The 229,249-nt window shown below is 43.5% G+C and overlaps 2 protein-coding genes across 3 annotated transcripts; one reads left to right on the top strand and one right to left on the bottom strand.

Annotated features, from left to right (window-relative positions):
* Window positions 1–12,218: 12,218 nt before the first annotated feature.
* Window positions 12,219–179,060, bottom strand: GTF2F2 (general transcription factor IIF subunit 2). Of its 2 annotated transcripts, XM_050951319.1 has the most exons (9): window positions 178,889–179,060; window positions 175,406–175,479; window positions 174,855–174,873; window positions 173,391–173,535; window positions 151,611–151,649; window positions 103,182–103,263; window positions 48,726–48,825; window positions 31,811–31,954; window positions 12,219–13,072 (listed from the first exon to the last, which is right to left on the bottom strand). In XM_050951319.1, the coding sequence occupies exons 1-9, from the start codon at window positions 178,952–178,954 to the stop codon at window positions 12,953–12,955; spliced, it is 789 nt and encodes a 262-aa protein (XP_050807276.1). In that variant the 5' UTR covers window positions 178,955–179,060; the 3' UTR covers window positions 12,219–12,952. The 2 variants fall into 2 exon arrangements, with proteins under 2 accessions (XP_050807276.1, XP_050807286.1); XM_050951329.1 differs by lacking the exon at window positions 151,611–151,649.
* KCTD4 (potassium channel tetramerization domain containing 4) lies at window positions 132,827–134,230 on the top strand. Its single transcript, XM_050951411.1, has one exon. The coding sequence runs from the start codon at window positions 132,992–132,994 to the stop codon at window positions 133,763–133,765; it is 774 nt and encodes a 257-aa protein (XP_050807368.1). The 5' UTR covers window positions 132,827–132,991; the 3' UTR covers window positions 133,766–134,230.
* Window positions 179,061–229,249: the final 50,189 nt, after the last annotated feature.

Below are 229,249 nucleotides of genomic sequence, written 5' to 3'. Positions count from 1 at the left end.
TGCTGCATACTTTTGGAATTAAGCAAATTTTCAGTGATTCCTCCAGGTTATTAGGTGTCTTACACATAGAAATGTGTGAAACAGGGGAGAGAGACAGCTCAGTGGTTTGAGCATTGGCCTCCTAAACCCAGGGTTGCGAGTTCAATCCTTAAGGGGGCCATTTAAGGATCTGGGGCAAAAATCTGTCTGGGGATTGGTCCTGCTTTGAGCAGAGGATTGGACTAGATGACCTCCTGAGGTCCCTTCCAACCCTGATATTCTGTCTGCCTCACCACTGAGGAAAACTATGAGAGAGTCTCCCTCAGCCTGCAGCATTAATTAGATACTTTAAAATTCTCAGTATAATACAGCCATTGATTCCTTTGATTATGCTAACAAAACAGCAGAGCCCTTTCAATGTGAGAACTTGTTAGGCAGGTAAACACACCTTGGTCAAGCCCCCTCTTTGTTCAAATTAGGCCCTTAATTTTAGTAGGTCATTTCATTACCTGTTCCACCACAATTGTGCGGGGATCATTGTTTCATCATTTTTAAAAGCAAATGTAAAGCTACTGAGCTCTTCCATTGGGAGTTCCCATTTTCTCTATTCTGACTGATTTTCAAGATAGTCCTGACCATACACATTCCATTCATTTTATTGACTAGTTCAGACAAATGTTGCCCAGCAGCAATTTGGCACAGATTGAAATGTTTTAAAGAACCTTCCATTGTTTTAACTGCCACTTTAATTCAACCCTTTGTCCTTCCTTATTTTCTTTCTTTAAGGTCATTTAGGCCTCATCTCTGCTTCAGAATCAAAGCACTGTGAATGTGGTTGTCTGCAGCTGGCTTAGCTGAGCTGGTATTGAGCGAAGGCTAGCCACAAAAGCACTTGTGTTCAGCATTCTTTCCGATGACTGTGCTCAAAACTTGCTCATAACACAGGGTACATGTGGTTAGCTGAAACGATGCTGAATATGGTTTTTCCTTGTCTACACTTGCAGCTCAGTGGTGCTCAGTGTTAAGCTTATCACTGACAACTGCTCTGCAATGGTTTAATATTGTCACGTAAACTAGGCCTTAGTGCTCTGCATTTCTTCTTCTTTTACCTCTTCCCCAGAGAGGCACCAGGACCTCTTCTTATCCCAGGTTCTGGTATATGTTAGGACCTTCAGCTACTGTCACCCACTGCCAGTCTCCCCATTTCTACTCTAGAAATAGGACTCCATGGATTCATGGCTTGCTCATGGCAGGTCGGCCTCTATCCTCTGCACTCAGGGAGAGAAGTGGGCAAGGAAGAGTATCTCAGATTATGCCCAAGAAGCTTGAAAAATGTTGGTTGAAGAAGCAGCTGGGATGATGGAGGATAAACAAGCCAAGGTGAGGAGAAAGTTAGAGCTGAAAGGTAGAGAAGTCTGAAAACTCACAACAAATCTCGCAGAAATTTAAAGATCAAAAGGCAGAGCAGCTCTGGAGAAATGTTCCCACTGCTGTTTGTACCACAGGGGCAGGCTGCCCTTCAGAGGTGCGCCACGCTGACCACAGCTCTGAACTGTCTCTGGAAACTGCAGAGAAAGGACCCTCACAGGGGTGAAGCCTGCAGAAGTGCTCTCAACCATGAATAATAAATAATCAAAGAAAATGATTTGCTGGGAGTCAATATGATGACTAACCAAATACCATCTGAGTGATGGTGACATCTGAACGTGGGTAGGCAGAACTGACACATACAGGAGGTATGTTCAGTCAAAGCCAATTTAAAGCAGCTGGTGAAGACAATACAGAAGTGACTCAAAACAGTGTAGGCTTTGAGGAGCACTTGGATTTTAACAGTTAGTTAGCACTGTTCCCACTCCAAATGATGACGCTCACTTCTGTGTCAAAGAATCAGTAACACCTTTCCAATAGACACACATGACTTTCTGCCAGCACCCTTTTAATATTCACATGCTGCTCCCTTTGAGGTGCAGCAAAGAAAACTAACATCTCTCATTTGTAAGACAACTTCCCAGAATTGACAGTGTCTAGCATCATCTACTCCAACCCATTTTTCTGAGTTTATATTTTAGAACATACAGACTTACATATGCACATTCCAAGGTAGACCTGCTCATCTTCCACATAATTTTCTGGAGACAGCTACTGCTAGATTCTTGGACTGCCTTCACCACAAATCACATACGCTTGGACCGTGTCTACACTAGGGAGTTTTGCACTGGAATAAAAAATGGTTACCTACCTTTCATAACTGTTGTTCTTCGAGATGTGTTGTCCATTCCACATTAGGTGTGCGCATGCCGCGTGCGTGGACTTCGGGAACTTTTTCCTTAGCGGCTCCCGTTGGGTCGGCAGGGGGGCCCACCAAAGTGGTGCCTCCATGCCGGGGCATATATACTCCTGCTGACCCGACTCCCCTTCAGTTCCTTCTTGCCGGAGACTCCAACAGAGGGGAAGAAGGGTGGGAAGTGTAATGGATGCAAACACCACATCTTGAAGAACAACAGTTATGAAAGGTAGGTAACCGTTTTTTCTTCTTCTTCGAGTCCTTGTTCACATCCATTCCATATTAGGTGACTCACAAGCTTACCATAGGAGGAGGGTAGGAGTCATGGAGCAATTGACTGAAGAACAGCCCTGCCAACCATTGCATCATCTCTGGCTTGCTTGTTGACTGCGCAGTGGGCTGTGAAAGTATGCACCGATGACCAGGTGGCTGCTTTAAAGATCTCCTGGATTGGGATGTGCGCCAGGAAAGCTGTTGAGGACGTTTATGCCCTTGTTGAATGAGCTGTGATCACTGGGGCTGGAACCTTGGCAAGCTCATAGCAAGTGCGGATGCAGTCCGCAATCCACGATGAAATGTGTTGCGCTGAGACCGGAAGCCCTTTCATTCTATCAGCTATGGTGACAAACAACTGCATTGACTAGCAGCAAGGTTTAGCTCGCTCCAAATAGAATGCCAGGGCCCTTTGGACACCCAGAGTGTGCAGGCTACGGTGACTCGGGTCTGTATGTGGTTTAGGAAAGAACACTGGTAAACAAATGCCCTGGCCCATATGAAATTGTGAGACTATCTTGGGGAGGAATTTTGAGTGTGCCCTGAGTTGCACTTTGTCCCTATAAAAAATTGTATAAGAAGCCTCCGAGGTTAGGGCTCATAACTCGGACACCCTCCTTATGATGTAATGGCCATCAGGAATGCCACGTTCCAGGAGAGGAGCAGGAGACGGCAAGAGGCCAGGGGCTCGAATGGGGGCCCCATAAGCTTGGAAAGGGCCAGATTAAGGTTCCAGGGAGGGACCGGCGGGCGCGAGTAGGGGAACCCTCTCTCCAATTCCTTGAGGAACTGCACCACCATGGGGTTAGAGAACACAGAGCATTCGGATTCCCCCAGGTGGAACTCTGAAATGGCAGCTAGATGCACCCTGATTGGGGAAGGAGCGAGACCCTGATGTCTGAGGTGCAGGAGGTATTCTATGATGATTGGAATAGTGGCCTGGGGTGGCTGTATCTGCTTAGGCTCACACCAGCAGGAAAATCTTTTCCACTTAGCTAGGCAGGCCGCCCTAGTGGAAGGTTTCCTACTGCTAAGGAGAATTTGTCGTACCGGAAGAGAGCACTGGCTCCCCATAGCGTTGAGCCATATAGCTTTCAAGCTATGAGGTGCAGATGCAGATCCAGGCGGAGCAGGCACCCTCTGTCCTGCATGAGGAGGTCCGGTGCAGGGGCAGGGCAACCGAGTGGCCACTTACAGCTCTAGCAGGGTTGTAAACCAGTGCTGCCGAGGCCACGCTGGAGTGATCAAAATTATCATCACCTGATTCCTGTGAACTTTGAGGAGGACTCTGGATGAGCGGGAGTGGAAGGAAGGTGTACTTCAGATTTCCGCTCCAAGGGATCGCGAAGGCATCTGCGACCGAGCTCAGACTGTGGTTCTGGAACATGCAAAACCGCACACCTTGGCTGTTGTCCTTGGTGGCAAAGAGGTCCATTTGGGGAAACCCCCATATCTGGAAGACTGACTGCAAGATGTCCGATCTTATCAATCACTCGTGCATGCAGTATGACCTGCTGAGGCTGTCTGCTAGCTTGTTCCATTCTCCTGGGAGATATGATGCCACAAGATGGATGGAGCGGGCTATACAAAAGTCCCACAGAAGAAGGGCCTCTTGGCAGAGGGGAGAGGAGTGGGATCTGCTGTAGTGTCATCTGTCAGAACTGTCATGTTGTGACTTTCCAGAGTAGCGTGAAAGGTTTGGCAGGCTAGACGAACCGCCCTGAGAGCCTTCACATTGATGTGGAGCGACATCTCGGCCTTGAACCAAAAGCCCTGCCTCCTTAGGTCCCCTAAGTGAGCTCTCCAGCTGAGGTCTGCCGTGTCTGTCACCAGTGTCAGAGCAGGCAGTGATGCGTCGAAGGGGATACCCTCACATACTACCGGCCCATTGAGCCACCAGCGCAGGGAGTCCAACATCTGGGCAGGAACCGTCAATACAAGGTCTAGGGGATCACTGCCTGGGCGATACAATCGGGCAAGCCACGCTTGTGAAGTCCTGAGCCGTAGTCGAGCGTATTTGACTACGTGGGTGCACAGTGCCATGTGCCCTAGGAGCTGCAGGCAGCATCTGCCCATGGTAGCAGGGAACCTTAGCATCGAGTCTATGACCCACTGGATGGCCATGAACCTCGATTCTGGAAGGCTCGCTCGTGCATGCACCAAGTCCAGCACTGCCCCGATGAACTCCAGCCTTTGGGTTGGTATCAGGGAAGACCTGGGCAAATTGAATAGAAGGCCCAGCTTGTGGAATGCGTCTAGGGACACCGTCACATGGAAGCAGACCTCCCCTTCGAACCGACCTGTGAGAAGCCAATCGTCTAGGTATGGGTATATCCGTATTCTCCTCTTTCGCAGGAAGGCTGCCACTACTGACATGCACTTTGTGAAAATGTGGGGGGCTGCCGACAGGCTAATGGGAGGACTGGGAACTGGTAATGGTGCTGGTTTATGGCAAATCGTAGGAACCGCCAGTGAGTGGGGTGAATAGCGATGTGAAAGTAGGCATCTTTCATATTGAGGGCAGTGTACCAATCCCCCAGATCCAGGGATGGGATAATAGTGGCTAGAAGAACCGTACAGAAGCGGACCTTGACTAAGAACTTGTTGAACCCATGAAGGTCTAAAATGGGCTGAAGGCCCCCCTTTGCCTTTGGGATGAGAATGTAGCGGGAGTAAAACCTCTTTCCCCTTAGTTCCCGAGGGACTTCCTCCACCGCCCCTGCCTCTAGGAGCAACTGTACCTCCTGCATAAGGAGTTGTTAATGAGAAGGGTCCATGAAGAGGGACAGAGAATGAGGTGGAGAGGGAAGGAGGAGAACTACAGCGTGTAACCCACTTGTACCATGCATAAGACCCAACGGTCCGACATTATACAGGACCACGCCTGGTAGAAGTGGGAGAAGCGGCCCGAGAAACGTGGGGAAGGATCTGGGATCTGGGTTGGTACGCTGCTCTCGAGCAAACCATCAAAACCCCTGCTGGTTGCCAGGCTAGGGCATGCCCTGGCCCTGGCCCTGACTAGGCATGTTATTCCACCTGCGCCTGTTGTCTCTGCCCCTCCTGCGATAAGGCTCCTGCCTAGGGTGGGGCTGGTACTGCCGTTGTTGCAACGGATGGGGTTTGAATGGCCTCCTCTTGAGTCGCCGGAGTGTGCATGCCTAATGGCTTGAGGGTTGCCCGAGAGTCTTTAAGGCTATGTGGCCTGGCATCCGTCTGGTCGGAAGAGAGGCCAGACCCTTTGAAGGGGAGGTCCTGGATGGTGTTCTGGATCTCTGGCGGAAGGCTCAAAGCCTGAAGCCATGCCGAATGCCTCATTACCACACCTGAGACAATTGTTCTGGCTGCTGCGTCTGTCGAGTCCAGAGAGGCTTGTAAAGAGGTCTTGGCGACTGCTTTTACCTCTTCTATGAGGGCCGTGAACTCAGGCTGAGAGCCCTGGGGCAATGAGTCTTTAAATTTGGAAACTGCTGCCCAGGAATTAAAATTGTGCTGTTTAGGATCGCCTGCTCGTTCACAATCTGTAACTGGAGGCCCCCAGAGGAGTAGACCTTCCTGCCAAAGAGGTCCAAACATTTAGCCTCCTTGGCCTTGAGGGCAGGGGCTTGCTGGCCATGATGCTCCTGTTCTTTCACGGCTGAGATGACCAGTGAACAGGGGATTGGATGAGAAAAAAGGAAGTCGTATCCCTTGGAAAGGGTGAAGTGCTTCCTCTCCACCCCCCCTTGCTGTCGGTGCGCTGGAGGCTGGGGTTGGCCAGACCGTCTTGTAGTTAGACTGGATGGTCTTTATGAACTGGAGTGCAATTCTGGAGAGACCTTCAGGGCTTAGTATGTCCACCACAGGATCCTCCTGCTCCACAGTTTCCTCCGCCTGTAGGCCCAAATTTTGGGTGACCCTGTGGAGCAGCCCCTGATGTGCCCTCTGGTTGACCAGGGGAGGCTCTGACACCGCCGTGCCCACCACAGCCTCTCCTGTTTGTTCTTCCTGCCCTTCATCATAGGCCAGGGGCACGTCCGAGCCCTGCCTGGTTGGTTATCCCCGAGACGGCACCGGGGTTGGTGCCGCTTCCGCTCACTGGTGTTCCGGAGAAGTGTCTGGTGGCCTGGATATGGTAGCCTCCTTGGGCACAGAGGGATGTCTGCGTGGGGAGTGGGACCGGTGCACTGAATAGCCGGACCTCAAACCTCTGGGGATGGTCCCTTGCTGCTGCTGATAGGCCCAGGGTGTTCAAGAGGGCCATTATCCTGGCGGTCCCCATTGGGGCTGCCACATGATCTAGAGCTCCCTACTAGCCAATGCTCTGCAGGTGTAGCTGGAGCGGCCTGAGTCAACCTCAGATTCTGAGGAGGCCGATCTTGAAGGCCAAGGCGGTGCCCTGGCATGGTGCCGTTGGGGGGCTAGAAAGCGGCTTCTCCCTGACCGGGATCGGTACCAATGCTCTTGGGACCAGGATCGCTGTCTTCTGTCTGGGGCCAGGGATTGTGGCCTTATGTCCCCTTGGTGCCGGCTTAGTGGCGGTGCCAGGGAGCGGTGCTGTGCGCTGGCTCAGTTTCGGTGCCATAGAGTCCCGCTGAGTCAAAGGTGGCTGGGAGTCCACGGAGGCTGAGCTCGACTGGGAGCGGTGCCGAGGAAGTGACCTCGAGTGGTGCACCATTACCGGCTTGCCTCTGGATGACACCCTTGGTGATGGCGCCGAAGGCTGCTCCTTGCCAGGGTGGGGGCTTGCCGCCGACAGCTCGATGAGGTCTTTTGCAGCCTCAAAGGTGTCTGGCGTGGAGGGCTGTTCCAGTCCTCCTCCTGCACTCAACCCACTTTGTCCGGGGCTCCACGGGCCCTGCGGCGCTGGAGCCACCGGTGCTGGTGTATGTCCTGGGGCTGCACTGCTCTTTTGTGTTTGGTCCCTTGGGAGGTGCCTCCTTCTTATGTGGGGAGCGCTCTCTATTGCCTTTTGGCTGCCCCTTTGACCGTACCAGAGAGGTCGAGCGGTGCCGGGGCTTGTCCTGTTGTTTTGGTGCCGCATGCTTGTGGTGCCCCACTGGCGCCAGATCATGGACTGAGAGGTCCGCACCGAGGATGTCAGCACCGAAGCTGGCTGGTCCGAGGCCGCAGTTTGTAGCACAGCCTCCATGAGCAACTGCTTGAGGCGAAAGTTTCTCTCTTTCTTAGATCTTGGCTTAAAGGCCTTACATATCTTGCAGCGCTCAATCTGGTGCGCTTCTCTCAAACAACGGAGACATAAGTCATGGGGATCACTGATCAGCATAGGCTTGTGGCACGTGGCACAAGCCATAAACCCTTGGGCCTGTGGCATGCCCCGCAGCCCAGGGCTAGTGCTGGAAACAACTTCCAGGCACCTAAAACAAAGGAAGCTTAACCATCTACTATTAAGTAGTGCTAACTACAAACTACAGATAACTGTTACAACTGTGCTAAGGGATCACTCGCAAGTGAGAGAAGAGTTGTTCCAATGCCGCTGCGGATAGTAAGAAGGAACTGAAGGGGGGTCGGGTCGGCTGGGGTATATATGAACCGGTGTGGAGGGACTGCTCTGGCGGGCTCCCCTGCCATCCCGATGGGAGCCGCTAACGGAAAAAGTTTCCGACGTCCGTGCACACGGCGCGCGCACACTTAATGTGGAATGGATGTTGTCATAAACAGATAATTAAGAGTTAATAGAACAGGAGTACTTCATGTCTCTTTTGACTGTAAAGGGTTAACAAGTTCAGTGAGCCTGGCTGTCACCTGACCAGAGGACCAATCAGGGGACAGGATACTTTCAAATCTTGAGGGAAGGAAGTTTTTGTGTGTGCTGTCAGTGTTTGGTTGTTGTTCTCTCTGGGTTCTCAGAGGGACCAGACGTGCAACCAGGTTTCTCTCCAATCTCTCTGATACAGTCTCTTATATGTCCAGAATAGTAAGTACTAGGTAGATAAGGTGAGTTAGGCTTATGTTTGTTTTCTTTATTTGCAAATGTGTATTTGGCTGGGAGGAGTTCAAATTTGTATTTTGCTGAAAGGATTTTAATTTGTACTTGTATACTTAGGCTGGGAGGGTATTCCCAGTGTCTATAGCTGAAAGACCCTGTAACATATTCCATCTTAAATCTACAAAGATAATTTTCACTGTTTTTCTTTCTTTAATTAAAAGCTTTTCTTGTTTAAGAACCTGATTGTTTTTTTTATTCTGGTGAGACCCCAGGGGACGGGGTCTGGATTCACCAGGGAATTGGTGGGGAGAAAGGAGGGAAGGGGGAAAGGTTACTTTCCTGTGTTAGGATTACTTTCTCTCTCAGGGAGAGTCTGGGAGGGGGAGAGAGAAGGAGGGGAGAAGGTGAATTTTCCTCTCTGTTTTAAGATTCAAGGAGTTTGAATCACAGTAATCTTCCAGGGTAACCCAGGGAGGGGAAGCCTGGGAGAGACAATGGTGAGGGAAAGGGTTTACTTTCCTTGTGTTAAGATCCAGAGGGACTGGGTCTTGGGGGTCCCCGGACAAGGTTTTGGGGGACCAGAGTGTACCTGGCACTGGAATTCCTGGTGGTGGCAGCGCTACAAGTACTAAGCTGGTAATTGAGCTTAGAGGAATTCATGCTGGTACCCCATCTTTTGGATGCTAAGGTTCAGAGTGGGGAATTATACCATGACAGATGTGAACAAGCACTCAAAGAACTGCACCAATGTGGTTTGCTCTGGTTTGAAGCTGCTGCTCTGAGTTTACCCTCAGGATTTATACCAGTGCAGCTGAATTGGTGCAACATCCCTAATGCTGATGACTAGTTCTTTGCATCCAATTTGTCTGTCATCTTTAAGGTAAGCTCCTTGGGACTGAGACTGGGTTGTCTTATTTTAAAGTACCAAGCACACTGCTGACATGTGACAAATAATGTTGGGATTGGAATTAGGGCTATGGATTTCAACATTTATTTTCTGAAATATTCAGAGGCTGTTTTTAGCGACTAAATACAAAAGGTGCAGTTTCAGACATTTCCCAGTTGATGTTTATTTTACTTCAAGTGCACATGATCCTTAGTCTACTACACAGCCTAAAACACAAAAGTCATGGCATGAACTACAGGGTGGGTTCCCAATTTTTCAGTGCGTGAATCATATCTTAAAAACAATTTCGTGGACCATCTCCCTTCTCATTCACTATTGCACAGGCCACTGAACAGTGCCACCATATTCCCTCTATTCGGGAGTATGTAATATCTCTGTGGCAGCTACAGAACTTGCCAGCACAAAGTGACATTGGGAAACCGATAACCCTAAAAATACATCCATTTATTTAATAAAATTTAGCAAGCAGATACAAGGAGAACCAGCACTACGTGACCTGCCAGTTCTTCAGGGATGACCAAGCACGTGTTTTGCAAACCACAGTTCGGGAACCTCTGCACTAGAGAAGAATGCAGTCTTATTGTAGGCATGACCATCATGCAGGAAAAGGCAGTCAGTGGAGGAACAATCAGCATATCTGACGTTGCTGCAACTCTCTGGTTAAATGAATAAATAAGTAGTCAGGGAGACCAGGACATCAGACCAGACTGCCTAAAGCCAGGCTACTCCCTTCAGACTGCTTGGGCAAGTGGCACTCCTCCCCCTCTTCTGCTGGATCTCCCTGGAGGAAAAGCTAGTAAAAACAAGAAACCCAACATTATTTTTGCTCAGAAGAGTAGGCACATGAAGGGATTATTCATCCCATACCTAATTCAGACAAACTTGAGGTCCTTAGCACCATGTGTTACACATACGGAAAAACTCTGAAACCAGGGAGAGGGAGGGAAGGGGATGCATTAGCTGACTGAAGTCTTTTCTGTCTCTAGGTCAAGGCCTGAAGATCACCAGCAAGCTTCAGCCTGTGATCAACACAGTGGCCCAGCTCCTGGGTGGATCAACTGGCAAGGATATGGATATTAATTTATTTCTGGCAACATTAGTGTCTTCATGTTACCCATTCTGAATAGGTTTCTATAGTACACATTTATCTCATATATGGTTTTAATTTCTGTAAACAGTGCCTAGTTTCTATAGCAACAGGCACTCTGCATATCACTAAAATAACTTCATTTCTTTAATTCCACTGACCTTTTGCAGTACTGTGACTGATCAGTTCATCTCATTAGAACTACAATATTTTGCTAAACCACTGAGCAGCTGAAGACATATTATAAAACAGTAAATTAACATGCATCAAAATCAAAAATATGTTCTTGTTTGGCGAATCACATAGGACTGCCATCAAGAGCATTTTACGCCTATGGCTGGACTTAATTTCTATATCAATATTGGCAAATTACAAATAGAAGAACAAGATTGTAGGCTTTTTGCAATAGACACACGTATTTCTGTTCTTTTTGTACAGCACCTAGCAAATGGCATCTGTTTGATGACAGTCCGAGGCACTACAGTACCACAAACAAATAATAACTAGGAATGTGACTTTAAAAATCAGGATATTTCCAAAAACAACAGTAAGGGAGAACTGAGTTCAATCACATGAAGACAATCAATAGAAAGTACTTAAGTTGGAAAAATTAATCAAGCTTTTTCTTTCTCTCTTAGGCAATGGGTAAGTAAGCAGGGTAAACTGTATACAGTTCTTTTCTCTCCACTCACCTCAAATAAATATTTTTTTTACCTCATCTGGATATACCTCAGTGATATATTGCCCCTGAGCTACCATCCTTCCTTCAGCTCCTCCCTCCACTTCCTTTGCCTGCACCTTGACCTTCAAAACCTTTAGAGGCCTAGGACACTGCTACATCAGTGTTATCATTTGCATCCATGGGCTCATCCACACTCATCCGTGGCTAATGCAGCGCCGAAAGTCCAGAAAAAAGCACCGCAGAGCTGGAGATAAAGCATTCTTGGCTGAAGGAGCTCAGCTGTGAAAGAAAATTCCAGTGAAGATCAGAACAATACAGAATCTCATCACCCTCGGGCAATTCTTAAAGACTCTCCTCTCTGATAAAGCATTTCTTCCATAATCAACATGAGAATGACAATAAAAATTTCTGTTCCACCTTGTGTTTAGCTGTGACATTCTGAAACAGAGCTCTGTGTAAGCTTGAAAGCTTGACTCTCTCACCAACAGAAGTTCTTCCAATAAAAAATATTACCTCATCCACCTTGTCTCTCTAATAAAAACATTGATATTTACTCTTAACATTTTTTTATTTTTTTTTTAAAGTAGATCTTTCCAATTTCATTGGTATCTGTATACACGTGAGACACAGATTTTAGTGATGTAGGAAAATGTGACGAGGAAAAAAATATCCAAGGCATAGATTAAGTTAAATTGACCCTGTTTAAAAACAAAATGCCTTTAAACCCCCCCCCCCCACCCAATCTGAAACTACTGCTATAACTGAGTTAATTAATATGCATCCATAATTTTTCCTGACATTTTGGGATGCCAAAATATAACAATTCTTTAAAAAAAATAAAAGGAGACTACTTTTCACTTAGAACAGTACATGTCAGCTGAATGCTTTACAAAAGGGGGCATTTAGTCCCATTTTAAAAATGCGGAAAGCAAGGCACAGAATGGTTAAGTGACTTTCTCAATGTTGCAGAGAGATCCAGTGGCAAACTCAGGGATAGAAACTATGTCTAAAAATAACTTTTCATATCTGTATAATTCAATTGATCAGAGCTTTAATATTCACTCAATAATGTATGTAATGTTATTTGCTACAAATTAAATGCTCTCTTTATTGAGAGGCTTACACACAAAACATGATCACATTTTAAAAAACAAACAAACATACTAAAGATCTATTCGTTCCTCACTGTACTTATGGGGCCAGAGTAGTTTTTCCTCAGTGATACACTGTAGTGGTTCCCCTCTCCCCCATTAACTAGTTTAGCAGAGAGTTTTTTTTAAGCTGAGCTTTATTTGTTCTCAGGAAGACTTAGGATCACCATGAGTGTCATGGCTGAAGACTGATCCTGAAAAGCACAGAGTACCCTTAAACTCCATATCAGTATTAACTATGGATGATCAGCACCTCTCAGGATCAGGCCCCTAAGGAACACAGTAGAATAGGACATAAAAAACTCAGTACTGCTGGGATGCAAAACACAAAGTTACAGATCCCTCTAAAGTATATTTTACTTTAAAGTTATCAATATTTAACAAAACTACTTAAAATATAAAGCCAAAACTCAAAAGGTTTCTAATAAAGATAAATCTAATACAAGTTTATTCTGTAAATTTTTTTGTCAAAAACAAGACAAATGTATAGAAACGTCCAAGAAATTTGTTTTTAAAAATGAAGCCAGGCAAATTACAAAGTATTACTCTTTTTAATATCTCTTGGTACTGAATTGTGCTCAATCCAGTCTGTTTAACTGCAGTGTTCCCTCAGTGCAGTCCCATTATTCTATAACCTCTGTGTTTGCTTCATTAACAGTTGCATTAATCACTCTTCTCTTCTCCTTGATAATGTCTGTATTCTGGCTTCAGCTCCCATGTGTTTTTGTGGGTTCCCTTAACATTGTAGATGCCTATTTCTCTTAAAATTTCTTTCAAATATATCTGAAAAGGAACAAAACATTTAAATTACAAAGACAGGCAATTACTGTAGTTCTAACTGAAAACAATGCACATGATCTGCCAACCCACATTTACACTGTTAATAAAAATGATAATGAAACAATCTGACAATTACCAATAATTTCTTTATAAGGTTTAATAGTATAATGGAACTAACTTCTGACACTCTGTGTGATTAGTTGTGCAATAATTGCATTTTGAATGAATGGCTGACAGGTTTTAAATCCCTTGACTACAATACATATTAAAGCAGAATTAGATTTAATAGTCAAAAATGCATCCTTGGAACCGGAGAAGGAACAACTGAGTCACAACTAAGACAGTTCTTCAGTTGGCCTCATTGTTTAGTTAAGAAGTGCAGCACCTCTAGCGAGCTGAACTAAGGGTCAGAGGTTGGGGCAGTAGGTGCTTGGAGTGTCACAGAAGCAGTATCTTAACATCCCGGGAAGGAGGATTATATATCTGTAGAGCACATGTAAATAAAAAGCATTAACACCCAGAGGTCGGGAGGCAAGAAGGATCCCACAGTATACTGATTTGTTGGGAGATTAGAAAAATCAAAAGGCTGCAAGATGCCGAAGATACTATATGCTTTACAAATTCCAGTGTGAACAATTTTATTTATCTTTCTATTGGACAGTATTACAATGCTACAAAGGAGTCTGAGTGATGAGGTGCCTTCAACTTCAAAGGCCCAGAAATATGGCAGGAGGTCACATGTTCCAATGGTGAGATTCTGAGAGTAGGCGTTCCAGGAGGTGACTTGTAAGCTGTCCCAATCACCTCTACTGATACATTAGGGGCGTAAATAACTGAGGCCAGGTCTACACTACGCGTTTAAACCGATTTTAGCAGCGTTAAACCGATTTGACGCCGCACCCGTCCACACTACGAGGCCCTTTATATCGATATAAAGGGCTCTTTAAATCAGTTTCTGTACTCCTCCCCGACAAGAGGAGTAGCGCTGAAATCGGTATTACCATATCGGATTAGGGTTAGTGTGGCCGCAAATCGACGGTATTGGCCTCCGGGCGGTACCCCACAGTGCACCACTGTGACCGCTCTGGACAGCAATCTGAACTCGGATGCACTGGCCAGGTAGACAGGAAAAGCCCCGCAAACTTTTGAATTGCATTTCTGTTTGGCCAGCATGGAGCTCTGATCAGCACAGGTAGCAATGCAGTCTCCTGAGAATAGAAAAAGAGCTCCAGCATGGACCGCATGGGAGGTACTGGATCTGATCGCTATATGGGGAGAGGATTCAGGGCTAACAGAACTCTGTTCCAAAAGACGAAACGAAAAAATATTTGAAAAAATTTCCAAGGCTATGATGGAAAAAGGCCACACCAGGGACTAAGTGCAGTGCAGAGTGAAAGTTAAGGAGCTCAGACAAGCCTACCAGAAAACCAAAGAAGCAAACGGAAGGTTCGGGTCAGGGCAGAAAACATGCAGCTTCTATGCTGAGTTGCATGCAATTTTAGGGGGCTGCGCCACCACTACCCCACCCCTGCCCGTGGATTCCAAGGTGGGGGTTGTAATCTCAACCATGGCTGAGGATTCTGCGGAGGGGGAAGAGGAGGAGGAGGAGGAGGAGGACGAGGACGACCTTGCAGAGAGCACACAGCACTCCGTTAGCCCCAAGAGCCAGGAGCTTTTTGTGACCCAGACGGAATTACCCTCCCAAGCCACTAGCCCAGACAGTGAAGCCATGGAAGTGACCTCTGATGAGTGTACCTTTGTAAATATAAAACATGGTTTAAAAGCAAACGTTTTTTAATGATTGATTTGCCATGAGGGCTTGGGATGCATTCGCGGCCAGTAAAGTTACTGGAAAAGTTTGTTAACATGTCTGGGGATGGAGCGGAAATCCTCCAGGGACATCTCCATGAAGTGCTCCTGGAGGTACTCCAAAAGCCTTTGCAGAAGGTTTCTGGGCAAGGCAGCCTTGTTTCGTCCACCATGGTAGGACACTTTACCACGCCATGCATGTAGCAAGTAATCGGGTATCACTGCATGACAAAGCATAGCTGCATATGGTCCCGGTGATTGCTGGCATTCAAGAAACATCCGTTCTTTATCTCGCTCTGTTATCCTCAGGAGAGTGATATCGTTCACAGTAACCTAGTTGAAATTCAAGAATTTAAGTAAGGGGACAGAGATGGCCATTCCTACTGGGCTGTTTGCCTGTTGCTTAAAAGAAATCCTTCCTTGCATGTAGCCAAGCGGGGGGAGGGAAATAGCGCTGAGCTTTTTCGCGTTTGGCTATCAGGGATCATCCCTGCTACCAGCCACGAGGTGGGGGGGGAGGGGAAGGGGGTGATTAGCAGTGATCTTCCATGATACCAGCCATGTGGTGGGGGGAGGGGTAAAGCGATCATCCCACAGAATTGGACTGGGGGGGGTGGCTTTTCTGCTGCTGCATGTTAACAGAAAAGAAGCATCACTGAACGGGATTTGCTTGGTTTTTGGGAAAGGAGGGCACTGTGTATATGAAGGCTGCAGAAGCCGAAAGACAATGGCTTACCATGGCTGCATGCAAGCTGAATTCTGATGCCCGGGCCTGCGTCTGTGAGATCTGTAACACCAGAGCCGCAGGCACTCAATATTAAGATGCAAAATGCAACCTTGTAGTGAAATCACATGTGCTATGTAAGGTGAATAGTGTTGTTCACTGAGAGAGTATAACCATTGTTCCGTAAAATGTATCTTTTTAAATACTTCTCTCCCTTTTTTCCCTCTCTCATGCAGCTGCACATTTTTCAAGTCTCCCTACTCCATCCCGAAGGCTCTCTCAGATAAGGCGGAGGAAAAAGAAGACGCGAGATGAAATGTTCTCGGATATCATGGAAGTGACCTGCAATGAAAGAGCTCATCTGAATGAGTGGAAGGACGTGGTATCAAATTACAGGAAAGATGCCAGTGAACGTGAGGATAGGAGGGACGCTCGAGATAAGAGGTGGCGCCAGGAACATCGAGGTGTAGGCAGGAAGATATGTGGTGGTAGGATGCAATGCTGGGGCTGCTGCGTGATCAAACTGACATCCTCCGACGTCTGGTGGAGCTTCAGGAAGAGCAGCGCGGTCACAGAGTGCTGCTGCAGCCCCTGTGTAACCACCCTCACCACTCACCACGTTCCATATCTTCCTCAGCCAGACGTGTAAGAACGCGTGGGGGAAGGCTTCGTGCACCCGCCCACTCCACCCCCGTGGACAGCCCAACCAAAAGGTTGTCATTACATTGAAATGTTTTTAGCGGCCTTTTCCTTCCCTCCTATCCTCCTCCTCCCAAACCACACCAGGGATACCTTGTCATTTCTCTCCCTCTTTTCATAATGACTTTTTAATAAAGAATACATGATTTTTAAACGATAGTGACTTTATTTCCTTAAGCAAGCTGTAATAGAAGGGGGAGGGTGGGTTGCTTACAGGGAATGAGTCAATCAAGGAGGGGCATTCATCAAGGGGAAACAAACACAACAGTTACACCGGACCCTGGCCTGTGATGAAACTCGTATTCAAAGCTTCTCTGATGCACATCGCTTCCTGGTGTGCTCTTTTAATCACCCTGGTGTCTGGCTGCGCGTAATCAGCGGCCAGGTGATTTGCCTCAGCCTCCCATCCCACCATAAAGGTCTCCCCCTTACTCTCACACAGATTGTGGAGCACACAGCAAGCAGCAATAACAAAGGGGACATTGGTTTGGCTGAGGTCTGAGCGAGTCAGTAATGTGAGCCAGCGCACCTTTAAACGGCCAAATGCACATTCTACCACCATTCTGCACTTGCTCAGCCTGTAGTTGAACAGCTCCTGACTACTGTCCAGGCTGCATGTGTATGGCTTCATGAGCCATGGCATGAAGGGGTAGGCTGGGTCACCCAGGATAACTACAGGCATTTCAACATCCCCAATTGTTATTTTCTGGTCTGGGAATAATTCCCTTGCTGCAGCCATTTAAACAGACTAGTGTTCCTGAAGACGCGAGTGTCATGAACCCTTCTTGGCCATCCCACGTGGATGTTGGTGAAACGTCTGTTGTGATCCACCAGTGCTTGCAGCACCATTGAAAAGTACCCCTTGCAGTTTATGTACTGGGTGCCCTGGTGCTCCGGTGCCAAGATAAGGATATGGGTTCCATCTATCGCCTCGCCAGAGTTAGGGAATCCCATTGCTACAAAGCCATCCACTATGACCTGCACGTTTCCCAGAGTCACAACCTTTCGGAGCAGCAGCTTAATGATTGCTTTGGCTACTTGCATCACAGCAGCCCCCACAGTAGATTTTCCCACTCCAAATTGATTCCCGACTGACTGGTAGCTGTCTGGCGTTGCAAGCTTCCAGAGGGCTATTGCCACTCGCTTCTTCACTGTGAGGGCTGCTCTCATCTTGATATTATGGTGTTTTAGGGCAGGGGAAAGCAAGTTACAAAGTTCCATGAAAGTGCCCTTACGCATGCGAAAGTTTCGCAGCCACTGCGAATCGTCCCACACCTGCAAAACTATGCGGTCCCACCAGTCTGTGCTTGTTTCCCGGGCTCAAAATCGGTGTTCAATAGCTAGAACTTGCCCCATTACCAGCAGGCTCTCCAAAGTGCATGGGCCCGCGGTTTGAGAGAATTCTGTGTCCATGTCCTCATCACTCTCGTCGCCGCGCTGCCGTAGCCGCTTCCTCCTCCTCGCCCGGCTTTGCAGGTCCCGGTTCAGCATAGACTGCATGAGAACGTGCGAGGTGTTTACAACGTCCACGACTGCGGTATTGATCTGAGCAGGGTCCATGCTTGCCATGGTATGGCATCTGTACAGTTCACCCAGGAAAAAAGGCATGAAATGGTTGTCTGCTGCTTTCAGGGAGGGAGCGGTGAGGCTGTACCCAGAACCACCCACAACGATTTTTGCCCCATCAGGCACTGGGATCTCAACCCAGAATTCCAAGGGGTGGGGGAGACTGCGGGAACTATGGGATAGCTACCCACAGTGCAACACTCCAGAAATTGACGCTAGCCTCGGACCATGGACGCACACCACTGAATTAATGTGCCTAGTGTGGCCGCATGCACTCGACTTTATACAAGCTGTTTTACAAAACCGGTTTATGTAAAATCGGAACAATCCCATAGTGTAGACGTACCCTGAGAGGGTGAAGAGCTATTTCAGCTAAAGGACACTTGGCACAAGAACAAATGAGTATAAAACTGGCTGCGAACAGATTTAGGCTGGAAATTAGAAGGTTCCTAACCATCAGACAGGTAAGGCTCTGGAATAGCCTCCCAATACAAATTGTGAAGGAAAACACCTTAATTAGTTTTGAGAGAGTAGAACAAATTTATGAGTGCAACTGTATGACCGTGTTGCTTCTGATGGCAAGGGGCAGGGCTTAGCATCCCTGGACCTCATTTGTGGTTTATATCTTATGCTCCTAAAAGCTCATGTTTTAGCCAGCTACCTGTGGGGGTCAAGAAGGGACTCTTCCCCCCCACCCCACATATTCTGGAATTTTTTAATCTTCTTCCTCTGAAGCAGCAGGGATGGCTACAGCTGGAGATGGGCCACTGGATGGGGAGGGCCAGGGCTTTAAGGAGGCATCAAGCATCCTCTCTCAGATGCTTGGCTGGCTGGTTCTTGCTCACATGGTCGTGATCTAAGTGATCGCCATATGTGGGATTGGGAACGAATTTCCGCCCAGGTCAGACTGGCAGTGACCTCAGGGATTTTCCACCTTCCTTTGCAGTGTGTCAGTGCGGCTCATTTGCCAGGATTATCCGGGTATATCTCATTTCCCTGCCATGGCAGAGGCTCAGGAATAGGTGCACCTTGGTCCCTCCTATTCCCTGCCTGTGGCACATAATAGTCTAGTCTATTCTGGGCTGTTATACTTTAGTCTAATTTTGGTTGTTGGGTTTAGCGTTGATGGCCTGTGATATACAGGCAATCAGACTTGATGATCTGGTGGTCCCTTCATGGCCTTAAACTCCATGACTATGACTCAGTCTATTGGCAGTACAATAACTCCTCACTTAAAGTCATCTCAGATAACCATGTTTCATTATTACATTGCTGACTAATTATGGAACGTGCTTGTTTAAAGTTGTGCAATGCTCCCTTCTAAAGTCTTTCGGCAGCTGCCTGCTTTGTCCACTGCTTTCAGGAAGAGCAGCCCGTTGCAGCTAGCTTGTGGGGACTTGGAACCAGGGTGGACCGGCAGCCCCCCTATCAGCTCCCTGCTCCCCTAAGTTCCCTGAGCTGCAGCTGCCCAGCAGGCTATCAATTGCAGGCTATCAATTGCCGACAGTTCAGCTGTCCCTCCCTCCACTGCCACGTGCTGCTCCTGCCCTCTACCTTAGAGCTGCTCCCCAAAACTCCTGCTTGCTGTGCAGGGGGGGAATGAGGGAAGGTAACGTCAGGGTGTCCCCCTCCCCCTGCTCCTGCACCCCGCTTACCCCTTCTCCATATAGAGCAGGGAGGGGACAGACGGAGAGAGACAGAGAGCTTGGGGTAGCAGCTGCTGTCTCAACTTCCTGATCCACTTAAAAAGACAACGCACTTAAGAGAGGGTCAGCTTACTTGAAGGGGCAGCGTGCATCTCTCTCTCTCCCCCACACACGAGGTGTGTGTCTGTCTTTGTCTGCTATGCTGTCTCCCCTCCCTTGTGTTCATGCTGCCTTGGGTGAGAGGCTACATTAACAACGTGTTAACCCTTGAGGGCTCAGCTGGGTGCTAGTTCATCATTTAGTAGCAAGGCATTCCCTGGGAAATATCCCTTCTTCTTCCACCCTCTAACTTCACCACCTCAACCAAGCTTCACAATCATCATAGCTGTGAACAGTATTACACTGTTTGTTTAAAACGTATACTGTGTGTATATATATCTCTATATTATATAGTTTTTTTGTCTGGTGAAAAACATTTCCCTGGAACCTAACCCCCTCATTTACATTAATTCTTATGGGGAAATTGGATTTGCTTAACATCGTTTCGCTTAAAGTCGCATTTTTTCAGGAACATAACTACAACGTTAAACAAGGAGTTACTGTACTGCTCGTTTACTGGATCCTCAGCTGCTTCTGAATGTGCAGATGACATTAGTGACCAACAGTGGTTTTTTCCCATCTGCTCTTAGCCAGAGGTTGCAACCTTTTATTTCAGATTGCTACAGTGATCCTTGATTTTGTCACCTCAAGTTTGTACTTAGTGTCAGTACTCCATAGGATTTGTTAAATATCAACATTCAATACCTCAGAAAGCATCTTAGCCAATTGTTTTAAAATTCCTGGATGAAAGTTATGTGGTCCTGCAGATTTTAAAATGTTTAAACTTTAGTAATTATTTAACATCCTACCTAATTACTGTCAGAATAGTTGTGATAAAAAAAAGGTCATCCCTTTAAGATGTGAGTATATCATCTTGCTTTCTTCCAAATAAAGAACAAGTATGTATTGAAAAATGCTTTCCCTTCATCATTACTTACAATTTTACCAACCCCACCTTCTAACAGACTTATACAATTGTTAGGATTTCATTTGTTCCAGATATTTTCTTTACCATTTATATTATTGCAGTGCCCACAGTCCCCAGTCAGGATCATGGCCCTACTATTCTGGCACTGTACAAACAGAAGTAGATATTGGTCCCTGCCCCAAAGAGCTTACAAGCTGGGTAAAGCTAATCAGGTTTTTGAACGTGAAATAGCTAACAATGATTACATCTAAAGATTAACTACAAAGAAAAAAATTGGGGTTGTTGCTTCTTTTGATTCTTTATAATGTATGTTGGAAAGTTTTGCTGTTTTTGTTTGTTTGTTTGTTAAGGATTAGATATTCAGGTACTGCCTACCCTGGAATACTATAGCAACCACAGTTTGAGAATCACTACCTAAGATTTATAGTGTGAGCATTTTCAAACTCATTCTACAAAATGTATTGATCTGTGTTTGTTAGAACTTTTACAGCTTTTACATCTCTAGTGACACTAAATGATAACATCTGCCTAATCTTTCTCTTACAGACGAGCCCATGGAAAGCAGACATGTTGATACAACAGCCCACCCTCTCATCCTTGTGCAATTTTATCTCCACCCCAAGTTCTACTTGGAGCAGAGACTGAGATGAAAGTATGCAAGAAAGATTTGGCCAACTTTATTTTTTGGCTTTAAGAACCTGGATTCTGATCATTAGTATTCTCCCACATCAAAATTTTACTAAGCATAGTCTCTATCACCAGTTCTGTAAAAATGTTATTCTAATTAGATTTATGTAGGAAAATCATTCTTAAAATGCATTCTGAGGATATTTTAAAATAATTTCCCCTTCATTATGTAATGATTATAAATAAACCTGGATTAATAATCGACCACACATACAAAAGAACTACTTTTTCATTATCCTTTTTAGGTCTTCAATTAAAATTATCATTGGTACAAATGGCAAACAAAGAACACAAGGTTCATTTTGTACTGCATGGATGACTCTTCAGTGTCTGGGTTTTAAGTGCCATAGACATAGAGCACTAACCCCAGCAGGTGGCAGCAATAGATTAAAGGAAACTGAGATGCACATTACTGCGTCTAGTATCAGAGGGGTAGCTGTGTTAGTCTGGATCTGTAAAAGCAGCAAAGAATCCTGTGGCACCTTATAGACTAACAGACTGCGTCTGTGAGTACAGACGAGCTTCCCTCCAAACAATATACAGCTGCTTTCATATTATAAACTAGACAGACTTTTCAGCTTCCCGACTGAGTATTCATACATGATTCTAGGCCATGCAGATCAATTATGTGAGTTTTTTTGTTAAAATGATACTGGTAGCGTGCAGTTCATTTTCAAAAACGTGCATGCCATATGTACAATTTAACAGGAACTGCATGCAAGTACACTGACGCATGCACACATGGAATTAGACATGCATTCATTTTCAACTCTTGTGCACAGGCAACACTGCACTTCATAGCATGGCCTCCCTGTCTTAGTCCCAAGCACTGTCAAGCTATGCTAAGAAGTGCAAAATTGGATCCAGCCTGCGGGACTGCCCCTGGTAGCTAAGTGGCCCCCGGATGGGAATGGGAGGCCGAGGGCGCCACCTGCATTGTCCTTGCCTCCAGACACCGTCCCCCGCAGCTCCTATTGGCCAGGAATGGGGAACTGTGGCCCCCTTCCACACCCCGCACTGTCTCCCGCACCCCAACCCCCTGCCCCAGCCCTGCATACCATTTCCCCACCCAGATGTGGCCCTCGGCCCAAAAAGTTTGCTCAGCCCTGGATTAAGATATATTTATGAAATCAAGGCCAAATTCTACCCTTGAAGATGTGCACAGCTACCACTGAAGTCCATGGGAATTAAGCACAACAAAAGCTATATACCCACCCAACCACATTAAGAAAATATATGTAGGCAGTTATTGGACTGATTTGATTAAGTTACGGCTTAGAAGACAGGTCACACAACTGCAAAATGCTTCTGTGGAAGAGAAAGCATAGCATGAGGAATACAATACTTATAGGCATTTCTCAACAGAATTCAGAGAACTAGGCACTTTATTTTTTTTAGATCAAACAGAAAAGACAGGCTTTTCTGAGAACAAGATTTGATTAATTTTATTTGAACTTTGTGAGGAAATTTAAGGACATTTAGTCCCTGTCTACTCTGGGATTAAACTGTTACCTGAAGCATGGCTTTAAAACTCACTTTAAACATGGTTTAAAGACACTGTGAATAGGATTAAAATTAAAAATAAGTTTAAACAGAATTTAGAAACTGTTAGAGTTTTATTTAAAAAAAAAAAGATGTACTTTTAAAAATGTGTCAATAATTTTTTTAAGTTAGTTTATTTACCTTGTATATGGGTGGATTCTGGAGTGCTAGATAAAATCCCTGCACCCCCAAATCCTGTGAAAACAACAAAGCATTCTCCATATCCAGTGCCAAAAACTGGAGAGCAGGGACTGGGAGCTTTGGGCATGAGTAGAAGTGAGATTTCTTTGCCAATCCTAGCGTCTCTCTCTTTAGTATAACTCAAAGTTATATCAGAAAGTAACAAAGGAAGTCTCTCTTGTGGGAATAGTCAAAACAAGTTCACAAGAATAATGCAAAACAGGACTGACACTGAGGTCATTAGTTTGCTTTTGTTGCACTTCTCTGCTTGAGAAACTTCCCCTTGTTTTCAGCGAGCCCGGGGTCAGACTAGAGAGAAAAAAATAACCGGTAGGGGAACCTATCCCTTTTTCCACAATTGGGGAGGGGGGCAGGAAGGTTGGCAACAGAGGGTAAAAGGTAAACACTTCATAGGAGCGCTGATTCTAAGGTTTCTTTTTATTAGAATAAAAAGGTGTATTTTAAGTATCTTTTAGGTAGCAATGTTCTAACTAACACATTCTAAAAACCACCTTTTATCCCCATCAAGAGAAACTAAGGGAGAGTAGAGCTGCAAGATTATCTCCCTCGATCAAAAACTCACAGACCTCAACTACCCGTAATGTAAACCAACGCTACATTTAAAAGAAAAGCACTTGGATTTTCCTTCAATCTCTATCAAATTTGCACTCTAGCACAAATCCTTAACAGAGACCTCAAATGCTTTCCTATCATTTATATACTATCAGATCAACACATCTGACTGTCACACACTGCATGCTTTTGGGAAGTCATTTTGTCGTAACATTGCTGAGGTTATTGTTAGGATTTTGTATTAGAGTGTAAGGCTAGATGAGGCTGGGCTACATATTGATATTGGGTATCAGTTGGAGATGGGAGCTGAAGACTTCAGGTATGTCGGAGTGTGTTACAGGCACTATGAAGACGAAAAGGAATAAACAAGTCTTTCCCCTTGGCTTAGCTTATTTCAAGGCTTTTAAGGTTCTGGACGGATGGGACGTGTCCTGTCACAGGCTTAGCTATCACAAAATAGTTTTTATTAGCTAAATTCCTAGTTTTTCCTCAAGCTTTGGTGTACCTCAGTGAAAAAGCTCGCCAGAGTCAGGGATAAGAAGTGGTGCCCCCTCTACAACTCAGAGAGAAAATATGTTCAGGCTGTTCACATGTTGACCCTCTGGAAGAGGGAAAGAGACTGTGATATGCCTCAGGGTCGATATAACATTTTATGCCCATTAAAGTTACTGAAAGCAAGTACACCAAGAGCAACCCTGCACATTTAACAGTGACTACATGGACAGCAGCTCTTCCCTCACTGTCTTCTAGGTTGGGATTCACTGTTGTCATCAATGATAAACAGTAAATAGCAAGGACATTTAAAAGAGATGAGATTTGAATCCCTAGTGTCCTTTCCCATTTCAGAGTAATTTCTCCATGGCTATGGGGGTCTCTTTGGAGAAGGGGAGGGAGTGTGCGCAAACCTCTTTATTTTCAGCCTCAGTCAGTAGTTTTTGGCATTCACACTGCGGAAGATTTGTCATCAAATTAAAACGCGATGGGTTCAGCTTGGAACATATTTTATGTTATGGCTAAGAAGTTATAAAATATTCTGTAGACAAACACGATCAATGTATAACTGATATTTAGGAATCAGGACATGAGGAGCAACAATGTTGCCAGAGGACAGGTCTCGGAGTTTTTTAGATTTATTGCAAAAGGGGTACAAAGAAAAGGCAATTCCATAGGGGAAAAACTGCCAAAAGATGCTATTTTTAAATGCTTATTCTCAGTGCATCAATTCACTTTTCACCAAGCCACCACGGAAAAGTCAGACAGTGCTCAAAGCGTATATTCTGTCTTTTGGGTTTTGCCACTTCAAAGAGATTTTTACAAAATAAAGGGTTTAAAGCTTCTGTTAAAACCAAACTCCGTAACACAACCTTACCTAAGGTGCCATCATCACTCCATCATAATGGATCTACTCTACAAAAACTGCTGCTGTTACCTAGAAAATGTAAGTTCTAGGAACAACTCTTCCAACGGCAAAATAGTCTAGTTAAAATTACAAATAAAGCCCATCCCCCACTGGCTCAGGTCCTTCCTCTCAGTCTGAATCCAGAAGGTCATTACAAGCAACTGTTCCCCCATCTCTAAAGGCCTCTCCTGGAGAGTCAGACAAAACTCAAGACTCCACATTATTATTAATGGTTGGAGAGGGTGAAATGATATGGGCTGAAGCAGGGCCGGCTCCAGGCACCAGCTTATCAAGCAGGTGCTTGGGGCGGCCACTCCGGAGCAGGGCGGCACTTTCAGGTATTTGGCGGCAATTCGGTGGAGGGTCCCTCACTCCTGCTCGGAGTAAAGGACCTCCCGCTGAATTGCTGCAGATTGCAACCGAGGCTGCTTATTTGTTTTGTTTTGTTTTTGGCTGCTTGGGGCGGCAAACCCCCTGGAGCCGGCCCTGGGCTGAAGTGTCAAGATTATGCATGTTACAACTTGATCCCCGCTCCTCTCCTTTACACCTAACCTAACTCCATCTCCCAGCTTTCACAATGCCTAGTGGAAATTAGCATCCAGATGGCACAATGAAGTCATTAAAGAGAATTCATCTACTCACTCATATCCTGCACTGGCTTATTATAGCCTAAGCATCCTTTGGATTACTCAGTGCTATTGGGTGCTCAAATAGTCATGGCAACTAAGCCACTCACTTTCATCTGCGAGTGGTCTGAAGACTGCACTGGGCCGAAGATTGCTATTGCACTCTCTCCTGGCCAAGTGATCCACGCCTTTGGTGATCTTCAGGCTGATTAGTGGAACTCATCTCTTGGAATGAAACGATGTGCCCTGAAAAAGCTCCAACTGGAAGAAAATGCTCCCACTTTCTGTCTGCTTACCAACACCGATCATCATGAGTACATCATTCCATTCTCTACCATCAGCACTTGCTCCCCTTTGATTACACAGTCCAATTCAAGGTCTCTGTTCCGATATTCAAAACTCTCCCTGGCTTTGGTTCTGGCTGCCCAAGGGTATGTCCACACAGCGAAAAGATCCACAGCATTGAGTCTCAGAGCCTGGGTCAACTGACTCAAGCTCATGCGTCTCACACTGCAGAGCTTAAAATAGCAGTGTAGACATTTGGGCTTGGATGGAAACTTGCGCTCTGTAACCTGATGAAAGGGCAGGGGCTAGGAGCCCAGGCTCCAGTCTGAGCCTGAACCTCTACTCTGATATTTCTAGCCCTGCAGCATGGGCCTGAGTCAGTTGGCCTGGGCTCAGAGACTTGCTGCCATGGATTTTTTGTTTGTTTGTTTGTTTTTGCTGTGTAGCCTACCCTAAAAGATCACCTCCCCCTCCGTGACCAACACCTCCCAAAACAGCTACATTCCACTGGAACAATTACACTGTTAGATTAGACTGAATGTCTAAGTATTAACACACAAATGAGCATAATAAATATACCAGTCTGCATCTAGAATTCCCATATCACCACAAGTAAGTTTCGTGGGTTTTTTTGTTTTTTGCAGTCTGAAGAAAAATTGTAAGTGATTAGAGATTTAAGGCAATTTCCATAAATATTCTCCCTTTATGAAGAGAATGCCTTGAAAATGCTGAAGCTGAAATAAACAACAAAAGCAAGAGTCTCCTTGGGCAGATACAGAACCATTATAAAGGACATCAATTAATTAACTAGCCGTGTTTCACTGAATACATAGCACTAATTACAAAATTACTTGGCAACAAACAATAAGTAGATAACATTACTGAATCACACCGCTGAGTCTGAAAAAGTAGTCAACTACATCATAATTCAACCAAAGACAACCTTCATTCCACACCCCTAATTGATGTTAAAACTCTATTTTTAGAATCTGGTTGTTATTATTATTAGGGATTCACAGATTTTTGTGGAAGGGGATGCTAGATTATTTTCTGCCCAGGTATGTACATATGTAGATAAGGCAAAAGTGTTCAGATGATCTTAGATGCATGAATTGTGTATCATCAATTCATTTCTCAACTTCAGGCCCAGGATTTAGTTCCTGAGCCTTTGCTTGATGGCTCTGTCCACTTTTAAATCTACAGGGACAGAAGTGAGTGGTGTCTTTTTTAGAGAGACTTCTCTTTGAGCATAACTGCACCTGCAAATGCTCCTGATACCTGGATGGCCTCATCTACCATTTGTCTCAAATGTTCTTAAGGCCAACTGACTATCAGTTTCAAGTTGATTTTTTTCTGTCACACAGTAAGTTTTTCTCAGTGCCTCACATTACACCCATTCCCTGTCCCTCTTCTTTGCTTTTCACATCCTTCTTTATCCCTTTACACTTGCCCTTTGCTTCAGATCTTGATCCCTAATATAAAAGCAATTCTTTTTGAAGTGAAGAAAGTGATAATGAAATTAAACCTTCTCTAAACCCATTGAAACTAGTAGGAGTTGTAGCAGTCTCTTTCCCTGATACATGCATATAAGAGCCTCTGGTCAGAACATAATTAAAAGGGCAATTTCTCCAAGAAACTTGTTGCCCATCTCTTACAGATGATTATAAAAAACTCAAGCATATTCAATATTACGTGCAAGAGTTAATTAATGCAATATGAAAGAAAACAAGCATAGAAAAAAGTCAGAAAATTCCAAAATTTTGAAGTTTTTTTTTTAAACACAATGTTAACTTGGTTACACTGCACATCCTGTATATTTGAAAACTCTCCCAAAATAAAATACAGCACAGTTGTGCAACCTCACCAAGTTAAAGCCTCCAAATACAATATTATCTCAAACTTGTGGCACATTAAATTGAGAAAATTAAGAGCAATTGAAAAGTATGGGAGTGAGAATGCTACTATCAGTGAATGCTACCACTGTCAGCAAAATCTGAAGAGGGCAACAGAAAGAAACAGGAACTTTATTAAAAAGCCAAACTGGAAAACTCTTGTCTAGAGCAATACAGATTATTTGACAAACCAATCCCCATTGACAGAAAAATAAACAGTAATGAGAAGAATGTGATTTCAGTGCAACTTTTGAACTTCCCACTGCTCAGGCTAGAAGGAAGATTACAGAGGCTGCATTGGCAAGGAAGTCTGATGTCCTGGCACAGTATCTTCCAGTGGTTTGGCTGAAAAAACTCAAAATAAACTGAATCACCAGCTACTGCTCATTGCTTTCTGTTCTTCAGCAATATCCACTATTTTAATGTTACCTCATGACATTTATTACATGCACTAAGAGCTATGAAATCAGACATTACTGTACCAATATTGCTCAAATATTCTGCAATTAAAAAGGAGCTCACCTAGTAAACCATTCGCAAGCAAAGTCTTTCAATTTTTTGCTTTGGGAAAAATGCCTCCAAAATTTCAAAGACTGAAGTTACAGCATAAGAAGATCTTACTGCTACTGCATTTTTTAAGGTCTGAGAAGCCTCAATACATTTTTTTAAATGGAGAGTGAAATGTTAGTGTGGCATTACAGTGAAAACATACTTGAGAAGCTGCAGAGTGCATCAACATCTAAGCTCTGTAAAATGTTTTTCAAAACTTATGAGGAATGCAAAAACACTTGAGAACAAGTGGACTAAGCTTAAGTGTTAGAAATAATTATAAATAGTCCTCATTATTAGACATTTATAAATAATACAATTCAAATTAGACATAGTACTCCTATTCTTTAGTGAATATTTTACTGTTTACACACCAGATAAATTCTGTTCTTTGTTATTTATTCAGTTTAAGTCTGGAACAACTCCAACAACTTCTATGGAGTTACTCTATATTTAGATCAGGGTAAAGGAGAGTAGATTTGGCTATTATAATAGTGTAATTTGTACGTGTTTATATTATTTTGAAGTTAAAATATAAAATGTATTAGAATTCACAGGAGACCTGCTCTGTGTTTACAGGACTTCAGAATAAATATAATGTCGGATCCAACATACACCAATGTACTCCTCAAAAGTGTCAGAAGGATGCTATTTAAAATCACACATAAAATACTGGAATTTTTTGCTATTTGATTAACTAAGTTTCTGACTGTTTTGCTAAGTGAATTTTAAACATTAACACCCAGTGAGGTAAGCATCAATAGATTAATTCTAACATAGCTGAAAAAGAATTGGCAAAACCTTTCAGTCAATTCTGAAAATAACCACAGCATTTAGAAACCTAGAGGAAAAATTACATACCAAGAAAGTCTTAAAAGCTATTTTAGAAAATCAAGCAGCGAACACTTAGGCAGAGTTTAATTAACAGCCAACCTTTTTACAATAAGTAGGAAGAGAAAATATCTATTCAACCTGTTGGGGTGTGTGTGTGCGCGCGCGCGCAAAGCAGAGCTGCTATAGCAACAATGAAAACCCAGTGGGTTATAGGAACAGATACTATATTTTTGGAAAAAATGTTTCACACTAGAGATTAATGTCTACGGGCACCGAGAAAATTGGCACATTGGAATGAAAATAGGCCGAAGGGCAGGAAATAAATAGCTGATAGCTGCTAATGGAATTGTTTCCATTTAGAAAATGCTTACTAGAGAAGTACTTAAAGGAAACACAGTTAGAAACTTAGCATGATAATTTTGTGTGGGGGTTAGGTGACATATTGAAAGAACATTTCTAAGTTATCACTGCACTGGATATCATGTGAACAAAGAAGAAGGCAGCCAAGCACAGGCTGTACTATCACCATTAATATTTGGGTGTAGGGGAATCAGCAAACATCCATCAAAAAAGTAAAAAGGAAGAGGCAACTACATATCACGTTCTTCTGAACAGACACTGCAGAACATACTGAGAGGGAAAGGGTTTAACAGCTGTAAAATTTTGGTAGTCTTCAGATAAACTTGCAGGTTCAGCTCAAGGGACCAGGAAAATGTGGTACTGGGTTGGAACAGAATATAAATTTAGGTATATTGCATCATTATTAAGAGTTCCACGGTTAAAAGCAATAGAACCTCACTGAGATTAGAGTCATTAATTAATATAGATCCACCACACTATGAGCTGAATATAATTTCTTTCATGGGAATAAAACAAAAGTGAGAGATATTATTTAAATTGGTGTAGAGCCCAGATTGTGCTATGTGCTTTTCAAATATAGAAGATGACAAAGTCCCTGCTTCCAGTAAGAACAGCCTGAAAAGACGAGGACAAAAAGTGTGACTAAGGGGTACAACACATAAGCAAAGCAATCAGGATGATGATAGGTCACATATTACTGGTACATTTTAATCTTTTTTTTTTTTTTTTTTAAATTGAGAACACATGATTCCCTTCCCCATTCCCTCCACACAACTTAGCCCTCATCTTCCTCCCACACCAACTCTCAGCTTGTGTCCCTACACCCTCCCCCTCCCAACAGATGAAGAGTTTACTTGTACAATAAACAAATGAACAGAGAAATGGATGAATTAATCAGCTTGTTTCTTCTTTGTGTTGCAGAACAAGTGAGCCTTCACATATCTGAATAAGAGAATCATGGCTTTGTGGCCCTGCTGAAGGAGGTCATTCCGTCATGGCAAGGAGGGATAGCTCAGTGGTTTGAGCATTGGCCCAAACCCAGGGTTGTGAGTTCAATCCTTGAGGAGGCCATTTAGGGATCTGGGGCAAAAATCTGTCAGGGGATTGGTCCTGCTTTGAGCAGGGGGTTGGACTAGACGACCTCCTGAGGCCCCTTCCAAACCTGATATTAACATTTAACTAGTTAAAATTTTTAAATAACTATTTACTCACACATCTCCACATTTGATACGTATTAAGTGAGCAAAACTGACATGTGTATTCACACTATTATAATAAGGAATATATGGATCTAAAGGTTTTATGTTATGATTTGGGCCACTATTTCGGTTGTGTATATAACATGGAGTGCTGGAAGGAGCTCAGAAAATTAGCCAGAGCTGCTGCAGTTCCTACTACTGGTCTCCAGGGATTGCTGTTGTGTTCAGCAGGCTATTTACAGTTCTGGGGTGGGGTTGGGGGGTGCACAAGGGAGAGAACCATGGAGTTAAGACAGGCTGAACAGCAGCTCTGCACTTCACGATGCTTTGCTAAGGGTATCCATAAAGACAGAAATCCCAGGGAACTGGAGAAAGAGACAAAATCCCATGGATGCAACTCCTTTTCCACTTCCCCTGCCAGAAATAGCAGGGCATAAAAGGCAGTCTCTCCCCTGCAGAGGGCTGCTGGCACTTGCCAGAAGGCGCAGTTGGGATCTGCCAGGATGGGAAAGGGAAATAGAAAAGAAATCCAAGGGCTGGAGTCTGCTGGAGGGGATATAGAACACAGTGAGATGGTGGAATGTCACTTCATCAAGGGAAAGAAGGGACAGGGCTACTCTCCCAAGGCCCATTTTTGAGTATGTATTTGTGGGTTTCTTTTCATGTTTTATTTTCATCCTAAACAGTCCCACACACAAATGAGGTAGAAAAAAGCCAGAACTTCCCCATCTCCCCCACAAAGTGGAATTTTAAAAGTCTAAATGTTGGCAATAATGAGAATATTTAATATTAAATGTATTTGAGGCCTGAAATTAGGATATTTGACTTTTTTCTACCTATTTACATGGATACATATTCTGATTTCTAGCATTAAAACACAGAAGCCAAACACAGAAGAGATCTATTATTTTACCCATCTCTTTGTCAAGGGAAGATTTAGTCTCTACAATATTTTGTATCTTAAAATTTTGTGCCAACTTACCTCTCTTTACTATAAACACACAATATATATACATTTAAAAGGTATATATTTTTAAGACTATGTATTGTAAGTATAAAAGGTACATTCCTAATATATCAATATATTTTGTAGTGGTCATTACTGAAAAATATGTTACGAAGGCTATTATAAACACATACATACCACAGGCTGTTTGGTTATGTCCACCAAGTCCTTAATGTTGTAATACTGGTGTTTTTCAAAGGCAGAAAAAAGCATGTCCAACACTTGCTGCTTATCAGCCCGAGCTCGTTTTCCATCTTCTTTTTTCTTTTTTTCATACTCAATCTATGAATTAAAATACCTTTTTTAAAAAAGATGTACATGCAACCAGGGCCAGCTCCAGGGCTTTTGCCACTCCAAGCAGCAAAAAAGAAAAAAGAAGCTGCGATCACGATCTGCAGCTTTACTGCTGCTGCTTCAGTCTTCGGCGGCAGTTCAGCGGCTGGTCCTTCACTCCGAGAGAGTGAGGGACCTGCCACTGCTTTGCCGCCAAAGACCTGGACGTGCCGCCCCTCACCGTTGGCCGCCTCAAGCAGCCGCTTGCTGGGCTGGTGCCTGGAGCCGGCCCTGCACGCAACACATTCTCTGGGTATTTCTCTGAACAGAGTACTACTGTATTTAATAATAATAATAAAACATTCTGCAGCTACATCCTGCTTTTCCTCTCCAAAAAATCAACATGTGGAATGATCAATCAATCTTTAGTACCTCTATAACACGCATAAATAATAACCCCACTTCACAAATAAAGGAACAGACACAAAGAGATTAAGTGACTCGTCCAAAGCTAGAGAGAGTTCACATCCCAGTGTCAGAACAGCGATATGAATTCAAAAGTTCGCAGTGTACACCTCTTGACACAGTCAACTTATTTTCATTCTCTGATGCATTTCGGTGATTTATTACACTATAATTATTCTGAAAGCCTGTTTCTTAAATTTGAGAAATCTTCAAAATAGTAGCAAGTCTGCAACATTTGCAAACTGCACCAGTCAATAAAGTGGGTAATAAAATACCATCTTGATTGCCAAGACCTACAGCAGAACAGCTGGACTCCACAGAAACTACAGAATGAGGAAAAAAATCCTGGCAGTCTACTTTTTTGTTTTTGTTTTAAACAGTACCCTGAGACATTTGTATCCAAAGCACTCCACTGAAAATCCAACAGGCAATGAGCTAGGACCTCCTGCAAATACTGAAGAGATATTATGGCTTTCCAACATCTTATAATCCTCAGACTACATGGTGAATTTAATTTCATTCTGTCTAGTACTACCATAGCACTGTCCCACACAAGCAGATTTTTACGTTAGAAGAAAGCAAGCACGATAAAATTAGACACAGTCCAGCTACAAACTCATCTGCGAACAATTACAGGTATCTTCAATTAGGTAATGACAGAACCAAGTGTGGATCCTTTAACTATAAAGCTAACAGAATTAGGGACCCATTAGTTTGATGGAAACTTGTTACGTTGATAGAGAACGTAGAGTTACAGAAGTTTTGTTGTAAGCAGTTTACTCCTTTAACGAGTGGCTTGGGTATCATGAGTAGAATATTTGAAGTCAGTGCTTCCTCCTCCCTCCGAATTTTGCAAACAGCTTCCCCACTAGGGTGACCAGACAGCAAGTGTGAAAAATCAAGACAAAGGGTGAGGGGTAATAGGAGCCTGTATACGAAAAACATCCTTAAATCGGGACTGTCCCTATATAATCTGGACTGCATCTGGCCACCCTATTCCCCACCAACGCAATCAACCAGCTCTGGACTGCACACATTTCTGTGGTGATGCAGGAACCAGAATGGAACTGAGTAAGATTTGCAGGTTACATTTGTACCATAGAGAAACACTATTGTACCTGAGTCCAGGCAGACAGTACAACTGTATATTGAGGAAGGAAAACACAATTTTGGGGCCATTGTCGTGGTGCCTAACATGAAGGGTGGGAATATCTGAGCTGATTGGCCCTTTACTATCTGAGGAGAAGAGTGGAAGAGAAACAGTAAAAGTGCCTGTTGTTTTTGCTAGAAGTATCATAATGTGCTATACTTACTGTCTTACGACTGGAAAGTTCTCTGCATGTCACTGTGGAGGGAACTCTCTTAGAGTCTCAGTCTGCAAAGTCTTAACATCGTGTTTAATGTTCAGCCAGGGTAGGGTTGGACTTCTTAATTTCCTGGGGTTGGGGCAGGGGAAGGTGGGTATACTGAGCACCTAACTTCTTCCCATTGAACTCTGTCTCTCAAGCTCACTTCCCAAATTACTATTGTTGTGCTTTAGGTCGACTGAGCATTATGCACTTGATGCAGAAACACTTGGTGTTGGCAGATCAGACTTTTAAAATGTATTTAATTGTGTGCCCATAACAGTCCCTTCTGGTCTTAAAACTCTATGAATCTGCCACATCCTATCTGAGCCTGATAATCTTATTGTCATGTATACCTATATAATCTGTATCATAGGAGCACCAGAAGGTACCTGTCATGAATGGAGTCCCATCGTGTTAGGTGCTGTACACACACTTAGGAAGACAGATCCCACCCTGAGGAACAGTGAAATTGTTTGTTTGTTTTTTCTGTAGTGACCACTTATGAGTAGTATTCTCTGGAAAGGACTCTTTTGTCATATCAGTTGAGCCAGTATCAAAGGAGAAGATGGCTATCACATAAATAATCGTCTGCTGAAAGTAAGACAGACATGAAGCGAAGCCACACTATTTTAAAAGGTAAAGCCATTGATCTGATGACAATGTTCTATTAGTGATTTTATTTGTGTCATAACTCTCCTACTCAGATCTGAACCTTAGAGTTCAGAACATGAGAAGCTAGCATGAAACCTCCAAACTTAATTACCAGCTTGGATCTGATATCGCTGCCACCAGCCAGAAAATTCCAGTGTCTGGCTCACTCTGGTCTCTCCCAAACCTTCCCTGGGAGACCCCAAGACTCAGATGTCCTGAGTCTCACTACCAAGGGAAATAAACCACTTTCCTTCCCCCTCTTTACCTCCTCCCAGATTTCCCCGCCCTGGGTACTCTAGGATATTCCCTGCTTCAAGTCCTTGAAACACAAGTACCGAGAGATCAAATCTCTCCCTCCCCTCCCCCAGAGAGTATGCAAAGTCAGGCTTAGTAAATCTAACACAAAGAGATTTTTCCCCCTCCCTTCGTTTCTTAGCCTTAACTAGTGAAAAAACTCAAACAGGTCTTAAAAAGAAAGCTTTATATAAAGAGAAAGAAAAAGACATAAAAATGGTCTCTGTATCAAGGTGACAATATACAGGGTCAATTGCTTAAAAGAAAAAAATGAATAAACAGCCTTATCCAAAAAGAATACAATTTAAAACATTCCAGCAACTACACACATGTAAATACAAAAAAACAATATAAACCTATTGTCTTACTATCCTTGTACTTACAACTTGGAAACAGAAGAATAGAAAACTTGGAGATAGAGAGATCACTCCCAGAGCTGAGAGGGTCACCGAACCGAGACAAAGAACAAAGGACTCACACCCAAAACTTCCCTCCACCCAGATTTGAAAAAGTCTTGTTTCCTGATTGGTCCTCTGGTCAGGTGTTTGCAGGTCACTGTTTGTTAACCCTTTATAGGTGAAAGAGACATTAACCCTTAGCTATCTGTTTATGACAATTTGTATTTTGACAAATAACTGACATAAATTCATGTGTTTGGTCTGCTGGAGGTTGTTGCTGTCAAGTGGCAATTGCTCATTGTCCCATTACTTGATAGGTAAAAAGACCTATCCATGGATTTCCTTAACTCTAGCTATAAAATGAAAAGGAGAGCTTCTGGTTTTCTTTTTTTTTAATCTTTATATGTTATCAGCCAATTCTGTTCTCCGTTACACCAGTGCAGGTCTGGAATAATGAGACTGGCTTCCACGGAGTTATTCCAGATTGGCATGTTTGCAAGTAAGAGCAGACTTTGGCATTCTGCAACTAATCTCTTTTTGGTGTTTCTGAAGTGTCCATTATTATTGTGATATCTAAGTGCTGTAATAATACTTTGTGCATATAACACTTTCCATCTGAGGAACTCAAATAGCTTTATAAACATTAATGAATAACATCCCTATAATTATTAGTAATAATAAATATATGAAGTAAGGAAGAATCATCCTCATTTTACATGGGGGGAAACCAAGAGAGAGAGATTCACTGGCCTGCCCAAAGTCAGTGTCATGTCCCGTAGTGACAACATAATATGGAGGGAGATGGGAGCGGGGAGGAAGAAACAGAAGAGAGAGGAATCAAAAATATCTTTAAAATCAGTTTAACTTACTATAGAACTACAAACAATATAAAGCTCCTGTTGGAAATTACTGTCTCTCAGCTTGGTTTCTGCCAGTATCTTCCCTTTGGCTGTTTCATGCTCAAGCACATCGATTGTACTGAGGGACTCTTTAAAAACAGCCTTGAATAAAAACCTTCTCTATTGAAATTTAAAGTATCTTTTGCAGAAAGTATGGCCAGAAAGACTAGTTTAATATGCTTATACATTCAAAAATTCAGGAAGTGGGCTCAAGGATGAATGGGTATTGGTCCCTCTGGGCAACAAGAATCTTCTTCATTAATTCAAAACAAAACAGAACAAAAAACGTTGAATGACCAGCTTTGCTTAGGACAAGGTCAGTCTTTAGGTAGATGGTCTCTTACTTACATAAACATCAGTGATCAGTGAGACTGGAGCTGAAAAATATGTTAGCTATTGGTCACTTTGGCCTTTTACCTTATTTACTGCAATGTAAATAAAAATGCAGCTGACTCACCCTTCCCTGTCCATTGGGGAGGTGGGGGGTGGAGAGGGGGAAGCCATTAATCACCTCTCAATGCTGCTGTGAAAGTTTACGAGGCCAGTTACTAACATTGGCATTACTGTAGTGCCCAGAGGGATCTCCTAATCCTGTCAATAACTTGTAATTATTTCCAAGCATATAGCTGATAAGTAGACTGTTAGGCAAGAACAGAAAAATGAATGGGACTTCTTTTATAAGAGAGTGATAACTTTGTGTTGAGGGACTCAAGGACTGGCACTGTCCTCTACTGGGAGAGGGGGTTTTCCAGCAAAAGTAGCCACAGCAGAATCAACTTTGTGAAAGGCAGCTCACTTCTTGCTTTCTCAAACAGCACCTTGCTAATCTTGGAGGAATCAACTAGGAGGGTGAAATGAAAACTGGTAACATCAATTAACTTCTGACAGCAGGATGCAGTTGGATAGCAGCACTACATTATAACTCAACATGTATGAAAAGCACCTCTAGCTCTTTGGAGGGATGCAATTCAGTGATGTTCCATCATAAGATAGGAAAGTCCTTCAAGACCAAAATGCCTCGACTGATAAGGAACTGTCTCTTGAAGGGAGTCCTCAGGGAAGTCAGGTCCATGTGGCATTTGGCAAATGGGGACAAATGCAGAGTAGTTGTAGAGGCCCATGCCTTTAGCCTATAAATATATCTGAAGTGAGTTTTCATATGATACACCCATAATATATAAGATATCATAAGAAGACACATGGACCAGGATCAACAGAAATTTAACAGGTGGACCCAAAGAGGTTTTAAGTGTAAGCACTTTCTGAAGCTAGGAGGAGCAGAGGTGGGATTATCCAGTCATGCTATGGCTGCCACAAAGGCTTCTGATATTAGAAAAGCCAGGTCCAGTAGGAAGGAGAAAGGAAGAGGATAGCTCCAATTGTGGCTCTTTTAAGGTCCTGGGATCCTACATAATAGAAATAAGAGAAAGACTTGTTGAACGTCTCTGGGTAAGGATAAAAGGGGTAAAAAACATGGGTGATGTCATGATAGGGGTCTACCCAGACATGTGTTGAGAATATAACACAGCAGGGCACAGATTATCCAACAAATTCTTGGAATGTATTGGAGACAATTTTTTATTTCAGATGGTTGAGAAAGCTACTGGTGGAAGGATGGTCTAGATTTGATTTTGATAAATAGGGAGGAACTGGTTGAGAATTTGAAAGTGGAAGGCAACTTGGGTGTTTACCACTACAAAAAGTTTTTTTCTCTCCTGCTGGTAAAGCTCATACCTTAACTGATCACTCTTGCTAGTGTGTGTATGGTAACACCCATTGTTCCATGTTCTCTGTGTGTATATATATATATATCACTTCCTACTGTATTTTCCACTACATGCATCCGATGAAGTGGGCTGTAGCCCACGAAAGCTTATGCTCAAATAAATTTGTTAGTCTTTAAGGTGCCACAAGTGCTCCTGTTCTTTTTGCGGATACAGACTAACATGGCTGCTACTCTTCGACAAGTTAGATGTCTTCAAATCACCAGGGCCTGATGAAATGCAGCCTGAAATATGCAAGGAGCTGACTGAGGTTATATCTGAGCCATTAGCAATTATCTTTGAAAAGTCATGGAAGACTGGAGACATTCCAGAAAACTGGAAAAGGACAAATAAGGACCGGGGAATTTCAGACCACTCAGTTCAACTTCTGTACCCAGAAAGATAATGGAGCAAATAATTAAGCAATCAATTTGCAAATACCTAGAAGGTAATAAGGTGATAAACAACAGTCAGCATGGATTTGTCAAGAACAAAATGTGTCAAACCAACCTGACAGCTTTCTTTGACAGGGTAACAAGCCTTGTGGATAGGGGGAAGCGGTAGATGTGGTATATCTTGACTTTAGTAACGCTTTTGATACTGTCCTGCATGACCATCTCATAAACAAACTAGGAAAATACAACCTAGAATGGAGCTAACATACGGTGGGTGCATAACTGGTTGGAAAATCATTCCTATAGAGTAGTTATCAGAGGTTCACAGTAATGCTGGAAGGGCATAACGAGTGGGGTCCCGTAGTGATCAGTTCTGGGTCTGATTCTGTTCAATATCTTCATCAATGATTTAGATCAGGGATTGGAAACCTTTTGCAGGTGGCCCACCAGGGTAAGTACCCTGGTAGGCCAGGATGGTTTGTTTACCTGCTGCGTCCACAGGTTCTGCCGATCGCAACTCCCACTGGCCGCGGTTTGCCTTCTCAGGGCAAAAGGGGCTATAGGAAGCAGTGCGGGTTGAGGAATGTGCTGGCTGCCGCTTCCTGCCGCCCCCATTGGCCTGGAGTGGCGAACTGAGGCCAGTGGGAGCCACGATCGGCCTAACCTGTGGACGTGGCAGGTAAACAAACCTGCCTGGCCCACCAGGATGCTTACCCTGGTGGGTCGCGTGTCAAAGGTTGCAGATCCATGATTTAGATAATGGCATAGAGAGTACACTTGTAAATTTTGCGGACGATACCAAGCTGGGAAGGATTGCAAGTGCTTTGGAGGATAGGATTAAAATAAATGATCTGGATAAACTGGAGAAATGGTCTGAAGTAAATAGGATGAAATTCAATAAAGAAAAATGCAAAGTACTCCACTTCGGAAGGAACAATCAGTTGCACACATACAAAATGGGAAATGACTGCCTAGGAAGGAGTACTGCGGAAAAGGATCTGGGAGTCATAGTGGATTCACAAGCTAAGTATGAGTCAACAGTGTAATGCTGTGGCAAAAAAAGCAAAGATTATTCTGGGATGGATTAGTAGGAGTATTGTAAGCAAGATACGAGAACTAATTCTTCCGCTCTACTCCGCACTGATTAGGTCTCAACTAGAGTATTGTGTCCAGTTCCGGGCACCATATTTCAGGAAAGATGTGAGGAAAATGGAAAAAGTCCAGAGAAGAGCAACAAAAATGATTAAAGGTATAGAAAACATGATCTATGAGGTTTGTTTAGTCTGGAGAAGAGAAGACAGAAGGGACATGATAACAGTTTTCAAGTACATAAAAGGTTTTTACATGGAGGAGGGAGAAAAATTGTTCTTCTTAACCTCTGAGGATAGGACAAGAAGCAATGGCTTAAATTGCATCAAGGCAGGCTTAGGTTGGACGTTAGGAAAAGCTTCCTAACTGTCAGAGTGGCTAAGCACTGGAATAAATTGCCTAGGGAGGTTGTGGAATCTCCATCATTGGGGATTTTTAAGAGCAGGTTGGACAAACACCTGTCAGGGATGGTCTAGATAATATTCAGTCCTGCTCTGAGTGCAAGGGACTGGACTAGATAACTTCTAGCGGTCTCTTCCAGTTTTATGATTCTATGATAATCTGATCTCTCTTCCGTGGCAAAAGTCCATTATCCTTTGCCTGCTTTTGAGTTTGGTGACTTCAATAACTCAAAAACATAATTGTTGAGATTTTGGGCATGAAAGGTGGAGAGAGCCTGTCACTTCAGGTTGAATGATTTTTCCAGAAGAGTAACACTGACTTGATTTCCTAAAATCCTTTTAGGAATTTTCTGTTCCTATCAATCACTCAAGAACCAAACCAAACCAAACGACACCCTGAGGTGGAAAGTCAAACTAAAGTGAGAGAAAAAAACAGTTTAAGGTATTTTTTGAAGCAAAAATATGAGCTAAATCCTCCTGCCTTTCATTCAGCATCCTTGTACCTGAACAAGTGAGATTTAGAGAAAACTTGTTTAGAGACTGATTATCTTCACTTGGAGAAACAACCTGTTAAAATTTGACACTGTCAAGCAAAAATGCTTACTCTCTAAAATGGAGACTTTCTACACAGAGGAGGAAATCAAGTGATCTTGCACCACATTATTATGAGGAGATCCTCAAAACAATCCCCACTGCTGTTAGCCTTTTATGGGACTATTTTATCAAAGGTTCTCACATACTGCAATATCTAATTTTTGACCCCAAGAAAATGTTATGGAACAGTATGCATTTTGTTTTTTAACGGAGCTGAAAAACTGCTATTTTATTATCTGCTAAATGGCAATGGACAACATTTCTGTTTCTCTGCTACTTTGCAATTTTATAGGCTAATTAATTTCTTCCCATTGGGAGCTTTCATTTTGCATTCTCTTGATTATCTAAGCCACAGACAAGTGCTCTCTATAAAAATGAAGCTTGAGTACTCTAGAATTCATAAATCATTAATCCCATACACCAATTCACACACAAAAGTGATTATCACTCCTCACTTCTTAGCAAAGATTACTCTAGGAGTGAGGTCTTGTATTGTTAAAACTTCACTATTTTGTTGGAAACATTCAGTTATTTTCAATCAGTATCTCAGTCATGTTAATTAGCGATGCTCAAAATTAGCTTAAAACTTCAGCAACAGCTCCCACTGCACTGTAGGAGCACCAAAAGCAGTATGAATATTGATATTTTAAAAAAATATAGTATTGCTGTAGCATTCTCTCCACAGCTGTGAGGACTGACATGACAGTTCTTATAAAGTTACAATGCCTCACTTTAACTTTATTCATCTTTTGTAATAAGATACATCCTGCAAGAGAACCAAAACAGTTTGTGTGTGTAACATGATATATATAGACACTGTATAAGCTAAATTAATATTTTCTTAAATTAAAAAAGCCAAAATATTAAAATATATTTGGATATCATAAGGGTGTAGTTTTGGGATTGGATGGTAAGCACTGAAGTTGCTGTTTTATCCCCTGCAATTCTTTGTACAAGATCAATTTTTCTTTGTTTACCTTCACAGTGTGTCGCTAGTCTTACTGGAAGGTTGCCAAGATTCCCTATTTGAAGGTGTCATTAATAGACACGTATTATATTTCTTCAGCAGATGGTTAATACAAAGACAAAGAAAAAGACGTGATAGGTGAAAGTAAAGTTTTCTCTTAAAAAAACATTTGAAAGAAGCTTTAAAAAAGTTCTGTATTCTTTTCAAAACTCCTTTTTTTTAAATAAAGAACTATTCTGTAGTCAGTGAAACACCCCTACATTTATCATTTCAGCCTGCAAAGACACCACTCTAGCAAACAAATAAACGCAATTAATTTAACAATGAAATTCACAGTCCAACTCAAAACTGATTTCTTGGTCAGCCTGGTATTCTGAAGAACAACCAAATGTGCATTTGCTGAAGAGATTTCACACTGTGTGTTGAAGTAAGGTCTTGTCTACACCCTAAGCTTTTTCTGAAAATTGTTCTACTCTTTCAGCAACAGTAGCAGCATCAGTGTAAGACATGGTACTAGCAACTTCTGCTGTTTCAATCATATAGTCTAGCCATGCTGTGAGCAGGGTTACATAGCATGGTGGTAAAAATCTATGAGATCAGCCTATATTTAGTACTCTCACTGTTAGCACAGTGGAGTTTTACCAATACTATACCACAGGTGGGAGAGTTTCAGACATCCTCAATGTAAATGCAGCCAAAATGAATGAGGTTGAGTCAACCTGGAGGACATGCGTAAGCAGAGAAATGGAAGTGGTAGGCTTTGTGCTGAGAGACTGGGAAGGTTATAGGGTCAGACTGGGTAAGCAAAGCCCATGCCAACAACGGACGAAAAGAGGTCTCCACAGGAGACTGCAGCAGCAAATAGGAGCAGTCACAGGGAAAGTGAGGCTGGTGACAGGAAGGGCTTGCAGCTGATTTGAAAGAGGAGAGAGAAGCTACTAAAGGAAAGGAACTGACAGGTAAGGGAAGAGAGTGGTAAACAGTGATGGATGCTGGAAATGGGGAGTGATGGCAGTACAAGGGGAAGCAACGGTCTTAGAAAAATGGTGAAGGGCTTTGGGGGCTCAAATCTTTCAGCCTGACTGGAAGTTCTTCATTATCTGAGGGCCAGGGCATGTCTACGTATGTGGGACAGGTGTCTGGGACTGGTAGTAATATGGATGAATACCCTTTAAAGAAAAAAACACTGTTTACTGCTAATGTTCTCTACACACAATTTAATTCCCTACCACTATATTTTGTATTGTAAAGTGCTGTTTTCACACATTTATAAGCGCTTGAAATTAATGTGGTCTGTTAGTCTGCAGAACCACCTAAATGGAGCACAAATCCCTAAAATATTGTCTGAAGCGTACATAAATAGTGAGTACTTCAGAAAATTTCTCAACAAGGAAGTGGTGATATTTATTAAACCAACATCAAGATGTTTACAGCTAGATGGTGACTAGCCCTGTATGGGTGCATATTTAGAGGGGAATAGGGACAAGATATTTTCTCATCATTTTGCTCAGTGACACTAGCCTCTCTAAATAGGAGAGGGGATAAGAGCAAACTGGGCTCTTGTTGTGGGAAGAGCATGCAGCACCTTCTGAAAGGATGTATCTAGGACTGCCACGGCCCATGCTACAACATTAGAGACAATGCCTCTGAAATGCTCTTTCTATGTTTTTAATATAGTGCCCATCATCATAGTTTCTTATGGCTGAACAAAATTAAAAAGCCCTAAACCAAGGGCTTTTCATTCTGTTTCTATGAGGGAAACAAATGTCTTGAGACCCCATCACTGCAGGCAATAAGTTACATGCTATGATCTCACTCTTAGGGCTCAGGCCTTGCAAAATCATATTAAAGTCAGTCAGATTTCAGGCTTGACTTATTGACCAATATTGCTGCAAAAGCATCTGACAAACAATACAAGTCTTACTGCTAACAAGGCCACAGTGAGCTCCATACACAGCTGTCATGGTACAATTCCCTACTCTGAACCTTAGCGTCCAAAAGATGGGGTACCAGCATGAATTCCTCTAAGCTCAATACCAGCTTAGAACCTGTAGCGCTGCCACCAACCAGGAATTCCAGTGCCTGGTACACTCTGGTCCCCCCCCAAACCTTGCCCGGGGACCCCCAAGACCCAGACCCTCTGGATCTTAACACAAGGAAAGTAAACCCTTTCCCTCACTGTTGCCTCTCCCAGGCTTCCCCTCCCTGGGTTACCCTGGAAGATCACTGTGATTCAAACTCCTTGAATCACAAAACAGAGAGGACAATTCACCTTCCTCCCTCCTTCTCTTTCCCCCTCCCAGACTCTTCCTGAGAGAAAGTAATCCTGGCACAGAGAGAAATCAGCCTCTCTCTCCCTCTTCCCTCCTTTCTCCCCACCAATACCCTGGTGAATCCAGACCCAGTCCCCTGGGGTCTCACCAGAATAAAAAAAACAATCAGGTTCTTAAACAAGAAAAGCTTTTAATTAAAGAAAGAAAAAAAACAGTAAAAATTATCTTTGTAAATTTTAAAAAAATGGAATAGGTACAGGGTCTTTCAGCTACAGACACTGGGAACACCCTCCCAGCCTAAGTACACAAGTACAAATTAAGATCTTTTCAGCAAAACACCAATTTGAACTCCTTTCAGCCAAATACACATTTGAACTCCTTCCAACCAAATACACATTTGCAAATAAAGAAAACAACCATAAGCCTAACTCGCTTTATCTACCTAGTACTCACTAGTCTGAACTTATAAGAGCCTGTATTGGAGAGATTGGAGAGAAACCTGGTTGCACATCTGATCCCTCTGAGCCTCCAGACTGAACACCAACCAAAACTAACAGCACAGCACAAAAACTTCCCTCCCTCAAGATTTGAAAGTATCCTGTCCTCTGATTGGTCCTCTGGTCAGGTGACAGCCAGGCTCACTGTTCTTGTTAACCCTTTCCAGGCAAAGAGATATGAAGCACTTTTGTTCTATTAACTCTTACTTATCTGTTTATGACAACAGCAATATCTGCAGCATTCAAGTTAAGACTTCAAGAGACGTGGGAAATTGAAAATAAATACTATATAATACATTCTTCCATATATTAGGAGTTTATCACTTTTGTTGTGGTACAAATGGTTGAAGATTATTAGGTAAAGTTAATGATTTTGCACTGCTCAGTAAAGTAATAACTTTTAAAAAAATTAACTCAGAGGTGAAGTCTTATTTATTGACTGCATTATCATCCAACAGATATTATTCTGTTTATTTGCATTGTTAAAACAAACAAACTGAAAATGATGTAGACACACTTAGTGGAGCCTAGAGAGCTTTGTTAGCATATGATAAAAGACAGTAAAGCAACAGAAGTTTCATAGCCGTGAAAACACTGTTATAATACTACAGGCATGCATTTACAAATATATAAGGAGAAATTCCCTTCCCCAAAGAACTAAAACTCTAAGTTACAATTACCAGCTACAATAACATTACAATTACAATATTCTAGTGAGAAGGCTGGGTTTAATTTCATTTTGGGAGAGAAAGAATCTCTTCCCCTCCATTCTCATACTGATGGATGAGGAATGTCATTAAAAAAAACGAAGAAAAGAGATTGCAGATATCACTCCCCCTGCCCACCTCCAGTTCTTCTTCCTACCCTTTCCTTCTGTACCTCCCATCATGGGGCAGGGGAAGGCGAAGAGGTGGAGTCATACTCACATCCCACTTACTATGCACCTTCCCGTCAGTAGCTCCACCTCTTTCATTTGTCCCATTCCTTTCATTTTTGCCCTTCCTGGGAGTCTCCCTCTTCTGTGGTAGAGGTTTTCCCTTCTTCCCCCTTCCCAGATTACTTCATATTTTTCCTGTCCCTTGGTAACTGCTGCCCTTATTAGAGCAGTGTGGTATAACTGAGAATATTGGGATGAGCTTAAGAAAATAATTTCATCCTGAAAAAGTCAGGAAAAATTTAATTGTGAGATCTTAAAAGATTGTGGAACGCTCTTTTAAGAGAAATGGGAGAAGACTCACCATTTGGGACATCTAAACCTAGATTCCACGGACTGGAGAAGTCACTGTAGAAAACAGTCCTCCACTGGCATTTGGTGGGGAATGAAGGAGGGATGATATGATGCAAGTGATCTATTTTAATAGGCTTTTTCCATCAGAAGTTCTACAACTAGCCATACTGGATACCTACTGTATGTCTTCTGGATGTTTATATCAACATGACCAGCTGCAAACTGCTAACCATGTTACAATTTGGGTACTCCCATATTACAACCACGTTCTCATTAGGGGTACATCTACAAAGCAACTAGACATGGGCAAGCCAACTCGGGCTCATGGGGCTTGGACTATGGTGCTGTTTCATTGCTGGGCAGAGGTCTGGGCTTGGGCTGGAGCCTGGGCTCTAGGACCCTGTGAGGTGGGAGGGTTCCAGAGCTCAGGCTCCAGCCTATGGGCGGTGGGTAGGGGAGGCTGGGGAGGCTCTGCCCCCCCAAACAGCCAGGCGAGGCCACGCCCACACTGCAACACCAGGGCCCTGCTTCCCAGGGTTGCTGCAGTGCCACGTGCTCTCCCTCCTGGCACGCTGGGGAGGCTGCAGCGGTGCTGCTGTGCGCTATCCCTCCTGGCGCTCCGAGGCTGGGGGAGGCTGCGGGCACTAGACAACCTGGTGCGGGGACCGGCAGCCACGGTGGGAAGGATCTGGGTTCCAGGAGCACGGAAGGGGCAGGACCTTGGGTGGAAGGGGCGGGAGTCTGAGGGCTAGCCGCCCCCAGCCAGTGGCTCACACGGAGCCCACGCTCCAGCCCGGGCCCAGAAGTCTACATAGCAATGAAACAGTACCTGAGCCCAAGCCCCAGGAGCCCAAGTCAGCTGGCATGGGTCAGCCATGAGATTTTCTTTGCTGTGTAGACATATCCTAGGAGATCTAGTAACAGGCTGGGGGGACAACTGTGTTACAAGACTGTTCAAAGTTGTTGCATCAATAGCATCATGACTGTAGTCTATAACTAGACTAAAACTTTAGGGCTTGTCTACACACAAAAGTTATACTGCTTTAACTACAGTGGTACAGTCAAAGTAGTATAACCTCCTAATATGGTGTTTTGTTCTCTGATTAAAATAGGACCATATAGATCATTGCTGCAACCACTGTTATATATTTGCAACAAATCTTGTACAAAATGTAGCATGTAAGATGTCTATGGAAAGGTTATGATTTGCTGAATATAATTATGTTATTTGTATGCACGTATCATTTTTGTATTTGAAGTTATGAGTGCTGGCTCTATACCTGTATTTCAAATGTTTGCTTCTGGGGTAATGCCCACAAGGTAGTTAGCTAGCACATCTTGGAGGAACTATTCAAACTGAGTGGCCCATCAAAAGGACACTTAGCTCACAATGGACCATGGGAGACGACCATCTAAACTGAACAGACTTTCCTGTGAACATTCCATCTGAAGTATAGGTAATGGCTTCCTGCTATGACTAAGTGAAATTGGGCATGGACATGTGACTTGCCCATGTGACTCCAAACTCCCATCTTTTACCTGTAATTTTCCATTAGCTGTGTTGAGGGCTTTGTTTGAAACAACTGGTTTCCTTCCACATGGCAGAAGCTATAAAAGGCCCTGGAAATCCCTCCATTTTGCCTCTTTCCTGGTCCAGCCTCTTTCATGCTCAAACCTCTGGACTATGGACTTATATTATTGGGAGCATTCTAACCAAAGGACTGAGGTTCTTCCAATGATTTAGAAGCAGCCAGAGACTTAACAAGCCAGCAGTTTATTCCATCACTGATACAAGCCTGAACCAAGAACTTCGCAATTATTGTATGTATTTGATTCCTTTAACCAATTTTAACTTTCACCTTTCTTTCTTCTTATAAATAAACCTTTAGATTTTAGATACTAAAGGATTGGCATCAGTGTGATTTTTGGGTAAGATCTGAGTTGTTTATTGACCTGGGTGTGTGGCTGGTCCTTTGGGATCAGAAGAACCTTTTATTTGATGAGACTGGTTGTAAAGAACCACTAATCTTTTAATCCAGGGTTTTGGGGGGTCATACAAGGACTGAAATATTTAAGGAAACCGTTTACCTGATTTCTTGTTAGCCAGTGTGGTGAGACAGAAGTTTACTGTTGTTGCTTATTTCAGTATTGGAAGAGGAATAAATTATACCAGGATAAGGCACATGCATGCTGATATAACTGCATCTACACTAAAGAGTTTACCAGTATAACTACTTTGGTAAAAAGGTCACATTCCTAACTGGAATATTGGTACGAAATCTGTGTGTACATCAGTCCTTAGACTATAGCTACTATAAAAGCAGTGTGCTCTGAGAAAGGAATGATTATTTTGTGACCTGTTAGAATAAGCTGTCTACACTATGGGGACTACAGTGGCATAGCTACAGCACCATAGCTATGCTGCACTAATCCCATAGTGTAGACGCAGCCTATAGTGACAGAAGGGGGTTTTCTATCACCGTAGGTAGTTCACCTCCCTGAGTGGCAGTAGATAGGTCGATTGAAGTATTCTTCCATTGACCTAGCTGCATCTATTTCATGGGTTACGTTGGCATAGCTATGCCACAAAGGGAAGTGAGTTTTTCTTACTCAGAGAAATGCAGCTACATCAATCTAAATTTTAAGTGTAGACCAGGTCTTAAATTGGATTGTAGTCTAAAATAATGGCTGTGTACCATACGTGTTATCATTTGTTTTATGTAAATACAATTTTAACCAGAAGTACAAAAGAGCAAATGACTCATACAGTGACTAATTCTTAGTGTGATTTAATTTTAACAATGTTCCTTGCATTCAACATCTAAGTTGCTTATTATACATGCACACATACACATTGCACAAAAAGGATCTTTTAAGACGGAGGGCATTATAGCTTGTATTCATACCAGATGACACTGACCTGCAATGTGGATGTAATATTTTTAGAGTAATTGACACAGAAAATATGTACTATCAAGGAATAATGATGCAAAGCTTTACCAGTTGTTTCCCGTCATTCAGGAAACTCGCTGCAAAGGCTTGGAAGTTAAAGATACTTCCTTAGCCTTTCACATCTGCAGAATACATTATTCATGACCCAAAAGTGGAATGTACCATCTCATGGTACAGTGTCTCTGCCCTTAAGGCCACGAAATTGAATTTCAGACATGACTAAAGATGAGAGGTAATAAAAACAGCAGAAAGAGGTTGTGAAAGGAAAAACAGGAAGGACAGTTCCGCTATGCCTCTGCCATGCAACAAAGAGGAATTAGAATCAGCAGTTCTTAGCCACTGGATTGGCGCTGGACTCCAGAGAGAAGGAAGTTATCCAGGAAACAAAACATAGGCAGAATCTTTATACCATAGAAATAAGGGATTTTCAAAGGCGAAGATTTTTGATACGAAAAAAGGCCACAGAAAGCCTGGACCCACAGGGGAGTCATTACATAGAACAACTATATTCCTTAGAGACTTGCAGTGATTAAGATTAGCAGGGAAAAAGATTAAAGTAACTTACATTATACTGATGATTAGCCACAGGTTTATAATTGGTTGTCACAGCTTTGTCCAATTGCTGTGATAGTCTTACAGGTTTAGAAGATTCTTCTATCTGTAGCCTTCAATAAAGAAAGAGTATAACTATTAAGAACTTCACAATACACACACCACTACTGAATTTATTCTAAGAATCAACAAGTATGGACCAACTCTAATCAAAAGTGAATTGCAAAGAAAAGTAGTATTTGTACACTCTTCCCCGTTTCATATTTATAATTGGGGTTTTTTTTAATACAGCAAATATACTATAACACCAGATTAATCATAAATCTTTTTCTTTTTTAAATCAGGTCTTGTCTATCCTATTTTTGCTCAAGAACTCTATGGACTATTAGGAAATCTTGGAAGTAAGCCATCAGGAGATAATGAAAGCAATTGAGTGGGGATGGTCAGATTTATTAACCATAATTTAACTCAAAAGCATGATAAACTCTTGACAGAAAAAGTTTTGTTAAAGATTCAAATCCACACCTATAGTTCATTCAATGGAAGGCTGTGGAAAACATTCACCTCAGCTATGCAGTCCTCCAAATGTCCCTAGTATTTTAAAGATAAATATAAAAACATGCAGAAGAGACTTTTCAGACCTCCATCTTGCATGATAAAGAAGCAATGAAGAGCACAATTTTTTTTTGCACGTCACTTATAAAAGCATGAATGCAGGGATAAAGTTATCCAAGTTTGGAACAATGTATGATTAGTCAGCATGCTAAGATATATAACAAAAGTGACCACAAAGCTATCTCTTAGTCCAAAGTCACTGTACATCAATTTTTGAATATCTAGTCTAAGGTTCAGATTTACACAATTTTTGCTAATTCCATCACACTAAAAGGACAAAGGAATTGTTGTGCTGGGCCAGACCCAGCCCTCAATCTCGTTCAGTATTACTGGCATAAACAATTGCTTCAAAGGAAGGTGCAAGAAACTCTGCAGTAGAAAGTTATAGGATAACTTGCCCCAAGAGAAAATTTAAATTAATTTCTGTTGATGTCACCACTTAAATAAAATGAAAACTTCCAACCAGTGAAGTATTTTTCCCCTAAAGGCACACTTTACAGATACAAATATCAATTTTTAATCATACATGATCCAAGTATTGTATAATAGTAAGCGAACAATGAAGTCAGTCTGGGACTGAAGAAAAAAACATTGACACTAAGGCAACACAAAATACAACACCTGATAAACCACCAGATAATATTAAAAAAAATGTGATTAAAAACATCAGAGTTCTCTGATCTCTTTAGTTCTTGTTCCTATCCATGCACCTGTATCTTTTCAAACTATATTTTACATTTGAAGACCAATGTGTCAGATATACAAGATTAAATCCAACATAGACTTTTCCAGTTTACATTGACAATGGGAGAATCTCCTCTTTTTGTCTCTACTAGAAAAATAAATTATATTGACAGGAACAATGTGTTTATTTTAGAGAATTTCAGAAGGAAAATAAGTTAAGAATCTACTATATACAGCAGCTGGAGGTATAAATGATCATCCTTCAAATTTCGCATCTCTGAGCACTGGGTCGCAGTTATATTTTCTTCTACAGAGATATATATTCAACTTCCTTTGGGATTTTTGTAAAGATGTTATTTGTTTATTAGTTTCAGGGTGTCTTAAAAATACATCTGCCTTGTACTCTAAACCCAAGTAAAGTATGCCAACATTCCTAATTAAAGCCAACCCTGAACAAAATATAGTTTAAATATCTTCACTACATAAGCGTTAGCCAATTTTTCTTCTGTCTGGGAGCAGTTTTCCCCAGGGTTTAATTTAATTCTTGCCCATTGTCCTCAGCTCCAGTTCTTTCAAATGAAAGCAGCATTTTTCTATTTTAAAAGTTTCTTTTGTTTTCCGGTCTAATCAGTTACTGTTATACGTTATTGATTTGGTTACCAAAGCACTCTCAAGTGAAGAGACTGATTTCTGGAGAAGGGACGAGGAGGGTAAAACCAGGGCCAGCTCTAGCCATTTTGCTGCCCCAAGCACAGCGGCACGCCGTGGGGGGCGCTCTGCCGCTCGCCAGTCTCACGGCTCCGGTGGACCTCCTACAGGCATGCCTGCGGATGCTCCACTGGAGCCGTGGGACCAGCAGACTCTCCGCAGGGACGCCTGCGGATGCTCCACCGGAGCCGTGGGACCAGCAGACCCTCCGCAGGGACGCCTGCAGATGCTCCACCGGAGCCGTGGGACCAGCAGACCCTCCGCAGGGACGCCTGCGGGAGGTCCACCGGGGCCGCGGGACCAGCGGACCCTCTGCAGGCACACCTGCGAGAGGTCCACTGGAGCCGCCTGCCGCCCTCCGGGCAACTGGCAGAGCGCCCCCTCGGCATGCCGCCTCAAGCACGCGCTTGGTGCGCCGGGGCCTGGAGCCAGTCCTGGGTAAAACAGTGAAAGTAAACTTGTGTGTCTTCTCCCCAACCCCAATGGACATCATGAACCAAATTCTGCCCTGTTCCCAGTTTCATGTAACCCTTATGTGAGTGAGGTTAAACAGGGTGTAATTCAGGGAAGAATTTGGCCCATTGTGTTCCCCTCTTTTCTTTACACCTCAGTCTTTTCTTCTCAATTGGCTATTTAGGTCTTTGAGTCTTCCCCCTCCCTGATTTTTTCCCTTATTTCACTTGTCTCCTCCAAGGCCCCTCTTTTAGGCAATGCTCCTAGAAAAGGAGGACAAGAAACAGTTCCTGACAAAACCTCTCAGTGCTGTTCCTTGTCTTTGTCAAAAGTGGTTTCTAGAGATAAAGTAGGTAGTGTGCGCTAGATTTGCATTTCTCAGGAAATCACAGAATCATAGAACCGGAAGGGACCTCGAGAGGTCATCAAGTCCAGTCCCCTGCACTCATGGCAGGACTAAGTATTATTTAGACCATCCCTGACAGGTGTTGGTCCAACTTGCTCTTAAAAATCCCCAATGATGGAGATTCCACAACCTCCCTAGGCAATTTATTCCAGTGCTTAACCACTCTGACAGTTAGGAAGCTTTTCCTAACGTCCAACCTAAGCCTGCCTTGATGCAATTTAAGCCCATTGCTTCTTGTCCTATCCTCAGAGGTTAAGCAGAACAATTTTTCTCCCTCCTTGTAAAAAGCTTTTATGTACTTGAAAACTGTTATCATGTCCCCTCTCAGTCTTCTGTTCTTCAGACTAAACAAACCCAATTTTTTCATTCTTACCTTGTAAGTCATGCTTTCTAGACCTTTAATTATTTTTGTTGCTCTTCTCTGGACTTTCTCCAGTTTGTCCACATCTTTCCTGAAATATGGTGCCCAGAATCAGACACAATACTCCAGTTGAGGCCTAACCAGCGTGGAGTAGAGCGGAAGAATTACTTCTCGTGTTTTGCTTACAATACTCCTGCTAATCCATCCCAGAATTATGTTTGCTTTTTTTGCAACAGTGTTACATTGTTGACTCATATTTAGCTTGTGATCCACTATGACCCACAGATCCTTTTCCACAGTACTCCTTCCTAGGCAGTCATTTTCCATTTTGTATGTGTGCAACTGACTGTTCCTTCCTAAGTGGAGTACTTTGCATTTGTCCTTATTGAATTTCATCCTATTTACATCAGACCATTTCTCCAGTTTGTCCAGATCATTCTGAATTTTAATCCTATCCTCCAAAGCATTTTCAATACCCCCCTACCTTGGTATTATCCACAAACTTTATAAGTGTAATCTCTATGCCATTATCTAAATACTTGATGAAGATATTGAACAGAACCGGATCCAGAACCAATCCCTGCAGGATCCCACTCGTTATGCCCTTCCAGCATGACTGAACCGCTGATAACTATTCTCTGGGAATGATTTTCCAACCAGTTATGCACTCAACTTATAGTAGCTCCATCTAGGTTGTATTTCCCTAGTTTGTTTATGAGAAGGTCAAAAGCCTTAGTAAAGTCAAGATATATCACATCTATCACTTCCCCCTATCCACAAGGCTTGTTACTCTGTCAATGAAAAGTCTCAGATTGGTTTGACACGTTTTGTTCTTGACAAATCCTTGCTGACTGTTATTTATCACTTTAATATCTTCTAGGTATTTACAAATTGATTGCTTAATTATTCGCTCCATTATCTTTCCGGGTACAGAAGTTAAGGTGACTGGTCTGTAATTCCCCAGGTTGTCCTTATTTCCCTTTTTATAAATGGGCACTATATTTGCCCTTTTCCAGTCTTCTGGAATGTCTCCCGTCTTTCACGACTTTTCAAAGATATTTGCTAATGGCTCAGATATCTCCTCAGTCGGCAACTTGAGTATTCTAGGATGCATTTCATCAGGCCCTGGTGATTTGAAGACATCTAACTTGTCTAAGTAATTTTTGACTTGTTCTTTCCTTATTTAAGACTGTGATCATATCTCACGTTCACTGTGATCAAACCTCATTGACTATGTTAGACGTCCAATCGCCACCAATCTTCTTGGTGAAAACCGAAACAAAGAAGTCATTAAACACCTCTGCCATTTCCACATTTTCTGTTATTGTCTTCCCCCCCTCATTGAGTAACGGGCCTACTCTGTCCTATGTGACCATAGCTTAGGCTTGAATTCAGATGCTCTGCCATTAGGCCACTAGAACAACCTCCTCAAGGCCATTTCAGTGTCTCTACTTTTCTCTCTCATTATTTTAAAATTCCCTCTTGTTCCCATCATCCTTTCACACCACCACACAGCACCCTTGCAATAGCAGGGCACCGTGCCTGTGCTGCTGATCATAACACATCCCCAGTAGCACTGCCAAGATACAATGTGTACTATGTGCAAATGCTGAGATACGGTCTCCTCTTTAGGATTGCCCACATGAGCAATTTAATAACACTTAGTAAATATTCATCTAATTCTTTAAGTTTCTAAAGCACTGTACGGATGTTAAATAATGATCATAGAATCACAGAAGATTGGGGTTGGAAGAGATTTTAGAAGGTCATCTAGTCCAACCCCCTGCTCAAAGCAGGACCAAACCCAATTACATCATCCCAGCCAGGGCTGTGTCAATCCGGGCCTTAAAAACCTCTAAGGATGGAGATTCCACCGCCTCCCTAGGTAACCTAGTCCAGTGCTTCACCACCCTCCTAGTGAAATAGTTTTCTTAATATCCAACCTAAAGCTCCCCCACTGCAACTTGAGACCATTGCTACTTGTTCTGTCATCTGCCATGACTGAGAACAGCCTAGCTCCATTCTCTTTGGAACCCCACTTCAAGTAGTTGAAGGCTATGAAATCCCCCCCCACTCTTCTCTTCTGCAGACTAAATAAGACCAGTTCCCTCAGCCTCGCCTCATAAGTCATGTGCCCCAGCCTCCTAATCATTTTTGTTGCCTTCCATTGGACACTCTCCAATTTGTCCACATCCTTTATGTAGTTGAGGGTCCAAAACTGGACAATACTCCAGATATGGCCTCATCAGTGCCAAATAGAAGGGAATAATCACTTTCCTTGATCTGCTGGCAATGCTCCTACTAATGCAGCCCAATATGCCATTAACCTTCTTGGCAACTAGGGCACACCATTGACTCATATCCAGCTTCTTGTCCACTGTAATCCCAGGTTCTTTTCTTCAGAACTGCCACTTAGCCAGTCAGTCCCCAGCCTGTAGCAGTGCATGGGACTCTTCCGTCCTAAGTGCATGACTCTGCACTTGTCCTTGTTGAACCTCATCAGATTTCTTTTGGCCCAATCTTCTAATTTGTCTAGGTCACTCTGGACCCTATCTCTTCCCCTAGCTTAGTGTCATCTGTGAATTTGCCGAGAGTGGAATTAATCCCATTATCCAGATCATTAATGAAGATGTTAAACAAAACCAGCCCCAGGACAGACCCCTGGGACACTCCACTTGATAACGGCTGCCAATTAGACATTGAGCTGTTGATCACTACCAGATGATCTAGCCAGCTTTCTATCCACCTTATGGTCCATTCATTCAATTCTTGCTGGCAAGAATACTGTGGGAGACCGTATCAAAAGCTTTGCTAAAGTTAAGATATATCAGGTCCACTGCTTTCCCCATATCCACAGATCCAGTTATCTCAGTATAGAAGGCAATCAGGTTGGTCAGGCATGACTTGCCCTTGGTGAATTTATGCTGACTGTTCCTGATCACCTTTCTCTCCTTCAAGTTCTTTGAAATGGATTCCTTGAGGACCTGCTCCATGATTTTTCCAGGGATTGAGGAGAGGCTGTAGTTCCCCGGATTCTCCTTCTCCCCTTTTTTAAAGATGGGCACTATATTTGCCTTTTTCCAATTGTCCAAGTTTTCAGAGATAATGGCTAACGGCTCTTCACATCAGCAAACTACCTAAGCACCCTCAGATGCATTAGATCCAGACCCATGGACTTGCACATGTGCAGCTTGTGCATGCCTAACAACAATGCAGAGAAGTTTCCCCATATTAGAGATATGGAAACAGAGGCAAAGAAAAGACAGTTACTCACCTTTGTAACTGTTGTTCTTCGAGATATGTTGTTCATATCCATTCCAATTAGGTGTGCGCGCGCCGCGTGCATGTTCGTCGGAAGATTTTTACCCTAGCAACACTCGGTTGGTCTGCTGGGTCGCCCCCCTGGAGTGGAGCCGTTATGGCGCTGGATATATACTCCTGCCGACTCAACGGCCCTTCAGTTCCTTCTTGCTGGCTACTCCAACAGAGAGCAAGGAGGGCGGGTTTGGAATGGATATGAGCAACACATCTCGAAGAACAACAGTTACAAAGGTGAGTAACTATCTTTTCTTCTTTGAGTGCTTGCTCATATCGATTCCAATTAGGTGATTCCCAAGCCTTACCTAGGCGGTGGGGTCGGAGTGAGATGTTGCAGAATGCAAAACTGCTGAGCCAAATGCTGCATCATCTCTGGACTGTTGAACCAATGTTAACGTGAGGCAAGGTGTGAATTGATGACCAGGAAGCTGCCCGACATATTTCCTGGATGGGGACATGGGCCAGGAAGGCAGCAGATGAAGCTTGCACCCGAGTAGAATGGGCGGTGAGGTGGCTAGCTGGAACGTGAGCCAATTCATAGCATGTGCGGATGCAGGATGTCACTCAAGATGAAATTGGTTGGGAAGAGACCGGTAGGCCTTTCATCCGGTCTGTGACAGCTACAAAGAGCTGAGGTGACCTTTGGAAGCGTTTGGTTCTCTCGATATAAAAGGCGAGAGCCCTGCAGACATCCAGCGTGTGTAGCTGTTGTTCCCGACGCGATGGGTGTGGCTTCGGGAAGAAGACTGGGAGGAAGATGTCTTGATTGACATGAAAGATGGACACCACCTTACGGAGGAAAGAGGGGTGTGGTCGCAGCTGTACCTTGTCCTTATGGAATACCGTATACGGGGGGTCCGCTGTCAAAGCCCGCAGCTTAGATACCCGTCTCGCCGAAGTAATAGCGACGAGGAAGGCTGTCTTCCAGGAAAGGTACAGCAGCGAGCAGGTGGCCAGTGGCTCAAAAGGAGCACCCATAAGCTTGGCTAGCACCAGGTTTAGATCCCAGGTAGGGGTCGGGCGTCTGACTTGCGGGTACAAACGCTCCAATCCCTTGAGGAACCTTGACACTATAGGGTGAGAGAAGATTGATCGGTCATTTTCCCCTGGGTGGAAGGTGGAAATGGCTGCCAGATGCACCTTTACGGAAGAGACCGCTAGGCCCTGCTCTTTTAGGGACGGCCACCTGTCTGGGGACTAAGTTACGCTGAGCACATCAGCAGGAGAAACGCTTCCACTTGGCGAGATATGTCATCCTAGTGGAAGGCTTCCTACTGCCCAAGAGCACCTGTTGGACCGAGGCAGAGCAACGCAACTCAGACTGGCTCAACCACGCACCACCATGCTGTGCGATGAAGGGACTGCAGGTCCGGATGGTGAAGCCTGCCGAAGTCCTGTGTTATGAGGTCCGGCCAGAGTGACAGGAGGATCGGGTCTGCCACTGAGAGGTCGAACAATATGGTGTACCAGTGCTGCCTCAGCCATGCTGGAGCAACCAGGATCAGATGGGCGCTGTCCCTGCAGAGCTTGAGTAGGACTCTGTGGATAAGCGGAAACGGTGGGAAGGCATAAAGTAGGTGCCTCTTCCATGGGATCAGGAATGCGTCTGAGAGGGAGCCCGGGGAGCGTCCCTGGAAGGAGCAGAACACCTGGCATTTCCTGTTCTCTCGGGAGGCAACTAAGTCTATGTGGGGAAACCCCCACTTCCGGAAAACAGAATGGATGATGTCCGGAAAAATTGACCACTCGTGCAACAGGAAGGATCTGCTGAGGTGATCCACCAGAATGTTCTGGACTCCTGGGAGAAAAGACACTACCAATTCAATCGAGTGGGCTATGCAAAAGTTCCAGAGGTGGACGGCTTCTTGACAAAGGAGGGAGGAGCGTGCTCTGCTCTGTTTGTTTATGTAAAACATGGCCGTTGTGTCATCCATGAATACTGACATACAATGGCCCTGGAGATGGTCTCGAAACATCTCGCATGCTAGACGGACTGCTCTCAGCTCCCGCACATTGATGTGTAAGGCCAGTTCTTGGGGCGACCAGAGGCCTTGAGTGCGAAGGCCCCCGAGGTAGATACCCCAACTCAGAGATGACTCGTCCGTGGTCAGGGCCATCGAGGGTTGTGGTGGGTGGAATGGCATCTCTGCACAGACTAGAGTGGGGTCTAGCCATCAGGTTAGGGAGCCCAGAACCTTCCTGGGGATAGTTAGCACCGAGTTCAGGCTGTGTCTGCGTGGTTGGTACATTGAAGCAAGCCAGGTTTGGAAGGGACGGAGGCGTAGCCTGGTGTACTTGGTCACGAAGGTGCAGGAGGCCATGTGACCTACTAGGCTGAGGCAGGTGTGCAACGACATTGTCGGGAAGGTTTGAAGACTTTGGATTATTGAAGCCATTGCTTGAAAACGCGACTGCAGGAGGCAGGCTCTGGCCAGACTGGAGTCCAGAACTGCTCCGATGAAGTCTATTCTCTGCGTGGGTGTCAGAGTAGACTTTTCTGTGTTGATCATGAGGCCTAGGCTCCCGAAGAGGTCTGTGACGATGCACAGGTGCTGTGATACTTGCAACTGGGAAGTCCCTTGAATGAGCCAATTGTCGAGATACGGGTAGACGTGTACCCGACGACGCCGGAGGGAGGCGGCGACCACAGCCATGCATTTTGTGAAGACACGCGGAGTTGTAGAAAGGCCAAACGGAAGTACAGTGAACTGAAAGTGTTGATGGTTGACCACAAAATGGAGGTACCGTCTGTGTGGTGGATAAATTGCGATGTGGAAATACGTGTCCTTCATATCGAGGGCGGCATACCAGCCTCCCGGATCCAGGGATGGGATAATTGTCCCCAGGGATACCATGCGGAACTTCAGTTTTATCATGAATTTGTTGAGTTCTCGCAGGTCTAGGATCGGTCGCAGACCTCCCTTTGCCTTGGGGATTAAGAAGTAACGGGAATAGAACCCCTTGCCTCTCATGTCCTCTGGCACCTCCTCTATAGCTCATGGCTAGAAGCGATTGGACCTCTTGTAAGAGGAATTGCTTGTGAGAGAGGTCCCTGAAGAGGGATGGGTAGAGAGGGTGGGAAGGCGAGGTTGAAGCAAACTGGAGGTGGTATCCCCCTTCCATCGTGCACAGGACCCAATGATCTGAAGTTAGCTAGGACTAGGCAGGGAGGAATTGGGAGAGGCGGTTGAAAAAGGGAGGAGAAGGATCCGGTAGGGTAACTGGTGGGCAGCCCTTGGGCGTCCCATCAAAAGTTCTGCTTGGGCCCTGCTGGTGGTTTAGGGGGTGCCTGATTTTGAGCTCCTTGAAGGCCAGATTGTCTCTGGCGATTCCCCCTGCCACGCCTTCTGGTAACGTCCTGACGCGGCCTAGGCTGGGGCCGGAAGGTCCTGCGTTGGGTCACTGGCGTGTGCATACCCAGCAAGCGCATTATAACGCAACTGTCCTTCAGACTTTGCAACCTGGGGTTAGTTTTGTCTGAGAAAAGGCCCTGGCCTTCGAAGGGTAAATCCTGAATGGTTTGTTGCAATTCAGGGGAAAGGCCTGATACCTGGAGCCAGAAGATACGCCTCATCATCACTCCTGATGCCAGAGTTCTGGCTGCAGAGTCTGCTGCATCCAGAGAGGCTTGGAGGGAGGTTCTTGCTACCTTTTTACCCTCCTCAAGCAGGGCCATGAATTCTTGACGGGACTCCTGGGGAAGAAGCTCCATAAACTTCCCCAAGGACACCCAAGTGTTAAAGTTATACCTACTTAGGAGGGCTTGTTGGTTCACCACCCTAAGTTGAAGGCCCCCGGCCGAGTATATTTTGCGGCCTAGTAGGTCCATACACCTAGCCTCCTTTGACTTAGGAGCCGGGGCTTGCTGGCCGTGACGCTCCCTTTCGTTCACCGACTGGACAACTAGGGAGGAAGGAGGTGGGTGAATGTAGAGATATTCATACCCCTTTGAGGGGATCATATTTCCTCTCTACTCCCCTTGCTGTAGGTGGAATTGAAGCTGGGGATTGCCAAATGGTATCCGCATTAGCCTGTCTGGTGCGGATGAACACAAGAGCGACTCTAGTAGGTGCACCAACCAATAGGATGTCCACGACTGGGTCCTCTATTTCAGGGACCTCCTCCACCTGCAAGTTCATATTCTGAGCCACTCGCCTCAAAAGTTCTTGATGGGCCCAGAGATCAATTTGTGGAGGGCCTGAGGAGGATATCCCGGCCACTGCCTCATTAGGCGGGAGGAGAGGCTCGGGACCAAAGAGTCCTGTGGTGGCTCCTGTATTTGAGGGGTGTCATCTGCATCAGGTGGAACTTTTGTGACTGCAGATGGTATTGGAGCCTCATCCGTGCCCGTGGGCGGGGCGGGGAGGGGCTTATTGTCGCCTCTGGTACCCGATGTACTGACGGGGCCGACCGTTGAGCCACTGATGGTGCACCCTGGGCTTGGTGGTATGCCCACGGTGTCCAGAAGGACCAGTGATGAGGCCCTTGTTTGTGGCTCTGTCTCTCTGGGAATATGTGGCTGGGGACGTCAGAGTCACGCTCCTGATGGTAGGATGCGCTACCAGCCTGCGATGAGACCGATGTGTGTCTTGAAGGCCACGGCGGTGCCGATAGACCCTGGGAGGGCACCACTGTTCTTGACACTCAAGCCTGGGGCAGTACCAGGGAGCGGTACCGCGAGCTATAACGGTACTGCGAGACCGGGACCTTCTATCGTACCGGTGCCGGGAGGTCAACCGAGATCTCAAGTCCCTTCATCTGGAGCGACTGCGGGATACACGGTGCCGAGAATCGGATCAGTACCAGGAGTATTTGTCCGGCGAACGAGATGTCGAACGGTGCCACGAGTGCAACCGGTACCGCGATGGAGAGCAGTGCCGGGACTGCGAGCGGCACCGGGAGCAGAAACGGTGCGATCAGGAGTGTCTGCGAGACCATGATCTTGAACGACGTCTCTCTGGTGGACCAATGGAAGGTGGCCTTACTAGGGCCAGCTTGCCAATGGATTGTACGACCTGCACCGGTGGTGCCAGGGGTTGAGGCTGTGTTGACTCCGTCATTGCGATGAGCTCCCTTGCCGTGGAGAAGGTCTCCGGCATAGAAGGGAGGGCAAGCTCAACCACAGCATGAGCCGGGGAGCTGTCAGGCACCGGACTCAACGGCCCTTGTGGGACTGGAATCGATGGTGCTGCGCTTGGCGGAGCCGCAATCTGCAGTGCCATAGTCGACGGTGCCGGACGAACCGTCATGGAAGAGCGCGTCTTCCGTGGAGCTGAAGTTGGAGCATTATGTTGTTTCCCGGGTCTCGGGGACATGGAGCGGTGCCGAGCAGATGTCGGTGCCAGTAGGGGACAGTGCTGGGACTCCTTCTCAGTACCGGAGCAGTCTGGGGCCGGAGAGGCGCTCTTTATAGAAGCAGTCTGTTGGGCACTCGGTACCGACGCTGCAGGACTAAGTGCTGACTCCATGAGGAGCTGTTTCAATCGAAAGTCCCGCTCCTTCTTCGTCCTTGGTTTAAACAACTTGCAGATGAGGCACTTATCAGCAAGGTGGGATTCCCCTAGGCACTTGAGGCAGGAATCGTGGGGATCTCCTATTGGCATCAGCTTTTGGCACGCCGAGCACGGTTTGAATCCCGGTGCCTTGGGCATGGGCCCGCACCGGGGTGGAGGAAAGGGGCTAATCCCCGATCCCCCCTTAAACTATATACACTAAAGACGACAACTAATACTAACTATAACTACAAGAACTCGAACTATACACACAGTAAACAGCAAAGAACTACGAGTAGCTAGGGATGTAGAGATCAGCAAAGCCAAGCTCCACTGTTCCAACGACCGTCATAAGCGGTAAGAAGGAACTGAAGGGCCATTGGATCGGCAGGGGTATATATCCAGCGCTATAATGGCGCCACTCCAGGGGGCGACCCAGCCGATTCAGCGAGTGTTGCTAGGGTAAAAATCTTCCGACGAACGTGCACGCGGCGCGCACACATCTAACTGGAATGGACATGAGCAAGCACTTGAAGAAGTAGTTAAATAAACTTGCCCAAGACTGGATACTGAGCCTGTGGCAAAGTCAGGACTAGAACTCATGGGTTCCTTGCTTCTAACCCTGTGTTCAAGTCCACTAGATGACACTGCTATTGTGGTAACAGGCCAAAAGTAAATCAATGCCTTTCCATGCTGCACATTCCTTCCTACCAACAATTCTCCACTACAATACATTTATCAGGTAAATATATTTGTCCATAGCTATATTAAAATCAATCTGAATACCTCCACCTTCTTCTAGGGTTACCGGGAACTAAAGGCACTTCACATTTAGAGGATCAAGCCCTGCATGCTGATATGTGATTTCAATACTGAAATACTCACTATGGATTCTCAACACCTCCAGCTCCTGCACTGAGGAGAAAACAGCCATGGAATATTAAATCTTCTGCACAGATTGAATATAACCTTCATAAAAGAAGACTACTTTCAAAATAAAACTGAAAGTATGGGTTTGAACACCTCATAATACACTGGAAACAGCCTTATAGTTGTTATGCCAAAAATGTTGCTGCTTAATAAGTCAGAAATTTTGACCATAGTGAATGCAATCAAGAGATTCCCCAAGCACAGTACCTGATACGGATTGGAAACCATTTAAGGCCAAAGAAGAACATTTCCATGTTTCAGCATTTTATTTAAAATTACATTCAAATGCACAAACACTATCCATTTCAGTGCAGATTCTAAAAATTAACCTATTTTGCATACAAGCAAGACAGTAATTTCTTACGTTTACATTTCTTAAAAAGAGTTGCTATGCAGTCTAGTATTTTTATGTTAACACTAGAGCAGTGGTATTTTCCAGAATACCTACATTTGCTGTCTTCAAAGAGTGACAAGCCTTGTGGGATCTTTGTTTTGACTAAATATATGTCTGTACTTGTTACATTTTGAGTGCCACATTTCAATACTAAGCAAAAGAAAAGTAGTCATGAATGTAATGTGAAGCCCCCGCCCCCAACATAGAGTATTTGTAAGGAGCGTTTGAGAAAATTCTTGCCTTTATGGAGAATGAGAGAGAACTTGCAAGTCAAGTCAACCTGTTTGAGCAGATGTCGGCAAGCTTCACTTCCAAGATGTACCAGCTTTAATTGGCAGCAATTCTCCAGTTGAAATCACTGTATCTGGCACCCACTAAGATCTAAGAAATATCAATATGGTAGTTCAATGTTTCTTCCGCTCTCCACACTAAAGATTCCCTAAGTGTGACCAATGAATCACTGGTGGTACACAGAAAGCTACCTGATAACAAAGGGGCTAATTTTTCTTCCTGTTTCCGGCTGCTCAACTGCAGTACAGAAAGCTAAAAATATATCAATTTCTGAAAATCACTCTTTAATGTAAGCAATTTCTGCACTTGCCACAAACATGTTCTGCAACTGTAAGTGGGAACAGTGGTGAGCCATGAGAGAATCTTTTTACTATGTGTCCACACTATGAAAATGATGGACAACCTGCTCCTTCCACCTCTTGCCCCACTGGGCCATATTTCCCATTTTTTGTTTTCTTATGTTTTCACACTCTCCTGAAGAATTATGGCATCCAAACACCTCTCCAGATGTTTTGAACCACCAGGTGTCTATGTTGGGCAATATTCGCAATATTTTTCTCTGGTACTCTGATGCCAGCCACTCAGTCACTTTGCTCAGAAGCCCCAGAATGTGCAATTACAAACAGCTGAGAAGCATGACAGATACAAACACATTAATGTTGTTCCAGTAGTTGACAGAGTTTTGCAGTGTGGATGAACTAAAGCCAGGTTTGTCCCATAATAGTGTAATAACAGTTCTAAGTAATAATTTTACCCGTCATATTTATAAACTCCAGTGCACTACTCCTGGGAGACTTCTGCACCAAAAAATTAAAAATTGTGCACCAAATTAAAAAATTCTGCACACAATCTTTTAAAATGCTGCACATTTTATTTGTCCAAATAACGCAAATATAAATCACACTGGATTTAATTATTTTGGTAATTTATTTAAACTATAATACAATGGATGGAGAATGGGAGTGGGAAGCATTAAAGAAAATCCTCAAATCCCCTTCCCTAATACTAATGTAGCTAGATTTGACCCTTTATTTCTAGTTACTAGTCAACAAATATATGCATCCATAGGCTCAGTGTTTCATCACAGGCAACTGAAGAGCAAGTGAGGGCTGGGGAATCAAACTCACAATTTGTATTGACTATTGATCATCTCCAGAAAGGTCACTAGCAAACAGTTCATGAAATAGATTTTGATAAGAAATTTTTCAATCCAAAAATTTATACCAGTTCTAATCACTATAAGCATTTACAAGGCCATACTGTCCATTACACCACTCTGACCATGTAAAGGAGCCTTAAAACTTTTACACTCCTGGAGGAATTCACAAAGAGAATGGGAACAATTCACTAAGCAGGCAGACTGCTCTATTTTGCTCTGCCTGAAGGGACAGAGCCTGCCCCATGCCTACTTCCTCAGAAACACCCCAAGACCCTGTCCGTCCCTGCTAAGAATGCTGCAGTAGTGAGCGAGAGGGAGAGGGTGTCTCTAGCTCTTACAGGCACGACTGCCCAGCCCCATCTTCCCCAACAGCAATTTACGTTTCTACCAGCTGCTTCAGGCGCCTGAACTGACCTGCCTGCACTGCTGGGGAGGGGAAAGTGCCCGCTCTTGTGGCTTCCCTTTGCTTCCCCATCAGAAATCATTTTTCTGCGGGGAAGTAAAAAAATCTGTGGGAGTCATGAATTCTGTGCATGAACAGTGATGAAGAATTGCCCCAGGGGCAACAGTGCATACCATGCTTTCAACCACAAAATAAGGCAGATTTTGTCAGAAGTAAAATACAATCTTCCTATATTTATGAAATACAGTTGGAGGGCTTAACCATTCTTGAAGCTAGCATTTCTATATTTCATTACTTTTGCTCATTTTGAAAAAATTAATAAAAACATTTACACATTCAAGTGATTAGTCTTTTAAATGAGGTAACAGAAGTCTTGCATGTGGAACTATATTAATCTTTTAGATTTCAGTTTCAACATGCTAGAGGGATAATTATTTTAAAATACATCTTTGTGAAAATAAACTAAGAAACTAATACCAGCCTGAAAAAGACTATGAACAACGACACACAAAAGTACAGGTTTTATAGATATTTTTCTCAGAGAAGCTATTTTGAAAAATAACTGAAATACTGATGGTAGGAATAAAAACTCAACAAACAGTCAGAATCACTGGTGACAATGAAGTAAAGTAAAGGTGACTTTTCACCATAACACTCTTTTTAGCAGAAGGATTAACTAGGGCTCCAAGGCGCTATGGTATGGACATGTACCCCCTTGTTCTAGGAGCTACACAAAGATGATGTTTTTTGATTTAGCATTTCCATATTCCTTCTAGTTAAAATAACTGCACCGTAGCACATTTTAGTGCCTGGCCAAGAAAACAAAATGCAGACTTTTTCCAAAGTCACCACTGAATTAATTATGTAAAGCATTCACCAGAATGTGTACTGTGGTTTTCTGCCCCACCCTCCAAGATCAAATGTATCCCCTCCGCAACATGCCAGTGTGACATCAAATTCTCCACCATCATTACCAAGTCAATGTGCTGCATATGTCAACTGATTTGTCGTCATGACTATGATTGAAAAAGAAAAAGTTTCAGTAAGGTTAGAATTGTAGCATGTTACTTCTCAATATCATAAAAAAGTAGCAAATAATTGAGGGCAGTATTCACACCAAAAGAAATAACTGTTCATCACTTTATGGATTAATAGTATTTTCCACTGTTGGAAAAATAAACTAATGGTTCTAGACAGATGATTTGCCCTGATTAATTTTTGATCGCAAAAGAATTTCCAAGTTCCGAAGTAAGTTATTAATCAGAGTTATAGCTGAGGCTACAGCCTGGAATTAATAAGATTTCTGAGAATAATATTGCAAAGATGGGATTGAAAAGCTTTAATATACATCCGACTTTATATTTAGTTTTACTTATGCAGGGCACTAACACACACAGCTGTCTTATACAATGTTTAAATGACCCCCGCCAAAAGTAACAGAATGACAATTTGCTTTGCACTCCAATTATACTAGTGGCAGGTCTTCCTTTTGATTCTGTTCTCTGGTTGGATAATCACTTCTGAAGCAATACAGTAAATTATCTAAATGCACGTAAAGTATAACTTCATCTTCTTTTCCTTTTGAGTTTATTGTGGACTACAGATACCTTATGAAGGTTCATGTACCGTGTTTTCTTTAACGTACTCCTTTCTAACTAATTTTTGAAACAAGCCTATTAGTTTGACAGTACACCAAGGGCTTGATGATATAAGGGGATGAACACCTTCTGACAGAAGCTGAACACTCAACTCCCATAATTCAATGGGAACAGAGAGAGCTCAGCAACTTGCAGGACAGACCTTAATAAAATAACTGTATTAGAGAAAAATCTCCAATTACAAATTGTATGATAAATTACCATAATGGGTACACAATGTAAGCAATGCTTATTACCAATAATAATAATACTGTCAGACTGTCCCTGTTGTAGGTTTATCACTATGACTACTCTAAATTAAAAGACATTAAAAGTATCAACATGCAAATTAAATATATATTTTAAATGTACAGTCAAAACATATAAATCACATTTTTTTTGTTTTTGTTGTTTTTTTTTTACAGGCAACGTGATACAGAACCCTAACCTGTTTAATATCCACTTTCTCAATTAAAAAGAACAAGGAGTACCTGTGGCACCTTAGAGACTAACACATTTATTTGAGCATAAGCTTTCATGGGCTAAAGCCCACTTCATCAGATGCATGCAGTGGAAAATACAGTAGGGGGACACACACACACACACACACAAAATGGGGGTTGCCATACCAACTCTAATGAGACTAATTGATTAACGTGGGCTATCATCAGCAGGAGAAAAAAAAACTTTTGTAGTGATAATTAGGATGGCTCATTTCAAACAGTTGACAAGAAAGTGTGAGTAATGGTAGGGGTAAAATTAGCATGGGGAAATAGTTTTTAGTTTGTGTAGTGACTCAGCCACTCCCAGTCTTTATTCAAGTCTAATTTAATGGTGTCCATTTTGCAAATTAATTCCAGTTCTGTAGTTTCTCGTTGGAGTTTATAAGTTTTTTTTTGTTGAATAATTGTGACTTTTAGATCTGTAATTGAGTGACCTGGGAGGTTGAAGTACTCTCCGATTGGTTTTTGAATGTTATCATTCTTGACGTCTGATTCTTTTGCGTAGAGACTGTCTGGTATGACCAATGTACATGACAGAGGGGTACTGCTGGCACATGATGGCATATATCACATTGGTAGATGCGCAGGTGAATGAGCCTCTGATAGTGTGGCTGATGTGATTAGGTCCTATGATGGTGTTCCCTGAATAGACATGTGGACAGAGCTGGCAATGGGCTTTGTTGCAAAGATAGGTTCCTGAGTTAGTGTTTTTGTTGTGTGGTTGCTAGTGAATATTGGCTTCAGGTTGGGGGGCTGTCTGTAAGTGAGGACTGACCTGTGTCCCAAGATCTGTGAGAGTGAGGGATCATCCTTCAGGATAGGTTGTAGATCCTTGATGATGTGCTGGAGAGCTTTTAGTTGGGGGCTGAAGGTGACAGCTAGTGGCATTCTGTTACTTTCTTTGTTGGGCCTGTCCTACAGTAGGAGATTTCTGGGTACCCTTCTGGCTCTGTCACTCTGTTTCTTCACTACAGCAGGTGGGTATTGTAGTTGTAGGAACGCTTGTAGGTTGTAAGAGATCTAGTAGGTGTTTGTCTCTGAGGGGTTAGAGAAAATGCGGTTGTATCTTAGAGCTCTGCTGTAGACAATGGATCATGTGGCATGGTCTGGATGAAAGCTGGAGGCATGTAGGTAAGTATAGCAGTCAACAGATTTCCGGTATCGGGTGGTGTTTATGTGACCATAGCTTATTAGCACTGTAGTGTCCAGGAAGTGGATCTCTTGTGTGGACTGGTGCAGGCTGAGGTTGATGGTGGGATGGAAATTGTTGAAATCATGGTGGAATTCCTCAAGGGCTTCTTTTCCATGGGTCCAGATGATGATGTCATCAATGTAGTACAAGTAGAGTACGGGTGTTAGGGGACAAGAGCTAAGGAAGCGTTGTTCTAAATCAGCCATAAAAATGTTGGCATACTGTGGGGCCATATCAGATAACACTCAAAAACCAGTAGGAGCACACTTCAACTCCCTGGTCACTCAATTACAGAACTGAAAGTCTCAATTATTCAACGAAAAAACTTCAAAAATAGACTCCAACGAGAAACTGCAGAACTGGAATTAATTTGCAAAATGGACACCATTAAATTATGCTTTAATAAAGACTGGGAGTGGCTGAGTCATTACGCAAACTAAAAACTACACTTCTACCCCGATATAACGCTACACTATGTAACACGAAGTCAATGCGGTAAAGGAGTGCTCTGGGGGGGCGGGGCTGTGTGCTCCGGCAAATCTGATCTCATGAAAGCTTATGCTCAAATAAATGTGTTAATCTCTAAGGTGCCACAAATACTCCTCATTCTTTTTGATGATACAAACTAACATGGCTACCACTCTGAAACTTTCTCCATTAAGTTACTTTAAGGTCAAACTTTGATCCTTTGTGACAGCTGACCTGGAGACCCAACATTTGAAAGCCTAACAAAGTATGGAAGAAGGGCTGAAATGCTTCCAAAGAATAAAATCTTGGACATCTCTTATATAAACCTTTCATAATTTAAAATAACTCAACATGGTTCTCATCAAATACTAAATAATTCACAAATAAATTATCTCTAAGATACATATGCCTCTGTACAATTTCACAGCAACTGCAATAATTAGGATATACCATGTAATAACAAAGTTAATGATTCTCTCTTTTTCCCTTCTATACACTCCACTACTTCATCAAACCAGGGTTTTACTTATTTTGTACTGAGCAATTTAAATCACCTTCAATTCTGATTCCCACTGTGACTCCTCTTTGCTGTTAACTGCTTTTTCACTGACCAGTACTGTCTGAAGTGTTTCTTTCCCTTTGTTACCAGCACATGAGCACCATTACTTTAGTTTCTTAACATCACCTCACTGCGTCTCAGATACAGAATTGCTTGACCAAAATAGTTTCAATTTTCTCAATCTTTTCCAAACTTAAACGACTCTTACTGCTTTAGTATGGCTTTCTTAACAAGCATTACCAGGCCCCAGAAGTGAGTGATTGCAAGTGTGCTGGTTTAGGTTCCACTTCAGAAAAGCATTTAAGTCTGTGCTCAGAGTTGTATGTGGTCCCGAAGAAGGTGGTTTTCTGAAGTCAGGGCCTTAGCCTAGAACTGTTTCTCTGCCTTGTCATTCACTCATCTTTTCTCTTCTGCCTTCTACTCTCCTCATTGGTCCTATACTTTCTTTAACTGGTGGTCTTAAAGAAACACAATACTGATGCCATGGTTTTCTCTTTGGTGTTCATTTCTCTCTCCAGTTAGTCTCTCTCTCTCTCTCTTTCTCTCTGGTTATTTTATTTTTTGTATGTCTTGGCTAGAAACATACAGGTGATAGACAAGAGAGTGAGCCCATCAGATCCAAGTATATTAATTGGCATTGTGATGTACCAGATTGAATCAGGACTTGGGACTCTCCGACTTTAAATTTTACTTCATAAACTATCTTTCATGTAATGTTACAGTTGAGAAGTCACCACAATGGAAAGTCATCAAATCCTAAACGTTACTCATTAATTATTATTATTTGTATTATTGTAGTGCCTAGGAGCCTCAGTCGTGGATTAAAACCCCATTGTGCTAGCGGTTGTACAAACACTGAACAGAAAGACAAGCCCTCCCGCAAAAAGCTTACAGTCTATGATGAGACAACCGATGAATATAGACAGACTAACACAGGAGTGCAAGGAAACAATGAGACAACATTGGTTAGCACAACAGGCAATTGTCTTGGCACCCTCACAGCCTAACTGTGGTCAAGTTGTTTTGTAGGCATCGTGGCAAGAGGAGAGTTTTAAGGAGGGATTTGAAGGATAATGAGTTCATTTTGTGGATGTTTACAGGGAGCTATACCCAAACACAAGGGGTCGCATGAGAGAAAGCACAAAGGTGCCTGTTTGAAAATTTAACACAGTGGTTCTCAAACTTTTGTACTGGTGACCCCTTTCACATAGCAAGCCTCTGAGTGTGACCCCCCCTTTATAAAGTAAAAACACATTTATATATATTTAACACCATTATAAATGCTGGAGAAAAAGTGGGGTTTGGGGTGGAGGCTGACAGCTCCCAACCCCCAGTTTGAGAACCTCTGATTTACCAAGTGATGGAGGCTGGCATCATGAGCCAACTTGGAGGTAGAAGTTTTCCCCCAACACAATTGTATCATGGAATTCCTCCCCCCCCCCCCCGCCCCTTAACATAGTTGTTTCATGGAAGAAAGTACATAACAGGACAATTTTCCAAAAATCAAAGTTGTTGCAATAGCAGATCGAGATTTGATGAAACAGAAATAAATCACATCCTAATTCATCTGTCTTTGGTACAGAACTAGATACTCAAACACACGATCCTAAAACATAGGCCAATGGCTCTCTGAAAGATGAAATAAGCTTGGTAGAATATTAACAACACTCTTGGTCAAATTCAAGAAAATGGTGCCTCTAATCAGGAGAGTTTAGAGAACTGGTACACAAACATTTTCACCTTGATTGTAGGCCTCTGATTCTAATGCAACTTAGTCATTTTCACAGGATAGCTGTTCAATGACTACTGCATGTGAAATTAATTGGTTTGAGTCCAGTTCTGGTCCCACCCACCTCTCTCTCGGTTGCTGGGAGCTGCATAAAGAGCCCTGCTGTTTCTTACATATGCTCCCGCTTTATGAAAGGGGTGCATAACTTTCCTGACAACCTGCTCTTTGCTGCTGGTGGGAGAACAGTGCCATTGCTTCATCTACAATGGACATTTGTTAATTGTAGCCTCACTCCACAGGCGAATTCTTTAGTCTTTTTCACATATTGGAGTGACACCCTGATACCCATGTTAACACAAGGCTGAGTGAACAGAACCCCAATTGGCAAGAACAGAGGAATGGGAGCAGGCATTGGATGGAGCTGGCCAGAAGGAAATGGAGGAAGAAGAGCCATTGCTTGATTATTTGACTCTCCAAGACCAAACGGATGACTGAATTTTTCATGCTCTAAATAGGGAGTGGGATTTCAAACTAATTTTTAATGCTGAAACCCCAGCATTTCAAGAAGCATACTGTGAATACATGATGTTAATTACACCTACTAATGTAATGTGGGTGGTATCTTGTGTATATTCTGTAGGCTGGCATCTTGTGTATATTCAAGAGTGAGTGATGAATCACTGGAGTCTATGGCATTTTCATGTCTGTTATTGAGACAACAAGCATCCTACGGCATGACTGACTATTCCAATTCTATAGATTTTTGCTTTACATGCCACATGAAGTGAAATGAGTGACAGCTGAATACTATGCAACATTCTCTTTTCAATGCTTTGTTTTGTTCCCTATTTGATAAAATGTGGGTATTTCAGTAGAGCTGCTAAATCCCTAGTTTTATGTCTGAGTTTATTAGCATTCTAGAACTTATGCTTAAATTCAAGGTAAAGATTGAATGCCATCAGTATAAATACATGGCTTTCAGCATTCCAGAATAAAGTGACAAAATCCTGGGACGGTATTACCTTGCCCCAATCGTATCCACTGCATTCACTTTACCTATTAGTGCCCGCAATTCAGCAAGGAAGTTCAGCATATGCCTAACTTTAAACATGTAAATAGCCCTACTGAAGTTGATAAGAGTGCCCAAGAGCTTAAACTGGGGATAAAAACAAAACAAAATAAATCTAAACCAGGGACCTCTGGAGCTTAGTGCATGAGCCTCTACTGCATGAGCTAAAAGTCCACTGGCTGTTCACTAAGGCTGTGGAGCAGACTCATTTTAACTCAGTGCCACTGGATGGGACAAAACACCACACCTTGGAGTTATGTGGGTTATACTTAGCACTTGTGTTCTGATCCAGCAAAGCACTCAAGTACATCCTACCGATGTCAATGGGACTAGTCATTCATGTGCTTAAACACATGTAAGTGCTTTGCTGGATTGGGGCCCTTAGAGCCCAGCAACTTGCAGGCTCAAGCCCTAAATCACCTTTTATCTCAATAGGAACTTACTTGACTACTTGCTTTGAGATCATAAACCTACTAGGTCTCACATGATCCACAAAGACTTCCAGGAAAGACAGGGCAGACAAGACCTGACCTCCTAATGTAAGAACAAACCAAAATAAATCGTTTAAATAATTCATGCATCAAGCACATAACTTCTGTTTGAGCTATAGCATACAAAGATATATAGCTCTAATTTAAAGATCAGAAGTGATGGAAAATCCCCTACATACCGAGGTGCCTTTTTCAGGGAATCATAACAGCATAACAAAGTGCAAAAAAAAAACAAGTCCTTGTTTAAACTAGTATCAAGACAGCTTTACAATAAATGCAAGTATCTCCTTATTGTTAGGTCTTATTTGAACTCAGATTGTCGAAAAGGAAACTGAAATTTGTAGCTGTTAACATTAATAATTTCTACATTAAAATGAAAAAAAAACCTCCATTGTCCTCAGATAATAAAATCCTCCATCACTTTTAATATTTACCAAGAGTATTAACAGCAGAGACTGATCTGGCAAAACATCTAGGGAAGACAGTCTAAAATTTCTTGCCATTGGTGAAGATCCACCAGAAATGGAGGAACATTTTGCTGGTGGTAGGAATGGTGAGAAATTTTAGGAGGAAGAATCCAGTGTAGAAAAGCTCTTAGTTCTTTCACTGCCCTTTGCTGCATCTGTTGCAAAGCCTGGGGTTTAAGGAGGAAGGTTAATTTACAAGCTCAGTTATTTTGCTATGCAAAATCTTCTGACGGAGTAGTTAAAGACCAGCAGGAAAGGAAGAGTCAGACTAGTGTTTAAGATTCCCAAAATAAAAATTAGGGCAGCTACAGCATCTCTGCTTATTCTCCTTTGACCTCTCAACCTAAATCTGTTGCACTCTGACCAAGTGACTCTGAAAGTAATACTCCCAGTCTCTCACAAAGCACTGCTGGGAGAGACTCTGGCATTCCCTGCTCTATCTTGATCTCATTACCACTCGGTTGCAACTCCCAGCACTTTCCTTCCTCTTTACATACACACAGCCACTTCACTATCCACATTTAACACTCTCTGGGCCTTGAACAGCATTCATACCTAGAACTCCATTTCCAAAATACTACACATGCCACCCTGATACTTTACAAGTGACTAGAGTCTAGGTCAATTATTGTTGCTCTTGCAGCTAAATTTCACAATAAGCAATTTCTCTTGTTAGTCTGTAGCAATCTATGAATCACTTGGAACATTTCCTTGAAAATCCAGTTGGCTTGAGTGCTCAAGGTTTTCCTTTGCCTCTCTCCTCCCTATGGAGTCTGCCTGCACCAAAGCTAAAACATACTAAAAAGTAAACTGCTTGAGGGCTTCTACCTCCTCTCTGCAGAGCACACTATTCCTCCATCAAGCCAAACCAAGACAATACCTAGTTTTGTTTACATGTTCAGCCACTATTCATCTGAGGTTATGTCTAGACTACCCGCCGTATCGGCGGGTTAAAATTGATTGCTAGGGGTTCAATATATCACGTCTCATCTAGACGCGATATATTGATCCCCGAGTGCGCTTATATCGATTCCGGAACTCCACCAACCCCAACGGAGTTGCAGAATCGGCAGGGGGAGCCGCGGACATCGATCCCACGCGGTGAGGACAGGTGAGTAATCCAATCTTAGATATTCGACTTCAGCTACGTTATTCACGTAGCTGAAGCTGCGTATCTAAGATCGATTTCCCCCCGTAGTGTAGACCAGCCCCCAGTCTATCATATTTTTTTGCCATTTTCATAACATTCTACTGCTGGGTTTGGTTTCTACCTTAATTTCATTCTACGCTATCACATCCCATCTCACTGAGAGGAAGTTTTGTTCTCATTTTCTTAATAAAGGCTGCCTCACTTGCTAATGCTTAAGAGGACAGTCACAGCCACAGCATCACATCTTTAATGTTGGGTAAGAGCTCGAGTACAACATTCTGACAATACTCTCAGGTGCTGTATGCCATGACTCAACACTTAGCTTCAAGGCTCTGCTATACCTTTAACTGCCAGTTCTACTTACTGCTATTAGAAACTCTTTACAATATGTTCTTCAGTTAAACATACAGTGCCACCGATTACCTAAAAAGGTATTGTCAAAAAGACTATCTATAAATTAGCCTATAATTTAATTATAACTAATACTTAGTTAAGTTGTAAATTTATATAAAATTTAATTGTAAGACTTTAAAAATAAAATTTTAAGACTGAAGGGAATGTGCTGCTTTTTGTTTGTAATAAAACTGCCAGGATAAGTTTCTAGCTCAACATGCTAACTTTTGCATGGTCCCTCTGGGATTTGTTTATTAAAGAATATGATATGCATCTAAATTCTTCAATGTTACTGTTTTCCCCTTAGAGAATTTTAGACACAGAAAGTGCCTCATTAGTAGATAAGATGAGACTCACCGAATGTTTAACCCAGGCTTTGTGAAACAATATCTATCCCGTTATTAAATAAAAAGAAAAGATTTGATTATGAATTCATCTGACATGACAAATCCCAAAACTACTTAATGGCTTTACCAGTGGCTGAAGCATAACCGTTGTCTTGTTTCCCAAATAGGAAGCTGTATAATTGGGTTTGTCCATAAGGTCTGTGTGAAAGCAGTCTCCATGAAAACATAATCTACTTGAGTAAGCCCTATATAGTAATAAGCTTCTAAGATGCTGCAAGACCTTTATTTTTCAAAACCTTTCATGCATAATTTTTTTCAAATTACAGCACCACCATTCACACTGCTACAGATACAAGTTCTGTCAACCATTTATTTTATTTTTTTTTAAAACGCTGGTGTTCTTTTTCAGAGATTACACTAGTTTGCCAGAAAATATGTTCTGACCAAATCTGACATACAACACCACAAACAAGAACTATAATACACTGTGGAACTGGTTACTTGGACTGAAAATATATATTTAAAATCACAACAATTTTCAGTTCCATGTGCTCATATCACTACTACAGATATCCTCAAGGGTAAAACACTACTGAAATGTATATATTTTAGAAATTCTAAACGATGCAGGCCTTTTGAAAATTTGGTAGCACATTTTCTGGGATTGGAGAGCTTTTGTGCTATACATTTTTTAAAAAATATGTTTTTTTTTGTTTAAAGTAAGTACTAGATACTTCATATTGAATAGTACACATACTAGTTCAGTCAGCAGAAAACACAAAATTGTTGGAGCAGTAAATAATGCAGACAGGTCAGGTCAATAGAACAGTCTGGATCACTTGGTAAGCTGGGCTCATCTGAACAACAAGCATTTTAACAGAGCCAAATACAAGGACATACATTCAGAAGAAAAGGTAGGTAGGTCACATTTACAGGGTGAAAGAGGCTATATTCTGGAAAGCATATTCTGAAAAGAACTCAGGAATCTTACTGGATAACCAACTGAATTTGAGATTCCAGTGCAATGCTGTGGGTTACAAGGACTAACAATCCTTGAGTCAATAAGCAGAGGAATATTTAACAGGAGTAGTGAGGTGGTTATTACTGTACCTCTGTGCACAGCATTAATTAGATTGAAATACTGAAAGTGGTTCAGAAGAGCTACAATAATGATTTGCGGCATGGAAAATCTGTCTTACAGTGAGAGACTTAAGAACTTAATCTATTTAGTTTATCCAAAGAATGTCTAAGAGGAAGAGGAGATTTCTGATGCACAGGACTCTTTAATCTAGAAGACAAAGACATAATGAGCTCCAATAGCTAGAAACTGAAATTAGACAAATTCAAATTAGAAATAAGAGGCAAATTTTTAACAGTGACGGTAATTAACCATTGGAGCAATTTAACGAGAGATGTAGTAGATTTTCTGTTACTCAAAGTCTTTAAATGAAGATTGAATTTATTTTTAAAAGATATACTCTAGCTCAAACAGAAGTTGTTTGTTTTGATGCAGGAATTACTGGGTGAAATTCTATGACCTGTGTTTATGCAAGTCAGACTAGATCAGCAGTTCTCAAACTGAGGGTCCTGACCCCGTTTTAATGGGGTAACCAGGGCTGGCATTAGACTTGCTGGGGCCTGAGCCCAAAGCCCAATCTCCACCACCGGGGTCAAAGCCCAAAGGCTTCAGCCCTGGGTGGTGGGGTTCAGGTTACAGGCCCCCTGCCTGGCCCTGAAGCCTTTGGGCTTCGTCTGTCGCCTCCTTCCCCGCCCAGAGTGGTGCGGCTCAGGCAGGCTCAGGTTTGGGTCCCTCTTCCTGGGGTCATGTACTGATTTTTGTTGTCAGAAGGGGGTCGCGGAGCAATAAAGTTTGAGAACCCTGGGCTAGATCATCATAATGGCCCTTTCTTACTTTAAAATCTGTGAACACTGCCTTTAAAGATTTATTTTTTATATTATATCCACCTGCTGCTACACATCAAAAAGAAAAGTTTTTTTTCCCTTATGTATCATGCCCTTCTGTTTGGTCCCTTTCCTTTTCCCAATTCTATCAACCCAAAATAAGTTTGTTTGTTTGCTTGCTTTATTTATTGTTGGCTCTGTAATGTTTTTCTAGAAAAGCTGAAAAGTACTTTTGTCTCTGTCACAATATTCCACAGCTTTGGAAGAACTCCGCTGGTGTGGAACTGTTGAGCTGTGCTCATTCTGTTAGGGTTAATATTTTTCAAGTTCTATCCCCAAGTCTTAAGAAGGTGAGGACACCTATGAGTGAGAATGGGTAGGCAAAATCTCTTAAAAGACATCTGAACAAATACAAGGAAATAGTTAAGAGAATATAATTAAGAGAACTGAAAACCGATTTGCAAGTACTACCAAAAATATTGCCACAATAAGATGGACTACAGTAGCATTAATTTTCAGAAACCCTGTTAGCTAGCTGTACTTTTCTGGGGGAGAAACCTCCACCCCTCACTTTATCATCTCGGCAACACTGTCAGGGGATTCTCACATCCTGTAGTCAAGAATGAAATGGAACAAAAAATATCTATGGCTCCAGGCCTTTCTTGCAGGCAGAGTCTGTATCTCTGAATGCAAAGAGTGGTGATGGTAGTGCAACCTTTCTGCATCACGTGCTCAGGAACTCTGTCTTTTTGTGGCAATTCATTACCTCACCCTGCATAGCTGCCTCAGATACTTGGGAATATCACTGAACTTGAGAACAGACATTTCACACACAATACCCTCTCCTACATTTGGTTCAGGAAATACAGCACATTAAGAGCTTTTGTTGGCTTAGGCTCTTGCTTTTCTGGGAAAGTCTTGCATTTTCAAGGAAGGAGCTGCTCTCTTACTATAGAGCCTCAGGAGTAACTAAGCAGGGTCACAGGAGTGGTTTTCCAGAAAAAAAAAGGGAACAAAAAAAGCCACATTATAGACAAAACTTTCAGAATAAATGTTTTTAATCTAGTTTTTGAAGAAAATTTGGAAACAGTTTTGCTATTGTCGCATCTCTGACATAAATTCTGTCAGAGGATGCAGAACAATCTGGCTTGTAACTAGGAGTTTGATTGACAATCCCCAGGTCTCAAGTAGAAGAGGAATAGTGAAGAACTGGTGGACATGATAATGCAAGAAAACACCGGAACAGGAAAACAGATTTTTGTGGGTTAAAGCCACATGCTTTAACACAGGGTATCCTGCTATGGAATATATATATATATATATATATATATATATATAGCATAGTAGATTAAATAAAAGCCTTTCTGTAATGAGCTCTTTCCCGCTTCACGTTTCATGGCAGATGGCACTGGAGTGATGTCTGCTGCAATCAAGACTAGATCACAGTTTTAAAAACTGAACTCCATCAATGAGTTTGCAGATTGCACAGTCTGCTTCTATTAAGATATATTAGAGAATGTGCGTATTTTCTGTAAGTGCGTATTACTCTGTAATTAGGAGATTAAAATAAAAATATATATAGCTTGGCTAAAGAATGACTGAGGAACAAGCTGTTGAGGATTTCAGGGTGTAAACAGGAAGGAAGAAATGTTTAGGATGGTTCAGGGCTATATATCTAGAAGTAATGATACAAAGTTAAACTGAATATTGAGATACTACAGTGATTGAACAATACAAATCTAATAAAAATAGGCAAAATATGTCTGCAATATCTAGTAGATGGGGAAATAGTCTCCCAACTGAAGTGTTGAGTCCTCATGTCTTGAGTAATTTAAAATTAGAGTTAATCAAGAACTCAAGAATCCACAATAGTGGACTGGGGACCTGCTTGGTGGGGCAAAATCCCTCGAGCCGCCCCCGAGTGCAGTCTGGGGCCCGGCCCCAATGGGGGCAGCAAGAATCCACAATAGTGAACAATCCTGTATTGGCAAAGGGACATGGACAGTCCCACACTTGCCTACAACTCTTCCAAATCATACCCTTCACCTCACTAACCCAGCACACCTTGACATGCCCCTATGTCTCCTGCTCTCAAAAAAGAACTCCATAATTATTTCATGATCTTTGGTACATTTAGACAATATACCCTGAGTCTATATAGCATGCAACCTTGCCCCTTCAGGATTGCTGCCCAATCAATTAGCCCTCTAAAATTGACCCATTTCACCATCAGTTATTCCTGCTCCTTTTTCAGATTGTGATCCTTCAACTCTTAATTTATTCCCAGATACAAACTAGGTTAAATTGGAGTTAAGATTTAAGGTTAAGCCCCAAAGGGGGCTGCGGTAAGCAATGTGGGCTGGGCCACCTCTTCCCACAGCCCCCATTGGCCTGGAATGGCGAACCGCAGCCAGTGGGAGCTGCGATCAGCCGAACTTGTGGACACTGCAGGGAAACAAACCGTCATGGCCTGCCAGCAGCTTTCCCTGACGGACCGCATGCCAAAGGTTGCCAATCCCTGTACTAAGGGAAGTGTTGAATACTCCATCCTTTGATTTTGAGATCAAGTCTGGGTGCCTTTCTGGAAGAAATGCTTTTGTAAAACATTTGTTACTGGGTTAAAATTAATGGCTTATGATATTCAGGGAGTTGGACTAGATGATTCAAATTGTCCTTTCTGGTCTAAAACTCTATCAATCTTTGTATAGAAATAGACTATAATGCCCAGCCAGGCCATCCATAGAAGGTCTACCAGCTGAGTAGCAGCACTTTTACCAACAGCCCTCTTAAAACAATCTGATTTCACAACAAAAAACATACACTGGAAGTACTTTTACATTTCCTCTTATTTCCCTCAATCTTATTTTTTCCCTTCTTTCTTTTTTAAACTTAGCAAAAGCTTTGTACAAACCTGAAGCCAAAGCTAGGTTCAGTTTTTCTGAGCAGAGAATGTGATTTCTTACATCCAGAGGTGCTGGCCTCTCTTCACATAGTGGAATAAGGAGAGTGATAACTGTTTGGTCTTTGTGAGAGCTCAGTTCTGATGAGAGTTTCTGACCACAAGGAACTCATTTTCAGAGACATTTTCATACCCATTCAAATTTGAAACCAAAGCCAGGTTCCATTAATTTTTTTGAAAGGAGGCCACGGAGTCTGGGGCACTCATCTCAAGGTGATTTCTGAAGGGAAAAAGTATAACTGTGAAGCTTGTGTGAGTGACCATCTCACTGAGTAGAATCTTGCCCTACAGCAAAACCCACAATTGTTTTCAATGGTTAAGAACCTATATAGAATAGAATAGAATGCGACACTCTGGAATGGGTTTTTCTTCCCTTCCTTTTCTGTTTCAGGAGAGGAATAGCAGCAGTGTCTTACTTGTTTTTAAGGCAGAAACAGACCAGGGAGGAGGACGGGGGAAGTATTGCATTACACCAGAAGGTGCAAAATAAGTTTTGGGTTTTTTTTAAAAAAAATCACAGTGTGAGGTCACAAACAAGATAATGAACACAACTGAGTGAAAGCCAATCTATACAGACATTACGGGACTGATTCGATGCCTACTGCAGTAAACTGGAGACTTTCCACTTACTTCTTTGGATCAGGTCCTAAGTGGTCCCAATGGGAACTTCTTTGGCATATGTCATGTCAAAATACTCAGCAGTTAGTTTAGTATGCCTTTTGATTTTTATCATAGAAGTCTCCTGGACGAGTGCCACTTCTCTTTTTAATCCCAACACAAAATCATTAAGAACTGCCAACATCTTCATCTAAGCCATATTACCTAACCAGACTTTATCCTCTCACCTGCAAAGATATATAGGTTTTTCTTCATCTGAAAGAGAACACTCTCTCTCTCTCTCTCTCCACAGTCTAGCAACCTTTCACGCACACCTGTCAAGTCCTACTTGCACTTTTTCCTTCAGCAGAACTCCTGAGTCCCAAATGCCAACTTTTTTTTTTAAATAGTGCATGCAGTAATTGCGTGGACTTTTGTATATCCTTTTAATCTCCTCAGCATGGACAGTTTCACACTTTACTAATATGAGTTTCAAAAAACATTCAATACATAATCCAAATAACTCTAAATTACTTCATGCACAGCCAGACGTGCCATAATTTTCATTAATCAGGCTTATCAGTCAGATATTTATATAGTGCCATATTGAATGGGAAATATATGACTCCTCACTACTATACGGATGTTTAATTAGATTGGATTCATTTACAAGGGATTTAATTAATTTCAATCCTCCCACCACACTCACAGATGTTCAATGTGTGGGAGGTCATCAAGGTCATGTGACCTCACTTAACTCCTCTAGTACTTCAGTTTCCCTATTTGTAACATGAGAATAACTCTTACCTTCCTCAGAGGAGTGCTGTGAGGCTAAATTAATTCAAGATTGTAAATAGCTTTGAGATCTTAGGCTAGAAGGCACTGGAGAAATACACTGTATTATCAGCCCTGACTTATATTATGGCTCAAGCCTGAGGGGTAAAAATTGCCATTTACGTGCAGAAGATTTACATGCATAGGTCCAATTAGCACAACTACAAGATTCCTATCAGCCTGAAGGGAAATTTTATTTGTGACTTCAGCAGATATAACTTCTCCTTTTTGTTTTGAAAAAACAAGTATACTAATACTAAGTAGAGCAGTGGTTCTCAACCTTTTTGGGCTCAGGACCCTTTTGTAAATGATTATGGCTGTTGCAACCCAGTAAATAGTCGAAGAGTGGAAGCCCTTGGGTGGTTTTGTCATGTCCTGTCCAGCACTCACCCCACATTGGCAGCTCCTGTGCTGTGAGGCTGGATGGTGTTGGCTTTCTGCTGCAGGCATTGCAACCTCCAAATTTGTGTGAGAGGGTTGTGACCTGGCCTCACAGGGTTGCAGTGCCACTCAGACAAATTTGGCCTACCTACATCATCATGATGGCTGAGCCAAACCTGAGTGACGCTGGGACCCCAGAAGTTGCAGTGCCTGGAGTAGGGAGACAAGCAAAGCCAGCCCCGTGAGACAGGAGCCACAGGTGCTGCCATGTGACCAGCTGAAACATTCTGGCAATTCAATTTTGGGTCCCGACCCACGGCTTGAGAAACCCTGAAGTAGAGGACACAGGTTATTATTGCACCCATTGTACAGAATATTTCTTTTATTTTCGAACTTCTATACATTTATTCCAAATAATACTCCTGGGGGAATTGTGCGTCACTGCACATGCACAGAATTAATGTCCTCTGCAGATTTCTTTGCTTCCCCGCAGAAAAATGACTTGTCAGTGGAGCTGCAAGAGCAATCATGCACCACTCCCCGGCAGCACAGGCAGGTCAGTTCCGGCACCCGGAGTAGCCAATAGAGATGTAAATCACCACCAGGAGTGTGTGAAGGGGTGGGCAGTTGTGCATATGAGACAAATACTCTGTCCCTCTCGCTCACTATTGTGGCACGCTCGGCACGGAGGGGCAGGGTTTCAGGGTGTGTCTGAGGAAGTAGGAAGAAGGCTGTCCCTTCAGGCAGAGCAGAATGTAGCAGCCTGCCTACTTAATGAATTGTTCCCATTGTCCTTGTGAATTTCCCCAGAAGCATAAAACAGGTGTAAAAGTTTTATGGCACCTTTACATGGCCAGAGTGGTGTAAAGGACAGTATGGCTTTATAAATCTATTAATTAAAGCACCATAAAGAACTGGTCTAAATTTTTGGACTGAAAAAACTTTCTATCCAAATCTACTTCATGAACTGTTTGCTATTAATCTTTTTGGAGATGGTCAGTAGCCAATATAACACTGAGCATATGGATGCATGTATTTAACTAGAAATAAAGGGTCAAACCTAGCTACCTTACTATTAGACAAGGGGGCTTGGGGATTTCCTCCAAAGCTCCCCACACCCATTCTCCATCCATTATATTGTAGTTTAAATAAGTTACCTAAATAACTAAAACCAGTGTGATTATATTGCATTATTTTGACACATAAAATATGCTGAATTTGGCAGAATTTTAAAATATTGTGGGCAGAAATTTTAATTTTTTGGCACAGAACTCTCCCAGGAGTAAAATAACTATGAGCAGAGAGGGCAAAATCTTATTTGTAATTTCTTACATACAGTTTTGAAAACAAAAAAGGATAGTTACACTTCCCTATATCCACTTCATATCCACATTTTCAGCATCTGAAAGACATTTGAAAATGTAGACCACACAAGGTAGGTGAGGTAATATCTTTTATTGGATCCAACTTCTGTTGGTGAGAAAGACATGTTTTGGCAAGTTCTCTCCTCAACAGAAGTAGGTCCAATAAAAGATATTACACCTCACCCACCTTGTCTCTTTAATATCCTGGGACCAACACAGCTACAAATACCCTGCATCCAACATTTGAAAATATAGATATTTTAGAAGAGAAATTGTACCAATTAATTGGCTTTACCAATTGAGATGCAAGGAGTGCATCCTTCCTTAGATCAACCACCTGCTTCTAAAGCAATCTCTACAAATCTTATTTCCTTGTACTTATAAATTCTGTGTTTTACTGTATAAATAGAAGGGAAAAATACCCGAGAAGCTATTTTCCTCTACCTTTCAATCCCTTTATCATACTCTATATTTGGCTTTGCCAAGTTCTATACTTCAATAAATTGTACACTTAAGTAATTGCAGCATATGAATTTTCTCCACTAGTTACACTGTGTACATCCATAAATGTGAAGTACTGTATGTAATGGAAAATGGCTGCATTTCCTAAATTAAAAGAGCAAAATAATAAAACCAAATAGTGCTAAGACTCTAGTCCATATTTTGACAAAAGACAGACTCCTTGTTCCAATTATGGTAACTGCTCACCAATCACACCACCCTCACTGTGGGCACAGACTACAGAGTGACTGATTTTACGGGTGCTGTGTAGGTTTAGCTGCAGTACATAAAGTCAAATGAAAAAGAGAAAGCATTCCAGAAGTGCCATGTTTAATAATGACTCAGGTTCATCAAGAGAGAAGACACATCACTTTACTAAATAGACAAATACTCAATTCACTCTCAATATGCTCTGGCTTCTGGAAAAACAGAGTTCATAATGGGCATGCTCAAAAACAGAGATATTAGCATACTCACGTTGATGCTACCATTGCACCATCTGATTTACATAGTCACTTCTAGAAAAGCAACTTGATAAAATGGAGAACAAAAGCTATTTTAACTATCATATGTATTAAAAAGCCTTCCTAATAGTTACAGTACATTAATATGACACCCAAAAGGTAGGTACCATGAGAGAGAGAGAGAGAGAGAGAACGAACCTATCTTTTGGATGTCATATTAATGTATATATAAGCAAGCAGAGGTTCTTTCATGTGGAAGACCTTGCAATTGTAAGTGCCCAAGACTTGGAGATTTATTGGTAACGTGGGGAGTATGGCATGGGCAGGAGTAAAAAGAAAGGTAAACAGTAATGGGAAAATGAAATATAGTTTTAAGTTTGTAATGAAAGGGTATTCTCAATTAAGTAAATGGTTAAACGTGGAATGTCATTTTGTTAGTGCTGCCCTTGATACAGCTCTCCAAACTAGCACCTTCCTTGGGAAGCAGCTTGTTAAATCACAGAGCAATATCACTTGTACTGGAAAAATACTTGTGCTGATAAATCTTCAGATCTGCACCCTACCTCCTTTTCATCATTTTACCTTTGCATAAATTAATATGACTAGAAAAATGAAAGAATAATAAACACACAGGTTTAACAAACTACTGCATAGAAGAATGCAGTTTAGGCATAAATTTAAAATACTCCACTAAACTGCATCTTATTCCAACACATAGTAACATAGCTGAGCTGGAAGAACAGGAGTACTTGTGGCACCTTAGAGACTGACAAATTTATTTCAGCATGAGCTTTCGTGAGCTACAGCTCATTTCTTCGGATGCATAGAATGGAACACACAGACAGGAGATATTTATACATACAGAGAACATGAAAAGGTGGAAGTACACATACCAACAGGAAGAGTCTAATCAATTGACTCTTCCTGTTGGTATGTGTACTTCCACCTTTTCATGTTCTCTGTATGTATAAATATCTCCTGTCTGTGTGTTCCTTTCTATGCATCCGAAGAAATGAGCTGTAGCTCACGAAAGCTCATGCTGAAATAAATTTGTTAGTCTCTAAGGTGCCACAAGTTCTTTTTGCTTACACAGACTAACAGGGCTGCTACTCTGATAGCTGAGCTGTGCATTTTTCTCCTCATACCACTCTGAAAATTGTTTTTCAGTATAATGGAAAAGGATGCTTTATATTTCTTTTTATTTCTACTAGAATATGGGAAGACCTCAAAGATTTTAAGACTACATTTCACTCCTGATGCAGATATGCTAATCTGGAACAATTTAATGGACTATATTTGTATGATTCAATTTCACAGGATTCGAAGATAAATCCTCCAAGGATTTAATTAGCAATACTTTATCAAAGATTGCATTTGAATAGACAGATGCTGAAACTGCATCATACTGATAATAAACACAGACTCACTTATACTTAAGTCTTCTGAAATGTTTTTCTGAAGATGTTAGGTACAAGTAGGAGGATCATTAAATGCTGCCAAATTAAAGGTGTGATGGTTTTCCTAACTAGTTTATCATTGCTATTTAAAGGACAGTTTGTCTTATTTTATTGTAAAGAAACTCACCTTCTCCCCTGTCATGAGGTTGCAGGCTTTACCAACCTAAAGGTCTCATGTTCTCAATTTGCATATTGAAAAGTAGTATGTATAAATCCCTACTAATTTACTCTATCCATGGTAGCTCTTTTTGAAAGGCTGAAAATAGTCTGATTTGAACACAGTGGTGTTGATCTATCAATCGCTGTCATTGAAAAGGTCAGTTTTTTATGACTCAGATTTTTATAACTGTAAACACTTATACAGCATAAATTAAAAAGTTAAATTTGATACTTGCACGTTGCTTTACATCTTAGAAGTGCTTCAGCAACCTTCACCATCGCCCGCAAGGCGCATGAAATTAATTAAATCCCTTTTTCCAATTAAGAAACAGAGATTAAGTGGCTTCCCAAAGGCTACAATGACAATTTGTATCAGCACTGGGATTATAGCACAGGATGAAATGATTTCCATATGTATAGTTAGAAAATCATGAGGTTCTTTCTCACTGAACGGTGCTATAGAAATGTAGGCCTAATATATATATTATATATATTTTTTCCTTACTACTCAATCTCATGCATATGTACATGTATGCATCAACATACATAGGGTAACATTCCCATGCATTTATCTTGAATTTTTGATGGCGTTACCTTCACTCAAAGCCACTAAAATATCTTGCTAGGATTCCTTCTAACATTCCAAACCTTTCAGGAGCTTTCAAAAAGCTGCTTTTTAAAAAGCAAAAAAACAAAAAAACAACCCACCCCACAAAAACAAAAAGCAAATATTTTTGCCTCCCCTTTCATGCATCCTTCCCCAAGAGAGCAGTATACTGATGTAAGGTGCAGTATGGACAAGATTGAGTTCTATATTTGAGTTAGGTTTAACTTCTTAACTATTGGGGACAGAAACATGCTTTATACCACTGGATATCAAGAAATCTCTCCCTTCCCGCTTTCTAATAGGAAATGGGAATTACAAATAATTTGTTCAGTGTCAACAATAAATGTGCCAACTTGTTTCTAGCCCTGGCAGGACATTAAATTTTTTCCTCCATTCCTCAGTTTCGGATTTGCTGCATTCAGTCAAATTCCTAACACACTGTGAAACAGTTGTGTTTAATTCTATAGAAAGGGCTGAACTACATTTTTATTTAGAGCCTTTGGACTGGGATTACCAAATCAAGGCCATACACTACCATCTATTCACAAGTGGATTCTCATTTAAATCAATGGGAGTTTTGTTCAAAAGATGAGAATTCAATATGGCCCAGAAGCAAAGGGCAGGAATGCCGACTGGTGGATGGTTTCTCTTCCTGGATCACTGTTACCTTTCCTTTTCCTCTCAAGAGCTCAACGAGAGGTCAGGCCATGACAGTGAAACACAGTGCAGTAGGGCAGCAGTGCAGTCTGCTGCAGGTACTAATCTGCTACTACTATCAAAAACTGGTAACATCAGCTGGATATTTCTGCTAAAATGAACTCATGCCACAAGGAAAAGCCAGAATGTGGACACATCATTTGGCAGTAAGTTTCAGATGTCATTGAGATGAATGAGTCAGTTTATGCTTCTCAGAACTATTCCAGGCTGCCTCCAGGATCAGGAAAATACTACACCTGTTAATGTTCAAATAAATCTATTTGCAACCATACAGGCTAGATACTTTTTTTCAAGTGAAAGTATAAATTCTGTGGGATCCTACTGTATCAAAGGGGTTGAATTAATACATCAAACAGGCCAGGTGTTTGACACCTCTTTTCTAAAGCATTTGTATGAATTTCCCCTCTAATCTGTGGATAAACAAAATACATTATGACTAGGTGTAATACAAAGATGGGGTTTTTTTGTTCTTTTTTTAAACAGGCATTTGGGATAACCCTGTGTAAAAACTCTCTCACAACTTTGCCTCATACCAGTGAAACTTTTACACCACTCCATAACATGTATTGCACATACACTATAGTTAAGGCTGAAACAAGATGACATTTCTTTTGTTGAAAAGAGAAGCAGGAAGCAATAGTTCTTATGCTGAGAGGAGCAGATAACATGAACAAGATCAAGCCAGATGGGGACACTCAGACAACTTGACGATGCTCTGAACCCAGTCTCCTACTACTTCTGAGAGTGAAGGAGCATCTGCTCTGTGCCAAATGTTTGTAACAGAGCGATCCAAGGCAGCAGGGAGGGAGGCAGAGCTGGGGACCCTCTGACTGCAGTGGTTGGCTGCTGTTTTTACAACTATACTGACATCTTGTCTACGCTAGAAAAGGTTTTCCGATATAGCTAAGCTGGCAAACCCTCCCAGTGTAGCTGCAGCTTATTCCAGTGAAAGAATGCTTTTGCCAGTATAATTTACACTGGTTCAGTGAGCAAAATAAGTTATACGAGGAAAGCACTTTTATACCGGTGTAACAGCATCTACAATAGGCTTTCGACAATATAGAAATGTCACACACAAAAAAATCACCCCACAGACGATACCGGCAACAGTTTTTAGTGTAGACCTGGCCCGAGAGCAAAAGGTATATTTTCCAGTTCTTCAACTTCTTCTATGTGCCTGTGATACTGCTATCTGAAGTACACTAGTGATAAGAATTCTCCTAGACATAAATCTACATTACCCATCAGTACACGAAAAAATAGTTATTTACAGTAACTGCAGTTCTTAAAAATGTTTTACCTACATGGATCCCACTATAGGTGCAAATGCACCAAATGTGAGAGAGTTTGGATTCTTTTGGCCTCAGTGTTCGCTGGAGTTGTAATTTCATGTTGGAGCCCTTGTGCCCCCCACCACAGATTCACAGGTCTGGTTTATGCCCTAATATGTAACCAGTCCCTTGGGAATGATCCTTTAATGTGTCAAATCCCAAGGGTCCACACAGTTTCGTACCGTTATGCCTGCCACCTCCACAACTCCAAAATTGGGCCCTCGGGCACCAGTGATCCCTGTCTCTCCCCATGGCTCCCTGCAAATCTAGCCAAGACAGACTCCTTCAGAAGGCTTGTACTGTACCCCTTCAGGGCATAATAGTCTCAGTAAGCATTTGCAGTGACACCAAGCAGTCTTTTAAAACACAAGGTAACAATGTATTAAATCACCTGGCATACAGAATCTGAAAGTCCTTAGTTTAACATAGAGAAGCAAAGATTAAGATAGTTCAGACTGATTAAAGTCAGGGTCCCCTCGAGCCACGTTGCTGAAGGAAACATCTCTGCTTCCCCCCTCCATTTCTGTTTTGTTTCCTTTAGTCCTAGGCAGTCCCACAGCTAAGGGGGGGGAGGAGGCATAAGCAGGCACTGTTTACCCTGGAAATTGTGTCCCCTCCCCCCATAGAAATAAACTGTGTTGGAGTCCTCCCCAGCCCCAGTTTTTTAATCTGAGTTTCCTCAGATAAGTGATTGCAGTCCTACAGCCATTGCCCTTCCGGCGACCAGGGCAGAGCCGTTGAGGCCTGAGTTTACCGACTGACCCTGGTCGGCAGCAGGTCAGACGAGGGCAAGGATCGGTGCCTGCATGACAAGCAGTACTGGGGAGGTGGAGACCAGTGCTGTGATAGGGAGCGATCCCTTCCCAGAGAGGACTGACACCTGGGAAACCATCTAGGCGAAGATGACCTGCGCTGTGGCAATCATTAGTGGGAAGCTCACTGGTACCAGGGTTACAGGGACAGGTGCCTCGATGCTGGTGTCCAGTGCCTCGTAGGGAAAGAGCATGGCATCGGGGACCTGGGCCTTCTGACTGGAGACAGAGTGCGGTGCCGGCGTCCTGCTTTGGGCAACTAGGGCCTTAGGAGAAGCCGGGGGCCCTTGCCGCTCCCAGAATTCGGATCCCTGGCCGGGCTAGGGGGTCCGACCCCAGTGGTATCCCTGTGAAGCCCTGGGGCGGGCACCTGGCATGACATAGGTCCTTTGCCCCAAGCCCCATTCCCCTCTGATGCAGGGCAGAGCCCAGTGCCAGCAGTGCACTCCACACTGATGCCAAGGTGCTAGGCGTGGGGTCTGAGTGGAAGGGCTCCATCGCAGACTGAAGAGTAGCCTCCAGAAGGAGGGCCCTCTAGTGGATATCCTGCTCCTTCTATGTTTTAGTGTGAAAGTTTTTTCAAATTCTGTCCTTTCTATGGGACTCCCCCAATCACTTCAAACAGCTGTTGTGGGGGTCACTAATAGGCATTGGCCTGTTGCATGACAAGCATGGTTTGATGCCGGGGGAACAGGACATGCCCCACTCAGGGGAAAAGTCTCAGACAGGATTCTAACTACCAAACTAACCTAACACTTACTGGCTAACTAAGTACCGACAAACCATATAGGAAGACAATGTGCTGTAACGAACCGCTAACACTCTTACAATGCAAGACTAGGTGCTCCAATCTATCATCACAGGCAGTAAGAAGGAACCGAGAGAGCGTAGGGTTGGCAGCGCCTAATATACCAGTGCATGAGTGTGGCACTCAAGGGGGCACACAACTAACCCTACCGATACCGCTAAGGCAAAAATCTCCAATGACTGTGCACATGGGCACACACACACCTAGAACAGAATCAACATGAGCAAGCACTCGAAGAATCTCCATTCCCCAACAGTCTGTTACAGAACTCCAAATCCCATGAAACTGAAAAAAAGCAGTTGCCAAACGGAGGGGAGATATCAAACAATCCACTAGACATCTGTTGAGAGCTCCATATGAGACAATTTTCCACCTTGAAGATACAGCTGGGTGCACCGACGGCCTAGAGGATGCTGACAATTTCCTCCTTTAGTACTTTTGATGCTTTCTTGGAGGTTCAGAAGGTCTATACTGAGGATAATAGACTGCCTTAGATATGACTAGGGACTAGCTGGTTTCCTCCTTATAGCAGGAAAATAAACTCCAAAGATCTTAGAAATGCATGAGAGTCCTTCAAAGGACATAAGGCCTCATCAGTCTTGTGCGGAACAACTAACATCCTTTAAAAGGCAGATCTTCTACACTAACCTGTACCTCCTTAGACATGCCAGACATTTGTAGATAGGACGATTGTTTCATGAAGTTGCTACAGACCTGGCTATCATATCCAAGTACTGCTTGGAGCGTCAAGTACTGCTTGGAGTGAAGTACATGCAACTAGCTGTCTTTCAGCAAACAGTGATATTTAAATCCCTCTCTGCAGTCCTGCAGAATCTTGTCAGTGAATTTTGAGATATTTTCATAATTCAAAAAGTAATATTTTGACAACAGTGTTTGACAGCTGGCAATTTTCATCTGTATGCTTGCAGATTTTATGCCCAAAGAGATCTAATTGTTTGGGCTCCATGTCCCACAGGGTAGCCTTTGGAGAATCCTAGTGTCTTGATCTTTTCTGGACTGTAGATACACAGAGGATCCTGGAGTAGCATGCGAGTAAAACTGCTCCAATACAGGTGATGGGTCCTGGTACTGATACTTCTGCATGTTCGAGCTGTCAAGGCTTGCATGTAGCAGAACAGAATTGCAGATCCAGGAGACTTTCATTGATCATCTAGTATTGCCTACCTGGCATGATAGTGTGCACGATGTTCTGGAGCTCGTGCGGCCGAGGGACCTTTCTTAGGCCTTGCAGTATCCTCTTCAGCAGATAAATGGGAAGATGTATGCCTCCTCAGAGCTAGTTTCTCAGAAAAGAGAATTAGATTTCTTCCCTTTAACATCAGAATGCTCCTTTTCCCCCCGGTATGACAGGTGCTACCAGCAGAGAAGTATTATCGCCTGGAGACATACATATCAAAGAAGCAGGCTGATGAGGTGACAGGAGCACTTTTGGATGACAATTCCTCTGGATTTTCTGCTTCAGGGACCCTGTGGTCTGAGAAGGGACCCACAGATATTTCCATTAGAAACATTATTGAATGTGCCTCTCTAATTTTCTGTGTTCTTTTTGAGTACCACTTACAAATAGACAGCTGTCAACAAAGGGCACACACAAAAGGCATCTGGTGGGCCCATTGTTAAGAAGCCACTATTGCGTCACAGGAAGGACAATTCTTAAACCCAGTTGGGAACATGAGGACATTCAAGGAGCACGTATGTCACCCCAACAGACACGACTAGACAAAAGAATCCAAATTTGAGTGCACAGAGTGCAAGCACACCATGAGTGAAATGTATACGGTCAAGAACTTGAAGAAGAATGTGTTCATAGACTTTGGTTCCTATTAACCCTTCTCTCGCGGCTTGTGATGTCCCTATCAATAAATAAACCATACTCTGCTTTGAACAAACTGTTCAATGTAACTGCATTTTCACACTAACCACAGGCTCCTGGAGAGAAGTCTAAGCAGGCGCCAAAATCCAGCTGGTTATGCATTCTTACCTGGTCATTCCACACTAAAAGTGAGGTTAGTCACAGGACTCCAATTTAAGATGTAAAGGTACAGGCCTATCCTTTGGAAAGGGTGCTCATGGTGAGAGAAAGAGGGAAAAGGCGCATTCACTCTGACCATAACAGGGTCTGTTTGTGGTAATGAACAACAAGATAGATAAGTTACTCAGTCTAATTAGTAAAAAAGCCTACACTTTTTGCAGGGCAAAGAGAATGGCACTATATTGTCAAATATTTACACCCTGTGCTTTTTGCATTTGTGTCAATTTTCATAACTAGTATACTCCCTGGGAGACTAAACCATACTGAAATGAAAGAGCAAAAAAAATTTCGGTTTCCTTCTAACAAAGCTGTCAGTACACATCTGGCTACCTATAGCAAATGGATTAATAAACAGGGTTATTTTTGGAGGAAAGAAAAAAGAGAAGTATTTAACTGAATTCTTGACTAGGGAACTGGTGGGGTGCATGGAGGGGGGGTAGAATTTTGAAAGCTATAAATATTCTGGAGTGATTATATTTGAGAAAAGACAAATTTGCAGATTTTCTAGATCTTGATGTACAGGTACACAGCTCCATCAGTTAGTTGTTGTCATAACCTTAGTCCCAGATTTGGACCTTAGCGTCCAAAATATGGGGGTTAGCATGAAAACCTCCAAGCTTAGTTACCAGCTTGGACCTGGTACTTGCTGCCACCACCCAAAAAATTAGAGTGTTTTGGGGCACTCTGGTCCCCCTGAAAAACCTTCCCTGGGGACCCCAAGACCCAAATCCCTTGAGTCTCAAAACAGAGGGAAATAATCCTTTTTCCCTTCCCCCCCTCCAGGTGCTCCTGGAGAGATACACAGACACAAGCTCTGTGAATCCAAACAGAGTGACTCCCCCTCTCTGTTCCCAATCCTGGAAACAAAAAGTACTTTCCTATTCCCCCAGAGGGAATGCAAAATCAGGCTAGCAAATCCAACACACAGATCTCCCCTGATTTCTTCCTCCCACCAATTCCCTGGTGAGTACAGACTCAATTTCCCTGAAGTAAAGAAAAACTCCAACAGGTCTTAAAAGAAAGCTTTATATAAAAAGAAAGAAAAATACATACAAATGGTCTCTCTGTATTAAGATGATACAATACAGGGTCAATTGCTTAAAAGAATATTGAATAAACAGCCTTATTCAAAAAGAATACAAATTAAAGCACTCCAGCACTTATATTCATGCAAATACCAAAGAAAAGAAACCATATAACTTACTATCTGATCTCTTTGTCCTTACACTTAGAAACAGAAGACTAGAAAGTAGAAACTACTTCTCCAAAGCTCAGAGAAAGCAGGCAGACAGACAAAAGACTCAGACACTAACTTCCCTCCACCCAGAGTTGAAAAAATCCGGTTTCCTGATTGGTCCTCTGGTCAGGTGCTTCAGGTGAAAGAGACATTAACCCTTAGCTATCTGTTTATGACACGCCCCCCAAATTGCAGACAGTGGGGAAGCTCACTGGCGGCGATTTCCTTCTAGAACTTGAAAATAAACAGATTAATACAACACATGCACCTTTACATATACCCCTAAGTATATAACTAACAGACTTCTACATTTTAAGAACACTTTTTAACTACTGAATTCTGGGAAACTCTCACGGGAGAGTGCATCAGCTACTTTGTTAGAAGCTCCTGTGATGTGCTGAATCTCAAAATCAAAATCTTGGAGAGCTAAACTCCAACGAAGAAGTTTCTTGTTGTTCCCCTTGGCAGTATGAAGCCACTTTAGTGCAGCATGGTCAGTTTGTAGTTGGAACCGCCGTCCCCAAACATATGGGCGTAGCTTTTCCAGGGCGTACACAATGGCATAGCATTCCTTTTCACTGACTGACCAGTGACTTTCCCTCTCAGACAGTTTCTTGCTGAGAAACACGACAGGATGGAAGTTGTGATCTGTTGCTTCCTGCATGAGCACTGCTCCTATACCACGCTCAGATGCATCCGTGGTTACTAGGAATGGCTTGTCAAAGTCCGGGGCCCTGAGCACAGGGTCAGACATGAGCGTTGCCTTAAGTTGGGTAAAGGCCTTTTGACACTCATCAGTCCACTTAACTGCATTTGGCTGGGTCTTTTTGGTCAGGTCGGTCAGTGGGGCAGCGATTTGGCTGTAGTGTGGTACAAATCGCCTGTAGTATCCGGCCAAGCCTAAGAAGGATTGGACCTGCTTCTTGGACCGTGGGACAGGCCACTTTTGGATAGCATCCACCTTGGCCTGTAGGGGGTTTATGGTTCCTCGACCCACCTGGTGCCCCAGGTAAGTCACTCTGTTTTGGCCTATTTGACACTTTTTGGCCTTAACAGTTAGTCCGGCCTGCCTGATGCGCTCAAAGACCTTTTCCAGGTGTAGTAGGTGTTCGGGCCAGGAGTCTGAAAAAATGGCCACATCATCGAGGTAGGCAACTGCAAATTCTCCCAGTAAAGCTAGTAGACCATCTACCAGCCTCTGGAAGGTGGCGGGTGCATTTCGAAGGCCGAAAGGAAGGACATTGAATTCATACACCCCCGCATGGGTGACGAATGCTGACCTCTCCTTGGCAGGTTCATCTAGCGGTACTTGCCAGTACCCCTTGGTTAAGTCTATTGTAGAGATGAACTGGGCACGTCCCAACTTCTCCAATAGCTCATCGGTACGTGGCATTGGATAGTTGTCCGGACGAGTGACAGCATTTAGCTTACGGTAGTCCACGCAAAAGCGTATTTCCCCATCTGGTTTGGGTACCAGAACCACTGGAGATGCCCATGCACTGGTAGATGAGCGGATTATACCCATCTGTAGCATGTTCTGGATCTCCCGTTCTATAGCAGCTTGGGCATGAGGAGACACCCGGTAGGGTGGGGTTCTGATTGGGTGAGCATTACCTGTATCAATGGAGTGGTATGCCCGTTCAGTCCGTCCTGGGGTGGCTGAGAACAATGGGGCGAAGCTAGTGCACAGCTCCTTGATTTGTTGCCGCTGCAGACGTTCCAGGGTGGTTGAGAGGTTCACCTCTTCCACGCCACCGTCTTTTTTCCCGTCGTAGTAGACACCGTCAGGCCACTCAGCATCATCTCCCTGGACTGTAAACTGACAAACCTGTAAGTCTCTGGAATAGAAAGGCTTGAGAGAATTAACATGGTACACTTTAGGCTTTAGTGAGGAATTGGGAAATGCTATGAGGTAGTTTACAGCTCCCAGGCGCTCTTGGACCGTGAATGGCCCTTCCCATGATGCTTCCATCTTATGGGCCTGTTGCGCCTTCAAGACCATAACCTGGTCTCCTACCTTGAAGGACCGATCTCTGGCATGTCTGTCATACCAGGCCTTTTGCTCTTCTTGAGCATCCTTTAGGTTCTCTCTAGCAAGGGCTAAAGAGTGTCGGAGGGTGCTTTGTAGGTTGCTTACAAAGTCCAGAATGTTAGTTCCTGGAGAAGGCATAAACCCCTCCCATTGCTGCTTCACCAACTGTAATGGCCCCTTAACCTCGTGACCATACACAAGTTCAAATGGTGAAAACCCTAAACTGGGATGTGGTACAGCCCTGTAGGCAAACAGCAACTGCTGCAACACTAGGTCCCAATTATTGGAGAATTCGTTGATGAATTTTCGTATCATGGCCCCCAAAGTTCCATTGAACCTTTCCACCAGGCCATTGGTTTGATGGTGGTACGGGGTGGCAACCAAGTGATTCACTCCATGAGTTTCCCACAGTTTTTCCATGGTCCCTGCCAGGAAATTAGACCCTGAATCTGTAAGGATGTCGGAGGGCCAACCTACCCTGGCAAAGATGTCTGTTAAGGCCAGGCACACAGTGTTAGCCCTGGTGTTGCCTAGAGCTACTGCTTCCGGCCATCGGGTAGCAAAGTCCACTAAAGTCAGTACGTACTGCTTTCCTCTGGGCGTCGTTTTTGGGAAAGGGCCCAGAATATCCACAGCTACTCGCTGAAATGGGACCTCAATTATGGGGAGTGGCTGGAGAGGGGCCTTGACCTGGTCTTGAGGCTTTCCCACTCTTTGGCATACCTCACAAGACCGGACATACTTGGCAACATCCTTGCCCATCCCCTCCCAGTGGAAGGACTTCCCCAACCGGTCCTTGGTTCTGTTCACCCCAGCATGGCCACTGGGATGATCATGGGCTAAGCTTAAGAGCTTCCCCCGGTACTTAGTTGGAACCACCAACTGTTTTTGCGGCTGCCATTCTTCCCGGTGTCCACCAGAAAGAATTTCCCTGTATAAAAGTCCTTGGTCTATAACAAACCGGGATCGATTAGAAGAGCTGAGAGGCGGTGGGGTGCTCCGTGCCGCCGCCCACGCTCTCTGAAGGCTGTCATCTGCTTCCTGCTCAGTCTGGAACTGTTCCCTTGAGGCTTGGGTCACCAGTTCTTCCTCAGACTGTGGACTTGGGCTTGGTCCCTCTGGAAGCGATGTAGGTGATGGGGTTGTTTCCGTTGCTGGTGAACCACTCTCCGCTGGTGCACCTGAGGGTATTTCAGGCTCTGGCTGAGCCTTTTGGGTATGGCTGTCTGTTGCTTCTGCCAGTTGTGGCTCGCTGGCGCCCACTGGCGTTGAGTTTAAAGATGGGGTTGCAATCGCTGGTGCTGGTTGCTGTTTCAGTTCCGGGCCTGGGACTGGAGGTGCTGTGGCTGTTTCAGTGGTTGGCATGGAATCTGGATCCACTACCTCTGTCTGGGTCTCTGGTAACACAGACGGGGCGTCTGTGGACGGTTCAGGAACAGGAATGGGTCTGGAAGCTTGCCTGGTTTGGCTACGTGTAACCATTCCCACTCTCTTGGCCCGCCTCACCTGGTTGGCCAAGTCTTCCCCCAGTAGCATGGGGATAGGATAATTGTCATAGACTGCAAAAGTCCACATTCCTGACCAGCCTTTGTACTGGACAGGCAGTTGAGCTGTAGGCAAGTCTACAGCTTGTGACATGAAGGGGTAAATTGTAACTTTGGCCTTCGGGTTGATGAATTTGGGGTCAACGAAGGATTGGTGGATAGCTGACACTTGTGCCCCCGTGTCTCTCCATGCAGTAACCTTCTTTCCGCCCACTCTCAAATTTTCCCTTCGCTCCAAGGGTATTTGAGAGGCATCCGGGCCTGGGGATCTTTGGTGTGATGGTGGTGTAATGAATTGCACTCGCATGGTGTTCTTTGGACAGTTGGCCTTGATATGTCCCAGTTCATTACACTTAAAGCATCTTCCATCTGATGGGTCACTGGGCCGAGGTGAGTTACTGGAGACTGGTGAGGTTGAAGGGTAGGGTATCTGTGGCTTTACTTGGGTGGTATGTGGGGTCTTTGGCTGTCCTCGGTTGTAGGGTTTATGGTCTGTGTGCCCTCTGGGGTAATCGTTCCCCTTGACAGTAGCTTTCTGCCAGTTCCATCCATTTGGCTCCAATCTCCCCCGCCTCAGCGATATCTTTGGGATTTCCATCTTGTATGTACCGTGTGATGTCTTCAGGAACACCATCCAAGAACTGCTCCATTTGTATGAGGAGGTGCAGTTCTTCCAAGGTTTGAACGTTGTTTCCTGTTATCCAGGCCTCATAGTTTTTTGCAATGTAGTAGGCGTGTTTAGGAAATGACACCTCGGGTTTCCACTTTTGGGTTCTGAAGCGCCGACGGGCATGATCTGGGGTTATCCCCATTCTGTATCTGGCCTTGGTTTGAAAAAGTTTATAGTCATTCATTTGCTGCTTAGGCATTTCAGCTGCCACCTCTGCTAAAGGTCCACTGAGCTGTGACCTTAATTCTACCATGTACTGGTCTTCGGGGATGTTGTACCCAAGACAGGCTCTTTCAAAATTTTCCAAGGCGGCCTCGGTGTCATCACCTGCCTTGTAGGTGGGAAATTTCCTGTGCTGTGGAGCAATAATTGGCGCCGGGTTGTTAGGGTTGGCTGGCACATGTAGCCCAGCTTTTGCCAAGTCCAGTTCATGTTTTCTCTGTTTTTCCTTCTCTTCATTTTCTTTTTGTTGTTTTTCCATGTCTCGGCGGTGGGCCGCCTCTTCTTCTTCGTGCTTCCTTCTGTGGGCCAACTCTTCTTCTGCTTGTTTCCTTCGGTGGGCCACCTCTTCTTCTTCTAGTTTTCTTTTGTGTGCTGCCTCTTTGGCTGCCTGTTCTCTTTGGTAGGCTGCCAGTTTGATGCTTTCTTCCTTTTCTTTCAGCTCCAGTTGTCGCCTGTGTTCAGCTTCTTTGATTTGTTCTTCGGCCTCAATTTTTGCCTTAGAAGTCATGATTCCTGTTTTCTTGTGTTGGGGTGCCCTCCGGTGTTTATCTTCTGAACTGCAGGTTCTCTGTTGCCTCCTGAAGTCTGCCTAGCAACAGTGCCTTTAGCTAATCTTCAATGTTAAGTAAACCTGAAAAACCACTTCATTTGCATTTATATAGTGCTGGTAATGACTCTCAATGGGAGTGCTATTCTGTGACAAAAGACCCTTAACAGTCTCTTAATGGTTTCTCGCTTAACATGCAAGCCACAAACTGCCAGAGAGCAAAAAAAAAAATTCTCTCTGGTTCCCTTTTAAAACCAAACTGTTTCTCTCTGCTAAAAAGCCCTTAGCAGAGAAGAGAAAAATATAATATTCCTACTGGCTTCTGGATTCTGTCTATATCCCACCACTGCTACACCATGTCATAACCTTAGTCCCAGATTTGGACCTTAGCGTCCAAAATATGGGGGTTAGCATGAAAACCTCCAAGCTTAGTTACCAGCTTGGACCTGGTACTTGCTGCCACCACCCAAAAAATTAGAGTGTTTTGGGGCACTCTGGTCCCCCTGAAAAACCTTCCCTGGGGACCCCAAGACCCAAATCCCTTGAGTCTCAAAACAGAGGGAAATAATCCTTTTTCCCTTCCCCCCCTCCAGGTGCTCCTGGAGAGATACACAGACACAAGCTCTGTGAATCCAAACAGAGTGACTCCCCCTCTCTGTTCCCAATCCTGGAAACAAAAAGTACTTTCCTATTCCCCCAGAGGGAATGCAAAATCAGGCTAGCAAATCCAACACACAGATCTCCCCTGATTTCTTCCTCCCACCAATTCCCTGGTGAGTACAGACTCAATTTCCCTGAAGTAAAGAAAAACTCCAACAGGTCTTAAAAGAAAGCTTTATATAAAAAGAAAGAAAAATACATACAAATGGTCTCTCTGTATTAAGATGATACAATACAGGGTCAATTGCTTAAAAGAATATTGAATAAATAGCCTTATTCAAAAAGAATACAAATTAAAGCACTCCAGCACTTATATTCATGCAAATACCAAAGAAAAGAAACCATATAACTTACTATCTGATCTCTTTGTCCTTACACTTAGAAACAGAAGACTAGAAAGTAGAAACTACTTCTCCAAAGCTCAGAGAAAGCAGGCAGACAGACAAAAGACTCAGACACTAACTTCCCTCCACCCAGAGTTGAAAAAATCCGGTTTCCTGATTGGTCCTCTGGTCAGGTGCTTCAGGTGAAAGAGACATTAACCCTTAGCTATCTGTTTATGACAGTTGTGAAGATTCTTCTTCCTAACCAAGTCCCTCCAGGAAATCCCTCTTCCTCTTCCATAAAAGTTTCCCAGTTTTTGCATCTCAATATTATTTTTTGAATTTTTTGAATTTTAAAAAAAGACAGATTTGTTATTTGTATTATAGTACAAGCACACAGTAAGAGACAGACCCGGCCTCAAAGAGTTTACAGTTTAAACAGAGAAGACAGACAAAGGGTGAGTGGTGGAAGAGGAAAAGAAAGGTGAAGTGGCTTATTCTATTTCACAGAGTAGGTCAGTGACAAACCAAGCACAGAATCCAGGTATCCTGATCCCCCAACTCCAGTATTTATCCACTCAACTTTATTATTAAATTCACATTCTTTTAACAACATTTTAAATAATACTCCAAATTTCTTGCTCCCCTCTCTTTCTGTATTGTGAGTTTTTACCTTGCATAGTAAGGAAAAACTCCTGTCACCATGACCTGGGACAAGTACTGTCTGCTTATTAACTGTATTGCAAATCTTTAAAGTATTCACTACTAGAAGTAGTAGCTTTGTTGTTGTTTACCCAGGCGCTTTGTAGAAAGACAGAATACATCTCCCAAGGACAGTTTTTCTTCCTACCAAACCCAAACTTCAGACAATTTTGTGCAAGTCCTGTAAGGTAATATGCTTATGTAAAACAAGGAGCTAAAATTTTATTACACACTAGAAGATATTGTCCTCATTTTTGCCATAAAAATGAATTATGTTCTCAAAAACAAACTACCCAAATCAATACATTGTTATATGTACATATACTGAATTTCACTTCAAGAACAAGATGTTCATTTATGTGCTTAAAAGTCCTGAGTACACTGAACGACAAGCAGATCAAACCTGATTTGAACACAAAAATGGCCTACCTCAAACAACTGATCACCAGTTGTGACACACACTGCATTTTGGGGCAGACTGCATGAATAAGAAATCATATGCATTTATTGTGTAGGAAAGTAGAAAGGACAACTGCTTGAGCAGAGCTAGAGGAAAAATTTAACAAAGTAGCAGACCAAGCAAATTATCCATGTCTTCTGCTGTTGTGCTGACATTTGCAAAGAACCTGACATCAAAATATAGTGTTAATTTTCAGCTATAAATTGAAATGTCAGTCAGTCAGCGCACACAATTTTTAGAGGTCAGCAACTTGACGAGTGAGCATTAATTACATTTCACTGGTACTGAGCATGCTCTTGGTTGGCCCAGACTGGCAGACATTCAATATAATTGTGTAGAAATTTAGCTTCTTTTTTAAATATAGCAGTAGGTGAGCTATTTTGGAATGGCTTAATGTCCATTTTTTCTTTTAATTTACACTGTTTGTTTGTTCCAGTCTCTTTTCCTTATGATTTTAATCACATTCTTTTTAGAGAATTTTCCTAAAACAATCACTTTTCCCCCCAGTGATAAAATCTTCTGATATTGATGGTCTGTGTAAGATACACAAATAAACCATTTTCACTAGTGATACCTCAAGATGTTCTGTGTTTGATTACTTTACAGTTTGTACTTCTCTCCTGCATTGACCTTGTTACTACAGAAGTTACAGCTTAGCTGATTCTTGTTGTTTGTCCCTTCTTGTCTTTTTATCAATATTAAATTCCACCTCTGGGAAGCTTATCTCCTCTAAAGCAAAGCAGTAAATAAAAAAATGTGAAAAAAAGAAGTTTTATGAAACTTAATCTCATAACCTGTATGCTCATAATCTTTAGACTTAAATCAAAACAAGTAACTGTATTAAATATGTTCTGTAGCATGTGGGGACTTGGAGACAGCAAAGGAAGTTAGAGAAAATATTTAGATGTTGCTACTGTTCCCACTAGGAAAAGCGTAAAAAAGATTAACAGTTTCTTCTGAGGTTGTGATCACCAGGTCTGCTAAATATCAAACTGAGTTCTACTAGGAGATAATTTTTCGCTCCACTCAATGCTCAAAGATAAGAAATTTCTAACAATGTGAGAAGTTAAAATCTAAGCAGGGAAAGCCTGACACAACCTTTCCACAAGAAAAACCAGCGCTACAATCAGTTTTCAGCTTGCCAAGGTGCATGTCTCAGGAGAAAAACTGCTTTCATTTTTTGATTCTTTCTGTGGTTACTGATCCTGAAGGCACTCACTGTGACAAGAGACACAAATGATAGTCCGGGGCAGGTAAGTGTTTGCAGGCAAGACATCAGAATGTAAAATGCCAACAAATTCAGAGTTAGGACAGTATTTCATTAAACCTGTCAGTTTCATTTTGGCCTCCTGCTGAGACCTTCCCACATGAACCTGGTATGATCAACTAATAGGAGATAGTTTACAAATAACAAGAAACTGTTGAGCTCAGGAAATAGGATTAAAACAATTCTGAAACAGATAAAGACTATATTTAAATTTGCCAGATTAAAATAAATTCCCTTCAATAAAGATTCAGTGTTGCTCAAATTCCATTCTATATCAATGGCAGAAACCATGACAGCACGTACACGGTGAAGCACAACTGAAGTAGCTGCAATAGTGAGCCTGCAGAAATTACAGGAAATCAGTGTATAAAAATTATATACATGGACACCCACACATAATAATGAAAAGATTGGGACTGTTTAGTTTAGAGAGAAGATAAATAAGAGGATCTAACAGAGGTACACAAAATTAATGAATGATATATGGAAAGTAAATCAAACTCACCCATTTACCCTCCCTCATAATACAAGACTAAGAGGATATTTAATTAAAGTGAAAGATAAATTTAGAACTAATAAAACAAATCACTTTTTTTTAAATGCATAATTAACCGGCAGATCTCTCTCTCTCTCTCTCTCACACACACACACACACACACACTCCAGTGTGAATTATTACAGGATGAATTCTACAGATGAAGTTAAATTTTCAAAAGCTCCTGAGTGACTTTCAATTAGATAGGCTCCTAAGTACCACTTCCACAAATATTACCTATTACTTTTCCTAGCAATATTCTCCATTTTAAGTATAAGGTTTCTCTATGAAACCATTACTATTTCTAAAACTTGAAAAATCTTTTCAATTTTGGCTTGGAAGGAAACACCTGCCAGCACTAAAATGATCCACAATTTTCATTGCCTGTGTTTTTTGATCACCCGCAGAAGCCATTTAGGATGATCAGAAAGTTGCATTCCATTTAATTAAAATAGTCCCAGGGAGTTTTCAAACTCTTACTGGAAGGCTGAACTTCAGCAGGAGGGATTACTATACATGTGTTCAAATAAACTTAAATTCAAAGCTGATTGCGAAAAGTTACAAAGGATTCTCTCAAAACTGGGTGACTTGGCAACTTAAAAGGCAGATGAAATTCAATGTTGATAAATGCAAAATAATACACGTTAGAAAACATAATCCCAACAATACATACAAAATGATGGGGTCTAAATTAGAGATTACCACTCAAGACAGAGATCTTGGAGTCATCGTGAATAGTTCTCTGAAAACCATCTACTCAGTGTGTGGTGGCAAACAAAAAATTAACAATGTTAGGAATCACTATGGAAAGGGGATAGATAATGAGACATAAAATATCATAATGACACTATATAAATCCACGGTACACCTACACCTTGAATACTGTGTGCAGTTATGGTTGCCTCATCCCCAAAAAGGTATATTCAAATTGGAAAAAGTACAGAGAAGGATAACATGAATGATTATGGAAGCTATTCCATATCCCTATGAGAAAAGAAGAAAGAGACTGGGATTGTTCATCTTAGAAAAGAGATAACTAAGGGGCAATATAAGAGGTCCATAAAATCACGAATGATGTGGAGAAAGTGATTCATAAAGTTATTTACTTCTTCATGTAACACAAGAACCAGGGTCACCTAATGAAATTAATAGGCAGCAAGTTTAAAACAAACATAAGAGAGTACTTCATCACACAACCTCCAGTCAACCTGTGGAACTTGCTGCCAGGGGATCTGAAGGTCAAATGTATAACTGAGTTAAAAAACGAATTAGGTAAATTCATGTAGGATAGGTCTATCAATAGCTATTAGCCAAGATGATCAGGGATGCCACCCCATGCTCTGGGTGTCCCTAATCTCTGACTACTAGAAGCTTGGACTGAACAACAAGGGATGGATCACTGGATAAATTGCTGTGTTCTGTTCATTCCCTCTGCAGCATCTGGCATTGGCCACTGTCAGAAGACAGAATACTGGGCTAGTTAGACCACTGGTCTGACCCACTATGGACATGCTCATGTTCTTAAATGTGCTCACCACATAATGGAACAGTACAGCATAAGGTGCTACTGGCACTCATTTTGGGAAGTCTGTAACACCACTTAATATGATCATCCTATCCATGCCAATGAAAACCTTTAAACCCCATCTGTGTGTATTCCTTTTTATTTCTGTATTACAGTTTAGCATCCAAGTATATGCACAAATTTAGATATATTTATATACACACACTATAGCAGAGGTTTTCAAACTGTGAGGCATGCCCCCTGGGGGGTGCAGAAGAATGATCAGGTGGTGCTCAGGCTTCAGCCCCACATGGTGGGGACCAGGAAGGGAGCACCACCTGCACCCTTTGACTCACTTCTTTTTGTCTGGGTTGGGGGGACACAACCAAAAATTCTAAAGGGGAAGCTCAGCTCAAAAAGTTTGAAAACCGCTGCACTACACACTCTGTTATATCTAAATCCAGTCTTAAAACTGAAACAAAATCACGCAAATAAAATAGTTTTACTTTTCAGAAAGTAATCTGGCTCTTACCGGGAAAGGAGATAAAATATCAAAACAAGACATTACAGACTCATTGATAATAAAAGGAGATATACCTACCTTTTCAGTTTCATATAATTTTCACTAGCTGCAGGTCTGCATTCAGCACGTTGAACCACTATTCCTTCCAATGAAAGTTTATCTTGAATAGAAAGAAATACTTTATTATAAAACACAGAAGTGTACATCATTCACCTTTTCAACTACTGTCGTACTATTTATGTTCAGAGTTTAGAAAACACAATATAAATCCTTTGGTCTAGTACTATTCAGCTATTTAGGGAGCTGAAGAATTATATATTTGATATTAGCACTTCTGTTAAATCCCTAGCTCTGCCACAGATTTCTTATGTGATATTGGGCAAGTCACTGACACCAAAGTATTCATTAGTAGCCAACAGGAGCTCCAGCTGCATAGTATCTCTCAAAAATTGGACCCAGAGGAAATAACCCTAAAACACCAAAAGGAATACTGCACAGAAAGCAAGCACAGGTGACTACATTTAGAAGACCCTGGAAATTACTACCCGCCTAACTATGTCCTTTTCGCTCCAATCCTCCCTATTGTATGTAGACAACACAATACATCCAAATACACCCTCTGTTTGGACAGCCCATCCAAAAGCCAGGTGTAGTAGGATAAGGTAAGGACAGAATTTTACACTCAGCTTTGCCTTTGCTTTAGGGCACTGCAGTGCCACCATCCCATTCAGATGGCATTGAAGATGATAAAAAAATGCTTAGCGGGATTTTGAGCAACATAGGTCACTCTCTTTATAAGTATACTACATCCACTGTTTTTTCAGTGCCTTGCTGACTGAATTATTTATTACTGAAACCTAAAATCTAATTCTGGTCTCACTAATGACACTGCAGAGAACAATTATCTGATGCTAGGCATTTAACATGGCTGCATTTATATATTTTTGCTTTGCCTAAGTAATGAATTAAATCCTTCAAAAGAACAAGAATTTGGCTTTTCTGACAGTTCTGTGTACGCAGAGCTGAAGCTGTATGGCGAGTGGGTGAACCTCGGGCTTGGGGCAGTCAGTTCCCAACCTCGCCCACCCCTTCCTTCTGAAGCCCTGCCCCTCGCCTCCTCTCACCCCAGCCCTGGTTCACCCAAGCCCCTCCAACCCCAGAGCGCCAGGCAATCCCAGCCACCCCAAGTCCCAACTCCCCTAGCCGTACGCTTCCTGGAAGAGGAGCAGCCTACCTGGGCTAGGGACAACTACCAGCAGGAGGCGGCCACGGGGCGTAACTTGGACAGGGCCACACAGGGGTGTTTGGGGAGGCACAGCCTTCCCGAGCCTATTATACACACCGCCCATGTGAAGCCATATGACAATAAATTCTTCTCTCTTAGATTCACAGGGGTTAAAAGCCAGAAGGAACAACTAGGTCACCTAGTAAGACCTACTGTATACCACAGACCATTAAAATTCACACAATTGTCCTGTATGGAGCCCAATAACTTGTGTTTAGCTAAAGTGTAACTTACACAAAGGCATCCAGTCTTGATCTGAGGACATCAAGAAAAGAAGAATCCTCTACTTCCTTTGGTAGTTTGTTTCAATGGTCATTCACCCTGGCTGTTAAAAATCTCAGCCTAATGTTTAATTTGAATTTGACTCGCATCAGCTTCCACGAATTGGTGGTTGTTATGCCCTTACCCACTAGGTTAAAGAGCCCTTCAGTACTCAGTAAAAAGTGACAAAGAGCCCTGTGGCACCTTATAGACTAACAGATGTATTGGAGCATGAGCTTTTGTGGGTGAATACCCACTTTGTCTGCGTCTGACAAAGTGGGTATTCACCCACAAAAGCTCATGCTTCAATACGTCTGTTAGTCTATAAGGTGCCACAGGACTCTTTGTCGCCTTTTACAGATCCAAGCTAACACGGCTACCTCTCTGATACTTCAGCACTCAGGATTTTCTCACCATGAAGGTACTTATACACTGTAATCAAGTCACCTCTCAATCTTTTTAATAAGCTAGACCAGTGGTTCTCAACAAGGAGTACACAGACATCTTCCTGCAGCCACCAAGTTCTCCTCACACCCAGCGCACCGTGTCCCTGCTCCTCTGCCTACCTCCAGGCGCTTTCCGCTGCCAAACAGCAGCACTTTCCAGGGGCGGGGGGTGGAGGAGCAGGGAGCTGTGGGCTCAGGGGAAGAGGCGGAGAAGAGGTGAGGATTTGGGGAAGGGTTGGAATAGGGGCAGGGGGCAGAGTTGGAGTGGGGACTTCGAGGAAGGGGTTGGAATGGGGGCAGGGAAGGGGTGGGAAGAGGCAAGGCAGGGGCGGGGCCACCTAGAAGGGATGGAGTGGGGTGGAGGCAGCGGGGGGGCGGGGTGTCAGTGATGTGGCACTCGGACCAATGTACTAGTCCTCATGTGACTCTCGTGATCATTTGAGTTTGAGATCCCTGTTCTTGGAGTACATCAACTCATCTAGATATCTGCTTAGTTTTACAACAGGCTACATAAAAAGCACTAGCGAAGTCAGTACAAACTAAAATTTCATATGACTTGTTTATACTGCTCTATACACTAGATGCAAGCACAATATTTATATTCCAATTGATTTAATTTATAATTATATGGTAAAAATGAGAAAGTCAGCAATTTTTCAGTAATAGTCTGCTGTGACACTTTTGTATTTTTATGTTTGACTTTGTAAGCAAGTAATTTTTAAGTGAGGTGAAACTTGGAGTACACAAAACAAATCAGACTTCTGAAAGGGGTACAGTAGTCTGGAAAGGTTGAGAGCCACTGAGCTAGACGGACTGAGCTCTGCAAGCTCCCACCCTAAGGCATTTTCATGGCTCTTCTCTGCACCCTCTCAAATTTTTCAACATCATTTTTAAAGTGTGGACCAGAAAGGGATGTAGTATTCCAGTATCAGTCTTGCCACTGCTACATACAGAGGTAAAATCACCTTCCTACTCCTACTCACTGCTCCTGTTTATACACTGTAGGATCACTTTAGCCTATTTTTCCCCCACAGCATTGCACTGGGAGCTCATACTGAGTTTCCCTGGCCTCTCTGGCCCCTAAACGCTTTTCAGAGTCATTGCTTTCCAAGATACAGTCCCCTCACTGTGTAGACCTGGCCTGCATTCCTTGTTTCTAGATATATCACTTTGCATTTGGCTGTATTAAAATGCATTTTCTTTGAATGGGCCCAGTTTACCAAGCATTACAAACTGCTCTGTATGACAGCTGTCCTTGCCATTACTTACCACTCCCTCAGTCTTCATATCCGCTGTACATTTTAGCAGCAGTGATTTTATATTTATTTCCAGATAATTCATTAAAAAATGAACAGCATCAGGCCTAGTACTGACCCTTCTGCAACCCCCCGAGAAACACATCCATTCAGTGATGATTCCCCATTGACAACTACTTTGGGATCTGTCAGCTAACCAGTTCTTAATCCATTTAATGTATACTTTATCGATATAGCCTAGTGTTAATTTGTTATCTGGAATGTCATGTAGTACTGAGTCAAACCCCTTATAAAGTCAAAGCATATTAAATCAATGGAATTAAGTTTACCAACTACACTTGTAATCTCAAAAAATGAATTCAGATTTGACAAGACCTATTTTCAATAAAACCATGCTGAATGGTATTAATTATATTCCCATCCCTTCATTCTTTATTGATTAAATCCAGTATCTGCTTTTTCATTATTTCACGTAGGACTGGTGTCTGGCTAACCGACATCCAGTTGCCCTAGTCATCCTGCTTGCCCTTTTTGAATATTATCATTTTTCCAGTCTTATGATTTTTCCCAGTCTTCTAAGATTGATTAAAAATTAACATTAGTGGGCCAGAGATCTCCTCAGCCAACTCTTTTATAACTCCTGGGTGCAAGTTATACAGACCTGCAGACTTTAAAATATTTATACTTAGCAGATGATGTCTAATATCCTCCTCAGCAAAGATGAATTATGAACAACAAGAAAGATCAGCTTCTATCTGGATTTATCTGGAATAGACTAATATATCTGCTCTTGGCTTTCAGTTTAAAAACAGAAAATTTTAGGCTCTTGAAAAAAGCTTCTTTTAAAATGCTTACACATTACCATAATGATCCCACCTCGCTGCCTCCACGTCACAGCCCTGGTAAAGCTTTCCAGGCTAGACATGCAGCAGATTGCTATGTCTGAGTCCCAACAAAGTGGATCTGTGTGCTTTTAAGCTTCCCTTAGTCTGGGTTAGGCTTCAGCGCTATTTTCTTGTCCTCTCTGTTTGTTACACCTTAATGGAAATGGAACCTTGCAGTCCAGCTGCTCTAGGTCAGTAGTTCTCAACCTGGGGGAATGCAGAGGTCTTACGGGGGTACATCAACTCATCTAAGTTTCTGCCTAGTTTTAGAACAAGCATCATAAAATCACTAGCGAAGTCAGTAAAAAGTAGAATTTCATACGACTTGTTTATACTCTTCTATATACTACACACTGAAATGTAAGTACAATATTTATATTCCAATTGATTTATTTTATATTTATTTGGTAAAAATGAGAAACTAAGCAATATTTAAGTAATAGTGTGCTATGACACTTTTGTATTTTTATGTCTGATTTTGAAAGCAAGTAGTTTTTAAGTGAGGTGAAACTTGAGGGACGTAAGACAAATCAGACTCCTAAAAGGGGTACAGTAGTCTGGAAAGGTAGAGAACCACTGGTCTAGGTCATCAAACACCCCAGTTGCTTAAGCCCACCCATTCTCAGAGCTCCAACACTGTGGGCACTCTGCTTGACAGTTTCCATCTAGGGTCACATGATAAGCACTTTGAAAAGCTTACAAGCTTACCTTTAGACAACACAAGAAATATACAGATATAGGCAGACCACCACCACGTCTATATAATATCTCTGCCTGAGCTTCCTCACCACTCTGGAGAGTTCTTTGGACTTAGGTTGATGTTTCTAGGGAGTCCAGGATCCTTCCTCTCCCCCAGCCCAGGGCTTCTCATCTGGAACTTATACTCTCTCTGGTCTCTTCTCCTTTCCCTTCTAAAATGTCTGGTCAGAGACCCTTTTCTCTGAATGAGAAGAATATGGGGGGATTTTATAGCTGCTTTCAACTACCTGAAAGGGGGTTCCAAAGAGGATGATTCTAGACCATTCTCAGTGGTAACAGATGACAGAACAAGGATTAACGGTCTCAAGTTGCAGTGGGGGAGGTTTAGGTTGGATATTAGGAAAAACTTTTTCACTACGAGGGAGGTGAACCACTGGAATGGGTTACTTAGGGAGGTGGTAGAATTTCCTTCCTTAGAGGTTTTTAAGGTCAGGCTTGACAACCCTGACTGGGATGATTTAGTTGGGAATTGGTCCTGGTTTGAGCAGGGGGTTGGACTAGATGACCTCCTGAGGTCCCTTCCAACCCTGATATTCTCTGATTCTATGACAACCTCCAAGCACCTTTGTCCAGTGGTGCCCTAAGCCAAGCTGCATCAGGTATTTTAAGTCCCACAGCAAGTGATCCATTGCTTAGTTACCAACCTCACCTAGGCAGTCTGGTCCTTCTGGGGCAATAGCCAACTCTGTTCAAGAGTGCTTCTATGTGAATAGATGACTATGAAGGTTTAACAACCCTCCATTGTTAGCCCTGTGTCATTATCCTTCGGAATTTCAGTCCAACATGGAAGTAAAAAACACAGAAGGCAGACAAGACTCAAATTCAAAATGGAATTTGTAGTTTGACAACCATATATAGAGTTCATAATTTCGAAGTGGAATTCATAAGCTGTATGATTCTCCAAACAGTCAAAACAATATTCCTTAATATAAGTTGTAACTCCCCATTCTTTCACTAACAGAGTAAAATCTTCACTAACTGCATTCCACAATGGACTATATATATCCAGAAGGGGAAATCCTCTTGGGGTAGGTGCTAGATACTGCCAAAGACACTGTCCAGAGGGCAAAGTCTGAAACTCCTCTCCCTCTTGTGCTCTCTTGGGAATTGTAACACTTCTAGATGAAGATATCTGCTAGAGAGCTGGGTAAAGCCTGCTGTAGCAAAAATGCACCACCCTCTCTATATTCCTTGGGGTGGAAGAAAGTAATGACAGTTCCTGCTCCCTTTCTGACTCTTTAGCTGTCTTCACCCACCAAAGATACTGTCAAATATATAAAGGGAAGGGTAACCACCTTTCTGTACACAGTGCTATAAAATCCCTCCTGGCCTGGGGCACAAAATCCTTTTACCTGCAAAGGGTTAAGAAGCTCAGGTAACCTAGCTGGCACCTGACCAAAAGGACCAATAAGGGGACCAAATCTGGGGAGGGGGAAAAGGCTTTGTTTTGTCTGTTCTTTGTCTGTCTGTTGTGTGCTTGCCGGGGACAGCTCAAGAAAGCAAGCTATCCAACTCTATTAGTAAGTACTAATGAAGAAATACGTTAGATTACTTTTATTTTGGCTTGTGATTTTACTTGTCTAGAGGGAGGTTTATCCCTAGATTTGTAACTTTAAGGTTTTGCTCAGAGGGGAGATCCTCTATGTTTCTGAAGTCTTTTGTTATTATGTAAAGTACTTACCATCCTGATTTTACAGAGGTAATTTTTTTACCTTTTCTTTAATTAAAATTCTTCTTTTAAGAACCTGATTGATTTTTCATCATTTTAAGATCCAAGAGTTTGGGTCTGTGTTCACCTGTACCAATTGGTGAGGATATTATTCTCAAGCCTCCCCAGGAAATGGGGTGTAGGGGGTTGGGGGATTATTCTCAAGCCTGCCCAGGAAAAGGGGTATAGCAGCTTGGGGGGATATTTGGGGAAGCTAGGGCTCCAAGTGGCCCTCCCTAAATGTTTGTTTAAATCACTTGGTGGTGGCAGTGTTACTTAATCCAAGGAATAGGGGAGTTTTTAACCTAAGCTGGTAGAAATAAGCTTGGGGGATCTTTCATGCGGGTCCCCACATCTGTACCTCATAGTTCAGAGTGGGGAGGGAACCCTGAAAGATATCATATATAATAACCTCATATTGGGAAGGGTTTTAAGTTTTCTTTATTAATAATTTCCTGAATATTGAGCACTAGATATTGCAACCTTAATAATGCATGAAAGCTTGTCTTTTTAGTTTAATACCTCTTTGCCTGTATCCTTTTCTTTGCTTTGCTTTAAAGGAAAAAAAAAGAGAAAAAATCTTGAGCTATTTGGCTTTCACAGTTTACAAGCACTGCATACTTACTCATGAGCTTGTTCTGGAAACAATGGATTTGTGGTGCTTTAGATGGTATAAACTCCTTAGTCTGGTGTGCAGCAAGTGTACCGCATTTACAAGATCCACCAGCCCTCGTCCTGAAGGCATTATAGTGGGACTGTTGCCACATTATAGTTAAACAGTAAGTTCATATCAGTCTTAACAGCTAATCTTCCAAAGGGCTTGTCTACACATGGAGTTATTCAGGAATAGCTGTCCCTGAATAGCTCCATGCGTAGACAAGCCCTAAGCACTCTAATAGACACACACATGATCAGATTGGTGAGGTACTGCCATTTTCAAGACAGAGTCCATGGTAGGGTTAGTGATGCATATTTAGACCATGTCTACACTAACAAGCTTACAGTGGCACAACTGTACCGATGCAGCTGTGCCACTGTAAGACTGCTCATGTAGCCGTTTTATGCCGATAGAAGAGAGCTCTCTCCTCTCAACTATAATAAAACCATCTCAATGAGCGTTGGTAGCTATATCGGCGGGAGAAGCTCTTCCATAGACATAGCTCTATGCACACTATCACTTATGCTGGTGAAACTTATGTCGCACGTGTGTTCTTCACACTCCTGAACAATATAAGTTTTGCCAGCATAAGCAGAAGTGTAGACATGGCCTTAGAGTCATTCGGTCAAGGGAGTCCCAGGACACAGTACCCTTACAAAATAGGAAATGAATAAAATTGTCTGGTTCTTCTAACTTATTTTTGCATACACCTGGGGTTCAAACTATTGCATTGATCCACCTCAAGCTGATATAACCTGATTGGGTTTGAACTCAACTAGTACAGCACAGACTGTCCTGATGAAAAGCAATATTTAATAGTTAAGGGTTAAAGTTAGCTGTACAAAGTGGCTAGAATCTGGGTGATGTGCCAGAGACAATGATAAGCACATGAACCATGAGAGACTTGTTCTTTGTGAAGAGCAAGAGTGTATACAGGAACACCTGCCAGAGCAGCTCAGGGCAACATGCTGTAGTCATTGAACCTAACTAGCTCAATTCCTCTCCCCAGCGGTTTCCTGAAAATATCTATGGACATTACTACACTTTGCCATTCTTTCTGTTTTCGGGAAGAAGCTCCTTTGGGAAGTTTTGCCTTGTCGAAGAGCAGATATTTTAAAGTGTTCTACAATCCACATGGATTCTCAAACTACCATGAAATTTTCTGTTCCACATCAGAGCCAAGACTAGCTAGTAGGGCATATTTTGTCAAGGAGTTCCTTAGATATCTCTCCCAACCAGAAGCTGATTTTAATAACCTAAGTGCTCTAAAATACAAGCACATAGTGAGATTATTATTTATTTTTATTAACATAGTACTGAGGAGCCCCAGGTATGAAATAGGGCCCATTGTGCTAGGCATTGTAAAAACAGAACAAAAAAAGGCAGTCTCCATCCCAGAGAGCTTTCAAACTTGTCTGGAACCCTGGCGTGCCACAACAGGGTTGTGTGTACTTTGGGAGAGGGGGAAGGAGAACATCAACTGAGATGAATAGTGCATTTCGCACTTCTCCGAACTGGATGTCAGGCTGCATTCATCTCCATGAAGTGTTCTCATTGAGCTGAGAGCATCCCACTGAGATGTATGGCCACTTCGTTGCAATGCTCCTGTGCTGCAGAAGACTGTGCAGAGACCTGTTCCCTAGCCCCTGAAGCAGCTATGGAAGCTAGAGCTCGCCTCCAGCTTGTATATGATACCTTAATCTATTGATTACCACCTTCCATCCTCCACATGGCCCTTCAGCCCAAGGGGCCTGGAGGGCTGAACAGATAGCTGAGATGGGAAGGTGTTCCCAGGAAAACCACTCATTCACCCCTCAATCATGCCCACCTGACTGTCACCACTTCCTCAAAAAAACACTGCCCAAAACACTTTGTTAATGTAGGTTTCAGATTGACCAGCAGTAACCTATACCCTTAGAATGTCAAATGAACCTATGCCTAGATCTCTGAAAACCAGGAAACACATTGTTCAGGGAATCTCTCTCACACCACACAATCTTAACTCAGGTTTCAGAGTGGTAACTGTGTTACTCAGTATCTGCAAAAAGAACAAGGCGTACTTGTGGCACCTTAGAGCAGTGTTTCCGAAACCTTTTTTGGCTATGGAACACTTTTTAGCCTATTACGGAACACTTATATTATTCTGTAGTCATTTGGTTTTCAAATAAAAAAATTGCATTATTTATGCTCAAATATATTTTATTTTATAAAACAGAGCAAAAATACAAATTTAAAATAAACTAAATTTCTAACTGGAAAGTGTGTATAAAGTAGTACAAAATTCAAGTGCAAGAGTCAAAATTAAAAGCAGTGTTCTACTTAAAAAAACTGTTTTTATATATACACAAACACCAAACAAATTATAAAATAGATTTTCCTAGTAAAAATCTAAACAGAAATACAAATTTGGATTTAATGGGATTGGTGTTTCTGCATTTTTCTATCACAAATTCACTTAATATTAGGAATAATACTGCAAAGTTGAATCCTCATGTCAAGCGCAGCATCAAGTCTATTCCTATATTTGGTTTTTGTTGCAGTATAATACGAAAATCCCGTCTCACACAAATAAGTTGTAGCAAAAAGAAGGAGCACTCAAACTGCACGTTTAGCCACATTAGGGTACTCTTCTATTAAGCTGCTCCAAAAATTATTCAGCGGAAGATCCTTAAACTTTTGTTTCAAGTCAGAGTCAGAAATTAAGTCAATTAGGCTTTCATAATCGCATGCAGTAATGCCGACTGGTTTGGCTGTTAATTACAAATGGATTTTGAACCCAAGCATTGCCATCAGTAGTTGTAGGAAAATATTCTAATAAAGAGGCCTGCAAGTCATGTAAGTGCTGTAAAATGGTGCTGGAAACTTCTTCATGGACTATAGAATTTATTTCAGTCAGAAATTCATGTACTGTAGGGAAGCAGTCAAAGCTATTCTGTTCTACAGAAGATGCCCAGAATTCGAGTTTCTTTTTTAATGACAACATTTTATCCATTGTAGTAAAAATGGTTATATTCTTTCCTTGCAGCAACAGATTAATTTCATTTAATTTTGCAAAAATAGCTGCAAGATATGCAAGTCTCATTAGCCACGAGAAATTTGTCAGACAGTCATTAAATTTTCGTCCTGAATTATCTGAAGTGAAGAATACCAGTAGTCAGGGCCGGCACTACCATTTAGGCAGCCTAGGCAATCGCCTAGGGCACCAGAATAATTGATGGGCGCCTTTTTGCCGGAGGGGGCGGCAGGCAGCTCCGGTGGAGCTGCCGCAGTGGTGCCTGCGGAGGGTCTGCTGGTCCGCGGCTCCGGTGGAGCTGCCGCAGTCGTGCCTGTGGACGGTCGGCTCCTCGCACGGCTCCAGTGGACCGCCCGCAGGCATGACTGCGGCAGCTCCACCGGAGCCGCGGGACCAGCGCGCAGGGCGGTGAAATTGCCGTGCGCCTAGGGCGCTCAAACCCCTAGCGACGGTCCTGCCAGTAGTTCACTACGAAGCTCAAAAATCCTCACAAGCACTTTCCCTCTGGATAGCCACCTCACTTCCCTATATAAAAGAAGCATTTTGTGCTGACTACCCATTTCCTCGCACACAATTTTAAATAACCTGGACTGAAGTGGTCAAGATGTGACAAAATTGATACTTTGTACTGCTTCATGAAGCACAATTTTCAGATATGCTGGTATTTTTATTTTTTTTAACTGCAAGTCTTGTCTGTGTAGAACACAATGGCTCTTAGTGCTTTCTGGAGCCACACATGATTCGCATTACAGCTCCCTTCATCTTCCCAATCATTGCCCGAGCACCGTCAGTACATACAACTAATTTCATGTATTCTGATAAAATTGTTGATGCAGTTGAATATGTCTTCTCCAGCAGTGTTGCTTTGCAGAAATTCACATAAGAGCAGGTCCTCTTCAATATTATTATTAAAATCCATATCAGACAAATACTAGTAGCACAGAAAGTCCTGAAAAGTCAGTGGACTCATGCAGCTGCAATGAATACTCATGGGAAATTTTCAGTCAGCAAACTAGCTCTTTTTCTAAGTCATTGGCAAGATCTTTAATATGGCATGCAACAGTATTATTTGACAACTGTACAGCATCAATTTTTTTTTTAACCAGACTGCTCACTCAATATGCACGTTAAAATATCTTTTGCACAAGGCTTGATAAGCGTTTCTCCAATAGTGTGAGCTTCTCCGGCAAGCGCTATATGGTAACTTACTCGATAAGATGCCTCCCTTACACTTTCATTGTCTGTTTACCAATTTTAATCATTGAAAGTTTACAATTTCCAAGTGAGTCACACTGCTTCTTGAAAAAACTTATATCTTTGTCTTTGTATTCAGCATGCTTTGTTTCCAAATGCCTACAAAGTTTAGCAGGAGCCAATGAACCGTTTGCTAGTATTTTGCTGCACATGACGCACTGTGCATGAGGAACATCTTTATTTCCAACACGCATAAAACCGAAAGACAAATAACTTTCATCATACTTTCGTTTCAGGCTTTTAACACCTGCTTCTTGTTTTTTGACATACTTTGGTGGAAATTCTTTCACCATGGATAACTCACTAGTACTAACAGACTTTTTGGCAACAAAAGACTGTGATTGTTCATCTTCACTTTGAAGTGTTACGATATTTTGCTCATTTATTTCAGCCACAGTTGGAGTAATAGAAGAACTTGCTTTTCGTTTCAAAGTTCCTTCTTTTAGCCACAAATCCATGGTGATTAGGTTTAGTAACAATATTTAGAAATACTGATTTTTGTCAAATTTTGTTTGTCACAAATATTTATATCGTTTCAAGCGAAGCTAGTTTAGTTGTGCTTACCGCACACATGGTAAAGACCCACAAGTTTGAACGTGTTGCATGAATATGTTATATTCAACATGGCATAAAGAGAATGGTGTGTGCATACCGCTGAAGTTCGCACAGCCTCGAGCGGAAGGGATACAACGTCACTAACTGAAACGTGCCCGAAAGGGGTAGACGTCAACATGCTTGTGTGCCGCGTTCAATTTACGCCATGTTATTCAATACGAGATATATCCATAACCAGAAAAAAGAGTTTTATGTTAAATTATAGTCATTCAAAAAGAGTTGCAAACTACACTTCAAATATGCCAAATTTAAAATTAAAAAAAATTTAAAGACACTTTTTTTATATTACGATTCTTTCACAGAACACCTATTCACACTGTGCGGAACACCAGTGCTCCACAGAACACAGTTTGGGAAACACTGAGAGACTAACAAATTTATTCGGGCATAAGCTTTTGTGGGCTAAAACCCAATTCATCAGATGCATGGAGTAGAAAATGCAGTAGGGGATGAGAGCTGAGTAAGCATTGTTCTAAGTCAGCCATAAAAACACCCTTACTCTACTTGAACTACACTGGTGACATCTTCATCATCTGGACTCATGGGAAAGAGGACCTTGAGGAATTCCACCAAGATTTCAACAAATTTCCACCCCACCATAAGAACAGCCATACCGGGTCAGACCAAAGGTCCATCTAGCCCAGTGTCTGTCTACTGACTGTGGCCAACGCCAGGTGTCCCAGAGGGAGAGAACCTAACAGGCAATGATCAAGTGGTCTCTCTCCTGCCATCCATCTCCATCCTCTGGCAAATAGAAGCTAGGGACACCATTCCTTACCCATCCGGGCTAATAGCCGTTTATGGACTTCACCACCATGAATTTGTCCAGTTCTCTTTTAAATGATGTTTTAGTCCTAGACTTCACAACCTCCTCAGGTAAGGAGTTCCACAAGTTGACTGTGCACTGCGTGAAGAAAAACTTCCTTTTATTTGTTTTAAACCTGCTGCCTATTAATTTCATTTGGTGACCCCTAGTTCTTGTATTATGGGAATAAGTAACTTTTCCTTATCCACTTTCTCAACATCACTCATGATTTTATATACCTCTATCATATCCCCCTAGTCTCCTCTTTTCCAAGCTGAAGAGTCCTAGCCTCTTTAATCTTTCCTCATATGGGACCCTCTCCAAACCCCTAATCATTTTAGTTGCTCTTTTCTGAACCTTGATCTAGTGCCAGTATATCTTTTTTGAGGTGAGGAGACCACATCTGCACGCAGTATTTGAGATGTGGGCGTACCATGGATTTATATAAGGGCAATAATATATTCTCAGTCTTATTCTCTATCCCCTTTTTAACGATTCCTAACACCCCGTTTGCTTCTTTGACCGACTCTGCACACTGTGTGGACATCTTCAGAGAACTATCCACAATGACTCCAAGGTCTTTTTCCTGATTCGTTGTAGCTAAATTGGCTCCCATCATATTGTATGTATAGTTGGGGTTATTTTTTCCAATATGCATTACTTTACATTTATCCACATTAAATTTCATTTGCCATTTTGTTGTCCAATCACTTGTTGCCCATCAACCTCAGCCTGGACCAATCCACACAAGAAATCACTTCCTGGACACTACAGTGCAAATAAGTGATGGTCACATAAACATCACCATATACCAGAAACCTACTGACAGCTATACTTACCTATAACCTCTAGCTTTCATCCAGATCACATCACATGATCCATTTCATCATGATCACATCACATGATCCATTACAGTCAAGCTCTAAGATAAAACTGATATTGCTCCAATCCCTCAGACAGAGACAAACACCTAAGGATCTCTATCAAGCATTCTTAAAACTACAATATCTTCTTGGTGAAGTGAAGGAACAGACTGACAGAGCCAGAAGGGACCCAGAAATCACCTACTACAGGACAGGACCAACAATAAAGTAACAAAACACTACTAGCCATCATCTTCAGCCCCCAACTAAAACCTCCCCAGCGCATCATCAAGGATCTACAACCTATCCTGATGGATGATCCCTCACTTTCTCAGACCCTGGGAGACAGGTCAGTCCTCGCTTACAAACAGCCCCCAACCCGAAGCAAATACTCACCAGCAACTACACACCACACAACAAAAACACTAGCCCTGCAACAAACCCCGTTGCCAACTCTGTCTGCATATCTATTCAAGAGACACCATCATAGGACCTAACCACATCAGCCACACCATCAAGGACTCATTCACCTGCACATCTACCAATGTGATCTATGCCATAATGTGCCAGCAATGCCCCTTTGCCATGTACACGGCCAAACCGGACAGTCTCTACGCAAAAGAATAAATGGAGAAAAATCAGATGTCAAGAATTATAACATTCAAAAATCAATCAGAGAAAAAAGACAGTTACTCACCTTTGTAACTGTTGTTCTTCGAGATGTGTTGCTCATATCCATTCCAGTTAGGCGTGCGCGCGCCGCGTGCACGTTCGTCGGAAGATTTTTACCCTAGCAACACTCAGTGGGTCGGCTGGGCACCCCCTGCAGTGGCACTGCCATGGTGCCGGATATATACCCCTGCCGACCCAACTGCCCCTCAGTTCCTTCTTGCCGGCTACTCCAACAGCGGGGAAGGAGGGTGGGTTTGGAATGGATATGAGCAACACATCTCGAAGAACAACAGTTAGAAAAGTGAGTAAAAGACGGTTACTCACCTTTGTAACTGTTGTTCTTCGAGATGTGTTGCTCATATCCATTCCAGTAGGTGTGCGCGCGCCGCGTGCACGTTCGTCGGAGACTTTTACCCTAGCAACACTCAGTGGGCCGGCAGGGTGCCCCCTGGAGTGGCGCCGCCATGGCGTCGGTTATATATCCCTGCCGGCCCGCCGCTCCTCAGTTCCTTCTTGCCAGCTACTCCGACAGTGGGGAAGGAGGGCGGGTGTGGAATGGATATGAACAACACATCTCGAAGAACAACAGTTACAAAGGTGAGTAACCGTCTTTTCTTCTTCGAGGGCTTGCTCATAGCCATTCCAGTAGGTGATTCCCAAGCCTTACCTAGGCGGTGGGGTCGGAGTAAGATGTTGCGGAGTGCAAGATCGCTGAGTCAAAGGCGGCATCGTTTCTTGACTGCGCAACGAGCGCATAGTGAGAAGTGAACGTATGCACTGACGACCAGGTAGCTGCGCGGCATATCTCCTGGATGGGAACGTGTGCCAGGAAGGCAGTCGACGAGGCTTGAGCCCGAGTAGAGTGGGCGGTGAGACGGCCAATCGGGATGTGGGCCAAGTTGTAGCACGTCCGGATACAGGACGTTACCCATGATGAGAGCCTCTGAGAAGATATAGGCATACCTTTCATACGCTCCGCCACCGCTATAAATAACTGGGGCGAGCGCCTGAAAGGTTTTGTCCTCTGGATGTAAAAGGCGAGGGCTCGGCGGACATCCAGGGTGTGAAGCTGTTGGTCTCTGCTTGATGCGTGCGGCTTCGGGAAGAAGACCGGTAGAAAGATATCCTGATTAATGTGGAAGGCCGAGACCACCTTGGGGAGAAAAGCCGGGTGCGGGCGTAGCTGCACCTTATCTTTGTGGAAGATCGTATACGGAGGGTCTGCCATTAAAGCACGGAGCTCCGAAACCCGCCTGGCCGATGTGATAGCTACCAGGAAGGCCGTCTTCCAGGACAGGTACAGCAACGAGCAAGTGGCTAAGGGCTCAAAGGGTGGGGCTGTGAGCCAAGTCAGAACAAGGTTGAGATCCCAGGTAGGGGAAGGAGGCTTAACCGGTGGGTAGAGGCACTCCAAGCCCTTAAGGAATCTCGAAACCATCGGGTGAGAGAAAGTGGAACTGTTTGCCTCCCTTTGATGGAAGGTGGAGATGGCAGCTAAATGCACCCATATTGACGAGAGTGCCAAACCTTGTTCCTTGAGGTACCACAAGTAGTCCAGGATAATAGGAATCGAAACGGCCTCTGGAACTAGGGAACGTTGTGTACACCAAAGAGAAAACCGTTTCCACTTGGCGAGGTATGTCGTCCTCGTGGAGGGTTTCCTGCTTCCCAAAAGGACCTGTTGAACCTGGGCAGAGCAGCGGAGCTCGGATTGGTTCAACCAGACAGTAGCCACGCTGTCAAGTGCAGGGACTGCAGGTCTGGATGGTGAAGCCTGCCGAAGTCCTGCGTTATAAGATCTGGGCAGAGTGGCAGTGGTATCGGGGTCGTTAGGGATAGGTCGAGTAGCATGGGATACCAGTGCTGCCTAGGCCATGCCGGAGCTATCAGTATCAGTCTGGCCCTGTCCCTGCGGAGCTTAAGCAGGACTCTGTGGACTAGGGGAAAGGGTGGAAAGGAATAGAGAAGATGTCCCTTCTAGGGGATCAGGAACGCGTCCGAGAGAGAGCCCCGGGAGCAGCCCTGAAGGGAGGAGAACACCTGGCATTTCCTGTTCTCCCTGGAGGCAAATAGGTCTATTTGGGGAAAGCCCCACTTCCGGAATACAGAAAGAAGGATGTCCGGACGGATGGACCAATTCGTGGGACAGGAAGGATCTGCTCAGGCGATCTGCGAGAGAGTTCTGGACTCCCGGAAGAAAGGAGGCTACAAGGACTATAGAGTGGGCTATATAGAAGTCCCACAGTCGCATCGCCTTTTGGCAAAGTGGAGAAGACCGTGTGCCCCCCTGTTTGTTTATGTAATACATGGCCGTTGTGTTGTCCGTGAAAATCGCAACACAACGGCCCTGTAGATGGTGTTGGAAGGCCTGGCATGCCAAGCGGACCACTCTCAGTTCGCGAACATTGATATGCAGTCAGCTCTTGCAAGGACCAAAGGCCCTGGGTGTGAAGGTGCCTAAGTGTGCACCCCAGCCCAGGGATGAAGCGTCCGTCGTTAGCGACACCGAAGGCTGTGGTGGGTGGAACGGGCGACTGGCACACACCAGGGAAGGTGTCAGCCACCAGTTGAGGGAGTCCAGGGTTTTTGTTGGGATTGTGACTATCACGTTCAGGGCATCCCTGCGCGGACGATAAACTGAGGCAAGCCAAGTCTGGAGAGGGCGCATGCATAGTCTTGCGTGCTTTGTCACGAAAGTGCACGCAGCCATGTGGCCGAGTAGGGTGAGGGTGGTACGGACAGAGGTTGTTGGGAAGGCTTGTAGCCTCTGGATGAGAGAGACTATAGCCTGGAACCTCTGTGGAGGTAGACTGGCTGTTGCAAGATTCGAGTCCAGCATGGCCCCGATGAATTCTATTCTCTGCGTAGGAAGCAGAATGGATTTGTCTAGATTGAGGATCAGACCTAGATGGGAAAATAGGTCCTTGATGACGCTTACGTGTGCGGTAACCTGAGCCTCAGAGGTCCCTCGAATAAGCCAGTCGTCGAGATATGGGAAAACGTGAACTCGACGGCGACGGAGGTAGGCGGCGACTACTGCCATACACTTTGTGAATACTCGAGAGGCCGAGGAGAGGCCAAAGGGAAGGACCGTAAATTGGTAGTGATGACGGTTTATCACGAAGCGAAGGAACCTTCTGTGTGGGGGGTAAATCGCAATATGAAAATATGCGTCCCTCATGTCGAGAGCAGCGTACCAATCTCCGGGATCCAAGGAGGGTATAATGTTTCCCAGGGATACCATGCGGAACTTGAACTTCGTGATGAACTTCTTCAGAGCATGCAGGTCCAGGATGGGCCGGAGGCCGCCTTTCGCCTTGGGAATTAGGAACTATCTGGAATAGAACCCTCTTCCCCTTAGGTCCTCTGGAACCTCCTCTATAGCTCCCAAGGCAAGGAGCTTCGAAACTTCCTGGAGAAGGAATTGCTCGTGAGAGGGGTCCCTGAAGAGGGACGGGGAGGGAGGGTAGGAAGGAGGGGACGAAATAAACTGAAGACGGTAGCCACACTCCACCATGCTGAGAACCCATCGGTCCGATGTTATCTGGGACCATGCAGGGAAGAATGCGGCAAGGCGGTTGGCGAACTGAAAAGGATCCTGGGAGGTAATTGGTACAGTGGCGAGAGCACCCTCAAAAGTTTGGCTTCGGTCCCGCCGGTGGTTTGGTGGGGCCGGAGTTATTACCCCCTTGCGGGTCAGATTGGCGTCTGCGGGAGTTATGGCCTCTCCTTCTGGAGAAGTCCTGTCTTGGCCGAGGCGGGGGATAGTGGCGCTGAGGTTGAGGGCGGAAGGGTCGCCTCTGGGTCTGCGGCGTATGCATGCCTAGGGAACACATGATCACGCGGTTGTCCTTTAAACTTTGGAGGCGAGGATCTGCCTTTTGGGAAAAAAGGCCCTGACCATCAAATGGTAGGTCCTGTATAGTATATTGCAGCTCGGGTGGTAGACTGGACGCTTGTAACCACGATATGCGCCTCATAGCAATCCCTGAGGCGACCGTTCGAGCTGCCGAATCAGCGGCATCTAATGAGGTCTGGAGGGAGGTTCGTGCCACTTTTTTCCCTTCCTCCAGGAGAACCGAGAACTCCTGGCGGGAATCCTGTGGGACTAGTTTGACAAACTTCCCAACCGATTCCCATGTATTATAATTGTATCTACTCAAGAGGGCTTGCTGATTCGCCACTCTGAGCTGGAGGCCCCCCGCGGAGTAGATCTTCCTTCCCAACAAGTCCATGCGCCTGGCTTCCCTCGATTTAGGCGCAGGGGCTTGTTGGCCATGGTGCTCTCGTTCGTTAACGGATTCGACCACTAACGAACAAGGGGGAGGGTGTACGTACAGGTACTCGTACCCCTTGGATGGAACCATATATTTGCGCTTGACCCCTTTGGCTGTAGGTGGAACGGATGCCGGGGTTTGCCAGACTGTATCTGCTCGAGCCTGTATGGTACGAATAAACGGGAGGGCCACCCTTGTCGGAGCCTCCGCTGACAGGATGGTGACCACTGGGTCTTCCACCTCAGGAACTTCTTCCACGGGTAGATTTATATTAAGAGCGACCCGGCGGAGGAGGTCCCGGTGCGACCGAAGGTCAACTGGGGGCGGTCCAGATGTGATCATCCCCGCTACTGCCTCGTCTGGTGACGAAGAGGAAGAGACCCCAGGGACCACTGGGTCTTGAAGCGAGTCGTGGTCCTGTGGAACGTCCTGGGGTGGGTCTTGCACATCCAAGCCCAGCGCCGGGAGATGTTCTGTATCCGCTGGAGGGGGTTTGCTCACTGTGGCCTCTGGCGCCCTATGTTCAGAGGGCCTCGAGCGCGGCAGTGGATGTGGGGCACCTTGGCTCTGATGGTAGGCCCAAGGAGTCCAAAAGGACCACTGCTGAGGGTCCTGCTGATTGTCCGAGTCCCCATACGATGCTGATCCGGCATGGGAGGAGACTGATGGTTGACGAGATGGCCATGGCGGGGCGGAGACCGTGAAGTGATGGTCCCTGCGTCCACTGGAACCATCCCTACACTGTGCCGGGGAGCGGTGCCGCGAGCCTCGACAGTGCCGAGATTGTGACCAGGAACCTGTCACCAGCGCAGTGCCGGGAGGTCGACCGGTGCCGGGAGCCGTGGTGCCGAGATCGGCTGCGGGAAGCCCGGTGCCGTGAACGATGACGGGACCTGGAACGGTGCCGTTAGTGTCCAGACGGCGACCAGGACGTCGAGCGGTACCGCGAGTACGACCGGTACCGGGACTGCGAGCGGCCGCGGGATCGAGAACGATGGCGGGACCGTGAGCGTCTGCGGGACCTGGACCGGGACTGAGAGTGACGAAGTCCCATGGTACCGGGAGAAGAAGGACTTACGAGGGCCGGCTTGCCTGTGGATTGAGGGACCCGCACCGGCGGTGCCGGGGGTCGAGACCGCTCAGGTTCCGTTAATGCGATCAGGTCCCGTGCCACGGAGAACGCCTCCGGAGTGGAGGGCACGACAAGCGCAACCGCGGCCCATGCCGGGGAGCTGGTAGGCACCGGACTCGACGGCTCGTCCGAGGCCGGAGTCAACGGTGCGGCGGAAGTCGACGCCGCGGCAGACGGCAGTGCCCGGCGGTCCGGCCTGGCTAAGCGCTCTGACTGTGGTGCGGGCACGGCAGCCGCAGGAGGCTTGCGCTTCTTGCTCGGAGGTGATGTTGGGCGGTAGAAGCCAGTACCGGAGAAGGCCGGTGACTCGGAGTCTTCGCTGAGGTATGCTCCAGTGGCGATGAAGCGGTTGATCTCAGTGCCGATGCCGGTGCCGAGGAGTGGGGAGTCAGCGCTGCCTCCATCAGCAACTGCTTGAGGCGACCATCCAGCTCTTTTTTCGTTCGGGGCTTAAAGGCCTTACAGATCCGGCACTTATCTGTCAAATAGGCCTCGCCCAAGCACTTAAGGCAGGCTTCGTGCGGGTCACCAGTGGGCATCGGCCGACGACAGACCGCGCACGGTTTGAAGCCCGGTGAGTCGGGCATGGGCCCGGTACCGGGGTCGGGGAAGGGGCTAACCCCCAATCCCGTTGAACTATCTACACTACACAAACTCAACTACTAAATAACACTAACTAACTACAATTAATCGAACTATATACAATCTAAGACAAAGACGAGTGAATCGCTAGGGAAGTGGAGAACAGCAAGCTGCACTCCACAGTTCCAACGACCGACATGGGCGGTAAGAAGGAACTGAGGAGCGGCGGGCCGGCAGGGGTATATAACTGACGCCATGGCAGCGCCACGCCAGGGGGCGCCCTGCCGGCCCACCGAGTGTTGCTAGGGTAAAAGTCTCCGACGAACGTGCACGCGGCGCGCGTACACCTACTGGAATGGATATGAGCAAACACTCGAAGAAGAACCGTCTTTTCGTCTTCGAGTGATTGCTCATATCCATTCCAGTTAGGTGATTCCCAAGCCTTACCTAGGCGGTGGGGTTGGATTGAGATGTGGCAGAATGCAAGACTGCTGAGCCAAAGGCTGCATCATCTCTAGACTGTTGAACCAGAGCATAATGCGAAGCAAAAGTGTGGACCGAGGACCAGGTAGCTGCGCGACATATTTCCTGGATTGGAACATGGGCCAGGAAGGCAGCCGTTGAAGCCTGAGCCCTGGTAGAATGTGCGGTGAGATGGCTCGAGGGAACTCGAGCCAAGTCACAGCAAGTGCGGATGCACGCCGTTACCCAGGAGGAGATCTTCTGGGAGGAGACAGGCAGGCCCTTCATTTGGTCTGCCACTGCAACGAAGAGTTGGGGCGATTTACGAAAGGGCTTCGTCAGTTCGATATAAAATGCGAGCGCCCTACGGACATCTAGGGAGTGCAATTGTTGTTCCTGTCATGATGAGAGTGGCTTCGGGAAGAAGACCGGAAGGAAGATGTCCTGATTGGTATGGAAAGCCGATACCACTTTAGGGAAGAACGCTGGGTGTGGTCGCAACTGCACCTTGTCCTTGTGAAACACAGTATACAGTGGGTCCACCGTGAGCGCCCGAAGCTCGGAGACTCATCTGGCCGATGTAATGGCTACGAGGAAAACTGTCTTCCAGGACAGGTATAGCAGCAAGCAAGTTGCCAACAGCTCGAATGGTGGAGACATAAGTCTGGTTAAGACTAGGTTGAGGTTCCAGGTAGGGGCAAGGCGGCTTACTTGGGGGTATAGGCGCTCCAAGCCCTTGAGGAACCTGGAAACCATAGGGTGTGAGAACACGGAGTGGCCACTCTCTCCTGGGTGGAAGGCAGAAATGGCCGCCAAGTGCACCCTCAATGATGATATCGCTAGGCCCTGCTGTTTGAGAGACCAGAGGTAGTCCAGGATGGTGGGGATCGAGACCTCGGTGGGAGCAACATTTTGTGTTTCGCACCAGCAGGAGAAACGTTTCCACTTGGCCAGATACGTAGACTGAGTGGAAGGTTTTCTGCTACCCAGGAGTACTTGTTGCACTGAGGCAGAGCAACACAACTCTGACTGGGTTAACCACGCAGCAGCCATGCCGTGAGATGAAGGGACTGCAGGTCTGGGTGGTGAAGTCTGCTGTGGTCCTGAGTTATGAGGTCTGGACGAAGAGGCAGGGTGACTGGGTTGGCTATCAACAGGTCGAGCAACATGGTGTACCAGTGTTGCCTGGGCCACGTAGGGGCGATCATGATCAGGTGAGCTTTGTCCCTGCGGAGCTTTAGTAGGACCCTGTGAACCAACGGGAATGGTGGAAAGGCGTAAAGTAGTTGGCTCTTCCGCAGAATCAGGAAGGCATCCGAGATCGAACCCAGGGAGAGACCTTGGAAGGAGCAGTACCTCTGGCATTTCCTGTTTTCGCAGGAAGCGAAGAAGACTATGTGGGGAAATCCCCACTTCTGGAAAACAGAATGAATAATGTCCGGACGAATCAACCACTCATGAGACAGGAAGGTTCTGCTGAGTTGATGTGCCAGAGTGTTCCGAACTCCTGGGAGAAAGGACGCTACCAGGTCTATCGAGTGGGCTATGCAAAAGTCCCATAGTTAGATCGCCTCCCAACAAAGGGGGGGGAGGATCGTGTCCCTCCCTGCTTGTTTATCTAGTACATGGCCGTTGTGTTGTTTGTAAACACTGAGACACAACTGCCCTGTAGATGTTGCTGGAACGCCTGGCATGCCAGGCGGACTGCTCTTAGTTCTAGGACATTTATGTGTAACGCCAGCTCCTGAGACGACCAAAGGCCTTGAGTGTGAAGATGTCCGAGGTGAGCACCCCAGTCGAAAGATGACGCGTCCGTCGTCAGGGACATGGAGGGGTGTGGAGGATGGAACAGCAGTCCTGCACACACCAGGGAGGGCGTCAGCCACCAGTCGAGGGAGCCTAGGATGCTAGGGGGAATAGTGACTACCATGTCTATGGCGTCCCTGCCTGGGCGGTAAACCGAGGCGAGTCAAGTTTGAAGGGGACGCAGGCGTAGTCTGGCGTGCTTGGTCACGAACGTGCAGGCAGCCATGTGACCAAGGAGGCTGAAATAAGTGCAAGCCAAAGTTGTTGGGAAGTTTTGAAGGCTTTGTATAATTGATACTATTCCCTGAAATTGGGGTCGTGGTAAACTGGCCCTTGAGAGAATGGAGTCCAGGACGGCCCCAATGAACTCTATTCTTTGTGTGGGCACCAGAGTAGATTTCTCTAGGTTGATCATCATGCCTAGTCGCATGAAGAGGTCCTTGACGACACCCACATGACTGGTGACTTGGGCCTCGGAGGTCCCTCGAATGAGCCAATCGTCAAGGTATGGGAAGAAATGTATTTGATGACGACGGAGGGAGGCAGCGACTACAGCCATGCACTTTGTGAATACCCGAGGGGCTGTAGAGAGGCCAAACAGAAGGACCGTAAACTGAAAATGCTGATGGTTGACCACAAACCGGAGGTACCGTCTGTGCGGAGGGTAAATGGCAATGTGGAAATATGCGTCCTTCATGTCGAGGGCGGCATACCAGTCTCCGGGATCCAAGGATGGGATGATGGTCCCCAGGGATGCCATGTGGAACTTCAACTTTTTCATGAACTTGTTCAGTCCTCGCAGGTCTAGGATAGGGCCTGAGGCCTCCTTTCGCCTTGGGGATTAGGGAATATCGGGAATAGAACCCCTTGCCCCTTAAGTCCTTCGGTACCTCCTCTATAGCTCCCATGGCAAGGAGCGTCCGTACCTCTTGCAAGAGGAATTGCTTGTGTGAGGGATCCCTGAAGAGGAACAAGGAGGGGGGTTGGGAGGGAGGGAGTGAAATAAACTGGAGGTGGTATCCGAATTCTGCCGTGCGTAGGACCCAACGATCCGAGGTTAATTGGGTCCACGCAGGGAGGAAAGGGGAAAGGCGGTTGTAAAACTGAAAAGGATCCTGGGAGATAACTGGTACACCGCTCTCGGGCACATCTTCAAAAGTTCGGTTTGGGTCCCGTCGTTGGCTTGGAGGGACCATTATTCTGACCCCCTTGAGGTCCAGACTGTCGTCTGCGGTTGCCTCGACCTCGCCTCCTGCCAAAGTCCGGTCTTGGTCTGGGCGGGGGGTAAGGGTGTTGAGGTTGGGTGCGGAAGGATCTTCGTTGAGTCTGTGGTGTATGTATCCCAAGCAAACGCATAATCACCCGATTATCTTTCAGACTCTGTAGCCTAGGGTCCGTCTTCTCGGAGAATAGACCCTGGCCATCGAATGGCAAGTCTTGGATAGTGTGCTGAAGTTCAGGTGGCAGGTCTGACACCTGAAGCCATGATATACGCTTCATGACGATTCCAGAGGCCACAGTTCTGACTGCCGAATTGGCAGCGTCCAGCGAGGCCTGGAGAGAAGTTCTCGCCATCTTCTTTCCTTCCTCCAATAGTGCCTTAAATTCTTGGCAGGAGTCTTGCGGGACCAGCTCTGTGAATTTCCCTACCGCCTCCCAGGTGTTGTAATTATACCTGCTAAGTAGGGCTTGCTGGTTCGCCACCCTGAGTTGGAGGCTCCCTGCGGAGTAGATTTTATGGCCCAATAAATTCATGCGCGTAGCCTCCTTTGATTTTGGGGCAGAGGCTTGCTGGCCGTGGCGCTCTCGTTCATTTACAGACTGTACAACCAGTGAGCAGGGTGCACATATAAATACTCGTACCCCTTAGAGGGCACCATGTACTTCCGTTCAACTCCTCTGGCCATGGGCAGAATAGATGCCGGGGATTGCCAAATGGTATCTGCTTTAGCTTGAATCGATCAAATGAACGGTAAGGCCACTAGAGTTGGTGCATCCGCCGACAATATATCTACCACCGGGTCCTCAACCTCTGGAACCTCCTCCACTTGCAGGTTTATATTCAGGGCGACGCATCTCAGGAGGTCCTGGTGTGCCCTGAGGTCAATTGGAGGCGGGCCCGATGAGGATGTCCCTGCTACCGCTTCATCCGGGGAAGAGGAAGACGAAAGGCCCAGGACGAGTGGTCCTGTATGGTCTCCTGATCATGGGGGACGTCAGGGACCGGTGGGACCTGAGGGTCCTGTGCATAGATGGAAGCTTCCTCCGTACCCACAGGAAGGGAGCGGCTGACAGTGACCTCTGGCACCCGGTGTTCCAATGGAACGGAGCGTGATGCCACTGCAGGTCCACCTTGGGCTTGGTGATATGCCCAAGGTGTCCAGAAGGACCACTGAGGAGGTCCCTGGTCTCGGCTGCGTGTATCCGAATCACGGTCCTGTGTGTAGGAAGCACTGTCCGTGTGTGATGATACAGACGTATGGCGAGACGGCCACGGAGGAGCTGAAACCACTTGGGAAGGGTCTCTGTGTCTGGTTGATCCGTCTCCATGTGGCACCGGAGAACGGTACCAGGCGCCGTAGCGGTACCGGGAATGAGACCAGGACCTGCGACCGGAGCGGTGCCAGGAGGTCGACCGGGACCTCAAAGCTCGATATCAAGAGCAGCTACGAGAGGTGCGGTGCCATGAACGGTGCCGGGAGCTGGATCAGTGTCGAGAGTATCGGGTCGGCGAGCGAGATCTCGAACGGTGCCGCGAGCACGACCGGTACCAAGATGGGGAGCAGTACCAGGACTGCGAGCGGCGTTGGGACCGGGATCGGTGACAGGACCAAGAATGCCAGCGGGACCTCGATCGTGACGGGTGCCTTTTGGCGGTGCCGAGAGAGGATGGTCTCAGCAGGGCAGGCTTGCCTATTGATTGGGTAACCCGCACCGGCAGTGCCAGGGGTTGAGGCAGTGCAGGCTCTGTCAGGGCAATCAGCTCCCTTGCCATAGAGAATGTCTCCAGCGTGGAAGAAACAATAAGCTCAACCATGGCACGTGCCGGGGAGCTGTCAGGCACCGGACTCGACAGCTCCTGCGAGGCCGGAATCAACGGCGCTGAAGGAACTGAGGGGCAGTTGGGTCAGCAGGGGTATATATCTGGCGCCATAGCGGTGCCACTCCAGGGGGCGCCCAGCCGACCCACCGAGTGTTGCTAGGGTAAAAATCTTCCGACGAACATGCACGCGGCGCGTGCGCACCTAACTGGAATGGATATGAGCAATCACTCGAAGAAGAACTTCAATCATCCTACACACTCAATAAGAGACTTAGAAGTGGCAATTCTTCAACAAAAAAAACGTCAAAAACAGACTCCAACGAGAAACTGCAGAACTGAAATTAATTTGCAAACTGGACACCATGAAATTAGGCCTGAATAAAGACTAGCAGCGGATGGTTCACCACAAAAACTAATTTTCCCATACTAATTTCCCCATACTGTTACTCACACCTTCTTGTCAACTGTTTGAAATGGGCCACCCTGATTACGTTGGCCTCATTACCACTACAGAAGTGATTTTTCCTCCCTTGGCATTCTACTGTTGAGTATAGCCCACTCCCACTTTAACTGAATTATCTTGTTAGCACTGAGCCCCCCACACTTCATAAGGCAACTCACTTGTTTTCATGTATTGTGTATATATACCTGCCTACTGTATTTTCCACTCCATGCATCTGATGAAGTGGGTTTTAGCCCATGAAAGCTTATGCTCAAATACATTTGTTAGTCTCTAAGGTGCCACAAGTACTCCTCATTGTTTTCACTAATCTTAACTCAGTCTCCTTTTGGCGATGTCTCAACAAGTCCCTGTGAGAGATTATAGGGTTGCCCCTTTCCCAGGCAGTGTGTAAAGTACACAACAGTAGTCTGAGGAAACACTTAGGCCTCATGTTCACTGTAATCAAGACCAGATGTAGGTCAGAATTAGTGAACGTTAGCTATCTAGGAATGACCTTCACTCAACCAACTCACCTACTCCAGACTAAGCACCAAAGAGTTGCTCGATGTCAACAGCTATTCAATCCTTGTCCAAGTTATTCTTTCTTGGACTTCACCTCAGGTTCACCTCAACTAGGGTCATGGTGCACTGTGAAGCGTGCCATCACACTGCTAGAATGCTTCAGGGAAATAGCACAGCACAGAGTATACATGTTACTGTATAAATGGGGTTTAGGTTGGGCACTGAGAATATGCAAGAGTTAGATTGGGGTGAAGCACTCTTACATTCCCCTATTTCTTGATATGCCCAGTGGAATGTCAACTTCCAGAGGTTGCAGTTATTCTAGTTGTCCTAAAACCCTACAGACACTATTAGAAACTCTTTCATACACGCTTCAATTTTTGTGCCAAGAAGGGCCATTGCGCTCATCCAGTTTGATCTCCTGAATATCACAGCCCACGGGAAAAAAAGGATCCCTGATTCCTCTAGCTTCAGCTGCTCCTCTGCTCAGATGGCAGTTTGGTATCTAGGAACTTGCTGCAACTAATTCCTGCATCAGTACAACTACATCTAATACAGTAAGGAGTGTCTGAAGAATGACATAATGCTGCGTTGAGCACAAACACCACAAAAAATTGCAGATTTTGTGGACAAGTACGGTATGGTTTTGTTAAACTGCCTATTGCCAACTGCAAAGGGGCAGAGTTAAGGTTGTGTGGGGGTATGGTGTGGAAGACTAACTCTTTTACGCAATTGTCATAAGTTTAAGGATAGGCACACGTGACATTCTCCTTGAGTCAACAGCTGAGCCTGTAAATAGGCAGACAGATAGATTCTCTCTTTTTCTCCTCCTCCACCCCCGCCCCCAATCCTGGGGTCTAGAGCTAGCAGCTTGCGGACATTTTTTACTTTCTAAACAGCTGAAGTGATTTAGCCTGACCTTTCAAAAATATTTAACTATAGCCAAACCTGGAAAATTTCAGGCACAAAGACAGAGGTTTCAGAAGATAATGAGCATATGAAGCTAAGAAATGGCTACTGTTTTGCAGCTGCCTTGTCTTAAAATGTATACAGCTCAGTTGCCATGAAGGATTGCAAACTCCTTTACAAATCTGGGCTTTCTTTGGAAATCTCCTATCCAGCAGTGACCCAGCTTAGCTTCAAAGAGATGACAAGATCACCATGCAAGACAGAATCACTCCAGAGTCAATCAAAGGGTTTATCAATTACCACTATCATTCTTGCAGTTGGTTATAAGATTAAAACCCACAGCAAACTTGATCAAATGGAGTCTGATACTTGACTATTAACTGGATTTGAGCAAAAGTCTCCCACAGTGGCAAAATATTATCCACAAAGCTTATGTCAGAACTACACCACCGGTTTTCCTCTCTCTTCAAATATCTTTATTAACTCTTAGTAACTGTCATAAGAGTTGATTTTCAAACGGTTAGCATATTCAACAGTTATTAAATGATTAAAATCTCTTCAAATTGAAGTGATACTAAACACAATGAGGGCATCAAAGTGTTAAATTTAAATGCTGACTTTGTAATGCCTGATGCACAGAGTCTAATTAATACAATAATGCTTAATATGTTACACATAGCAGCAGACAAAAGATTTAGCAGAGCAGCTCTGCGGACTGGGAATATTGAAGTATGGGGGGCAACAAGTAGAATCAGCATGTAATTTACATCAACAGGCACACAGTCACATTAATCAATTTAAAAAAATCACATTATTAAAGCAACGTTTCTACAATACTGTATCTATAAGTAATTGCTCATATGTGTTGGGAGCAGTATGAAGATAGTCTTAACATAAACAAAGGCACAGAGAATCCTTTTCACAAAAGGATAATTGACTTAGTTGTTAACAGGCCAAAGCAATAGACATTTCCTTGTAGACTTAAAAATACGTTCTTTAAAAAAAAAAATCTGAATCTCTGTTTTCCATGTTCAGGCTAAGGTAAGTGTTAAATCTCTACCTTGCTTTGGAATGCATGCTGCATACACTACCCTCCATCTCCTGCATACTCCCTAAGGAAATACACAAATGTTTGTACAGCTTTCCTTTTCCTCTTCCCAGCTGCAAATGTTTAAAGGGGAAAACCTTTTTTAAAAAGGTATTTTCAAATGAACCTTTAATCTTAGCTTCACACAGAGAAATGAGCCAGTCATTTGATTCAAGTATACTTTGTCAATGTTTTCTCCCTTACTGAAGTGTTGCTAAGCTATAGTGTTATGTGATATTCAAAGATTTCTATAGGCACACTGGCCCTTTGTTCCACATGGCAATAGAATTGTTTTGATTAAATATAAAATAATCTGTGAAATCTAACATTGGTCATTTTAAAATTACCAATACAAGTAATAAATGTGCCTTTTCTCTAAAATAATTTTTACTCTATGGTAAAGAGAGACTTTTTAATATCAAAAGGATACAAAAACCTAATAAAGGCTATATTTTTTGCCTCACTAAGGATAGCTGAATCAACAAAAAATGACAGTTTTTATTAAATACTAAACTGATTAGATCAGAAATGCTTTATACCACTTTGAAACATTTTCTGATAACATATTAAGCCAGTGTGTTTCATACATAAGGTATACACACACAATCATCTGTTTTCAGCTATCTTCCATTAAACAGGAGAAGTATCTTAAACAGTAACACAATTTGCTTTTTGTAAAAGTACTGTGTAAAACCAAAAATACCTAAAAAAGGAAAAAAAGCTACTACTACAATGTTCTCAGTGCTAATGTGGAATTGCTAAACAACACATTTTTAAAGTAAATATTAAAATTTAACTGGTCAGTAAAAAGATATTTGTCCATTCTGCACAGAGTAATTCAAAATGCTATTTTAAAATAATTTAACCCTACTAGACTTCAAAGAAAATAATTAAAACAGCTTTTACATCCATACTCTTCCCTTACACAGTTAAATGCAAATTCTCCTTACAGCCACACTCCTGATATCTCACTGCATACATAGCTGATACGCCACCTACTGCAAAACTGAGCTGACAATCCATGCAATGCTAGCAGCACTTCCATTCCATCACCGTGCTGGAGCTGAAAAAAGGTGCTTTTAAAATATCTCTTTTCAAGCACACAAGAACAAGGCAAGAGAGCTGTCTTTTTAACTTGGCTTTAAGAATGGAGCGAAAAACAAACAGAAGAGAAAAGGAACATGAAGAAAAGCATAACTCCTCTGAGGGTACTGAGGAAGGCAAGAACTGTAAAATGCCTCTGATTACCCTCAATGTTGGTGGATACCTGTACATTACACAAAAACAAACACTAACCAAGTACCAAGACTCTTTTCTTGAAGGTGTGGTAAATGGAAAAATTCTCTGTCCATTTGATGCAGATGGCCATTATTTCATAGACAGGGATGGACTCCTTTTCAGGCACATTCTGAACTTCCTACGAAATGGAGAACTACTTCTTCCAGAGGGGTTTCGAGAAAATCAACTTTTGGCACAAGAAGCAGATTTTTTTCAGCTTAAGATGTTAGCTGATGCAGTGAAATCAAGGTGGGAGAAAGAACAGCTAGCATCCAGAGAGACTACTTTCCTGGAAATAACTGACAGCCACGACCGTTCACAAGGTCTTAGGATCTTTTGTAATGCTCCTGATTTCATAGCAAAAATCAAATCTCGCATTGTTCTGGTGTCAAAAAGCAGGCTGGATGGATTTCCAGAGGAGTTTTCAATATCTTCAAACATTATTCAATTCAAATACTTCATAAAGTCAGAAAATGGTACACGACTTGTACTGAAGGAAGACAACACCTTTGTCTGCACCCTGGAAACTCTTAAGTTTGAAGCTATAATGATGGCTTTAAAATGTGGATTTAGACTGCTGACCAGTCTGGATTGTTCCAAAGGGTCAATTGTTCACAGCGATGCACTTCATTTTATCAAGTAATTACTTCTACCACCAGACAAAGGCAACAAGCATGCAGCCAGTAAACCTCATTAAACTACAGCATCCAGACATCACAAATAATGTATCTAACTAGCCCTGTACCACAGACTCTGCTGCTAATGAATTAATGTGAGCTAATGGTATGTAAAATCCATAATGACATTCATCTCTGGGTTATTTAGGCTGAACAAGTATCTTATGTTTAAATTTAATAAAAGTGATCTGGTAAACATTGTAAATACAGATCGAATGCTGCTGCTATTTGCATATATTTTTCCTTCATGTTGTCTTTCACTCAGTCTAGCTGAAATGTTTTTGTGTACTTGTATGATTAACATGCATACACCTTATTGTTCATTTGAACAGTGGTGAAAGTATTTTCATATAGTATGCAAGCATGAAACATGTTTTGCTTATGACAAAACTCACACTGGATTTTAACTGAAATAAAACATTTTGAGTGTTTATTAGAGTTTCTGCAAATCTATTCAAAGCTGAGTTACTGAAATTACAACAATATCAGACTGCAAAAGGCTGTAAAAGCTATCAATTTGATTTTACAATTAAGCAGATTTCAGAGCTCGTGTATTTGAATCATCAAATTTACAGCTCCACCACTCATTTGGTGAGAATCCTTGAAAAAAATGCCTCCTATAACAAAAGCCAAATAATGCTAGTATAATTTACTTTACTTTTTATTACAGGAAATATGTAAATGCATAAAGGTAGGCAGAGAATTAGATATATTTCAAAAGTATCTATTCTGAATGGTTTATTCAAAGGTTTTGCATAAAATTTAATGTAACAGGTTTTCAGTTACATATTAAATTCAAATTTTGAAGTTGACATTCTCCACTTGTCATTGCTGTTCATAAAGAGTGGCAAATTAGCAGATCTATTGCTTCGTATAATGTATTACTAACCAGTAAGTGGAACTTTGAATTCTGAATAGATCGCCTGCTGATATTTAAAATGCATCCATGTAAGGGGCAGATGAAACATTCTCTCCCTTCTCATATCCTTAATATTTATCCAGTTCTTTCTTTCATTTATAAAATTTATTAAGGGAACAAGATAATTCTAGTTGCACTGTGGACAATGTAATAAATCCAGAAGTAAACATTAGCTAAATATCTGTCAATAAGAAAACTTGGACCAAACACAACCTTCATGTAAGCAGGTGCAATTTCTATTCACCTCACCTTTGGGTCAGTTGGAGCTGCACCTGCTTATGCAAGGTCTGAATTTGGCCCTTGACTATCAACCATGCACCGTTCAACTGAAATCAAGTGTGAAGAAATTGGTGCTATTTAAATTTTTAAAAACAGCAGTTTCTTATTATATAAGACTGGAGTTGTTCGCTTTATTAGTATAGAAAATGAACTCTACATAGGAAAAAATTTTTAAAAAGTTTTCATACAAAATATGATTCTCACTACACTAAAATTTCAATCATGTTGAACAACACGACTGTCACCAGACAAGTTTAAAGTGCCATTCTGTCTTGGATTTTAGACAGGACCAAACCAATTTTTAATAGGGAATGGGAATACGCCATGTGTCTATCCTGCAACATGGAACTGTACTTCAACAATAACTGGGAACAACTGTATCTCTCACTAGAGCTAATTTGCAATATTGAGAGAACCAAAATTTCCAGACAAGAGAATAGAGACACTTAATGACTCAAAATGGTATTCCCATGTGGTAAAAAACAATTTTTTTATTGAAATCTCTCTGGAATTCCTCCCCAAAATGCATAAGATCACCACTCCAAACCATGCATTTTATTATTTTGCTTCCAGGTACAACACTTTGGAATAATTATAGCATAGTAGTATGTGGGAAAGTTACCATTTTAAACTGAAGTAGTTTCTAATAGATCACTACATTGTCATTTTCACAAAGTGTTTTCAAATCAGTATACTTTTCAAGAAACTTCATTAGCCATTAAATTAGTAAACATAGCGCTATCAATGACTCCTGTCTGAAGTGAATGTGAAAACTTACATGAAACAAGTTTGATACAGTACAACCTCAGAGTTATGAACACCAGAGTTACAAACTGACCTGTTAACCACACACCTCATTTGGAACCAAAAGTATACAATCTGGTAGCAGCAGACACAAATAAGCAAAAAAAAAAAAAAAAAAAAAAAAAAAAAAAAAAAAAGACAAAGGCAAATGCAGTACAGTACTGTGTTAAACTACTAAAAAAAATAAAGGTAAAGTTTAAAATGAAATATTTGACAAGGTAAGGAAACTGTTCCCATGTTTGTTTAATTTAAATTAAGATGGTTAAAAGCAGTATTTTTCGTCTGCATAATAAAGTTTCACAGCTGTTTTAAGTCAACATTCAGCTGTAAACTTCTGAAAGAACTATAATGTTTTGTTTGGAGTTACGAACAAACTCCATTCCCATATTTTGCTGATTTTTAATGGGCTCTGAACTTTAGCAAAAAGACTATTGCAAACTATAGCAAAAAGATACCGTGGCACAAAATAATTGTGAACAAACTGCAAGTAAACCTTTAGTGGACTTGTCATCTCTATACTAGAATGGGTAACAGTAACTAGGCAGGCAACTTAAAGAAGCACCATAACTGCCCTACAAATCATAAAGAAGTTTGTTTCCAGTACTGTCAAAAACAAAACCTGTATAAGCACAAAGTCTGGAGGAGGCTGTCATTCATAAGATGTCAAATCATCCATCTTCTTAAACATTTTTGGATATAATCTTCAGTTCTATTGAATTCTTGATTGGGATTTAAGTAACTATTGAATTTTAAATAAAGAAAATAGTAAATATTTATTTTGATTGTAACAGTCATTAATACAAAAGATATACTGTCTTTTACCTTTTCAACTGACTTCTTGGCATTTGACCTTTAAAGAAATTGAAGTGGTTTAACGTCAGAGTAGTACTATTTTCTTTACCTTAAGATTTCACACTGAAAAAAAAGGGGAGTGGGGGGGGGGCGCAGATTTGGTGATTCTGCATTTACTAAGGAAAATTGTTCTTCACTATTAAAAATGGTAGGCCATACTTAAATTACCACACCAGCCCACCCATAATGGCATAAAACCCAACCCCATCACAAATATGTTTACAAAAAAGAGTAAATCATACTACAATGCTTTTACAAAGGTTAAATGAAAGCTTTTTACTTGATAAGACCTAAGTCCAGGGTTAGCGCTCCCTTCTAGCAGCTGATTATATTACTATCTGAAATAATTCAAGAACCGTCACCACAAACGTGTTGTATTTGAGGTCAAATATGCCCAGAGGAGAAAAAGCATCCTATGCCCAGGACTAAGAAAAAAAAAATTACCCATTATATTATAAAATGTGTGGGTTTAAGTCTCAAGGATTCAGGCTATTAAACAATTCTTATTAGAAAGCTTCCCAATTCTCATTTAAAATATCACTGGCATCAACATTTTATAGCAAGCATTTGAGAGCGCCTGCTGCCATACTGACGTCTACCTCCAGTCTGAAATTTGTCAAACTCTCTCTCTAAAAGTATATTTTCCAAAAAGTTTAAGAAAAATCCCTTCAGCTGTTTGAATAAGGATTTATGCAGGGAGACAAGAGAATTTTCTCCCTCTCTCCATTTAAAAACTGGAGACATTGCATAAGACAAGATTATAGTAGGAACAGTTTGTTTAAAACTGGATACAGACTTAGCAGACCTGTACGTTTGCTCAGTTTGAAACATTGTTAGATATTCATGGTATGCAATTCTCAAATAGAGAAAGTTTCCTTTTTAGTCTACAGATGCACCAATAGATCAATACACTGCATGTGTTCACAGCTAGTTAGGTGTACGTTTGAATTCAAACACAGCTGACTTTTGCCAGAGAAGCTAGTAAGATATGCAACCCCGTCATCTTTAGGGATTTTATTTCCCTTTTATCTTTAAAAAAAAAAAAAAAAAAAGGTAGAAAATTGCATGCTAAGGGTATGCCTACACTACGGGATTATTCCGATTTTACATAAACCAGTTTTATAAAACAGATTGTATAAAGTCGAGTGCACGCGACCACACTAAGCACATAACTTTGGCAGTGTGCATCCATGGTCCGAGGCTAGCGTCGATTTCCATTGCACTGTGGGTAGCTATTCCGTAGCTATCCCATAGTTCTCGCAGTCTCCCCCACCCCTTAGAATTCTGGGTTGAGAGCCCAGTGGCTGATGGGGCAAAAATCATTGTCGCGGGTGGTTCTGGATAAATGTCGTCACTCATTCCTTCCTCCGGGAAAGCAACAGCAGACAATCATTTCGTGCCCTTTTTCCCTGGACTGCCCTGGCAGACGCCATAGCACAGCAACCATGGAGCCCGTTCAGCTTTTTTTTTTTTACAGTCACCGTATGTGTACTGGATGCTGCGGACAGAGGTGATACTCCAGCGCTACACAGCAACATTCATTTGCTTTTGCATGATAGCAGAGACGGTTACCAGTCGTTCTGTATCATCTGCTGCCGGTGTAAATTGGCAATGAGATGACGGTTATCTGTCCTTCTGTGCTGTCTGCTGCTATCATGGGTGCCCCTGGCTGAGATCGGCCGGGGGCGCAAAAGCAACACTGGGAATGACTCCCCGAGTCAATCCCTCCTTTATGGTTTCTAAAAATAGAGTCAGTCCTGCCTAGAATATGAGGCAAGTATACTAGAGAACCAGTGTATCAGAGAGCACAGCTGCTCCGTGTCAGATCCCGCAGAAATGATGAGCTACATGCCATTCACGGGGGTGCCTCTACAACAACCCCACCCATTGCTTCCCTCCTCCCCAAACCTTCCTGGGCTACCATGGTAGTGTCCCCCCCACATGTGTCATGAAATTATAAAGAATGCAGGAATAAGAAACAATGATTTGTTAGTGAGATAAAATGAGGAGGCGGCAGCCTCCCGGTGCTATGACAGTCCAGCCAGGACATTAAGCGGTGCGGGGGAGAGGAGCCCAGCATGCCGCTGCTATGATAGTCCAGGCAGGACAGAATCTTTTCTTTACATAGGAAAGGGAGGGGGCTGGTGGAGCTCAGCCCCCAGTTGCTATGATGAGGACGGTTACCAGCCATTCTGCACCATCTACTTGGAATGACCGAGAATCATTCCTATTTTCACCCAGGCGCCCCCGGCCAGCCTCACCTGAAGCCAGCCAGGAGCACTCACGGGGTTGATAAGAAGGACGGTTACCAGTCCTACTGCACCGTCTGCCACCGGGCAGGGGAGAGGAGTGGATACTGCTCTTCACTGCTGCAGCATCGCGTCTACCAGCAGCATTCAGTAGACATAGGTTGACATTGAAAGAATTCAAGAAATGATTTCTTTCCCTTTTCTTTCACGTGGGGGGGGGGGCGTAAATTGACGATCTATTCCCTGAACCACGCCGGACAATGTGTTTGAACATACAGGCATTGGGAGCTCAGCCTAGAATGCAAATACTTTTCAGAGACTGCTGGGGACTGTGGAATAGCTGGAGTCCTCAGTACCCCCTCCCTCCCTCCATGAGCGTCCATTTGAGTCTCTGGCTTCCCGTTACGCTTGTCACGCAGCACTGTGTAGCCTGGAGATTTTTTTTTCAAACGCTTTGGCATTTTGTCTTCTCTAACAGAGCTTTGACAGAACAGATTTGTTTCCCCATACAGCGATCAGATCCAGTATCTCCGGTACGGTCCATGCTGGAGCTCTTTTTGGATTTGGGACTGCACTGCCACCCGTGCTGATCAGAGCTCCACGCTGGTCAAACAGGAAATGAAAATCAAAATTTCGCGGGGCTTTTCCTGTATACCTGGCCACTGCATCCGAGTTCAGATTGCTGTCCAGAGCGGTCACAGTGGTGCACTTTGGGATACCACCCGGAGGCCAATACCGTCGATTTGCAGTCACACTAACCCTAATCCGATATGGTAATACCTATTTTAGCACTACTCCTCTCGTCGGGGAGGAGTACAGAAATCAGTTTAAAGAGCCCTTTATATCGATATAAAGGGCCTCGTAGTGTGGAAGGGGACTGCGTTAAATCGGTTTAACACTGCTAAAATCAGTTTAAACATGTAGTGTAGACCAAGCCTTAGTGTTAGTATTGATACAACACTGGAGTTACAGAATCAAGTGCTCAAAGGTCAGAAAATACCTGAAGTTAAGATTGTCCTGGCAATGCTAACTTGGGCACTATGTACAGGTGAAATATTTTCTTTTCTTCTTTTTCTTGTTAAGGGTTAGACTAATGGTGTGATGGTAAAAATATATATATAAAAAAAAACACACCCTAAAGTCCATATGCCCCAAATAAGAAGTGAGTAAACTCAGTTTACCCAAGTTTACCCTCAACTATGCTACTAATTAGACTGAACTGCTAGGTTCAGCCCTAAATATTAGGCTTCACCCACAGGAAGACCACAATAAAATTGGAACTCAGGCCACATCTACATTAGCGAGCTTAGTCTATGGTCTTGGCTACACTGGAGCTTTACAGCGCTGCAACTTTCTCGCTCAGGGGTGTGAAAAAACACCCTCCTGAGTGCAGCAAGTTACAGCACTGTAAAGCACCAGTGTGAACAGTGCCCCAGCGCTGGGAGCACGGGGAGGTAGAGTACCTGCAGCGCTGGGAGAGCTCTCTTCCAGCGCTGGCGCTGCGACCACACTCGCACTTCAAAGCGCTGCCGCGGGAGCGCTCCCACAGCAGTGCTGCACAGTTGCAAGCGTAGCCATACCCTATGTCTACACCACGCAACTTTTAGCGACACAGCTGTGTTGCTACAGCCATGACGCTAAAAGGCGCACAGTGTAGCCACTGTTTGTAGGCGCTTCTGCCTACAAAGCGCTGTTCTTTTGTCTTTCGGGGGAAGGGGTGTGTTTTTTTAACACCTCTGAATGACAAAAGTTTTGTTATTCAGTTACCTGTGTAGACATAACCTACACACCTCAAAGGCTCTCTTTGAGGATGAGGACTGATAGGTCATATATAGAGTGTTGGCTTTGTGAAAAGTGTTCGCCCACAGGTAACAGTGTATTTTTGTCTTTTATCATTTTTCTGTGAGAGTTCATTCAAGAGCACAGCGAGCATCTGGTTTCACCTATTTAATTGTGATTGGGGCATTTAATGCATTGAATGAGGTATACCACATGTGACATCGATGGATCCTACACATGCCTCTTGAAAGATGGGTTTGCGGGGGCGTGCTGATTATTGTAGAAGTGGAAATGTCTCTGCAGGTTTTGCATCTGTTGTTCTGACAGGGTCTGGTGCTGCTATGAATTGGTGTGTCCTGGTCTCTGGGAAGCTTGTTTCTGATGATGAACTTGAAGAGGTTGGGGGGTTGTTTAAAGGCCAGAAGTGAGGGTTCAGGAAAGAATTCTTTCAGGATGGGGTCACCGCTGAGTATGGGTTGTAGTTATTTGATGATACCCCATATGAATCCTAGTACAGGTGGTAACTGACAAGTAGAGGTCTGCTGTCAGAGGAGGTTCTATTTCTGTACCAAAGCAGGTTCTCCTGGGGTATTTGAGTGGCCCATTCCCTGGTGAGATCTATTTTTCTGGGGGAGTGTCCTTGTTTGGTGAAGGTGGTTTTAACTGTGTTATGGTGTCTATCCGAGGCTTTCTCCTCAGACCATATTCTGTGGTATCTGAGTGGCAGGCTGCAGATAACAGATTTTGTGGTGTGTTTGGAGTAGTTACTGGACCTATGAAGGTAGGTATGGTGATTCGTGGGTTTCTTGTCTTTAGGATTCCATTGTTGAAGCTGATTATGGTGTACCCAAAGTTGATGTTAGTGTGGGAGTGTTCCAGAGAGATTAATGCTTGCTTCCCCAATGACCAGTGTTTTATATCATCACTTTAACATTGCATTATTTTTTAAAAAAGCTTTTAAACAACTGTATGTCTTATTTAAATTATCATTGCATTTGCAACTATAACAACTGCATAATTATCAACTAGTCTGAGATGAAAATACTTTTTAGGTAGATATGATTTTTTTAAGTCCTAATCTAAGGAAAAATTAATTTAAAAAATTCCATGTAAGCTTTTAAAACATCTCACTTGTGCCCCCCAAAAAGTGAACACTCATGGCTGAAAAGTTAATTTATGAAAATTCAGTATCAGAGGGTAGCCGTGTTAGTCTGGATCTGTAAAAGCAGCAAAGAATCCTGTGGCACCTTATAGACTAACAGACGTTTTTGGAGCATGAGCTTTCGTGGGTGAATACCCACTTCCTCAGATGCATGTAATGGAAATATCCAGGGGCAGGTATATATATGTGTGCTAGCAAGCAAGCTAGAGATAACGAGGTCAGTTCAATCAGGGAGGATGAGGCCCTGTTCTAGCAGTTGAGGTGTGAAAACCAAGAGAGGAGAAACTGGTTCTGTAATTGGCAAGCCATTCACAGTCTTTGTTCAATCCTGAGCTGATGGTGTCAAATTTGCAGATGAACTGAAGCTCAGCAGTTTCTCTTTGAAGTCTGGTCCTGAAGTTTTTTTGCTGCAGGATGGCCACCTTAAGGTCTGCTATAGTGTGGCCAGGGAGGTTGAAGTGCTCTCCTACAGGTTTTTGTATATTGCCATTCCTAATGTCTGATTTGTGTCCATTTATCCTTTTCCGTAGAGACTGTCCAGTTTGGCCGATGTACATAGCAGAGGGGCATTGCTGGCATATGATGGCGTATATTACATTGGTGGATGTGCAGGTGAATGAACCAGTGATGGTGTGGCTGATCTGGTTAGGTCCTGTGATGGTGTCGCTGGTGTAGATATGTGGGCAGAGTTGGCATCGAGGTTTGTTGCATGGATTGGTTCCTGAGCTAGAGTTATTATGGTGTGGTGTGCAGTTACTAGTGAGAATATGTTTCAGGTTGGCAGGTTGTCTGTGGGCAAGGATTGGCCTGCCACCCAAGGCCTGTGAAAGTGTGGGATCATTGTCCAGGATGGGTTGTAGATCCTTGATGATGCGTTGGAGGGGTTTTAGCTGGGGGCTGTATGTGATGGCCAGTGGAGTCCTGTTGGTTTCTCTCTTGGGTTTGTCTTGCAGTAGGAGGCTTCTGGGTACACGTCTGGCTCTGTTGATCTGTTTCCTTATTTCCTCGTGCGGGTATTGTAGTTTTGAGAATGCTTGGTGGAGATTTTGTAGGTGTTGGTCTCTGTCTGAGGGGTCAGAGCAGATGCGGTTGTACCTCAGTGCTTGGCTGTAGACAATGGATCGTGTGATGTGCCCGGGATGGAAGCTGGAGGCATGAAGGTAGGCATAGTTTCTCCTCTCTTGGTTTTCACACCTCAACTGCTAGAACAGGGCCTCATCCTCCCTGATTGAACTGACCTCGTTATCTCTAGCTTGCTTGCTAGCACACATATATATACCTGCCCCTGGATATTTCCATTACATGCATCTGAGGAAGTGGGTATTCACCCACGAAAGCTCATGCTCCAAAAACGTCTGTTAGTCTATAAGGTGCCACAGGATTCTTTGCTGAAAATTCAGTAGTGATTCAGTTGATTGGTGTGATAGGTTAGGCAGTGGCAAGAGAAAACAAGACAAAAAGGAACAGCATTATGTAATGAGGTGCGTTTATTCACTGAAAGGAAAACATCCGGAAGGGGTCTAAGAGACTTGACTAGAACAAGCAAGCAGATAGAAAACAAACTGAGTGAAGGGGAAGAGGAAGCTATTGGTCCTGGGAGGGAAATCACAGATATTAAAGGTAGCTCAGGTGGCGGTGATAGTTATCTTTAGGTAGAACATTAGCAAAGTTACTCTCTTTCAAAGCAGAAAGGGATGGAAGATTAAAGATATAACGGGAAGGTTACATTTCAGTAGGAATTGAAGATTGCCAGCAACCTCTGCACTTAGACACAGAATATTGAATTTTAAGCATTCTGAAAAAGGTGCTATACTAAGTCAAGCAAGATTTGAAGATGTCATAGCAAACACACAAACCAGAGTCCTCCAGGTACCAGACAGTAGTTTTATAGGCCCTGTGGTGCTTGTCATACCAGAGGAACTGTCTAGATTTACGATAAATGGGGTAAACTATATAAGAGCAAGAGAACAGAATTTAGATAGCCAACCATCATAGGGGGATTTGTCCCATCTAGACTAGGGAAGAATAAAATTTTTGAGTAATCAGCTGGAGAAAGAGATGTAGAGGTTATTTTGTTAAAGTTTGTCTAGCTTAGAAAAAGGGGTCAGGTTTAGATAACATGTTACCTTGACCAGCTAAACTGAGGGGTATTAAGTTTTTAACCTATGTCTATATTAGTGAAAAGATTTTGATTAGGCTGGGGCTGGCTAGCCTTTTGTTAGATAATCCTTCCTAATGTAGACAACCCTAAGGGAGAAACGTTAAACTTAACAAGGAAGTGGCCACTAATAGTGAAGTCAAGAGTAGTCCAATGAAAAAGAGAGGTAATTCTGCTATGTCAATTAAAAACAATCTATGAGGAGATAAGGGTGTGGCATTCACTAAAGAAGTCGAGAAGGAGTAAGACATTCGAGACAAGTAAATTAATGTTTATAAAGCACTTTTAAAATAAAAATGCTACATATTAATATATGGAATGTAATCTTAAATGTTTGTTTCCAGAGATCATCATTTACACAGAAATAAGAGTGGATGAGAAGTGAGATGAGAACTCCAGAAGGAAGTTAGGGTTCGATGTTAAAGAGTGTGAGAGCTGTAGAGTCTTAGTAATCAGGTAAACAGAAAGGAGAGGAAAGTACAGTCACCTGCTAATAGCAGTGCTAGACTCTGGATAATGATTTTACGGAAGTGTGGTATAAGTACCACATGCAGCTAAAGAAACAGTCTTTTAAAAAAATAGTTTCTACCTGTAGTGGCAATAGATTAACACCATTTCCATTACAGACATGTCATTTAAAACAAATCCTGTTCATTTGAAACCTCTAGAATAGGGTATTACTCTGCTGCTTCAGAAATAAAAAGGTCCCCAAACTGTTAATTACAATTGTACATAATAGCTTTTCACTTAAATCACTATTAGACCGTGAAGACTTCTGAGCTCAAGTCAACACACCAACATTTTAAAGTAAAAAAATTAGGTGATTGTTTAAAATTAATCCACGCAAAGGGTCTCCAAATATTTAGTTAATGTTGGTATTATAACTCACACACACACACCCCTTACCTTGGCTTATCCACTCATTATGATGAGGGAACCCTATTAGTTGGTACAGTGAAACCCCGCTATAACGCGATGTTTGGGGTCCAAATACTTCCATCGCGATAAATGCGGGGTTGCGGTATAGCGGGGTTTCAAGCCAGTCAGTTTGTCAGTGGTCCCCAACACGGTGCATTGATGTGCACCGCCTAGTGCCTAGCAGGGGAGAGGAGCCGTGGCCCCGTGCCTGCCAGGGACAGAGCACCGGCGCCTGCAGCCCCGGAGAAGCCGGAGAGAAGCTGCGGCCCCGTGCCTGCAGTTTCTCTCCCCTGCCATGGTGTTGGCGACCACTGGTACAGTACTGTATTATGCCTTAAAGGGGAGCCAACCTGTGGTCGTGGTATATGCAATTTCGAATTATGGCGAGGCACATTATTGCGAGGTTTGACTGTACTTGAAAAATGTGTTTGCATTCTCTGATGAATATGAGAATTACAATAGCATGGTCTTTGTTTGTATGATCCTGTGACAGAGTGCAAGGAGTTAATAGGTGAGCCCCTACGTTGATCACTCTGCCACCAATTAGTTCCCCAAAGAAAGCTGATCAGATAATTAACTTCAATTATCCCAAGAAGGTGGGGAGGGGACGCTGGGTGAGCTAAAGAGACATTTAGCCCATCAGTTCAAGACTGATAAGAAGGGCACAAGGAAGGAAGGATTGGGATGAACAGGCTAATTGAGCCCACTCAAAAAGATCCTAGAGAAGGGAGACCTCTGCTCCTCAGGCCCTGGAGAAAGGGCCAAAAGCACAGGGAACATTGTAAATAGCATTGCTGCATAGGACCATAAAGATGTTGTTGGAGGGAACACATATAAACAACACAGTGTGTATATCTAATCACTGGAGGTTTCTGAGCAGGTTTCTGTGGTGCAAGAAGGTAGGAGCAGACCAAAGCCTGCTATAGATCCCTATGTTGGATAGCTATTAGATCAGTGTTTCTCAAACTGGGGTCGCCGCTTGTGTAGGGAAAGCCCCTGGCGGGTCGGGCTGGTTTGTTTACCTGCCCCATCTGCAGGTCCAGCCAATCGCGGCTCCCACTGGCCGTGGTTCGCCGCTGCAGGCCAACCAGGGCTGCTGGAAGTGGCAGCCTGTAAGTCCGTTGGCCTGCACCGCTTCCAGCAGCTCCTACTGGCCTGGAGCAGCGACCGCAGTAGTGGGAGACATGATGGGCCAGACCTGCAGACGGGGCAGGTAAACAAACCCGCCCGGCCCGCCAGGGGCTTTCCCTACACAAGCGGTGACCCCAGTTTGAGAAACACTGCATTAGATGCTCATGAGTCTTCTCAAAATATATTATCTTTGTGGAAATTTAGAGAAGCAACCAGAAATCTGTTTTTCTCCATAGCAAATACCTTTTCTATTATTATCCAAACTGTGTAATTAAAAATACTCTTAAGCACTAGTTCTACCTGAAGCCTACAAAATGTGAGAAATTGGCATTCAGACACCACACTCTTGAGATATGCAATGACAAAGACACACAATAGAAGACCTTTCCAAATATTAAACAGTGGTTGTTTCTTTGAAGTCACATATCTCAAATGGATGAGTCTGATTGATCTCAAAACTACTAAAAAATTCTGCTTTAGCTTATCATATGCAAAATTTCAGCCAGAAAGTGCTTTTTTGTGGATGTTTGGGGAATAGGAAATTCACAACTATAGTTTAATATAAATTACTAAATAAAGAGATGCTACTGCAGCCTCACACGTTAGAAACAGATCTCAAATTTGTGACAGATGATAAATAGATTGAGGAAAAACAGCTTCTTTATTCACTCCCGACCTGTACTATCAATGAAGGAAGGAAGGAGAATTAAGCAAACAAACTAGTTATGAGGGAAGTAAGTATTCAGAAACAAATAGAATAAGCAATTGCAACAAGAAGTTTAGTAGAGTTTGTTGCTCTTTAATGCTTACATACATCAGAGATGTTAAACCCTGTGGCAAATACTAGGGAGGAAGCAGTATATTTGTTCAATGTTGAAACCAGTGACACAGAGAAATAAATTAGAGGTCCAGCAAGCTTGGTTGAAAAAAATCAGTAAGACCAAGAAAAGGCCTTTGAGGGTTCTAGTCTTATTAATACTAAGAGTACTTTGTCTAAGGCTTTCAACTCTCTCAATATTTCCACCATCATCTCTGAAGTCAGCAGAAGATAATGCTTTTGCATCACAGAACTGAAAAAAACAGGGGAAAAATACATGTTCATTTGTTCTGAAAAAATTACAGAGACTGCCAGAGAAATTGAAGATACCTTATCATCCGGGATCCCCACCTAAAGTAGCAGTGGTCACTAACAAGGCATTGTAATCCTCTATCTAGTCTGTGGAGGCTGGTTGTGTAATGTGAGGCTCACTCTGGGAATTCATCACAGAGGACATGGAGGAAGATCCTGCAAACGCTCTAATCTGAGCCAGGAGAATATTTTGGTTTAGTCTACTACATCAACCAAAGCATGTCTGACATGTCTAGAGAGGCACGGAACTCTGGAAAGGAACACAAACTTTGCACTTAGAACAGAACCTTGTGGCCTTCAGTTCAGACAGCACATGCCAAGAGTAGTGATCTAGACTGAAAGCTCTAAAGTGAAGTCAAATTGTCTGCACGAGGCACAAACTTTCCTTTTTATTACTGAAATAAATTACAATTGAGGTAAACATTAATTGCTGAGCACTGCAAGCTGAAAACAACATGACAGTACTGTTAAAGCAAACAATTATAATAAAATATTCATAGTATACTGAAATGTATAGTTGGCCACTAGGGATTTCTATAATTGCTGGCCCATGTTCATGCATGCTCTCCCCCTTACACTAGTATTCCCTCCCTACTTCTTCCCAATGTTTGCAATATCCTTTGTTGTACCATGTTTTAATCTAGACTGTATACACTCTGGGGCAGGGATTGTTATCCTACCCTGTGTTTGTACAGCAAATGAAGCCTCAATCCTGACTAGGGCTTCCAGGCACTACCGAAGAATTTGTAATATAAATGTTGTGTGTATCTGCTCACTCCTGAAGACACTGAATAGAAGTCATGCATCCGACGAAGTGGGTATTCACCCACGAAAGTTCATGCTCCAATACGTCTGTTGGTCTATACAGTGACATAGGACTCTTTGCTGCTTGAACAGAGGGCAATTAGAGATCCTTGTCACATATGACTTCACAAGCTGGAAAACGGTACATTTCACACTTGAATGGGTTTTTTAACGATTAGGTTTTTTTTGTTTTTGGAGAGTAATTCATTGGAGTGTTTCACCATAACTCTTGTTGATAACCATATTTCACAGAGTTACAGCTTTCCTTCAAAACATTATTAGTAAATATATGTTGAAATATTTAAGCGGAAGAAAGGAAATCTAATTTGAGCCTAACAGCAAATCTTTCTTAAATTGTTGCACAAAATTACATAACCTTATAGAAACTTCCATACAAATTTTACTGCTCTCCCTGCCCTACAGAATTGTTTGCACTGTATTCCATTTTTTCCAGCGCAAATGTCATCAAAACCTAAAATACTCTAAATTATTTCCTTTCTTTCACGATTATTTCACATTTCTTACTATATTAAGTTTATCTATCTACAGACAATTTAAGAATTAAGTATTTGTGTCTACACTTTGCCAGCACATGAATATTTGTGGCAGACAAAACTTACACACTAGGTTCATGCTGTACTGCCTGAGGTATAGATCAAATAATTAACTCCTTTTGCTTGAATGCACAAGGGAAACTGTAAAAAGGATGCACCTCTTCCCACCAGAACAGAGGGCATCAAGATTGCCCACTGGCAAGTTCAGGAAAAGAATACAAGTGACAAGTTGTCCAAAAGGAAAATATGCATTAAATAGCAGTTGTTCAGGGCTTGCTATGAATTCATGTCAAGATTTTGAAACCTGAATTTAGATCTGTGAAGTGTATGGTTGGCTTGCTACAGGCTCCAGGTATTTCATAGATACATAGCTTATCATTCATATCAACTAGTAAATAAACATACATGTTTAGTTGTATGTATAGTTGTACCGTATGTTGTATGTAGATGCATTAACCAAATAAAATAAATGTGACAGCCAAGATTTTTTTCTGTAAACGCTGTGATGCAAGTCCATCCATTAATTTATTAGTATCCATCCCCCGTCTCCAGTTTTTTAGATTCTAAATTTCATCAGGTAGGGATCATCTTTTCATTATGTGTACACAAGAGCCTAGTATAATGGGACTCCAATCCCTGACTGAGGTCTGTAAGCACTACTGCAATACAAATAATAATGAGGTACAACAAAATCCCAAACTGCTGCACTTATTTACATGTAAGCATGTGGTCAACATGGGTAAATCATATAGGGTGTCTGTGGTGAGAGAGGTAATAATTTAATAATTCCCCAGAAGAGGAATGGAGTGTGACAGTTCTACTGCAGTCCAATTAAAAAAAAAAGAAAAAGAAAAATATTTACAATAAAATAATGTTAAATACAACACAACATAAATGGTACCATTCTGAAAGATTTTAGCAATTACTAGCTGCTGTAAGTACACGAGCTGAAAACAACAAATCTCAGCTTCCAGGTACACCGCTACCTCGATATAACGCCACCTAATATAACACGAATTTGGATATAACGCAGTAAAGTAGTGCTCGGGGGTGGGGTTGCGCACTCTGGTGGATCAAAGCAAGTCCAATATTAACATGGTAAGATTTTTTGGCTCCCAAGGATAGCGTTATATCGTGATAGAGGTGTAGTATAAAACTTTCACCTCTAAGTTCATTACAGGCAAGTTGTTTAAGTCACAACACACATAAAATACAAGAGTAAAACAGTAATCAGAATGAACAGATTTTAACAAATAATCATGTAACATTCCCAACTACAAATATACTATGGAATTGTACAAATGCATTCCCAACACAAACATTTCTAAGCACTCATCATGATCCCTTTGACATGGTTAGTCCATTTTATCAGAAAGCATCTCAATCAGCTCAGTACTGGAAATCTATCCCTTCTCAGAAATAATTATTCTCAGTACCCCAGAATTAAATGGTATGCTCTTTCAGCAACCTTTAAAGTTAAGATGTGATTCAAATAAAAGTCAAAATATTGGAACATTAAGAGATTTATATGGAGGTGGATGAGTAATAATATTCTGGTGAGTCTTTCTGAAACAGTTAATATTGGACATGTGTTTAAGGATTGTTTTGAGGGGAAAAAAGGAAGAAGCCAGCCTTTGCAATCCATCTAAATCTAAAATCCCTTTCATTACCATATACTGAGTGTCATCATAGCCCTTACTGTACTTTATTTGTACATGCAAATGGTAATCCATGTTCTGAGAAGACTTAATTTCTCTCCAAATTTTATGTTAGCTGTGTCTAATATCCCCATTCCCCAAGTTCGTGCTTAACATTGGCCCTTATTTCCTTCTGCATTTTAATGATAATTTTCATTCTCCATCAAACAAAAGCTTTTCATTTCAAAAAAGAGGAACTGGACCTTTTCCTAAGTAACACTTAACACTATCATGCTCTCATGTGCTCATTTGGAAACTCCAGCAACATAATCATATATAAACATGTTGCTGACCTTAGTAAAATCAATAGAACAGTTTGTTTCTAGGCAAGCCATATCTGATTTTCTGTGACTAATCAGAGGTAGTCCAAATGTATGTGTGACTTCCTTCATACCATACCTACACTACCTTTCAGTAAGAGCACAAAATGTAATTTCTATGCTTATTACATTCTTTATTGTAGCAACTACAGCTCATCATTTGAAAATGTAGTTTTCCTACAATTAGAAAAGAAATCTTAATATACACAGATTGGTTATTATACAAAATAATTCTTTAAAATGCTTGCTTTGACACACAATTTGAAAGAGACAATGGATCTCATCTTTTCAAAATGTATATATGCAGAGTTTATTTTATTAGTGTTCGTGTTGCGCATTAACGGATAGATATTTCTTATGCTGAACTTCCTATCCCAGTGGCTCTCTGAACTAAAGATCACTGATGTGTGCTCCATCAATTTGAACTGATTTAAATATCACCATCATCTTTAACCCTATTTGATAAGCCACTTTTGAAACAATCACCTTACTACTGATCCAAGTATTATTTTTTCCTTTCTTGACTCCTCCTTGGCAATTATATCCTGTGCACAACAGTTACGTATGCAGAATCGAATTAATGCAATACAACCAGTATATGACCTTTTTTGATTTCTGACTCTGTAGGGTTAAACCCAAATACCACATTTTGGGAATGAGACAGAATAAAAATACTTTCCCATCAAAAAGTCAGACAGAACATAAACTACAAATTATCAAACAAGAGACCACAAAAAAACACCAACCCAAAAACAGAAATACTGAATCCAAACACTTAAAAAAAGATTCCAAGAAATATTAAGGATTTACTATTCTTCCTTTCCTAACAACTTTACATTTCTTATAAAATCTATGAATAATTTAAGTCTCTCATTATAGCTGTCAATCAATTCAAGTTATTTTTCAAATATATGGTGTTTCTCTATCTAGTCACCCTGAACAAATCTTTAAGAAATTAGCACACTAAAAATAAAATAGAAAAACTGAAAATGAGGATTTCTTTATTAGATGCAAAGCATTTCTCAAGTGTACCAGGCAGCTGAGTTCAACACTTACCAGCGTTGCTGTTCTCAGATTTTTCTTCTGGTTGGCTTTCTGCAGAAAAAGAACAATAATGTTTCTTTGATCTTGGATTATGACAAAAATTATTCTAAAGTATGTCTAAGAAGTGACTTGCAAAAATCCAAGAATATACAAGTGGATAAAAGGGATGAGAAATAGCACAAACATAGGAGTCATTTCCTTAGAGTTTATCAATATACTCTGAAAGAGGCAATTCCCCACAAAGAGCAACAAAAGTCTCATTTGGAGTCCAAGCCCACAACAAACTCCATACAGGAGCACCCTAAGCTCCTGTTAATAGGGCTCCATCTGAGTGCAGCCCGCTGCTTATGTTGAGTCAGTGACAAGACTGGATTTAAATAATGAGTAGAAACCTTCTACTTCACTAGGCAATGCTGGTCAAAACTCATTTTATTTTGTGGGTTTAGAAATGCAGATTGATCTGAAGAGAGATCTGCACTCATATAGTTTGCAAGGAATAGAAATGGGGAGAAGACTGGATACAGTTAAACCAAGTTAAATCTCTATAGTTTGTTAGATATATATAGCCTGGTTTCAGATGGAGAGTTTAAAGAATTTCCAGAATATGGGTAGTGCTCGTTAATTAGCATGAGATAACCACCTCTCAGTCTATTCTACAGCTATCTTGCAGCTTAGAATCCAAAATAAGAGTTTGTTTCTGTAACCCTGCTTCCACAGCTGTCTGATTTACCATTTGACTATTATTGTTTCTAGAACTGTAGTCTTAAACAGCCCCCAAATGAGACTAGAGCCCCTTTGTGCTAGGTACTGTATATACAAAGAGTCCCTGGTCCAAGGCATTTATAATAAAATAGACAGGACAGAAAGGGGTGGGAGTGGAGGGAAAGAGAGTGATGAAGTACCTTGCTGAAACTTACAAGCATCCTATCCCCTATGCCAGAGGTGGGCAAACTAAGGCCTGCGGGCCACATCCGGCCCGCAGGCCCATCCTGCCCAGCCCTTGAGCTCCTGGCCGGGGAGGCTAGCCCCCGCTGTCCCCCCTCCCCGCAGCCATGCTACCGTGTGGGCAGCACTCTGGGCAGCGGGGTTGCGCACTCCTGCCGAGCAGCGCGTCTAGCTCCAGCCAGGTGGCGCAGTTGCCAGACATGCTGCTCTGAGTGGCACTGTAAGGGGGCCAGGGCAGGGGGGTTGGATAAGGGATGGTGGGGTTTCAGGGGCAGTCAGGGGGCAGGGTGTGGATAGGGGTCAGAGCAGTCAGGGGGCTGGGAGCGGGGGGGGTGGATAGGGGGTGGGGTCCTGAGGGCAGTTAGGGGTGGGGGGTCCCGGGAGGGGTTGGTTAGGGGACAAGGAGCAGGGGGCTTTGGATGGGTCAGGGGTTCTGAGGGGCAGTCAGGGAGCGGGAAGTGAGAGGGGGTGGATGGGGGCAGGGCCCAGGCTGTTTGGCGAGGCACAGCCTTCCCTACTCGGCCCTCCATACAGTTTTGCAATCCCAACGTGGCCCTCAGGCCAAAAAGTTTGCCCACCCCTGCCCTACACTAAGGTCTGCATGGCACAAACTACAGATACACAACCTTGCAAGAGATGGAAGACCGTGGATATATTTTACTGAATTGAACCCTACAGAATTTAAAAGATACATTTCTGCACAGAAGTATGACAACTCAAAACTAAACTTAATTCTTTCTCCCTGCCTCCACCTCTCCTAAATGTTTTCCAGGATTAGGAATAAAAACAGTATTTCCTCCTTTTGATACAGTGTCACACCAACAGGAGATATTTGTCCTTAGCTCAATTCAACAGACTTGCCAAAGCTACCATTACAGATTATTTACTTAGATCCTAGAGTGTGTTATCACTTATCAGAGGGGTAGCCGTGTTAGTCTGGATCTGTAAAAGCAGCAAAGAATCCTGTGGCACCTTATAGACTAACAGACGTTTTGGAGCATGAGCTTTGGGGAGTGAATACCCACTTCGTCAGATGCATGTCATGCAGACATGCATCTGACGAAGTGGGTATTCACCCACGAAAGCTCATGCTCCAAAACGTCTGTTAGTCTATAAGGTGCCACAGGATTCTTTGCATGTGTTATCACTGTAGTTCAATGAGTCTTCTTTTTTTTTAGTTCAGTTTGTTTCCTCATTTTGTGCCTGTGAGCACTGACAGGCTGGGGGACTAAAGGCATTAGAAAAAATGAACTCTCTCAAAAAAAATCTCCCTCTGGGCACTGCCTCTCAACGGTTCATGACAGAGGGTACTATTTGCTCAATGAGAGAACAAAATCAACTATCACATATATCTACACAGAGAGGATATATTATAGCTTTCCTGTCCTACAGCATCCTCAAAATTAGTGCAGATACCTAGCAACATTCAAATACACTGGCATTTTATTCCCATAGGAGTAACATAACATGTCTTTTCCTGTTTAGATGCCTCTTTAACATGTTATACTTGTCATACATACCTTGTACGGTATTACCCAAACATTAAAGTAAACAGTATCCCAATTTGGTTGTACAAGTAATTTATTTCCACAAAATTCTGTAAGCACAATGTACGAGCCTTACTGAAGACTCAAATGGACAAACTAAGAGATAATCTATCCCTAACTAGGATACAAAATAAGAGAAAAAAGTCATTATTAAGGTTGTAAGAGTCATGTTTTTTGGTTCACAAGTTGCAGACACTTTTAAGTTGTGGTTTTAGTGCAGGGAAACATCAACATGGGGACACTCACAAGACGACACTCCCATAGGGGTTAAGTCTCAGGCTTCCTCTTAACCTGTTTCCTGACAAGGAATGAAGTCATGCCCCCTCTCCCCTAGGTAACCCCAGACGGAGCAGGATCACATACACGCTCCAGCAGCTTCTTCCAAGCCATGCAGCCTCCCTTCCAAGGCAGTAGAGCAGCACAGAACACTGTGTCCCTCACCTGGCTTGGAAAGCAAACAGGCCAAATCTGAGCGAGTTGCTTTGTGACTTGGTGCAATGGGTCACAATGCCAGTCAAATCTACAGCAACTATAAAAAGTTGCAGTTTCTACAACAAAATTATGGTCTGCAATTTTCTAAAAGCCCTGATCATTATAGAAAGCTATTTCATAATTCCAGAGTCTATATACTCTTAGTCTTCAAGTAAGCTCTACTACAAGTCATTTCTCAGCATTTGAGCAACGTAAGGTTTGCTATTCAGCTAAGACGAGGGTGGGCAAACTTTTTGGGCCGAGGGCCACATCTGAGTGGGGAAATTGTACGCAGGGCCAGGGTAGAGGGTTGGGCTGTGGGAGGGAGTGCAGGGTGTGGGAGGGGGTGCGGTGTGCAAGAAGGGCCTCAGGGCAAGGGATTGGGGCAGAGCAGGGGTGCAGGGTATATGAGGGGGCTCAGAGAAGGGTGCACAGCGGTGCAGGGTGCAACAGGGAGCTCAGGACAGGGGGTTGGGGTGCAGGAGGGATGCAGGGTGTATGAGGGGGCTCAGGGCAGGGAGTTGGGGTGCAGGAGGGATTTGGGCTCCAGCCCAGCACCACTTACCTAAAGCGGCTCCGGGGTGGCGGCGGCGTGCACCGGGGCCAGGGTAAGCTCCCTGCATGCCTGCCCTGTCCCCAGCCCCACAACGCTTCAGGAAGCGGTGTGGCCCTTGGGGAGAGAGGGCAGAGGGCTCCTCATGTGCTGCCCTTGCTGTGCCTCCAGGTACCTCCCCCGAATCTCCCACTGGCCGCGGTTCCCTGTTCCTGGCCAATGGGAGCTGTGGGGGGCGGTGCCTGGAGACAAGGGCAATGCACAGAGCCCTCTGGCCCCGCTTTCCCCCGGGGGCCCAGGGACTTGGTGCCGGCCACTTCTGAGAGCAGCGTGGGGCCCATGGTGTCACGAGGGGGCAATCCCACGAGCCGGATCCAAAGCCCTGAGGGGCCGGATCTGGCCTGCGAGCCGTAGTTTGCCCACCCCTGAGCTAAGACTGCTGCATAAAAAGGCAACACGCTTAGGCAGTTCACATCATTCTGAGAGGTTTTAGATTCTAGATCAGGCCTGCACAACTCGTAAAGCAGCGAGGGCCACATTACTCCAAAGAAAACAGCTGAGGGCCGAAACCCCCCAGCCTCGCAAAAACACCCCGCCCCAGCACCACCCAGCCCTGCAGAAACAAACCCTCCTTCCCCAGCGACACCCCACCAAAACAGCTGTGGGCCAAAAAGGAAGGTTGGGGGTGGGGAGGTGATACTTGATTTTAAATCAAGCAGGGGCTCCCAGCTGAAGAGGTGGCTGGGAGCCTCCAGGGGCAAATTAAAGGGCCCAGGGCTCCGGCGATTGGGGGAACCCAGAGCTTTGCGGGGCTGGGGCAGGGATTTAAAGGGCCCAGAGCTCCTGCCACTGAGGGGAGCCTGAGCCCTTTAAATCCCAGCACATCTGCTGGAGCCGCGGCCAGGATTCAAAGGGCTCTGGGCTGCCCGCAGAGTGCCATGTGCGCGGAATTTAGAATCCCTCCGCGGGCCGTATGTTGTGCAGGCCTGTTCTAGATCAAGTTATCAACTTCTACAAATGGGATGAGTGGGTTTCCTTTTACTGAGCCACAGAATATGCCCTCAACAGTAGATATAAAACTAGAATTCTTAGAAAAATATTCAGCTCCTTCCTCATAACTGGGCAATTTGTTCATTATATGTAGTCCATATGTTTTCACACACATTTTTGGGCTTTCCCTCTCTTTCAGTACTAACTTGACACAAACATTGGAGGAAGTACCTCTTCTGCCTAGTTACCAAGTATATTTTATCACTGCAGATTTGTTCAGTCTCGATGTAGGAGTAAAAAATGCCAAATCCTATTGCCCAACATTCTGGGAAGCTCTCATACATCAAGGTGGCGACATAATCTTTAAAGTTACTACAGTAGACATGTTGCCAACCCCATTCCCCACACAGTGAATCAACTTTCACCACCTAAAATTTATTTTGCACTTTATTTCCTCAACATGCCTTATTTGGATTTATACAAGAACTGAAAAGGTTGCCTATCCAAGGCTCAGGACATTCTAATTAAAAATAACAAAAGTAAAATTAAACAATAGCTTAGTCAGCCACACTCAAACTAACAAACATCTGTTAATCTTCACCACACCCACGAGGAAGGGTGAGCAAATACCATCCCCATTTTACAGATGGAAAAGCTGAGGCAGAGAGATTCGGTGATTTCCCAAAGTGAGTGAAGGGCTGGTATCATCCATCAAAATGCAGTCTGTAAAGAAGTCAGTTGGAGTAGTATTTTTGGTTTTCTGATAATAGAATGCAGCTTCTTTATGATCTTTGCAAATATTTTGGAATCTGCATTAATGAGATAGATCTAAAAGGCTACTGTTGCTTCTATTTCTTTTGATCATGTGGCTGTCAATGGGTTTTCTTCTCCTGCTGCTATAGCTCCACAGTCAGTCCATAAAAAACTCAAGTACATAAAGTAACAGAGAGGTATTAAATGAGACCTCAGAGGTATCTTGGACAACAGAATGTGTGGCTAAGAGCTAGAATCACAAAAGTACAGACAACTGGAAAGGGTGGCGGGAGCAGGAAGCATATAATTTTCTGGGGCTCTATCTTTCTCTTTTTTATCGCTTCTCATTTTATTTTTCAGAAATTTCATATTTCATTTTATCCTGGGTGGAAGACCTGGGGAGTGTCCTGCCCTCTGAGGGGGTTGGACAGGTATCAAGAAAAACAGCAGCTTTCAATAATGTGGCAACAACAATTCAGCAACAACAATTGAGCTGAATTTAGCCTTAGACCATAATTTAGCCTTACTGTGGTTTGAAATAATAACACAAGATGCTAAAAATCTTGAAAACTGAGGAATTTACAGAAAACAAAAAAAAAGTGATTATAGTCATGTTAGCAGCATTGCTTTAATGAAGGAGGGGACAAACATTTTTCTAGGACTGTAATCACTTTCTATAAGTAAAATCTTTTCTCCAAAATTCTTAAAATGGCTGGTACACCTGCAGTTTCAAAGGTGTCAACTAGTAACAACAACAAACCCAAAGTACCAACAGTGACTATTAATACTGGTTGGTACACAATTGCATGTGAAGAATCTAATACTGCAGTAGTGGCTCTGCATGCCGCTCAGAAAGGGTTTTCCACGTGGGAATTAGCATGGAAAAAGAGACAAAGTCAGTTGTGGAAAAAGAAAATCAAGTAGTTAGAGGGTGGAGAGCCAGTGAGTGCAACATATTAAGAGACATGGGCAGATGAAGAGAGAGGGACAGAATTTCCTGAAGCTTTGAATGCAATCACAAAAAGCTTGAAATTGATATACTGGAAAGTCTCTAAGAGAGGAGTATCAGTCAGAAAAAACTAGCATGGATGATATTAGCAGCTGCATTTTTGTTAAGAGCTGTAGGTCATGATAGTACACATAATCAGTCCATTGGAGAGAAAGAGATAATATTGTTATTTTCTGTGCTGTTTATGTTGGAATTCTCTATACTATGACTGTTCAACAGAAACAACTTCTTACACAAGATTAGAAAGTAGAAATTACTAATAGGTATTCAGAAACCACACTGAGCCATATAAGAACCTAGACAGCTTTAGTTTTAAGAATTTGGTTATTTCCTAGATTTTTCCACCCACTTCTAAAAAGAAACATTAACATCACATTTTATAACTCAGTGTGGCAGCTTGAGCTATAAATATTTCAGACATATAGTAAGTTTAGAGTGTAAAAAAAAAAAGAAAAAAGAAGCATTTAACTTGCATCTAGGAACAAGTCATTAGAAAGAAAAAAATCCAGGACCTATGGAGCCAAACTCAAAATTCCACGTAAACAGGACCAACCCCACCCAATTTACTGGATTTATCCACCTTATACTGGGTTTGAACTGGCCCATAGTGTAAAATCTACACACATCCCACATGTTGGGCCTGATCCTGCTGTTCTGAAACACACAAGTAGCACATTTTTCCAAGCAGTTATACCCAAGATCTAACATAGCAAGAAAAGCACTTTTCATCATCCATAAATCAAATATTTGAAAGTGATGTTAAAATTTAGAGTCAGCACTTCTGAGCTACCTGCTGTAACAAAATGATGTAAGGGGCTACTAAAATAGGATGGGGACTGATTTATAGTCACATTCAGAAAAGAAAGTGTACTGATAAATATTTAACACAATCACTCTCCAATTTTTGATCCAGGAATGCAATGGTCAAATAATGCTACTTTCCAGCCCGATGGCGGCTGCCAGTAGAAAGCTCAGAAATGACAATTTTAATCAAACATGTCCAGTCTAAAAGAGAAACCCTACCCATATATTAACAAAGTCACCCTCATTTTGCTCAGTGTAGCATATTGGAATATATGCAAAAACACTTCCCTCCTCCCAAAAAATTACAACTATGATAACTGATGACAAAAATAAGACAAAATGACTGGAAGCACAAATAGCATTGTTGCATAGCAACTGGTGATGTACATATGGTGATGTTCATGGAACAGGATGTAGTTCATATTTATTGCAAAAATAAGACCAAAAATCAGCCTAGACAGCAAGAGAAACAATTGTGTTCTGGGTTCCCCATGCAACAATCATAGAAACCACACCTTCCAGTAACATAGCTTTCCTAAACTGATCTTCAGGAACACTACCCAGGCATTAGTGTTTTACCCAACAATAGGATACATACACATTGCAAATAACATACACTAACTAGTATCCTTACCAAAAAAGGCTGCATAAGCCAAACCAGACAGGTAACATTTTTGAGAGGTGGGTATCAGCTATCAACTTACACTAAATAGATATCTCAATTGTTATTTTATAGTTGGACAATACAGCAAATTAGGCTGGCATTTTGTACCTGGTGTTTTGGAATGAATTACAATGCTTCATATAGTTCCACAGAACTGTTTTTATAATATACAATGTGTGCAAAACTAAACCGATGGGGACAGGGAAGGAATGCAGAAATGCATCAACACACAAAGCCTAATATGCTTTTAGGAAGCATATAGGTAGGATGAGCCGATTTTTAAAGGTATTTCAGTGCCTCACGATGCAGATAGGCACCTAGTGGGATTTTCACAATGATTTAGACACCTAACTCCCACTGCATACAATCTATATGGATACATAAGTCTGCTTACTGATCATACGTATGTATGGACACACTGTCTGAATCAAGAACCAAAGTGGGTTCGCTTTTTTTCACCTTCCAGATTTTAACAGATAATAAGTAACCATCTTTATCATGACAAGAAAGAGAACTGGAGGCTCTCTCAGTAGTCCTGGAGTTATGCAACATGATACTATGTGGAGGATCATCTATATGCCTCAAGTTTGATTCCTTACCCGTTCAGGGAGGTCCACAGAGAAAGAACAAGGTGAAGTAGTGGCTGAAGTGCCTTAAATCCGTGTAGCAACCTTTCGCTGGCTACTGTTAGAGCAGCAATGGCAGACTTCAGAGGCAGCTATATTCATCCCTCCCTTCTCAGCCAGAAAGGATGGTCACTTTCCTGAGGTCCACAGGAAGAGGAGGGAGAAATAAGAAAATATCTTTGGGCTACAAGAAAGAGGAAGTACTGTACATTTAATCAATCGGGTTTTTATGAAGTTTTTTTTTTCCACTTTTAAAACTAGTATGGTGTTTAGAAAAGGTGTTGACTTGAAAGCACTGGAAAATGAAGTACTCCCTTTATCTACAGAACAAATGCATTTCACCCACATTGTTTTACTAATGTCTCAACCTGGACTCAGAAGGAGCATTTAAAATGGAAGAATGACCTCCAGGCCAAGTGTGTCTTTGGGCCACCTGCTCAGATTGGCACTTCTACCGGCATTCTTGTTAATTGTAGTGCAGTTTGTGACAGACATTTTTAAAACAGAAACAGGACTGAGCTCATCACCACATTCCATGGAGGTAAGGAGATGTAGTGATAAATGGTGCCTGGTGGGCTTACCCCAACTGTGAGCATAACCAAGGGAAGTTGATAGAAGTTTATGAAGTGTTACAATAACCTATAACAATGAATAATGATGGGAAAAGGTGAAAAGGGAGAAAGCCCGAATTAGGACAAACAAAAAGACCAACTGATATAAATTAAAGACTGCATTAAAATCACGTTTGGTAAACAAGTTAAGTGTGGGATCAGAAATTAACAGAACAAAATTAGCATGATGGAAATTAGGTTTACCTGGTGAATCAAATAGTGAGGGGATGGGCTATTGTACCCATCATCGCCTTTTAGGGTCCCTAAAAAAAGGATTTTGGGTGAAGGCAAGTACAAGTGCAAATATGCTGACTGAAAAGAAAAAAAAGGAAAAAAAGAGGAGCAAGCTTCACCATTATGGCTGTGTAGCGAGGCGGTGGGATACTCCACAGCCCCGCTGAGGGACAAACCTCCCCTAACACCAATGTGGGCGGAGCCATTGGGTCCTGCGCCCGCCCCTCAGAGGTCACGGCGCAGACCCGGAAGTATAAAAGCTCACCGGCAGAGCTCAGTTGGGAACCAGCTGCTGGAGAGGCCAGGCGTCTGTGACCAAGCTCCCTCTGGGGAGACAGCAGCAGGCCGCAACCGGCCTGAGCTTGCACGCAGCCAGCTGAGCCTGCCCCATGCCCGCTACCCCGAGGAGGACCGGTCGAGCCTGCCCTTCGCCGCGTACCCAGAGGAACCAATAGTGTTCAAGACAGCCGAGGACGCCAGCACAACCCAGGTACCCTACGAGGGGGAGTGTGGAAGTACCCGGGGGCAGCCGACTCCAGTCTGGCTGCAGCACTGCCTAAACCTATGTCAGTGGGTTGCGGCCAGGATCCCCACTGACAGCAGCGAGTCTTTGCCACTGCTAGGGCCCCGGGCTGGGACGCAGTGGAGAGGGAGGGCCTGCGTCCCCCCCCTGCCACCTACTCCTTGGGTGACAGGCTCCCCCTTGCCCTTTTCCTGGCCTGGAGAGGCTAGGACAATTTGGCTATAGAACTATTGACTCAGCCCCTGCTTAAGGGCCTGAGTCCTTGACTGTTTGGGTTCTGCCCTGCCCTGACCTAGGGCCTGGGCTGCTATTGAACTGCTGACTCAGCCCCTGCCTCAGGGCCTGAGGGCTTGGCTATACTGGCGCTTTACAGCACTGCAACTTTCTAGCTCAGGGGTGTGAAAAAACACACCCCTGAGCGCAGCAAGTTACAGCGCTGTAAAGCGCCAGTGTAAACTGTGCCCCAGCGCTGGGAGCACAGCTCCCAGCACTGCAAGCACAGCTCCCAGCACTGCAAGCTAATCCCCACAGGGAGGTGGAGTACTGCAATGCTGGGAGAGCTCTCCCCCAGCGCTGGCACCGTGCCCACGCTCGCACTTCAAAGCGCTGCCACGGGAGAGCTCCCACGGCAGCACTTTAGAGTTTCGAGTGTAGCCAGGCCCTGAGTCTCGGACTGCTTGCTGCCCCGCCCTGACCCAGGGCCTGGGCTGCTATTTGAACTATTGACTCAGCCCCTGCTCCAAGGGCCTGAGCCCCTAACTGCATGTGCGTTATTCCCCCTGACCACAGAGCCGACAGATGGCGAGGTAGAGCGAGGCGGTGGGATACCCCACAGCCCTGCTGAGGGACGAACCCCAGCCAAGCCGCACTACACGCTGCCACCCCCCACCACCTCCTGGGACATCGGGATCCATCATGACACCACTAGGTATTTGTCATCCTAATCCTGAGAGATGTCCCAACCAAACCAGGCCAATAAAGGGATCCAGATGACATTTCGACTTCCACTGGCTCCAGATGTATCCCAACCACCAACTGGGATGTGAGACTTTCTGTGTGTCCCCTACCTCTTCCCATCTTTTCCTTTCCCACCTTACTTCATCTCTTTCCTGTCCTTCTCCATTTTCTTTGTCTAATAAAAGTCTCACTTACCCAGCCAAAACTGTGTATGTTGCAACACTGCTGTAAGCCTGTGACCAAAGCTGCAACTAAAAGCAATGTCCTAAATGCCCAATGTTGATACAAGTTTGCCAGGTCTCTGAGTGGCTGATAAAACCATCTGCTTGTGCCTGTTCCCCCCCCCCCCCCAGCAGTGAGACTGGAAATAAGTCATTAAATGACTTAATTCTTCTCTTCACTCCAAATGCTATTCATCACACTGAACACTTGTTCCACTGGACTGTTTGTTCCTGATAAACACTGCAAATTCTACTCGATAGAGCCATATGCCTTGAACAAACTCTATGTAGTTATTAAAAAACCACCAAGTGGAGAGAGTAGGACTGTGTAAAAGTGTGAAAACAACTCCAGGTAGCACCCTAATTTTTCCACCATAGAAATTTGGATAGAAGCAGACTATCAATGCTGGTTTAGCCCTACGGTGAATCCCTAATATCCTCAGATAGCTTTAATGATGTTTAATTATACATAATCTAATCCACCGAACAGGTACAGAGAACAGCATATTCTCTATACAGATTTCCATAGGCTACTAGTATTATACACAACTTAATAAATACTGTAGCCATATCCACATAAAAACCTAAAGCCCAGGGACCAGTGTCTACACTAGAAACGCTACAGCAGCGACTGCGTCACAGTAGTGTAGATATGTACTACAGCAGTGGAAAGCCTTCTTCCATCACTGTAGTAAAATCCACTTCTCCGAGAGGCCTTAATTATGTTGACAGAAAAATTCTTCTGTCCCCCCAGTAGCTTCTACACTCAGGCTTACATTGGCTTAATTACATCATGCAGGGCATGACATTTTTCACAGTGCTGAGCTATGAAGTTAAGTCAACCTAACTTTGTAGCATAGATCAGGCCTGAAACAAACTGCATATTCTTTCTTGATATTTCTCCAAGGGTTTATGAGTCAAGTCCAAATCAGTTAATTATCTAGATATACTTGATTCCCCAAAGTTTCAGCCTTTACTGCCTTTTACTCATTGCATACTTTTAGGCCTATAGGAAAGCTAAAGGGCAAAATTTTATAATGGTAGTGAGTGCAGAAGCAAAGGCATTTTTGGTGAGCCAGCCTAAAAACAATGGGGAAATAAGTATATTTTAAGATGAGACACCTTAACTAGTTTTTCAAGGAAAGGGATAACAGAACTAGAATTCAAGTTTTCTTTGACTTAACTGTAAGAAATAGTCTTTCCAAACCGGCTACCATTTTACAAGTTCACATTAATGAATAAAACAAGTATTTATGTCAATGGATCTCAAAAGTGGCAAAGTTGTACTTAAATGTTAGTTCAGCCCACTTAATATTTAAGGTCTGAATACTCCAACTCCGTCCAGCCAGCTTTGGTATTTCTTTACTCAATTACTTGATATGAACAGATTAGCAACCCCCAAATTATTTATCAGTATAATAACAAAAGATGACCTTATAACTCTGTATAATTTCTAGCATGCACTCCTGAAGATTAAACAAATTAAGAGAACAAATCTTAAGCACCTCATTTCTTCTCCAATTAAAGAAACGAGCACAGAGGATTGGTGTACTAGCTTATTTTTCCTTTAAAAAACAAAAACAAGAGACACTTCTGATGAAGTGGCTATAAAGATGGTGCAGTTATAAAATTCATGGAAATTACCTAAAGATGCCAGAGGACATATGTCTACATTACTAATGTAAAAGACCAGGCGGTCTCTTGCCAAGAGAGACCCAGAACAGGAGTACCATCAAAGGGCTGTTTTAAGTCTAGACTGAGGTCAGCTAGCACAACTGTTTCTGGAAGCTGGCATAACACTCATTCATAGTTTGTATACGTGGCACTAACTATTGCCTTTGGTCCCCTGTTCTTATAAGCATCCCAAAGTTACAGTAACTCCTTGCTTAATGTTATAGTTATGTTCCTGAAAAATGCGACTTTAAGCAAAACAATGTTAAGCAAATCCAATTTTCCCGTAAGAATTAATGTAAATAAGGGGGGTTAGGTTCCAGGGAAAAAATTTTCACCAGACAAAAGATTATATATACACATACACTCACACACATACATACACACAGTATAAGTTTTAAACAATGTAATACTGTAGACAGCAATGATAGTGAAGCTTGGTTGAGGTGGTGAAGTCAGAGGGTGGGACATTTCCCACGGAATGCCTTAGTGCTGAATGATGAACTAGCACTCGGCTGAGCCCTCAAGGGTTAAAACGTTGTTAATGTAGCCTCACACTCTACAAAGCAGCACAAATGGAGGGAGGGGAGACAGTATTGCAGGCAGGGATAGAGACTCGTGTGTGAGAGAGAGAGAGAGATATGCATTGCCCCTTTAAGTACAGTAACTCCTCACTTAAAGTCGTCCCGGTTAACGTTGTTACATTGCTGATCAATTAGGGAACATACTCGTTTAAAGTTGTGCAATGCTCCCTTCTAATGTCATTTGGCAGCCGCCTGCTTTGTCCATTGCTTGCAGGAAGAGCAGCTCATTGCAGCTAGCTAGTGGGGGCTTGGAACCAGAGTGGACCGGCAGCTCCTCGCTCCCCTAAATTCCCTGTGCTGCTGCCGCCCAGGAGGCTATCAAGGCAGTTCAGCTGTCCCTTCCCCTCTTGCCATATGCTGTTCCTGCCCTCTGCCTTGGAGCTGCTCCCAGAGACTCCTGCTTGCTGTGCAGGGGGGGAGGGCGAGGGCTAATGTCAGGATGTCCCTCTCCCCCCTGCTCCTGCACCCCACTTACCCCTTCTCCATATAGAGCAGGGAGGGGACACGGAGGGAGAGAGACAGCATGGTGCAGCAGCTGCTGTCTCAACTTCCTGATCCACTTGAAAAGACAATGCACTTAAGAGTGGGTCAGCTTACTTAAAGGGGCAACATGCATCTCTCTCTCGCTCTCACACACAAAGTGTGTGTCTGTCTCTGTCTGCTATGTTGTCTCCCCTCCCTCACATTCGTGCTGCCTCGTGTGAGAGGCTACATTAACAACGTGTTAACCCTCGAGGGCTCAGCAGGTGCTAGTTCCTCATTTAGCAGTCAGGCATTCCCTGGGAAATATCCCTCCCTCTTCCATCCTCTAACTTCACCACCTCAACCAAGCTTCACAATCATCATAGCTGTGAACAGTATTAAATTGTTCGTTTAAAATGTATACTGTGTGTATATCTATAATATATAGTTTTTTGTCTAGTGAAAAAAATTTCCCTTGAACTCAACCCCCCCTGTTTACATTAATTCTTAAGGGAAACTGGATTCACTCAACATCGTTTCGCTTAAAGTTGCACTTTTCAGGAACATAACTACAACGTTAAGCGAGGAGTTACTGTACGATGACCGCACTCTAAGTACACTGCCTTTTTAAGTAGATCAGCAAATTGAGACTGCAGCTGCTCTCAGCAAGCTCCCTCTGTCCTGAGCCCTGTCGTGTCCCACCCCTGCTCTATGGAAATGGGGTAAGCGAGAGGCAGGAGCAAGAGGGAGGGGGACACCCTGACATTAGCCCCCCTCTCCCTCCGCCTAATGAGCAGGAGGCTCCTGGGAGCAGCTCCAAGGCAGAGGGCAGGAGCAGCACATGGCAGTGGTGGGAGGCACAGCTGAACTGCTGGCAATTGATAGCCTGCTGGGTTATTCCGCAAAGGGAACTTAGGAGAGCGGGGAGCTGATGAGGGGCTGCCAGTCCACTCTGGTTATAAGCCCCCAACAGCTAGCTGCAACGGGCTGCTCTTCCTGCAGGCAGTGGACAAAGCAGCAGCTGCCAAACAAGGTTATAAGGGAGCACTGCACAACTTTAAACGAGCACGTTCTCTAATCGATCAACAACGTAACAACGTTAACCAGGACGAATTTAAGTGAGGAGTTACTGTACTTGATTTTTAAACTTAATAAAAATAAAATTAAAGTATAACAAAAAAAAGCATGGTAGGAATGTAGGCCCATATTAGATTTGGATGAACCCTGGTTTTAAATTGAGTTGGGATTAATAGCTGGAACTGAGCAATAGACTCACGGCATACGACCAAAGAAGTCATGAGAAAGAAGAGCCATTGTGTTAAACTTGTAATGAACCTTCAAAATAGCTAAAGTAACAGTAATAAATATACTTAATTGAGTACCAAGTGCACTAAATAATTGGCTGTATAAGAAACTCCTTCATCAGGCCTTAGCTGGGGTCTAATAATTGGCAGTGACACCACTTGTTTGTTAAAGGGTATAAAAAAGTAAACTTATAAATGGTTCATACCTGCCTGCCCAAATTGGAGCTGACCAATATGGGTTTAAGCACCTCTGGGTTTTCCCCATTTTTAAGTATCTTAATCAAATACTTGTGTTTTATTACTGTTTGGCGGTAGTAACTGCTTATTATTTAGGCGTCTTTAGAGCAACTGTATAAATACCACATAGCCTTTGGATTTATTAAAGGAATTTATCGTTAAATTGGGGCTATGCAAATACCCTACATAAATAATAGTAATTCCAACAAGCACATTTTTGGCTACACTGTATATCATCACACAACTTACAATAGTCATGTAACAAAAAATCCACACATGAGAATTTTCAATGGTCTGAGCTTAGTGAGAGGCACAATTACAGTTTATGAATGCTCACATAATTTACCCATTTATTGCCTCTTAAACTAAGTTTGTATAAACTCACTGGGGCAGGGGATATCTTCCTATAAATCTATACAGCGCCTTTGACAACTGGTTGCTCACCTGCAGGCTCCAACATAATGCATATCAGTATACAAGCCTATCACATATTTTTTATGTTATTTCTTCACTAAGCAGTGTTAGTCAGACAGACATGCTGTTAAGTCCCACTGAAGTCAACAGAAGCAGGATCAGGACTTGTATCATTAAAATCCTTTTGGATATAGACAAACCCTAAAGCAGATGAAAATTGCTACTGTGAAGGGTACATCTACACTGCAGCTCGGGGTGTGATTTGCAACTCTTGTAGAAATACCAGTGCTAGCTTTAATCTAGCTAGCTCACTAAAAATAGTAGTGAAGAAGTGGCAATGTGGACTTCAGCTTGGGCTGCTCAAGCCCACCTAACCCCATAGGTACATATTCACTTGAGCGGCCCACCCCACTGCTCTTTAAATGCTATTTTTTATGAGCTAGCTAAATTAAAGCTAGTGTGAGTAGTCAACACAAATTGCAAATCACATCTCTGATCCCAGTGTAGACATACCCCACAACTTCAGCAATGCCCAAAAAGTCACAGTTGCGAAAAAGGCTAATATGATTCTGGGGTGTATTAATGGGAGTGTCAAATGTAAGCTACAGGAGGCAACTGTCCCATTCTATCTGGCACTGGTGAGGCCTCAGCTGGAGTACTGTCTAGTTTTGGGTGCCAAACTTAAGAAAGATGTGGACAAACTGGGGAGAGTTAAAAGGAGAACAACAAAAATATAAAAAGGTTTAGAGAACCTGGCCTACAGGGAAAGCTTTAAAAAAAAACAAAACCTGAGCATGTTTAGTCTTGAGAAAAGACTAACATCCTGATGAGCGGTCCTGATGACAGTCTTCAAATACTTTCCAGGCTGTTATAAAGAGGACAGTGATCAATTGTTCTCCATGTTCAGTGAAGACTGGACAACTAATGGGCTTAATCTGCAGCAAGGGAGATTTAGGTTAGATATTAGGAAAAGCTCTCTAACTATAAGGGTAGTTAACCACTGGACTAGACTGCTAAGGGAGTGGAATCTCCATTACTGGACATTTTAAAGAAAAGGTTGGACAAACACCTGTCAAGGTCCTGCCTCAGCAAAGGGGACTGGATAGGATGACTTCTTGAGGTCCCTTTCAGCCTACATTCCTATGAGTCTATGAAATGCATTAGCTACTTTCCAAACATAGAGGAAATAGAGTTCCATGCTCCAAAGAGCATCCACCACACTAAGAAGACAATGAAAGAAACTGTGTAGGGGGGAAACAATACCCAAGCAAACTAATCTGACTGATGATAGGTACATCTTGCTACTTACATTTGTTTTCAAATTAAACAAGGCAATAAACTCCTTACCCCCTATCCTCCTTTCCTCCCTCCACAATTCAATCTACATCTTTTGTCAGGGTAATTTCTAGATTCGGCTCCACTGTCTTTAGGCCACTCTCTTCCAATAAATTAGCAGTTCATACATAAGATAAATAGTGAAATAGACATTGTGGGAAAAGTATATCTACGGGAAGGATTTAAATGAGACATCAGTGACTTTACAAACCAACCCAGAAAACTGCATTGCATGCATAGAGAATGCCATGGAAAATGCACAGATTGTTGTAGGGGGAAATGGACAAATTGTGTATCAATGCAGACATCATGGGAACGGGAGGGGGGGGTCCATATCCTAAGATATGGGTCAAGGCTATTGCCGAAGCTTGAGCCTGATGTGGTATAGAAGACAGGTTCACATATAGATTGTGACGACATCACGCGAGGAGCATCAAAGATGATCCTAGTGATGGTAGCATAAATAGACTGAAGTGCAATGATGTGTCACTGTGCATCTTTCAGTGGACTACTCATATAAGTAGAGTTACATAGGCTAAGACTTTACATAATCAGAATGTAACTAAGTTTCACATAAATGATTTTCATGGATTCAGTTAATATGGCATACGCAGATGAATACACAACTAAAAGACACTAGCTTGGGTTGTAGAAAAAAATGTAATTCTAAGTTAGCCATACATGAATACAAAATGCAGCCAGCTTTACTCAGAATATTGCTAGAGTGTGTTTAAAAAAAAGTCACACAATATTCTTTTCATCATACACACAGATGATTTTCAAAAGCTTGTAATTTGGTAAAATCAAAACTACCTTTCCCAGCAGAATACCCAAAGATGCACTCTCAATAGTAGCTATTTGCATGCCAAATTTCAGTTTAATATCCCACGCCATTTTGATACTATAATTGTACAAGACAGGGTTGCAATGGTTCTCTTTTACTTTTCCAGTAACAAGGATTTCTTTCTCCACTTATAAGCAAAAACAGTTTAATCTTATTTTGAGAAGTTTGAACAAATATTCATCTTAAAGCACAGACCAAGCTTGAAAAATTACAGCAAGTTGTAAGAGACTGAAAAACAGGGGGTCAGAACATTAACCATTTCACAACTTTAACTATAGGGGTTGCTGCTGCTCTTAGTTTATTAATCAACTTGGCTCTTAAAACTGAAGTTGAGGACTTCCCACTGCCCCTAAACAAAAAGGCATATTTGGGGTCGGGAAGGAATTTTCCTCCAGGGCAGATTGGCAGAGGCCCTGGAGGTTTTTCGCCTTCCCCTGCAGCGTGGGGCATGGGTTACTTGCTGGTGGATTCTCTGCAGCTTGAGGTCTTCAAACCACAATTTGAAGACTTCAATAACTCAGGCATAGGTTAGGGGTTTGTTATAGAACTGGATGGGTAGGGTTCTGTGGCCTGCTTTGTGCAGGGGGTCGGGCTAGATGATCACATTGGTCCCTTCTGACCCTAGAATCTATAGATTCCTTCACTTGTTTGCAGAACTTTTTTCCCTTGAAGAACAACTATGAAACTGAGTAACTTTTTCCAGCTCAGAAATAATGCATGGTAGAGGAATTATGATCTAAAGTACTTAGGAGAGATCACATTAGAAAAAAATATCAGTGTTGACAACTGAATGAAACAAATACATTTGATTTCACAGACCGAATATATGAATTTAGTTTCCAATTTACAGAAAACTAAACCATTCTACCAATCTTTCTGTATACAATGTAAATCAGTTTTCTGTGTACCATGCTGTTTTTGCTAACAGAAGCACAATTCATCTAGCAATTGAATTTGGTTTTATCTAATTACATTACCCATTATACTGACTTGGTATACTAATCCCTGAATGGACATTAAAGGAATCCACACACTCTGCCGCTAACTATGCACTTTATATTAACTTAGACGGAAAAATTTAGAATATTTAGCAATTCAGTGGACTTCCCTTCTATTTCAAAAGGACATAACCCATTCTGAGAGATCAGAATTGTGTATTTACAAAAAGCAGTGCTTCATAAGAAGTAAAGTTGATGATCATTTATTTTATCTTGAAAGACCCCTCAGATTTAGCTAAAACATTAATGCCAAATTCTGGTCTGGCTTACACTCCAAGATTGCACAAGACGTAAATCCGGGGAGAAAGTGGCTCAAAAAGGCTTTGTATCCATTCTTCTCCATTAAAAATGAGAATCAGTATTTTCCCCTGGTATTTTTTTCTTACCCCACCTTATTGTCTAATCCAGTGGTCTCCAAACATTTTTGATCACGCACCCCTATCAGTAAAAAATTTTGAGCAAGCACCCCCAATATATATATATTTATGTATAAATTATATATATGTACTACTATACTAATATATTATGTACATTATAAAACATACAAAAAATAGAAATTAAAAAAGGATGATATAAAGACGAAAAACAATATTTTTAAAATATTTGTTATTAACAGTACAAAAAACCTTTTTGCTCTCACAAAAAAAATTATTAATAATAATATTTTTTAGTGAGTGCAATGTGATTGAATATGCTTCATTATTTCTGAAAATATTGGTTTAACACTTCGGGAGTCAAAGGTTGGGTTTGGGTTAGGGTTAGGATGCAGGAGGGGGCTCAGAGTGGGGGTGTGGGGTCTGGGAGGGGGTTAGAGTGCGGGAGGGCACTCAGAGAGGGGGTGTGGGAGGAGGCACAGGGCTTGGGCAGGCAGGAGGTGCAGAGCACTTACCTGGGGCGCTCCTGTCTGGTGCAGGAGGCTCTGTGCAGCGTGGCACTGCCCCCATGGCCACGATTCTGGGAGCTGCCCCACCCCCGGGGCAGGGCCACCCAGAATGCAGGGGCTTTAGGGGCTGCAGGGCCCTGGGCTAAGGGGGCCCCAGGGCCCTGGCCTGCAGCTTTAAAGCCCCTTTTGGAATGAAGCCCTGCGAGCACAGGCTAGAGAACTCAGGAGCAGCAGGGGCAGCCGCACAGCCAGCAGTCAGAGAGAAGCGGCACTTTCCTCGTCAAAGCACTGCTTTTCCCTTCAAAGCCCCACTTCTCTCCAACCGGCTTTGAAGGGAAAAGCGCCACTTCTTTCCAGCCGCTGGCTGTGCGGCTGCCCCTGCTCCTCCAGAGGCCGAAGGACTCAGGGCCACATTCCGAAAGGGGCTTTAGAGCTGCAGGCCAGGGCCCTAGGGCCCCCTTAGCCCAGGGCCCTGCAGCCCTAAAGCCCCTGCGTTCCAGGTGGCCCTGCCTGCAGGGGCGGGGGGGGAAGCCAACTTCCCCACTCACTCATTCCCTTCCTCCTCCGGCAACCCTTTCTCCCCCCCACCCCCCGCAGTGCTCCTCCTGCGGATCGTCTTGTGCACCTCACTTTGGAGACCACTGCTCTAGGATACACCTAGTTGGACAGCAGATGGAAAGCGTAATAGGAATCACTCTCATAAAATTACACATGCTAATGTGGAAATTTAAATTTTCCATTTCATTGCCTTACAATAGACACAATGCAGTCATAAACATGTATGCTATATATGGGTATGTTGTATCACTCAGCAGTTCATCGCAATAAGTAGGTCTGTCCCTTAACCCTTTTTTAAAAACAAAACAGTATCTCAGAGACTTGTGAACGATCCCATGCATATTTATATGGTGTCAAGTCTAAAATCTAATTATTATACTTCAAATGCCACTGTTCACTATTCCATTGTTGAGCACTCATATTCAGGTAATGTGTTTATCCACTCTAAGATATAGTTACAGATATTTGGGCAAGATGCAACAGGGGCAGCTAGTTCCTGGCCAGCCTTGCAGGAGTGGAAAATGAAGCATTCAAACCATCCAAAAATCCAGCATATCCAAATGTATAGTCACCTTTGAACCTGGCCAAAAAAGGGGAGGGAAAGCATCATAAACTTTATTTGTCTGGTGGGGACTCCCAAACATTTTAAGATACCTGAAGCCCCAAATATCCTCTACTAAGCTTTCAAGGCATCCGGTCTTTCTTTTCTCCCACCTTATTTTCTATGATGCTGCCATACATCTACAACATACAAATCTGCAGCACATGAAGTTCAGGGACTACATAACATTAATTTAGTATCAGAACAGCCAAACAGCAAAGGAAAATATATTGACTATTCCACAAGATGAAGGAGAGCCGTGAAAGGGAGGGCACGATCATAATTTTGATGTTTCCATCATATAGTTTAGGCCTAACATACTCATAGAACATGGTATCCTGAAAATGCTCCACACTTACCATGTATTGCTACCATAATGTAGGTCAAGCAATTTGAATACAATAGACAAAAATACAGTTATTTTTCATGCGCTCCAAAGACCACCTTACTATTACACTTTCTGACAAAGTGAACAACTAGAAAATTTGATGAATGACAGTTAATATTTACTGGTCAACAAGCCACTATATCAAGACTGATAGAAAAAAATGAACACAATTCAAAATTGATTTTCAGCACACTGTAGCTAGATTTCTGACAAATCTATCCTTTCCTCCAAAAGAAATGCTGAACAAAGCAGCAGTTTTCTGCTGGGTTATCCTATCAGAAGCACAAGTTGTGATGAAACCCAAAGGTTTTGCACTGTACTCCATTCTTCCTCTCTGATCTGTTCAGCAGGCTGATATTGGAATGTACAATACAATCCTTTCTGGAGACATTTCAGGCTCTTACTCAATTAAAAGAAGAAAAACAGTCAACTAGAATGAAGTATTATGTGCATGCACGTGACCATAAAACAAAGCTGAAAGGTCTTTATTTTAGATCTATCAGCTTGACGGTGTCCTTTTAACCAACTATCATGCTGAGATTATGAATCTACGCAAACATGCATGACAGGAATTATATTAACAAATCATTTTCATTCTATCTTACCTCCTGAGCTTTCTGTAAACACTGTTAATGTCTGTCCTCCCACACTTTGCAAAAGAAATGGATGTTCTCTGGGTGCACTGACTGAAGCAGGTTTTCCTCCAATATCACTGATACTTGCAAGATCTTCATTCAAAGTAAATGATACCTAACACCCACAATGAACATAATATTATTACATAGACCTTTTAACTACATAGATTTTTAGAGCTTAGGAAACAGGAAAAGAAAGAAAAATGAAATAGCACAATACAATTTTGAATTTTTCAAATATACATCTGGGATCTAATTTTCAACATATTAATCTTCTGAAATATTTTATTCAACATTTTCACATATTTATACAATTTACTCAGCAGACTATTATCTCCTCTTGATGTCAGAGAACAATTAATTGCATTTCATTATTTTTTAAAATGTTTGAGAACCTAAGATAGTTATACCTTTCAATGTAGATATTTTAAATGTTTCACACAGCTAACTTCACTTTCGAGAAAGTGTCAGCAGCATATATTACAGCCAACCATGAGCATGATCAAACCCCAAACACAACTGGAGTCTCTCCATGTATTCCAATGAGAGTTAGATCAGACTCTAAGATGGTAAATTCAGCTTTTACCCACTGCTGAGTTTTTGCTACGTCTCTTCCAGTTCAATGTATTGGTTGGCTCTGGGGTATACTGAATCATGCTGCTACCTTCTCATCTAACATGAAAGGTAAAATACTTGGTAAAGCTATTAATTCAATTGCTAATAAAATAAATTACTCATCTGCCTTTGCAGATGAAAAAAACCCAAATTCCCTAATACTTTCTATTTAACAAAACCAATGAATTAATACCAAATATGATATAGTATATTTCTGAACTCTTACTTCTTTGTTCCCAACATTTTCTGCTTAATATTAATGCTTAGCTCTCATATAGCACTTTACAAAGGATAGTAGCATCATCATCCTCATTTTACAGATGGGGAAACTGAGGCACAAAGAGATAAGTGACTTGCCCAAGGTCACGCAATAGCCAGTGACAGAGCCAGTCATTCAGGTCTGCCAACTCCCAGTTCAGTGCTCTATTACAAGTACTATAAGGGCTGGTCCACACTATGGGGGGGAAATCGATCTTAGATACGCAACTTCAGCTACGTGAATAACGTAGCTGAAGTCGAATATCTAAGATCGGATTACTCACCCGTCCTCACCGCGCGGGATCGATGTTCGCGGCTCTCCCTGTCGATTCCGCAACTCCGTTGGGGTTGATGGAGTTCCGGAATCGATATAAGCGCGCTCGGAGATCGATATATCGCGTCTAGATGAGACGCGATATATCGATCCCCGAGCAATCGATTTTAACCCGCCGATACGACGGGTAGTCTGGACGTAGCCTAAGAGAAATTTACACTACAAAGAAATATACTAAAGTTCAAAATATAACACATTTATAGGCTTTGGATTTGATAATTACTTACTTCTGTTCTTCCTTGATTTCTGTAAAAGAAAATATTTAATGTTTTAGTTTCCACAATCTAATTTCACAGGTCTAGCTCCTCTGATAACAGCAGCAACCTCAAATTCTAGCTCTGTTACTGTCTTCACTCCTGAGCTACCCAAGGACAAATGGAGAAATCAGCAGGAGCAAATAGAAGTGTTACTGAAATATTGGGTTTGTTTAGCTGAGAGCTAATAACAGCTTGACAGGGAGTTGGGCATCTGAATATTAAAGACAAGCACACTTCTGTGAGCTGCTTTCAGGTAAACCTGCAGCTTTGGGGCAAGTAATTCAGACCCTGGGTCTTCGCTGGAGCAGACGGGAGTGTCTGGATCAGGAAGACAGGATGCTGGGGTCCTGAGCTGGCAGGGAAGCAGGGGTAGAAGTAGTCTTGGCACATTGGGTTGCAGCTCCCAAGGGGGTTTCTATGATCCAACCCGTCACAACTGCTGTATACTAAAAAAAGCTTTTTCTACTTCTGTAATAATTCTAAGAATTCCTACCAAAAAAAAAATATGATGAACTACTTACTTGGCAATCCTCAGCTTCCCTACTTCACCCCTTCCGGAAGCTTTAGTCCATTGTTGTGACAAGTACTTGGGGACCTAAATAATGATAAATTTCAGGTAACTTTGCAACAGATAGTTATATCAAATATTTTTTTAATTTAAAAAATCCATCTTTTTTGTATTGCTTTCTTTAGAACAAAAATCAAAATACACTGGAGATTAATATTTCTTTGATAGGAAAGGCAAAGAGAATAAGTCAGCACCAAAACCTGACCATATCTAATCTTCCAAAGCCTACCAAGCATAGCCTAAGATGTATCACTTAAATGAGACTAAAAGAGGTGATTACACATTGCAGCCTTAACACTTAACAGGAGATCTGAATGACTTGTGGAACAAAAAAAGAAGTCAAGTTTTACTAACCCTAAGGCCATGCCCTAAAGAAGCATTCATGTACAATGTTCTTTTTATGCTCTTCTTCTGACACTCAAAATGCATCAGAAACTCCAGCAAATCCACTTTTATTTTTAGCTTTGTATCAATAACTTTCTAGGGTTTTACTAGTACAGTAAAGTCATTCCATATTTGCATTTATATCCACTGTAGAAAGTATCTATAACTAAAGGATTGCATACTTTGTTGCTTATGTAGGCAGAGCTGCACACCCAATGAGAGAGAGAAGCACCCAACACAATGAGATCCTGATCCATGACTATAGCTCCTAAGTGCTATGGTAATAAAAATATTAAATAATAATATTAAGCCACAGCCTATGATGTATAGGCAGTACCAGGGGGCACCAGTAAGATTTATCTGCCAGCAACACCAATCAGGCACTTGGTGGGCCTGATTTTCCTTCATTTATACCAGTGGAAATCAAGCTTTTCCAGATTTACATTTTCACCAAACTCAATAGGGTTCTGCCTATTGCTGCCTAGAACATTCTCTGAAATTTTGGAATTGATACAACATGTTTAAAAGTTGTCACATTACACACAGAACAAAAAAGATGCCATTAAGTGTAGGGCCTCACTTCACCCAGCTAAATCTGTAGTTGTATACTGGATGGGATTGTGCAATCTATAGGAAGATAGGAAACGTCTTACACAATAAAACATCCACTCTGCCAGATTTCTTTCAATTTTAGCAAGAACAATTAGGAGGATCAGTTTTCCAAAATCTTTTAACAATCCTGAATATAGTGTACAGAAACATTGCAATTTGTTACTATAAACAAAAACAGAATTCAAATAATTTTAACTTGGATTTTGGAAAAGGGATTCCTCAGTTAAGGTCTGATATGAGACCATGAGTGAACTAATAGCATCTGAACAAAACATATATAAAATACTTAAGATTCTAGAGACATGGTCTTTATTCTTGGCTATGTAGATAGGGATAACACTTCTCCCTCACAATTTGTAACATGACCATGTGGGAAGAGAGATGACATAAAGCAATATCATTTCCAAATAAAATACTCCCTAGTTAGCACAACCTACTTCTCTATTTTTTGCACTCTAAAACCTCACAGCCTTAGTTGTACTTACTTTTATTGCATATATTCCTAAAGCACCCACCACTGTAATATCTGGACTATTATTCCTATTAAGTTGTCTCTCCCTTGGATACTTCCTATATTAGCTCCACACAGCCTAAAGTGAAACCAGGTTAGCCAGAACTGTTTTTCCAATAGGTCTTTTCCCCAAAAATTAATTAACAATTGCAACATTGTTATATCTTGTCTTCATTAGTCAGGGAAATCATGTTGTGAACTGTTGTGGTAAAGCAGCACTACACAAAACATTTTGTTGTTTAAAGAGTTTTTTTAAATTAAATCCACCAAATGATCATCAGGTTTGCTCCAATAATATAAGGTCCCATCTATGTTGTGATTCCTAACATGTTGGGGAACCTACTTAAAAAAGTTTGCCCAGGTTTAAAAATCCAGTTCAGATCTGAAGCAGGTCTCTCTCTCCTTCAGGTCTGAACTGGATTTTAAACCAGGAGGGTAGAGGAAATCTATGCATAACCCTTTTACAGTTTCAAACTTTTTAGCTGTAATTCACAAGTGTTACAGCAATGGTAGAAGATGTAACGTGGGCAGGATTTACATGTTTTTACCATTGTATGATCTAGCCTGTGATAACACAGTGGTAAAAATGCCCAGCCAATTGTAGTTTGTTGGCTTAAAAAAGGTGCAGTTGTTTGCACAGTTACCAAGTTCAGTTCATTACCATCTTCACCAACCATGCTGGGGTACTACAGAGTTGTGGGCTCCCACTATATGAGAGGAAGTACAACGTTACCAAGACCATAGGCTTGGTCAATACCAGCCATGGAAGTCATTTTTAAGTCATGTTAGCACTTATCTGTGAAAAATCATGTCTTTCTCATCTTATTATAGAGAGTGTACCTAGGAAAGTTCTGTGGCTAATAACTAATATCAATATTGGGTCCCCTTTCACCTCCTCATCTCCCCAGATTTGAAAACTCCTTGGTAAGCATAATTAGGACCAGCTCATTTTCAACAGGGCTTCATAAAACCTACTAGTCAGAAACTGACACTAAAGAGGAAGTATAAAGACCTGGCCACAAGCCCATCCCTTGACCTTGTCCACATTGAGGATTTTCTGAAATCTTCTATTGCTGCTCTAGCACCAGTGCTGCCAATGATGGAGGCAATAGCATAAACCAGCCACTGGCTTTTTTACCACAGGGATTTTAAAGATGACACAAGTGCAGATATAACCCCAGGTTCTTAGAAGATAAAGTATGATGTGAATCCTAGCAGGGTGCTGGCCCGGGACCCTGCTTAGTGAGCCTCATCCATCTCTGCCCAAGGGTGTCTGATAAATCTGAAGTCCTCACCCCCGCTACAGAAAAGGAGAATGTTAATTCTCCCCTTCCTGCCACGGCCTCCTGAACGCTACTGGGATAGAGAGACGCTTCCACTAGTTATTCCCTCTCCCCCTTGCCTTGCTAGTGCTCACACTCTTTGCCAAAAGCAGAGCGGTCGTTACGTGCCACTCGTCAGTTTCAGGGTTGCTCCCGAGCGCAGCCACTCACGGGGCTGGAGTCTCGCAGATCTGGCGGCGGTGCCGGGCACCGCAGCGAGCGCCCGTGGGACCTGCCCACTGACTCTGCATTGGTTCGCGCGTGGCGAGGTCTCCGCAACTCCAGGGAGATCGCACGAGCCCTGCTTTCCTGCGGAGACCGCGGGGCCGCCAAGGGGCGTGGGAAAGTCACTCCGCCCCCCCGCCACAGAAACAGGGAATTGCTGCCCCCTCCCCCAATCTTCGAGCCCCCCACAAGAATCTCCCCGCCCTCCCCGCCGCCCTACAGCGACCCCGCCCCGGCGTATTCTCGAGGCGAGCTCCGGTCTCGGCCCCACGGAGGGAAGGAGCCGCCCCAGCCCGTGGCAGGACCTCCCTAGCGGGGCAGAAGCCGGGGGAGGGGGCAGGATGAGTCGCTAGCCCGGCCCGGGGCCCGCGCGGCCTCTCACCTTCACCAGCCACATGCCCGTGTTCTGCTTGGCCCCGGTCAGGTCCAGCTCCCCCTTCTCACTCATGGCTGCCCGGGCCGGGGGCGCGGGGACACGCGGAACGAGCTCGAGCCGCCCGCACACACAATGGCAATTGCATCCACCCGGACAGGAATCAGCAGCTCACCCGACTACGGTGGCCCCATGCCGCCAAACTTCTGCGGGAAAGGGGAGCGAAGAGGGAGTTTCTCGCCTCCTCCCCAGGAGAAAGGGGGAGGGGGGAAGCCTGCGGAGTCTCGCGCTTCCTCCGGCAGGCGTGGGGGTGGGGCAGTAAGAGGGCCTGAGCCAGGGGTGCTGTAGTGACTGGCACCGCAGGCCGCGGGGGTGTTTCCCGCGCTGCACGGGGAGGGGGCCGGGTGGGCTGCGGTGAGCCCCAGCGCCGCGCTGGCTGGAGGTGTGACTTGTGGCAGGGCCAGCCAAGCTGACAGTAGGGAGGAGATGAAAAGCAGCCACTGGCCTTGCCCGGGGCGGATGGAGTGAGAGGCGCCTGGAAGAGTTGGGTTATAGACGGTGCTTACTTTGTACTGAAGGAGGTGCCAGGGCCGAAGCAGTGGTTTACTTTCATAACTGATGGGGCAACCCAGAGGCGTTGGGGTATGAGGTGCCTGGGCTACACCCTGGCACAAACTAAGCACTGGTTATAGAAACAACAAGGAGGAAGTCAGGTGCATGCTGTTTTAATCAGTAATGGTTAATATTAGTAGTGTAAAAGTCAGCCACTTCACAGCATCCCCAGAGCCTGGGCAGGACTGTGGAATCATCAGGCTCTGACTGTCAACTCAGATTTGGCCCAAAATTCAGGTTAAAGGCAAGCTTTTACTAAACACTGTGGTGATATTTCCCCAAATTAAATTAAAACCTCAGTGGGTACATGTGTGTTTAAACAAAGAATCACCCTTTGCCATGTTTGAAACCCAGACATTGCAACTCTAAAAGCCTGAATGTGAAATGCAGGGCTTGTCTCCCTGGAAACTGGAACCATAATAACTAAGTTATTTGTAATTCCCACTTTTAGTTATTTCAGTGCAAGTCTTTGTGTGGACATTCTTCTTTGAACTCAATGAGAAGGATATTCAGCATCTCAAAGAAATTCTGTAAGCGGAAGGATTTACAGATGATTGTTAACTGAGGCTTAGGGACTGAGTCTGTGAAGTGATGAGCACAAGGAGGTAGGAAGAGCTCAGCACCTTTCAACATCTGACCCAGTGTGATTCATCAAAAAGTGAGCGAATAGCAGAGATGGGTCTAAATAGCCCATGCCATATGCTCAGACTGCACCTACCGCGACTTAAAAATGACATGGAATGAATGTCTTCAACTCAAGTGACATTTTCAATAATCTGGTGTCATGATTCAATAGTTCTAATATACGTTACTGACACTACCAAACTAATGTAAAAATTTTAAAAGAGGAATATAAACAGGCCAAGTGCACAAGTAACCCAATAACTGACCAAATCAGGATTGTTAGCTGAATTGCCCTGTGAGAAATCATTGTTCTCATCTAAGGTGCTAAAAACAATAGGAAAAAAATCTGGCAATATCACTGGGTCATCTGGTGGCTCAGAGCTGAAAGTGACAAGGCAGAGATTTCCTTCCCAGCTATATGCTACAGGCAGCCTTTCCAGTCCTGTTTCCATGGAAACTACAGTAAGGGGGGCAACTAAGTAAGAAGCATTTTCATTAATTCCTAATTTAAAATCCTAACCTTATGTTTGCCATTCCAGTGTTTCATTCCATGGATGAAGAATCAGAAACCAGTAGGCAGTAGCTGAGAGTTGGAGCTCTGTGTTTCCATTTCTGCTCCTGTTTGTATGCCACAAATGTCAAATCAGGAGAAATAAATTTCAAGGTTTTAAATTACAGAACATTTACTTCTGATTTTTTTCATCTCACCAGGTGGGATCAATAGATTGCACTGTAGCAAGCCTCAGAGAAGACCTCCCTTAGTCACTTTCAGGTGCTGCCTGAAGTCTGAGGGCTGGCAGTGCTGATTTATAAAATAAAAATAATCTACAGACATAAATGGCCTGATCCTGTACTGTTAAAATGAATAGGAGTTTTGTTGTGGACTACAATGAATTTATGTATGCTTCCCTCAGAACCAAGAGGATATCAGGGAAAATATGCTTATAGAAGTTAACACTGTCCAACCTGCACTATGTCAGCAGCCCCCGTGAAGAGGGGAAGGGGTGGCATAGATGCAGGCAGACAAGGCAATGGCAACAGAGAGGGAGCAGTTCTCAACTATGACTATGAAAGGTGCAGCACACTGTGGGTCGCAACTTCCTTTCCTAGTACTGATCCACAGAGTTCAGAGACCAAGCCCTCTGCCTCCTCAAGGGCTCCAAAATTCCTTCCTCCTGGGGGCAGTAAACAGAGGAAACCCCACACGGTAACCCTTGGGGTGTCCAAGATTTCTTTATCCCCAGTCTTGTAAATTTTAGCTGCCAGATGATTAAATATAGTTTTTGTACTCCCATGGCTAACCCCCCAAAAAATAACAAAACAGTGAGGATTTGTTTTACAAATGTTAGTATGTTTAATCAAACATACTTTTCCAGTATTTCACCTTACTTAGAGGACTCTCCAAGAAAGTGAGCTGTTGTGTGTAGAAAGGAAATAAAACTTAGCCTACAATAATTGTTATTTTACAATGTAATGGAATGCATATATATAGAGAGAGAGATTTCTTTTTGCAAGCATCATAGAATCTTCCACATCAGATAAAATTACAGTTAACAAACAGTGCTGATGTGGTAGATCAAACAGATCAGATATAATCACACAAAACTGTAAGTGCTGAATTATATTAAACAGATGGCTCTTGACTTGTGTTTGGATGTGTAAGCAAAGTAGACGATGCTCAGTGAATATTAATGAAAAAATATTTCCATAATGTGGATGTGTAACAATAGAACAGAAGAATCTTGCTCTAAGAGGCAGAAGGACAGATTCATAGCCCCACTGGCTCATTTGTACTGCTTTGCTGGCACAGAGGGACTATAAATGCAACTTTATTAGCCACATGAGTTTTTCCATGTAGAGAAAACCTCCAGGGTCCTGTAGAACCATTACACCAGTTCCACACCACCCCCCAGTGCTTAGTGTAAAGTTTATTCCCAGAACAAAAGGGGGCATAGCCAATGCATTGCTGTACCTCAGTGATTATGGCTGCCAGTACAGCTATGGAGACCACAGGCAATTTAGAGCAGCTCTGAAGCTACTTAGAGTTGTGCTGAAGTCCAAAGCATCCCCAGCCAGCCCCACAATTGAGAAGCAACAAAAAACCACTTTTGTTATTCCTTCCTTTGGGTCCTGTGCCAAGTACAGCTTGACCAACCAGGAATTGTATTTTGTCAGTTTCTGGAAGATAGCCATATATATTTAAGGAAAGTACAGGGGTAATTCAGATTCAAACATTCAACAAGCTATATTTTCTTCACTCACTTCTAACTCGTTTCACACACTTCTCTTAAAACCTGAGGGTCCTGTCTATTCAGCATGGACATTCAGGATCTCCTGGCAGTTTATTTTCCTCTGCTCACCAACTGGGCAATATTTTATTTCCTCCCTCTTCTGTTCCTACGTGCAAACTGTCTGTTTGGTGCTTCTCATCTCAAAGGTGGTGGTATCAGTAATGATTGCTGCATGTTTGTAGGTCATGAAGGCCTCTGGCAACCTTCAGGATGAGAGATACTATCTAAATGTATGATATTATTATTAATAGGTCCATTAAAAAAATGTCACCAGACACAGGGATGGCGAGGACCAGAACACTAGATGCACCTTCCAGCTCCTTGTCATGAATTTTGAGGCTCTGTCTAGCTATGTTTCTATACATTGCCTCTTGCTGTGGAATCTGAGTGGTTTCTGGTTCTGGATTCTGTCTTGCCCAAGGCACATGTGTGTAAGGGACCTGTGAAGGCCACTGAATTTGAACACCCCAGAGTTTGGGAAAATTCAGATTTGGGTCTGGATCTGAACTCCACAGCTCAGGCCAAAATCTAACCAAGCAGAAAAGGGAGAGATGATGAATGATGGTTTTCATTCAAAGCAGGAGTGATACAGGCATTTTATCAGAAAGAAAACTGATCCAGAGACAGCTGATGCTCTTACTTCATTCATTCTTATCAGCAAACTCCTCATTAATAAATTAAAGTGAAAGAAGTGCTGAGCAGTTTCAGAGAAAAAAAACTAATGGAGTTAGACTGCCAAAGAGCTTCATGTCCTCCTCCTTAATCAAATGTGCCCGGTTTTTCCTCCTCATCATCTTGGTTTAGCAGACAGTGGGGCAGATCTTCAGGTGTAATTATCCTCATTTCGTTGAAGTCAATTGACAATTTATGTCAATTTACACGCTATCATAACGGTGCTCCAGTAGCTGTCCCACAATGACCAGCAGTGACTGCTCTGGTCACAAATGTGTACTCTACTGCCCAGGGCCCTGGAATCCAGAAGACACCCCCCTCGTCACCCCTCAAAATTCTGTGCATTTTTGAAATGCCTTTTCCTGGTTACCCAGCTTGGTGAGCACACCTAGCATCTCTCCCTGGTTGTGTGCAACTGCCCAGCCAACCACGCTGCTAGAACATCTAGATGCTTTCCTGCCTGAAGTAGACAGAAGATATCGGATCTCCTGTGCCTGTGAGGAGAAGAGGCGGTGCAGGCACTGCTATAGACCTGTCACAGAAACATGGACATCTATGAAAAGATTGCAGGGGGATGCAGGCAGAGGGGTACAACAAGGATCAGCTGAAGTGCCATGTGAAAGCGAAGGAACTGTGGCAGGTATACCGCAAGGCCAGGGAGGCCAACAGTCGATCCAGGCCCAAATTGCAGACCTGCCACTTTTACAATAAGCTGGATGCCATACTTGGCAGAGACACCATCACCACTCTACAGATCATCATAAATACCTTGGAGTTGCCCAAGGCAGAGACCCCTGCCATGAACAGTGAGGAGGAAGAGGGCATGCGATGGGGGCTCCAGCTATGCCATGAACCAGGATCTTTTTGAGACTTCACCGGAGTCCTACCAGCCAACCACAGACAAGCCCGATCTAGGGTAAGGAACCTCAGGTAAGTTTGTGCATGCATTTTCCCTTAAACAGTTTGTGAAGATGAAATGTGAAGATGGTGCCCACCCCAACCCCAAGTTGGCACGACACAAATATCTTTTCATTGTTTTGCTTCTATGAGAAAAGGTAGAGCTACAACAAACTTAGAGATAAAATCGTTATCTGCTTTCCATTCCCCTGTAGGGTTATTTGGTGGGAGGACCATGTGGAGTAGTTTATGTGCATCAGGAAGTCCCTTGCATCCTCCTGAGAGATCTCATGGAGGTACTCTGCAATCTTCTCATGATCTTTTGTTACTTACTCCATGGTAGGACTCCTCTGTCGCCCTGCGATGAGTTTGGCAGGCACCATTGCAGTAAACAGACTTTGGCAGCCTTGGGATGGCAGCAGCAGCTGTGCTCTCTATGCCTTTGTTACCCTCAGGAGTGAGATACCAGCTAAAATTGCCACCTGTGGAAAATAGCACCAGTGTTCAGGTCATCACCCTGTACTCTTCCCCTAGGAAACGGACTGACATTTTTTTTGTTTTCACACCACCAAACAATTCCCTTCTTATTTCCCTCGCCATGGGCGGGCCATACTCACCCTGGCTGTGGCAGACAGCCTGGAGAAGGAAATAGTGGACAGGAGAAAAGTCCAGGAGTGTCAGCAGGAAAGGGAGAGGGAGATGCACCAGGACATAATGGGGCTTCTCAAGCAGCAAACACAGATGTTGCAGACTCTTGTTGATCTAAAGTTCCAAAAGTCATATGCTCCCTGTAAGGAGGCGCCCTGGCTCCCCGCCGCGCCTGAGAGGGACGAGCCAGAGCAGGTGCCTCAGTGGGCGGAGTCAGCACTGCCTGTCCGCGCCCCCCCGCCTCCCCCCCCCCCCCCCCCCGGAAGTCAAGGGGCGGGACAGGAAGTATAAAAGCCCGGCCCCAGCGCTCAGTTGGGAGCAGGCTGCCGAAGAGGACAGACGCTGGTGCCCGGGCTCCCGCTGGGCCCAGCCTGCCCCGCGCCCACTACCCAGAGGAGCGCTGGCTGGACCTGCCCCGCGCCCAATATCCAGAGGAACGCTGGCTGGACTTGCCTCAGACCCGATACCCGGAGGAACGTCGGCCTGACCTGCCGAGTGCCCGATACCCCAAGGAGTGGCCTGAGCTTCCCCACGACCGGTACCCGGAGGAGCCCATGGTCTGGGACCCCCCCAGATGACGCCGGCAAGGACCAGGTACCCAGAGAGGGGGAGGTTGGAAGTGGCCCGGGGGTAGCCGACCCTGGTTTAGCTCCTGAAGAGCCCGAACGCATGTCAGTGTGTTGCGGCCAGGATCCCCACTGACCGCAGCGGGTCTTGACCGCTGCTAGGGCCCCGGGCTGGAACGCAGTGGAGTAGGAGGGCCTGCGTTCCCCCTGCCACCCGTAACCGGGTGGCAGACTCCCCCTCTTCCCGCCTATTGCCACTGCTCTGCCCTGATCCAGAGGGCCAGCGCTAACTAGACTTGTGTTTGGTGCCCCGCCCGGACCAAGGGCTGGGCCCCTTTGGCTTTGCCACTGCTCTGCCCTGATCCAAAGGGCCAGGGCTAACTAGAACTTTTACTGCCCCGCCCTGTCAAGGGCCTAGGCTGATACTGTGTTTGCTCAGCCCCTGCTAGAGGCCTGAACTTGAACTGCTACTGCCCCGCCCTGCCCAAGGGCTGGGGCTTATTTACTTTGAGAGCCCCGACCCCGGCTAGAGGGCCGGGGCTCTACCTTGTTTGCAGACCCTGTACCCCCCTCAACACCTGCGGAGGGGCTAAGCCTACCCGGACTGCGGCGTGCTAGGAGGCGCCCTGGCTCCCCGTCGCGCCTGAGAGGGACGAGCCCCAACACGACCGGCTTACACTCCCATTGCAGTCAATGGAGAACTCCATTTCAGTAGTTCCCTACACTACCCTTCCCCCCCTGCCAACATTCCCCATGGCATCAGGGGCTGCATCCCTGCTCTCCCACTCCATGCCAGGAGGCAGTAAAGAAAACCACAGCTTCACATAAACTGATTGATGTATGTTTGACTGAAATGGACACACATGTTTTCTAGCATATTAAAGGTCTGTTCTGTTAATTTTATTTTTAAGTTTGCACTATATTGTTATGTTACACATTTTTTCAGTGTTTTTGTTATGCAATACATTTTTATATTTTTGGAAATACATTCATCTTTATTACTTCATAATATATCCAGTAGAATGCCTAGTGCTACTCAAGCACACCTTAATTGTAATTGTAATTAACAGGACCACAGAACTCATAGTTTCAGTGCAAAGCAAATTGTAATAATTATAAATGTACAGTAAGCACTGCATTATTCATAGAATCATAGGACAATAGGGTTAGAAGAGATGGCAAGGATCATCTAGTCTAACTTCCTGACAAGATGCAGGATTTGTTGGGCCTAAACCATCCAACACAGATGGCTATCTAGCCTCCTTTTGAAAACTTTTAATGAGGGAGCTTCCACAACTTCTCTAGGCAGTCTGTTCCATTGTCCTACTGTTCTTACAGTTAGGATTTAATCTAAATCTGATATGTTGTAGTTTGAACCTATTGCCTCTTGTCCTGCCCTCTGTGGCACGAGAGAACAACTTTTCTCCATCTTTTTTTGGCAGCCTTTCAAGTTTTTGAAGATCGCTGTCATGTTCCCCCTTAATCTCCTCTTTTCCAAACTAAATATACCCAGTTCCTTCAGCCTTTGCTCATATGGCTTGTATACCATCCCTTTGCACATCTTTGTCACTCACCTCTGGATCCTTTCCAGTTTCTCTATATTGTTTCTATACATTGGTGACCAAAATTGGACACAGTACTCCAGCTGAGGCCTAACCAGCACCAGGTAGAGCAGCAGGGCCAGCTTTAGGCCAATTCATCCGATTTCCCCGGAATCAGGCTCTGCGCCTAAGAGAGCCCCGCACCAGGGCCCTGCGCCTTAGGTGCCTTTTTAATTATTTTTTTTTACTCACCTGACGGCGGTCCGCTCCACGGGTCTTCAGTGGCATTTCAGTGGCTGGGGGTCCGCTCCAGGGGTCTTCAGCAGCATTTCAGCAGCGGGGGGTCTTTTGGTGCTGCGGAAGACCGGAGCGGACCCCCCGCCACCGAAGTGCCGCTGAAGCCCCAGACCACTACCAGGTGTTCGAATTGGGCCCCGCAGTTAATAAAGCCAGCCCTGTAGAGCGGTACTATCACCTCCCATGACTTGCGTGCTATGCCTCTGTTAATGCAACCCAAAATTGCATTTGCTGTTTTTGCAACAGCAGTGCATTGTTGACTCATGTTAACTCATAGTGATCCACCACAACTCCCAGATCCTTCTCAGCAGTGCTGCTGCCAGGCCATAGGTTCATTAAAGATAATGTGCTATTCATAAATCAAGCACTACACAATTCCTAACCCCTAAAACTTCAGGGCCAGGTACCGCACTGTCCAGAACAGCACATCGCCATGTCTGACTCGTAAAATGCTCTTTCAAGGCCCCCCTCAGCCACATAGTTCCTCGCTGAGCTCTTGTGATGGCTCTTGTGTCTGGCTGTTCAAAGTCAACAGCCACTCCACCTTCGCCCTCCACCCCAACAGCAACCTTTCCCCCCTTTGCCTCACAGATATTATTCAGGACACACAGGCAGCTGTAACCAGTAGAATATTTTTCTCACTGAGATCTAATCTAGTAAGAAAACAATGCCACCATCCCTTCAATCTACTGCATGCAAATCCAACTATCATTCTGCACCTGCTGAGCTAGTAGTTGAGTCTTTCCTTGGAGATATCAAAGGTACAAGAGTACAGCTTCATGAGACAGGGGAGCAAGGGCTAAGATGGATCCCCCAGAATCACTACTAGCATTTAAATATCAGCAATGGTAATCCACTGGGGTCAGGAAAGAAATTCCCTGCTTCAGCTTCCTGAACAGTCCTGTATTCTTAAAGATGTGTGTTCATGCACCTTTCCTGACCAGCCCACACTGATATCAGTAAAGCATCCCCAGTGATCCACCAATGCTTGCATAACCGTAGAAATGTAGCCCTTTCTGTCAACGTGCTCTGTATCAAGGAGGGCTTGGGGCCAAAATAAAGACATTTCTTCTTTCAGTTGTTTTGTTTGCCCTACATTACCCAGAATAAGAGGCCGATAAACTGCCAGAAGAAAACAGTCTGTCCACGTAAAGCAGGGGTCAGCAACCTCTGGCACGTGGCTTGCCAGGGTAAGCACCCTGGCAGGCCGGGCCAGTTTGTTTACCTGCCGTGTCGGCAGGTTCAGTGGACCACGGCTCCCACTGGCCACAGTTCGCCGCTCCAGGCCAATGGAGATGGCGGGAAGCTGTGGCCAGCACATCCCTCGGCCCTCACCGCTTTCCACAGCCCCCATTGGCCTGGGACGGTGAATCACAACCAGTGGGAGCCATGGTCTGCTGAATCTGCTGACGCGGAGGTAAACAAACTGGTCCAGCCCTCCAGGTGCTTACCCTGGAGAGCTGCGTGCCAGAGGTTGCCAACCCCTGATGTAGAGTATGATCATGTACATTGGGATGAGAGGAATCCCAAAGTAACTAACTCCTAGCATAGAATATAGACCATCTAATCTTGGGTCTGTTTGTTATCCTTTTACAACCAAGGATTTTCAAGATACCCCTCTAGAGATAGTGGAAATATTTTTTGCAGCCATGAATTTTCAGGATTGCATGTCGCCAGTACACTAATAACAATACTGCTCCCATAAAATGCAAAGTAGCACTACCTAATCCAAACAGCACTTGCTTAGCAGTGCAGGGAATGATACTGAGTTCATATCTGGAGCCGACCTTGCAGTTAGTAAGGCTGTCGATAACAGTTAACTCATGTGATTAACTCAAAAAATTAATCGTGATTTTAAAAAATTAATCATGATTAATCGCACTGTTAAACCAATTGAAATATATTAAATATTGTTCATGTTTTTCTACATTTTTAAATATATTGATTTCAATTGCAACACATTATATAAAGTTGACAGTGCTCACTTCATATTATTATTATTATACCCAATATTTGCACTGTAAAATGGCAAACAAAAGAAATAGTATTTTTCAATTCACTTTATACAAGTACTGTAATGCAATCTCTTTATCATGGAAGTGCAACTTACAAATGTAGATTTTTTTACATAACTGTGCTCAAAAGGAAAATAATGTAAAACCTTAGAGCCTACAAGTCCACTCAGTCCTACTTCTTGTTCAGCTAATCACTAAGACAAACAAGTTTGTTTACATTTACAGGAGATAATGCTGTCTGCTTCTTATTTACAATGTCACCTGAAAGTGAGAACAGGCGTGGCACTTTTGTAGCCTGCATTGCAAAGTATTTACATGCCAGTTATGTTAAATGTCCGTATGCCCCTTCATGCTTCTGCCACCATTCCAGGGGATATGCTTCCATGCTGATTATGCTCATTAAAAAATAATGCATTAATTAAATTTGCGACTAAACTCCTTCAGAGAGAATTGTATGTCTCCTGTTTTCTTTTACCCGCATCCTGTCACATATTTCATGTTATAGCAATCTCAGATGATGACCCAGCACATGTTTTTCATTTTAAGAACACTTTCACTGCAGATTTGACAAAACACAAAGAAGGTACCAATGTGAGATTTCTAAAGATAGCTACAGCACTCGACCCAAGGTTTAAGAATCTGAAGTGTCTTCCAAAATCTGAGAGGGATGAGGTGTAGAGCGTGCTTTCAGAAGTCTTAAAAGAGTAACACTCTGATGCAGAAACTACAGAACCCAAACTACCAAAAAAGAAAATCAACCTTCTGCTGGTGGCATTTGCCCCAGATGATAAAAATGAACATGCGTCGGTCTGCACTGCTTTGGATAGTTATCAAGCAGAAGCTGTTACAGCATGGACACATGTCCTCTGGAACACTAGTTGAAGCATGAAGGGACATACAAATCTTTAGTACATCTGGCACATAAATATCTTGCAATACTGACTACAACAGTGCCATGCGAATGCCTGTTCTTTTTTTCAGGTGACATTGTAAACAAGAAGAGAACAGCATTATGTCTTCTGCAAATGTAAACAAACGTGTTTATCTGAGTGATTGGCTGACCAAGAAGTAAGATTGACTGGACTTGTAGGCTCTAAAGTTTTACAGTTTTGTTTCTGAGTGCAGTTTTTTTTGTATATTGTTCTACACTTACGTTCAACTTTCATGATAGAGTTTGCTCTACAGTGCTTGCATTAGGTTAATTGAAAAATACTATTTCCTTTGTTTTTTACTATGCAAATATTTGTAATCAAAAATAAATTTAAAGTGAGCACCATACACTTTGTATTCTGTGTTGTAACTGAAATCAATATATTTGAAAATGTAGAAAATATCCAAAACTATTTAAATAAATGGTATTCTATTATTGTTTAACAGTGCAATTAATCGCACGATTAATCACGGTTAATTTTTTTAATCGCTTGACAGCCCTAAATATTAGCAACTTAAACATTATTGTTGTCTGAAAACACTACTAAAGAACCACCTAAGATCATTAAAATAGAGGTGGGGGGATCTAAACCCTCCCGTGCCCACCCTCCTCTCCTCGTTTATAAATATTGTGCATTTGAAAGCACTTTGGCCTCAGTGTGATTAAATCCCATCTGTGACAGATATGACAGTCTCCTGCAATATACTAGACAAACCTTATGGAAATAAAATAAATCTTATTGAATTAGGTTTGATGGATCCATTGTATTAAAAATGCAATTGTTTATGTGTTATTGTGGAACTGTATGTAATTTCTGTAGGAGATGGAACTAATGCAATCTCTGGGAAATATTAGGATCTTCAAATGACTTTTTGGGGCAACATTTGTGACATGGATTTCCTAGGAAATATTTGGGGTGAGGACAATGCAAATGGTCCTTCTCTGAGTCTATTCTTTTGAAACTGCATCTTGAGCAGAAATCCATTGTCTGGCTGATAACCCATTCCTGGTCTCTGCAAAGGCCCAAACCTGATAAATGAGGGCTTCACAAATGAATATTCTAGTTCTGGGTAAAAAGTTCTTTATGAACTTAAAGCTACAGGAAAACTCTCGTGTAGGGGTCTGAAAGACTGCTCCCCTGCCAGAGCCCATGCTGGAGTTGATGTGATTTCTGGTAAGCTTATTACCATATGTGTATGTTCTTTTATTGGTTTTATCTGTATTCTTTTTGCATTAAGGATAAAATGTGCTTGCTTAGAAAGATCTGTGTGTTAATTTATACCTGTGACAATTACACTGTGTACTGTCTCTGAAGAGAAGGCAAAAGAATCATAGAATCATACACTTTAAGGTAAGAAGGGACCATTATGATCATCTAGTCTGACCTCGTGCACAACGCAGGCAACAGAATCTCACCCACTCACTCTTGCTTAGGCAGCCTATCTTTTGCTGGGGATATCACAATACAGTCAAGGGACTGTACAGCCTGAAAATACCCAGATTAGAATGGAGAGAGACATGTCTCTCCACCCAAGATAGCCAAGAGATGGGGAGCCAGAAGCCTAGAGTGGTACCCTTACTGGACCATAGAGAGGGAATACCATTGCAGTTGCCCTGAACTCTGATGCCATGGACTTACTTCACTGGGACTTTAAGCATGTGCTTAAGTGATTTCTTGAGTAGGAATACTTCCCTGAATCAGGGGCATTGCATACAATCAGTTTTACTATAGATAATTTCCCTTGTTGTTTTGTATGAATCTTTCACACAACAGCACGGAAGAGAAAAAATATTTTAAAAAGTAGAAAGATGTGGCTGTAAAATCACAAAAACTATCAGGGGGACGAAGAGGGCAGGTGTTGTATCTGAATTTTATTTTAACCAATTTTTTTAAAAGTGACTAGATTTTAAGTTAACAGTGTCCCTTTTAATCAAGTTCCTCTCTGCCTCTTTCTGGTGTATGTCCAGTTAGCTGTTAAAGAGTATCAGCACTTCTCAAGAAAAATTCACTGACCAAACAAGCATTCTCTCAATAAGAGGTTTTCAAAGTCCAAGGTTCTCTTTGTGCTATTATTTAGCTCATAATGTGTGCTCCATGTAGCTTATCAGTTTCTAAAGTGTTTTTTTTATACTGTGAGTATAAAGGATGCTGTATAGCTAAATCCTCTTCTATCTGCTGTTTGCTTCTTGACTTATTTACATTTCCTTTGATTCTCGTGTTTTCTTTAGAGATACTGCCTGTGAACATGATAGGTCAGTAGTTTTGTGATCATTTATTTTTATACACCGTGAGCAGTAAAGTCACACGTCTCAGATGAAACAACAATCTTTAGTTCCAAATAATGATAGAATGAGGCATTTTCTGTTTAGCTGCAAAGTAAATCTATTTTCAATAGATTTTTCTCCCTTTCTTTGTTTTAAATGAGATGATTAATCTGAATCATGAGGCCTGTCTGCTTCATCATTCTTGCTAACTAACTGCAGTTTCTTTCTTAGGATCTTTACTTCTCCAGCCTAATGATCTTTTGCTTTCAGTGCTATTCTTGCTGAGTGTGTGTTGGTGGCAATTTTCTAAAATGGTACTTGTGGTCTATTAAATATTGTTAATTACAGCACTAAGTCTCCTTGTTCCATATGCTAATATTGATATTAATGACAGGAGTAAAACTTTCCACTCTCCCTACCCTAAAAAAAAAAAGTGTTTTCCTACAAAATCAAATTAGATATACACCTGTACCCCCATATAATGCAACCCAATATAACACAAATTCGGATGTAACACAGTAAAGCAGTGCTCTGGGTGGGCGGGACTGCACACTCCGGCAGATCAAAGCAAGTTCGATATAATGCGGCTTCACCTATAATGCAGTAAGATTTTTTGGCTCCCGAGGACAGCGTTCTATCAGGGTAGAGGTGTATGTGAAATAATGAAAAATCTTAAATATTTGAAAATCAAATGACATCTTATTGATTTTGTTAACAGATTATGTTAAATAGGGTTTGAGCTTCTGATCTGTAATTCCGGGAGAAGAGAGAGTGAAGCTGGCATTGGAAGGATGGAAAGGGAGAGGGGAGGCCTCAGTGCAAGGAAGTTTCGCACCCTAGGTGAAACTTCCATCTTGCACCCGGCACCCAGCTAACCCTGCCCCCCCCCAGCAGCTAACTCAGCCTCCGACCCGGGGAGCCCCCCCTACAGCAGCTACCCTCCCTCACCGTAACAGCTAACCCCTCCCCCCCATTCCCTCCACGGCAACTGACCCCGCTCAAGGAGACTACCCCCCCCCCCGCCATGGCAGCTAACCTGCCTGGGGAGACTTTCCCCCTCTCCCGCCCCCGCCATGGCAGCTAACCCTGCCTGGGTAGCCCGCCCCAGCTCACCTTGGCTCCACCTCCTCCACTGAGCACGCCGGCGCTACTGTAATTCTCCTCCCCTCCCAGGCTTGCAGCACTGATTGCAGGAGACTTAGAGCTGGGCTGTGTGCTCAGCGGAGGAGGCAGAGTGGAGGTAAGCTGGGGCAGGGACCTGTTCCCCTGTGCGCCCCCCCTCGTTACTGCGAGCAGCCCTCCCCGCACACACCCCCTGCATGCCCTCCCACCCAGCTCACCTCCACTCCATCTCCTCGCCTGAGGGGACTTGTAGGCGCCCCCAACCACTAGGCGCCCTAGGTGGCCATCTAGTTTGCCTAAATGTGTGCACCGGCTCTGGAGAGGGGGCAGAAGGAAGCTAGAGCAGAAAAAAAAATAGCAAAATACTTTGTTAGTGCGGAGTTAAGGTTGTCTGGTGATCTTCTGTTCCCTTCCAGAATATTTTGTTCAATAAAATTCAAACGTCCAGAAGTCAGGAAATGAAGAGTTAAGGTGAATGCCCACACAAACTTAACTCTCTCCCCTCCACCTCTCAGCTGGCAAGAGCCACTGGGAGTTATCTACATTCAGTCCAGCTGTATTTACTGTGTTAAGTGTAGCTGTACTGAATGGTGGAGGAATAAGCTGGAGCAGGTAGGAAGAGCTGTGATATGAGAAGATCTGGGTCTGAATCCCTGCATGTATGTTATCAAAGGATCTTTCCTTTGATATGCATGTGTATCTTGAGTTTCCCGTCTGCATCATTTCAATACAGAATTGAATTGGATAGATTGTGTCACTAGCAAGGCACTGGGGTCTTCTTGCCATGGGTATTGTCAGTACTGAGGTGAGATATCAAAGCAGTGTGTGGATTTAAATGATGGAAGGGTTTTTCCCATCTCTTCCTCCTCCCCGAGCCTTGGTAGCTAGTTCAATGGAAGCATTCTTCCTTTGGCATAGCTGCAGCTACACAAAGGGTTAGATTAGTGTAGCTACAGTGCTCAGGGATGTGACATAGCTGATCAAATTTTTTACTGTAAACCAGGCCTGTGTGATTCCTCAGTGCTCCTCCCATGTCCTATACATTTTTGTTATAGTGGAATGGGGATAACGGTCGTAATTATTCAGGGAAGAGGGTAGGTTTAGAAGAGAAAATAAAAAAAGAGCAAGTAAAAAATCACTTAGAAAAGTTAGATGCCTGCAAGTCACCAGGGCCTGATGAAATGCATCCTAGAATACTCAAGGAGTTAATAGAGGAGGTATCTGAGCCTCTAGCTATTATCTTTGGGAAATCATGGGAGACGGGAGAGATTCCAGAAGACTGGAAAAGGACAAATATAGTGCCCATCTATAAAAAGGGAAATAAAAACAACCCAGGAAACTACAGACCAGTTAGTTTAACTTCTGTGCCAGGGAAGATAATGGAGCAAGTAATTAAAGAAATCATCTGCAAACACTTGGAAGGTGGTAAGGTGACAGGGAATAGCCAGCATGGATTTGTAAAGAACAAATCGTGTCAAACTAATCTGATAGCATTCTTTGATAGGATAACGAGCCTTGTGGATAAGGGAGAAGCGGTGGATGTGATATACCTAGACTTTAGTAAGGCATTTGATACGGCCTCGCATGATATTCTTATAGATAAACTAGGAAAGTACAGTTTAGATGGGGCTACTATAAGGTGGGTGCATAACTGGCTGGATAACCGTACTCAGAGAGTAGTTATTAATGGCTCCCAATCCTGCTGGAAAGGTATAACAAGTGGGGTTCCACAGGGGTCTGTTTTGGGACTGGCTCTGTTCAATATCTTCATCAACGATTTAGATGTTGGCATAGAAAGTACGCTTATTAAGTTTGCGGACGATACCAAACTGGGAGGGATTGCAACTGCTTTGGAGGACAGGGTCAAAATTCAAAATGATCTGGACAAATTGGAGAAATGGTCTGAGGTAAACAGGATGAAGTTCAATAAAGATAAATGCAAAGTGCTCCACTTAGGAAGGAACAATCAGTTTCACACATACAGAATGGGAAGAGACTGTCTAGGAAGGAATATGGCAGAAAGTGATCTAGGGGTCATAGTGGACCACAAGCTTAATATGAGTCAACAGTGTGATACTGTTGCAAAAAAAGCAAACATGATTCTGGGATGCATTAACAGGTGTGTTGTAAACAAGACACGAGAAGTCATTCTTCCGCTTTACTCTGCGCTGGTTAGGCCTCAACTGGAGTATTGTGTCCAGTTCTGGGCACCGCATTTCAAGAAAGATGTGGAGAAATTGGAGAGGGTCCAGAGAAGAGCAACAAGAATGATTAAAGGTCTTGAGAACATGACCTATGAAGGAAGGCTGAAGGAATTGGGTTTGTTTAGTTTGGAAAAGAGAAGACTGAGAGGGGACATGATAGCAGTTTTCAGGTATCTAAAAGGGTGTCGTCAGGAGGAGGGAGAAAACTTGTTCACCTTAGCCTCCAATGATAGAACAAGAAGCAATGGGCTTAAACTGCAGCAAGGGAGATTTAGGTTGGACATTAGGAAAAAGTTCCCAACTGTCAGGGTAGTTAAACACTGGAATAGATTGCCTAGGGAAGTTGTGGAATCTCCATCTCTGGAGATATTTAAGAGTAGGTTAGATAAATGTCTATTAGGGATGGTCTAGACAGTATTTGGTCCTGCCATGAGGGCAGGGGACTGGACTTGATGACCTCTCGAGGTCCCTTCCAGTCCTAGAGTCTATGAGGGTTGGTGAGAAAAGTCTCATCTTATGTCCCTCACCAAAGACTCTTACACAAATTAAGCTGCTGCGGGATAAGAGGGAAGGTTCTCTCCCGATTTGGTAAATGATTAAAAGATAGAAAACAAAGGATAGGTATAAATGGTCAGTTTTCAGAATGGAGAAAGGTAAATAGTGGTGTCCCCCAGGGGTCTGTTCTGGGACCAGTCCTATTCAACTTATTCACAAATGATCTGGAAAAAGGGGTAAAAGTAAGGTGGCAAAATTTGCAGATGTTACAAAATTAAAGATAGTTAAGACCCAGGCAGTCTGCGAAGAGCTACAAAAAGATCTCTCAAAACTGGGTGACTAGGCAACAAAATGGCAGATGAAATGTAAATGTTGATAAATGCAAAGTAATGTACATTGGAAAACATAATCCCAACTATACATACAAAATTATGGTTCTAAATTAGCTCTCACCACTCAAGAAAGAGATCTTGGAGTCATTGTGGATAGTTCTCTGAAAACATCCATTCAATGTGCAGTGACAGTCAAAAAAGTGAACAGATTGCTGGGAATAATTAAGAAAGGGATAGATAATAGGACAGAAAATATGTTACCTCTATATAAATCCATGGTATGCCTACGTCTTAAATACTATGTGCAGATGTGGTCACCCCATCTCAAAAAGGATGTATTAGAATTGGAAAAGGTTCAGAAAAGGGCAACAAAAATGATTAGGGATATGGAATGGCTTCCGTATGATGAGAGATTAATAAAATTGGGACTTTTCAACTTGAAAAAGAGATGGCTAAGGGGAGATGTGATTGAGGTCTGTAAAATCATGACTAGTGTAGAGAAAGATAAGGAAGTGTTGTTTACTACTTATCATAACACAGGAACTAGGGGTCACCAAATGAAATTAATAGGCAGCAGGTTTAAAACAAATGAAGTATTTCTTCATACAATGCACAGTCAACCTCTAGAACTCCTTGCCAGAGAATGTTGTGAAGGCCAAGACCATAACAGGGTTGAAAAAAGAACTAGATAAATTCATGGAGGGTAGGTCCATCAATGGCTATTAGCCAGGATGGGAAGGAATGGTGTCCCTAGCCTCTGTTTGCCAGAAGCTGGGAATGAGCAACGGGATGGATCACTTGATGATTATCTGCTCTGTTCATTCCCTCTGGGGCACCTGGTATTGGCCACTGTCAGAAGACAGGATACTGGGCTAGATGGACCTTTGGTCTGACCCAGTAGAGCCAATTTTATGTTCTTATCCATGGTCTATGGTCCCAAACCAGTAACAATTTTATTACATGGTTGTTACAGTAACTTTAAGCGTGTGAGAAGTCTAGTGTGCATCTCTCTCCTTTTCCACTGCTTACTCCACTATTCACTGCAATATGTAGTGCCCCTCCCCCACCCACGTTTCCAGCTCCTGCTCCCCTTCCTATCTGTAGAAGCCATTAACATGTAAGTTGCTATTTTCTGTCTCCTGCCCTATGCTGCTGCATGCAAACATCACAGGCAGCAGCTTACTGGAGGGGCTGCATGCTACCTTGGTTGCGTAGCCTGAGCTGCACACTGAGCTGGGCTCCTCACTCCCACTATCCAACCACCGCTGGGATTCCTGCTTCGGCTTCAGCCAGGTTTCCTCAATCATACCCCTCCAGGACCACCCAGTCTGTGCCTTCTCCAAAGCAGACCCCCCCACACACACACACAGGCCAGTTCTCCCCTGCCACAGCCTCCCCCACCCCAGAGGAATAATATGTATCTTAACTTCATTTTCAGGATTTCAGATGTTTACATTTGTGTTTCTTTAATTCCCCTTTCTCCAGATCCCAGCTCACATGGAGGGGTTGGCAGAGGTGCTCCGACACCCCATACCCTATATCCCCATCACACATGGAGAGGGAGAATTCAGAGCTGACAGTCCCCTCCTTTAACTCACCAACTTCCTTTACTACTTCTCCTATTCACCAACCTCTCCCCTTGCAGTTCCCCAATCCCTACCCATTACCTGAGCCCTCCACCCTTCTTCCCTCAACTACCATCCATTCATCCCCATAATACTCTTGTCCTTCCTGCAGATCCAAACCCCTCTTCCCTATTCCCACCTCCTCTTGCACCCCCAATCACCCCTCCCGTCCAGGCAAGTGTTTGCATGTATAATACATTGTCCTTTCAAAAATGTTTTCAGTGCCTTCCAAATATTCTGCTGTACTCAGATTACATTTCTTTCTTTCTTTCATTCATTTTATTTTTTTATTTTTGTTTCTAGAGGACTTCAAAGGGGCTGATTTTTTCCAAATGATTACAGTTCATTCTCAGATTTCTGCCCAGGGCGGTATTCAAACTTCAACTTAATGAAATGCTTGTGTTTTTTTTTCTGGGGGTTGTATCTTGGGAAACTCTTTCTCAAATGATCTCACATTTGGCTTACTAACCCTAACCTGCACTCCCATGAGATGAGGCATAACAAATTTCAAGGCAAGCTGTGTAAGTAGGCAGATTTTAGAGCACTTAAGCCTGATTTACACTACAGAGTTAGATCATCATAAGGCAGCTTATGTAGACCTAACTCTGTAAGCATCTGCACTACAATGTTGCTCCCACTGATGTAGCTCACCTACTATGTCAACTTAATAACACCATGTCTATAAGAGGTGTAGTGCTTAGGTCAACATAGTTAGATTGATGCAGTGTCAGTAGACACTGAATTATTTACGTTGACCTCTGGGAGGTGTCCCACAATGCCCCACCATGACGACTCTGGTCACCATTTTGAACTCAGCTGGCCAGCGGCCAGCTACACACCCCTTCCCTCTAAATCCCTGCAAATTTTTGAAATTCCGTTTCCTGTTTGCTTGATGTGGAGAGCTCACCAGGCAACTGCCCAGCTCACCATGCCAATTCCACGCTGCAGATGCACTCATGCCTTGAGTACACAGGAGGAGGTAGATCCCCTGGGTCTGTGGGGAGAAGACCCTGTGCAAGCACAGCTCTGAACTGGCCATAGAAACATCGACATCTAGAAGCAGATTGCTTGGGGCATGTGGGAGAAGGGCTACAGGGGGGATGTGCAGCAGTGCTGCATGAAAGCCAAGCAGGTGCGACAGGTGTACCAAAAGCCAAGGGAGGCTAACAGTCATGCTGGTATTGCGCTGCAGACATACCACTTTTTCACAGAGTTGCATGCCATCCTAGGCAGAGACCCCACCAGCTTTGTGGATACTTTGGAGGAGGCAGCATCACAGGTCCTCCGAGTGAACAGTCAGGAAGAGGTATTGGACAAGGAAGAGGAGGAGAATGGGGGACAGGCAACCAGGGATCCAGTGGCGCAATGAGCTAAGACCTGTTTTTGACTTCAGAGCAATCAAGTCAGTCCCTACAGTCCAGCATGGGTGAGCCTCATGCAGGAGAAGGAACTTCAAGTAAGCAATTTGCTTTGATATTTCAGGGACACATCCACAGGCACCAGCTGTATGGGTGCTCTGGGGCTGGCACATCCATGTGGAAAAATTGTGGGTCCTCTGCACCCACTGGCAGCTCCCCTCCCCCCCGCACCAGCTCACTTCCACCTCCACTCTGCCTCTTCCTCCTCCCCTGAGTGTGCTGCTTCTCCCTCTAGCTCCCAGTTCTTCCTCCTGTTTTGTGGCGGCAAGTGCTGGGAGGGAGCCGGGAGGAGGGGGAATGCAGTGCACTCAGGGAAGAGGCGGGGCCAGGGCAGGGATTTGGGGAAGGAATCCAATGGGGGTGGAGTTGGGGCGGGGACTTTGGGAAAGGGGTTGGAATGGGGGCAGGGCAGGTGTGGAGTTGGAGCGGGGCTAGGGGGGCCCGAGCACTCACCATCACCGGGAAAAGTTGGTGCATATGGACACATCTGTTCATTTACTCTTTTTTAATCATGGTAGAAGAGGTAGTGAAATAACCAAATAAAGCTAGAATTGCTATCTGCTTCTCATTCCCCTGTACAGTAAGGCAGAGGGGGGTCTTGCAGAAATGTGCACTGGGATGTCCCGTGAATCCTCTACAGAGTCCTCGAGGAAACTTTCCTGGCGGGAATCTGCAATTCTCTGCCAAAGGTTTCCGGAGGGCTGTCTTATTTCTTCCATCCAGTGCCACTTAGCACTTACTTCATCAGGCCCGGGGCTGGCACTAGCATTTAGGGAACTCAGGCAGTCGCCTAGGGCGCCAGGATTATTTGGGAGGTGGCATTTTGCCGGGGGGGGGGGCGGCAGTCGGCTCCGGTTGACCTGCCACAGGCATGCCTGCGGAGGGTCCGTTGGTCCGCGGCTCCGGTGGAGCTGCCGCAGTCATGCCTGCGGACGGTCGGCTGGTCGCGAGGCTCCGGTAGACTGCCCGCAGGCGTGCCTGTGGCAGCTCCACTAAAGCCACGGACCAATGGACTCTCCGCAGGAATGACTGCGGCAGCTCCACCGGAGCCACGGGATCAGCACAGGGGGCGGCAAAATGGCTGTATGCCTAGGGCGTGAGAAACCCCTCAAGTTCTCCTTGTAGCCCTGGTATCAGGTTGCTCAAAATCAGCAGACAGCCATTGCACCTCAGCCATCCACCCTGACGGAAACTTTTCTCCCTTTCCTTCACAGGTATTATGAAGCACACACCCTTGGGATATTTTTTTCACTGAGGTCTAATCTCATGAGTAGACAGTACCAGCAGCCTTTCAGACAGCCAAAGACACATTCAACTGTCTTTCTGGACTTGCTGAACCTGGAGTTGAATCTCTCCTTGCTGCTGTCGAGGTGGCCGGTGTGTGGCTTCATGAGCCATGGGAGTAAGAGGTAGGCTGGGTCTCCCAGGATCACTACTGGCATTTCAACATCCCCAATCATAATCTATTGGTCTGGAAAGAAAGTCCCTGTTTGCAGCTTCCTGTACTATCCTGCATTCTTGAAGATATGCTTGTTATGCACCTTCCCTGAGCAGCCCACGTTGATGTTGGTAAAGTATTCCCGGTGACCCACCAGCACATGCAATACCGTAGAAAAATAGCCCTTTTTGTTGATGTACTCTGTGGCAAAGTTGTCTGGTGCCAAAATAGGGATATGCGTGCCATCTATTACCCACCACAGTTTGGGAACACCACTGCTGCAAAACCATCCACTATGTCCTGCACATTGCCCAGAGTTACAGTCCTTTGTGGCAGGATGCGATAAATAGCCCCGCACACACTGCATTTTCCTAACTCCAAACTGATTCCTGACTGATCAGTAGCAAACAGGCACTGAAAGTTTCCACAGAGCAATTGCCACTCACTTCTCCACTGTCAGACAGATCTCATTTTGGTGTCACTGCGTTGGAGGGCTGGACTGAGCTCAGCACACAGATCCAGGAATGTGGCCTTATGCATCCAAAGGTTTTGCAGCCATTGCTCATCATCCCAAACCTGTATTACAATGTGATCCCGCCAGTCAGTGCTTGTTTCTCAGGTCCAGAACTGGCACTCCTCCATATGCAGCTGCTCTGTGAATACCAACAACAACATTAAATTGTTCCTTTCTATGTCCCACAGTAATCTAGCCTCCAAAAAATCGTCATGTTCCTTGCAGCTCCTCTGGATCAGGTGCTGCATAATTGCAACACTCATCACAATAAAAAAGAGCTGTGCAAGATCCATGCATCTCAGACAGATGGTGGACAGTGAAGAGGGACATGCAGATTTGCACGAATTTTGAAAAGAGGTGTGAAACATTATCAGATGCAATTTAAATTGTGGGATGGAGAACACTGCATTATGGGACATTGAAATCATGTTCCTAGTCACCCTTATGTGACTCATTTGGCCCCAATGAGGCATTGCATACCTTTCCGAAAACACCCTGCACAGTGAGATAGCTAGCTACTGTCTACTGCACTCTGCATCAGTGCAAGAGCTACAAGTTAGGACATGCACCACTGACATAAGGAGTATAGTGTGGACGCAAAAGAGATTTAATTACTGCAGTGGCTGTATGCCAACCTAATTTAAATCAACATAATTTTGTAGTGTAGACAAGGCCTTGAGGGATCTTTGTGGATAATCAGTTGCCAGTGTGTTGCTGTGGCCAAAGGGGCTAATGCAAATTATGCAATCCTTGGATGCATAAAAGGGGAATTTTGAATAAGAACAGAGAAATTATTTTACCTCTATATTTGGCATTAGTCTGACTGCTACTGGAATACTGTGTGTGCAGGTCTGGTGTCCTCAGTTCAAGAAGGATGTTGATAAATTGCAGAGGGCTCAGAGAAGAGTCACGAGAATGATTAAAAGATTAGAAAACATGTCTTATAGAGATAGACTCAAAAAGGGATAGACTCAATCTATGTAGCTTAACAAAGAGAATGTTAAGGGTTGACTTGATGACAGTCTGTAAGTACCTGCATGGGGACCAGATATTTAAGAATGGGCTCTTCAGTCTAGCGGAGAAAGGTATAACATGATCCAATGGCTGGAAGTTGAAGCTAGGCATATTCAAAAAGCACAGATTTTTAACAGTGAGGATAATGAACCATTGGAACAATTTGCCAAGGGTCGTGGTGGATTCCCCATCACTGCCAATTTTTAAATGAAGATTGGCTGTTTTCCTACAAGATATGCCCTAGGAATTATTTTGGGAAAGGTCTGTGTTAAACAGGAGGTCAAGCTAGATGATCATAATGGGCCCTTCTGGCCTTGGAATATATGGATCTATGATATAAGCTCCTTTCCCCTTCTCCCCCTGGGGAAGAGCTTCCCCAGATCCTGGCTTAAACCCCATTAGGCACCCCAGATTCCAGCTTACACAACAAGGTGAGGTAGGAAGAGGGGCTCAGACATCTCCAGAAAGGCAAGCCCCATCCAGAACCTGGCTCACATTGGGGGATAGGAAAGGAGGGTCATACCCCCTATAGATGGGCAGGAGCCCCCCAGATTTGGAACACACAGGGGCAGGATGTGGGCTCAGAACCCCCCAAATGCCAGTTAAAATAGGGAAGATGGGGGAGGGGCTCAGACCCCTGAGATAGGTAGGTGTGGTGGGGCACCTACCCCATACAGGTAGATAGTTAATGCAACCGTCAGAGAGGCTGTGCAAAACCCAGCCAATGGGAGGAAGGCTTGTAAAGAGCCAATCAGGAGAAGGCTTGTTGGAGCAGCCAATCAGGGCCAGGGATGGCCACATAAGAATGACTGCTCAACAGAACAGAGGTTGTTTCTCCTTAGACTGCAAGTGAGAAGGACTAGCTGCCTTTGAGGAGTACTCAGATAGATCAGTGTTGGCAGGGCCAGCTCCAGCTTTTTTGCCATCCCAAGTGGCAAAGCAAAAAAAATAAATAAATAAAATAAAGCCAACTGGCAACACTTCAGCGGGAGCTCAATCGCGCCGCTTCATTCTTCAGGGGCAATTTGGCGGTGGGTCCTTCGCTCCCTCTCTTCCTCTTCAGTGGCACTTTGGTGCCAGCTCAAAGAGGAAGAGAGGGGCTGAGGGACTTGCCACAGAATTGCCACCGAAGACCCGGATGTGCTGCCCCTTTCCATTGGCCGCCCCAAGCACCTGCTTCCTTCGCTGGTGCCTGAAGCTGGCCCTGAGTGTTGGGCAGGGTCAGAGGAGCAATAGGGAGCTCTACCCTGAGGCCTGTCAGACTGAGGCCCCTGGTATGGAGGGCCAGGTAGGTGCTAGGGCTATGGGGAAGTAGCCCAGGTAAATAGGTGGTGGGAGTTGGAGGAGCGGCAGCATGTGGCTGCCAGCTAGAGGGTCCCTGTGTTGGGGCCTGGAGTAGTGAATGGGCCCTGATTTTCTCCCACTTGCCACAGAGGGAGTGGCTAGTATTCAGACTGCAATTTGCCCCTTGAGATGAGGGGCTAGACTGAAAATTGCAGTAGGCCACTGTGGCAAGTGGATGGACTAGAGACAGCTTATTCCCCTGAAAGGGGGGAGAAAGCAGAGTGGGGCACAGCTGGAGGGCGGTGCCCAGAAGAGGATGGTGTAGTCCGGGGAGTGACGTGGGTCTTAGAGGGAGAGGAGAAGTGTTGGTGCTGAAACACCACTACAGGAAGGTGCACTGGCAACCAAGAGCTAATTCCCAGCACTGCCAGCCGGAGGTTCTGTGGTGGTGAGTCCTGCCCTGTTACAGCAGGGAAGGGGAGGGGGTCACACCCCAGTAGATGAGCTGGGTGTCCCCAGATTGTGGCACATAGAAGGGGAATGTGGGGCTACCCCTATTCTCTCCCGGTCCTCTGGGCACTCATCTGTATGTCTTCTGTCCCACGTTTCCCTATCATGACCACCCAATCCCTTTCCCCCATTCCCACCTACTCTTTCAACCAATCACTCCCCCCTCCCAGTAAGTGTTTGCTTGTATAGTTTTTTTCCCTCTTTTCAAATAATAGTTTCAGGGCCTCCTAACTAATCTGCTGTACTCAGATTACATGTCTCCAAAATAAAATATACTCTTTGACAGAGGTAGATTCCCTCTTTCTTATTTCAGATTTCTGCCCTGGATTGGATTCAACCTCACAGTGGTAATGGTGTACTTAAATTTGATGACAAGACTATACTCAGAGCAAACCAGCTCTTGTAATGGAGAGGTAGTTTTTCGGGTAGTTAGCCTCTTTCTCTGCAAATGTTCAGTGTAATCTGGTGTGTGAGCCTTAGAACTGCTGGGCGCACACCTGACTGGAGAAACAAACTCTTTTGCTGGGCTGGTGAGTGTCAAGCTGTGACCCAAGAACCTCTTGATGACAAGAGGCAGAGGGCACAGAGGTATATTGGGTGCAGGGATCCTCTGGGTTCACACAAAAATGTCATGTAAGATCTCTGTTGAAAGTCTGTGTTACACTGGTCTTCATAATCATTGTGAGATGTAGGCATGGAAAACGTGAGGAGTTATGTGTGTGTGTATATATACCCTAAATATTACAGTCTCTGGGAGTGTATTTAAATCAGATCACTGAAAGGTAGCATGTATAAAGACAAACTCCTCCAGACAATAGGTGGGAGATGGTTATCTCCATGGTGGACCATTGAGTATTGCATGTCATACAACAGGAGTCTATTAGCATACTGCTGGCAGAGACTTGTGAAGGAAAATGACAGGAAGAACTAAGCAGAAGAGGGATGGGAACCCTATTTTCAGGTGAACATCAAAGGTCTGTTCTGATTTATTGGGGGTGCACAGAGACAAGCCAACATCCTTCACTAAGGAACTAAACTGACAGTGGGTTTGCTTTATGAAAAAGGGATCTCACCTAGGCTTGACTGAAAATGCTGAGAAGAATGTTGGGTAATATGAACTTCTTTAGACAGGAGGATAACAGGTTAGTCTTTAGCAAGGTTATGAATTTATTTTATATGCAACCATTTGTTTCCAATATTCTCACTCCATTACTTGAATTTCTGTTCTTTGATAATAAATGTTTTCTTTTCACTGTATATGTACCCTATCAGAGTTCGGTGAGCCTCCAGTGGAAAAGGTGCTGAGCATACCTAAGGGACACTTGATGGTGTGGCTATCGCTAACTGGAGAGAGGGGCCTGGAAGGTAGCATTTGTGTTGTAAGAGGCTGGTGCTCTGCTATCATAAAAGCCAAGCAGAAACAGAAGGCGGTGGACTCTGATCACAGCCCTGTTCTCCCTAGGCTGTGAAAGCAAGCTAGCCCTCTGCCTTGTCCTGCTCCTTGTTCCTTCTGGATGAGGAAACAGTCTCTGTTCCCAGGGCTGCCTCATCCCCTATAGGGTCTGCCTTTCCTCCTCAAGCCCACATGGCTGGGGAAAGGAAGTCACGTGTGGCCTTGTGCCCTTAGCGAGTTGCCTCAGGGAAGGCTCCTCCCAGACCTGCTGAATGTAGGAGTGATGTGAAGGCTGGTGGCCCCAGCTGGACTTACTTCTAGCTTTACTGCTCTTGCACTGCTCACCCAGCTCCAAGGCATGGATCACTCTTACCACCTAGCACAAGGCTACGAATCTCACTAAAGGCCCTTCTATGCTGTAAGCATCTTTTTTTGGAGGTTACTTCTGAGTGATTTTAAAAGTATCTGGCTCCAACGTGGCACAAGCTGTCAGCCCACTTCACTTGCACGCTATTCTAGGAAGTATTGTCTAGGCTGCAGGTCACTGCTTTTATATTGCCCGAACCTTCTTCATGGAAGAGTATTAGGAAAAAGAAAAAAAAGTCGCTAGCTACTGCAAGAAATGAAAGACAAAAATAGTCCTAAAATATTAGAGTCTGACTTAAATCCACCAAATCATGGAAACAGCAAACTCCACCCTTATTTATGTAGGTCTAGACACGGTAGTTTATTGGTTTTCTCCAAAGCTAACCAGAAGTCACATTGGTTCCCCAGAAATAACAAAATGGGGAGGGAGGGGAGATACAATGAGTAGCATTCCTATTTATTCATTAACTCACTGTGCATTTCCCCTTTGATTGATCTACCTCAGTCAGTGCAGGTTGACATCTGAAAGTGAGTAGGCATAACTGATACAAAGTTGGACTCTGAGCCAATCTGCAATCCATATTTTATCTGATTTATAAGAGGGGAGATAATCCCTGTTATGAGGAGGCTGCACTGCTCAGTTTGTTGTAGGCAGGGTCAACTTCTTCCCTCGCAGCCTGGGAACCCCACTGACATCTGTGCAGTTGTAGGAGGAGTGAATTAGGACAGGCTACTGTCTTTGCTGTGTGTCCTCATGCCGATGAATTGTACATTTTATATTGACTCCATTCCAAGCATTTTGGGGTCATCATGTTTTCTCTCTTATAAGACATTAATGTCTGAACCACAGGTGCATTTTTGATGAAGTTTAAAGTGCTTGTTGCAGTATTGTGCAAATTCACACAAAGAGCCAAATGCTAAAGATGTGCAGAAGCTTCCTACAGACCAGATACATACTTACCTGAGATTTTTGTGCATTATAAATGGCATGGATATTAAACACCACTACATCGACTGAGATACTAGTAGAAATGATTGATAGTCATTCGAGGTACTCCAGTTTAGCTCCCCAAATTGTTCAGCACATCACTAACAAATTTTTTGATTCACCCTATTTTAAAAATAGAGTGAGATTTGCTTAGCCTATGAATTCCTTGACAGTCTGCCAAGGATGAGATTTAGTGTTTTAGGGTATATCTATACTGCAATGTAAGCTCAGACTCTGGCTCAAGTCCTAAGCCTCACTTCTGTCTACACATATATATCTTTGACTCAGGCTCAGACCTAAAATACTACGACGGTGCAAGGGAGTCAAGGTGGGACCCAGGTTTGCAGCCTATTGTTTTTGCAGTGCAGATGCCGCCTCCCCAGACTTGGGTCCTTGGAATTGGCCAATAGTGTCTCACAATGCTAGTCCTTGGAAAACGTGGAAGGAAGGGAAAGGAGAATGAGGGGGCCAACAGACCCACAATAGTTGTGGGGGGCAGCAGAGGATATCTTGCACATAGTTTCATGGTTTGTATTTGTTTATACATTTTATTCTTGGTTATTTTTAAAGCTTTTGGTAGTGCTGGTGTTTTGGTGTGCTAATGGCAGCTGGTTGCCAGGCCCTGGCTTGATAGTGTAGTTAAAGACTTTTACACATTTATTAGGAAAAGAAATCTTATGACCATCCCTGCAACACACACACACACACTGCATATTTCAAAGACTAAAAGTAAACACACGATCAGAGAACTCAGAAGCTGTATGTAAAACCCATGTCTCAGTACAGCTACATCAATCCATACTGTTCTCTCCCCTTCCCCATTTCAGAAATGGTCATGTCATTCAAAAGTACAATCCAGGGAAATCAATGCCTCCCAGCATATTCATAATTGTACTATTGTGCCTTTTTCAGGGGCCCATGCAAATCCATGATGTGGGAACACAGAGCCATATATCGCCCCCTCCCTTGTTATAAGTGCCGACAGTATGGGCAAGTAGCAGCTGTTTGTAAAGGGAAAACAAGATGCAGTAAGTGTGTAGGAGAATATTCTTATGAAAATTACATAGAAAGGACAGAGGCCAAATGTAGTAATTGCAGTGGTAATCACAGCTCAACATATAGAGCGTGTATCATGGAAAGGCAAGCTAGAGATATAAAAGACAAATTGCAGAAGCTGTAAGGATACTCTCAAAGCATTAGGTGGAGAAGGAAGAGAATCAGCACAGGAAAAGGAGACCTGCAGACCTAGCCTCATTCTAAGAATGTGGTAAGCACTGCAGAAGGAACAGGCAATGATCTACCAGTAATAAAAAAAAAGGGTTTAGTGCATTTATGATAGAAGTGATAAACTGTCATCACAAATTGGGGGAAGTAAAAAAATAAATTATAGCAAGGGCAGTGAAAAAATACTTGTATGATAGCAACTTGTCAATGGACCATATTTTACCATTACCTTCATTCAAAATTGCACGAATGACTAGTACAGGGATCACACTTTTTGTTGGAATGCACACAGTCTGATAGCACATGGTCAAGAAGTAAAAGAAAATATCCTGGAAATGAAAAAGAAACAAAATGTTCCAGGAAACATTGTTGGTTGAAAAGCTTGCTTTAAAACTCCAGAGTATATTGCCTTTAGCTTAGGCAAGATTGAAAAGGAGGAGATTGTACTTGCGTAAGGGAAAGAATACACTACATAGCACTAGAGCAGTGGTCCTTAACCTTTACTGCAGCCTGCACCCCTTTAGTTCTCAAAATATGTTCTCGCACCCCTTATCAAAAATCATTGAAGTAGATCAGTTCTTTAAACCTAGATATATTTTGTTTGTATATTATAGTAATCGTTAACTATATAATGTTAATACATAGGTTTGATGAAACAAAGTAGTTGTATTTAAGTGCCTGTGCTTAATTTATGTTTTCACTGATTTACCTTCTAAAAACATCTGGCATGTCTTGCACCTCCAGAAATGGCATCTCACACTCCCAGGGGGTGCATGTACCCCAGGTTAAGAACCACTGCACTAGAGAATGAAGAATTAAACCTAGACTATAATGCTGTTGAGGTCCCAATGCAGAAGAGTAATATTTCTTTAAGGATTTATAATATCTATAACCTATGTGGGAAATCAGAAAGTTCAGAGCTACAAGAAACAGTAAAGAATGCTAAAAGACCATATACTACATGTGGTGCCTAAATATTCATCATAAAGTGTGGGGAACTAAGACAACTGATAAAAATGGTGCATGTTTAGAAGAGTTAATTGGTTTTAAACAACTGCACCCGAACTAGATTTAAATGCAGCAGATGGTAGTTTTTCCTGCTCAGACCTGGGAATTATAACAGAAGGTATTGGAAGTAAATGCAACTGGAAAATATATAAGGAAAAAGGAATGGGGAGCAATCATTTCCAAATGCTCCTTGCTTTTCAAAGGCAAGGCAAGGTTGAAGGTAATGGAAAATTACCCACCTGTAAGTTTACGAAAGCTAACTGGGAGCTATTTACAAGTAAGTGTACTGAATTTGAATAATCATTGTGTGAGTGATGACAGAATTTCAGTGATAATGTAACAAAGAGATTAGTAGAAGGAGCTATTGTAGCAAGACTAGGTTACTGAAGCACCACCTCACTTCTGTGGTGGAATGAGGAGTGCAAAATGGTAGTTATAAAAGGAACAAATCCTATAAAAAAAAAAAAAGCAAAAATAAATACAAGGAATAGTGCCAATCTAATGAAGTGTAAAAGAAATCAGGTAATAGCACAAAGAATTATACAAAAATCAAAGACTTTGTTTGTCTGCCCACAGCACTTAGTCGAAGATACACATCAGAAATACATGGGCAGATTACAAGAATGAATGGAATTCAGCGAGTAGTGATCAATCTATCAGGGAGTCGATGTATCATGTCTTGTCTAGACACAATACATCGATCCCCGAACACGTTCCCCATTGACTCGGAACTCCATCAGGGTGAGAGGTGGAAGCAGAGTTGAGGGGGGAGCGGCGGCCGTCAATCCCGCACCTCGAGGACACCAAGTCAGTCAATCTAAAAGTCGATCTAAGATATGTCAACTTCAGCTACACTATTCTCTTAGTTGAAGTTGTATATCATAGATCAATCCCTCCCCCCACCCCCAGTGTAACCAGGCCTAAGAGTAGCCACATCCCAGGTCATTTTGGGACTGACAACATAATTAGAAATTCTGATATTGAGGAAGCAGAAGTTTTAGCAGAAACTTTCCAGGGTATGAGTAATGATGAAAACCAAAGTTCAACTTTCTACCAGATTAAAAGGCAATTCATTGAAGAGAATCACAATCTAATATTTAGTTGTCTTAGGCCTGGTCTACACTGGGCAGGGGGAGAAAAATCAATCTAAGATACGCAACTTCAGCTACGAGAATAGCTTAAGTCCTGCTGGGACTAATTGGGAGATAGATAAGAAAACATTACTGGTGGTATATAGAGCCTTAATCAGACCTATTATTAACTATGGCTGACAAGGTACTTAAAAAATTAGATTTAATACAAGCCAAGGCACTATGAATTGCGTGTGATACATTATTACAACATCTATATGTATGCTACAGATAGCATCTAGTGAAATGCCAGTTACGCTATGAGTGAAACTACTGGACCTAATTTTCTGAGCCAAAGCTAATGGGAACTGCAATGATGAAGTAGCAAACACATTTGGGGATTGTGTGGTATTCAATAGATGAGCTATAGCACATGATGTTCGAACTCCACATGCTGTTCAAGTTAAAGTGTGGATGCAGGAGCTGAAAGACAAGGAAAAGCTGAATGAAGTCAAAACTTTTAGTCATGGGAAAACTATTTATGGATGGGAAGTCACATGTCCAAATGTGTATTTAGATTTTATAAACTTAATAATAGACAGTATGTATCAAAAATGAAATGTACCAGTGTATAGATGAAAAGTGGAGTTAGTTGTCATCTCTCTCTCTCACACACACACACACAGTACACCTGAAAGAATAGCTGACAATTTCCCAATTTTGGTATACAATATCAAAATTGGGAAATAGATATTCTTTTAGATGTACTATGTAGCAGTCATTACAGCAAAACTAGTAGCAATAATGCTAGCAGCAGCCGTCATTTTTTTCAGATTCAATCTCAGGCCATATGGCAATAAAAATGGGTGTCTCTGTATATAGAAGTGATTTAATCAATGAAGTTATATGTTTAATAACAGAGTTAGTACAGGTGGGGATACATGTAGCATTAGCTTGAATCCCAGAGCATATTGGGATAGCAGGGAATTAAATGGTAGACAAAGCAGCTAAAAATGGGGGGGGGAGAAGGGGGAGGATTGACATAGAAATACCCTTAAGTAAATAGGGATTCAAAAGCCTAGTACAGAAAAGTGTAAAAAGGAATGGCACAAAGTTTTATTAATAAAAAGATTTTTTGAATTGTGCCATAGAGTTGAGGATTATGACATACTACAGGACCTAGATAGGACTAGGTAAGTGTTTATGTTTAGTGTAACTGGCCATTGTGGTTTAAATAAAAAAGTCTTCATAGATGTTTATCTTCACAACACTGCAGTGAGGTGGTAATATTATCCCCATTATACAGATGGGGAACTGGCTCATGGAGAAACTAAGGCCCTGATCGACAAAAGTGCGTACTAATTTTGGCCGTACAACATGAGACACTTAGGGCCCGATTTTTTTTTTCATACAACTTAGAATTTCTGAACTAGTTTATACCAATTGCAGCATTCTGGGATTTTAAGATTCTATGCCAGGGCTATGTGGGAAACTAAAACGTTTATTTTCTCCAAACATAGCATCTTCAAAGTGTGGCACAGTGGAACTGTTATGAGCGGTAGAGAACTCGATGAATCCTCACTGTCTCAGCATGGTTGCTAAATCAAATTCTTTTCTCACTGTGGAAAAAACTTTCCTGTGACTTTACAGATAAAATTGTTCCAAATCTGACTGAGCTTTCTGCTGCCATTGAAACGTAATTGTTTCTTGATAGGCCACATACTGTGTCTTCTCTGTCTGCTTTTCAGCCAGTATTGGTCATTATCACTATAGTGTGCTGGGGCAGCTTTGTGGCACAACATGTGATGTGGACCCTTGTCCTTCCTGACTGGTGAAGGCCATCAGGAAAATACTGGGTAGATTGGAGGTTGAGAATGTCACTGTTTCTCTATGGGTGTGCACCACTTACCGGTCGTCAGGCATCTCCTCCTGGTCACTCTGGGGATTAGCTTTTGAGGCCAATACTTCTTCCCATGGTCACAGATCATTGCATCATCTCTCTCTCAGGTCTGTAGCTCCCCTCTCATCCCATAAACCAGAGCATCCTTTTCATGACTCAGCCCTCCAGCCAGTCACTCGGCATTCCCCCCTTCTGGGGTATATCAAAATCAAAGTCTTCTCATTCACTGCCTTAAGTACCACTCCTTCACTGACTGGTAGGAGAACCCAGGCCTACCCTCTACTCCAGGTTCCAGTCCAGGGACCCTCAACCTAGCAGAGCTTTACTCTTTGAGCCCTCAGTGCTTCTTCCTTGGACTGCTTCCTCCCACTCTTGATTCCCCCATTCCTCTGGGAATGCCAACTCCAAACCTACCTTCCTTGCTCTTCCCAGGTTGTGACTGCTTCCTTTCTCAGCAACCTCTGTCTGTTGCTAGCTTCTTGGCTTTATAGGCCCCACCTGTTCCTGCCCAGCTGAGCCTGCTTGCAGTCAATTCCCTGCTCCCTGTCTCTTCCTCTAGATGCAGCCTGTGGAGTTAATATGCCTACTTGGCCACCTTAATCCTTTCCAGTCCTCGATGAGGTGGAGATGCCATCACAATGGGTGGCAAGATTCCAGCAGCTCTGAAAGAAGCTATCATGAGGCTACATTTAAAAAAAAATAATTAAATCTTGATGTTGAAAGCCTGATGATCAACTTGTGTCCCATCTCCCATTTTAGGGGAGGTTACTGAACATATTAAGACAGGGCAATGCTGGCTGTTTCTTGATTCCTCAGATTTCCTTGACTCTGGGAAATCTGGTTATAAGCCTTGGTATGTAGTAAAAACCATACTGGTTGTGCTTACTGATTATATCTTCCTAGCAATGGACAAGACAAACTGTCCATGCTGATTCTTTTAGATATATCAGTATCCTTTGATACTGCTGACCACAGGATTTTGTTGCCAGACATGAGCAGAGATGTCTTCTTTTTCATGGATACTGGCAGCACGATCACTGAGAGCCCAGGACAGACAGTCTCTCTGTTCACAAATCTGCTGCCTGGCACTGCACTGGCTGGTGGGAGGAGCAGTCCTGCACAGCCTGTCACCCTTGGTTGCTATATCCCAGTGCAGATGGAATCTAAAAAGAATTAAGCTGCCAAACTCTAACCAGTCTCTACTGAGAATGTGCAACCTGAGATTTTTCAGAGGCTCCTTACCTGGCCAAATTTGGGTAGATTTTTACATGGACAGCAAAAGGTACTTTCTGGATTCCACTGAAAGACCCTTTCCTCACCAAATCTGTAGTTCCTGCTCCAATGGATGGAGGTGTAAGAACTTCTCAATGAAAGGGTTATAAGAATTTTTTTACATTGGCAAAACAATACCAACTTTGTTCTCTGAAAAAATCTTTAAAAGAGAAAAAAATCATCCTAAGGCATTGAAAACTTCAGGCCAAGGAGTTATTTGACAAAGTTATAAGCAACTGAAAACAGCATCTTATAATGGAAAGTGTTGGGCAACCTTAATTACAGGCATCACTGTGAGTTCTGTTTATAATTCATGAAGAGACAAAAACACTTGCATCAGACTATATCCTCCCCTCTATTTTATGCAGAACTCTCCATTGAGTTAACTGGGGAGTCCTGTACATGGACTAATGCCAGCACACAGTCCATCATTTGCAACTTATGCCATTTCTGAAATGGAGTATTATTTCCTTGGTCTTATTGCCTGGCTCCTGTTTTAAAAACTCAGACTGGAGCTTGTATACCTGCTGCCCTTGTACAGCCAAGTCCCCAGGCTATACAAAAACAATTAAATATCAACACTTGATTAGGGGACAGTGTAGTTGCCAAACAACTGAATGTATGTTCACAAGCTCTGTCAGAAGCTTACATAACAAGCTCTGCTCATGTACACAGCATAATAATGAATACAAGCATTGTATGACTTTCTGCATTAACCTTGATTTCATTACCCTTGGGAGGCATTTTACAATAGTAAAAGCTTAAAAAAAACAATTCACTAAAAATACTACATTCACTTTGTACCCATGGGTGCCTACTTTGGCTCTCTTGTTTTCCTCTTTCTTGCTGATTTTGAAGAGGCAATTAAAAGCCCAGTGACTTTTGTAATAGATGGTAGAGAGATAAACAACATCTGACCCATGAATAAATAGCTATCTAGATTTCATTTTATAGCAACAGAATTTTTCGATGGTTGCTAGGGAGACTGTCATCTGCATCACATTACCTGACACAAAGTTTTGGTGGTCTTGACTTTTTCATTCCCTGAGACACTCCGTGGAATTCTTCAGGCAGTCAGTATCTGAGCACTCTGGTGGCTCCTTTCGTATCTGAATGACATATTCTGCTAGTCCAAACCCTTGTGTTATCTTAGTAAAGGGATAGGTGAGTCAAGTTATTCTAGCTACATTTTGTATTGTCTAGGCAATATGATGTTTCATAGTTATGGGTTTCGGTAGCTTAACCAGAATGGCACCTGATCACACAATTTGTCTTTGAAAATTATAGCTGTACTTTACAAAATTCCCAGTGATTTCAGTCAGAGCACAGTTCGGTCCTCTGTGCAGTTTGTAGGTTCAGGCCTTTTCATTTTAAGTAACATCTTGAGCAAGCTGTGCAATGCGGTATGCAGGTTTACAACCTCTTTGAAGGTTTTTTCATGTCTGTCTCTTTACACATGTGGGCAATAGATGTGTGCTTGCATGAAGGTAACAGGTATGAAGTGTTTTAAATACAGTAGACTCTCATGTATCTGAATGGCCTGGGAGACATCCAAAACTTTTGGGTAACCAGGCATTTGGATAAACATAAGTGATTAACTAACTAGTTAACAGGGCAACATGGGCGGACACACTCTGGATTCAGATAACTAGGATTTTTGGAGAAAGTTGAATTTGGATATCTGGAATCAAACTGGATGGTTACTTGCTCACCTCTGAAAAATACTTCAAGGAAACAGAGCTTCCTGTAAGCAAGGAAAGGTAGAAGAGCAGAAACTCCATGAAGACTTAGAGGGGTAGCCATGTTAGTCTGGATCTGTAAAAGCATGAAGAAACTTGCACAAATATAGACAGATATCATCTTCCTTTCCAAATGCAAATGGATGGACATCATACCAAATGGACTAAAGGTAAAAAATCCACTGCTATCTACGTACTACACAGACTACAGTGAGAGATTATGCCATACTCTGTCAAAGAAACTGAGGAACCACCTGATCAGCATCCTATACAGCAAACAGGAAAACATCCAAAAAGATCTCTCCAACCTGGAGACTCTCATTAATAACCAAACTTCCATACAGACGGACTTCACTAAAATAAGACAGGAGATCTACATTACTCACTTCACCTCTCTACAAAGGAAAAAGGACTGTAAGCTGTCTAAACTCCTACCTGCCACATGGGGCCAGAACCATGGTACCCCTAACCCACCCAGCAATATCGTCAATCTATCCAACTACACACTCAACCCAGAAGAAAAGTCTGTCTTATCTCGGGGACTCTCTTTCTGCCCTGCCACCCCCACCAACATGATACAGTTCTGCGGCGATCTGGAAGCCTACTTTCACCGTCTCCGATTCAAAGAATATTTTCAGGACAACACTAAACGGTGCACTGATACACAGGTACCCTCCCACCAACAGCACAAGAAGAAGAACTCCACATGGACTCCTCCTGAGGGTCGAAATGACAGTCTGGACCTCTACATTGAATGCTTCCACCGACGTGCACAGGCAGAAATTGTGGAAAAACAACATTGCTTGCCTCATAACCTAAGTCATGCAGAACGCAATGCCATCCACAGCCTCAGAAACCACCCTGACATTATTGTCAAAGAGGCTGATAAAGGAGGTGCTGTTGTCATCATGAACAGGTCTGACTACCAAAAGGAGGCTGCCAGACAACTCTCCAATACCAAATTCTACAGGCCACTTCCCTCAGATCCCACTGAGGATACACTAAGAAACTGCACCATCTACTCGGGATACTCCCTACACTAACACCGGAACAAATCAACATACCCCTAGAGCCCCGACCAGGGTTATTCTACCTACTACCCAAGATCCACAAACTCGGAAATCCTGGACACCCCATTATCTCGGGCATTGGCACTCTCACTGAAGGACTGTCTGGATATGTGGACTCTACTCAGACCCTATGCCACCAGCACTCCCAGCTATCTCCGTGACACCACTGATTTCCTGAGTAAACTACAGTGCATTGGTGACCTTCCAGAAAGCACCATCCTAGCCACCATGGATGTAGAGGCTCTCTACACAAACATCCCACGCACAGATGGAATACAAGCTGTCAGGAACAGTATCCCTGATGATGCCACAGCACAACTGGCTGCTGAGCTCTGTGCCTTTATCCTCACACACAACTATTTCAAATTTGATGACAATATATATCTCCAGATCAGTGGCACTGCTATGGGCACCCGCATGGCCCCACAATATGACAATATTTTTATGGCCGACCTGGAACAACGCTTCCTCAGCTCTCGTCCACTCACGCCCCTTCTCTGCCTACGCTACACTGATGACATCTTCATCATCTGGACCCATGGGAAAGAGACTCTGGCAAAATTCCACCACGATTTTAACAGCTTCCACCCCACCATCAACCTCAGCCTGGACCAATCTACACGGGAGGTCCACTTCCTAGACCCACGGTGCAAATAAGTGATGCTCACATTAACACCACCCTATACCGAAAACCTATCGACCACTATGCCTACCTTCATGCCTCCAGCTTCCATCCCGGGCACATCACACGATCCATTGTCTACAGTCAAGCACTGAGGTTCAACTGAATCTGCCTCAGACAGAGACCAACACCTACAAAATCTCCACCAAGTATTCTCAAAACTACAATACCCACACGAGGAAATACGGAAACAGATCAACAGAGCCAGACGTGTACCCAGAAACCTCCTACTGCAAGACAAACCCAAGAAAGAAACCAACAGGACTCCACAGGCCGCCACATACAGTCCCCAGCTAAAACCTCTCCAATGCATCATCAGGGATATACAACCCATCCTGGATAATGATCCCACACTTTCATAGGCCTTGGGTGGCAGGCCAGTCCTCGCCCACAGACAACCTGCCAACCTGAAACATATTCTCACCAGTAACTGTACACCGCACCATAGTAACTCTAGCTCAGGAACCAATCCATGCAACAAACCTCGATGCTAACTGTGCCCACATATCTACACCAGCGACACCATCACAGGACCTAACCAGATCAGCCACACCATCACCGGTTCATTCACCTGCACCTCCACCAATGTAATATACGCTATCATATGCCAGCAATGCCCCTCTGCTATGTACATCGGCCAAACTGGACAGTCTCTACGGAAAAAGATAAATGGACACAAATCAGATATTAGGAATGGCAATATACAAAAACCTGTAGGAGAACACTTCAACCTCCCTGGCCACACTATAGCAGACCTTAAGGTGGCCATTCTGCAGCAAAAAAACTTCAGGACCAGACTTCAAAGAGAAACTGCTGAACTTCAATTCATCTGCAAATTTGACACCATCAGCTCAGGATTAAACAAAGACTGTGAATGGCTTGCCAACTACAAAACCAGTTTGTCCTCCCTTGGTTTTCACACCTCAACTGCTAGAACAGGGCCTCATCCTCCCTGATTGAACTAACCTCATTATCTCTAGTTTGCTTGCATATATATACCTGCCCCTGGAAATTTCCACTACATGCATCTGACGAAGTGAGTATTCACCCATGAAAGCTCATGCTCCAAAATGTCTGTTAGTCTATAAGGTGCCACAGGATTCTTTGCTGCTTTTCCATGAAGACTGTGTTATTCCAATATAGTAATTAAAAAGCACTCACTACTAAACACCTGTCAGTACAACACCCTAAAGCAGATCATCCATATTAAATCTTACTCTTGCCTTTCATTTCAGTCAAATTATTTGTAGCCTGCATATGTGCTTTGAAAGTCTGAGCCTTGTCTGGTTCACAAAAGATACAAATTACCTTAGAAGCTGGAAAGAATCCTTGTTGGCTGCAGAACAGTTTCCTCCAGATTGACCTCGTTTTGTACAGATCAGGAAACCAGGTTCTAAGAAGAAGCGGCTGTTCCCAACTGTACTCCTTTTTTCCTGAAATACTACACAAAATGGCTGTGCTAACTTGCAATGGCTCTACCATCCCCCTAGGGACCATTCTGCTGCCCCAGGATGACTGGACATGCCTCCAGTGCAGGGAAGGGTGGTGGGAAGGACCAGGACCAGGAGCGGGCAGTATAGCATGGGCTACGCTAGTCCAGCACCATCCAGGCACTCCTCTAGGCAAAAGGAATCCTCAGCTGCTTCCAGGGGGCATGCCATCTATGTATGCAAGGCATGCATTGCGTGCCTGACTGGCTGTGCATTGTCCATCTGGCCTCCAGAACAAAATGGCATCCTTCGCACAGCATGACCTCGCACACACCATACGAGTGAGTCACGCTGCATGGAAAACACTATTTTGGACCCCCTAAGGCAAGCAAGTTGTTGCATACCTTACTAAAACTGTCACTGCAAGCCACTGGCCTTTCAGAAGGAGCATTGCAAAGTAATCAGACGGAGGGGGAAAGGATCAGGCCCTTAACTACCAGAATGGTGTAAAGTTGCTTTAGTGTAAATAAGAACCAGGCCCACTATGTTTAATGTAGTCAAATCAGTTAAACCATAAGGCCAAACATTCCCCTCTCTTTTGCAGAGAGATCTAGAAAAGCTGGCACTTTGCCCTGGTGTTAATGATGCCAACAACTGAGCCTGTTGCTACAGGGCAGGACAAAGGGGAATGCATACTGGGCCTAATCTGGCAAAGGGCTGAGCACCATTAACTGTCAGTACATCTGATTAGGTCCTTCTAAACCCTGTCTGGCTGGAGTGGCTATGCAGAGTCACCAACAATTCCTTTGCTGTACTTACAGCAAAATCCATCCTGCAGCACAAGGAGGCTATAGTGAGACAGAAGGGGAAGGTGACAAGGAACTGCTGTTTGATGTACCATGTTCCAGGAGCAAGCATCTGTGGCTGATGTCGGAATCAGCAGTGCAAAACAATACTACTGGCAACAACTCACACCCCACGTGTGCTCCCATTGACAGGTTTATGTGCGCACCTTGCCAAAGGAGTACAAGTGACAGCTGTGCTGCCAGCACTGAGGGAGGAAGTGGGAGGCATATACAGAGACCGAACAAGCTGACATGTTTGGTCTAGAAATCACCTGGATTAGAGGCTTGTGAATCCGTGGCGTCTGCTTGTGTGCCAGCTCTATCCCGTGCCAAATTTATGCTACTCTGGAGAGGAATCTACAGCAGAATTTAGGGACCTCCACCCACATGGTTCATGTTTGTCTCCTCACATGGGAAAACATGGGTTTGACATAGGGAGGGAAGGATTTGGATAATAGGTTATAAAGGTGGTGTGGCCACCCACTTCACCTCCCTGCCTGTGCAGGATTGCTCCCTGCAGCACAGTCTCGCTAGTTCTCTATGAGGTGTTCTCTGCTGTGATCCAAAGGTTTTTAAAAGGAGCTATTGGACTCTAAAACCACAGAAAAAGCAGGTCTCTAGCAAGAGGGGCTCTGCAGTACTGGTGCTCTCAGCACCGTGCTTCTCATGCGACCATTTGCAGTGCTGAATACTCTACCAGGACAACTTTACCAACACCATGGGCAGCCAACAGCCTGCACTTTGGTCACCCTTGTGCTACCACAGCAGAAACCATCTCACTTTGATCTGATGCTCTGAGAAACAGTGAGATTAAACATCCACTTAATGTATATAACTGAGATGCTTTTAAACAAATCATCAGAAGTTTATGCTAATTCTGTGTACATGACTGAATACTGGAGGGTGACACAACTCTTATCTTGTCACCTTATAGGATAGACCAGTATTCTTTCACAGACATTTCAAACTGAAGGAATGGGCTCCATAAGCAAATGATTATAAAAACTGTCTCTGAACTCCTAGTGAGGGCCAGAACCTGAGACGTAGCTGCAAATCTCATTAAATTACTACCTCTCAGGATCAGGCCCTAAGCGAGCATGTTGAAATGCAGGGCCACATTCTCAGCTGATGCAATTCCATGTGTTCTAGAGTGCTGGGAGCTCCGGAGCTATGCTGATTGACACCAGCTGAGCGTGTGGGACATAACAGCTTTCTCAAAGTTCACTTATGAGAGTTGCACTTGGAATATTTATAAAGTTGGTTGCTCATTTGAAAGAAAATACAGCTGCAGCTGCTCACGGTAGCGTGACAGCTTTCTCTGTTGCTATCTATCTGGGAAGCCTTAAGATTCAACTGTAAAAGACTGGGGTGCAGGTGGGGGAGGGGAATCTTGTTTCACTACTGATATGCTGAGTTTAAAACCAGAATACATTCAATTACACTCCTTGAAAATGCAGCAGTTTAAAATCAGCATCTCAGCATAGAGAATCAGGCCCTCTAATATGTAACAAAGGACAGGATCATCTCTTTTTGGAGAAAGGGCTTTAGCAAGTCATTTGGAAAGCTAGTTGCAGCTCACAAAAGACTGTGGAAAAAACAACTCCTCTATGAGTAAATGGAGGTATATGCCTGGAGCTCCATGTTAGGGGGGAGAAAAAAAAATCTGCCATATGCATCTGGAATTTCTGTGCTTTCATCAAAACTACAATTCCGTTTGGTTAATGGGGCTGAGAACATCAGAGCAGATTCTAGTGCATTTAATAGGAACATAACTTTAGGACAGGTTTAGGGTAGTACATTCACGCCTGAAAGACCTCAGATACAAAGACACCATCTGCACTGGCAGAATCACACAGTGAAGCTTTACAAGTGCTTCTCTAAACAATGCCAAGCCCTAGCCAGAAGCACTAGTAGTATTATTAGACTGCATTCTCCATATTATTCAAACAAAAAAAATTCTTGCAATCTTTTTTGACAAATAGCTGGGGAAAAAAAGATGACATTCAGGCGTGCTTTTCATTGTTCCTGTGAACAATGGTTTAGATTTTGGCTGAGCTCAGAGCCTTTGCAAATTGAATGTGAAATATCAGGCCACCATGAAAATTAAAATAATGTAAGAATACAAGAATGAAAAATGTATTACAAGATACTGTACATTGCGTCCAGTTATAAAAAACATGTATACTCTATTTTATTTGAGAATAATATATAATCATGTAATTGAAGACTCATAATGCATATGCACAAGGGGTCAGAGTTAAGGCTGCATATGCCCAACTTTAACTTTGGCAAATTCTGATTTTTAAGTGCTAATTATCATGTTCAGTCTTAGTGTACAGTTGATATAGTTGTATAGTTATAGTTTTGTATGGAGTTAATATTAAAATTCATACTTAAAGAAAGCAGTTCTACATAGTAGAAATAAACCTAAAAGGCAATTCCTGGAACAATCTTTTATTCGGAGAGGAAAAAATTCCACTGAACAGAAATGCATAATCAAAAAACAACACACTCTGACGTTGCTAACCTGAGAAATTTAAACTACCCTTTATTTACAGACAAATTTACAGTATCTGAGTCTAAAATCTGCATTTCTCACTAGCTCTTTACTATTTGTAAAGTTCACATCATCAGGTGAAACTGACATGAGTAGTACATACATTGTAACTGTATGCAAGAGATGACCTGTTTATATTGGAAACGCAGATCGACATCTCAGTCTACTTTATTCTATTCATCATGGTATCTCATTGCCTTGTGGTGAAGACGATGCAAACAAATTATTTAAAGTCTCTGAGATGTCCCTTTTCTCCTTTATTGCTGCCTGGTAACATAGTAGATTTACCATTAATTCTCTTACAGGCTTCTGATAGGAACAATGTTTTTATTTTATTTGCGTATCCAGCCATTCCCCTTCATATTCCTTCTTAACTCTCTTCATTTACATCTTACCTGCCATAGTGCATGCTTCTTTCTATTGGCTTCACTGTGGTTGGATTTTCAAGCATGTCTTTAAAAGTATAGTTCATAAAAGTAGGCTATCACTGTTGTGAATTGTTTTTAATTAAGACATTAAAAAATATACTCAGCTCCACAAAACAGAGACGAGCATTTTAAACCCAGGATAAGTCCATTTAAACCTGCCTTTGACATTGCTTCACCAGTCATAGATTGACATGCCACCATATAGGCTGGCAGCATAGAATAGCAACAGAGAGGCTCTTACATATGTTTTAGGAGCTGGTTACCACAAATGTTACCCAGAAATTATACTGGGGACTTTTCATGACCTAAACACTGGTTTTTAAATGAGATTCTGAAAATCACTCAGTAGAGTTTTAACACAAATGCTATTCGGTTTGCACAAATTGTAGAGAACAGCTCATCTCTTCACATAAAAGCTTTCAGAGCTTTTAATTTAGTGAGTTACTGTTTATTTTAATGAGTGTCCTAGGAGATGATTTGGCATTAGTAGGGGAAGATTAATTTGTGTACTAACCCAACTTGAAAATTCACTCAATTTACACAAAAAAATGAAAAGCTTAAACTCAATAAAAATTCATCTGTTTTCTCCCACTGTGGTTTCTAGCATGTGCTTCATCCAAGCCAGAGTAAGTGAGGCATCAGGAAAAAAATCAGGCCAGAGAAAATGACTTCCCAAATTTATATCAAGGCTTTGATAATTAGAATTGTGTACCCCATACTTCAAGGCGCACTGGCTGAAGTGGTACCAAATTACTGTAATGTTCTATTTGTGCTGCTGTAGCAACAAGTCTGTCGGTATTTTTGTTATAACTCTCCACTTCAGGAACAAACTAAATGCAGCTCCCACAGAAATCATTAGTTTATCCATTGACTTCAGTGGCAACCTAGCTTTAACATCAAGGGACTTTTTATGGTGAAAGACCTGATCCTGTAAACTTTACTCATATGAGAAATCCTCATTCAAAGAGTCCTTAGTCAAGTACCTTAGCCATAAAATGACACCTGATACAGATAGGATTTGCCTAAGGCAGTGTGTCCCAAACTGTGGTTTGAAGAGCATTTTCTGTGGGCCATAAATAATTGGCTGTTCAGAGAATGCAGCTCCTCCTCCTTGTCTCTAGCTGCAAAATAATGCACAAAGAAGTTAAAATATATTAAATATTCTCCTAATGTTACACTTCCATGTTAGCAATGTTGTAGTTGCCACAGGAATGTTATTCAATCTCCAGCTGGAGGGGAGGTAGTTTTTGCAATCACCAGTGAGAATGGAGATTGTCCAGAAGCCAATGCCCATTGAGGTGTAATTTGTTGTGACACTGATTTAAGCCTATTTTAATAAATAAATAAATTAAATAAATAAAAAATCTCTTTGGTGGTTTTATTCCTAAACACAAACCTTCTTTTCCCCTGAAAAACTAAGAAGCTTTACCTCAAAACCAACTGATTTTAACAAATGTTCTGCAGATAAGGCTACATTGTTTTTTCAATTATTGTTTTAGAAACTTAACTATTGTGCACATTAACTTTTTGCAGGGCCTATGTATTACCTCAGGGCCTATGTATTACCTCATTAAACTAACGACTGAAAACATGGTAGTGTGTGGGTTGCTGATCTGTTGAGGTAAAAAACCCCAGACACAGTATATCGCACTAACTGTTCTGAACTATGGTGTGAGCCATGCTATATTTATCATGTAATAATTGAAAAGTTCACATCACCTTCAAATGAGTCTTTTTTTTTAACCAAATTACTTACATGGACAAGTTTTGTTTCTCTCAATGCCTTCTTGAAAAGGATCAGGGGAATTAAAATAAAGACAAAGCCTATGAACTTGAATTAGATAATTTTAAAATAGAATTAATGTCAATAATACAGGTTATTTCACTGACTTTTGCTTATGCTGTTGCACAAGAAAGAGCAGTAAGAGTGATAAAAGGACATAAGTGAATGTCGGTGTGCTGGTCTGGATTTTCAGATATAACTGCAAATTTCTGTAACTTTGCTGAGATTAAAGTGTGATTGTGTATTAAAGTTACTGGAATGATATTGTAAGCCTTCATGTTCATTATATCTTGATTTCCAAATCAAATTTGCTCAATTTACAAATACAAACTGTGCTTTTTCTCATGGAAGTCACAGAATCATAGGGATCTTGAGAGATCTAGTCCAGCTTCCATGCTGAGGCAGGACCAAGTAAACCTACACAACCCCTGGAAAGTTGTGTAATCTGTTTTTAAAAACCATCTATGATGTGGATTCCACAACCTCTCTTGGTAACCTATTCCAGTAGTCAACTATCCTTATCGTTAGAAAGGATTTCCTAATTAACATATATCTTCTGTGCTGCAGGTTAAGCTCATTACTTCTTTTGTCTTCCCAGGTGAAATGTCTTGGCCTAAGCAGGTTTCTTACCTATCTTCAATTTCCAGTGGCTTCAGCCCCTCCTTGATTGAAGGGCCCGTCTTTCTCAGCTTGCAGAGCTCTGGCCCCTTCTGTCTGTCTAGTGATGGATGCCAAAGATGGCCTCTGTCCTTGCCTATATTTTACAAAATTCAATGACTTTAGAGAGGCAACATAAGATAATAGAAGAACGTAAGAACGGCCATACTGGGTCAGACTAAAGGTTCATCTAGCCCGTATCCTGTCTTCAGACAGCAAAGAATCCTGTGGCACCTTATAGACTAACAGACGCATGTAGTGGAAATTTCCAGGGGCAGGTATATATATGCAGGCAAGCTAGAGATAATGAGGTAGTTCAACCAGGGAGGATGAGGCCCTGTCCTAGCAGTTGAGGTGTGAAAACCAAGGGAGGAGAAACTGGTTTTGTAATTGGCAACCCATTCACAGTCTTTGTTTAATCCTGAGCTGATGGTGTCAAATTTGCAGATGAACTGGAGCTCAGCAGTTTCTCCTTGAAGTCTGGTCCTGAAGTTTTTTTGCTGCAGAATGGCCACCTTAAGGTCTGCTATAGTGTGGCCAGGGAGGTTGAAGTGTTCTCCTACAGGTTTTTGTAGTCTGTTAGTCTATAAGGTGCCAAAGGATTGTTTGCTGCTTTTACAGATCCAGACTAACACGGCTACCCCTCTGATACTTGTTTTCAGACAGTGACGAGTGCCAGACACTTCAAAGGGAATGAACAGAACAGGAAAATTATAGAGAAATCCATCACCTGTCTATTCCCTCAGGGACACTCAGAGCATACATATATGACCATTTTGGCTATTAGCCATTGATGGACCTATCCTCCATGAACTTATTTGGTTCTTTCTTGAACTCATTAATACTTTTGGCCTTTACAACATCCCCTGGCAGCAAGTTCCCCAGGTTGACTGTGTGTTGTGTGAAGAAGTACTTCCTTTGGTTTGTTTTAAACTTTCTGCCTATTAATTTCTATTCCCAACTGATAAGGCCTCAGTTGAAGTATTGTGTCCAGTTCTGGTGCCAAATTTCAGGAAGGATGTGGACAAATTGGAGAAGGTCCACAGAAGAGCAACAACGATTAAAGATCTGGAAAGCATGACCTATGAGGAGAGATTGGAAAGACTGGGTTTGTTAGAGTGAAGACGGGGGGGGGGGGGGGGGGGGGATGACGACATAACATTTTTCAAGTACATATAAAGTTGTTACAAGGAAGTGGGTGAAAAATTGTTCTTTAACCTCTGAAGATAGGACAAGAAGCAATGGGCTTAAATTGCAGCAAGGGAGGTTTAAGTTGGACATTGGGAAAAATTTCCTAACTGTCAGGGTAGTTAAGCACTGGAATAAATTACCTAGGGAGGCTGTGGAATCTCCGTCATTGGAGGTTTTATAAGAACAAGTTAGACAAATGCCTGTCAGGCACAGTTTAGTTATTACGTATGCCTGCCTTGAGTGCAGGGAACTGGATTAGATGACCTGCTGAGGTCCCTTCCAGTCCTATGATTCTATTGTTGGCTCATATTCAATTTACCTTTTTCAGCAGAACTACTGGCTAGTACAATTGTAGTTGTGCATTTGATCTTCCCTTCCTAAGTGAAATACTTTGCACTTGTCTTCACTGAATTTCATCTTACTGATTTTTAGACCAATTCTTCAGTTTATCAAGGTCATTTTGAATCCTTATATCCTGTCTTCCAAAATGCTTGCAACCCTTCCGAGCTTGGTGTCATGCACAAATTTTATAAGCATATTCTCCATTCCATTATCCAAACCATTCATGAAAATATTGATTAGTACCAGATCCAAGTGTGACATACTTAGGTACAGTCCAGACCAGTGAGCAACTGTGTCACCCCTGCCATGTGACCTGGGATGCCCTTTACAATGCCTTCCTACTGTAGCAACCAACCTGGACTGCTCACAATCAAACAGCCTCCAGAATGTAAGTCACTCCCAGCTATGTCTGTGTGTGCTGCAGCCAGTCAGCCAGCCAGCTCTTGGCTGTTACCAGCCTTAAAGGTTACCAGAGTGTGAACCCAGTTCCAGATTTCCACCCTCTCCTCCTCAAAAAAAAAGCAGCAGGTTTAAAACAAACAAAGGGAAGTATTTCTTCACACAATGCACAGTCAACCTGTGGAACTCTTTGCCAGAGGATGTTGTGAAGGCCAAAACTATAACAGGGTTCAAAAAAGAACTAGATAAATTCATGGAGGACAGGCCCATCAATGGCTATTAGCCTGGATGGGCAGGGATGGTGTCCCTAGCCTCTGTGTGCCAGAAGCTCGAAATGAGTGACAGGGAATGGATCACTTGATGATTGCCTGCTCTGTTCATGCCCTCTGGGATACCTGGCACTGGCCACTGTTGGAGGACAAGTTACTGGGCTAGATGGACCTTTGGTCTGACCCAGTATGGCCATTCTTATGTTCAGCTTCTCCCACATCCATTAGATCAGTAACTCTGTCAAAGAAGGAAATTAGATTGGTCCATGGGCGGCACGTAATGCTGCCGTGGGGTGGGGTGGGGCACAGGTCAGGGGCCCTCTGAAAAATCTCTCCCCACCATGAGCCTACGGCTGGAGAAGCTCTCTCTCCCTGCTACGGCCCTGGTGCTGCAGCAGGAGCACAGAGCTTTTTTTGGTCTTAGGGCCGCAGCAGGAAAGGAACAAGTGGGGAGGGGCAGGGGGAGAGAAGAGGCAGAATGTGGATAGAACAGGAGCTAGGCCATGGGGGAATGGACTGAATGGGGTGTGGCCACAGGCAGAAGGGGCACCATGGGGAGGGGCTCTGGGCTCAGAGCTCCAGCCAGGGCAGATAGCTCCACCACCCTCCCAGCTGACTGTGGCTCTCAACGCCCCTGCCCCAGCCAGGGCCACAGGGGGAGGGGGGCTGTGAGCAGTGAGTGGGGGTGAGGTCTTGGGCAGAAAAGGTGGGGCAGAGAGCTGGCCTCCCCAAGGGAAGCTTCACCCCTGCCCATGGCTTGGTCCTGAAACTCAAAACAGGCTTGGAGTTAAATGCAGTTCTTTCTTTCTCATATATCCCTATTAATACACAAAAATTTGCAAACCAAATTATGCCTTGTTAGCCTTCAATGGGCATGCCCAGATGTAACAGAATCACAATTCAGCTCCTCCCTTGAAGAGCACTTAAAAGAAAAATTATGAAGATGACATACAATACTTCAAGAATTATATGTAGACACAAACAATTTTCAGAAAAACAATATCTTTTCCTTAGGTGAAAGCTGCTATTGAATTTATACTTGTCAGCAGCAGCTCCAGTCAGGTGATACAGAACCTGGGACCTTCAGGGAGAATCAAAGCTTAACTGGCCCATGATGACCCTCTAAACTACACCCAGGAGCTGGTACCTGTTCCAGATGGTGGCTCGTTAGCCAATTAGCAAAGGAGAAGCTGAGTTCTAGAATTCTGCCGGCATAGCATAAATAGGAGGCTGCTAAACTAGGAAGGGAGATCCCAGCTGTGAGAAAGAAAAGTGCTGTTCCTAAGCAAGGCCTGGGCTTACAAGCTAGGGAGAATCAGTGCTGGCTCCTGTAAGGGAAAGCTCTGAGTTATGGCTTAGAGGTAAGAGGATGATCCCCAAAGGAAGGTGGTCAAAGCACTAGGAAAGGGAGACAGTAGGGGATGCTTGTTGTTGGGTCTGGGAGGCCAGCGTTTGGGTGCTTTTAGAGAGGCCCAGCAGTTTGGGGCTGGAGAGCTGAATGACAGGAGTAGAGCTAGGAGGCAGTCTGGGATGGTGTGTAAGAAGGTAACAGAAGAAGCCAATGCAAGAAGGGTAGGCTTTGGGGTAGGGGGAGCCCTGAGTTAGGGTATTCAGGGGTAAAAAAGGCTGGCAGGGGTAAAGCTCCTGTTTGTTGTAGTTGGACTCCCAGCAGGGGGAAAGCCAGGGGAGCTGGAACTCCGACAAGAGTGAGGAAAAAATACTGAGTTGAGCCCAGGACAGGTGAAGGACCTTTTGTTTGCCAACTGGGACTCTAGAGTATTCAGAAGGGGTTTGAACTGTGGGCTTGGCTGGATGGCTGAGCCATGGAAGACCCAGGCAGCCTGCAAGTGGTGGTGGAGCTGAGGATACTGGTGATTGACATTGAGGCAATGGGGCACTCCAAGGATGTGTGCCCTATAACATCCTGATTCAAAACCAACTGACATCAATGGGAGCCTTTCCTTGGACTTCAGATCAGACCCAGTATCTCAGAAACCAGCAGGAGGAGAAAAAAAAAAAAAAAAAAAAAAAGGAACTTTCAACACTGTTGTAAGGCCAGTTTTAAATCAGCATTTAGGTAATATAACTGACCCTAGGAACACCTCCGTGCCAGCTGGCATGGAGCTCCCTAGTTTGGAGCAATGAATCTCAGCTAGTCTGGCCAGCTCAGTGCACCTCACACACTAAATCCAATGGGGGCATTTAATGTCACCAGAAAACTAAGAACTCACTGGTCAATATTCTGATGTATGTACAATTAACCTGCAAAGAACTATACTAATGTGCTGGAAATATGTAACTAAAAATGTCTACACCGCGCATATCAGGGGAAGTTGATACAGAGGTTTTTCCAGACAAAGGAAAGGGGCGGACACCTCAAACCAAGTGTGGCAAGGGCAAGTGGGCCAGCCATTTGGATTGTAGACTGCAAGAAGATTATGT

This window comes from Gopherus flavomarginatus, chromosome 1 (assembly GCF_025201925.1).
Source record: "Gopherus flavomarginatus isolate rGopFla2 chromosome 1, rGopFla2.mat.asm, whole genome shotgun sequence".
In the NCBI taxonomy this organism is placed as follows: domain Eukaryota; kingdom Metazoa; phylum Chordata; order Testudines; family Testudinidae; genus Gopherus; species Gopherus flavomarginatus.
This window is presented reverse-complemented; position numbering and strand designations above follow the sequence as displayed.

What these genes read in the sequence shown, in the direction of transcription:
- KCTD4 (XM_050951411.1), top strand. Translation starts at nt 132,992, where the DNA reads ATGGAGCGAAAAACAAACAGAAGAGAAAAGGAACATGAAGAAAAGCAT.
- GTF2F2 (XM_050951319.1), bottom strand. Translation starts at nt 178,954, where the DNA reads ATGAGTGAGAAGGGGGAGCTGGACCTGACCGGGGCCAAGCAGAACACG. An exon ending in ATCTGAGAACAGCAACGCTG is followed by an intron (nt 103,264 to 151,610) that starts GTAAGTGTTGAA and finishes TTTCTATTCAAG; the next exon opens with ATAAACTTTCATTGGAAGGA. An exon ending in ACATAACCAAACAGCCTGTG is followed by an intron (nt 13,073 to 31,810) that starts GTATGTATGTGT and finishes GTTCCTTTTCAG; the next exon opens with ATATATTTGAAAGAAATTTT.